Source organism: Salmo salar, chromosome 07 (genome assembly GCF_965601325.2).
Source record: "Salmo salar chromosome 07, fSalSal1, whole genome shotgun sequence".
In the NCBI taxonomy this organism is placed as follows: domain Eukaryota; kingdom Metazoa; phylum Chordata; class Actinopteri; order Salmoniformes; family Salmonidae; genus Salmo; species Salmo salar.
In genome coordinates, this window is record NC_138297.1 from 39,163,519 (window position 1) to 39,451,876 (window position 288,358).

Here is a 288,358-nt window from a genome sequence, read left to right on the forward strand (position 1 = left end):
GCACAAATGACAAAGGCCCTAGTGTTGTGTTATTCACAGAGCCACAATAGAGAAGGGCTTTGTGATCAGGTCAACTTTGTCTCAATAGAGCTACGTACTTACTGTAACTATAATACCTGGACCTACAAGTCCTTTAGTTAATTAACCTGTTGGGGCTAGGGGGCAGTATTGGCACGGCCGGATAAAAAACGTACCCGATTTAAACTGGTTACTACTCTTGCCCAGAAACGTGAATATGCATATAATTAGTAGATTTGGATAGAAAACACTCTAAAGTTTCTAAAACTGTTTGAATGGTGTCTGTGAGTATAACAGAACTCATATGGCAGGCCAAAACCTGAGAAGATTCCATACAGGAAGTGCCCTGTCTGACAATTTGTTCTCCTTCTGTGGCCTCTCTATCAAAAATACAGCGTAATGTGAAATTTTCTAAGGCTTCCATTGGCTCTCAGAAGGCGCCAGAAAGTGGAATGACGTCTCTGCAGTCTCTAGGCGAAAAACAGCAGGAGTTTTTGTGAGTGGTCAGGCAGGGAACAATTATTATTATGCTCTTACAGTAGTACTGTAGCTTCCTCCTGACCGGTCATGTTGTACAGCGCCTGAGTGGAGCAGCAGTATAAGAACCTGCATTGCAGTGCAAACTGTGTTGCTACAGATGCTTGTTCATTACCTGTGCCGGCTGCGACCTGGAGACCCATGAGGCAACGGTAGGCTTTTGGTTTCTCTCTCTCTAAAAACAGAAATAAATCATTCTAAATAACAAACTGGCTCAGAAATTCTCACAGATCAGATTTGCCTTAATGAAAAATTCCCCTTATATATTCATTTAGAATCTTCCAATCCGCTAAATTTCCAATAGGATATCTGTTTGGTGGTTGGTGACTCAACAGTGACTGTAACTGTAACTAATTTCCTTTTCTATTTCCTGCATTTTTGGGGGGTATTTTTTCCACTTACTGGACGTAAATACCCTAACCAGAAGCCATGGATTACAGGCAACATCCGCACTGAGCTAAAGGGCAGAGCTGCCGCTTTCAAGGTGCGGGACTCTAACTCGGAAGTTTATAAGAAATCCTGCTATGACCTCCGACGAACCATCAAACAGGTAAAACATCAATACAGAACTAAGATTGAATTGTGCTACACCGGCTCCGACGCTCATCGGATGTGGCAGGGCTTGCAAACTATTACAAACTACAAAGGGAAGCACAGCCGCGAGCCGCCTAGTGACACGAGCCTACCAGACGAGCTAAATTACTTCTATGCTCACTTCGAGGCAAGTAACACTGAAGCATACATGAGAGTATCAGCTGTTCCAGACGACTGTGTAATCACGCTCTCCGTAGCTGATTTGAGTAAGACCTTTTAAACAGGTCAACATTCACAAGGCCGCTGATAAGAGAATTATCTAATAAAGGTAAATTAATTAATAATCCCTTGTTAATTAGAAGTTATGAAGCATGGATATATATATACTGCTCAAGAAAATAAAGGGAACACTTAAACAACACATCCTAGATCTGAATGAAAGAAATAATCTTATTAAATACTTTTTTCTTTACATAGTTGAATGTGCTGACAACAAAATCACACAAAAATAATCAATGGAAATCCAATTTATCAACCCATGGAGGTCTGGATTTGGAGTCACACTCAAAATTAAAGTGGAAACTTTGATGTAATGTCCTTAAAACAAGTCGAAATGAGGCTCAGTAGTGTGTGTGGCCTCCACGTGCCTGTATGACCTCTCTACAATGCCTGGGAATGCTCCTGATGAGGTGGCGGATGGTCTCCTGAGGGATCTCCTCCCAGACCTGGACTAAAGCATCCGCCAACTCCTGGACAGTCTGTGGTGCAATGTGGCGTTGGTGGATGGAGGCGAGACATGATGTCCCAGATGTGCTCAATTGGATTCAGGTCTGGGGAATGGGCGGGCCAGTCCATAGCATCAATGCCTTCCTCTTGCAGGAACTGCTGACACACTCCAGCCACATGATGTCTAGCATTGTCTTGCATTAGGAGGAACCCAGAGCCAACAGCACCAGCATATGGTCTCACAAGGGGTCTGAGGATCTCATCTCAGTACCTAATGGCAGTCAGGCTACCTCTGGCGAGCACATGGAGGGCTGTGCGGCCCCCCAAAGAAATGCCACTCCACACCATAACTGACCCACCGCCAAACCGGTCATGCTGGAGGATGTTGCAGGCAGCAGAACGTTCTCCACAGCGTCTCCAGACTCTGTCACGTCTGTCACATGTGCTCAGTGTGCCAGTGGCGAATTTGCCAATCTTGGTGTTCTCTGGCAAATGCCAAACGTCCTGCACGGTGTTGGGCTGTAAGAACAACCCCCACCTGTGGACGTCGGGCCCTCATACCACCCTCATGGTGTCTGTTTCTGACCGTTTGAGCAGACACATGCACATTTGTGGCCTGCTGGAGGTCATTTGCAGGGCTCTGGCAGTGCTTCTCCTGCTCCTCCTTGTACAAAGGCGGAGGTAGTGGTCCTGCTGCTGGGTTGTTGCCCTCCTACGGCCTCCTCCACATCTCCTGATGTACGGGCCTGTCTCCTGGTAGCGCCTCCATGCTCTGGACACTACGCTGACAGACACAGCAAACCTTCTTGCCACAGCTCGCATTTATGTGCCATCCTGGATGAGCTGCACTGCCTGAGCCACTTGTGTGGGTTGTAGACTCCGTCTCATGCTACCACTAGAGTGAAAGCACCGCCAGCATTCAAAAGTGACCAAAACATCAGCCAGGAAGCATAGGAACTGAGAAGTGGTCTGTGGTCCCCACCTTCAGAACCACTCCTTTATTGGGGGTGTCTTGCTAATTGCCTATAATTTCCACCTGTTGTCTATTCTATTTACACAACAGCATGTGAAATTTATTGTCAATCAGTGTTGCTTCCTAAGTGGACAGTTTGATTTCACAGAAGTGTGATTGACTTGGAGTTACATTGTGTTGTTTAAGTGTTCCCTTTATTTTTTTAGCAGTGTATATAGCCTGTAGCAAGAGTAACTAAAGTGTTAAGTATAAGTCTCATGAGATTGATGAAGATAAGGGAGAAATTGAGGTCTGTGTCATGAATTGCTAGGAGTGGTGGTAGGAGTCAGGCGCAGAGAACAAAGGTAAGGAAATAATGAATTTATTTTTCCCGGTACAAAAAACGGTCAATTCCAACACAACAGGCGCATGAACAAAATGACCAACCCAGTAACAACAGGCACACAGTCCGGAAAGATAAATCACGGTGAATAGCCAGCACATCCAAAAAAGCACACTGACAGAAAATAATCCCGCACAAACCTGGGCGGGTGAAGCAGGTTTAAATAAACACAAATCAAGACACTCAATAAGGAACAGGTGCAACCAATAAGACATTACAAACAGAAAAGGAAAAAGGGATCAGCGGCGGCTAGTAGGCCGGCGACGACGACCGCCGAGCGCCGCCCAAGCAGGCAGGGGAGCCACCTTCGGTGGGATTCGTGACAGTCTGTGTGTTTAAGTTAACATAAGGAACTGTTAAACTGTGGTTGACCTGACCTAGCTTGAACCCTCCAGGTTTCCCTAATCTCAGAGTACTAAAAACTGTCAGCTGGGTAAGAATTTACGGTGTTGAGAGTTCTGAGGAAGAACAATGAACTCTCCTTAGTGTGTAAGGTGTGTGTGTAAATGAGGAGCCTGGTATATAATAGATGTTTTGTGTATGTTGGGCAGAACGTTCTCATGAATAAAGCCGAATGAACCTTTTGCAGAAAGCTGAGTCCTTGCCTAATTATTTAACCCATTGTCTTACAAACCTTGGGGATTAGTCAAAGCTTATTGATCGTTGATTATTATCATTAAGATATAAAAATCCATTAACAGCCGCAGGGCCAGATGGATTACCAGGACGTGTACTCCGAGCATGCGCTGCCCAACTGGCAAGTGTCTTCACTGACATTTTCAACCTCTCCTTGACTGAGTCTGTAATACCAACATGTTTCAAACAGACTACCATAGTCCCTGTGCCCAAGAACACTAAGGTAACCTGCCTAAATGACTACCGACCCGTAGCACTCATGACTGTAGCCATGAAGTGCGTTGAAAGGCTGGTCATGGCTCACATCAACACCATTATCCCAGAAACCCTAGACCCACTCCAATTTGCATAACAACCCAACAGATCCACAAATGATGCAATCTCTATTGCACTCAACACTGCCCTTTCCCACCTGGACAAAAGGAACACCTATGTGAGAATGCTATTCATTGACTACAGCTCAGCATTCAACACCATAGTGCCCTCAAAGCTCATTACTAAGCTAAGGACCCTGGGACTAAACACCTCCCTCTGCAACTGGATCCTGGACTTCCTGACGAGCCCCCCCCCCCCAGGTGGTAAGGGTAGGTAACAACATCCGTCACGCTGATCCTCAACACGGGGCCCCACAGGGTTGCGTGATCAGTCCCCTCCTGTTCTCCCTGTTCACTCATGATTGCGTGGCCAAGCACGACTGCAATACCATCATCAATTTGCAGATGACACAACAGTGGTAGGCCTGATCACCGACACTGATGAGACAACATATAGGGAGGAGGTAGTGTGGTGCCAGGATAACAACCTATCCCTCAACATGATCAAAACAAAGGAGATGATCATGGACTACAGGAAAAGGAGGGACGAGCACGCCCCCATTCCCATTGATGGGGCTGTAGTGGAGCAGGTTGAGAGCTTCAAGTTCCTTTGTGTCCAAGGAACTATTATGGTCCAAACACATCAAGACAGTCATGAAGAGAGCACGACAACACCTATTCCCCCTTCAGGAGACTGAAAAGATTTGTCGTGGGTCCTCAGATCCTCAAAAAGTTCTACAGCTGCAACATCGAGAGCATCCTGACTGGTTGCATCACTGTCTGGTTTGGCAACTGCTCTGTCTTTGACCGCAAGGCACTACAGAGGGTAGTGCGTACGGCCCAGTACATCACTGGGACCAAGCTTCCTGCCATCCAGGACCTCTATACCAGGCAGTGTCAGAGAAAGGTCCTAAAATGGACAAGTACTCCAGCCACCCTATTTATAGACTGTTCTCTCTGCTACTGCACAGCAAGCGGTACCGGAGTGCAAAGTCTAGGTCCAAAAGGCTTATTTGCAGCTTCTACCTCCAAGCCATAAGACTCCTGAACAGCTAATCAAATACCTAATTGCATTGACCCCCCCCCCCCCATTTTTACGCTGCTGCTGCTACATAGTCACTTTACCTCTACCTACATGTACATATTACCTCGACTACTTAAAACCTCTTACATCTAGACGTTCCGCTAGCGGAACACCGCTCCAATATCCAATGATAGGGCGTGGCGCAAATTACAAACTCCTCAAAAATCCCAAAACTTCAATTTTTCAAACAAATGACCATTTTACACCATTTTAAAGACTCTCCTTTATCTAACCACATTGTCCGATTTCAAAAAGGCTTTACAACGAAAGCAAAACATTTGATTATGTCAGGAGAGTACTCAGCCAGAAATAATCACACATACCATTTTTCAAGCTAGCATATACAGATGACACTCCTAGGACATTATGTTATACAATATATGCATGTTTTGTTCAATCAAGTTCATATTTATATCAAAAACCAGCTTTTTACATTAGCATGTGACGTTCAGAACTAGCATACCCACCGAAACTTCCGGTGAATTTATTAAATTACTCACGATAAACGTTCACAAAAAACAACAATTATTTTAAGAATTATAGATACAGAACTCCTTTATGCAATCGCTATGTCAGATTTTGAAATAGCTTTTCGGTGAAAGCACATTTTGCAATATTCTGAGTAGATAGCCCGGCCATTATGGCTAGCTATTTTGACACCCACCAAGTTTGGCACTCACCAAACTCAGATTTACTATAAGAAAAATTGGATTACCTTTGCTGTTCTTCGTCAGAATGCACTCCCAGGACTTCTACGTCAACAACCAATGTTTTTTTGGTTCCAAATAATCCATAGTTATATCCAAATAGCTGCGTTTGTTCTTGCGTTCAAGACACTATCCGAAGGGTGACGAAGGGTGACGCGCGGACGCGTATCGTGACAAAAAAATTCAAAATATTCCATTACCGTACTTCGAAGCATGTCAAATGCTGTTTAAAATAAATTTTTATGCGATTTTTCTCGTAAAATAGCGATAATATTCCGCCCGGGAGTCGTTGTTTTCGTTCAAAGACTGATAATCTAAAATGGACTCTTCACGTGCACGCGCACACCCGTCTCATTGTTCTCAGATCAACCACTATCCAAATGCGCTACTGTTTTTCAGCCATGTGCTGTAAAGTCATCATTCAACGTTCTGGCGCCTTCTGAGAGCCTATGGGAGCGTTAGAAAGTGTCACATTACAGCAGAGATCCTTTGTTTTGGATAGAGATGACAAAGAAGGCCAAGAAATGGTCAGACAGGGTACTTCCTGTACAGAACCTTCTCAGGTTTTGGCCTGCCATTTGAGTTCTGTTATACTCACAGACATCAAACAGTTTTAGAAACTTTGGAGTGGTTTCTATCCAAAGCTCCTAATTATATGCATATTCTAGTTTCTGGGCAGGAGTAATAACCAGATTAAATCGGGTACGTTTTTTATCCGGCCGTGAAAATACTGCCCCCTATCCATAACAAGTTAAGAAAGTATTTACTAAAATAAACGTAATACTTATTTTTCTTAAACTGCATTGTTGGTTTAGGGCTTGTTAGTAAGCATTTCACTGTAAGGTGTATTCGACTCATTTGACAAATAAAAATTGGATTTGATTTGATGTTGCATTTATGTTTGTTCAGTGTATATTTGATGACCTCCTACACTATAGCTGTCTCTCACTTTTTCTCTGCAGTACCTGAGAGGAGGGAAATGGATACCATGCCAGGAGAAAATAACCCTGCTCAGTATGCTGTTATTTCAGTTCCTTCTGCATCATCCACTTAGATTAATTTATATGCTGGAGAAAGCAACCTGGCTTTCATTAGTTCATAAATCCACACACACACAGACAGACACACACATACACATACACACACATACACACACACACACACACGTCACACACACACACTTCACACTACTTTAAAAGTTAATAGACCCAGAGATTATGGCTCAATGCAGTATGATGCATTATGCATGGCTATGCACTGCCGTGGTAGCACCCTGTTGAACCCTTATTTCCCTGTTCATTCTACAATGAGAAACACACACCACACACCCAGAACATGACATATAGTAACACTATGTATACATGTAGGCACGCACACGTGCACAGGCTAAACACATACACGCTGGACATATACACACTGAACACACACACTCACACACACACACAAGTGGAATGGGGGAGAAGACCCATGTATTTCATACCCAAATAAAATGCAGTGACTTCAGAAAAGTTCAATGCTCTGCTCTCGACTGAAATGGTAAAACCACATTTTTACCTCACCTCTTCCAACCCTTTTTATAAAGGAAAAGCGATGGAGGTTGCCGTGTGTGCGTGCGTGCGTGTGTGTGTGTGGTGTGGTGGAGATGTCTGTTGGCTGGGTAGGTGGTGTTGTGTTGGGGCCCGGCTTGAGAAGAGAGATCCTTGCTATTGTTAGTGTCGCCAGTCACCTGTCACATCACGGTGAGCTTAGCGAGAGGAGAGGAGATGGGAGTGGGGGGAGAGAGAGGGGGAGAGGATAAAGAGAATGAGAGAGAGACAGAAAGAAAGAAAGAAAGGAAGGAAGGAAGGAAGGAAGGAAGGAAGGAAGGAAGGAAGGAAGGAAGGAAGGAAGGAAGGAAGGAAGGAAGGAAGGAAGGAAGGAAGGAAGGAAGGAAGGAAGGAAGGAAGGAAGGAAGGAAGGAGAGATCGAAGGGCTCTGGGAGGTTAGACACAAACAAGAAAACAGCAGAGGTAAGTGTCAGAGCTACACTGTGCCTGCTGTATTATACCTGCCTGCTCAATGGACAGGGACCACACACAGTTCAGTTGCATTCAACAGTCAAACCATACATATTGTATGGGGGATATACTGTGTGATATACTGCCTTGCATTGTGACATGTTTGGAGACCAGTGGGGTGTGTGGAGCTGCTAACAGGTGGGCAGATGGTCATGACTCAGCCCATGTGGGGAATGACAGAAAATGACATAGAGCATGAGCTCCCCACTAAAGGCCCTCTACATATCCAGTGAATATTTAGCTATCATCATCACAAACATTATGGCCAAATGAACCCCAAATGAATAGTATCATACAGAAATATATATATTGCACTTAGGGGCTATTGGGAACATCTAACTGCATGTAGCATGCCCTTTAATATACTACTGCCTCTCAGCAATAGCATTTGATAAAATTCCAGAGGGATATGTTTTATTTTGACCAATTAGCTGCCTAAACAACGTATTGGTTGTGAACTTGTCTCTACAGGCACATTATCAGGGTTCGCTCCATTAAATCAGCTACTGGTCTGTAGCTGTAGGAAATAAACACTATCACAGTCCTCGCAGGGCAGTACCTCACCCAGCCAAATGCCAAAAGTATAGAAAGTTATGATTCCCATTTGTTGTTGTTGTTGTTGAACTTTTTCATTCAGAGATCATTGATGTGTTTGTTTACATGTGTTTTTCCTCTTTCTCGTTGATCTGGAGGTGGTGGAGTGATCATCATTATGCTTGAGGAAAAAGGTGGCTTAATATTTTATCTTTGGATTTCAAACACTCCACTGGGCAAAAACTGGTTGAATCAACGTTGACAACTGATTGGATTTGTAAAAAGTCATCAACGTAAGGGAATTTTGTTTTTATTTCTCCAAAACTTTTAATCTAAGTCCAATGACATTGAGCATTTTTTGTTGATTTCACATTGTATTCACGTTAGTTGACAACTCAACCAAATGTAAATCAAATCTAGACGTTGAAATGAAGTCAGTGCCCAGTGGGACAGTTTTCACCATAGCTTGACAACGCAAGGAAGTACTAAAACAGAAAAGCAGAGATGAGGTGTGGCTTTCAATATGGTATGACATTGAGAGGAAGCTCTTGCATTAAATGTTTTTTGCTGTCTCACATCACAAAAACTCAGCTTAAAATGTTTTCTTAAAAGGCAATTCCACCACTTTTCAACCTCATGTTCATTGTCTCCAACACATAAACCAGTGTCTACCTGACAACAGCACGTTTCTATGATCTGTGATTAAAAAGATAAGAAGAAAGGTCCTAAAAAATGCTTCTTTCACATCACAGGGTAGGATTTCCAAAACCTGCAACAAGTTTCTAACAAAAGGGAGGATTTTTTTTATTGTTTCCCATGTAACAGTGTAGGTTCCGTCCCTCTCTTCGCCCCAACCTGGGCTCGAACCAGGGACACTTGCACACATCAACAACTGACACCCAACGAAGCATCGTTACCCATCGCGCCACAAAAGCCGCGGCCCTTGCAACGCAAGGGGAAACCCTACTTCAAGTCTCAGAGCGAGTGACGTCACTGATTGAAACACTATTAGCGCACACCACCGCTAACTAACTAGCCACTTCACATCGGTTACACTCACCCCCCTTTTGACCTCCTCCTTTTCCGCAGCAACCAATGATCCGGGTCAACAGCATCAATGTAACAGTGTAGGTTCCGTCCCTCTCTTCGCCCCAACCTGGGCTCGAACCAGGGACCCTTGCACACATCAACAACTGACACCCAACGAAGCATCGTTACCCATCGCGCCACAAAAGCCGCGGCCCTTGCAACGCAAGGGGAAACCCTACTTCAAGTCTCAGAGCGAGTGACGTCACTGATTGAAACGCTATTAGCGCGCACCACTGCTAACTAACTAGCCATTTCACATCGGTTACACCCACAACACCTCGAATCTCATGTTTGAAAATCACTGTTTTTAAAATGTTTTACATTTTGATGATGTCATTGGATAGAACTTTTTTACTTTATATATTTTCAGACAAACAATAGAAATGCATCGTTTTCACATATGTAGACACTGGTATTGTGCTGGAGATAATGAAATTGAGGTTGAATAGTGGTGGAATTGCCCTTTAACCCCGTATACTCATGGGAATATGGAAAGCATATGCAAAACCACTGTAGCAAACAAAAGGGAACAGTTTGGACATTTTGGGGAAATCATTAGACTAAAGGTGTGGCCAAAACAGCTAATTGGACAGAAGGCTGAATTACACTGTTGATTTTCTGTGCATTTACATTTACTGTACTTTTCGCCGCATTTGTTGATTATGAAATCTGAAAATACTCTGGATACATTCAGTAACATGATAAAAAGATTCTAGAAAATTTGGGGAAAGGTCTAACTGGTGTCTCCAAGTGACCACACACCTCTCCAAAGTGTGCAAAGGTCCTTCATAATTCCAATGCACATTTATGACTTAAAGAGCTTTCAACTATAAGGTGCTATTGTGAGCTCTCCTAGCGGTGCCATTGAGGAACTAGAGCAAGCAGACTTACTGTTGTTGTTTACGGATTCCAAAAATGGCCCATCATAAATCGCAATCTGGTCAGGTGGGCAAAATTTAAAAGCGTGTTCTATTGACAACATTGATAGTCAAAGTAAAAGTCCACCCAAAACCACTTATTCCTTTAATTTACAGTGTTAAATAACACTCATATGTGAGAACAATCTTTTTTGAGAACAAATGTTTTATTTTGGTGTTATAATAAGGTTGGTAGCAACATGAAAATTGTTGTGGAAATCTGTTGCAGCTCAAGTGGACTACAAAATCCACAACACAATGCTCTCTCTATGGGCTGGCTAGCTAGTTAACTATCTAGCTAGCAAGAAAACGTAGCTACACACAATAATACCAAAGACAATATCAGCATGTAAAGTAGCTACTTAGCTGTAAAACTGCATAAACAAACTGCACTATCTATGTAGGCATCTACAATCTGACCATGTTCAACCTGCAGAGAGCATTCAGATGCGTGTTCCCTGCCAAATGTCTTCACAATACGACAAACATCGTCTCATTCTGTTCAGAACAACCCAGGGTATGACGCCATGTTATCTTGTAACTGTACATCAAGTACAGTGATCATAAATGTTAACACTGTATATTACATGAGTTTTATGATATGGAAATGTGCAGTGCATATTTGGACTTAACGGTTGTTTTGCTTGCTTGTATGGCATCAAAGCGGTATTTATTATAATTCTCATCGTCTTATCTTTCAAAATACATTAAGTCCTCTTTACTTACAGCATCTCTCTCACTCGGACAACAAAAAATGTGCAAAAGTTGCCCAATCACCTGGAGGGACATGGACAACTTCTTGTTGCGCTCAGTGTTCAAGTTCAGAACCGCTGTCAGTCAAAACCAATACTGCACTGTGAAGAGGAGACTTTGAGCTCTGATGTCATGCATAGCACTTTACTTATCAGTGCCCAAATCTGCTATTTTTAACCCATATACGCGTACGCTCTCTACTCCTAATCTAAACCCAGACAATTCCATCTCAGTCAGGACAGTCTGTCACTCTTGATCCTTCAATAACAAACACACCCAGGGACTCATACTGAACAGGTGAAAGCACTGACCTGGAAAGACATAGTGGGTTGTGAGTTCTAGGAAAAATGCAGTAATACCAACTCCCAATCCTCATACCCAATATAGAAGGCTTGTCCCTGGCCTGCACCCAATACTAATACACAATACAAAATGCCCCTGCCTACTTTCTTATCCTCATTAGTTGAGCTGTACTGGTGATGCCAGTACAGCATCTGTGTGCTAAGGTACTGCATGTGTGTGCGTGCATGCCTATGTGTATGTCATTATGTCTACCGCTATGTACGTGTGTATCAGCATTGGGCAGCCACTCCAAACTGCTATCATCACTGTGCTTCTGGCAGGCTCTCCCTTTCTCTCCCTGATCCCCTGTGAGCGGATGATAAAATCTGTCACACTGCCATGCGTCCGTCAAGGAGCCCATTGTTTTGGGGATTAGGGGTATTACGGGGCGGATGCCACACGGTGCTAGAGACAGAGGGGCTTGAGCCCTGTGACCCCTTCTACTAATCATTATGTGATGGATATGGAGTGTTCATCTTTGTAAAGCCAAGATTTTATTGGATTATTAATTATCCATGGACCGGGAGGGAGAGGGAGAGGAGAGAGAGAGAGAGAGAGAGAGAGAGAGAGAGAGAGAGGAGAGAGAGAGAGAGAGAGAGAGAGAGAGAGGAGAGAGAGAGAGAGAGGAGAGAGAGAGAGAGAGAGAGAGAGAGAGAGAGAGAGAGAGAGAGAGAGAGAGAGAGAGAGAGAGAGAGAGAGAGAGAGACAATGCATGCATTTTTAGTTCTATCAAGTTCATATTTATATCCAAAAACAGCGTTTTACTATGGCATTGATGTTGAGGAAATCGTTTCCCTCCAATAACCGGCAGTCAAGTCAGCGTCACAAATTAAATAATTAAAATTAGAAAACATTGGTAAAATATTATATTGTCATTTAAAGAATTATAGATTTACATCTCTTGAACGCAATCAACTTGCCAGATTTAAAAATAACCTTACTGGGAAATCACACTTTGCAATAATCTGAGCACTGCGCCCAGAAAAATATGCGTTGCGATACAGACTAGACGTCATGTTGGGGAGATCTAAAATCGAAAATACTATGTAAATAATCCATTACCTTTGATTCTCTTCATCAGATGTCACTTCCAGGTATCACAGGTCCATAACGAATGTAGTTTTGTTCAAAAAAGCTCATCATTTATGTCCAAAAATCTCCGTCTCGTTAGCACATGATGTAAGCCAGCCGGACTTCTCGTCATGAACGAGGGGAAAAAATATATTTACGTTCGTTCAAACATGTCAAACGTTGTATAGCATAAATCATTAGGGCCTTTTTTAACCAGAACATGAATAATATTCAAGGTGGACGAATGCATACTCTTTTATAACGTATTGGAACGAGGGTACCCAAGATGAACTCGCGCGCAAGGTGTCTAATGGGCCATCATCGTTCCATGGCTCTTGTTCGGTCAGATCTCCCTCCAGAAGACTCAAAACACTTTGTAAAGGCTGGTGACATCTAGTGGAAGCAATAGGAAGTGCCAAAATATTCCTAAACCCCTGTGTTTTTCAATGGGATAGGTTTAAAGTCAATACAACACATCAGGTATCCACTTCCTGTCAGAAAATGTCTCAGGGTTTTGCCTGCCAAATGAGTTCTGTTATACTCACAGACACCATTCAAACAGTTTTGGAAACTTTAGAGTGTTTTCTATCCATATATAATAAGTATATGCATATTCTAGTTACTGGGTAGGATTAGTAACCAGATTAAATCGGGTACATTTTTTTTATCCAGACGTGCAAATGCTGCCCCCTAGACCCAACAGGTTAAATCTGATTTTACTGCTTGACTGAGTTACATGATGTGGAATAGAGTTCCATGTAGTCATGGCTCTATGTAGTACTTTGCGTTTCCGGTAGTTTGTTCTGGACTTGGGGACTGTGAAGAAACTTCTGGTGGCATCCTTTGTGGGGTATTTATGGATGTCTGAGCTGTGCGCTAGTCGCTTAAACAGACAGCTCGGTGATTTCAACATGTCAATACCTCTCACACAGACAAGCAGTGATGCAGTCAATCTCTCCTCCACCCTGAGCCAGGAGATATTGACATGCATATGATCAGTGCTGGCTATCCGTGCTGCCAGCCATGCTGCCATAGATTTCCAAGACAATTTAAATCAAAACTGTAACTAGGCCATTTAGGAACATTTAATGTAATCTTGGTAAGGAACTCCAGTTTATATTTGGCCTTGTGTTTTAGGTAATTGTCCTGCTGAAAGGTGAATTTGTCTCCCAGTGTCTGTTGGAAAGCAGACTAAACCAAGTTTTCCTTTAGGAATTGCCTGTGCTTAGCTCTATTACGTTTATTTTTTTATCCTAAAACATTTACATTTTTGTCATTTAGCAGACACTCTTATCCAGAGCCACTTACAGGAGCAATAAACTCCTGTAGTCCTTGCCGATGACAAGCATAACATGATGCAGCTACCACTATGCTTGAAAATATGAAGAGTGGTACTCAGTGATGTATTGTGTTGGATTTGCCCCAAACATAACCCTTTGTATTCAGGCCAAAACGTTAATTTCTTTGCAGTATTATTTTAGTGACTTATTGCAAACAGGAGGCATGTTTTTAAATATTTGTATTCTGCACAGGCTTCCTTCTTTTCACACTGTCATTTATGTTAGTGTTGTGGAGTAACTACAGTGTTGTTGATCCATGCTCAGTTTTTTCCTATCACAGCCATTAAACTATGTCACTTTTTTAAAGTCACCGTTGGCGTCATGGTGAAATCCCTGAACAGTTTCCTTCCTCTCTTGCAACTGAGTTAGGAAAGCACCTGTTTCTTTGTAGTGACTGGGTGTATTGATACACCATCAAAAGTGTAATTAATAACTGCACCATGCGCAAAGGGATATTCAATGTCTGCTTTTTTATTTTTACCCATCTACCAATAGGTGCCTGTCTTTGCTATACATTGGAAAACCTCCCTGCTCTTTGTGGTTGAATCTGCGCATGAAATTCATTGCTCGACTGAGGCACCTTACAGATAATTGTATGTGTGGAGTATAGAGATGGGGTAGTGTGGCGGAAGAATTCGAATTAGCTCGGTAACATAGATAATTAAGATGTATTATCTGCATAATATGCTTATATGATTAAAACTGTTGAACTCTGTTATTAGAATATATCATTAGCAGTTGCACTTCCTCCGTCATATGGGCCTCAGTCATCTGGGGACCCGGAGAGGGGAGAAGTCAGGCTTGTCTATCACATGTCCCTGTTGCTATGCAGAATATCACAAAGAGAAGAGGACAGGAGGGAACATTGTCTTCATATATGGATATGTATCTTTACCTATTACAAACCATGTGAAGGGATAGCATGATTAATTGGGAACCAATATCTTGTCTCCACAATGTCTGTGCCCGGTAACTCCCGCCAATGGGTTTGGGGGAGATAAGGTCTAAGACAGGATGTGTGGGGTAGTGTCTGGAACCATTGTATATCATCTCTGATGTTGCACCTATCCTGGGATAGTGTATGACCTAGAGGCTCACTCCCCTCAGTGAGCTCGTCTAGGCGTGTGGTCAAGGACATGGGTTTTTCTTGAGATAGGGGTATCTGGAGTTGACAAGGGATTTCAGAGCCTTGCCTTAGTGGCCAAATTCTATACAATAAAAACAGTCTTCATGGCAAATGCAATCTGGCTGGGGGATACTCCTTTCTCATATATCAAGTCTAACCTTGTGACCCATTCCACACATCTGTTGTTTGTCACGTAGACTAAGGGGCTGGATCTTTGCTATAAAAGGTGTTTGTATCCTTTTGTGTCGGGGCTCTCAACGGATCATCTAGGAGGGGTTCATTGCCCAGCCATCGTTATCACAGAGCACTCAATTGATTCACTTTGTATGTGTGTGTTGTATTGACCTGCTCCCTTATTAATAAATGAATAAAGATTTAGTTTAAGTATAACTCTGACTTGTGTGATAAGTTTGTCTCTCCTCATTTGATAATACAGAAATTAACCACGACATTTGGCGACGGGGATGGGATGTGAATCTTCTCATGGTGTCCGCTCCTGAAGACCTGGGTAAACTGTGCACAGGAGATCAGAAATTGGTATCCCAGGGAAAACCACTCTCATTATTGAGCAGCTGGACCCACCTAAGATCTGAGAGGAAGCGAGCCGAGTGGATACCACATCCTGAACATAGTTTAAAAAAAAACATTTAAAGAGAGGTGAGCGAACCACACGAAGTCGAGTTTTTAACAAAAGCCTCTGTTACGTAGGCTCTGAGAGTGGTCCTGTGTGAGGGGACACCATAGAGACGTTAACAGGGCCGAGACAGTGGAGGATGATCTGAGAGTTAGTTGACTCAAAGACACCTATATCATTGGTAGGTTGTGGCCGACTTCGAGCGTTCCTGACACTGAATTGTCACAGTGGGGATTGGTGCGGTCTGTAGGGGCTAGGGAGACTGTGGGTTCTTAGTGAAGCACGGTACCTGGTGAAGCCCTATTGGAAGAAAAACCTTGTTCTGAAAAGTATCTAAGTGACCTTCAATTATTTTAAATGTGCTAGCCAGGTATGCCCTGGGTTATTCAATGGTGAGTGTTTTTGTTTTGGGACGACTAATTAGGCAATAGTTTGATAATGGTAGGGTTTCGTTGTTCATATAGAAAGGGTTTGAAATCTAAAAACAGCGCGAACCGGTTTTCCTCGTCTGTCTCATTCCACTCTGTGTCTTTTGTTTGTGTTTTCTGTGAATGTGATACGAGAGTGTATGAGGGTAGAAATAAGTGTTCATCTTCAATTAAGATAATAAGATATAGAAATTTGCTACGTTTTGATATAACGTTGTCTTGGGGTTCCGTACATCACTGCCCATCATATAATATCACGGAGTGGTATTGAGAGCGGGATGTTATTTTAGACAGTAGCAGCAAGTCTATAGTTTCTGGGAGGCTAGACTTTGACGTGGTTTCTGGGAGGATAGAGAACCATCTAGGATCCTATGACCGGGCGGGGCAGTGTCAGGGTAACATCAGTTTTTTTTCCGCTGGGAGAATGTTTGCTGAGCCAATGTTCTAACGTTCTATATGGATTCTGTGAATATATGAAAACATGATGAGTTTTATGTGTGTAATCGATTACTAGAGATTTGATAAAAATAATAATTGGACTGATATTAATATACTAACTTGTGCACCCAGATGTACGTCAGGGTTGGGGAAAATAATAAATAAACGTTTTCTGAGTTGGTCCCTTTTATGGATCATGTGTGATTTTCCTTTCCGGCCTTCAGTATGAGGTACCATGGACCTGAATTTACAGCATTCTGAATTTACGGCAACAGAGTAGGAACATGAAGAGCTGGTTAAAGTCATTTTATTTCCAGGTACCCGTTCTAATGATCTCACGTTTTGACCTTGACACCATTGCAGCTACTTATACTCTCTTAAGGAAAATAACTTCAGGTATACTAGAAATGTTCATTGGTTTGAGAAAATCTGCATGTCGTTTCTGCCATGGACTCCCTTTCTAGCTAATCGATGGGGTCTAGCGTGCCACGCAGCTTCAGTTTTTGTCTTTAATATATTCTGTCCACATTTTTTACAGAATTTAGCTGACCCAGACACTTTATTTACTAGGGAGTAAAAGAGACATTTGAGGTAAAAAAGAAAAAAAGAAAAACGTTTTAAATTACCCTTATAATTAATTCAAAAACCAGTTGCTGTTATTTTGACTTATGTTGAAGGATGCGGCTCACATATGATTCATAGGCCTACATCATTGCCTGGCCAGCTGGGCCGGTGTCATCAGTCTATGGGTCATAGTAAATTCTAGGCCAGCAGGTATTTCTTTTTCTATTGGAGATTGGAATTGCGTTTTGCTAGACAGATAGATATGAAGCTCTTAGTCATGAATCTTTAATAAAAAAATTATGTTTGTCTTAATCCACTGATCAATACATTTGGACAGGTAGAAATAACACTATGAAGTATATTTACAATCCTTAGGATGGGGCTATAAAAGGCTCAAGAGGTGTCGTGGAAATTCATGTATACTAAGAGAGACTTGGACAATTATTCAAACAATCAATCTTTATTTGACATCAATTAACTTGTTATGGATAGGGGGCAGTATTTTCACAGCCGGATAAAAAACGTACCCGATTTAATCTGATTATTACTCCTGCCCAGAAACTAGAATATGCATATAATTATTAGCTTTGGATAGAAAACACTCCAAAGTTTCTAAAACTGTTTGAATGGTGTCTGTGAGTATAACAGAACTCATTTGGCAGGCCAAAACCTGAGAAGATTCCAAACAGGAAGCGCCCTCTGACCATTTCTTGGCCTTCTTGATCATCTCTATCCAAAACAGGGGATCTCTGCTGTAACGTGACATTTTCTAACGCTCCCATAGGCTCTCAGAAGGCGCCAGAACGTTGAATGATGACTTTGCAGGCCATGGCTGAAAAACAGTAGCGTATTTGGTAAGTGGTCGATCTGAGAACAATGAGACTGGCGCACGCGTGCACAACAACGACTCCCGGTCGGAATATTATCGCTTTTTTACCTTAAAAATCGTATAAAAATTGATTTTAAACAGCGTTTGACATGCTTCGAAGTACGGTAATGGAATATTTTGAATTTTTTTGTCACGAAACGCGCCGGGCGCGTCACCCTTCGTTACCCTTCGGATAGTGTCTTGAACGCACAACAAAACGGCGCTATTTGGATATAACTATGGATTATTTGGAACCAAAACAACATTTGTTATTGAAGTAGAAGTCCTGGGAGTGCATTCTGACGAAGCACAGCAAAGGTAATCAAATTTTTCTTATAGTAAACCTGAGTTTGGTGAGTACCAAACTTGGTGAGTGTCAAAATAGCTAGCCATGATGGCCGGGCTATCTACTCAGAATCTTGCATAATGTGCTTTCACCGAAAAGCTATTTTAAAATCGGACACCGCGATTGCATAAAGGAGTTCTGTATCTATAATTCTTAAAATAATTGTTATGTTTTTTGTGAACGTTTATCGTGAGTAATTTAGTAAATTCACCGGAAGTGTTCGGTGGGAATGCTAGTTCTGAATGTCACATGCTAATGTAAAAAGCTGGTTTTTGATATAAATATGAACTTGATTGAACAAAACATGCATGTATTGTATAACATAATGTCCTAGGAGTGTCATCTGATGAAGATCATCAAAGGTTAGTGCTGCATTTAGCTGTGGTTTTGTTTTTTGTGACATTATATGCCAGCTTGAAAAATGGGTGTCTGATTATTTCTGGCTGGGTACTCTGCTGACATAATCTAATGTTTGCTTTCGCTATAAAGCCTTTTTGAAATCGGACAGTGTTTAGATAAAGGAGAGTCTTGTCTTTAAAATGCTGTAAAATAGTCATATGTTTGAAAAATTGACATTTTCGGATTTTCAAGGAGTTTGTATTTCGCGCCACGCCTATTATTGGATATTGGAGCAGGTGTTCTGCTAGCGGAACATCTAGATGTAAGAGGTTATTAATTATTGCAATAATAATGCTGGTCGACCGCACACTCTGAAGTGTATGTTGCCGAGAGCTTAACCTTACAGAAGAATCCTGGTTCTTATATAGCTGACACTAAAAATGCTTAGTCATGGCTGGTTCTACCCCTCCCATGCAGATCGCGGGGCATCATAAGCCACCTCGAGTTCATCTTGTGGTTATCTGCACCGGGTGTTATTTTAACCCCCAACCCGGCTTAGTTTCCCAAATACAAGGATGATTAGAAATAATGAGGGATTTTGTTCTACTCCTCCAGGCTATCTCTATCTCGGGTCACACCCACCACATCTTGTCTATGCAGGCTGTAAATCAATTGTCAGCTCAAGCTATCGCTAGTGACCGTACGCTCAGATTAGCTGCAGGGAGCTAGAGTGGAGACCATAAAAACATGGCATAGTAGAACAGAAATGTCTTACTATTTAATTGTTAACTATTAATATCAAACAAATTAGGTAAATACATAAGGCAGGGAGGCTCAGATGCCAGAGAAAATGGAATCTTCAGTGGAGAGAAGAAACATATGTTGTTTCTTATTGAATGTCTTCATGTTTATCAATGACTCACATTCATTGTATTTGTACAGCATGTACATATATTTACCTAAGTTAGCTGTTTGATTGAATAATAAAGTAACGAGGACATTGTATTTCTAAACAATGTGTTTGTTTGTTTTGGTTAAGTTATTTTCCTCTGTCATGTTTCTGACATGAGGTGACATACAGTGTAGGTTTAAGACATGGCTGCAGTCTGCAGCCATATTCTAAGGCATAGATGTGACACAAAATCACATAGATGATCTGAAGTATGTAGGAGTCACTCATTTCCATGTTCATGGTCATGTCAATGCCACACATTTGGCACGTCAAGACATACTACATCCATAGATAAACGCAAATGCCTTTCATCGAATGTCAGAATATGCAAACCACTACCATTTGAAACTCCTCTGACTTACAACCTCTGATATCAGCCCATTTAAATGTATAGAGCGCAGCGCCTCCATCTCTCTCCACATGAGGTTTCATAGCGAATTCATCAGAGAGTTCCCTCAGGGGCCATCATAAGATGCCCGGGCCGACCGCTGAGCGTGGCGCTCCATGACTCCACATTGGTAGACTAATGAAGGAAAGGATTTGATTCAAACATTTGGACCCTGATGCGGCACAAAGAGGGTCCCCCATTGAGCGCACTTAACACCCGCGGGTTGCTAGGCTGAATGGAGGGGGCGTCCCGGTGCTATCCCCGTTCACAAAGGTCTGAGTCCCAAATGGCACCCTATTCCTTACATAGTGCACTACTTGACCAGATCTAGTCAGCCCTGTTCAAAAGGAGTGTACTATATAGGGAATAGGGTGCCATTTGGGACATAGACATAGTAATGCATTCACCAGGGCGCTTCCCTCCCCATTCCTCTCTCCACGCTCGCAATGACACCAGTCGTTAAAAATTCATTTGACGGTGTTTGTGTGTCAGTACCTTGCGGATGTCACCCTTGATAGCTGGCTGTGTAGTGGGGGTAAAGTTTACCTTGGCCTGGGGGGAATGTAGAGATCAGTGTGTGTAGCAGGGTGTGTAGCAGGGCGACTCTCTGTGGCATTGCTACAAAATGGGGTTAAGGAGATATAAAATGTTGTAGAAAATGGCTAGTTCCAGTCCTGTTTGCTCAAGTACCCAAACAATATCAGACACTGCCTTATGCTCCACAGGAAGTGAATGTGAGCAAAGGAAGAAAGTTATGTAAATTAAGTAAGGTATATATTGTATTATTACAGTGAAATGTAAGATCTGTTTCATGAAGATTATAATGCAATAAAGCATTGTTCATGTACAGTACCATGTCTTCTGTGTGCATTATCACTTAAGTAATCTACAGTCAATTGGAGCTTCTAGGGAAATAATAATTTGTAAAAGACACATTTGAGGCTGGCTCAAACTGTAACACTATATTTGGACAGTCCATCTGTCGATGCTCTACAGACTATCAGTAACATTTCAACTAACTATCTACACTCTTAGAAATTAAGGTATGGAATTGTTCCCTGGAGTACAAAAATATCAAAATACACATAATGCACCTTCAGGGGTTACACGAATGATCTCACATGGTACTGTTTGGTACCTTTTAAGGTACATGTGCGGATAAAGAGTATGATGGTACATTTATGTACCTAATAATTTCAATATTAAGGTCAAATCATCGCACTCTCACTTTCAAAATACGGTGAAGGTGCATTTCTGTTTCCCAGGGTACAAACTTATTTTGTGTACCCTCAACTCTTGATGAATAATGACATGTAACTTTGCTTAGCAGACAAGTAATGTATTGAAGCTAAAAATGATTCATTTTTGCCACCTAAAATGAACTAACGGCTTTGTCACTGGGGTGGTACCCTAAAAAGGCACATTTGTACCATAATCATTATCATATTTCCCAGCATGCTCTACTGCAGGTAGATTTGTATTAATTGTTTTTAATAGCTGTGTACATTAATTGATTAATCTTATCCTAGACTAATCCAATCAGTTAGTACATTTTTTTGCACCCAATTTAATTTAAATGGTTTAGGCAGTCTCCTCACAATTTTCCAAATCCTGGCAGTCATTCTCAATACAGGTTGTGGGTGGATAAAACAATTCCAATTGTTGGGTATCCTAACTCTGGCTGGATTCCGACGGAATTACACATCACTTTGCAAATCAAATCAAATTTTAAGGGTCACATACACATAATTAGCAGATGTTATTGAGGGTGTAGCGAAATGCTTGTGTCCCTAACTCCAACAGTGCAGTAGTATCTAACAATTCACAACAATACACACAAATCTAAAAGTCAAATAATGGAATTAAGAAATATATAAATATTACGACAAGCAATGTCGGAGTGTCATTGACTAAAATACAGTAGAATAGAATACAGTATATATCTATGAAATTAGTAAAGCATGATGTAAACATTATTAAAGTGACTAGTGTTCCATTATTAAAAGGATCCACCCCTTTATTTCAATTTTTGCCTAAAATGACACACCCAAATCTAACTACCTATAGCTCAGGCCCTGAAGCAAGGATATGCATATTTGTGGTACCATTTCAAAGGAAACACTTTGACATTTATGGAAATGTGAAAGGAATGTAGGAGAATTTAACACAATAGATCTGGTAAACGATAATACAAAGAAAAAACCAACCGTTCTTTTGTATTTTTTTTGTACCGTCATCTTTGAAATGCAAGAGAAGGCAATATTGTATTATTCCAGCCCAGGTGCAATTTAGATTTTGGCCACTAGATGGCAGCAGTGTATGTGCAAAGGTTTAGACTGATCCAATTAACAATTGCATTTTTGTTCAAAATCATTTTGTATCAAGACTGCCCAAATATGCCTAATTTGTATATTAAGAACTTTTCATGTTCAAAATTGTGCACTCTTCTCAAACAATAGCATGGTATTCTTTCACTGTAATAACAATAATTTAAGCTTTCTGCCAATATCAGATATATCTATGTCCTGGGAAATGTTCTTGTTACTTACAACCTCATGCTAATCGCATTAGCCTACGTTAGCTCAACCGTCCTGTGGAAGGGACACAGATCCCGAAGAACTTTTAAAGTGACCAGGGATTCCATGTGTATAGTGGCAAGAAAAAGTATGTGAACCCTTTTGAATTACCTGGACTTCTGCATATATTTGTCATTACATTTTATCTGCACTTCATTGAAGTTACAATAGACAAACACAGTCAGCTTAAACTAATAACACACAAACAATTATATGTTTTCACGTCTTTATTGAGCACAGCGTGTAAACAGTCACAGTGCAGGGTGGAAAAAGTATGTGAACCCTTGGTTTTAATAACTGGTTGACCCGACATTGGCAGCAATAATCAAAACCAGATGATTTCTGTAGTTGTGGATCAGACCTGCACAATGGTCAGGAGGAATTTCGTATGAATCCTCTTTACAAAACTGTTTCAGTTCAGCAATATTCTTGGGATGTCTGGTGTGAACCGCTCTCTTGAGGTCATACCACAGTATCTGTTGAGGTCAGGACACTGCCTGGGCCACTCCAGAAGGCGTATTGTCTTCTGTTGAAGCTATTCTGTTGTTGATTTACTTCTGTGTTTTGGGTCGTTGTCTTGTTGCATCACCCAACTTCTGTTGAGCTTCAATTGGCGGACAGATAGCCCTACGTTCTCCTGCAATATGTCGTGGTAAACTTGGGAATTCATTTTTCCGTCGATGATAGCAAGCTGTCCAGGCCCTGAGGCAGCAAAGCAGCTCCAAACCATGATGCTCCCTTCACCATACTTTACAGTTGGGATGAGGTTTGGAAGTTGGTGTGCTGTGTCTTTTTATCTCCACACATAGTGTTGTGTGTTTTTTCTTCCAAACAACTCAACTTTACTTTAATTTCTCCACAGAATATTTTGCTAGTAGCGCTGTGTAACATCCAGGTGCTCTTTTGCTAACTTCAGACGTGCAGTAATGGTTTTTTTGGACATCAGTGGCTTCTCCCATGAACACCATTCTTGTTTAGTGCTTTACGTATCGTAGACTCAACAGAGATGTTAACATGTTCCAGAGATTTTAGCTGACACTAAGATTCTTCTTAACCTCATTAAGCATTTTGCGCTGTGATCTTGCAATCATCTTTGCGGACGGCCACTTCTAGGGAGAGTAGCAACAGTGCTGAACTTTCTCCATTTATAGACAATTTGTCTTACAGTGGACTGATGAACATCAAGCCATTTAGAGAAACCTTTGTAACTCTTTCCAGCTTTATGCAAGTCAACAATTCTTAATCTTGGGTCTTCTGAGATCTCTTTTGCTCAAGGCATGGTTCACATCAGGCAATGCTTCTTGTGAATAGTAAACTAACATTTTGTGAGTGTTTTTTATAGGACAGGGCAGCTCTAACCGAATTTCCAATCTCGTCTCAATGATTGTACTGATTGACTCCAATTAGCTTTTGGAGACGTCATTAGCCTAGGGGTTCAAATACTTTTTTCCAACCTACACTGTGAATGTTTAAATTATGTATTCAATATAGACAAGAAAAGTACAATAATTTGTGTCTTATTAGTTTAAGCAGACTATGTTTGTCGGTTGTTGTGACTTAGATGAATATCAAATTTTATGACCAATTTATGCAGAAATCCAGAAAATTCCAAAGGGTTCACATACTTTCTCTTGCCATTGTATGTATATAAGGCAGCAGCCTCTAAGGTGCAGCGTTGAGTAACCGGGTGGTAGCCAGCTACTGATGGCTACTTAACTTTTTAGTGGCAGGGGGCAGTATTTGGAAATTCAGATGAATGATGTGCCCAAATTAAACTGCCTGCTACTCGGGCCCAAAAGGTAGGATATGCATATTATTAGTATATTTGGATGGACACTCTGAAGTTTCTAAAACTGTTTGAATGATGTCTGTGAGTATAACAGAACTCATATGGCAGGCAAAAACCTGAAAAAAATCCAACCAGGAAGTGGTTGTAGTTTTTCAAGTGATTGCCTATCCAAACTACAGTGTCTGTGGGGTCATTTTGCACTTCCTAAGGCTTCCACTAGATGTCAACAGTCTTTAGAACCGTGTTTCATGCTTCTACCGTTACTGGGGAGAGAATAAGAGCTGACTCAAGCCTGAGACCTATGAGTTGTTTACTGCACGCAGGCGCGTCGTTCCTTCTTTTTCCTCTGTAATAAATACGCTATTGTCCGGTTGGAATATTATCAAAGATTTATGTTAAAAAGACCCTAAGGATTGATTGTAAACATTGTTTGACATGTTTCTACGAACGGTAATGGAACTTCTTGACTTTTCGTCTCGGGTTTTACGCTCGCGCATTATGCCTTTGGATTAGTGATCTGAACGTGCGAACAAAACGGTATTTGGACATAAATATGGAGTTTATCGAACAAAACAAACATTTCTTGTGGCAGTGGGAGTCCTGGGAGGGCATTCCGACGAAGATCAGCAAAGGTAAGTGAAGATTTATAAGACTATTTCTGAGTTTTGTTGACTCCAGAACTTGGCGGGTAACTGTATAGCTTGCTTTGATGGCGCCAATGTAAAATGGGATTTTTGAACATAAATATGAACTTTATCGAACAAAACATACATGAATTGTGTAACATTGAGTCCTGGGAGTGTCATCTGATGAAGATCATCAAAGGTTAGTGATTCATTTTAGCTGTATTTCTGGTGTTTGTGACACCTCTCCTTTCTTGGAAAATGGCTGTGTGGTTTTTCTTGTTTAGGCGCTGTCCTAACATATTCTAATGTTATGCTTTCGCCGTAAAGCCTTTTTGAAATCGGACAATGTGGTTGGATTAACGAGAAGTGTATCTTTAAAATGGGATATAATAGTTGTATGTTGGAGAAATTTGAATTATGAGATTTTTGTTGTTTTGAATTTGCTGCCCTGCTATTTCACTGGCTGTTGGCAGTGTGTCCGCGGGTGGGACGCTAGCGTCCCACATGTCCCAGAGAGGTTAACAGTCTGATGGCGTCGAGATAGAAGATGTTTTTCAGTCTCTCGGTCCCAGCTTTGATGCACTTGTACTGACCTCACCTTCTGGATGGTATCGGGGTGAACAGGCCGTGGCTCGGGTGATCTTTTTGGCCTTCCTGTGACATTGGGTGCAATAGGTGTCCTGGAGGGCAGGCAGTGTGCCCCCGGTGATGTGTTGTGCAGACTATACTACCCTCTGTAGAGCCCTGAGGTTGCGGGCAGTGCAGTTGCTGTAGCAGGTGGTGATACAGCCTGACTGGATGCTCTCAATTGTGCCTGATTCAGACATATGTCTTTCCTACGCACTACTCAGTAGTTGTTATCAGTGGTGGTCATTGCCGTTGAAGAGGATGGAGGATGGGTTTTTTTCATGAGCATGGCCTTATTTCTATTACAGCATATTGGAGGACTCTCATTCTTATTCAATTCACCCAGTTAAATGCAACAGGCTACTAAATGATACTCACATTTACCCTATACCCATCATGAGGTTGCTACAACCTAGCCTATGAATGAAAGTTTACAACGTAGGTGCACATAGATCGAGAGACAAATTTGAGGTGACAGACAGTGACATTCAATACCGCCATGCACACTTTTGCCTGCATCTAGCTGATATAGGGTATTCAGGTATGTTTATCCCTGTTTTGTTCCGTTTGCTTACGTTTAAGAAATGTTTTTCAACAGAATCGGAAGAATAAATATACCCCTGATCACGCGAAAACAGAGTTCACTTTCATAACAGCCACATTGTATTCATTCTCTTCCCTTTGCTTGTGGACTTCAATGCACATCAAATCAGCTGGGGGGCAGTATTCAGTGTCTTGTTAAAAGTTCATTTATGGAATTTCTTTCCTCCTTAATGTGTTTGAGCCAATCAGTTGTGTTGTGACAAGGTAGGAGTGGTATACAGAAGATAGCCCTATTTGGTAAAAGACCAAGTCCATAGTATGGCAAGAACAGCTCAAATAAGCAAAAAGAAACGACAGTGCATCATTACTTTAAGACAGGAATGTCATTCAATGCGGAAAATTTCTGAAGTTTCTTCAAGTGCAGTCGCAAAAACCATCAAGCGCTATGATGAAACTGGCTCTCATGAGGACCACCACAGGAAAGGAAGACCCAGAGTTACCTCTGCTGCAGAGCATAAGTTCCTTAAAGTTACCAGCCTCAGAAATTGCAGCCCAAATAAATGCTTCACAGAGTTCAAGTAACAGACACATCGTAACATCCACTGTTCACAGGAGACTGCGTGAATCAGGCCTTCATGGTTGAATTGCTGCAAAGAAACCACTACGAAAGGACACCAATAAGAGGAAGATACTTGATTGGGCCAAGAAACACGAGCAATGGACATTAGACCGGTGGAAATCTGTCCTTTGGTCTGATGAGTCCAAATTTGAGATTTTTGGTTCCAACAACCGTGTCTTTGTGAGACGCAGAGTAGGTGAACGGAGGATCTTCGCATGTGTGGTTCCCACCGTGAAGCATGGAGGAGGAGGTGTGATGGTGTGAGGCTGATCCAACTTTGATGTAATGTCCTTAAAACAAGTCGAAATGAGGCTCAGTAGTGTGTGTGGCCTCCACGTGCCTGTATGACCTCCCTACAACGCCTGGGCATGCTCCTGATGAGGTGCCGGATGGTCTCCTGAGGGATCTCCTCCCAGACCTGGACTAAAGCATCCGCCAACTCCTAGAGAGTCTGTGGTGCAACGTGGCATTGGTGGATGGAGCGAGACATGATGTCCCAGATGTGCTCAATTGGATTCAGGTCTGGGGAATGGGCGGGCCAGTCCATAGCATCAATGCCTTTCTCTTGCAGGCACTGCTGACACACTCCAGCCACATGAGGTCTAGCATTGTCTTGCATTAGGAGGAACCCAGGGCCAACCGCACCAGCATATGGTCTCACAAGGGGTCTGAGGATCTCATCTCGGTACCTAATGGCAGTCAGGCTACCTCTGGCGAGCACATGGAGGGCTGTGCGGCCCCCCAAAGAAATGCCACCCCACACCATGACTGACCCACCGCCAAACCGGTCATGCTGGAGGATGTTGCAGTCAGCAGAACGTTCTCCACGACGTCTCCAGACTCTGTCACGTCTGTCACATGTGCTCAGTGTGAACCTGCTTTCATCTGTGAAGAGCACAGGGCGCCAGTGGCGAATATGCCAATCTTGGTGTTCTCTGGCAAATGCCAAACATCCTGCACGGTGTTGGGCTGTAAGCACAACCCCCACCTGTGGACATCGGGCCCTCATACCACCCTCATGGAGTCTGTTTTTGACCGTTTGAGCAGACACATGCACATTTGTGGCCTGCTGGAGTCATTTTGCAGGGCTCTGGCAGTGCTTCTCCTGCTCCTCCTTGCACAAAGGCGGAGGTAGCGGTCCTGCTGCTGGGTTGTTGCCCTCCTACGGCCTCCTCCACGTCTCCTGATGTACTGGCCTGTCTCCTGGTAGCGCCTCCATGCTCTGGACACTACGCTGACAGACACAGCAAACCTTCTTGCCACAGCTCGCATTGATGTGCCATCCTGGATGAGCTGCACTACCTGAGCCACTTGTGTGGGTTGTAGACTCCGTCTCATGCTACCACTAGAGTGAAAGCACCGCCAGCATTCAAAAGTGACCAAAACATCAGCCAGGAAGCATAGGAACTGAGAAGTGGTCTGTGGTCCCCACCTGCAGAACCACTCCTTTATTGGGGGTGTCTTGCTAATTGCCTATAATTTCCACCTGTTGTCTATTCCATTTGCACAACAGCATGTGAAATTTATTGTCAAACAGTGTTGCTTCCTAAGTGGACAGTTTGATTTCACAGAAGTGTGATTGACTTGGAGCTACATTGTGTTGTTTAAGTGTTCCCTTTATTTTTTTGAGCAGTGTATTTAGTGTGGCATTCTGGACAATGGGACAAAAGGTGGACTTGGGCTTGAAAGGTGTTTTTGAGGGCACAGAAACTGCCTGATCTGAAACACTAGTGTCTGTAGTTGGAGAGATGTTTTTCTTGTACCAAGCCTTTAGATGTAGATTCCTGTAGAAACGAAATAGGTCCATCTTTGCATTGAATTCATTAGTTGAGTATGTGGGGGCAAAGGACAATCCTTTAGACAAGACCCTTACACAATCATCAGAAAGGGGTTCTCCAGAAATGTTGATCCCAGCCTTGTTCTGGTCCTGGTCCATGTGGTTGGATAGTCTTGATTTCTTCCTACTTCTAAGTGTTGGCCTCTTCCGCATCCTCTCCCTCTTTTGTTAGGGAACCTGCGTGGCTCCTCTTCCTATTCTAAAAAATCTTGGGAGGAGCCTGCCTCTGACTGTCTGGGGTGACCCTCATCGTCACTGCTCATCAAGTTGAAAGAAACAGATCTATGCTCCTTCCTCTGTGGATGTGATTCAGAATTCTTGCAGGTTGGTTTTCTCCAGGCAAAAACGTGCCATCTCTGTAGTCTACTTCATCTCTTCCTAATTTTCTTAGCTTGTCTTGCTTCAATGTCAGAGTGAATGTGTCTATTTTCTCTTTCAAAATCTCATCAAATTGTGCTTTGTTAGAATTGTCACTGTGTTCTGTGATTTTCCTTTTTTACTTCTTCAATTTCGGTTTGGACTTCTTGTCTCTCCTTTTTAGCTTCTTATATTAGAAGCAGCATTAGGTCAAAATAACACTTGTTGAGAATAGCCTCCCATGTATCACTAAATTCAGTTTTACCTTGTGCTAGATTAACTGGAAACTTCATAATACAGAATCCTCTGGGGATCAGGCATTTCCTCCAATAGTCAGACAAGGTGATAGAATTGAGGTCAAGTTGGTGTCTTTCTCCATAAGGTGTTGCAAGTCTCTGTAAGCCTTGTTCAAGTCTGTTCCAGTATTCTCTGTGGCTGTCATCTCATCTAGCAATGAGGTAGTGGTAATAATCCTTTAACATTCTTCATGGGAATAGGAAAATTGTGTAGCCTCCAGGCTGTGTAAGGGCTATTTGACCAAGAAGGAGAGTGATAGAGTGCTGAATCAGATGGCCTAAATGGGGTGTGGGCATGGTTGACTTGAGGGGGAATTGATTGGTTGGGGTGGGGAAGTGGCTGGTGGTGCTGTGGTCTCGATGTTGGTCCTCTCGGCGTGGGTCCTCTATATGTATGTCAGGGAGAGTTCTTGCTGGTCTGGGTGGGTTGTCTATTTATCTGTTGCTCCTTGGTGAAGTGTCGTTTAGGGTCCGGACGAAGGTAGGCACTGCTGCCTTTTATAGATGGACCTGGTCGTAAAGGCTGTTCAAGTCCAGGGTGGAGTGGTGGGCCAGGTAAACATTTGGTTTTGAGGCACAGTCACAGGAAATACTTGCATGTACCTGCTGTATGGTAGCAGGGTGGAAGTCTTTTCATGGTAGTGTTAGAGGTTGAATTTATTCTTCAATAACACAGACCCCAAAGCAAATCAACGGGAGTAAAATACATTTATTCAAAGAGAACAAATTATGCGGGGAGGTAGATGTTCGTGATTCTCTCCTGTGATTCTCTCCACAGAAAAAAGGGACAGGATGAAGTTTTATAACCCAGCCTAGCCTGTGGTTGACCAATTACAATACCTTGCAATAAAACTGGGCCAATGGCCAAAGTATCCTCTTTTAGATTCAATGTATAAACAATTTGGACCAATGAGAACTTGCCATGTAGCTATGAGTCTGGACTGAAATTCATCCCATGTCTCTGACCCATTGATAATACAGAAAAACGACTATTTCCATTGATCGTTAGTACTCTATTGACCTCTCGTCCTCTGCATTGTGTATTTATCTTACACTCCCCCCTAGATCATTTAAAAAATAAATATACTTATGTCTTTTTAGAAAACATGAAAAAAACATGAACAAATAGACAGTATAAAAAACAGCAGTAAGCATAAAATCATTCACACTAAACACATTGCATTTCTATAAAACACAAAGGGCATATTTTACTTGCTGTTACAATAAGAAATAGATTTCAAACAAAGTTATAGAAAATAAGTATTAACAGGTGTAATGATGATGTCCCTACCACAAAAAATACAAGACAATAATATTCAATCGTCCTACTGGCAAGGTAATCATTCACCAAGTCCTTTAAAAGTGCCCAGCTCTTCTACACTGGTATCAGTCCCACATAGATAACTATTAGAAATTATGTTCTGACAGTCTGCCGGTAGTGAGGAATTCTTCTTCTGTTCCACTGGTTGATAAGGACTTTTCTAATGAACACTTCCCCGGTGATCTTGTATCATTTCAAGTACAGGCCTTGGGGGGATATTGCTTCAGCTTCAGACGGTAGATTCCTATAACCTGTAACGAAGGAAACAAAAAAGTAAAAATAACATGTCCTGGTTTCAAGAGAAATTGACATTTCACCTAGATATCCCTAATATTATGACTGCGGTGTACAACATCAGATTCTGATCATCTTACTATGCTTCTTTACCATTACCCACTGTCCTGGTACTATGTCATGTCCCCCCTTGGGGGTTATTCTCCATACCTCTTTTACGTGTCTGTCTATGATTTCTCCATGTGCATTCATTTTCAAAATTGCAACTTGTCCAGGTAACTGGAGAGCATTCAGTATTCACCTCTGGTCCATTCTTCACAGGAACTCCCAGTGATGTCATGAATCCTCTGTTTTTCCATATTTTTCCAAAATCATGGGTAAAGCCGAAAGCATACCTTGAGTCTGTGTCGATATTAGCTGTTTTTTCTTCAGCCTGTTTACACGCTTCGGTCAAAGCCACCAATTCCGCCACCTGCGCTGATGTTCCTGCAGGTAACGTGGCTGTCACTATCACATTGTCCATTGTAGTAACTGCCCAGCCTGCCTTCCTCACACCCCCCCCCCTCCACAATGCTTGTCTGTGTATAAGATAAACTCAGGGTTTTCCAACAGATGACTCTTAATAAACCCATCAGAGAGCTGATCCAAAACCAACTTACAACAGTCATGTTCAAGTAATGTGGTATCTGGAGGAAGCATCAGAGCATCTGGATTACATGGTGTGCCATGTTGTATGATGATGTTAGGAGCCTCCACTACTTTAGTAGCAGCCATAGATTTATTTCGTATAGGATATTGTTTTGTGCAAGGTGGGGCAACACCTGTCAAGCACACTGGTACCATATTCAAAGTTTCACACTCATTTTTCATTGTAGTCCAAATAGGATTGTTCTGAACTGTAGATCCCTGCAGTTGTCTAATTTGACATGTCACCTTCCCTTCATAAATGTTCAATGTAGAGTCAAGTTGCATGATAACAGCCTAAAGCAGGTTGTTCAAATGAGCCTATCCACACCCCTGTATCACTTTTCATTGGACCAATACAAATTGATAATGGTTTGGTTTGTTTCATATCTGTCTTCCCCCCCTCCCCTTTCCTCAGTGATTCTCTCCTGTGATTCTCTCCACAGAACAAAGGAACAGGATTAAGTTTTATAACCCAGCCCTAGCCTGTGGTTGACCAATTACAATTCCTTGCAATAAATCCTATTTCAGATTCAATGAATAAACAATTTGGACCAATGAGAACTTGCCATGTAGCTATGAGTGCACCAGACTGAAATTCCTCCCATGTCTCTGACCCATTGATATTACAGAAAAAACACTATTTCCATTGATAGTTAGTACTCTATTGACCTCTCGTCCTCTGCATTGTTTATTTATCTTCAAAATATTCTTACAGTATCTAGGTGGAGATAACCACTTGTGCGTTGGGGAAAGTAGAAGAAGCTTTTTCAATCACTCCCTTGAGTTTATTTTCTTGTGTATATTTCCCGTTTGAGTCCTTAAGGAGAACAATCTGTGTCTTGTGTATGTCCTCAGTGGGTGTGGGGCTGTTAGGGTGGCTGACAGGGAGGGTGCTCAGAGAGGGTGGGATCCCCTGAGCTTGGGGTTCTTCATTTGTCTGTTCTGCTGTGATGTTGACGCTATGGTCAGGGTCTGGGATGGACTGTTCTGCAGTGGTGTTAAGACTTTTGTCGGGAGATGAGCTTGGCTGTCTTGCTGGCTTCTCTGCGGGGGTGGCCACCTCTCTAATGAGTTGTTCTCTGTCACACGCCATCCACCTCACCCTCTCCTCCAGCAATTTGATCCTCTGTTGTTCTCCTGCTCCTGCTCTTTCTCCTGTTGATGTTGTCTCACCACAGTCCAGAGTGCAGATATGTCTCTCTCCACCTCCAGCTCTACGGTCTGGTTGAGGGGGTGTTGTTGAGCTGGATGATTTTTTTGTGCTGACTGGAGTATGTTCACCTCCTGTTCCAGCTCCACCAACTGCCTTACCTCCAGCTGGGTGAATTTATCCTTAATTTCAATGAGGGAATAGTACTCTGTACTGGGAGGTTGACTTTCCGCTTGGGTTTGCTCATCTGTGGGGTTGTTTAATGAAGAGGTCTGGTCTGACGCTCGGGCGGGGGTATCTTTCTCTAGAGAGCTTATCCTGCTGAGCTATATCTTTGATAATGTGAAAGTCCAGCTGAAACAGTTTGTGGTTTCCCCTGTACCATTACTGTTCCAGATTTGTACATGTTCACATTTGCTGACTCTTCCTCATTGTCTAATATCCTGAGTTTTCACCCATCGGGAACACCCCTCCTCTTAACAGAGGGGTAGTGTGTTAATATAGCACTGTGCCATGCCAGGGGATGGTCTGTGTGGAAGATTAAGTTGTTTAGGTTCCTATTTTTATAACAAATATTTTCCATAAGGAGCTTCAATTTGTACTCTTTCCTTGTTTTATCATTTTTTTACATACAGAGGGTACTGTATTTAATTACCTCTGAATAGTGGGATGCGGCTTCAAAGACCTCTGCATGTGATTCTCCTGCCATTGTTGGGCTCAAGGGCTTTGAAACTTTTCACTTCAAACGTCAGTGCAAATTGAAGCTTGGGAATAATGATCCTTGGTAGTAGTAAGTCTTCCAGATAATATCTGTCCAAAATCAGGTTGTAGGTTGGAAGTTTTGATTTGGAGTGAAGGTTATGTTGTGGAGGGTAGCATCCTGTATATGTACCTGCCAAAAAAATCCAAGTTCGTCTAACTCTAAATCTATTTTTTTTAAACATGCTGAAAAATGTGGGAGCGTATCTGCTCATGACCTCTCTGTCTTTTTCTCTTGCTCATTTCTCTCTCTCATCTCGCTTATGAAAAAACCCTGCGGATAATTTATTCAAGGCTCAGCATTTAGCAGTCTTAATCCTGGGCTGATGCTCTTAGATGCGCCATAATTGTACAAAACTGTAAAAGTGGGATTTCAGGCACGCAGATAATCACCGACTGTTAGTTAATGCCTGAGAAGGGAGGGATGGATATTGGCAGTATTGGAGGGATGGAGTGAATGGATAAAAAAAAGGGTAAAAAAAGAAACGCCAAAGCCTTGACATGCAAGATTCAGCTGTCAACTCGCTCAGTGAGCCGGGACAGAATTATCGCTTGACCGGTGCAGGGGGATACGGTAACACACACCGCTCATGCTCAATTCTGTCCTCCCTCCTTCCCACCTCACAAAAATATTCCACCCCAGCAGTCCTGGCCTAATGGAAGCTGACAGGGTGTAAATTCGTTTTTAAAAGAGTTGCCTGGCGGATGGTCATTTTTCTCATTTAGTGGTAAAATGAGCTGACCGAGCCCCCAGCTGTCTGTCTTCCTTCCTGTGTATTAACAGGACGAGAGGCTCAATTCAACACATCAGGCCTTGATTACCATCTTGACGAGGATGCTCCTCTCTCTATTTCCTTACCTCGCTGTGTCTCTTATTTTTTCTCTCCCTCCCTCTCTTTGTCTCTGTTTCCCTCCCTATTTGAGGATGCAGAGAGTGAAGCAGAGAGAAAGAGAGAGCAAGTGAGAAGAAAACCTAGGGAGGGAGGATTTTGTCAAGGCTTAAAAGTATTGTGTTGCAGGTCTGTTTAGCAACAAATAAAAGCAGCAACAGCGTGTAGCTACCGTAGCGATGAGCTCTGCTTCGATGTGCTCTGCCTGTCTCTCTAACCTGGCTCTCTCTCCCTCTCTTTTTCCTCTCTCTTGCCTGTCTCTCGCCAGGCTCCAGCTCGGCTGGCTGTGTGTCAGAAGCTCTCTCCCTCCTCAATAAACAGAGCCTATTGGAACAGCCAAACCAGCCTTAATCGACCGGCCTTATCCATATTGCATGTGTTTATACAAAATACCTGATTAAGGGCTTGATAAGGATTATACATAACAAAAGGATGTACAATAGGCTTTGGGGTTGATATTAATTTTACCAAGTGATGCCAGGTGTTTGTTTGTGTTTCTTTATAATTGCTTTGGTAACTGCAAGCTTGTGATTTATTGTTGTCCAATCTGTCCCTGTTTTTGCTGGGTTGAAGAGATGGCCTTAGTTATCATGAACATGTACAATTATTTCATACAGCTCATGGCTCCATATACTCCATTTGTTCTGGTTCACAACTACATTTGACCTTCCAATAAAGTCTCCTAGCCAATGTTATTTACCTTCAATCAAGATGACCTTTTACTCCTTCGAGTAATGAGCATTTCTGAGAACACACACATTTACAATACCGAAGTGCAGTAACAAAGATTCAAAGTCAGCTCCATGTCCACGTGCACCAGATGTTTCCTGGGTTCCTGTGAGCTGCATGTATAATGAGAGAAATAGAGAGATTAGTCATTAATGCAGACTTTTAGTGGTGTTTAATGGAGCCTGAAAGCCCAGCTGACACCGGCATGTCTTCTTCTTCCTTGGGTTGGAGAGGAGAGCCAGAGAGCCTTGATCAAGAGTCAAGAGGATAGCACTGGCCTGGAGCAACTAGCACAGATGTGGAGGGATACTGTACAAGACCAGGCAAAGGGTACAATGATAAGAGGTGTTTGTTTAGACAGAGACTAGGTTTTAAACCGAAATTAACAGTTTAGTTGAACAGCTCTATTGCAAAATGTTTAGATTTGTTACAAATTCCAATCTGGTTAAGGAAAACAGACATTCCGATTCACAGTCCAACTCTCAGCTATCTTTGCAAAGATCGAAATGTACAAGGTAGTCAATAGAATTTCATCATACAACACAAATGATTCCACAACTGTTTAGCACAGCTCTCCTCCTACAGTACATCCCTGGGGTATCAGTCAGGAGCTGAGGTTATGTTTAGTCTCTCACTGTCCTAACCTTGACAGATCATTGGACCCAGTGCTCAGAAAACACCCAACATTTTTATGGATAGAAAATATTGTGCAAGCCATATTGCTTATTGATCCCCTTTCGAAAAGCACTGGTTGCACTTCATTCGATTTATATTGTAAACAAAGACTTATAATATCATATGAGAATTAGCACTTAAATGTTATCCATCACAGCAATTCATATTTTGTGCAATTGGTGCAGTATTGGTGTTGCAGCGGACTGCAGAGATTTATGTGAAGGGAGAAGGAGTCTTCTGTGAGTTTAGTGTTGATTATTAAAGCAGAGGCAGGCTGTCTGCTCTGTCTCTCTCCTCTGTAGATGCAGCTTAATGACAGAAACACAACACTGTGCCTCAGGACGGTAACTGGTAAGTCGAAGGCATACCATCACCGTCAACACTCACACCGTCAACACTCACACATGCAAGGAAACACATACACATGTACAGTGCAATCGGAAAGTATTCAGACCCCTTGGCTCTTTCCACATTTTGTTATTCTAAACTGTATTAAATCGTTTTTTTCCCTCATCAATCTACACACAATACCCCATAATGACATTGCAAAAACAGTTGTAATTTTTTGGGGCCCAATTATTTTTAACAAATATCACATTTTCATAAGTTATCAGACCATTTACTCAGCACTTTGTTGAAGCACCGTTGGCAGCGATTACAGCATCGAGTCTTCTTGGGTATGACGCTACAAGCTTGGCAAATGTGTATTTGGGGAGTTTCTTCCATTCTCTGTAGATCCTCTCAAGCTCTTTCAGGTTGGATGGAGAGTGTTGCTGCACAACTATTTTCAGGTCTCTCCAGAGATGTTTGATCGGGTTCAAGTCCGGGCTCTGGCTGGGCCACTCAAGGACATTCAGAGACTTGTCGCGAAGCCACTCCTGCATTGTCTTGGCTGTGTGCTTAGGGTCGTTGTCCTGTTGAAAGGTGAACCTTCGCCCCAGTCTGAGGTCCTGAGCGCTCTGGAGACGGTTTTTATCAAGGATCTGTCTGTACTTTGCTCCGTTCATCTTTGCCTCGATCCTGACTAGTCTCCCAGTCCCTGTGGCAGAAAAACAACTCCACAGCATGATGCTGCCACAACCATGCTTCACCGTAGGGATGGTGACAGGTTTCCCCCAGCCGTGACGAGTTCAATCTTGGTTTCTTCAAACCAGAGATTCTTGTTTTTCATGGTCTGAGAGTCTTTGGGTGCCTTTTGGCAAACTCCAAGTGGGCTGTCATGTGCCTTTTACTGAGTAGTGGCTTCTATCTGGCCACTCTACCATAAAGGCCTGATTGGTGGAGTGCTGCAGAGATGGTTGTCCTTCTGGAAGGTTCTCCCATCTCCACAGAGGAACTCTAGAGCTCTGTCAGAGTGACCATCAGGTTCTTGGTCACCTCCTTGACTAAGGCCCTTCTCCCCCGATTGCTCAGTTTGGCCGGGCAGCCAGCTCTAGAAAGAGTCTTGGTGATTCCAAACATCTTCCATGTAAGAATGATGGAGGCCATCATGTTCTTGGGGACCTTCAATGCTGCAGAAATGTTTTGGTACCCTTTCCCAGATCTGTGCCTCGACACAATCCTGTCTCGGAGCTCTACAGACAATTCCTTCGACCTCATGGCTTGGTTTTTGCTCTGACATTCACCGTCAACTGTGGGACCTTATATAGACAGGTGTGTGCCTTTCCAAATCATGTCCAATCAATTGAATTTACCACAAGTGGACTCCAATCAAGTTGTAGAAACATCTCAAGGATGATCGATGGAACTGAGCACAATTTTGAATCTCATAGCAAAGGGGCTGAATACTTACGTAAATACGTTTTTTTTAATAAGTTTCCGCTTTGTCATTATGGGGTATTGTGTGTAGATTGCTGAGGATTTGTATTTATTTAATCAATTTTAGAATAAGGCTGTAATGTAACAAAATGTGGAAAAAGTCAAGGGGTCTGTATACTTTCTGAAGGCACTGTACAAATACGAACGGATCAACCACACAGGATTGGGAAATGCAGATATGATACACATATCACTATAGAGCTATAGTGCCTTGCAAAAGTATTAATCCCTCTTGGAGTTTTTCATATTTTGTTGCATTACAACCTGTAATTAAATATATTTGGATTTCATGTAATGGACATACACAAAATAGTCCAAATTGGTTAAGTGGTGCCTGCATATGTATTCACCCCCTTTGCTGTGAAACCAATTACTTTCAGAAGTCACATAATTAGTTACAAAAATATATACAGTTGAGGTTTACATACACCTTAGGTAAATACATTTAACTTCACTAAGGTAGGGGGCAGCATTTGTAATTTTGGATGAAAAGCATGCCCAAATTAAACTGCCTGCTACTCAGGCCCAGAAGCTAGGAAATGAATATTATTGGCAGATTCGGATAGAGAACACTCTAAAGTTTCGAAAAATGTTACAATAATGTCTGTGAGTATAACAGAACTGATATGGCAGGTGAAAACATGAGGAAAATCCATCCAGGAAGTACTATTATTTTGAAAGGCTGTTTTTCCATTGAAAGCCTGTCCACCATACAAAGACTTACGACCCAGTTGATGGTCTCTATGGCTTCTTCTACATGTGGCCAGTCTTTAGGCATTGTTTCAGGCTTTTACTATGAAAAATGAGGGAGATACAGCACTTTCAATGAGTGGACAGTGGAAATTTCCAGACATGAGTCCAGCTCGTGATTGGGAGCGCACCTTTCTTGTTTCTCCTTTTCTATTGACGAAGCTTTTGTCCGGTTGAAATATTATTGATTATTTATGACAAAAACAACCTGAGGATTGATTTTAAACATCGTTTGACATGTTTCTACGAACTGTTATTGTACTTTGACTTTTCGTCTGGATGTTGAGAGCATGCTTTGTGCCTTTGGATTACTGAACTAAACGTGCGAACAAAACTGAGATTTTTGGACATAAAGAGGGACATTATTGAAGAGTGAGTGCCATCAGATGAAGATCAAAGGTAAGTGATTAATTTAATCGCTATTTCTGACTTTTGTGAGTCCTCTCCTTGGCTGGAAAATGTCTGTATGGTGTTTAGTGGCTAGGCGCTGTCCTAACATAATCGCATGGTGTGCTTTCGCCGTAAAGCCTTTTTGAATTCTGACACAGCGGCTGGATTAACAAGACGTTTATCTTTAATCCTATGTATAACACTTGTATCTTTCATCAATGTTTATGATGAGTATTTCTGTAATTTGATTTGGCTCTGCAATTTCACTGGATGTTATTTGAGACAATGCATTACTGAACATAACGCGCCACTTTAAACTGAGGTTTTTGGACATAAAGAGGGTCTTTGTTGAACAAAACAAACATTTATTGTGTAACATGGAGTCCTGGGAGTGCCACCAGATGAAGATCAAAGGTTAGTGATTCATTTAATGCTATTTCTGACTTTTGTGAGTCCTTGGCTGAAAAATGTCTGTATGGTTTCTTGTGGCTAGGCGTTGTCCTAACATAATCGCATGGTGTGCTTTCGCCGTAAAGCCTTTTTGAAATCGGACACTGTGGTTGGATTAACAAGAAGTTTAATCTTTAAAATGGTGTATAATACTTGTATGTTTGAGGAATTTTAATTATGGGATTTCTGTTGTTTGAATTTGGCGCCCTGCAATTTCACTGGCTGCTGTCGAGGTGGGACGCTAGCGTCCCAATGATACCAGAGAGGTTAAACTCAGTTTTTCACAATTCCTGACATTTAATCCTACTAAACATCCCTGTCTTAGGTCAGTTAGGATCACCACTTTATTTTAAGAATGTGAAATGTCAGAATAATAGTAGAGAGAATGATTGATTTCAGCTTTTATTTCTTTCATCACATTCCCAGTGGGTCAGAAGTTTACATACACTCAATTAATATTTGGTAGCATTGCCATTAAATTGTTTATCTTGGGTCACACGTTTCGGGTAGCCTTCCACAAGCTTCCCACAATAAGTTGGGTTAATTTTGTCCCATTCTTCCTGACAGAGCTGGTGTAACTGAGACAGGTTTGTTGGCGTCTTTGTTCACACATGCTTTTTCAGTTCTGCCCACAAATGTTCTATAGGTTTGAGGTCAGGGCTTTGTGATGGCCACTCCAATACCTTGACGTTGTTGTCCTTAAGTAATTTTGCCACAACTTTGAAAGTATGCTAGGGGTCATTGTCCATTTGTAAGACCCATTTGCGATCAAACTTGAACTTCCTGACTGATGTCTTGAGATGTTGCTTCAATCAATCCACATAATTTTCCTCCCTCATGATGCCATCTATTTTGTGAAGTGCACCAGTCCCTCCTGCAGCAAACCACCCCCACAACATGCTGCTGCCACCCCCGTGCTTCACGGTTGAGATGGTGTTCTTCGGCTTGCAAGACTCCCCCTTTCTCCTCCAAACATAACGATGGTCATTATGGCCAAACAGTTCTATATTTGTTTCATCAGACCAGAGGACATTTCTCCAAAAAGAACGATCTTTGTCGCCATGTGCAGTTGCAAACCGTAGGCGGTTTTTGAGCAATGGCTTCTTCCTTGCTGAGCAGCCATTCAGGTTATGTCGATATAGGACTCGTTTTACTGTGGATATAGATACTTTTGTACCCGTTTCCTCCAGCATCTTCACAAGGTCCTTTGCTGTTGTTCTGGGATTGATTTGCAACTTTCGCACCAAAGTATGTTCATCTCTAGGAGACAGTACGCTTATCCTTCCTGAGCGGTATGACGGCTGCGTGGTCCCATGGTGTTTATACTTGCGTACTATTGTTTCTACAGATGAATGTGGTACCTTCAGGCGTTTGGAAATTGCTTCCAAGGATGAACCAGACTTGTGGAGGTCTACAATTTTTTTTCTCAGGTCTTGGCGGATTTCTTTTGATATTCCCATGATGTCAAGTAAAGAGGCACGGAGTTTGAAGGTAAGCCTTGAAATGCATCCACAGGTACACCTCCAATTGACTCAAATGATGTCAATTAGCCGATCATAATCTTCTAAAGCCATGACATAATTTTCTGGAGTTTTCCAAGCTGTTTAAAGGCACAGTCAACTTAGTGTATGCAAACTTCTGACCCACTGGAATTGTGATACAGTGAGTTATAAGTGAAATAATCTGTCTGTAAATAATTGTTGGAAAAGTTTGCCAAAACTTGCCAAAACTATAGTTTGTTAACAAGAAATTTGTGGTGGTTGAAAAACGAGTTTTAATGACTCCAACATAAGTGTATGTAAACTTCCGACTTCAACAATATATATTTTTATTTCACCTTTATTTAAAATAAAGTCCACCTGTGTGCAATCTAAGTGTCACATGATCTCAGTATATATACACCTGTTCTGAAAGGCCCCAGAGTCTGCAACACCACTAAGCAAGGGGCACCACCAAGCAAGCGGCACCATGAAGACCAAGGAGCTCTCCAAACTGGTCAGGGACAAAGTTGTGGAGAAGAACAGATCAGGGTTGGGTTATAAAAAAATAATCCAAAATTTTGAACATCCCACGGAGCACCATTAAATCTATTATACATTTTTTTTAAGAATATGGCACCACAACAAACCTGCCAAGAGAGGGCTGCCCACCAAAACTCACAGACCAGGCAAGGAGGGCATTAATCAGAGAGGCAACAAAGAGAGCAAAAATAACCCTGAAGGAGCTGCAAAGCTTCACAGCGGAGATTGGCATATCTGTCCATAGGACCAGTTTAAGCCGTACACTCCACACTGCTGGGCTTTACGGAAGAGTGGCCAGAAAAAAAGCCATTGCTTAAAGAAAAAAATAAGCAAACATTTGGTGTTTGCCAAAAGGCATCTGGGAGACTCACCAAATATAATGGAAGAAGGTACTCTGGTCAGATAAGAACATAAAACGTTGCTTTTTGGCCATCAAGGAAAACGCTATGTCTGGCGCAAACCCAACACCTCTCATCACTCCGAGAACACCATGGGGATGTTTTTCCATCGGCAGGGACTGGGAAACTGGTCAGAATTGAAGGAATGATGGATGGAGCTAAATACAGGGAAATGCTTGAGGGAAACCTGTTTCAGTCTTCCAGAGATTTGAGACTGGGACGGAGGTTCACCTTCCAGCAGGACAATGACCCTAAGCATACTGCTAAAGCAACACTTGAGTGGTTTAAGGGGAAACATTTAAATGTCTTGGAACGGCCTGGTCAAAGCCCAGACCTCAATCCAATTGAGAATCTGTGGTATGACTTACAGCAGAACCCATCCAACTTGAAGGAGCTGGAGCAGTTTTGCCTTGAAGAATGGGCAAAATCCTAGTGGCTAGATGTGCCAAGCTTATAGAAACATACCCCAAGATACGTGCAGCTGTAATTGCTGCCAAAGGTGGCTCTACAAAGTGTTGACTTTGGGAGGGTGAATAGTTATGCAAGCTCAAGTTCTGTTTTTTGTCTTATTTCTCGTTTGTTTCACAATAAAAAACATTTTGCATCTTCAAAGTGGTAAGCATGTTGTGTAAATCAAATGATACAAACCCCTCCAAAAATCCATTTTAATTCCAGGTTGTAAGGCAACAAAATAGGAAAAATTCCAAGGGGGTGTGAATATTTTCACATGCTACTGTATAGGAAATAGAGAAAGAGTTTTACACACACACACACACACACACACACACACACACACACACACACACACACACACACACACACACACTACAATTCTCCAAGTTGTATGTCACCCACTTTGCCTCTTTCTCCATGGCAAAGTCATTATCGCAAGCTCTCTTTTGTACCTACATGTACCATATAGCTCGAGTAGAAACTCCTCATTGTACTTTGCTCTAATCAAATTAATACTGTTATGAGGCACAACTCCTCCGAACATCACACCGAACCTCAAGGATACGGGAAAGATTATTGAAATTCAATCAGATGTAATTAAATATTTATAACCGTCTTGACAATTGCAGGATACACGGGGACATCACACATCACACACAAATTAAAAACACACAGATCCTTTCAGGAAAGTCACTTCTCATTAGTTTCTTTAGAAAACTTCTTTGTCAACAACAGCTGTATTAATCTCCAGCTGGAGTTGGTGGAACAGGCTGATCCAGGCAGTCAGGATTAGGAAGGAACATCAGTCAGCCAGCCAGCTAGTCAGACTGGTCCCAGTCAGTCAGTTAATGAAAGTCAGTCAGTTGGACTGAACAGCAGAGAACCAAGTGTGGATAAGAGAAGTTCAGCATCTGGATCTGAACAGATGTGAATCCGGACAAGTTGGGGGTTAATCTGGAAGGTGTAGGCCTTCACTCAGAGCCCAACACAAGACCTTTGAAGCCTCTGTGAAGGCTTGGATTTGTGTCTTTCATGGAATCAGAGCACCTTGGACAGCACCATCTAATGTAGTGGGTGTTTGGTTATGTGGTGCTGACCAGGGTACTGATATCTCTTTTGATGTGTTTTCACTTGCATTAGATCCATAGCCCTTTGCAGGGTAACCCTTTGTAAGATCTTCAACATCATAATCTTGTAGGTCATTAAATATTGACCAGGTGTACTATTCTGCATATGTACTGTATATTCTTGTATAACTATGGAATCCCTTCCACCATAATACATACAGCCAGCAGCATACACACAGTCAGTCAACTTCTACTATTTCGGTCCTAACTGTCACTGAGCAAATGCCTTTATCAAATCTGCATCAATACATTCATATTCATATGTTATTGTAATCAAATCCCAGTGAGACTGTCTATAAATAATTTGATTTGGTTTACTTATGTATATCAGGTGTTTACCTATTAGATATGTATGAGGAACTTACATGTGGACAATTAGACACTGTAAAGTAGATGGTCTAGAAGAAAATAAAAACAATTTCAGGCTGTAAGTTTTTGGCATATAGGAAAGAACAATTAAATAAACGTAATACAAAATAAGATATGATAAATCTTACTTGAATAAATTGGATGACTTTGAATATCAAAGCGTCTATATTAGCTAGTGATGGTTATTTCATGTATATATTCTTAAAATATTTAAGGATAAAAAAAAGTAGCTAAATTATTCTAAAACTTTTGCCTCCCTTCTTCACGTGTCATCATCATTTTCGTCACTCAGGACTGGAGCTCAGCATTGTGCGACAAACACAAGCAGAAAAATAAAGTTAGACATTATAGAGAAATGAGTCAGTATTCCACACCTTTTACAATGCAATACTGCCGTAATCAGCAGGTTCCTAAGGCTGCTCATTGACTAAAGTCACAAAATCTCTGTCTGTGATTAGCTCAATTCATGTTGTAATGTCATTTTTCATGTTTTTGATAGATAGTGACTCATGCCGGAATTCAATCAATTGCAGATAAAGGGAAACAGCATTGAGGGTTCAGTCAGATTGTATATGCTGTGTCAGTTGTTAACCATATTAAAACCATACACAGCAAGACTCTCACAGACATCTGTAAAATATTACCATTAAATATTTAAAACATATTCTGAGTGAACTCAAGTGCATTTCTTTCCTTTATCTGTGATTGATAGATTGGGAGATTAGAGGTATGAGGAGAGAAGCTAGAGAAGCATGAGAACAGAAAAAGAGCAGGACAAACCAGCATCAGAGAGCTTGTTTTTCACGTTCTATGGCTGCCATTTTGTGACCAGATTATTCATGTCGAATAAGGTTCTCTACAAAGGTACAACATATAAAACTGTTAAATATATACGTTTTAGGCCTTTCAAAATACATTTAATGACATTTTCCATTTCCCCGCCCACCAGCCGCAATGAGAAATGACAGTTTCAATATTCTCTTTTTTGCCTCAATGATGATCAGTAGTTTTACTCTTTTACCGTTTTACCAACCATGCTTATTGCAATGTGTCCCAATTTGTAGCTAATGAAAAATGCAAATCAGACTTTTTTTATACACAGATATGTTTACCTATATCTCCAGTTTCAAAATACAGTGGTGGGTTTAGTCAGAGAAAAAAATGTTTTTACAGGTAACTCCTTTGATTGTATACGTGTCCCACTAGACTATAGTCTATGTTCGAAATTACATAAAGCCCAACATCTACAGCTATGAGGGCAGTCATCGTGGTGTAGCGAGAAAAACAAGTATCCATTTCTCTTTCCCAATCTGGTCCATCTAGTCTTACAATAAACTATTATTTTTTCCTCTTTGGTCTATAAAAATATGGAGAGTGCCAAAGTTGTACTACTCCAGCAGAAGTTCTATTCACAGCAGAGCACAAGGCGAGCAGTAGGATCTGGTCCAGTCTGGTCCATAGTCTGGATAGATCCAGTCCAACGTTTGGTCCAGTCCATAGTCTGGCGTTAGGTCAGACACATCAGAGAGCCTCGGGCCTGGTTCACAATAATCCTGTTCTTTGGGACACGTAACTCTGTCCCATTACAGTCTAACAGAAGCAGGTGAGGTTGAAGTAGTGGGAGTCCTCTGTCCACTGAAAATTAGCAGACATTAGCTGAACTGTACAGTAGTTGATCCAAAATGGCTCCATAGTTACCACTCTCTCCCTCTCTGGACAAGGCGCTGCCGGACACCTGACCTCTGTGGCACTAGAGGATTCTGCTCATTTACAAAGCAGATGGACAGTAATAGGAGCAAGCAGACAGGACATGTTGATCCAATGACAGACAGTGGGTTATCTACAGCGGATGGTCATTGGTTGGTCGGAGCCGCAGACGGGTAGAGCAAGGAGTCAGGGCACAGGAAACTTCTCCAGAGTCAAAGATGAGACTTCGCTCTCGACTTCCCCAAAGTTCCCTCAAACCCTCCAGTATTGGCCGTGGTTGACTGTGTTTAAGAGACCTGCGGATCAATGAGAACACAAGTTCTGTCAGAGTACAGGATAATCAATGCTAGCTAATGACAAAAAATCCTTAAAAAATGCTAAGTTGCTAACACTTCAAAACATGCTAAAGAAATCAATGCTTGTAGTAGAAGTTGCCAAGGCCATAACCACAGACAGATCTAGGATTAGATTTCCAAATGCCAAATCTCATGTTGACATTGAAGGGGGTGAAGAATACCTTGGACTAGTTGTTAGGGTCAACATCTACCTACTCCACAATGATTGTCCCTAGATGAACGTTGTACTTTCACTCCCATTATTCACCTAATAGATACTGTATGTGGAACTTCTTCAAATGTCTACAACTCTGATAGGAAGTTATGGAGAAATTAGACAGTCCCATACTAATCACTGTCAACAGCAGTTTGCTTTGGCATCCAAATATTGTGAATTCTGCTGGAGCATTAAACCCAATAACAAAACAAGTATTGCAGTGCAGAACTGTAAAACAACTAATCAGCCTCACAGAAGAAATCTGTAAAGAAAAAAAAGTGTAGTTCGTCGTCACACCATCTGGCCTATGTGTGGTCTCCAGCCAACTTGATAAAGGCATTGATGCCTTCCAAGATTGCTGGGGCAGCTTAATTTATAATAATGAACTCTTGACAATTACACAGAGTGCAAATTGCCAAGAAAGGGGGCAGGTGTTAGATTAAAACTGGGGAAATCTGGGGATAAAAACACCAGGAACAGAGCAATCAGCAACTAAATGAACCTGCATCATTTAACAGGATAATGTCACAGTGTAGTGTAGTCAGTGGCTGCAGGGGAGACGGTATGGAGGGAATGACCCAAGAGTATCCGGGCTAAGAAGAGGGGCATGTCTCCCACTAATACGACCAGTGCAGCACCAGCCAACCTGGCAATTAGCACCATTAGAGATTTTGAACTGCTGCAGCGTCATTATGGCAGTGACAGTCATGCTGCCCTCTAGTGGTAGAGATTACACTGACTGCATTACAGTAACACAGTGGATGGAATAGGCAGCAAAAGTGGTGGTATGACATGGAAATTAAGCATTCATTTGTTTTTTTGTTCATTTGTTTGTTAGTTCGATTGATCGCTCGTTAATTAATTAATCAATCCATCCACTCATTCAATACAGGCTAATGGAAAAAACATGGCAGCTAGAGGTCGACCGATTAATCTGCTTAATTAGGGCCGATTTCAAGTTTTCATAACAATCAGTAATCTGCATTTTGGATGCCGACTATGGCCGATTACATTGCAATTCACAAGGAGACTGCGAGTGCAGCATCAAAAGGACCTTGTGGCTGCAAGGAGCCAAGGTAAGTTGCTAGCTAGCATTTAACTTATCTTATAAAAAAACAATCAATCTTCACAATCACTAGTTAACTACACATGGTTTATGATATTACTAGGTTAACTAGCTTGTCCTGCGTTGCATATAATCAAAGCGGTGCCTGTTAATTTATCATTGAATCACAGCCTGCTTCAACTTCGCCAAACGGGTGATGATTTAACAAAAGCACATTCGTGAAAAAAGCACAATCGTTGCACAAATGTACCTAATCATAAACATCAATGCCTTTCATAAAATCAATACACAGAAGTATATATTTTTTAAATCTACATATTTAGTTAAAAGAAATGCATGTTAGCAGACAATATTAACGAGGGAAATTGTGTCACTTCTCTTGCGTTCAGTGCAAGCAGTGTCAGGGTATATGCAGCAGTTTGGGCCATCTGGCTCATTGCAAACTGTGTGAAGACCATTTCTTCCTAACAATTAATTTGCCAGAATTTTACATAATTATGACATAACATTTAGACTTAGGGTTGCCACCCATTCGATAAAATATGGAACAGTTCCGTATTTCACTGAAAGAATAAACGTTTTGTTTTCGAAATGATAGTTTCCGGATTTGACCATATTAATGGCCAATTGCTAATTTTTTTGTGTGTTTATTATAATTAAGTCTATGATTTGATATTTGATAGAGGAGTCTGACTGAGCGGTGGTAGGCAGCAGCAGACTCGTAAGCATTCATTCAAACAGCACTTTACTGAGTTTGCCAGCAGCACAGTGCTGTTTGTGACTTAGGGCCAATCAACTCCCGAGATTAGGCTGGCAATACTAAAGTGCCTAATAGAACATACAATAGTCAAAGGTATATGAAATACAAAAATGGGAAAGAGAGAAATAGTCGACGTGTCATAATTCCTATAATAACTACAACCTAAAGCTTCTTAACTGGGAATATTGAAGACTCATGTTAAAAGGAACCACCAGCTTTCATATGTTCTCATGTTCTGATCAAGGAATTTAAACGTTAGCTTTTCTACATGGCACATATTGCACTTTTACTTTCTTCTCCAACACTGTTTTTGCATTATTTAAACCAAATTGAAGGTTTTGTTATTTATTTGAGACTAAATTGATTTTATTTATGGATTATATTAAGTTAAAATAAGTGTTCATTGTTCAATCAGTATTGTTGTAATTGTTATCATTACAAAAAATAAAAAATAATAAAAAAAAGAATAAATACATACATTCGGCCAATTAATCGGTATCGGCTTTTTTTTTGGTCCTCCAATAACCGGTACTGGTGTTGAAAAATCACAATCGGTCGACCTCTAATGGCAGCCTAATACAGTAGTGGCAAGGTATCTCTGTGATATCTCAGGAGAATTTGAAAGCAAATGACTTTAAATAGACCGCAGGCAGTGAGTCTGTGTGTGTTAGCTCCCCTTTCTCTTCCACTACAATATCTCACACACTGGCTGTAGTAAAATATAATACTGTAAATCTTGCACACAAATCTGATCTCTATAAAAATGGAAACTGGCTATTAATGTGGCAATGTAATATGGGCAATTCTGACCTGTAAATAATATGTATAGGCACAGCATGATTATTTAATAGGTTTACACAGAAAATGTTACTTTTTAATCTTATCTTTAATCTTCAGGAACAGATTTCTGATGCTTAGGAGAATACTAAAAACAATCCTGTTGGCTAAAAAAATATATTCTGCTTTAGCTGCCCAACTTTCAGGGTGACCCAAAACAAGAGCATCAATGGAGATGTGCTATTGTCAATAAAGTGACGAGGTGTTGCATTTTCACGGCCCAAATGTTGTTAGGGGCCTCCCAAGTGGCGCAGCGGTCGAAGGCACTGCATTGCAGTGCTAGCGGCGTTACTACAGATCCTGGTTTGATACTGGGCTGTGTCGCAGCCAGCCGCGACCGGGAGATCCGTGAGGCAATGCACAATTGGCCCAGCGTCATCCGAGTTAGGGGAGGGTTTGGCCGGCCAGGATGTCCTTGTCCCATCGTGATCTAGCGACTCCTGTGGCGGGCCAGGCGCTTGCACGCTGACACGGTCTCCAGATGTACAGCGTTTTCTCCTACACATTGGTGCGGCTGGTCTTTGCCTCTCCTGAGTCCGTATGGGAGTTGCAGCGATGGGACAAGACTAACTACCAATTGGGGAGAAAAAGGGGGAAAAAAATGTTAAATAAATAAAAAAACATTAAAAAAATCCAATAAAATGAATAATTTGTTAGGACGTGACAGAACTTCTGGGAAATGTTGAATTCACGCTGTAAAACAACAAAATGTGGAATAAGTCAAGGGGTATGAATACTTTCTGAAGACACTGTAGTTAGTCTCCTCACACTGTTTCTAACCCTGACAGTCATTATGAATGCAGGTTACAGATGAATAACAATTCCATCTGTTGGATATCCTAACGTTGGCTGGATTCCAATAACAAATCACTTTGCAAGCCAGCATAATGTGACTTGAAGGTAGGATTGCAAAATTCTCGTAAATTTCCTCAGCTTTCCAGAAATCCCGGGTTGGAACATTCCTGGAAATGGGAGGGAATAAAAGGAAATCCTTCAACCATGAAATCCTTCAACCAAACTTACTTGCCAGGTCTGATTGTGGACTGTAAAGATATGAGTTTCAGGCCACCGTGTTAGGGTAAGGCTAGGCCTCAAAATAAGGCCTTATGCAATACACTACCATTCAAAAGTTTGGGGTCACTTAGAAATGTCCTTGTTTTTGAAAGAAAATGACATTTTTTGTCCATTAAAATAACATCAAATTGATCATAAATACAGTGAAGGCATTGTTAATGTTGTAAATAACTACTGTAGCTGGAAACGGCTATTTTTTTTAATGGAATATCTACATAGGTGTACAGAGGCCCATTATCAGCAACGATCACTCCAATGTTCCAATGGCACGTTGTGTAAGATAATCCAAGTTTATCATTTTAAAAGGCTAATTGATCATTAGAAAACCATTTTGCAATTATGTTAGCACAGCTGAAAACTGTTGTGCTGATTGAAGAAGCAGCACAACTGGCCTTCTTTAGACTAGTTGAGTATCTGGAGGATCAGAATTTGTGGGTTTGATTACAAGCTCAAAATGGCCAGAAACAAAGAACTTTCTTCTGAAACTCAGTCTATTCTTGTTCTGAGAAATTATGGCTATTCCATGCGAGAAATTGCCAAGGAACTGAAGATCTCATACAACGCTGTGTACTCCTCCCTTCACAGAACAGCACAAACTGGCTCTAACCAGAATAGAATGAGGAGTGGGATGCCCCGGTGCACAACTGAGCAAGAGGACAAGTACATCAGAGTGTCTAGTTTGAGAAACAGACCCCTCACAAGTCCTCAACTGGCAGCTTCATTACATAGTAGCTGCAAAACACCAGTCTCAACGTCAACAGTGAAGAGGCGACTCTGGGATGCTGGCCTTCTAGGCAGAGGTCCTCTGTCCAGTGTGTGTTTTTTTGCCCATCTTAATATTTTATTTTTATTGGCCAGTCTGCGATATGGCTTTTTCTATGCAACTCTGCCTAGAAGGACAGCATCCCGGAGTCGCCTCTTCACTGTTGACGTTTAGACAGGTGTTTTGCGGTTACTATGTAATGAAGCTGCTGTGTGTGCGCGCGTGTGGTGTATCGTTCAATCCTCTGTGTGGATACAAGGCTCTGTAATGGGTGTAATACTTTAAAAACAACATATAAGGCATGTCAATATATTGGTATAGAACTCAATGGCTCTGCCTAATGCTATACACATGGATTTTGTGTTGTTGCAAAACTGACTCTGGGGGCCTTTGAGCTCAAGGCGTGGAGTTTCTACACTTCCATAGAAATAGAATTGCAACACTAATATACAATATCATATTATTACCAGTGTATCTTAGTGCACACTTGTCAACATCATGCTGCAATAATATTACTCTGACAGAATCATAAAAACAACATCAGTTAGGTTAGATGTTTGTTTTCCCATTATGTTTTGATGCCGATTCCTGTGTTGATGGATTCCTTCTGTACCTTGCTTTGTGGATAATGCCCAGCATGGTTTAGAATTGGTTGTTCATGTTCATGGACCGGTGGTGGTGGATGGTGGGGACTCCAGTCACGTCATAGAGCCTGGAGGGAAATCAGAGGTTACCACAGTTGACCAATAGAATTAGAGCAATATGCACTACAGGTCAAACGCCTACTGTGCAACTACCATAAATAATAATACAGTAACACAAAAATCAATGTGAGATCTCTCTACAAGTTTTCCAAACCATAAAATACTTTTCAAAATGGAGGTGGTGATGTGTGTGTGAGAGAGAGTTTATGTGTCTCTTTCTAGCTAATGGTTTGAAGTGTGCATGGCAGTCTCAGACTAGGGAGGAAGGCTTGGCAGTGGTGGCTAATGGTTTGCAGCGGCTGAGTCTGTTTGCATGGCAGTCGGAGCATCTGTCCTCTCCGCGGTGATTCTGTTAAAGCCTCAACTGGATGTGTTCTGCACGGCATGCCAGCCATGTGTGTGTGTTCTGTCGTACCAGCTGGGCCCAAAGGGATCAATTACACAGCAAGGCAAGGCAGGCTGTATCGTATCAAATCCTGCACCACAACACCGGGAATCTCTCCAGTACCCACAGCCTACAGTACTATACAGCCTCTCTAATGAGTTAGCTAGGACTGGGACTATGGATAATCCAAATCCAAGGGATTTGTTACACACTCTGTTCAACACAGTCATACAGTACAAATACACTCCTAGAAAAAAAGAGAGCACTTTTCTAAGAAGGTAGTGTGTGCAAATATAAACCAAAAAAAATGTATTCCCATTCAAAATCATATTTTCCCTAACCTAACCCTAACTCTAAACCCAAAACGCTAACCATAAAACTAAACCTAAATCCTAAATCTGATCCTTAACCCTAACTCTAACCCTCATTGTAACCCTAAAAAATGATTTTCCCTTGTGAGGTCCGGCGAAATGTCAAATTTTTTCCTCGTTTTACTTTCCTTGTGAGGACCACACACACAAGAATAACACCAAAAGGTAACACTCCCAAACTCCATTAAGACCGTGGGATCAGGCCTCCCGAGAGGCATCACTACAGACCCGGATTCAATCCCCGGCTGTGTCGCAACTGGGAGAAAAAAAAGACTGTGAGGAAAGGGTGATCCCACAATCTCTTCAGCCCTAACACACGGACTCCTTCACTTCCTTGATTAGAAACTCCTCCACACCATGTCTGCTGCTATGAAACAGCCTTGATTACAGTGTGGTGCATAATCACAGGCTCTCTCTCAGTGGATGCCTCCGACACCACTCTCTATTCTGTAGTTAAATACCCCAATCAGGAGTGAGCTAATGGATTCACTGATTAAATTCATAATCTGCCACTTAAGAGGCTATCCCTCTATGTTTGGTATAATCAGTTTGTTTGTGTGTGTGTGTTTTAGTTTATTAGGATCTGCTTTAGCTACTGCAGCAGCTACTCTTCCTGAGGTCCACATAAAACGCACAAATACATGACAGTGTGTGTGTGCGGCTAGCCCTCCACACAGTGTGAAGACGAGAAGTAGCAAGGGCCGTTTAGGCCGACAAAGGAAAGTGTGTGTGTGTGTTTGTTGTGTAAAATCGTTTTCACTGAGTCAGATGGTTCAATTGAGACAAGCCTCACTCTCAATTATTTTGAGTCAATGTTTAGTTCTAAATGAAACTTAAAGTCTGAACCAATCTTTGAGAAATTAGTGAGTGTTTTGGTAGAGCTTCGAGGCATATCTTTTAGCTGAGGAAGTGTAAACATTAATGTGCAGGGCTTGGATATACTGTATATACTGATATACTGTACTGCGCTGTTATATTCACCTCAAGAACCACTGCATGGTGTTTTCTGAAAACGAGAATTCTCTTGAGAAGGCGGTTTTCCGCCAGGAGAATGCAAGTTCATGCATATATCGCTTCCTGCCAAGATGAAATGTTCTCTTGAAAACCTCATCTAGAGGTGAAAGAAACGCACACCTATTTAGGCGAGGTGCTGGCTAGCGGTGTGGAACACTTAAAAAAATAAAAAGGAGCGCCGGACACACTATAGGAGCTCATATGCAAAAATGTTTTGTCCAACGTTTTGACATACAAGCTGTCTTCATCAGGGTATAATGACAAACACTGCGGGGTGAGTGATTTATATAGTGTCAAAAGACACACAGGTGTCATGGCCGGGTGTGGCCTGATATCACTGGTTAATTCTCATATATTAAAATAGCATGCAAAAAACATAAATGGATAGCGTACGATCATAGATACAATTTGGCTACATAAGCCTACAAACATTTACAATAGCAAAATCACAATAATCACAAGAATGGCGTCAGATCAAAGTCTGTTGAGACCGAAAGGAGCAAGGGTCTTTAAATTAAAGATCCAGGCAGCCTCTCATTTTAACAATAAATTGTCGAGGTCACCCCCTCTCCTAGGGAGGGTGACATGTTCGATGCCAATATAACGTTGAGATGAAATCGAGTGGTTTGCTTACAAAAAGTGGGCCGCAACTGGTTTTTGCACCTAATGGTGCTACGACTGGTTTATTTTACCCACATTTTTTACTACAAGGACAAGTTATAAGATAAATAACTGCATTAGTGGAGCACGTGATAACACCTTTGATTGGGATCTGTTTCCCTGCTTGGGGGTGTTTGAAGGATCTACATTTATAAGTGCCATTGCATTGAGCACAGCCATTACACTTGTAGTTTCCATCCAGGAGGGGCGCAAATACACGTTGTGCAGGGATATTTCGGGGTGGTAAATCAGAGTTTACAAATTGATCTCTGAGGTTTCTTCCCCGCGAGAATATGACCAAGGGAAGGTCCGAAAACACATTACCGATACTATCATCGGATCTTAGAATGTGCCAATGTTTGTGAACGATTCCCTTAATTTGTTCAGAGCACTTTGAATAGCGGGTAGTTAGAACGCAAGAATGCTTCTTTTTGCGAGACTGATCTTGAAAAAGGTCATGTCTCGTTTTGCTTTGAATTTTCTCAATGGCAGTATTAATCTGATCATTTTTGTACCCCCACTCCTTGAATTTTTTTGCGTCTCAGCCATATTTCTGTCGAAATCTGATTGTTTTTTACAAATTCTTTTCATTCGACAGAATTGGCTGTAGGGCAAACTGTTTTTCAAGGGAATTGGATGACAACTATCAGCCCCCAACAAACTGTTACGATCAGTGTATAGAAAATGATCTTCACACAAGATCAAGAAAACTGATTTGACGTATATCAGATTGCATAGTAAATCTCAGATGCTCAGAACAGGAGTTAAGAAAAGCATGGAACGCCTGGAGCTGTTTTGCATCACCCCTCCATAGAACAAAAATCTCTTAAACCTCAGCCTTCTCACAAACGTAACAGGGTCCAGAACCATGAAAGACAATGGCCACTACGTGATGTGCTCCAATTTGAAAAATGACTTGAATGTACACTACCGTTCAAAAGTTTGGGGTCACTTAGAAATGGCCTCGTTTTCCATGAAAACATACAGCTGATATTGGAAGTTTACATACACCTTAGCCAAATACACTTAAACTCAGTTCTTCCACAATTCCTGAAATTTAATCCTAGTAAACATTCCCTGTCTTAGGTCAGTTAGGATCACCATTTTAAGAATTTGAAATGTCAGAACAATAGTAGAGAGAATGATTGATTTTAGCTTTCATTTCTTTCATCACATTCCCAGTGGGTCAGAAGTTTACATACACTCAATTAGTATTTGGTGGCATTGCCTTTAAATTGTTTAACTTGGGTCAAACGTTGTGGGTAGCCAACTACAAGCTTACCACAATAAGTTGGGTGAATTATGGCCCATTCCTCCTGACAGAGCTGGTGTAACTGAGACAGGTTTGTAGGCCTCCTTGCTCGCACACACTTTTTCAGTTCTGACCACACATTTTCTATGGGATTGAGGTCAGGACTTTGTGATGGCCACTACTATACCTTGACTTTGTTGTCCTTAAGCCATTTTGTCACAACTTTGGAAGTATGCTTGGGGTCATTGTCCATTTGGAAGACCCATTTGCGATCAAGCTTTAACTTCCTGACTGATGTCTTGAGATGTTGCTTCAATATATCCACATAATCTTCCTCCATCATGATGCCATCTATTTTGTGAAGTCCACCAGTCCCTCCTGCAGCAAAGCACCCTCACAACATGATGCTGCCACCCTCGTGCTTCACGGTTGGGACAGGTGTTCTTCGGCTTGCAAGCCTCCTCCTTTTTCCTCCAAACATAACGATGGTCATTATGGCCAAACAGTTCTATATTTGTTTTATCAGACCAGAGGACATTTCTCAAAAAAATATGATCTTTGTCCCCATGTGCAGTTGCAAACCGTAGGCTGGCGTTTCTTTAATGGCGGTTTTGGAGCAGTGGCTTCTTCCTTGCTGAGCAGCCTTTCAGGTTATGTCGATGTAGGACACATTTTACTGTGGATACAGATACTTTTGTACCTGTTTCCTCCAGCATCTTCACAAGTTCCTTTGCTGTTGATCTGGGACTGATTTGCACTATTCGCACCAAAGTACGTTCATCTCTAGGAGAGAGAACGCTTCTCCTTCATGAGCAGTATGACGGCTGTGTGGTTCCATGGTGTTTATACTTGCGTACTATTGTTTGTACAGATGAATGTGGTATTTTCAGGCGTTTGTAAATTGCTCCCAAGGATGAACCAGACTTGGAGGTCTACAATTTTTTTTCGGAGGTCTTGGCGGATTTCTTTTGATTTTCCCATGGTGTCAAGTAAAGAGGCACTGATATTTAAGGTAGACCTTGAAATAGATCCACAGGTACACTTCCAATTGACTCAAATGATGTCAATTAGCCTATCAGAAGCTTCTAAACCCATGGCATCATTTTCTGGAATTTTCCAAGCTGTTTAAAGGCACGGTCAACTTAGTGCATGTAAACTTCTGACCCACTGGAATTGTGATACAGTGAATTATAAGTGAAATAATCTGTCTGAAAACAATTGTTGGAAAAATTACTTGTGTCATGCACAAAGTAGATGTCTTCACCGACTTGCCAAAACTATAGTTTGTCAACAAGAAATTTGTGGAGTGGTTGAAAAACGAGTTTTAATGACTCCAACCTAAGTGTATGTAAACTTCCGACTTCAACTGTACATGAAATGAGTTGCAAAATGAATAGGAAATATAGTCAAGACGTTGACAAGGTTATAAATAATGAATTTTAATTGAAATAATAATTGTGTCCTCCAAACTTTGCTTTCGTCAAATAATCCTCCATTTGCAGTAACCATACGGTCAAGCTGCTCCCACAACAGCTCAATAGGGTTGAGATCCGGTGACTGTGCTGGCCACTCCATTATAGACAGGATACCAGCTCTAAATAGCATTCCCTAAATAGTTCTTGCATAGTTTGGCGCTGTGCTTTGGGTCATTGTCTTGTTGAAATTGGCTCCAATTAAGCGCCGTCCACAGGGTATGGCATGGCATTGCAAAATGGAGTGATAGCCAGCCATCCTTCTTCAAGATCCCTTTTACCCTGTACAAATCTCCCACTTTACCACCACCAAAGAACCCCCAGACCATCACATTGCCTCCATTTGACAGATGGCGTCAAGCACTCCACCAGCATCTTTTCATTTTTTCCTAGTCTTACAAATGTTCTTCTTTGTGATCCGAAAACCTCAAACTTCGATTCGTTTGTCCATAACACTTTTTTACAATCTTCCTCTGTCCAGTGTCTGTGTTATTTTGCCCATGATTTTTATTGGCCAGTTTGAGATATGGCTTTTTCCTTGCAACTCTGCCTAGAAGGCCAGCATCCTGGAGTCGCCTCTTCACTGTTGACGTTGAAACTGGTGTTCTGCGGGTACTATTTAACGAAGCTGCCAGTTGAAGACTTGTGAGGAGTCTGTTTCTCAAACTAGACACTCTTATGTAATTGTCCTCTTGCTCAGTTGTGCACCGGGGCATCCCACTCCTCTTTCTATTCTGGTTAGAGACAGTTTGTGCTGTTCTGTGAAGGGAGGAGTACACAGCGTTGTACCAGATCTTCAGTTTCTTGCCATTTCTCGCATGGAATAGCCTTATTTCTCAGAACAACAATAGACTGACGGGTTTCAGAAGAAAGTTATTCGTTTCTGGACATTTTAAGCCTGTAATCGAACCCAGAAATTCTAATTATCCAGATATTCAACTAGTCTAAAGAAGGCCAGTTTTATTGCTTCCTTAATCAGCACAACAGTTTTCAGCTGTGCTAATATAATTGCAAAATGGTTTTCTAATGATCAATTAGCCTTTTAAAATGATAAACTTGGATTTGCTAACACAATGTGCCATTGGAACACAGGAGTGATGGTTGCTGATAATGGACCACAGTACACCTATGTAGATATTCCATAAAAAATCTGCCGTTTCCAGCTACAATAGCCATTTACAACATTAACAATATCTACCCTGTATTTCTGATCAATTTGATGATATTTTAATGGTCAAAAATATGCTTCTCTGTCTAAAACAAGGACATTTCTAAGTAACCCCAAACTTGAAGAGGGGCAGAGTGAGGGAGAGTGTGATTGGTATAGCCTTTCTTAGTTTTTTTTCTATGCTCTGCAGATGACACACTGAACTGCCATTTCTTTATATCCGATTCATAAACATCAACATCCACACGCACTGTGAACCACAAAAAGCCTCCGGGCCTCAGAAAGGATCATAATACGTCACAAGTGTCAAGCCCAACAACAATTATGCATAAATGAGAAGGTTGGATTTGAAGAAAAGTCTGTTTTTACCACAAAGAAAAGCCTTAAATTGGCAGGCCTCAATGGAATTGAGTCACAATGTACTGTAAGCTTTGTCAAAAGTCCCAGTGCCTTGTCTGTCCATGTTCACAACCAGCACCTGATAGATTGTCTGTACATGTCACAGAGCCAGGCAGGCAAGCAGATAGAGAGAGAGAGACAGGCAGGTAGGCACTAGAAAGGCGGGTAGGCAGGCACGTAGGCAGGCAAACACGCACCCACACAAACACCTAGCCAGTGCGTCACTTCACACAGACAGCTCGTCCCTAGCCAACTAGTGCCTCCGACCGTCCGTTTGATGTACAATATGGAGCAGCATTGAATACCTGTCATCTCTCAGCCTCTCGGTGCCAACCGTCGACACAGGATGACAAACCGCCTTCTAACTCGGGTCGAAATAGACCCACCCAACCTTCTCTCTATACCTCACAGCTGTCATACACAACAGACGTATAGCTCTGGGAAATCTTTGTGTGATAGATATACCTGTTTTTTCTCAGATAATAAATGGTTGAGGTCAATCATCAAGGATAAGGATTTCATATGCAGGTAACAGTAGAAGGGGGTATAGGGCTCCCTTGTAAAAGAGGCCTTGGTCTCAATGGAATTTCCTTGTTTAACCTCTTAAAATGTAGATTTCCGCCTAAATAGACATACCCTGAAATTAACTGCTATTCATGTGTAATTACATTATTCTGACATGCCAAAACTTGGTATATTTGGAAAGAAGACATCTGGGAGATTGAGGAAATGATCAGAAGATAGGAGTTACACAGTTCCGAATAACCAAGATCAAGCACACACAAAATAAACTTTTTTTTTTTTTTTTTAGAAAGTCATCTTTCATTGACAAGCTATAAGTGAATTATTGATGCCCAGAGCTGGAAACACATCAGATGGCTTCCACAACATGTGAACAATGTCCGGAAAAAAAGGGATTGATAAACCTAACACCTAGAAATGGGCAGATGTTTTACTAAGTGGTGTCAGATGTGGTCATGGGACGTTTCCAAATGTCCCTAAACCTATCCAAAGTGGCATATGTCTGTACATTTGATTATTCCAGTACTATTACATATTTGCAATCCCTAAATGCTATTTCTTCAGTGTAAAACACAATTTCTACCATATCAACCTCACTCAAACATTGTAGTGGTGTTATGGGGTATCCAGGGTACATTTAAGTGTCCTTTCAACATCTCCAAAGTGTCTGAATGTGGTAATTGCACTGTTTTTATACACTGGATGTGCCTAAAAGTTATTGTTCACTATAAAAACAACATTTCTACAACACCGACTTCTCACAAACATTGTGGTGGTGTCGTGGGACATACAGGGGATATCCAAGTGTTTTTTCAACCTCTCCAAAGTGCCTGAACATTTAGCCTAGGCATATCCAATCTATTGGTCCCACGTACAAATGAACTGTTTACAAAAACAATATAAAAAGCAACAGATACACATAAAATAAATACAAAAATGTCTTAACAAACACAAACTTGGTTACACATGTGTCCTTCACTAAAAAAGGTGCAACAATAGAAATAAGCTGAACTATTTACAAATGGTATTCATGTTCGTTTTACATCCCAGGTTGTAGGATGATTAGATTTCACTTTGACCGTAGCTTGTGCATGTCGTGATAGTCTTTGAAGCAGTCCCTCTCTGCCAGGAAACAAAAAGCGAACCGGTATTTCGGACAGAAGATCTGTCATTTCACCCCCCCCCTCATATTTTGTGCAATGCTTGCAGTTCTTTTGTCTTTTGGTATGTGTGTTGGATAGTGGCGCTCACCTTGAGTGGGGGGGTCTTAGGATGGTTGTGAGGTTGCTTTGGGCCTCCAATTCAGCCATCTCCAACACCAGCTACTCTCTGAAGGCCAACTGGGAGAGAGGGTTTTGACCTTTTGCTTTGGCCATCTGCTTGTGGAGAATGAAAGCATTTACTGTAGCAATGCCCACAGTGGTAAATAAAAGTCTTATACCTCTTCCTGGTCTTGTGGAGGACCCGGCAGTAGCCTATCAGAGCATCAGATAGGTCGACACCCCCCATGCTGACATTGTAGTCCTTCACAGAAACATTCTTCCTTTTTCACCCTCCTTGAGATATGGTTGTTATTGAATGCCTTATGCTGTGTGGTGAGCATGATTAACTCCCTAGTGTCCTTCCATTTCACAAAATGCAGCTTGTTAGTCCTGATCCAACATATGGTCGCCCTCTCTGCTGTCTTTGTCATGTCGTTTACCTTGGTCTTGGGGAAACCAATTCTGTTAGGACGAATGGTGCCACAAGCCCATATTTTCTTTTTCAAGAGGTCTATGAAAATCAGACAGGGTGATTGACATAAAGGTAAATCAAGATAAAATAAAAAATAGCAGTGGGGGTGAGGATCATGACTGGCGGGGACGCTTGCTGGGGAGGGGTGGCTCTCAAACATCATCATCATCTGCATCCTCCACCCTGTGGTGAATAAAAATAATGTCTTGAAAATAATTTACTTACAGATCTAAAAGTGGATCCAATCCTTCTAGAAAGCAATCTTTGTCTGCTGAGTCAATACTCCTTGTCGAAATCGCTCCCCTGATTTGAGTCCGACCAGTATTTTATTCAAAGTTTCTATGTCGGTATACTTATTCATAGCGGCCTTCTTTTTAGCTTCCTGTTTGATATTCTTAGTTTTCACCCCCTTGAGAAGCCATATTTAATGCTAAAACAATGACATTACAGCCATGAAATCTTTTAACAATGTAATGTAGCGTGCTAGGTGAGTCTCATCTCTGAGCCAGGTAGAAATAGTTGCCATTACACAACTGCATATCCCTGGAAAACGTATCTTATTGGCAACAATACTGTCAAGCTGCCATAGTAGCCAATCCCCTGTGTAATGGATGACTACGGCACGTAAGCAGGCGACGGCATACTTTTGATGCGCAAAGATATAGTCACTCCTTTAAAATTGTTCAGAAATATTATCCTGCCAACCACTATATGAAGAAGTTTAAAGAAAACAAACTCACATTGTACCTTTTGTAATGACCACCCAAAAACGGTGTTGCATCTTTTTTGGCATTGTATTCATGTAAGGGAACCGTGGCAAGACAACAGTAGATTTATAATTTATGAAGATTTTACACTATTGTGGAGAGATGTACTGCTTGGATTCTTTACCTACGATAGTCTTTTGGCCAAATTTCATATTCACAAATGTAAATTTACAAACAAAACACCACATTTTCTTACCATACAAAAATAAATTGAACTAAATTAAGACAAATAAATACTCTACTAACCAAAAAACGTTATATTATAAGTGTATGCATGTCCCTTAAGGTCCTTGTGTAATGTGATATTGTACCCCCTAGCCCAATTGTCCTTTGTATATTATTTATATATACACTTGTGTTCCCACATGTACTTCCTGTATTGATTTGATGTTAATAAAAAAAATATATATAAATAAAAGTCACTCCGTGGACATTCGATGTTGCCATTAAGTCATACATCATCAGATAACATGGGCAATAGGCTAGATTTCTTCGTACCAACGTAAAGATTAATTTCATACACCGCATCGGTCCGCATGTAGCTATAGCTCAAACACAGCCAAATCGAAGCTTACCTTGTAAGATGTTTGGTGTTCGGTGAAAACGTTGTGTAAAATAAACATTTTTTCTCTCGGGGCTGGTGGTCACAGGCAGACAAATATGACATCTTCATGGTCTGTGGGGTCCCGGCTTTCGGTGTGTATCGTTTTATTCCGTGTTTATTTCGCTTATGCTTCAAGACGCTAACCGGAATGTAGGTAGCAGCCATCTTGAAATTAGGTCATCGGCTCGACCTGCCCTTATACATTCGTATGCCCATATATGGTAGTAAATCACACCAAAGATTTTAAGGCACATATCAATAGCCAAGATACTCAGCTTTACGCAGACACGCTTCTACTGATTCTAATACCCGACTGAATTGAATAAAACAATCTAATAGGGTCTCCAAATATGGGGACTTTACATTTAAAAGGTTAGATAAAAGTAAAAAATAAAACAAAAAAAGTGCTTCTGACTGTAAAAGGTGCTCCATGGTCAATCCGACTTCTGCATTGGCCGTGCAGCATTTCTGCTGATACTGCCTCTGCAGAAGTCTGGGCATTCATACTTCTTGCGCTTTGCTGGCGAGCGCAGAGGTGTTGTGAAGGAAATTGTCAAAGAAGTGAGTTTGTGTTTATATAGGACCTCCCGCCTACACATACCGTCAACCAATCATGTCAATTGTGTTACACCCTCTATATGGAGCCTCCAACCACATACATTGGTTTTAAGTCGCTCGGGATAAGAGCGTCTGGTAAATGACTTACATTTTACTGTCTACAGTATGCAATGATATAAGAGATTTGTGGGGCTCAACTTGCGATATAGATCAAGAGAGACTCGATAATGAACTGCATCAATTGGATTTAACTCTTTGATAATGCTACATGGATCTGAGACACTGCGTCAGCGTGACTCAGCGCATCTCTTCAGGAGATGGAGTAAACAAGTTCGAGTTAGCTGATGACTTAAATATGACAGATACATTAATGATGTGGCCTATGCTGGTCAGAGTTCACTAAGGGCGGGTGGGGGTCAAATTGGGGAGAGAGAGCGGCGTAACGAATGTGCCAAAATGAACAGTATTTCATTACTAATGAGTGGAAGGCAGGGTGGAGGCAGGAGAGTTTGCAACACGGGGGGAGAGGGAAGCCACGGTGGGTGTGTGCACTGTAAAACTTTCCCCTGTAAATGTACAGCATTATACTTGCAGCAGATATGCCAACTAAATGAATTAATAAATACATGAAATTCATTGAGGGAAGACAGGGTTTGTATTTGACAGTATTTTACTGTAACTGCATGGGATTGGTGCAAGCATGTTGGCTGCTAGGTAATGTGTTTTCATATTACAGCATATCAAATATATACACACAGTATATTAAATATGTATGAATAACTTGCACTTCAAGAGGCCTTAAAAATGGCTTCCAAACTTGGTGACTACAGAGCAAAACAGACCAAGGACACAACAAGTACTCAACCATTGAAGGTTTGCGGCTTGCTGCTACTTCCAATCTGTCTCCTACACACATTTAGTTGTTAGTGCACTACTACCACATATTAGTTAAATTGTACAGCACTCTCACTCATGGGTGTAACAAATGTAGCCTCTTACAAGGCATACCTCAAAATATGTTAATGACGCAGAAACAACAATACCATTCATCCACTAATGGTCAAAAGGTTTTTCGTGATCCAAAAATAAGGTCCACTGTAAACCCCAAGGCATTTTTAACTCAAATACTTCTAGTAAGTAGTACTCCAAGTCAATGAAATTACTACTTAAGTGGTTTATGTGGAACTGACTCAAAACTAAATGAAAATTCACACAACTACATTTTTTAAAGATATGATAACAAATGAACTTTTTTACCAGCGTGCTTTAATGTAGGTAGATTTTGTTGGAATTGTTTTTAATATTTGTGTTTTATCATGCACACTGAGTGATTGATTGATTGAGTGATTAAATGTAGTGCTACACAAAGATAAATAATTGTTTTCTAAACGAATCCAGTCATTGAACTTTTGCACCCTTTACTGAAATGGTTGTTCCAGTTTAAATGGCTTAGGTAGCTTCCTCCAACTGTTTTTAACCCTGGCAGTCATTATGAATACAAATTTTAGCTGTCGGATAGCCTTAACACTGTGTAGATTCCAATAGAAATGACAAATCTATTTGCAAGCCAACATAATGTGATTTACAGTTAGTGTTGCAAAATTCTGGTAAATTTTCCAGAAATCCTGGTTGGAAGATTACTGTTTATTGAATTTTGCAACCCTACTTGCAGGCCTGATGTGACCTGTAAACTATGACTTTTTCAGGCGACTGTATAAGGCCTTATGATATATGTAATTGATTATATTTGCCAAATAACTCACTTGGCAAAGGCCACAGGAATGAAAATGAACAAATTCTGTGACGCGCATGCACGTGACTTCGCTGTTCGTTATTTTTCTTCTGGGATGAATACCTATTGCCCGGTTGTAAAATTATCGCAATTTTACGTAAAAAAATACCCTAAAGGATTGATTGTAAAAATCGTTCGACATGTTTCAACAAACGGTAATGGAACTTTTGAACATTTCATCTATGGATTTGCGTCCACGCCACATGGCATTGTAAAGTGTTCTGGATGGGTCAACAAAACGGACGTATTTGGACATAAATGATGGACTTTGCAGAACAAATGAACATTTCTTGTGGAATTGGGTGCCCTTCCGAGTGCATTCTGCCGAAGATCAGCAAAGGTAAGAAAATATTTCGAACATATTTTTAGAGATTTGTCGACGCCGTGGTTGTAGGCTAACTGTATAGCTTAGCATTGAAGGCTAAGTTCTGTACTCAGAATATTGAACAATGTGCTTTTTCCGTAAAGTTATTTTGAAATCTGACAAAGTGGTTGCATAAAGGAGTAGATTATCTCTAATTCTTTAAATAATTGTTATAAATTTTGTCAACGTTTATGAGTTCTTCTGTAAATGAATGTGCCTATTCACCGGGGGTTAGGGGGAGAAAACATTTTCTGAACGTCACGCGCCAATGTAAAAATTGGGTGTTTGGATATAAATATGAACTTGATCGAACAAAAAATGCATGTATTGTCTAACATGATGTCCTAGGAGTGTCATCTGATGAAGATTGTCAAAGGTTAGTGCTTAATTTTAGCTGTATATCTGGTTTTGTGACGGCTATCAGTGCTTGGAAAATTGCTTTTGTTTTTGCTAATGTGCTATCTTAAAATAATCGAATGTTTTGCTTTCACCGTAAAGCCTTTTTGAAATCGGACAATGTGATTGGATTAACGAGTAGAGTATCTTTAAAATGCCGTATAATACTTGAATTTTAATTTTGAGATACATTTTTTTTTAATTTCGCGCCGTGCTATCTCACTGGTTGTTGGCCAACCAATCCATTTAACGGGATTTTATCTCGAAGGGGTCCTCAATTAAGGTAATTTACTGTTAAACCAAAGTTTCATTGGAATTGACTGTGTAATTGACCAGTTACGCCTAAAATCACCCAGAGAGCATTGCGATTTACGGCAATTTACTGGAAATAATTAATACAGTACATTGCTGTTAGTTGTATAATTCTGTAAAAACAACAATATTTTTTTAACATTGCTGCATTAGAAAGAAAAAAAACATTGCGCCTGTAATATGGGTCATATCTTTTGAACAGTTTGGGCTAGAAACAAGCTGTTTTCTCTGTAGTAATGGTGCAAACATAATGGTTATGAATATGCTTGTTTATTCACTATGGCACTGAGAGGCTGTGGTACAGCAAAGCCTAATCATTACAATAATTATTTTATATATATATATATATATATATATATGTGTGTGTATATATGCACACACACTGTATATATAATAATTATTGTTTTTTTTACTAAAATAGTCAGCATGAGGTTGGAGCGTGAAACTGAACATTTTAGTCTACAGTTGGCAGAGCTATTACTGTAAATATATACAGTATGAGTAATTTTTACAAGAGGCTTCCAAAAACCGTTAACCGTATTTTTCAGCATTTTACCCATAATGCAGTGCAATCTAGAGCATTAATTCTATAAAACACATTTAAGGTATTTTACTGTAATTTTACAGTGTTTTACTGTTGAAATTACATAAAAAAAGTCTTACAGTGTGTGCGTGATTGAAGCGAGGGAGGGAGGCTGCTTTTTCTCCCCAAAATACCTGCCGTGAAGACTCCATCTGCTCCAGTCATTAGCTTTAAGAGGGAACCTTAATTCAAACTAATTGCAAGCGATGAACAGGTAAACAAACCACTGTGTTGTTGGGGAGAAGTAGGAGGGAGAGTAGAAGCATTTTAAGTACGTTTGCTTAGGTGTACGTGGATGGGGTTGGATTCATTAATATGAGCGTTCTGCTGTTTGCTGCCAGCTAGTGTAGCTAATTCTTGGAAGGAACTGTGGAACTGTCGGGATCTAAACTGACTTGGGAGCTAAGTCATGGCTTGTGGTGTAGTGAGTGTGGTGTAGTGTAGTGTAGTGTGGTGTAGTGAGTGAGTGAGTGAGTGAGTGAGTGAGTGAGTGAGTGAGTGAGTGAGTGAGTAGTGAGTGAGTGAGTGAGTGAGTGAGTGAGTGAGTGAGTGAGTGAGTGAGTGAGTGAGTGAGTGAGTGAGTGAGTGAGTGAGTGAGAGTGAGTGAATGAGAAAGGGTTCACACTGGGTTGAGGCTACACATTGGTGGTTGATGGAATTAGAATGACTACAATTTACATACCTATTCAAGTTAACATTCTGGTCATTCTAATTCCAAGGAGTTACCCCCACAATGTGCTTTCAAACATAGTGAGAAAGAATATACATTCTGTGAATAAAACTCACCGTAGTGGTTTTGACTCTGCCTCCTGGTTGTGTACAAGTCCATCCAGATTTATTGATTAACAGGTCACAGCCCTCATCTTCCAAACATGGGACCATCTCACACCACTGTTTCGTCCGGACGATACTCGCTGTGACGTGAGGGAGGGAGGAGAGATGGAGAGATGGAGAGAGATAGAGAGAGGAGGATAGAAAGGGAGAAATAGAGAGACATGGTTAACCACATTCGGAAGGGTCAAAACACAGTCTCAGTGTTTAAAACAATAAGCAGGTATTTATATTATTTTCAGATGCTATTTTGGTTCTTTAAACTCAATTGATTGAGGCAATAAAAATAGTATCCTTCTGGATATATGGCAAGATCATATTAACTACTAAATATACTGCTCAAAAAAATAAAGGCAACACTTAAACAACACAATGTAACTCCAAGTCAATCACACTTCTGTGAAATCAAACTGTCCACTTAGGAAGCAACACTGATTGACAAATTTCACATGCTGTTGTGCAAATGGAATAGACAACAGGTGGAAATTATAGGCAATTAGCAAGACACCCCCAAAAAAGGAGTGGTTCTGCAGATGGTGACCACAGACCACTTCTCAGTTCCTATGCTTCCTGGCTGATGTTTTGGTCACTTTTGAATGCTGGCGGTGCTTTCACTCTAGTAGTAGCATGAGACGGAGTCTAGACAATGCAAGGCAATGCTAGACCTCATGTGGCTGGAGTGTGTCAGCAGTTCCTGCAAGAGGAAGGCATTGATGCTATGGACTGGCCCGCCCGTTCCCCAGACCTGAATCCAATTGAGCACATCTGGGACATCATGTCTCGCTCCATCCACCAACGCCACGTTGCACCATAGACTGTCCAGGAGTTGGCGGATGCTTAAGTCCAGGTCTGGGAGGAGATCCCTCAGGAGACCATCCGCCACCTCATCAGGAGCATGCCCAGGCATTGTAGGGATGTCATACAGGCACATGGAGGCCACACACACTGCTGAGTCTCATTTTGACTTGTTTTAAGGACATTACATCAAAGTTGGATCAGCCTGTAGTGTGGTTTTCCACTTTAATTTTGAGTGTGACTCCAAATCCAGACCTCCATGGGTTGATAAATTGGATTTCCATTGATTCTTTTTGTGTGATTTTGTTGTCAGCACATTCAACTATGTAAAGAAAAAAGTATTTAATAAGATTATTTCTTTCATTCAGATCTAGGATGTGTTGTTTAAGTGTTCCCTTTATTTTTTTGAGCAGTGTAGTTAGCACACAGAGCCAGAGTACTATCAAATATTCTGCGTTACTGAAATCCGCCTGACTCGCTCACCCTACAGATGTAGGATCTTAATTTTATCACCCTGTTACAGGATAACTTTCCTGCAGTGTATTTGAGGTTAAAAAAGGTTTCTGAAGTTTGTAATTACAACGTTAAAATATCAGACCTGATTTTCACTTACGACAAATTTATCAACCCCTATAAACATTTCCATAAATTATAATCCACATAATGATTAACATTTCCTGTTGCTGCAGGAATATTTTCCTACTTTAGGAAACTGGCTCAAATTAAGATCTGTTGAATCTGTACATCCAAAATAGTATCATTGATTAGCCACAGAAAGTGGCGCTTTTCTACATCAGCCTTGTCTAGGGTTGTCAGAGTTTGTGATGACGCACTTCTGAAACGTGTTCATGGGCAGAATCCTTATCCAGCTTGACTGTGGACTAATCAACGGATAGAGTATGGACTAATAATAAACACTTCTTCTGAAACCAACCAAATTATCTTTCTAATCACAGAGCGTTGTATTTGAGGTAGGCTCTTTGGCGTAGGGACTTATCATATACAGAAGGACACACTATTCCCACACCTGCACACCTTCAGACAAATGGCACCCTCAACTGGCCTTCAGAGAGAGAAAGAGTTAGGGAGAGTGAAAGAGGGAGATAGACATCTATAGAGAGAGAGATTTATTTTCCATCTGTAAATGAGATCGTGAAGCAATGGGAGACGAGCGAAACGCAGAGGGTGAATTGTTACAATGAAATATATTGCCATATTCTGTCATGACACCTATGATATTCAGATCTAGTAATACACCATACGCAATAAAGATACATATGTTTTGATCCATACACAGCAAATGGGACAGTGTTATCTAGTGTTGATTTTTCAGTTGAACATTTCTAGTGTTGATTCAAATGTTAAATGAACACTCAGTGGTATAAAATAACCTCAGTATTGGCGTTAATAACCTGTTAATAACCAGTGTTGAGTGTGAGAGTGTGATTGTGTCAGTTTTACTCTGTGGAGAGTAAAACATTCCCATTGTTGGATTCTAGCTTGAAATACACTTATTCATGTTACCATACTAGAACTTATTGATTACTTTACATGTATAATGAATGTATATATTGGGGTCAATGGAGGGTGATAAATCAATGAGATTTTAGTCTCCGACTAAAATTATAGTGTAGAAATGTTATGCTCTTAGTGTAACCTTTATTTAACTAGGCAAGTCAGTTAAGAACAAATTCTTATTTACAAGGACAACCTACTCCTTCCTCCCCCGTTGGGGAATTGAACCCCGGTACCTGCGCACAACACGGGGATTCTTTAGCTAAATAGCCCAGTACTGTGTAGCCTACTCCCGACCGTCATGTTGTACAGTGCCATAATTTCCGTTCCATCCTAATGGAAACCCAGAGGGTTTTTTGTTTTTCTTGGAATATAAACACCATAATATTAATCAAATTAATCCCAAACTCTAAAAGTAATTGGAAAGGTAGATACAAATTATTTGTGACATTGTGGTTACAATAAAGAATGTAAACAAGATGTTGTGTTTTTATTTACAGTAGTGATGGACAGCTGGTGACATTTTGAAAACAGGTTTTGAAACACTTGTAGCCCGATTAGCAGGACAATAGACTCTTTATAGCCCGGCTACTGTAGGTGTGAACATCCTATGTGAACATCCCCCTACCTGCAATGTATTCGATGTTTAAGTACTCTGAAGTGTTACATTTCTAACTCAAAACAGGAGTACAGTATTTCTTCATCAACAACTTTATGCTTTCGTTAATAAAATAACTAGAAAAAAAGACATTCAAAATGCAGATGGTTATTTAAACTACATTTTAGTTGCACTTCCACCCAGCTCCACGACCATGGGTAAAAAAAACCTTGCTGAGATGATCAATGTATTTGTTGCGTTGTAGTATTGTCAATTTCTCTAGCCAAAACGTCTTGATGGCCTCAAAAGTTTGGACACACCTACTCATTCCAGGGTTTTTCTTAATTCTTTGCTATTTTCTACATTGTAGAATACATCGCAACTATGAAATAACACATATAGAATCAGTTAAGAACAAATTCTTATTTACAAAGACAGCCTAATTCTTCCTCCCCGTCAGGGAATTGAAGCCTGGTCTCCTGTGTTCCCGCACGACATTGGGATTATTTAGCTAAATAGCCCAGTACTGTGTAGCCTACTCCCAACCATCACGTTGTACAGCGCCATATTTTCCGTTCCATCCTAATGGAAACCAAGAGGGTTTTTCCTTTTTCTTGTAATAGAAAACCATAATATTAACCAAATTAACTAAGCAACATTTCTTAAAATCATTCCCATATACTATGTTCTTACAATATTTTTGTTCAATTCACTAGTACAGCCACTATTGAAGGCTATCAAATGCTTCTCAAAGATGCCCTCTGGTTGTCAAACTAGCACTAACTAGCATTAATGGTACCAGTGGTTGGCACTTAAATAATGTGCTATACAATTCTGCGGCACCAGCAAGCTGTGCTGCTGTATGCTGCAACTTTTAAAGGACAAACCACTGTATGCTCAAAAAGCTTATTTCTCTCAAATGTTGTGCACAAATTTGATTATATCCCTGTTAGTGAGCATTTCTCCTTTGCCAAGATAATCCATCCAAGAAGCTGATTAAATAGCATGATCAATACACAGGCGCACCTTGTGCTGGGGACAAAAAGGGGGGGGGGGGGGCTTAGGAGTACTTTTTCTGTAAAGCCCTTTTTTGGGGCCCACCCATGGTGCCCACCCATGGCAGCACCTCTGCCAAGTCATGTAATTTCCTTATATGAACTGTAACTCAGTAAAGAAAATGAAATTGTTGCATGTTGCATTTATATTTTTGTTCAGTATATAATTAAAATATTACCCTATTCCTCTATGGCAAAGATATGTCTCCCCTTTCATCTGTGTCTGGTGTTAGCTAGTTGCTTGCTAGCTAGGTCATCAGCCAGCATGGAACAAAAGGGGGGGAGGGTGGTTCAAAACTCTGACGCAGTTGTCAAGTGAACATATCCGTCAGTGCTGCTGTGAAGAGCATCACAAGAGACATGCCAAACAGGGGATATATATATATGAGAGAGAATTGCAATTTCAATGTTGCTTATCACAAAATTTGCTTGAGATGATTTTACTGCAACACTGCATCCAAGTTGCTTGACATAGGCTTTTCAAAAAGCTGTCAGTCAAGGCGAGCTCATAAATATAAGCTCCGTGCCCACTCAGCATGTATTTTGAAACATCCTGGTAGTTAGTCATGAGAGAAAAAGTACTTTTCAGAATGAATGTTCATGACCTTTATCACTGTCAGTGTTGCTTTAACACTGGAGAATTTGCTGCGTGCCTATAACTTACAGAGGTCACCTTGAATATATATTAGAATCTAGCATAGATCATAGAAGCAGTTCCCTCCTATTCATGAGACTTGATTAAATAAATGTACTCTAAAAAAATATGTTCTGTGAAGCTTTACAATGATTAAACATTTCAAAAACGCTCATGATTCTCATTGCCACATTCTGCAATCGATTTAATAAATGTTTTACTTCTGAAATGTTCCTTTGTAATAAGCTAATTGTATCAACACAAACAACACTTGAACACAACTCAACAATCAACTCAAGAGTGTCGTAACACAACACGCCTTCAGACAAGAGGCCTAATCAGTCCTAATGTTGGATCTAATAGAGAAATGTAGAGCAACAGTAATCAAGGCTCAATGGGATCTGCTTTAGGCCTGTTTTCACATTGCATTGTGTCACTTTCGCTCCCTGTGCTGTGGTTGTTCACACAATGACCACACAAGAGCAATCAATTATGCTACCGAAAGGTCCCAGTTCAAGCCATCACTCTGGTTGTAATTCCGAGGGTGTCCACAAGATGGAAGCAGTGTGCTTGCAAAGTTTCAGACGGAAAACTTGAAGTATTATTTATTTATTAATTTCACCTTTATTTAACCAGGTAGGCAAGTTGAGAACAAGTTGTCATTTACAATTGCGACCTGGCGAAGATAAAGCAAAGCAGTTTGACACATACAACAACACAGACTTACACATGAAGTAAAACAAACATACAGTCAATAATACAGTAGAAAAATAAGTCTATGTACAATGTGAGCAAATGAGGTGAGATAAGGGAAGTAAAGGCAAAAAAAGGCCATGATGGTGAAGTACATACAATATAGCAAGTAAAACACTGGAATGGTAGATTTGCAGTGGAAGAAAGTGCAAAGTAGAAATAGAAATAATGGGGTGCATAGGAGCAAAATAAATAAATAAATAAATACAGTAGGGGAAGAGGTAGTTGTTTGGGCTAAATTATAGATGGGCTATGTACAGGTGCAGTAATCTGTGAGCTGCTCTGACAGCTGGTGCTTAAAGCTAGTGAGGGAGATAAGTGTTTCCAGTTTCAGAGATTTTTGTAGATCGTTCCAGTCATTGGCAGCAGAGAACTGGAAGGAGAGGCGGCCGAAGGAGGAATTGGCTTTGGGGGTGACCAGTGAGATATACCTGCTGGAGCGCGTGCTACAGGTTGGTGCTGCTATGGTGACCAGCGAGCTGAGATAAGGGGGGACTTTACCTAGCAGGGTCTTGTAGATGACCTGGAGCCAGTGGGTTTGGCGACGAGTATGAAGCGAGGGCCAGCCAATGAGAGCGTACAGGTCGCAGTGGTGGGTAGTATATGGGGCTTTGGTGACAAAACGGATGGCACTGTGATAGACTGCATCCAATTTATTGAGTAGGGTATTGGAGGCTATTTCGTAAATGACATCGCCGAAATCGAGGATCGGTAGGATGGTCAGTTTTACGAGGGTATGTTTGGCAGCATGAGTGAAGGATGCTTTGTTGCGAAATAGGAAGCCAGTTCTAGATTTAACTTTGGATTGGAGATGTTTGATGTGAGTCTGGAAGGAGAGTTTACAGTCTAACCAGACACCTAGGTATATGTAGTTGTCCACATATTGTCCACATACATTCTTAACGATGGCGGTTAAGATATTATTTAGGACCTTGAGCGTGGCTGAGGTGCAGCCATGACCAGCTCTGAAAGCAGATTGCATAGCGGAGAAGGTGCGGTGGGATTCGAAATGGTCGGTAATCTGTTTGTTGACTTGGCTTTCGAAGACCTTAGAACGGCAGGGTAGGATAGATATTGGTCTGTAGCAGTTTGGGCCAAGAGTGTCCCCCCTTTGAAGAGGGGGATGACCGCAGCTGCTTTCCAATCTTTGGGAATCTCACACGACACGAAAGAGAGGTTGAACAGGCTAGTAATAGGGGTTGCAACAATTTCGGCAATAATTTTAGAAAGAAAGGGTCCAGATTGTCTAGCCCGTCTGATTTGTAGGGGTCCAGATTTTGCAGCTCTTTCAGAACATCAGCTGACTGGATTTGGGAGAAGGAGAAATGTGGAAGGCTTGGGCGAGTTGCTGTGGGGGGTGCAGTGCTGTTGACCGGGGTAGGGGTAACCAGATAGAAAGCATGGCCAGCCATAGAAAAATTCTTATTTAAATTCTCAATTATAGTGGATTTGTCGGTGGTGACAAAGTTTCCTATCCTCAGTGCAGTGGGCAGCTGAGAAGAGGTGCTCTTATTTCTGCTTGAAAAAGCTAGCCTTGGCTTTTCTAACTGCCTGTGTATATTGGTTTCTAACATCCCTGAAAAGCTGCATATCACGGGGGCTGTTCGATGCTAATGCAGAACGCCACAGGATGTTTTTGTGTTGGTTAAGGGCAGTCAGGTCTGGAGAGAACCAAGGGCTATATCTGTTCCTGGTTCTAAATTTATTGAATGGGGCATGCTTATTTAAGATGGAGAGGAAGGCATTTAAAAAAAATAACCAGACATTCTCTACTGACGGGATGAGGTCAATATCCTTCCAGGATACCCGGGCCAGGTCGATTAGAAAGGCCTGCTCGCGGAAGTGTTTCAGGGAGCGTTTGACAGTGATGAGTGGAGGTCATTTGACCGCTGACCCATTACGGATGCAGGCAATGAGGCAGTGATCGCTGAGATCTTGTTTGAAAACAGCAGAGGTGTATTTAGAGGGCAAGTTGGTTAGGATGATATCTATGAGGGTGCCCGTGTTTACAGCTTTGGGGTGGTACCTGGTTGGTTCATTGATCATTTGTGTGAGATTGAGGGCATCAAGCTTAGATTGTAGGATGGCTGGGGTGTTAAGCATGTCCCAGTTTAGGTCACCTAGCAGCACGAGCTCTGAAGATAGTTGGGGAGCAATCAGTTCGTTTGGTCGTTTACAGCTGGGGGCAGAGGGTGGTCTATAGCAGGCGGCAACGGTGAGAGACTTGTTTTTAGAGAGGTGGATTTTTAAAAGTAGAAGTTCAAATTGTTTGGGTACAGACCTGGAAAGAAGACCAGAACTCTGCAGGCTCTCTCTGCAGTAGATTGCAACACCGCCCCCTTTGGCCGTTCTATCTTGTCTGAAAATGTTGTAGTTAGGGATGAAGATTTCAGAGTTTTTGATGGTCTTCCTATGCCAGGATTCAGACACGGCTAGGACATCCGGGTTGGCAGAGTGTGCTAAAGCAGTGAATAAAACAAACTTAGGGAAGAGGCTTCTAATGTTAACATGCATGAAACCAAGGCTATTATGGTTACAGAAGTCATCAAAAGAGAGCGCCTGGGGAATAGGAGTGGAGCTAGGCACTGCAGAGCCTGGATTCACCTCTACATTGCCAGAGGAACAGAGGAGGAGTAGGAAAGGGTACGGCTAAAAGCTATGAGAATTGGTCGTCTAGGACGTCCGAAATAGAGAGTAAAAGGAGCAGGTTTCTGGGGGCGATAAAATGGCTTCAAGGTATAATGTACAGACAAAGGTATGGTAGGATGTGAATACAGTGGAGGTAAACCTAGGCATTGAGTGATGATGAGAGAGATATTGTCTCTAGAAACATCATTGAAAACAGGTGATGTCATCGCATGTGGGTGGTGGAACTGACAGGTTGGATAAGGTATAATGAGCAGAGCTAGAGGCTCTACAGTGAAATAAGCCAATAAACACTAACCAGAACAGCAATGGACAAGGCATATTGACATTAAGGAGAGGCATGCTTAGTCAAGTGATCATAAGGGTCCAGTGAGTAGTAAGGTTGGTTGGGGTCATGGCGATTCAGACAGCTAGACGGGCCATGGGTAACAAGCTGGCAGAAGATCCTATCTGCTGCCTTTGATACTGTGAACCATCAGATCCTCCTCTCCACCCTCTCCGAGTTGGGCATCTCCGGCGCGGCCCACGCTTGGATTGCGTCCTACCTGACAGGTCGCTCCTACCAGGTGGCGTGGCGAGAATCTGTCTCCGCACCATGCACTCTCACCACTGGTGTCCCCCAGGGCTCTGTTCTAGGCCCTCTCCTATTCTCGCTATACACCAAGTCACTTGGCTCTGTCATATCCTCACATGGTCTCTCCTATCATTGCTATGCAGACGACACACAATTAATCTTCTCCTTTCCCCCTTCTGATAACCAGGCGGTGAATCGCATCTCTGCATGTCTGTCAGACATATCAGTGTGGATGACGGATCACCAGCTCAAGCTGAACCTCGGCAAGACGGAGCTGCTCTTCCTCCCGGGGAAGGACTGCCCGTTCCATGATCTCGCCATCACGGTTGACAACTCCCTTGTGTCCTCCTCCCAGAGTGCTAAGAACCTTGGCGTGATCCTGGACAACACCCTGTCGTTCTCCACTAACATCAAGGCGGTGACCCGATCCTGTAGGTTCATGCTCTACAACATTCGCAGAGTACGACCCTGCCTCACACAGGAAGCGGCGCAGGTCCTAATCCAGGCACTTGTCATCTCCCGTCTGGATTACTGCAACTCGCTGTTGGCTGGGCTCCCTGCCTGTGCCATTAAACCCCTACAACTCATCCAGAACGCCGCAGCCCGTCTGGTGTTCAACCTTCCCAAGTTCTCTCACGTCACCCCGCTCCTCCGCTCTCTCCACTGGCTTCCAGTTGAAGCTCGCATCCGCTACAAGACCATGGTGATTGCCTACGGAGCTGTGAAGGGAACGGCACCTCCATACCTTCAGGCTCTGATCAGGCCCTACACCCAAACAAGGGCACTGCGTTCATCCACCACTGGCCTGCTGGCCCCCCTACCTCTGAGGAAGCACAGTTCCCGCTCAGCCCAGTCAAAACTGTTCGCTGCTCTGGCACCCCAATGGTGGAACAAGCTCCCTCACGACACCAGGACAGCGGAGTCAATCACCACCTTCCGGAGACACCTGAAACCCCACCTCTTTAAGGAATACCTAGGATAGGATAAAGTAATCCTTCTAACCCCCCCCCCCCCCTTAAAATATTTAGATGCACTATTGTAAAGTGGTTGTTCCACTGGATATCATAAGGTGAATGCACCATTTTGTAAGTCGCTCTGGATAAGAGCGTCTGCTAAATGACTTAAATGTAAATGTAAAAGATGGTCTGTTTTTAGCCACCTCGTGCGTTTCCGTCGGTAGATTAGTGGGGTTCCGTGTGGTAGAGGGGACCAATCCAATTGGCGTTATAGTTATAGTGGCCCAACAAAATTGTCCGATAGACCTATTCAGATAGTAGCCGATAAGACAGCTAACGATTAGCGGGCCGCAGATGGGCGTTCAGGTTACATCGCGACGGAGGGGCCAGTTGGATAACTCCCTCGGGCAGATAACGTCAGTAGTCCAGTCGTGAAGGCCCGGTGGGGCTCCGCATCGGCAGTAAAACCGGTCCGGATAGGTGATTGTAGCCCAGGAGTGGCTGATGGAACTCTTCAGCTGGCTAGCTCCAGAATAATTGATGTTTGCTCCGGACCGACGTTAGCTAATAGTCACTCGGATAGCAGCTAGCTAGCTGCAAGATCCAGGTGTAAATGTCCAGAGCTTGCGGTAGAAATCCGGGGATATGGAGATAAAATAGGTCCTGTATGCTCTGGTCTGAGTCGAGTTGTACAAAAACTGGCGATTGCTTTTCGAGCTAAAGGATAGCTGATGACCGCCAACCGTGGTTAGCTGAATACTAATGTTAGCCAGTGAACTGGCTAACTTCTGGCTAACTTCTGTCTAGCTTCTGTTGTGGATTTCAGATTTGAGGTGAATAATACTTTTTTTTTTTAAACAATTGGTGAGGCGGTTTGCAGGAGAATGTTTTGAAGTAGATTTTTTTTTAAATATATAAAAAGATATGTGAAGAAAATATGTAAATATATATATATATATATATATATATATATACGGGACACGACAAGATGAGGACAAAGGACGTCTGACTGCTATGCCATCTTGGAAGTATGAGCGAACTACATGACATTTAGTGTGATGTCACCCAGGTACATTTGGGCAAATTGTGAAGGAGACATTTGCATTCATATTACATTTTTCTGAAAGAATATCATCAAATCTGTATACTTGGACTTTGATTTAGCTTTTCCAGTATTAGCAGCCATTATATAAGTTCAACATTTGCAAAACAACCAGTTTTCATAACTTCATAACTCTGAATATTGTCCAAAAGGAAAAGGCAGCTACATTTTATGACAGATACAGGCTTTCCGGACACTCCCGCAAAGCCAAGCTCATTGGCTATCTAGCTAGCTTTGTTTGACCCCGATTGGTGCTTATTTGACAAAGTCAGTCGTTCAAGTGAAGACCGCCCACGTCATCAGCGTGCCGTGACCAAATTTGGTGTCCTATAGGATATACTACACCCCTAATGATACAGTGAAGTCTGATTACGTTCTAGGATCTCTGAGGAATACATACAAACATGATTTGACTGGTTGAAACAACATTTAGGGTTATATTTTCACAGATTCCTTTCTTTGCAAATTGAGTGAGTGGAAACACAAAATCGATCATGCATGATTTATGGACCATTTTAAGATATGAAAAAGGATTTTATCTAACAAAACAACACTTCATGTTATCTCTTGGACCCTTTGGATGATATAACAGAGCACGATTTCAGAATGTAAGTACACATTTCACTTTCAGAGGTGAATTTATCAAACCTATCTGTCACGTCCTGACCATAGTAAGATGATATTTTCTATGGTAGAGTAGGTCAGGGCGTGACAGGGGGTGTTTTTCTATGTTTTCTATTTCTATGTTCATGTTCTAGTTTTGTATTTCTATGTTGGTTTTGTTTGGTATGATCTCCAATTAGAGGCAGCTGGTCCTCGTTGTCTCTAATTGGAGATCATACTTAAGTAGGGTTCTTTTCCACCTGGGTTTGTGGGAGATTATTTTTGAGTCAGTGTATGTTTTCACCTCTGCATCACAGTTTGTTGTTATTCAGTTTATTTATGTATTGCATAGTTTCACAGTGTAAATAAAATGTGGAACGACACACACGTTGCACTTTGGTCTGCTCATTCCTACGACTGCCGTGACAGAATCTCCCACCACCAAAGGACCAAGCAGCATGGTATGGACCAGTGGACTATTAAGGAGATAAGGAGGAGTATATCCAGGGCTTTGGAGGATTTAGGGGCAGGAGAAAAGCACCTCCCATGGGAACAGGTGGAGGCAGCGAGAGCACGGCAACAAGGGAACCATGAGAGGCAGCCCCCAAAAACTATTTTTGGGGGGGGGCACACGGGGAGATTGGCAGAGTCAGGTTGGAGACCTGAGCCAACTCCTCGTGCTTACCGTGAGGTGCGTGTCACCAGTCTGGCGCCACCTGTGCCAGCCCCACGCATCAGGCCTCCAGTGTGTCTTTCCAGTCTAGAGCTTCCGGCGACAGTTCCCAGTCCGAAGCTTCCGGCGACGTTCCCCAGTCCGGTGAGACCTGTTCCGGTACCACATAAGAAGCCTCCAGTGATGATTCATGGTCCGAAGCCTCCAGTGATGATCCATGGCCCGGAGCCTGTAGGGATAATCCATGGCAAGAAGCCTGTAGGGATGACCCATGGCCCGGAGCCTGTAGGGATGTTCCATGGCGCGGAGCCTGCAGTGATGATCCATGGCGCGGAGCCTGCAGTGACGATCCATGGCGCGGAGCCTGCAGTGACGATCCATGGCGCGGAGCCTGCAGTGACGATCCATGGCGCGGAGCCTGCAGTGACGATCCATGGCGCGGAGCCTGCAGTGACGATCCATGGCGCGGAGCCTGCAGTGACGATCCATGGCGCGGAGCCTGCAGTGACGATCCATGGAGCGGAGCCTGCACTGACGATCCATGGCGCGGAGCCTGCAGTGATGATCCACGGCGCGGAACCTCCTGAGACGGCCCACGGCGTGGAACCTCCTGAGACGGCCCACAGTCCGGAACCTCCTGAGACGGCCCACAGTCCGGAACCTCCTGAGACGGCCCACAGTCCGGAACCTCCAGAGACGGCCCACAGTCCGGAACCTCCAGAGACGGCCCACAGTCCGGAACCTCCAGAGACGGCCCACAGTCCGGAACCTCCAGAGACGGCCCACAGTCCGGAACCTCCAGCGACGTTCCCCAGTCCGGAACCTTCAGCGACGTTCCCCAGTCTGGAACCTCCAGCGATGTTCCCCAGTCCGGAACCTTCAGCCCGGAACCTCCAGCGGCGGTCTGCAGTACAGAGCCTCCGGCGATGATCCACGGTCCGGTGGCACAGAAGCAGAGGGATCAGCGGGTGGAGCAGGGGTTACGCCCGGAACCAGAGCCGCCTCCTCTGTTGGAGGATCCGCGGGATAAGAAGGTTATGTGTACTGCACCAGAGCCGCCATAGACAGTAGTTACCCTCCCTTTTGTTTTTTTTTGGGGGGGGGGGTTTGTTGTTGTTTTGTTTAGGTGCGGTCGGAGCCCGCACCTTTGGGGGGGGGGGGTATTGTCACGTCCTGACCATAGTAAGATGTTATTTTCTATGGTAGAGTAGGCCAGGGCGTGACAGGGGGTGTTTTTCTATATTTTCTATTTCTATGTTCATGTTCTAGTTTTGTATTTATGTTGGTTTTGTTTGGGATGATCTCCAATTAGAGGCAGCTGGTCCTCGTTGTCTCTAATTGGAGATCATACTTAATTGGAGATCAAACCCACCTGGGTTTGTGGGAGATTATTTTTGAGTCAGTGTATGTTTTCAACTCTGCGTCACGGTTTGTTGTTTTTGTTATTCAGTTTATTTATGTATTGCATAGTTTCACAGTGTAAATAAAATGTGGAACGACACACGCTGCACTTTGGTCCGCTCATTCCTACGACAGCCGTGACACTATCGCGGTGAAAAAATTGTTTTGTTGTTTGTTGTTTTTTCGCAGTATTAGCTACTGTACATTGGACAGTGCAGTTATATTAACAATAATTTAAGCTTTCAGCCGATATAAGACACTTATATGTGCCGACATTTGTTGTTTCTCTAAAATCTGCAATCATGACACAAGGCGCTGCATGATATACAACTGTCCCGTTGACGGAACGCCTATCCCTTAACTCTACCTACATGTACATATTACTTCGACTAACCGGTGCCCCTCACATTGACTCTGTACCAGTACCCCCTGTATATAGCCTCGCTATTGCTATTTTACTGCTGCTCTTTAATTATTTGTTACTGTTATTTTTTACTTATCTATGTTTTACTTATCACTTATTTTTTCTTAAAGAATTTTGGACCTAGACTTCGCGCTTTGGTATCGCTTGCCGTGCAGTAGCAGAGAGAACAGTCTATGACTAGGGTGGCTGGAGTCTCTGACAATTTTTAGGGCCTTCCTCTGACACCGCCTGGTATAGAGGTCCTGGATGCTTGGCCCCAGTGATGTACTGGGTCGTACGCACTACCCTCTACATTTAGGGCCCCCGCCAGCCGCTAGCAGTCATAGACAGATCAATCAATCCCATACAAAATGCTGAGGTGCAGTTCTTGATGGATACGTTTCAGGAGAAAAAGTAATCGAGCTCAGCCCTTGGAAGAAAGGAAAAAAAGAGAAAGTGTCCATTCACTGCAGGTGAAACAGGAAACATGTTGGGAGTCTTTCTGAAGGACTCGCCAAGACAGACAACCCTCAATTGATAAAGACATATTGTGGAGTCTGGTTAATATGGTTTGCGTCCCAAATGTCAACCTATTCCCTATACATTGCACTACCTTTGATCAGAGCACTATGGAAAAGGGTGCCATTTGTGACACGGTCATGGTAATATTGTAGGTCCTTCTGGGTTGTTTGCAAGGCTCACAATGATTGTGATAGCCTGTAAGCCCCAATGAATAATCCAATCTAGGATACAACGAGATGAAGAGGCCCTGCTCCGCTAACATTCGACCATGGGATTAAATTACAAGGCACAACTCTACACACGGTTTATCTCCTGTAGTACACCACTAACACACCGCAAGCACGCACACAGGCACAACACACACCACTAGCAGCTCATTGAGCCATCCGACAACATTTGAATCAGATTCACCCTCCATCAGTAACACCCTCCACATGTCATGATGCCATTGCATTCTATTCACTATCTCCTGGCATTCATGTTACACTATCTTTCCTTCTTTCTGTCTATAAAATCAAATCTAATTTTATTGGTCACATACACATCGTTTGCAGATGTTAATGCGAGTGTAGCAAAATGCTTGTGCTTCTAGTTCCGACAGTGCAGTAATATCTAACAAGTAATCTAACAATTCCCCAACAACTACCTAATACACACAAATCTAAAGTGGTGAATGAGAATATGTACATATCGTATATGGATGAGCGATGGCCGAGCGGCATAGGCAAGGTGCAATAGATGGTAAAAAATACAGTATATACATGTGATATGAGTAATGTAAGATAGGTAAACATTATTAAAGTGGCATTATTTAAAGTGGCATTGTTTAAAGTGACTAGTGATCAATTTATTAAAATGTCCAGTGATTGGGTCTCAATGTAGGCAGCAGCCTCTCTGAGTTAGTGATTGCTGTTTAGCAGTCGGATGACCTTGAGATTGAAGCTGTTTTTCTATCTCTCGGTCCCAGCTTTGATGCACCTGTATATTGACCTCGCCTTCTGGATGACAGCGGTGTGAATAGGCAGTGGCTCAGGTGACTATTGTCCTTGATAATCTTTTTGACCTTCCTGTGACATCGGGTGCTGTAGGTGTCGTGGAGGGCAGGTAGTTTGCCGTAGTAGGCTTATACAGCCTGACAGGATGCTCTCAATTGTGCATCTGTAAAAGTTTGTCAGGGTTTTGGGTGACAAGCCAAATTTCTTCAGCCTCCTGAGGTTGAAGAGGTGCTGTTGAGCCTTCTTGACCACACTGTCTGTGTGGGTGGACCATTTCAGTTTGTCTGTGATGTGTATGCCCAGGAACTTAAAACTTACCACCTACTCCACTGCTGTCCCTTCGATGTGGACTACCAGCAGTATTGGCCGATACAGTATACCATGTAACCAGGGCAAGCTGTGTTATGAAATAAAAACACTCCTCCCTTCCCAGCCCAGTCCAATAGATGTAATTTGGTTGAGGGAAGGTATCTGTGGGTGAGTTCATGTGGCGGTGATAAACGGAGGAATAACATCATTACACCCACGGTGGGACACTATCTCAGTGAAATGGTACATCACACTCATGTCAACCAGCCTAAGAGGTCTGAGGTGATAAATCCTGGCTAACATAGAGAGAAGAGGTGATGCTCTGGCTGGCAGGAAGGAGAGAGGTAGGAAGTGGAAATGCTCATCTACCAAAGCCTGGGATAGGATGGGGATGGATACAGCAGGAATCTTTGTACTGATGCTAGATCTGCTCACATGATTATAGCTCGGAACCATCTATTATAGCTGATAGGGCCAGAATCAGCAGTTAAAGTCTACATCTGGAGTGCTGCTGATGGTGTACCACCAAAAGTAATGTTTCAAGATGTCATGGCTCTCTCTTTCTGTTATCTGTGTCTTTCTACATCGTACTCTTTCTGTTATCTGTGTCTTTCTACATCGTACACTTAAATACACACATCTCTTAGTTGTCCCCTTTTCCGAATCCATGCCCAAGCCTCCAACCACTCCTCACCATCATCCTCACCCTCAGTCACCCTCAGTCCCCAGTCCTGGCCTTCTGCCTACCAGCTGCTCTCCCACATTAGCATTGTCAGCAGGCCCCTGCTCAGCAATGACAGCTCAAAGACCATTTTAAGTAAACGTAGTGTGTCTAAATTTCACACAGTCATTTACAAACACGTTGGGCCCTATTGTCAGTCCCCACTCCTTTCCTATGGGCTAAACGCCTAAACTTCCACCCCACAGCAAAACACACACTGACACACACACACACACACATTAACACTTGGTAATTTGCTTTCATCATCGAAATCCCTTTCATGTTTCTTTAAACTGTAGTGGGTGTGACCCAAATGGTACCCTATTACCTATACAGTGCACTAGATTTCACAGGCCCTGGTCAAGGAATAGAGTGCCATTTGGGACGAATAGGGTCTCTCACTCATTATCTACCACGCTCCTATGCTATAAGCAAGACACACGCTCTCTGGCAGGTTCCTGCCTCATCCAGTATGTGTGTGTTCAGTTTGTATGTGTGTATGTTGTGTCCATCCATGTGGGTGCGTACATCTTCACGTGTGTGTGTTCAGTGGTCTATGTGCTCTCGTGTGTGGGCTTTCTTTTGTCTGTGTATGCATGTGTGTACCTAGACTGACTGTGCATCAGAAATAAACAAATCCTAGCTTTGTAATTAGCCACAACGCAGGCAGGCAGGCAGGCAGGCAGGCAGGCAGGCAGGCAGGCAGGCAGGCAGGCAGGCAGGCAGGCAGGCAGGCAGGCAGGCAGGCAGGCAGGCTCTCGCGCTCTCACGATAGCATGCCGACACAGATAGCGATAATCCTTGTTTTCCTATGCATTTAATGGTGGCCCACGCGTCTCTGGAGAGGTGTGTGTGACAACTTATGATCTTAATGAATATTGTATTATTATTGATATCAAGGATATGAAATACTATATGGCGATACCATGTGTGCAAATAAGGGAATACTGTACAATGCAGGCTATTGCATATAGTTTGATTGTCACGTCTACTCCTACTCACAAGATCATGATTTTCATCCTCGACCATGAGATGGTGGGGTTGTGGCGTTGAAGCCAAGGGAGGCCGAGGATGAAAATCACAGACTGCGTACCCAAAAGCCGGAGGACCTGCTTCCCTGTCCCTTGTGGTTCCACATCGGTTGAGAGTCCTGTGGTTTCCCTTCAGCCCAACATCCCGGAGGTATACCAGGGCCTGGAGGAGGTATTTTCCAAAACCTGCGCCATCTGTCTCCCTCCTCATCACCCCTGGGATTGCACCATCGACCTGCTTGCAGGCTCTGCGCCACCACGTAGACGCATCTAACCTCTGTCGGTGGCTGAAACCCAGGCCATGGAGGAGTACATCCAAGAGGCGCTCCAACAAGGTTTCATTCGCATGTCCACTTTTCTTGCGTCAGCAGGTGTCTTCTTCGTGGCAAAGAAGGATGGAGGGTGACGCCCATGTATTGATTGCAGAGGACTCAATAAAATCACCACCAAGTACCGTTACCCTCTCCCGTTGGTGCCGGCAGCCATCGAATAGCTCCACGGGGCCTGGTTCTTTACCAAATTGGACCTGCGGAGTGCATACAATCTCATCCGCTTCCGGGAGGAGGATGAATGGAAGATAGCTTTTAGCACGATGTCTGGTTACTACGAATACTTGGTGATTCTATGTGGCTTAGCAAATGCTTCGTCAACGAGGTGTTCCGGGACATGCTCTGACACCAAGTGGTCATGTATATCGACGACATCCTGGTCTATTCGGCTACCTTGGAGGATCACATTGCTCATGTCCGAGTAGTCCTGGCTAACCACCTGTTTGTCAAGGCTGAGAAGTGCCAGTTTCATCAGGAGGCCGTTTCCTTCCTTGGCTACCAAATCAGCCCGCAAGGAGTGAAGATGGATGTCAAGAAGGTAGATGCGGTCAGGTCATGGCCAGTCCCAACCAACATAAAGGGGTTACAACGTTTTTTGGGTTTTGTCAACTTCTACCGCCGTTTCATCATGAACTTCAGCTCCATCGCCGCTGCTCTCACCTCAAGCATGGTCCCAGTAGGTTGGAGTGGAGTCCAGCAGCTGACGAGGTCTTCCGCGACTGAAGGGACGTTACGCTTCCGCCCCTTTGCTTAAACACAAGGATCCCACGATAACCTTTGTGGTGGAGATGGATGCTTCAGAGCTGGGCGTGGGGGCTGTTCTGTCTCAACAACAAGGTAATCCACAGAAATTGTATCTGTGTGCGTATTACTCTAAGAAACTGTCCCCTGCAGAGAGGAATTACGATGTCGGTGATCGAGAGCTCCTGGCGGTGAAGTTGGCATTAGAGGAGTGGAGACACTGGCTGGAGGGCACCAAGGAACCATTCGCCATTTTCATCCACCATCGGAACCTGGAGTACATAAGGACAGTAAGGAGGCTGAATCTGCGCCAAGCAAGGTGGGCCCTGTTCTTTACAAGATTTGACTTCACGCTGACCTATCGCCCAGTTTCAAAGAACACCAAAGCCGATGTCTTGTTCCGTCTTTACGATTCGGTAGAGGGTCCTGTCCAGGATGCACCCATAATCTCTTCCTCTCGAGTCGTAGCCCCTGTGGTCTGGGATGTAGACATCTACCAGGCTCTAGAGAGGGAGCCCACACGCACTACCTGTCCTCCTGAGCACATCAACGTTCCCATGGGGAGTAGGGATTGGCTGCTGACCTGGATGCACACAGCTGTCGTCACTGGACATCCAGGTATTTCTCACACTACCCAATCTATCTCCGAGAAGTATTGGTGACCAACCTTGGCACAGGACGTTTGTCGCAACGTCAACTCCTGTTGTCACGAGTGCTATCTTCGAATTTGGGGAGCGGTCTCTTGGCCTCCTGTTGCTTTCTTAGCCGTTCTTCCCAGTATCGCCATTCCGCCTTCGCTGCCTCTATCTCCTCCGGCGGGCGGCGATACTCTCCCGGCCTTGTCCAAGGTCCTGCCCCATCCAGGATCTCTTCCCAGGTCCAGTCCTCTGATCCACACTGCTTGGTCCCGCTCGTCTTCCTGGTGAGCGCACGCTGCTTGGCTTTCTTTGGTGGGATCTTCTGTCACGAGTGCTATCTTTGAATTCCCTGTCATAAATCAGCCAAGGCGCAGCGTGCCGGTAGTTCCACATATCTTATTGGTGAACCCGAACAAAACAAGAAACAGGTGAAACTGAAACAAACATGACGTTCTGGGGCTGCTCAAACACAGCTGCACAAAAACAAGATCCCACGAAAACACAGGGAAAAACAGGCTGCCTAAGTATGGCTTCCAATCAGAGACAACGAATGACAGCTGCCTCTGATTGGAAACCATACCCGGCCAAAACATAGAACACAAAACATAGAATGCCCACCCACCTATCACACCCTGACCTAACTAAACAGAGAAAACACAGCTTTCCTAGATCAGAGCGTGACACCTGTTCCATATGTGCTCAGACCAATTCCCCCCCCCGGCACGCTCCAGCATGGAAACCCTTTCCACCTCTCCTACCTCAGCATCCCTGGTCTTATCTATCCATTGACTTTGTCACTGATCTCCCCTCTGATGGCTTTACCACCATTTTGGTGGTTGTGAATAGATTTTCTAAATCCTGTCATTTCACTCCTCTCTCTGGTCTCCTTACTGCTCTCCTAATGCTCTATTCCAGCAGGGCTTCCAGCATAGTGGCCTTCCGGAGGACATTGTCTCCGAGTGTGGCGCAAGGCTCACGTAAGACTCCAGTGCAGCCTCCACCATCAGAAGGAGTAGGCAGACCGCCACTGCAGTGAGACTCCCGTGTTCTATCCTGGGGATCGTGTCTGGCTCTCTACCAGGAACCTCCCACTCCGCCTGCCCTGCAAGAAGCTGAGACCCCGGTTTTTGGGGCCGTTCAATGTTCTCCATAGGGTCAACGAGGTGACATATAGGTTACAGCTTCCCAGTGACTACTGTATCTCCCCTTTTTTTCATGTCTCTCTTCTCAGGCCGGTGGTTCCTGGTCCCCTGGCTGATGGTGTCCCCCACGACACACCTCAGCCCCCCTTGGATGTCGAGGGAGCTCCCGCCTATGCCGTCAGATCCCTACTGGACTCCCGACGTCGTGGGGTCAGCTCCAGTACCTGGTGGACTGGGAGGGGTACGGCCCAGAGGAGCGGTGTTGGGTTCCGGTGGATCTGGATCTCAACATCATCCGTGATTTCCATCTTCGCCCCTGCTCCTCTTCCTCGGGGCCGTCACCCTCCGGTCGGCGTCGTCCTGCGGCTGGAGCTTACCACCTGCACCTGCTTCTCGACTCCAAGCATCTACGTTACAATGATGTAAATGTACTATAGATGTTAGTGGTTCAATATCCAAAGGTTTCATTTCAAGCCTTTGGAATATTTTTTACAATGTAGCATACCACTGTGTTTTTGTAGGTGCCGTATTTGTGCATAATTGGCTTTTTTTTTACATGCAAATGTTCATGGTGTCTGCCAGTGCCCATGGCATATGCCTGTGTGTGTGTGTGTGTGTGTGTGTGTGTGTGTGTGTGTGTGTGTGTGTGTGTGTGTGTGTGTGTGTGTGTGTGTGTGTGTGTGTGTGTGTTGTCTGTGAGCCATCAGGCACACTGGGGGAAGTATGTGGAGCGGCATGGGAGGTCTTCAGTGATATCGTACACTTGCAGATGTGCTCTGACATTTCCTCCCTCCAAACACACACGCACAAACATAGCCTGAAGATGCAGTAAGCCAGAGGAGGAAATGTCAACCTGAACAGGAGTCTTCGCCGATGGATATCATTTAATAATAACTCAAGTCTGCTGGGACCTCCGTCAGTACATCTGCACCAGACAGACACCAAGACCCCGTCGGCTGCTCCTTCCCAAACATTGAAACATTTTGCTATTCTGCTTTTTTATTTTCTATATCAAGCCATTATGTGTAATGCGTTGTACATACTGTACATGATCAGAAGGAAATAGAATAATATATACAGTACCAGTCAAAAGTTTGGACACTCAAGGGTTTTTGATTTGTTTAACACAATTTGGTTACTACATGATTCCATATGTGTTATTTCATAGTTTTGATGTCTTCCCTATTATTCTACAATGTAGAAAATAGTAAAAATAAAGAAAAACCCTGGACTGAGTATGTGTCCAAACTTTTGACTGGTACTATAAATATATAGAATGTAAGTTATTGGTAGTCCCCTGAGTTTCCCCTGGTCAGGTTCATATGTAGCCCTATACTGTTGAGAGATTGCTGTATAATATGGCCCTGGTAAAGGTCCGGGAAAACTACTGGACCTAGTCCTTAGCTATCCTTGAATTATAATTCCTATGAGAGGACACACAGGCAGAAACAACAAGATAGCATACCAGTACACGTAGCAATAATGAAAAGCACACAGAACACATAGTGCTACATGATGTTCCTGTTCACACTCAGAGTCCCAGATGTGTTAGCTCGATGGTTAACTTGTTAATGAAGAACCTATAAAGCTGGGCTAAACCAATGCCCCCTCAGGACACAACACATAACACTTAATCCCCCATCTCTCTCTCTTGCTCTCTCTCTCCCTCTTCTATTTCTCTGTGGGTGCTTCTCTCTGTCTTTCTGTCGCTCCCTCCTTCCCTACCCCCTCTCTCTCTCCTCCCTCTCTCTCTCTGTCTCGCTCTCCTCTCTCTTGTGTGAATCAGGCAATTTAGCCTCTATTGACCTCTCCATACCAAACAAATCCACTATAAATTATGCATAACCTTTTGCTTGGCAGATTTCCCACATAACCAGTGTTTATTCCCTATTCTCCCCACATAATACACAAAGACTGCTGAACACTAAACATTTTATTTCTTCAAAGATATGAGTTTCCTAACCTTCACATCCTCTCTCTCAATATTCAACCGTGTACCATGAAAGGGACAGTGATGTTTGCTTTGTACGGTATGACATGATATAAAATACAACTTTATTAGTCACATACACATGCTTAGCAGATGTTATTGAGAGTGTAGTGAAATGCTTATGCTTCTAGATCTGACAGTGCAGCAGTATCTAACAGGTAATATCTAACAATTCCACAACAAAACCTAATACACGCAATCTAGTAAAGGAATGGGATAAGAATATATAAGTATAAAATATATGGATGAGCAGCGCTAAGACGCAATAGTTAGTAAAGAATAGATAGTGAAGGATACAGTCTACATCAGGGGTCACCAACCTTTTTGAAACTGAGAGCTACTTCATGGGTACTGAGTCATACGAAGGGCTACCAGTTTGATACGCTCTTCTGAAATAACAAATTTGCTCAGTTTGCCTTTAGTTATACATTATTAATAATGATTAATGATACTCATCTATGTGAAGACACTGATCACGTTAATAATTTCTCACAATAATTATCAACAATGACAATAAGGTGGGAAACAGATATCAATATTCAGCACTTTAATCTCAGTAATTGTTAAATTTTCAGATGATCACTTACATCACTACATTTCATAGGAAAAATGTCCCATTTTCACTAGCCACTGACAAACCCTTTTAACAAATCATGAACTATGTTGCACTATGTTTCAAAAAGTTATCAATTATGTAATGTTAGAAAAATCAACTTATTTTTAAATAAATCTTGTCACATTTTGAACTAATGACCAAATCTGCTGCATTTTTTAACACACTTTTAAATTGAACACAATTCTTCAATATTTTAATTCAACTTCGCCATGGCACTGCCATGTTGCCACTGACAACATCTGGTATCTGTTTCTTTGTTAGTGGGAAGACTGGCGTTGCATGCTGTTCACCAGTGTATTGTAATCTGGTGTGTAACTTGACACTGCAATTGTGAGTGAGTCTTTCAGATGTGCATCAGTGAGGCGTGTTCTGTGTTTGTTCTTGATGAAGTTCATGTCAGAAAACACTGATTCACAGAGATAGGTTGACCCAAACAGGCTAGCAAACTTCATAGCTGCTGTGCATACTCCACTGTACTTCTCTGTGTCAACAAGGCACCAAAAGTTTGGTGCAGCCTGGTAGGCTTTGAGGTGGAGGTCATTTTGCAATGTTATGATTTCAATCTCCACCTGTCCAGCATCCAAGTTGAACTTTGCACTTAGTTGCTCAGCAAAGAATGTTGTGTCCACATTCATGAAAGGATTGGAAATGAATGACACACATGGCTCAAGCTGATGAAGGTCACAAAACCTATTCTCAAACTCTTGCCCAAGTCTGTTTACGACTTCACAGTACTTTTCTGCAACTTTGTCAAATGTCTCAGATGCAGAAGCATTGTCTTTCAGCACTGACTGCACAGAGGGAAAGTGCAGCACCTTTTTTTTCTGTAAATCCACAGAGAAAATGTTCATCTTGGCTTTAAATGCATTTTAAACACTGATCAGATCAACAACAGTCTTACCTTTGCCTTGCAGCTTGCAGTTCAAGTCGTTTAGTTTCCCAGTAATGTCCGTCCAAAAATGCAAGGTCAAGTGTCCACTCTGTGTCCTCTAGCAGTGAGACGTCTTCGCCTTTGGACTGCTTGAACTCTTTGATTTCACCCAAAAGTGACAAAAAACGAAGTAAAACTCACCATATTCAGCTGACATCTCCTCCAATAGCACCTTGAAAATCCTGTGCTGTTTTGCTTTGGAGTGGATTTTGTTTATGATTTTTACAACGGGAGTCATCACGTGCTCAAAGCCGATCACTCACTGTTTTTTTCAAGCGCACAATACTGACCTTTGTACTAGAGTAGGTCAGAGTTCACTTAAACTTATCTAAACTCATGTATAATGAAAATATTTTTAAGATATTGTCATTTTTAAATATATATAAATGCAAGTGTGATTAAAAAGAATAGCAACAGAATACAATTACATTTCAGATGCAGCTCACTAGTGAGTTGTGCTATTTTTAGACCAGGCCTGCGGGCGACTCATGTGGTCCCTGGGGGTGACCTGGTGCCCCCAGGGACCACACGTGTTGGTGACCCCTGGTCTACATTATATACATATGAGATGAGTAATGTGAGATATGTAAACATTCTTAAAGTGGCATTATTAAAAGTGACTAGTGTTCCATTTATTAAAGTGAACAATGATATCAAGTCTGTAGGTAGGCAGCCACCTCTCTGTGCTAGTGGTGGGTGTTTAACAATCTGATGGCCTTGAGATAGAACCTGTCTTTCAATCGCTCTGTCCTAGCTTTGATGCACCTGTAATGACCTCGCCTTCTGGATGGAAGCGGGGTGAACAGGCAGTGGCTCGGGTGGTTATTGTCCTTGATGATCTTTTTGGCCTTCCTGTGACATCGGGTGTGGTAGTTGACCTGGAAGGCAGGTAGTTTACACCCGGTGATGCGTTGTGGGCCGTACCAGGAGGTGATACAGCCCGACAGGATACACTCAATTGGGCACCTGTAAAGGTTAGTGAGTGTTTTCAGTGACAAGCCACATTTATTCAGCCTCCTGAGGTTGAAGAGGCACTGTTACGCCTTCTTCACTACCCTGTCTGTGGACCATTTCAGTTTGTCGGTGATATGAACACAGAGGAACTTAAAACATTCGACCTTCTCCACTGCTGTCCTGTCAATGTGGATAGGGGGGTGTTCCCTTTGCTGTTGTTTCCTCAAGTCCACGATCATCTCTTTTGTTTTGCTGACATTGAGTGTGAGGTTATTTTCCTGACACTACACTCCAAGGGCCCTCACGTCCTCCCTGTAGGCTGTCTTGTCGTTGTTGGTAATCAAGCCTACCACTGTTGGGTTGTCTGCAAACTTGATGATTGAGTTGGAGGCATGCATGGCCACGCAGTCGTGGGTGAACAGGGAGTACAGGAGGGGGCTGAGAACGCACCCTTGTGGGGTCCCAGTGTTGAGGATCAGCAGAGTGGAGATGTTGTTTCCTACCTTTACCACCTGGGGGCACCCTGTCAGGAAGTCCAGGACACAGTTGCAGAGGGCAGGGTCGAGACCCAGGGTTTCAAGCTTAATGATGAGTTTGGAGGGTACTATGGTGTTGAATGCTGAGCTGTAGTCAATGAACAGCATTCTTACATAAGTATTCCTCTTGTCAAGATGGGATAGGGCAGTGTGCAGTGTGATGGCGATTGCATCGTCTGTGGACCTATTGGGGCGGTAAGCAAATTGAAGTGGGTCTAGGGTGACAGGTAGGGTGGAGGTGATATGATCCTTGACTAGTGTCTCAAAGCACTAGTGATGGGGGAAAAAATTACTACAGCTACATATCGCAATATTATTTGTGGAAGATATTATATAGAGTAATATATACTCTGAACAAAAATCTAAATGTAACATGCAACAATTTCAAAGATTTTACTGAGTTACAGTTCGTATAAGGAAATGAGTCAATTGAAATAAATACATTAATCCCTAGTCTATTTATTTCACATGACTGGGAATACAGATATGCATATGTTGGTCACAGAAACCTTAAAAAAAAGTAGTGGTGTGGATCAGAAAACTAGCCAGTATCTGGTGTGACCACCATTTGCCTTATCCAGCGTGACACATCTCCTTCGCATAGAGTTGATCAGGCTGTTGATTGTGGCTTAAACTAACAGATTTTGATGGGGATTATTTTATTATGTTACTTAAACTGGGGGTCAACACTAGGGGGTTAAGGTTAAGTTCAAGGTCAGGGTTAAATTTAGGCATTAACCCCTGGTCGGGCTCATACGGGACGGATGGGGTGCTGTCCTCCGATAATTGCATGGTTTGCTTTCACCGTAAAGCCTTTTTGAAATCTGACATGGTGGCTAGATTAACAAGAAATTAAGTTTTAATTTGGTGTATTGCACTTATGAACGTATGAAAGTTAAATATTTCTAACAAAAAAAAGGCGGAATTTCGCACTCTGCAGTTCATCGGATGTTGTCAAATAGATCCCGTTAACGGGATTTGATCCATAAGAAGTTAACTCCTAAATCTTAAGGTTAGGTATTAACTCTGAATGGTTAAGGTAAGGGTTAACCTCTTGACAGTCGCCTAGGATAGGGGGCGCTACAGCGCTTTTTGAAAAAAAATTGTGCCCATTTTAAACGGCCTACTACTCAAACTCAGAAGCTAGGATATGCATATAATTAATACTTGTGGATAGAAAACACCCTACAGTTTCTAAAACTGTTTGAATGGTGTCTGTGAGTATAACACAACTCATATGGCAGTCAAAACCCCGAGACAGATCGAAACAGGAAGTGGATTCTGAATTGCGGACTCAAATTCATCTCGTTGCCTATAAATCACACCGTGAGCAATGGTTCATTGAGCACTTCCTATTGCTTCCACTAGATGTCCCCAGTCTTTACAAAGTGATTTGAGTCTCCTACTGTGAAAACTGACTGAATGACACGCTGTGGAACGTGGTCACATGAGGAGGGCCATCACCATTATGACGCCAGCGCCCCTGGCTACCCTCCCCTTTCGAAACGTTTATAAAGACAATGCAATCGTCCCCCTTGAATCTTATTGGAGCTCTGGTTGAAAAAGGCCCTAAAGATTTATGTTATACAACGTCTGACATGTTTGAACAAACCTAAATAAGAAAAAAATGCATTTTGTTGAAAGAGTAGCCCCGCGCACGTCGGAACTTTTGGTGCAGCCTTCAGAACGCGCTAACAAGAACAAGCTATTGGAACATAAAGGATTAACTTTTTCGAACGAAAATACATTTGTTGTGGACCTGGGATTCCTGGAAGTGCCTAAGGATGAAGATAATCAAAGGACAGGCCACTTCCTGCTTGAAATCTTCTCAGGTTTTGGCCTGCCATAGGAGTTCTGTTATACTCACAGACACTATTCAAACAGTTTTAGAAACTTTAGGGTGTTTTCTATCCAAAGCCAATAATTATATGCACATTCTAGTTACTGGGCAGGAGTAGTAACCAGATTAACCTGTTAGGGCTAGGGGGCAGTATTGACACGGCTGGATAAAAAAACATACCCGATTTAATCTGGTTACCACTCCTACCCAGTAACTAGAATATGCATATACTTATTACATATGGATAGAAAACACCCTAAATTTTCTAAAACTGTTTGAATGGTGTCTGTGAGTATAACAGAACTCATTTGGCAGGCAAAACCCTGAGACATTTTCTGACAGGAAGTGGATACCTGATGTGTTGTATTACCTTTAAACCTATCCCATTGAAAAACACAGGGGCTGAGGAATATTTTGGCACTTCCTATTGCTTCCACTAGATGTCACCAGCCTTTACAAAGTGTTTTGAGTCTTCTGGAGGGAGATCTGACCAAACAAGAGCCATGGAACGATGATGGCCCATTAGACACCTGGCGCGCGAGTTCATGTTGGGTACCCTCGTTCCAATACGTTATAAAAGAGTATGCATTCGTCCACCTTGAATATTATTCATGTTCTGGTTAAAAAAGGCCCTAATGATTTATGCTATACAACGTTTGACATGTTTGAACGAACGTAAATATATTTTTTCCCCTCGTTCATGACGAGAAGTCCGGCTGGCTTAGATCATGTGCTAACAAGACGGAGATTTTTGGACATAAATGATGAGCTTTTTTGAACAAAACTACATTCGTTATGGACCTGTGATACCTGGAAGTGACATCTGATGAAGAGAATCAAAGGTAATGGATTATTTACATAGTATTTTCGATTTTAGATCTCCCCAACATGACGTCTAGTCTGTATCGCAACGCGTATTTTTCTGGGCGCAGTGCTCAGATTATTGCAAAGTGTGATTTCCCAGTAAGGTTATTTTTAAATCTGGCAAGTTGATTGCGTTCAAGAGATGTAAATCTATAATTCTTTAAATGACAATATAATATTTTACCAATGTTTTCTAATTTTAATTATTTAATTTGTGACGCTGACTTGACTGCCGGTTATTGGAGGGAAACGATTTCCTCAACATCAATGCCATAGTAAAACGCTGTTTTTGGATATAAATATGAACTTGATAGAACTAAAAATGCATGCATTGTCTAACATAATGTCCTAGGAGTGTCATCTGATGGAGATTGTAAAAGGTTAGTGCATCATTTTAGCTGGTTTTATGGTTTTGGTGACCCTGTCTTTGAATTGACAAAACATTACACACAACTCTTGTAAATGTACTGTCCTAATATACTCTAAATTTATGCTTTCGCCGTAAAACCTTTTTGAAATCGTAAAACGTGGTTAGATTAAGGAGATGTTTATCTTTCAAAGGGTTTAAAATAGTTGTATGTTTTAAAAATTTGAATTTTGACATTTATTTGGATTCAAATTTGCCGCTCTTGAAATGCACCTGCTGTTGATGGAGTGCACCACGGGTGGCACGCTAGCGTCCCACCTAGCCCATAGAGGTTAAATCGGGTACGTTTTTTATCCAGCCGTGAAAATACTGCCCCCTAGCCATAACAGGTTAACAGTGCAGCTCTTTATTGTCACAAATGCTCTTACAAAGATTGCAGCACTGACAGAGTTAGAAGAGGTGCTCAACCTTTGACAAGATAACCATCAAACACTTAAACTGGTACAACACTTCCACTGAAGGTTGGCAGAAATACACAAAATTCTATAACTTGTTGTTATTTACCATACTTTCACTGGAACCAGTAGCTTGTAGTGTATGGTAAAATTACAGGAAATGTTTAACAGTGTAGCATTTCATGGCATAAAGGAAGACATTGTGGAGAGGGCAAAATCAGGATGGTTCTTCACAACCATCACAGAAGTAAAGAACCCTTCCTAATATGCAAAAAAAATGTGTTACACATATCACCTTCACCCCTGACAAAGAACTCCTCAATAACCTTTTTTTTTAGAGTGTGGGGTGCCTTTTTTCAGTGACTATTACCTTCGGAAATCTTGAGTTGCTACTAGAGTGAAAACAAAATGAAACAATGTTATAATGATTGATATTTCAAGTGGCTTCATCATTTGATTTTAGCAAGACGGTTACATCTCTAGATCAGAAGATACGCTATTCCTGATGAAGTTTGATATCCAAAATTAAAACAACAAATTACCCTCATTTCAATTTCTAAAATCTCTCCAATCTGTTACTGAACATTTTCTGTTCTTAATTAAATTCCATCATATTCCAGTCTGTGCTAGCAAAACAGTCTTGTAGCTTAGCATCTGCTTCATCTGACCACTTTCTTATTGACTGAGTCACTGGTGCTTGCTTTGGTTTTTGCTTGTTAGCAGGAATCAGGAGGATAGAATTATGGTCAGATTTGCCAAATGGAGGGTGAGGGAGGGTACGTGTCTCTGTGTGTGGAGTAAAGGTGGTCTAGAGTTTTTTTCCCTCTGGTTGCACATTTAACATGCTGATAGAAATGAGGTAAACCTGCTCATGTACAGTTGGCAGTAATTCCAGGCAGCACTGCGTATTTCAAAAGTATCAACGGATAAACTGTTAAACGTTCCATGTTCCTCCTCTGCTCTGAATTCCTAGGGTCTCTTAACTGTGAGTGATGCCCCGGCTTCAGTTGTATCCCAGAGCCACTGACGGTCCTGTCAGAGTCAGAGAGGATGATAGAAACGAAGAGGAGGTACTGGATTCCCGGGCCCCCAGCGGTCTTGACCCAGTTAAGACGGGTTCTGTGACTGATGGCCGACGCAGAGATCAGCACAGCCTCGATTGAGACAATGAATGAGGAGGGAAGCAGTGTGTGTGTGTGTGTGTGTGTGTGTGTGTGTGTGTGTGTGTGTGTGTGTGTGTGTGTGTGTGTGTGTGTGTGTGTGTGTGTGTGTGTGTGTGAGGGGATGTGGTACCGGAGCGCCAAGTCTAGGACCAAAAGGCTCCTCAACAGCTTCTACCCCCAAGCCTTAAGACTGCTGAACAATTCAAAAAATCGCCACCGGACAATTTACATTGACCCCCCCCTCCCTTTTGTACACTTGCTGTTTGTTTGTTACCTATGCATAATCACTTCGCCCCCACCTACATGCACAGATTACCTCAACTAGCCTGTTTCCCCGCACACTGACTCGGTACCGGTGCCCCCTGTATATAGCCTCGTTATTGTTATTCTTATTGTGTTACTTTTATTATTGCTTTTTATTTTAGTATAGTTGGTAAATATTTTCTTCTTGAACTGCACTGTTGTTAAGGGCTTGTAAGTAAGCATTTCACGGTAAAGTCTACACTTGTTGTATTCGGCGCATGTGACAAATAACATTTCATTTCATGTGTGTGTTAGGTGTGCAGCACCACATGGAGGGAGAGCATTAGGGTCTGTATGTAGCTGTCATGATTGCTGTTGTGTTGTGCATCCCCAGCCAGCACTGATGTCAATGTCTATTTCTGATCTTTAACTTCGCCCTGATGTTTTTGCTGCGTAAGTCAGAATGGATCAGAATGCATCATTCCCCCTTGCTTGGAAAGTGCTCAGTTAAAGATCAAAATCTGATCTGATTCGTGGACACAAACACATACAAACACACACACACGCATGCAAGAAAACACGCACGCACACACAGCCGTAGTGAGTCACAAAGCACAAAGAAAAAGCTATAACATGCTTCCTTATTATCCTATTTTTATCTTGACTGTCAAAGTTATCTTCAAAAGAACTCGGGAGCTAAAGACACATCTCAAAACTTTCCACTCAAGTCCAACAACTTCAATATTCCTTACCTCTGAAGCCCTCTGTCAATGTCTCTGTCTGAATCTCTGAAAGGCCCATTGAGGTTAATGAACAGGAGCAGTAGACGGACACAGAAAAAGAAGAACAGACTGATTAAACTTGGCTAATGTGGCAGAGACCCACAGACACACCATCAATGGCTAATTAGGATAATTGGATATGCCCACCACACGAAGATGACCTCTTGTAATTATCCCAATGGACGCCTAGAAGCACTGAGAGGGTACGTGTGCGTGTGTGTGTCTGCGTACGTGCCGGCGTGTTTTTGCATGCAATGCATGAGTGTGTGTGTGTGTGTGTGTGTGTGTGTGTGTGTGTGTGTGTGTGTGTGTGTGTGTGTGTGTGTGTGTGTGTGTGTGTGTGTGTGTGTGTGTGTGTGTGGCAGACCAGATAATGCCTGTAGCTCTGAGTAAGCCAACCAGTTTTAACGTGACATTTAGAAAGATCAGTTTCGATCAATAGGAAAGGTTAGGGAAACAACGGCCCCCATGTTCGTTGATGCTAAAAAGAGGAAGAGGAAAACAGTCTGGTTATGACTTTCCCGATCTGCGATTTCTGACCGATTTCTTTCCACATCGATTGAGAACAACACCGCTCAGGTCAGGAAGGGATTGAGGGTGTTTTGATGGTAATTGTGATTGTGATGCAGGTGATTAAGCCCAGGCTGTCTGTTAGAGGAATAAAAAGACGGCAAATATTAACTGTGGGGTATAAATCAAATCAAATTTTCTTGGTCACTTACACATATTTTGCCGATGTTGTCGCAGGTGCAGTGAAATGCTTGTGTTTCTAGCTCCAACAGTGCAGTGCTACTGAACAATACAAAACAATACACACAAATGCCAAAAATAAAAAGAAAGAAATTAAGAAATATTAGAACGAGCAATTTCAGAGTCTGGAATATAAACATATATATGTATAGTATGGTGTGTATATTCTGTATGGACAATATATGAATAGAAAATGTGTTTACAGCAGTAGTTATATACTGTAGGTTGAGCCTTGACTAGAATACAGTATATACATATGAAATGGGTAAAACAGTATGTAAACATTATTAAAGTACCAGTGTTCAATGACTATACACCTGCATTGCTTGCTGTTTGGGGTTTTAGGCTGGGTTTCTGTACAGCACTTTGTGACATCAGCTGATGTAAGAAGGGCTTTATAAATTCATTTGATTGATTGATTGACTATGTACATAGGGCAGCAGTCTCTAAAGTGCAGGGTAGTGTACCGGGTGGTAGCCAGCTAGTAACAGTGACTAAGTTCATAGCAGGGTACTGGTGACTATTTAATAGTCTGATGGCCTGGAGATAAATTGCTTCTATCAGTCTCTCAGTCCAAGCTTTGATGCAATTGCACTGTCTCCACCTTCTAGATGGTCGCAGAGTGAACAGGCCGTGGCTCGGGTGGCTGATGTCCTTTATGATCTTCTTGGCCTTCCGAGATGTCCTAGAGGGCAGGCATTGTGCCCCTGGTGATGCGTTGGGCTGACTGCACCATCCTCTGGAAAGCCCTGTGGTTGCAGACGGTGCAATTACAGCCCAACAGGATGCTCTCAATGGTGCATCTGTAGAGGTTAATGAGGGTCTTAGGGACCAAGCCACATTTATTTAGCCTCCTGAGGTTAAAGAGGCGCTTTTGCGCCTTCTTCACCATACTGTCTGTGTGGATGGACCATTTCAGGTTGTCAGTGATGTGCACGCCGAGGAACTTGAAGCTTTTCACACTCTCCACTGTGGCCCCGTTGATGTGGATGGGGGTGTGTTCTCTCTCCTGAAGTCCACGATCAGCTCCTTCGTTTTGTAGACGTTTTGGCGAGAGGTTATTTTCCTAGCGTTGTTGGTAATCTGGTCTTTCACTGTTGTTTCGTCAGCAAACCTTGATGATTGAGTTGGAAAAGTGCATGACCACAGTCATGGGTGAATAGGGAGTGCAGCAAGGGGCTGAGTACGCACTCTTGTGGGGCCCCCGTGTTGATGATAAGCATGGTGGAGGAGTTGTTGCCTACCTTCACCATCTGTGGTCGGCCTGTCAGGAAGTCCAGGATCCAGTTGCAGAGGGAGGTGTTTAGTCCCAGGGTCCTTAGCTTAGTGATGAGCTTTGAGGGCACTATGATGCTGAATGCTGAGCTGTACTCAATGAATAGCATTCTCACATAGGTGTTCCTTTTGTCCAGGTGGGAAAGGGCAGTGTTGAGTGCAAAAGAGATTGCATCATCTGTGGATCTGTTGGGGCGGTATGCAAATTGGAGTGGGTCTAGGGTTTCTGGGATAATGGTGTTGCTGTGAGCCATGACCAGCCTTTCAATGCACTTCATGGCTACAGACATGAGTGCTACGGGTCGTTAGTCACTTAGGCAGGTTACCTTAGTGTTCTTGGGCACAGAGACTATGGTGGTCTCCTTGAAACATGTTGGTATTACAGGCTCAGTCAGGGACTGGTTGAAAATGTCAGTGAAGACACCTGCCAGTTGGTCAGCGCACGCTTGGAGTACATGTCTTGGTAATCCGTTTGGCCCTGCGGCCTTGTGAATGTTGACCTGTTTAACCTGTTGGGGATAGGGGGCAGTATTGACACGGCTGGATAAAAAACGTACCTGATTTAATCTGGTTACTACTCCTGCCCAGTAACTAGAATATGCATATAATTATTGGCTTTGGATAGAAAACACCCTAAAGTTTCTAAAACTGTTTGAATGGTGTCTGTGAGTATAACAGAACTCCTATGGCAGGCCAAAACCTGAGAAGATTTCAAGCAGGAAGTGGCCTGTCTGAGAAGTAGTGTTTCATCTTGGATCTTTTTATTGAAGACTCAGGATCTGTGCAATAACGTGACACTTCCTACGTCTTCCATAGGGTCTCAGAGCCCGGGAAAACGTTGAACGATATCGAGGCAGGCTCTGGCTGAAACACTTTATCGCTTTTGGCAAGTGGCCACTCAGAGTACTATGGGCTTAGGCGCGTGCCCGCTTCGATCGAATGCTTTGTTTTCCTTTGTCTGTTTATCTAAACGCAGATTCCCGGTCGGAATATTATCGCTTTTTTATGAGAAAAATGGCATAAAAATTGATTTTAAACAGCGGTTGACATGCTTCGAAGTACGGTAATGGAATATTTATAATTCTTTTGTCACGAATTGCGCCATGCTCGTCACCCTTATTTAGCCTTTAGGATAGTGTCTAGAACGCACGAACAAAACGCCGCTGTTTGGATATAACGATGGATTATTTTGGACCAAACCAACATTTGTTATTGAAGTAGAAGTCCTGGGAGTGCATTCTGACAGAGACAACAAAGGTAAGAACATTTTTCTTATAGTAAATCTGACTTTGATGAGTGCTAAACCTGCTGGGTGTCTAAATAGCTAGCCCTGTGATGCCGGGCTATCTACTGAGAATATTGCAAAATGTGCTTTCACCGAAAAGCTATTTTAAAATCGGACATATCGAGTGCATAGAGGAGTTCTGTATCTATAATTCTTAAAATAATTGTTATGCTTTTTGTGAACGTGTATCGTGAGTAATTTAGTAAATTCACCGGCAGTGTTCGGTGGGAATGCTAGTCACATGCTAGTCACATGCTAATGTAAAAAGCTGGTTTTTGATATAAATATGAACTTGATTGAACAAAACATGCATGTATTGTATAACATAATGTCCTAGGGTTGTCATCTGATGAAGATCATCAAAGGTTAGTGCTACATTTAGCTGTGGTTTGGGTTTATGTGACATTATATGCTAGCTTGAAAAATGGGTGTCTGATTATTTCTGGCTCGGTACTCTGCTGACATAATCTAATGTTTTGCTTTCGTTGTAAAGCCTTTTTGAAATCGGACAGTGTGGTTAGATTAACGAGAGTCTTATCTTTAAAATGGTGTAAAATAGTCATATTTTTGAAAAATGTAAGTAATAGCATATCTAAGGATTTGAATAACGCGCCACAGGATTCAACTGGCTGTTGAGTAGGTGAGGTTAAAGGTCTTACTCACATCTGCTACGGAGAGCGTTATCACACAGTCGTCCGGAACAGCTGGTGCTCTCATGCATGTTTCAGTGGTACTTGCCTCAAAGCGAGCATAGAAGTAATTTAGCTTGTCTGCTAGGTTAGTGTCACTGGGCAGCTTGCGGCTGTTAGGGGGAGTGATGAGCTCTACAGCAGAGTCTCAACTCAAATCGCTGGTTGAAAACTGTTTTCTGCCCCTCGACAAAAGATAGAATTTGTAGATAAGTGGCCCTCATTCTGGGACTCGCCCACAAACAGGACCAAGCCTGGCCTGCTGATGAGTGACGGACTCCATCCTAGCTAGAGTGGTGCTGTCATCTTATCTATGAACATAGACAGGGCTCTAACTCCTCTAGTTCCACAATGAGATAGGATAGGGTGCAGGCCAGGCAGCAGGCTGTTAGCCAGTTTAGTGGAGTCTGCCATTAGTACAGTCAGTGTAGTGGTGTCTGCCATTAGTACAGTTAGTGTAATCTGCTCAGCTATCCCCATTGAGACCGTGTCTGTGCCTTGATCTAGGTTAAGCAAAACAAAACATGGCGGTGTTCGCCTTAGCAATCACACTTGTATAAAGACCTCTTCCATTCCTGTCATTATTGAAAGTGATTGTGATATCTCACATCTCAAACTAGGGTTACTTAATGTTAGAGCCCTCACTTCCAAGGCAGTCATAGTCAATTAACTAATCACTGATCATAATCTTGATGTAATTGGCCTGACTGAAACATGGCTCAAGCCTGATGAATTTACTGTGTTAAATGAGGCCTCTCCTCCTGGTTACACTAGTGACCATATCCCCGCGCATCCCGTAAAGGCGGAGGTGTTGCTAACATTTATGACAGCAAATGTCAATTTACCATCAATTTTTTTTTACTGTTTTCGTTTTTTGAACTTCTAGTCAGTCATGAAATCAATGCAGCATACTCAATCACTTTTTATAGCTACTGTTTACAGCCCTCCTGGGCCGTATACAGCATTCCTCACTGAGTTCCCTGAAATTCTATCGGACCTTGTAGTCATGGCAGAAAATATTCACATTTTTGGTGACTAATATTCACATGGAAAAGTCCACAGACCCACTCCAAAAGGCTTTTGGAACCATCATCGACTCAGTGGATTTTGTCCACATGTCTCTGGACCTACTCATTGCTACAGTCATACCCTGGATCTAGTTTTGTCCCATGGAATAAATGAGTTTTTCCTCATAATCCTGGACTATCGGACAACCATTTTATTACGTTTGCAATCGTAACAAATAATCTGCTCAGACTCCAACCAAGGACCATCATAAGCTGTGCTATGAATTCTCAAACAACCCAAAGATTCCTAGAAGGACCTTGATGTTACTCTGAACCCTGATCTCTCTTCTGACGAACTTTCAAGAATATTTCAAGGACAGCTTTTTTCCATCTTCGTAATATTGCAAAAATCTGAATCTTTCTGTCGAAAAATGATGCAGAAAAATGTATCCATGCTTCCGTCACTTCTAGATTAGACTACTACATTGCTCTACTCTCTGGCTACCCGGATAAAGCACTAAATAAACTTCAGTTAGTGCAAACACGGCTGCTAGAATCTTGACTAGAACCAAAGAATTTGGTCATATTACTCCAGTCCTAGCCTCTCTACACTGGCTTACTGTTAAGGCTAGGGCTGATTTCAAGGTTTTACTGCTAACCTACAAAGCATTACATGGGCTTGCTACTACCTATCTTTCTGATTTGGTCCTGCCGTGCATACCTACACATACGCTACGGTCACAAGACGCAGGCCTCCTTACTGTCCCTAGAATTTCTAAGCAAACAGCTGGAGGCAGGGCTTTCTCCTATAGAGCTCCATTTTTATGGACTGGTCTGCCTATCCATGTGAGAGACGCAGACTTGGTCTCGACCTTTAAGTCTTTATTGAAGACTCATCTCTTCAGTAGGTCCTATGATTGAGTGTAGTCTGGCCCAGGGGTGTGAAGGTGAACGGCAATGCACTGAAGCGACAAACTGCCCTTGCTGTCTCTGCCTGGCCAGCTCCCCTCTCTCCACTGGGATTCTCTGCCTCTGACCCTATTACAGGGGCTGAGTTACTGGCTTACTAGTGCTCTTCCATGCCATCCCTAGGAGCGGTGCGTCACTTGAGTGAGTTGAGTCACAGACGTGATCTTCCTGTCCGGTTTTGCCCCCCCTCGGGCTCGTGCGGTGGAGGACATCTTCGTGGGCTATACTCAGCCTTGTCTCAGGATAGTAAGTTGGTGGTCTGTTGATATCCCTCTAGTGGCATGAGGGCTGTGCTTTGGCAAAGTGGGTGGGGTTATATCCTGCCTGGTTTGCCCCGTCCGGGGGAATTGTCGGACGGGGTCACAGTGTCCCCCAACCCACCCCTGTCTCAGTCTCCAGTATCTATGCTGCAATACTCTATGTGCCGGGGGGCTAAGGTCAGTCTGTTATATCTGGTGTCCTGTGTGAATTTAAGCATGCTCCCTCTAATTTTCTCTCTCTTCCTCCCCTCTCGGAAGACCTGAGCCCTAGGATCATGGCCTGATGACACCTGGCTGTCCCCAGTCCACCTGGTTGTGCTGCTGCTCCAGTTTCAACTGTTCTGCCTGTGGCTAGGTAACCCTGACCTGTTCACTAGACGTGCTACCCTGTCTGCTACCTGCTGTTTTCGACCTCTGAATGCTCGGCTATGAAAAGTCAACTGAGATTTACTCATGAGGTACTGATCTGTTGCACCCTCTACAACCACTGATTATTATTTGACCCTGCTGGTCATCTATGAACGTTTGAACATCTTGAAGAACAATCTGACCTTAAAAGGCCATGTACTGTTATAATCTACACCCGGCACAGCCAGAAAAGTACTGGCGACCCCTCAGAGCCTGCTTACTTTCTAGGTTTCTTCCTAGGTTCCTGCCTTTCTAGGGAGTTTTTCCTAGTCACTGTGCTTCTACATCTGTATTGCTTGCTGTTTAAGGTTTTAGGCTGGGTTTCTGTATAGCACTTTGTGACATCTGCTGATGTAAAAAATGGCTTTATAAATACATTTGATTGATTGATTGATTGATTGATTCTCTTTTTTTCCCCTCTTCTCATTACCCCTTACCTTTCCCCATCTCTGTGGTTTAGAAACCGACAGAGTAGGTAGAGGTAGAGAAAGTAAGGAGCATAGCCACATAGCCAGGCAGTGTTCTGCTCTGATGGCACTTTGTGTTTATGTGGAGGGCAGAATGTTCCTGTCAGTTCCCTGAGGCTGAGCAGGACTGGCAGGTGTATTATTCTCCCTCACTCCCATTGTCCCTGGACAAATTCAAAGGCAATGTTACCCTACCTCTCGGCAGGAGCCACTCTCTCTCTACTCCCTCCCTGCTACTCCCAGACTGAGCCAAGTACCTGTCTCAGGAGTGACTCTGTGTTTGTGTTTCTCCATCTCTCACAAAACACAAGCAAATACCGCTTCTCTGGGATATATAACAGCATTGCAGTCATCTGCTCAAAACTGGAAAGTTTGGGCGTATGAATTGTGAAGATGTACTCCCATGACAATGCTTTTAATACTACGAAAACAAGCTAAAATAATCCAGAGTGGGCGGTATTCGGCAATGGTGAATAAAGTCCTACTCAACCATAAGTGCCTACACATTTATAGAGTCGTGCGTATTCCTGCATCCAGTGTAGATGTTAAGTGAGTGGAATTGCTGTTATTAGTATATACAGGCGAATCAAGGCTTGCACCCTTTTTGGGTAAGCAAGTTCACGTGGAGTTCAGTGTCAAATCAAGGAGTGAAAGTAGTTGAAATGCTTGGTAAACAAACACGTACACAAACTTGGTGCGGCTCATCAGACCCTAGGCTTTCATAGTAAATCAACCAACACCAACATAACAGACCACAGATCCATTCTAGAATGCTCATTCCTGAGATTCTCGTGTCCCTTCCCAGTTGCCCTGGTAACACATCCACAATCATCTGTGCATGCCACTGACAGAAACTCATCTCTCACTGAGAAAAAGCCACATTATAGCAAATATGCCCAAACCTGTTGGTTTTTATAATATAATACTAAATGCCATTTAGCAGACACTTTTATCCAAAGCAACTTACAGTAATGCATGCAAACATTTTATAATATTTTTACATATGCAGTATCAGTCAAAAGTTTGGACACACCTACTCATTCAAGGGTTGTCTTGAATTTGACTATTTCTACATTGTAGAATAATAGTGAAGACTTCAAAACTATGAAATAACACATATGGAATCATGTAGTAACCAAAAAAAATGTAAACACCGTTTGCCTTGATGACAGCTTTTCACACTCTTGGCATCCTCTCAACCAGCTTCACCTGGAATGCTTTTCCAACCGTCTTGAAGGAGATCCCACATATGCTGAGCACTTGTTGGCTGCTTTTCCATCACTCTGCGGTCCAACTCATCCCAAACCATCTCAATTGGGTTGAGGTCGGGTGATTGTGGAGGCCAGGTCATCTGATGCTGATGCAGCATTCCATTACTCACCTTCTTGGTCAAATAGCCCTTAAACAGCCTGGAGGTGTGTTGGGTCATTGTTCTGTTGAAAACAAATGATAGTCCCACTAAGCGCAAACCAGATAGGATGGCATATCACTGCAGAAAGCTGTGGTAGCCATGCTGGTTGTGTGCCTTAAATTTTAAATAAATCACTGACAGTGCCACCAGCAAAGCACCCCCCACACCTCCTCCTCCGTGCTTCATGGTGGGAACCACCCATGCGGAGATCATCTGTTCACCTACTCTGTGTCTCACAAAGACACGGCTGTTGGATCCAAAAATGTAAGGACAGATTTCCACCGATCTAATTTCCATTGCTCATGTTTCTTGGCCCAAGCAAATCTCTTCTTCTTATTGGTGTCCTTTAGTAGTAGTTTCCTTGCAGTATTTCGACCACGAAGGCCTGATTCACACAGTTTCCTCTGAATAGTTGATGTTGAGATGTCTCTGTTACTTTTATTTGGGCTGCAATTTCTGAGGCTGGTACCTCTAATGAACTTATCCTCTGCATCAGAGGTAAGTCTGGGTCTTCCTTTCCTGTGGCGGTCCTCATGAGAGCCAGTTTCAGTAGCGCTTGATGGTTTTTGCGACTGCACTTGAAGAAGCTTTCAAAGTTCTTGAAATTTACCGGATTGCCTGACCTTAATGATGGACTGTCATTTCTCTTTGCTTATTTGAGCTGTTCTTGCCATACTATGGACTTGGTCTTTTACCAAATAAGGCTATCTTCTGTGTACCACACATACCTTGTCACAACACAACTGATTGGCTGAAACACATTAAGAAGGAAATAAATTCCACAAATTAACTTTAAACAAGGCACAACTGTTAATTGAAATACATTCCAGGTGACTACCTCAGGAAGCTGGTTGAGAGAATGCCAAGTGTTTGCAAAGCTGTCATCAAGGCAAAGGGTGGCTATAAGATATATTTTGATTTGTTTAACACTTTTTTGGTTACTATATGATTCCATGTGTTATTTCATAGTTTTAATGTCTTCACTATTATTCTACAATGTAGAAAATAGTAAAAATAAAGAAAAACCCTGGAATAAGTATGTGTGTCCAAACTTTTGACTGGTACTGTAGGTGGCCCCAGCAGGAATCAAACTCACTACCCTTGGTGATACAAGCTCTATGCTCTACCAACTGAGCCTCACAGGACCATATCCACTGTCCTCCAAGACTGGCCAAATGCCTCCTGAACAACCAGATTGTTCTTTAATTCTAGCAGCTTGGTTAGACTGCAAGGTTGTGACAGTTTACATTCTCCTGTCAACAAGATTTTCAAAACAGAATCCTCATTTCAGCCACCTCATTCATTGTGACAGATTAAAGAAAGAACTGCATTTCTGTAAAAGACAGAAACTATGTAGTTTACAGTAGGTGTAGGTCTCTGGTGGATGGCTGGCTCCCTTAGGCGCCGTGTTCATGTTCATGTTCAGTTTGCTCTGTCTCACAACGTAACTAGTTTCCTACAGGTACTGTAGTATTCTCCTGCTAAAATAGTCTCTCTGCTCTGTCCTCCTCAGAACTAACACAGTCTCAGGCTGTGTCCCAAACGGCACCGTATTCCTTATATAGTGCCCTACTTTTAACCAGAGCCCTATGAGCCCTGGTCAAAAGTAGTGCACTATATAGGGAAAGGGTGCCATTTGTGACAAAGCCTCTCTTAGAATCCGTAATGCATTTCCATTATAGTGCAACACCCATTCCACCAAGCATATAATAGATGCAAGAATATCATACCATCTATAAGTAAGAAGGGATCTGATCTTAAATCAAAGCCTTGGATGACTAGGGTGGAAATCAGATTCACAGTACACAGTACAGAGATGATGTTGGTTTATTTATAAGCCTTGAAGAATATGATTCACTTGTATCATTTTGTAATTGCAAATCTGTTCAGCACACATATCCGGCCGTGATTGGAAGTCCTATAGGGCAGCGCACAATTGGCCCAACGTCGTCCGGGTTTGGCCGGGGTAGGCCGTCATTGTAAATAAGAATTTATTCTTAACTGACTAAGTAAATAATGTTTTTTTTTTTTTTAAATACATCTTTCCAATATACTGTATGTGATAGTGCCATGGAGGATTGAATAGCAACAATCTGTGTGTTTGTGTTTGTGGGTGTGCCTGTGTACATGCTTGTGTGTGTAGGATAACCTTCCTCTGTCATTATCTCTGTAATGGGGCTACGTATGGCGGTGAACATGTTGCTCATCAATGGTATTCAAGTCACCATGCAAATGAGATCATTAATATTAATGATGGGTGTAATTCCTTCACGGCTACCTCACAGTTGGGCTTCGCACACAAATGCACACACACACACACACACAGAGAAACAAACACACACACTCACGCATGAAAGTACACAAGCACGCACACACACACACACTCACAACATACACACACACACACACACACACACACACTTATGCACACACACAGATGCAAAATGAGAATGTTTGACCGTGTGTGTATTCACAGTGTTGCTGTCGTCCCAGTCCGTTGCTGTGGCATTTTAGGATAAGATAGCTGTTCTTTTTAGGTGGGAGGCATTTCGGGGATGAGAGGAGATGATAAAGTAATTGAACCGGTGCTAATTGTAGCAGTGATGTTGGTGTTCAGTGAATATGTGATGTGTGCCGGGATGTGTCATTGCTGTAGCTACAGCGCTAAAGCATCATGAGTTACAATATTCACTGACGGTGGTATCAGTTTGACGGCAGAGTGAGACACTTTCTGTTTTGAGAGACCATTTAGGACTGCTGTCCTCTGAAGAGGGGAAAGTAGAGAATGGAAGGAGGGAGAGGGAAAGAGGGAAATTGAGAGAGAGAAAGAACGCGACACAGCAGAGAAGAGATAGAGAGAGGAAGATGTGGAGGGAGAGGAGGGAGAGAGGGATAGGGATAGAGATAAAGAGAGAGAGAGCGAGGCCTCTTCATCATTATTGCCATCAACATCACTCACTCTGACTATTTGTCAAACACACGACTGTAGCTGTATCTAGGGTGACTAACAATGATGTAGGCGGCTCCAATTTTGGTATGTGACCCATTTTCACGGCTGGGTTTTGAGTGGGCTATATCCAGGTTATATCCAGGTTAAGTGCTCTATACAGGGAGCAAGTCTCTGAGCGTTAAACCTATAGCCTCAGCTTCAGACAGCTGCAGAACCCTGAGTTCAATGCCATACAGGCTTGTAGTAGATCACCACTAATGGCGATCCTAATAAATACCAAATACCAAACCCCAACCTCTCTGTCTACCTTACCCTATATCTAACACCCTATAACTCCTGCATCCATCTCTCAATCTACACTCTGTATGAGGAATCAATGGTACAGTGTGGTTCTTATGCCTACACTTTCCAGAAGGCACTGACCAAATCTAAAGCTTTCCCTCCAACCAAATGCTAACCTAAACCACTGAGGGACACAACGCAACCCTGACCACCTGGCCGCATGATCAAGCAACTTCATGCTATTCCAGATGGCAAGGGGAAATCACACACCATGCTGCAAAGTAACCTAAATAAAGAAATACCATAGGAAGTCCCTTCCTCTACATGCCATATGCTGTGAGGTTACTTCCTGTGACACCTACAAGTCTGGCATTTTAATTTGATCGTCGCATGTTGCAGAACGTTTTCCTTCTCCACAGGAAAATACAAATTACCACAAATGGGCTTTATGATTTACATAAATGCAACTGAAACCCGCGGAAATCCTTACTCTTCATGCGGAGGCAGTCGAGTCATTCATTCAGATTCAAGTGATAGAATTTGCTTTCAAATGGAGGCCATTCTTTTCCTGCAGGAACGTGATGGCCGATTCAGATCCTGGTGCTACAGGAATATTTTCCTCCTGTAACAATAGGGGTCACCTTAAGATGCAACATATGTAAAATAACACACTGACACCTCAGCCCAGTCCTGCTGTGCACTGAGTCAGTTAGTTATTAAAATAGGCTCAGTACTCGGCATACTGTAATTTAATGAGAGAGAAGGAGCCCTTGTCTCAGAACCATATTAAGTGATTTATCCTCCGCTACCGGTGAAGGATTCATTTGCCTTATTTTTATCCTACATTTATATATTTTTTCACGCGGCTTGTCACTACTGTGCTAACTGTGCTATATATACATACATACATACACACCGTATATTTATTTTTCCTTCCCCATGCACTGACCTGTAACAAGCTCTTACAAGTTTTTTTTACGGGCATAAAGGGTACCAAGGACCAGAGTTGCATCCCATATGGCACCCTATTCCTATTAAGTAGTGTTCTACTTTGAAACAGGGCCTGGGGCTCTGGTCAAAAGAAGTGCACTGCATAGGAAATAGGGTGCCATTTGTGATGCAGAGCAGATGTGTGAAGGGACAGATAATGATGTATGCCGTCCGGGTGCACTGAGGGACTGAATAGGGTTCAGCAAGTGTTTGTATTACTGACGGAGCTAGCAGCTAGCAACTAGCTGTACCATCCCAAGGACATTACTTCCAATTCTCTGCAGTGCTTCACAGAACAATTCGATGAGAAGAGAATACAACAGTGGGTTGTTCCTCCGGATACTGCATGACTCGCACTCACACACTGGTACAGACACAAGCACGTACACACTTGTACACCCACACACACACACTGGCACCAACACAGATGCACACACACACACATCCACCCACACAAACGCATCAGAGGCCCTCTTCAGATCCATCCAACATATCCTTTCCGATGTGTTTCATTGAGGAGACAGAAACAAACCTTGCCTTCCTCTCTTCCCATCTCCCTCCCTCCCTCCCTCAAACACACACACACACACACACACACACACACACACACACACACACACACACACACACACACACACACACACACACACACACACACACACACACACACACACACACACACACACACACACACACACACACACACACACACACACACACACACACACACACACACACACACACACACACACACTTTTCTATCTCTCCCCCTCACCTAGCTCATATCGCTGATATATCCAGCCCATTGAACACAGCTGCACTCAAACATCTCCTGCAATTACAGGTGGAGGGAAATAATTGTACAACGCTACAAACCACATTCATTATTAAACAAGACATGTTCATGAAATTGCTAACTAAGCCTATAAATGTAAATGACACAATACAAAACACAGATAAAGAAAAGATGACTGCATAGCATTAATAGAGGATTATTTCCCTAACACACCAAATATATAAAAGAGAAATAACACATTGACTGCCTAATTATGTGTTTTATAATGTCAGTCACAATAGAGCTCGCTGCTATTCTTGCCTCCTGTAAATGCAGCTGTTTCTTTTACAGCTTTAATGAGGGGAAATAAAAAATTATCACATTGGTCTTGTTTTTATATCCACACAGCCAACATTATAATTCCAGGCATAATGAAAGAACTACCTTCACATTAGCTGGAGGTTGGGATTTAAATAACATAGATGCTTGCCAAACGAACACCTACACTTCTTTACCACATCTGATCACTACCCCTGCAGAGACAGACCTCTTATGCATGAAGAACAGAAAGATTTGCCCATTTCTGCTCATTACATTTAAGCACACATCCCAGGGTGCCCTAGGACGCACAAACAACACACACACACACACACACACACACACACACACACACACACACACACACACACACACACACACACACACACACACTTCACTTTCTCTGCATAACCTCAGCAGCAGACATCCCTCACACTCAGCTGTGCTTAATGCCATGTTGCCAGTCCATTATGGCTGACTAGCCCTGCTGTAGAAACACAACCAGCACCCCACTGCTTTTCGCTAACAATTTCCTGTTATCAACCACATATTCCAGGAAACAGGACCAGCAATCATATCCCATTAGAAAATGACTGAGAAACGAATGAGTTAAGCTGTGCATACAGAAGAAAACAGAATTGTATAGCACAATAAACTATACATACACATCACATGTATGCAAGCAATGACATAAAAACGACTGTAAATATGGAACTGGAAAAGAAAATCAATTTCCTCTTGATGACAGATGGGGGGGGGGGGGACAAGAAGATAGAGGAGATGGAGAGAAAGGAAGAGAGTGAAAGGGAAAGGAAAAGAAACCCAGAAGAAAGATTGTCCATAAAATGGAAAAATGGAGCTGAAGCTTTTAGGGGTAAAAAAAAAGAAGAGGCATAAGGAGTAATTATTAATTGTTCATGCCACGTGGCCTTCAAAACAGACACACCCTTTAGACGAGACCGTGGAGGATTATCAAAAAAAAGCATTGAGGAGCACTGCAGCACGCCACAGAGACAAAGGAGAGAGAGTGAGAGACACACAGTGGCAGAACGCAACCCCAGAGTGCCACTGGGGGTTCATTATCAAAAGAAGAAGTGTCAGAGAGGGAGTGAGAGGGAGGAAGGGAGAAGGAGGGAGGAAAGATAGGAGAGAGTGAGAGAGGGCAGAGAGAGAGAGAAAGGAGTGGACAAAGAGAGAGGGAGTGGGAGAGGAGAGAGCTTGGAGGGAAGGGCACAGCCACAGCAGGGTCTGTTAATATTCCCTCGAGAGAGAAAGAGAAATGGCGAGAGAGAGAGAAAGAATCTCTGGAGCATATGTGTTGACAGTGATGCTCAGAAATGGTTAACACTTAAAGAGCGATAAGGGCCAGGTGTTTACACATGGTGATAAAGTGTGGTCTGCATGGCTGCATGGGGGTGAGAAAGAGGAAGGTACACTCTTAGAAAGAAGGTGCTAAATAGAACCATACAAGGTTTTTCAGTTTGTCCCCATAGAGGAACCCTTTTTGGTGCTGGGTAGAACCCTTTGCAGAGGGTTCTGTCTAGAACCCTCTAAGTAGGGTTCTTCAAAGAACCCCCTGTATATGGTTCTACCTAGAAGCCTCTGAAGGGTTCTACTGAGAAAACCTTTATATTTGGAGGGTTCTTATTAGAACGCTCGATGAACGTGTAGAACCCAACAGCATTATTAGCCTTTAACATGTAATTATTTATGACAGTACATTACATACACTGAGTGTTCAAAACAGCAACACCTGCTCTTTCCATGACCTTTTGACTTACAAAGAACCTTTGTCTTCCAAAAAGGGTTCTTCTAATCGAAACCTGTCCCTCTGCAAAGAACCCCTTTGGAACCCTTTTTTCTAAGATTGTATACGTAACTAAAGAATTAGAATCCTTCAGCAGAAGTAACAGGGTACAGCGTCATTTTTTCATAATATATGGTTGAAATCGGAAGTTTACATACACTTTAGCCAAATACATTTAAACTCACTTTTTCACAATTCCTGACATTTAATCATAGTAAAAATGTCCTATCTTAGGTTATTTTAAGAATGTGAAATGTCAGAATAATAGTAGAGAATGATTTATTTCAGCTTTTATTTCTTTCATCACATTCCCAGTGGGTCAGAGGTTTACATAAACTCAATTAGTATTTGGTAGCATTGCCTTTACATTGTTTAACTTGGGTCAAATGTTTCGGGTAGCCTTCCACAAGCTTCAGGTCCCTGAGGTCAGGGCTTTGTGATGGCCACTCCAATACCTTGACTTTGTTGTCCTTAAGCCATTTTGCCACAACATTGGAAGTATGCTTGGGGTCGTTGTCCATTTAGAAGAAACATTTGCCACCAAGCTTTAACTTCCTGACTGATGTCTTGAGATGTTGTTTCAATATATCCACATCATTTTCATTCCTCATGATGCCATCAAGTTTGTGAAGTGCACCAGTCCCTCCCGTCCCTCCCCCATAACATGATGCTGCCACATTGATTTTCCCATGATGTCAAGCAAAGAGGCACTGAGTTTGAAGGTAGGCCTTGAAATACATCCACAGGTACAACTCCAATTGACTCACATTATGTCAATTAGCCTATCAGAAGCTTCTAAAGCCATGACATCATTTTCTTAGTGTATGTAAACTTCTGACCCACTGGAATTGTGATACAGTGAATTATAAGTGAAATAATCTGTCAGTAAACAATTGTTGGAAAAATTACTTGTGTCATGCACAAAGTAGATGTCCTAACCGACTTGCCGAAACTATAGTCTGTTAACAAGAAATTTGTGGAGTGGTTGATAAAACAAGTTTTAATGACTCCAACCTAAGTGTATGTAAACTTCCAAGTTCAACTGTAGCTACAGTATAGATGAAGTGACTTAGAACTGGAAACCTGAAGTGGCAGGAATGAAGGGTAACAGGAATGAAGGAGTGTCAATTTGCAAGCCAGATGTACCTACAATAGCTAGCTTGATGAAGAGTTACCACTGGGAAGGATATGTATCTTAGAACTATAAATCTGAAGTAGATGGAATGAAGGGGTGTCAATTTGGTAAGCGAACATGTAGCTAGCTTGATGGAGAGTTACCTAAGCAATGATGATCATTAAAACAGGATGACTTGTCAAACCATACATCAGGGGAGAATAACTATTCATGCAAGCTTTCATTGTGAGAGGTGCATAACAGACAGTATTCTCTAATCACAGGAATACCTATATGACAGGATCCATTTAGATTTCCCTAAATGGCAGGTGACTCACACAGTGCTTAGATACTGCCAACACTGAGTAATTATTACAGTGAAAGTGAAAAAATAAATTCAGTTAGAGGCACAGAGGCACTGTATATGCAATACACAGGTAACTGCCAAAATAATGGAAACATAAAGTGTCTTAAAACCTCTTTGGGCTAGGGGGCAGTATTTTCACGTCCGGATGAAAAGAGTGCCCAAAGTAAACTGCCTGCTACTCAGGCCCAGAAGCTAGGATATGCATATTATTAGTAGATTGGGATAGAAAACACCCTGAAGTTTCTAAAACTGTTTGAATAATGTCTGTGAGTATAGTAGAACTGATTTGGCAGGCGAAACCTGCACAATCCATCCAGGGCAAAAGAATTCTGAGGTCAATGTGTTTTACATGGGAAGCCCTTTTTAACAGGAATCTGGTTGCAGTTCCTATGGCTTCCACTAGACGTCAACAGTCTTTAGAAATTGGTTGATGTTTTTCTTTTGAGAAATTAAGAAGTAGCCCTATTCTTTCCATGTGTCACTCAGATGGACTCAAGTCTTTTGGTGTGCATGACCTGGAACGCGCTTCACGTTTTTATCCGGTATTAGAAACAGTTCATTCCATCTTAAATTTTATCGATTATTTACATTTTAGGGTACCTAAGGTTGTATTAGGAATGTTGTTTGAAATGTTTGGACCAAGTTTACAGGTAACTTATTAGATACTTTGTAGGCATGTTGGGCGAGTTGAAACCGGTGTATTTCTGAATCAACCGCGTCAAATAAATTGACATTTTTGGGACATAAAGAAAGACATTATCGAACAAAAGGACCATTTGTGATGTTTCTGGGACATTTTGGAGTGCCAACAGAAGAAGATCTTCAAAGGTAAGGCATTAATTATATCACTATTTCTGTCTTTTGTCAAGCACCTGCCTGGTTGAAATCTGATTTTTATGTGTTTGTATGCGGGGTGCTGTCCTCAGATAATTGGAGGGTCTGCTTTCGCCGTAAAGCCTTTTTGAAATCTGACACAGCGGCTGGATTAACAAGAAGTTAAGCTTTATTTTGATGTACACTGCTCAAAAAAATAAAGGGAACACTAAAATAACACATCCTAGATCTGAATGAATGAAATAATCTTATGAAATACTTTTTTCTTTACATAGCTGAATGTGCTGACAACAAAATCACACAAAAATAATCAATGGAAATCCAATTTATCAACCCATGGAGGTCTGGATTTGGAGTCACACTCAAAATTAAAGTGGAAAACCACACTACAGGCTGATCCAACTTTTATGTAATGTCCTTAAAACAAGTCAAAATGAGGCTCAGTAGTGTGTGTGGCCTCCACGTGCCTGTATGACCTCCCTACAACGCCTGGGCATGCTCCTGATGAGGTAGCGGATGATCTCCTGAGGGATCTCCTCCCAGACCTGGACTAAAGCATCCGCCAACTCCTGGACAGTCTGTGGTGCAACGTGGCGTTGGTGGGTGGAGCGAGACATGATGTCCCAGATGTGCTCAATTGGATTCAGGTCTGGGGAACGGGCGGGCCAGTCCATAGCATCAATGCCTTCCTCTTGCAGGAACTGTTGACACACTCCGGCTACATGAGGTCTAGCATTGTCTTGCATTAGGAGGAACCCAGGGCCAACCACACTAGCATATGGTCTCACAAAGGGTCTGAGGATCTCATCTGGGTACCTAATGGCAGCCAGGCTACCTCTGGTGAGCACATGGAGGGTTGTGCGGCCCCCCAAAGAAATGCCACTCCACACCATGACTGACCCACCGCCAAACCGGTCATGCTGGAGGATGTTGCAGGCAGCAGAATGTTCTCCACGGCGTCTCCAGACTCTGTCACGTCTGTCACATGTGCTCAGTGTGAACCTGCTTTCATCTGTGAAGAGCACAGGGCACCAGTGGCGAATTTGCCAATCTTGGTGTTCTCTGGCAAATGCCAAACGTCCTGCACGGTGTTGCGCTGTAAGCACAACCCCCACCTGTGGACGTCGGGCCCTCATACCACCCTCATGGAGTCTGTTTCTGACCATTTGAGCAGACACATGCACATTTGTGGCCTGCTGGAGGTCATTTTGCAGGGCTCTGGCAGTGCTCCTCCTGCTCCTCCTTGCACAAAGGCGGAGGTAGCGGTCCTGCTGCTGGGTTGTTGCCCTCCTACGGCCTCCTCCACGTCTCCTGATGTACTGGCCTGTCTCCTGGTAGCGCCTCCATGCTCTGGACACTACGCTGACACAGCAAACCTTCTTGCCACAGCTCGCATTGATGTGCCATCCTGGATGAGCTGCACTACCTGAGCCACTTGTGTGGGTTGTAGACTCCGTCTCATGCTACCACTAGAGTGAAAGCACCGCCAGCATTCAAAAGTGACCAAAACATCAGCCAGGAAGCATAGGAACTGAGAAGTGGTCTGTGGTCACCACCTGTAGAACCACTCCTTTATTGGGGGTGTCTTGCTAATTGCCTATAATTTCCACCTGTTGTCTATTCCATTTGCACAACAGCATGTGACATTTTATTGTCAATCAGTGTTGCTTCCTAAGGGGATAGTTTGATTTCACAGAAGTGTGATTGACTTGGAGTTACATTGTGTTGTTTAAGTGTTCCCTTTATTTTTTTGAGCAGTGTATAACACTTGTATGTTATATGAATTTTTATTATGAGTATTTCTGTTTTTGAATTTGGCGTGCTGCAATTTCACTGGATGTTGTCAAATCAATCCCGTTAACGGGATTCGTGAGGTAGTGGGGCTTAAGGGATCCCTAAGAGTTAACCTGTTGGGTCTAGGGGGCAGCATTTGCACGTCTGGATAAAAAAAATGTACCCGATTTAATCTGGTTACTAATCCTACCCAGTAACTAGAATATGCATATACTTATTATATATGGATAGAAAACACTCTAAAGTTTCCAAAACTGTTTGAATGGTGTCTGTGAGTATAACAGAACTCATTTGGCAGGCAAAACCCTGAGACATTTTCTGACAGGAAGTGGATACCTGATGTGTTGTATTGACTTTAAAGCTATCCCATTGAAAGACACAGGGGTTTAGGAATATTTTGGCACTTCCTATTGCTTCCACTAGATGTCACCAGCCTTTACAAAGTGTTTTGAGTCTTCTGGAGGGAGATCTGACCGAACAAGAGCCATGGAACGGTGATGTCCCATTAGACACCTGGCGCGCTACTTCATGTTGGGTACCCTCGTTCCAATACGTTATAAAAGGCTATGCATTCGTCCACCTTGAATATTATTCATGTTCTGGTTAAAAAAGGCCCTAATGATTTATGCTATACAACGTTTGACATGTTTGAACGAACGGAAATATATTTTTTCCCCTCGTTCATGACGAGAAGTCCGGCTGGCTTACATCATGTGCTAACGAGACGGAGATTTTTGGACATAAATGATGAGCTTTTTTGAACAAAACTACATTCGTTATGGACCTGTGATACCTGGAAGTGACATCTGATGAAGAGAATCAAAGGTAATGGATTATTTACATAGTATTTTCGATTTTAGATCTCCCCAACATGACGTCTAGTCTGTATCGCAACGCGTATTTTTCTGGGCACAGTGCTCAGATTATTGCAAAGTGTGATTTCCCAGTAAGGTTATTTTTAAATCTGGCAAGTTGATTGCGTTCAAAAGATGTAAATCTATAATTCTTTAAATGACAATATAATATTTTAACAATGTTTTCTAATTTTAATTATTTAATTTCTGACGCTGACTTGACTGCCGGTTATTGGAGGGAAACGATTTCCTCAACATCAATGCCATAGTAAAACGCTGTTTTTGTATATAAATATGAACTTGATAGAACTAAAAATGCATGCATTGTCTAACATAATGTCCTAGGAGTGTCATCTGATGGAGATTGTAAAAGGTTAGTGTATCATTTTAGCTGGTTTTATGGTTTTGGTGACCCTGTCTTTGACTTGACAAAACATTACACACAACTCTTGTAAATGTACTGTCCTAACATACTCTAAATTTATGCTTTCGCCGTAAAACCTTTTTGAAATCGTAAAACGTGGTTAGATTAAGGAGATGTTTATCTTTCAAATGGTGTAACATAGTTGTATTTTTGAAAAATTTGAATTTTGACATTTATTTGGATTCAAATTTGCCGCTCTTGAAATGCACCTGCTGTTGATGGAGTGCACCACAGGTGGCACGCTAGCGTCCCACCTAGCCCCAAGAGGTTAATAAGGCGTTGGGCCACCACGAGCCACCAGAACAGCTTCAATGTGCCTTGGCATAGATTCTACAAGTGTCTGGAATTCTTTTGGAGGGATGCGACACCTTTCTTCCAAGAGAAATTCCATAATTTGGTGATTTGTTGATGGTGGTGTAGACCTTACAGTGAAATGCTTATTTACAAGCCCTAACCAACAATGCAGTTTACATTTCTTTTTAAATAAGAAAATTAACAATAATTGAAGAGCAGCAGTAAAAATAACAATAGCGAGGCTATATACAGGGGTTACCGGTACAGAGTCGATGTGCGGGGGCACCGGTAAGTCAAGGTAATTTGAGGTAATATGTACATGTAGGTAGAGTTATTAAAGTGACTATGCATAGATAATAACAGAGAGTAGCAGCAGTGTAAAGGGGGGGGGGGGTAATGAAAATAGTCTGGGTAGCCATTTGATTAGATGTTCAGGAGTCTTATGGCTTGGGGGTAGAAGCTGTTTAGAAGCCTCTTGGATCTAGACTTGGCATTCCTGTACCGCTTGCAATGCGGTTGCAGAGAGAACATTATTAGTCCATTACAAGGGTGGCTGGAGTCTTTGAACATTTTTAGGGCCTTCCTTTGATACCGCCTGGTATAGAGGTCCTGGATGGCAGGAAGCTTGGTCCCAGTGATGTACTGGCCGTACGCACTACCCTCTGAAGGGCCTTGCGGTCGGAGGCCAAGCAGTTGCCATACCAGAAAGTGATGCAACCAGTCAGGATGCTCTCGATGGTGGAGCTGTAGAACCTTTTGAGGATCTGAGGACCCATGCCAAATCTTTTCAGATTCCTGAGGGGGAATAGGCTTTGTTGTGCCCTCTTCACGACTGTCTTGGTGTGTTTGGACCATTCTAGTTTGTTGTTGATGTGGACACCGAGGAACTTGAAGTGCTCAACCTGCTCCACTACAGCCCCGTCGATGAGAATGGGGGCGTGCTCGGTCCTCCTTTTTCTGTAGTCCACAATCATCTCCTTAGTCTTGGTTACGTTAAGAGGGATAGGTTGTTATTCTGGAACCACAAGGCCAGGTCTCTGACCTCCTCCCTATAGGCTGTCTCGTCGTTGTCGGTGATCAGGCCTACCACTGTTGTGTCGTCTGCAAACTTAATGATGGTGTTGGAGTCTGTACTGTAAGCTTTGTCAAAAGTCCCAGTGCCTTATCTGTCCATGTTCACAACCAGCACCTGATAGATTGGCTGTACATGTCACAGAGGCAGGCAAGCAGAGAGAGAGACAGGCAGGCAGGTAGGCACTAGAAAGGCAGGTAGGCAGGCACTTAGGCCTGAGGGTGTTGGAGTCATGCCTGGCTGTGCAGTCATGAGTGAACAGGGAGTACGGGAATGGGACTGAGCATGCACCCCTGAAGGGCCCCCGTGTTGAGGATCAGCGTGGCACATGTGTTGTTACCTACCCTTACTTAGCTTAGTGATGAGCTTTGAGGGCACTCTGGTGTTGAACGCTGAGCTGTAGTCAATGAATAGCATTCTCACATAGGTGTTCCTTTTGTCCAGGTGGGAAACAGCATTGTGGAGTGCAATAGAGATTGCATCATCTGTGGGTCTGTTAGGGCGGTATGCAAATAGGAGTGGGTCTAGGGTTTCTGGGATAATGGTGTTGATGTGAGCCATGACCAGCCTTTCAAAACATTTCATGGCTACAGACGTGAGTGCTACGGGTAGGTAGTCATTTAGGCAGGTTACCTTAGTGTTCTTGGGCACAGGGACTATTGTGGTCTCCTTGAAACATGTTGGCATTACAGACTCAGAATCTACCATAAGTGTTCAATTGGGTAGAGATCTGATGACAGAGACGGCAATGGCATATGGTTTACACCAGCCAATGCTGGGCCAATTGTGCACCGCCCTATGGTACTCCCAATCACAGCCAGTTGTGATACAGCCTGGATTTCAACCAGAGTGTCTGAAGTGACACCTCTAGCACTGAGGTGCCGTGCTTTAGACAGCTGTGCCACTCAGGAGCCAACTCAGATAGTTAAACAGTTAACCAATAGCTACTCGGACTAACTATTTAACAATCTTATTGCTCGGGGGTAGAAGGTTAGTATTTACTGCCATTTACCTTGCCCTCTAATGGGTTGAGTGGACCAGGAAAATGCACCCCACACCATAACAGAGCCGCCAGAACCCTCATTTACTCAAGTGTTTCCATTATTTTGGCAGTTACCTGTATCACTAAAGACTAAAAAACTAGTGGCGGTGTGCCAAAAAAAGTATGGCAGCTGCTATTCCAAACATAGAACTACTCCTTAGCTACTTGTAGCATTCAGGAACTGCATCTCAAATGGTACCCTATTACACATACACTGCTGGCAGGTAGCCTAGTGGTTAGAACGTTGTGTCAGTAACCCGAAAGGTTGCTAGATTGAATCCCGAGCTGACAAAGTAGAAATCTGTCTTCATTGTAAATAACAATTTGTTCTTAACTGACTTGCCTAGTTAAATAAATAATAACCAATATAGTGCATGACTTTTGACCAGGGCCCATAGTGCACTATATAGGGAATAGTAGGTGGAACACAGACACTATTAACCCTTATAGATTCCAATGTCGTGACTGTCCTGTGAGGATCCAAATGGGTCATATCAGGGTTTTTCTAAAGATAGGAATGTGATTTTAGGAGCCAAAAGAGAATGTGTCTCCTATAAACTTTACACAGTAAGTAGCCATGCCCCGAGTGAGGTCAAAGAGCGTGTCAGCCTGACAGAACTGTCCCTGACGACCATAGTGCATAAAGGGATTGGTAAAGAAATGAACATTTAGACCAAAAAGCCGTCGAGCTGCAGCTCACGTCCAAAGTGTTTTGAACACTGAATACCAACACGAGGAAGAGGCGAGAAGCTCATCTCTCAGACAATCACTGGTACAGCTGATTAGCTGTCCTAAGAAAAGTATCTAGAAAAGCTAATTTAAGTGGGACCACTGTACTACTCTTCTAAAATCATCATGGGAACCATAGACACGGCTGGCTTGCCTATCTTCCAGTTAAACAACAATGAACACAGTGCCAACAATGCCACAGTGCTGGCAGCTAACCAACCAGGTTCAATGTTAGCTAGTTAAACAACAATGAACACAGTGCCAAATCATGTCGTTACTACCCTGCATGAATACGGCTCTGGGATACGAATAATAACGTCAGCTAGGGAGCCAGCTAGCTAACAGTACACTTTAGCTTTAAATAAAAACACTTTCTGTCAAAATTTGAAATGTGTAATATCTGAAAATGTAGCTAGTTAATGCTAGACTATCATCATGAATGATGGACGTATCTCCCTGTCAGGAATGCCATACCACAGTTGTCCTTAGTTTGAATATGTAATCCGGAAACAGGTATTTTCTCCATCTCTTTAGTTATCATATTCTAATTCCACTGATTTCAAAACTTGATTATCCAGAAAGTGGAGCGCAACACTTATGCAGCTCCACTACACAAATAAAGCGGGTTCAACAGGATTACTAACACAGACTGACGAGCTCAAATAGACAGAGGCCTTCTATATGGCAGACCAATCCAAACTCATCTCTCAGCATGTCCAGCCCACTCATTATCTCAGCCAATCAGGACTAGTGGGAAGGTTACAGCCTTTTTCTGGGGCTTAACCTCTTTGGGCTAGGGGGCAGTATTTTGACGACTGGATGACAAGCATGCCCAAAGTAAACTACCTGTTACTCAGGCCCAGAAGCTAGGATATGCATATAATTGATAGATTTGGATAGAAAACACTAAAGTTTCTAAAACTGTTAACCTCTATGGGCTAGGTGGGACGCTAGCGTGCCACCCGTGGTGCACTCCATCAACAGCAGGTGCATTTCAAGAGCGGCAAATTTGAATCCAAATAAATGTCAAAATTCAAATTTTTCAAACATACAACTATTTTACACCCTTTGAAAGATAAACATCTCCTTAATCTAACCACGTTTTACGATTTCAAAAAGGTTTTACGGCGAAAGCATAAATTTAGAGTATGTTAGGACCATCCTTGGTGTTACCTCTGTGGAGTCGTACCAGGTTTTGTACCAGGCTGAGCAGGCTGACTCTGAGTGGACCGAGGTGAAATCGGATGCTACAAATTAACCAGGTCACCATCAGTCATTGAATATTAATTTCCCTACTTCACATGCGGGATCGTCCAAACTTTTGACTGGTACTGTATATTCATGATATACTACCATAAATACTCTAAATTCAATCAAACTGCCAATGGTGTTCAAGGCCTCCATCTTCAAGTATGAAATTCTTAAAGGTCCAAGAGTTGTGTGTAATGTTTTGTCAATTCAAAGACAGGGTCACCAAAACCATAAAACCAGCTAAAATGATGCACTAACCTTTTACAATCTCCATCAGATGACACTCCTAGGACATTATGTTAGACAATGCATGCATTTTTAGTTCTATCAAGTTCATATTTATATCCAAAAGCAGCGTTTTACTATGGCATTGATGTTGAGGAAATCGTTTCCCTCCAATAACCGGCAGTCAAGTCAGCGTCACAAATTAAATAATTAAAATTAGAAAACATTGGTAAAATATTATATTGTCATTTAAAGAATTATAGATTTACATCTCTTGAACGCAATCAACTTGCCAGATTTAAAAATAACCTTACTGGGAAATCACACTTTGCAATAATCTGAGCACTGCGCCCAGAAAAATACGCGTTGCGATACAGACTAGACGTCATGTTGGGGAGATCTAAAATCGAAAATACTATGTAAATAATCCATTACCTTTGATTCTCTTCATCAGATGTCACTTCCAGGTATCACAGGTCCATAACGAATGTAGTTTTGTTCAAAAAAGCTCATCATTTATGTCCAAAAATCTCCGTCTTGTTAGCACATGATCTAAGCCAGCCGGACTTCTCGTCATGAACGAGGGGAAAAAATATATTTACGTTCGTTCAAACATGTCAAACGTTGTATAGCATAAATCATTAGGGCCTTTTTTAACCAGAACATGAATAATATTCAAGGTGGACGAAAGCATACTCTTTTATAACGTATTGGAACGAGGGTACCCAACATGAACTCGCGCGCCAGGTGTCTAATGGGACATCATCGTTCCATGGCTCTTGTTCGGTCAGATCTCCCTCCAGAAGACTCAAAACACTTTGTAAAGGCTGGTGACATCTAGTGGAAGCAATAGGAAGTGCCAAAATATTCCTCAGCCCCTGTGTTTTTCAATGGGATAGGTTTAAAGTCAATACAACACATCAGGTATCCACTTCCTGTCAGAAAATGTCTCAGGGTTTTGCCTGCCAAATGAGTTCTGTTATACTCACAGACACCATTCAAACAGTTTTAGAAACTTTAGAGTGTTTTCTATCCATATATAATAAGTATATGCATATTCTAGTTACTGGGTAGGATTAGTAACCAGATTAAATCGGGTACATTTTTTTTATCCAGACGTGCAAATGCTGCCCCCTAGCCCTAACAGGTTAACATAATGTCTGTGAGTATAACAGAACTTATATGACAGGCAAAAAACCGAGGACAAAACCATAAAAAAAAAGAAATTCAGCCCACCACTCATTCATTTTTAATATGAAGGAAAAACCTCCCAGATTGCAGTTCCTAGGGCTTCCACTAGATGTCAACAGTCTTTAGAAAGAGTTTCAGGCTTGTTTTTGGAAAAATGAGTTAGAATTTGTAGTTTTTCTAAGTGGCTGACGTTTTTGCTGTAGTGTTTTCACGCGTGTGGATGAGAGCGCGTACTTTGTTGTTTATCTCCGGTAAAGACAATAACGATTCTCCGTCCTAAATTTGATCATTTATTTACGTATTAGGGTACCTGAGGTTTGATTATAAACGTTTTTTGACTTGTTTGGAGAAGTTTATTGGTAACGTTTAGGATTCATTTTGTATGCATTTTGAAGGAGGGAAACCGGTGGATTATTGAATGAAGTGCGCCAGCTAAACTGAGTTTTTGGAGATATAAAGAAGGACTTTATCGAACAAAAGGACCATTTGTGATGTAGCTGGGACCTTTTGGAGTGCCAACAGAAGAAGATCTTCAAAGGTAAGGCATTTATTTTATCGCTATTTCTGACTTTCTTGGCGCACCTGCCTGGTTGAAAAATGTTATTAATGCTTTTGGGTGCTGAGCGGTGTCCTCAGATAATCGCATGGTGTGCTTTCGATTTCTGAAATCTGACACAGCAGCTGGATTAAGAAGAAGTTTTTTTCTGATGTATGACACTTGTATTTTTATGAATGTTAAACATGACTATTTCTGTAATTTGAATTTCGCGCTCTAGCGTCCCACTGATCCGCAAGAAGTTAACCAACAAGGCTTATAACATTTTTGTTGTTGAGACACATGAAAGTTCACATGTTTCGAGAAGGCATTTTTGATAAAAAATGTTTTTTTGTTCAAACGGCTCTCCTGTGAAGTTGTGACTTGCGACATACGCTTAGTTTCCTGAATCGGATCACATATGTTGTGTCAGTCCGCTAGGGACCTTTTCCTAATATATTAAGTGTGTATGTTATCCTGTGTTATCATTTAGTTAACTAGTAAATACATTATTAAACCAATTTGTGTAGTACTGAATCATAAGTAAGGCTGGGGTTTTTGCAGATGCAGGAGGTTATGACTGTTCAGAATGATGATATGATAAGAGGTTATGATCAATACCTTGACTGTTTTATGGATGTGATAGGTAAAGACCTTTAGAGTTTAACCTGTTTAGGATAGGGGGCAGTATTTTCACGGCCGGATAAAAAAACGTACCCGATTTAATCTGGTTATTAGTCCTGTCCAGAAACAAGAATATGCATATAATTATTTGATTTGGATAGAAAACACCCAAACGTTTCTAAAACTGTTTGAATGGTGTCTGTGAGTATAACAGAACTCATGGCAGGCCAAAACCTGAGAAGATTCCATACAGGAAGTGCCCTCTCTGACCATTTCTTGGCCTTCTATAGCCTCTTTATCAAAAATAGAGGCTCTCAGAAGGCGCCAGAATGGGGAATGATGACTCTGCAGTCCCTGGGCGAAAAACAGTAGGGCTTTTGGAAAGTGGTCGTTCTGAGAACAATGACACGGGCGCACGCGTGCATGTGAAGACTCCATTTTCTATTTTCAGTGTTTGAACGAAAACAAGGTCTCCGGGTCGGAATATTATCGCTATTTTACAAGAAAATCGCATAAAAATTGATTTTAAACAGCGTTTGACATGCTTCGAAGTACGGTAATGGAATATTTTGAAATTTTTTGTCACGATACGTGCTGGCGCGTCACCCTTCGGATAGTGTCTTGAACGCAAGAACAAAACGCAGCTATTTGGATATAACTATGGAGTGCATTCTGACGAAGAACAGCAAAGGTAATCCAATTTGTCTTATAGTAAATCTGAGTTTGGTGAGTGCCAAACTTGGTGGGTGTCAAAATAGTTAGCCATGATGGCCGGGCTATCTACTCAGAATATTGCAAAATGTGCTTTCACCGAAAAGCTATTTTAAAATCGGACACCGTGATTGCATAAAGGAGTTCTGTATCTATAATTCTTAAAATAATTGTTATGTTTTTTTGTGAACGTTTATCGTGAGTAATTTAGTAAATTCACCGGAAGTGTTCGGTGGGTATGCTGGTTCTGAACATCACATGCTAATGTAAAAAGCTGGTTTTTGATATAAATATGAACTTGATTGAATAAAACATGCATGTATTTTATAACATAATGTCCTAGGAGTGTCATCTGATGAAGATCATCAAAGGTTAGTGCTGCATTTAGCTGTGGTTTTGGTTTTTGTGAAATTATATGCTAGCTTGAAAAATGGGTGTGTGATTATTTCTGGCTGCGTACTCTCCTGACATAATCTAATGTTTTGCTTTCGTTGTAAAGCCTTTTTGAAATCGGACAATGTGGTTAGATAAAGGAGAGTCTTGTCTTTAAAATGGTGAAAATAGTCATATATTTGAAAAATTGAAGTTTTTGGATTTCTGAGGTGTTTGTAATTCGCGCCACGCTCTATCATTGGATATTGGCGAGGCGTTCCGCTAGCGGCACATCTAGATGTAAGAGGTTAATTCAGGATATGGTAAACAACCGGTCTCGTGGTGCCCCAAATTCCTAATGAGTTAATTGTTCCATGATTCATTTAATCGGGTAACAATTAAACATAGTTGAATCGATCAATAACAGTCATTAGATTAATGAAAGTAAAGTCACGACACCAAGCACACTGCAAAAACCCGACAGCACTTCTTATGCCCTCTTTACCATGGCATTTTTGATTAATCACAATAGAAACGGAAAGAGAATCGGATGAATAGGTAGTGCTGAGCAATTAGTGCTTTTTGAGGTCGGTTGCAGTTTCAATTATTTAAATGCATTATGAAATAATGAGATTACAATTATTTCAGCTATTTAACCTGTTGAGGTGTAGGGGGCAGTATTTTCACGGCCGGATGAAAAACGTACCCAAATTAAACTGGTTACTACTCTGGCCCAGAAACTAGAATATGCATATTATTAGAGGATTTGGATAGAAAACACTCTAAAGTTTCTAAAACTGTTTGAATGGTGTCTGTGAGTATAACAGAACTCATATGGCAGGCAAAAACCTGAGAAAAATCCAACCAGGAAGTGGAAAGTCTGAGAATTGTAGTTCTTTTGATTCTCTATCGAAACTACAGTTTCTGTGGGGTCACGTTGCACTTCCTAAGGCTTCCATTGGCTGTCAACAGCCTTCAGAAGGTTCTTTCAGCATTCTCCTGTCACTGGGCAGATAATAGGAGCTCAGTCACTGAGTGGACTGCCTGGAGACAAAGGGATTGGATATGCGCGATCCCGCGATCCCCCTTCTTTTTCTTCTTGAATGAATATGCTATTGTCCGGTTGGAATATTATCACAATTTTACATTAAAAATACCATAAAGTTTGATTTTAAACAGCGTTTGACATGCTTCTAAGTACGGTAATGGAACATTTAGACTTTTCGTCTCTGGTACCGCACTCGCGCGTTATGCCTTTGGATAGTGCTCTGAACACACAAACAAAACGGAGGTATTTGGACATAAATATGGATTATTTCGAACAAAAACATCATTTCTTGTGGAAGTAGCAGTCCTGGGAGTGCATTCTGATGAAGATCAGCAAAGGTAAGAAAATATTTATAATACTAATTCTGAGTTTAGTTGACACCGAACTTGGCAGGTGTCTGTATAGCTTGCTGTGATGGCTGAGCTATGTACTCAGAATATTGAAAAATGTGCTTTCTCCGTAAAGCTATTTTAATATCTGACATAGCGGTTGCATCCAGGAGTAGTCTATCTATAATTCTTTAAATAATTGTTTTATATTTTGTCAACGTTTATGATGAGAATTTTTGTAACTTGATGTGCTTATTCACCGAATGTTTTGGGGGGAATACATTTTCTGATCATCACGCGCCAATGTAAAATGCTGTTTTTGGATATAAATATGAACTTTATCGAACAAAACATACATGTATTGTGTAACATAATGTCCTAGGAGTGTCATCTGATGAAGATCGTCAAAAGGTTAGTGCTTCATTTAGCTGTGTTTTGGGTTTTATTGACAAGGAGAAGTGTATCTTTAAAATGGTGTAAAATAGTTGTATGTTTGAGAAAGTTGAATTATGACATTTTCTTTTTTTGAATTTGCCGCCCTGATATTTCACTGGCTGTGTCCCGCACGTAGCCCATAGAAGTTAATATAAATTCGAATGCCAAAAATAGTAAACATTCAAAAGCTCTCACGGGCAACTGACACATCCTGACTTGACTTAATCTGGTAAAGACTGCATCAAAACTCAGTAGTACAAATAGTGTCTTCTCTGTTTCACCACACTCACCACCAGGTCTGCGTCGGACCAAACGGTGGGTGTCCCAGACACCAGGAATCTTCAACTTCAGTTGATCATCCTCAACACTTTACACCACTCCAGTTATCACTTCTTTCAATGGCGCCCTGCTCCGGATAGGAAAGCAAGTCACAGTTCTTGTCCCAAGCCACGAGGTGTTGAGTGCACGCCCCCTCTGGATGGCAGAAACGATAAAAAATCTATACGATTCCACTCCGAGTTACTTTCACCAACCCGACATTACCCAACCTGACACCACATATGGATCTGCCAGAAAGCAAAAATTGCACTCCCTCTGGGCCAGAATAATCTTTGTCATCATCAGGACGAGGTTCAAACTCGGCATTCTTTACCTCACCTGCCACCACAGTTAATTCATCCTCACTCTCATCACGTTCAATTTCCTTCTGTAGCTCTTCCAAAAGTTGTGTGCTCTACCACGCCATCTTCACTCAAAGCATGTTCCTCCTTTTTTTCCTGTCCGCCATCTTCTCCTTCATTAGATCTTCCAGAAGGATTGTGCATTCCACTGTTCCATATTTATTTATATGTTCCACTTTCTTCCTTACCCCTACCTCATAGCCACCCCCATACTGTACTGTCTTTAGTTATCCTATTTAGCTAGACTTGCCTGCCTAAGTATGCTGCAGAGCTGACAATAATTGTACTCGTTTTTCAAAGTAGATAAAGCATACTTTCACAAACTGTCTCTATCCCGCTCTTTTGTCATTGTGTTGTGTGCATTCCTCTCTCATGCGGAGGCATATGTGGTCTGTGTGTATCTAACCTAACGTAGCAGGCGTGAAAGTGTATCCATCTCTGTCCGATCCGGAAAAGAACAGGCGCATTGGATTTTGGTCATTGTCATTAATTACCACGTTTCTTCACTGAACAAGGTTGAATAGTTGCTAATGCAAACTACAACTCCCTCAGCCCAGCGTCCCATATACAGTTAAAGTCGGAAGCTTACATACACTTAGGTTGGAGTCATTAAAACCTTGTGCAGGTGGGACGCTACCATCCCACCCACGGTTCACACTATTCAACAGCCAGTGAAAAATCAGAGTGCCAAATTCAAAACAACAAAATGTCATAATTCAAAGTTCTCAAACATACGACTATTTTACACCATTTTAAAGATACACTTCTCCTTAATGTAACCACATTGTTCTATTTCAAAAAGGCTTTACGGCAAAAGCATAAAGTTAGATTATGTTAGGACAAGGACAACACAAGAAAAACCACACAGCCATTTTCCAAGCAGGAGAGGGGTCACAAAAAACAGAAATTCTGCTAAAATATTCACTAACCTTTGACGATCTTCATCAGATGACACTCCTAGGACTCAATGTTAGACAATACATGTATGTTTTGTTCCATAAAGTCCATATTTATATCCAAAAACAGTATTTTACATTGGCGCGTGATGTTCAGAAAATATTTTGCCTCCAATACTGTCGGTGAATCAGTACAACAATTTACAAAAATACTCATCATAAACGTTGATAAAATATTCAACTGTTATTCAAAGAATTATAGATAACCATCTCCTTTATGCAACCGCTGTGACAGATTTCAAAAAGCTTTACGGGGAAAGCACACTTTGCAATAATCTGAGTACGGCGCTCAGAAACATACACCAGGCAATACACATACCCGCCATTTTGGAGTCATCTAAAATCATAAATAGCATTATAAATATTCACTTACCTTTGATGATCTTCATCAGAAGGCACTTCCAGGAATCCCAGGTCCACAATAAATGTTGTTTTGTTCGATAAAGTCCATAATTTATGTCCAAATACCTCCTTGTTGTTTGCGCGTTCAGTAAGCTACTCCAAATATAGGAAGAGCGCCCAGAATTTCACGACAAAAAGTCAAAAAAAGTTATATTTACGTTCGTTGAAACATGTCAAACGTTGTATAGCATCAACCTTTAGGGCCTTAACATAAAACTTCAATAATATTCCAACCGGACGATTCCAATGTCTTGAAAAACGTTATGGAACACAGCTACCTCATCACGTGAAGGCGCGCCACTGAACTCATGTCCTTTTCTGAGTCACCAACATCCCGGCCTTCTTGTTCGCTCTCTGTTCACTGCAAAAGCCTGAAACTAGGTTCTAAAGACTGTTGACATCTAGTGGAAGCCTTAGGAAGTGCAAAATGAACCCTAAGTCACTGTATACTGTAAAGGCAATGTCTTGAAAAGACTACAAGCATCAGATTTCCCATTTCCTGGTTGGATTTTTCTCAGGTTTTTGCCTCCCATATGAGTTCTGTTAATAATATGCTATCCTAGCTTCTGGGCCCGAGTAGTAGGCCGTTTAATTTGTTTTTCATCCGGCCGTGAAAATACTGCCCCCTACCCAAGAGAAGTTAAAACTAGTTTTCAACCACTCCACAAATTTCTTGTTAGTCGGTTAGGACATCTACTTTGTGCATGAGACAAGTAATTTTTCCAACAAATGTTTACACACAGATTATTTCACTTATAATTCACTGTATCACAATTCCAGTGGGTCAGAAGTTTACATACACTAAGTTGACTGTGCCTTTAAACAGCTTGGAAAAGTCCAGAAAATGACGTCATGGCTTTAGAAGCTTCTGATAGGCTAATTGACATAATTTGAGTCAATTGGAGCTGTACCTGTGGATGCATTTCAAGGACTACCTTCAAACTCAGTGCCTCTTTGCTTGACATCATGGGAAAATCAAAAGAAATCCGCCAAGACCTGAAGGTACCATGTTCATCTGTACAAACATTAGTACGCAACTATAAACACCATGGGACCACGCAGCCATCATACCGCTCTGGAAGGAGACGCATTCTGTCTCCTAGAGATGAACGTACTGGTGCAAAAAGTGCAAATCAATCCCAGAACAGCAGCAAAGGACGTTGTGAAGATGCTGGAGAAAACAGGTACAAAAGTATCTATGTCCACAGTAAAACGAGTCCTATATTGTCATAACCTGAAAGGCCGCTCAGCAAGGAAGAAGCCACTGCTCCAAAACCCCCATAAAAAAAGCCAGACTACAGTTTGCAACTGAACGTGGGGACAAAGTTACTACTTTTTGGAGAAATGTCCTCTGGTCTGAAGAAACAAAAATAGAACTGTTTGGCCATAATGACCATCATTATGTTTGGAGGAAAAAGGGAGAGGCTTGAAAGCCGAAGAACATCATCCCAACCGTGAAGCACAGGGGTGGCAGCATCATGTTGTGGGGTGCTGCAGGAGGGACTGGTGCACTTCACAAAATAGATGGCATCATGACATATTAACCTGTTGGGTCTAGGGGGCAGCATTTGCACGTCTGGATAAAAAAAATGTACCCGATTTAATCTGGTTACTAATCCTACCCAGTAACTAGAATATGCATATACTTATTATATATGGATAGAAAACACTCTAAAGTTTCCAAAACTGTTTGAATGGTGTCTGTGAGTATAACAGAACTCATTTGGCAGGCAAAACCCTGAGACATTTTCTGACAGGAAGTGGATACCTGATGTGTTGTATTGATTTTAAACCTATCCCATTGAAAAACACAGGGGTTTAGGAATATTTTGGCACTTCCTATTGCTTCCACTAGATGTCACCAGCCTTTACAAAGTGTTTTGAGTCTTCTGGAGGGAGATCTGACCGAACAAGAGCCATGGAACGGTGATGTCCCATTAGACACCTGGCGCGCTACTTCATGTTGGGTACCCTCGTTCCAATACGTTATAAAAGGCTATGCATTCGTCCACCTTGAATATTATTCATGTTCTGGTTAAAAAAGGCCCTAATGATTTATGCTATACAACGTTTGACATGTTTGAACGAACGGAAATATATTTTTTCCCCTCGTTCATGACGAGAAGTCCGGCTGGCTTACATCATGTGCTAACGAGACGGAGATTTTTGGACATAAATGATGAGCTTTTTTGAACAAAACTACATTCGTTATGGACCTGTGATACCTGGAAGTGACATCTGATGAAGAGAATCAAAGGTAATGGATTATTTACATAGTATTTTCGATTTTAGATCTCCCCAACATGACGTCTAGTCTGTATCGCAACGCGTATTTTTCTGGGCACAGTGCTCAGATTATTGCAAAGTGTGATTTCCCAGTAAGGTTATTTTTAAATCTGGCAAGTTGATTGCGTTCAAAAGATGTAAATCTATAATTCTTTAAATGACAATATAATATTTTACCAATGTTTTCTAATTTTAATTATTTAATTTGTGACGCTGACTTGACTGCCGGTTATTGGAGGGAAACGATTTCCTCAACATCAATGCCATAGTAAAACGCTGTTTTTGTATATAAATATGAACTTGATAGAACTAAAAATGCATGCATTGTCTAACATAATGTCCTAGGAGTGTCATCTGATGGAGATTGTAAAAGGTTAGTGTATCATTTTAGCTGGTTTTATGGTTTTGGTGACCCTGTCTTTGACTTGACAAAACATTACACACAACTCTTGTAAATGTACTGTCCTAACATACTCTAAATTTATGCTTTCGCCGTAAAACCTTTTTGAAATCGTAAAACGTGGTTAGATTAAGGAGATGTTTATCTTTCAAATGGTGTAACATAGTTGTATTTTTGAAAAATTTGAATTTTGACATTTATTTGGATTCAAATTTGCCGCTCTTGAAATGCACCTGCTGTTGATGGAGTGCACCACAGGTGGCACGCTAGCGTCCCACCTAGCCCCAAGAGGTTAAAATGATGTGGATATATTGAAGCAACATCTCCAGAGCCGACAGAGATGGCCGCCTCGCTTCACGTTCCTAGGAAACTATGCAGCTTTTTAAAAAATTTTTATGGGTTATTTCTTACACTGTTACCCCAGGTAATCTTAGGTTTTATTACATACAGTCGGGAGGAACTATTGGATATAAGAGCAACGTCAACTCACCAACATTACGACCAGGAATACGACTTTCCCGAAGCGGATCCTCTGTTTGGCCTACCACCCAGGACAATGGATCGGATCCCAGCCGGCGACCCAAAACAACGGCGCCGTAGAAGGGGCAGACGGAGCGGTCTTCTGCTCAGGCTCCGTAGACGGGCACATCGCGCACCGCTCCCGAGCATACTACTCGCCAATGTCCAGTCTCTTGACAACAAGGTAGACGAAATCCGAGCAAGGGTAGCATTCCAGAGAGACATCTGAGACTATCGTTCTTTGTTTCACAGAAATATGGCTCATTTGAGACACGCTATCTGAGTCGGTACAGCTCCCTGGTTTCTTCACGCATCGCGCCGACAGAAACAAGCGTCTCTCTGGTAAGAAGAAGGGCGGGGGTGTATGCCTTATGATTAACGAGACATGGTGTGATCATAACAACATACAGGAACTCAAGTCCTTTTGTTCACCTGACTTAGAATTCCTCACAATCAAATGCCGACCGCATTATCTACCAAGAGAATTCTCTTCGGTCATCATCACAGTCGTGTATATTCCCCCCCAAGCAGACACATCGACGGCCTGAAAGAACTTCATTGGACTATGTAAACTGGAAACCATATATCCTGAGGCTGCATTTATTGAAGCCGGGGATTTTAACAGGGCTAATCTGAAAACAAGGCTCCCCAAATTCTATCAGCATATCGATTGTGCTACCAGTGCTGGCAAAACCCTAGAACACTGTTATTCTAACTTCCGCGACGCATATAAGGCCCTCCCCCTCCCTCCCTTCGGAAATGCTGACCACGACTCCATTTTGTTGATCCCTGCCTATAGACAGAAACTAAAACAGGAAGCACCCGTGCTCAGGTCTGTTCAATGCTGGTCCGACCAATCGGATTCCACGCTTCATATGCATTGCCGCGAACAACAACATTGACGAATACGCTGATTCGGTGTGCGAGTTTATTAACAAGTGCATCGGTGATGTTGTACCCACAGTGTCTATTAAAACATTCCCCAACCAGAAACCGTGGATTGATGGCAGCATTTGCGCAAAACTGAACACTTGAACCACTGCTTTTAAATCAGGGCAAGGTGACCCGGAAACATGACCGAATACAAACAGTGTAGCTATTCCCTCCGCAATCAAACAAGCTAAGTGTCAGTACAGAGACAAAGTGGAGTCGCAATTCTGGCTCAGACACGAGACGTATGTGGCAGGGTCTACAGTCAATCATGGACTACAAAAAAAATCAGCCCCTTCGTGGACAGGATGTCTTGCTCCCAGACAGACTAAACAACTTTTTTGCTCGCTTTGAGGACAATACAGTGCCACTGACACGGCCCACTACCAAAACCTGTGGGCTGTCCTTCACTGTAGCCAACGTGAGTAAAACATTTACACATGTTAACCCTCGCAAGGCTGCAGGCCCAGATGGCATCCCGGGCCGCGTCCTCAGAGCATGCGCAGACCAGCTGGCTGGTGTGTTTACAGACATATATCACCTCCTATTGGGGCAGTAAGCAGACCCTGGGTCTCGACCCCGCTCTGTGCAACTGGGTCAACTGACGGGCCGCCCCCAGGTGGTGAGGGTAGGTAACAACATCTCAATCATCAAGTTTGCAGATGACACTACAGTGGTAGGCTTGATTACCAACAACGATGAGACGGCCTACAGGGAGGAGGTGAGGGCCCTCGGAGTGTGGTGTCAGGAAAGTAACCTCTCACTCAACGTCAACAAAACAAAGGAGATGATCGTGGACTTCAGGAAACAGCAGAGGGAGCAGCCCCCTATCTACATTGACGGGACAGTAGTGGAGAGGGTGGAGAGTTTTAAGTTCCTCGGCGTACACATCACGGACAAACTGAAATGGTCCACCCACACAGACAGCGTGGTGAAGAAGGCGCAGCAGCGCCTCTTCAAGCTCAGGAGGCTGAAGAAATTTGGCTTGTCACCAAAAGCACTCACAAACTTTTACAGATGCACAATCAAGAGCATCCTGTCGGGCTGTATCACCGCCTGGTACGGCAGCTGCTCCGCCCATAACCTGAAGGCTCTCCAGAGGGTAGTGAGGTCTGCACAACGCATCACCGGGTGCAAACTACCTGCCCTCCAGGACACCTACACCACCCGATGTCACAGGAAAGCCAAAAAGATCATCAAGGACAACAACCACCCGAGCCACTGCCTGTTCACCCCGCTATCATCCAGAAGGCGAGGTCAGTACAGGTGCATCAAAGCGGGGACCGAGAGACTGAAAAACAGCTTCTATCTCAAGGCCATCAGACTGTTAAACAGCCATCATTAACATTGAGTGGCTGCTGCCAACATACTGACTCAACTCCAGCCACTTTAATAATGGAAAAATTGATGTAATCAATTTATCACTAGCCACTTTATATAATGTTTACATACCCTACATTAGTCATCTCATATGTATATACTGTACGCTATACCATCTATTGCATCTTGCCATCTTGATGTAATTAAATGTATCACTAGTCACTTTAAACAACGCCACTTTATATAATGTTCTCATACCCTACATTAGTCATCTCATATGTATGTACTGTACGCTATACCATCTACTGCATCTTGATGTAATTAAATGTATCACTAGTCACTTTAAACAACGCCACTTTATATAATGTTCTCATACCCTACATTACTCATCTCATATGTATATACTGTACGCTATACCATCTACTGCATCTTGCCTCTTGATGTAATGTATCACTAGCCACTTTAAACAATGCCACTTCATAAAATGTTTTCATACCCTACATTCCTCATCTCATATGTATATACTGTACTCTATACCATCTACTGCATCTTGCCATCTTGATGTAATGTATCACTAGCCACTTTAAACAATGCCGCTTTATATGTTTTCATACCCTACATTTCTCATCTCATATGTATACAGTGAGGGAAAAAGTATTTGATGCCCTGCTGATTTTGTACGTTTTGCCCACTGACAAAAAAATGATCAGTATAAAATTTTAATGGTAGGTTTATTTGAACAGTGAGAGACAGAATAACAACAAATAAATCCAGAAAAATGCACGTCAAAAATGTTATAAAATGATTTGCATTTTAATGAGGGAAATAAGTATTTGACCCCTCTGCAAAACATGACTTAGTACTTGGTGGCAAAACCCTTGTTGGCAATCACAGAGGTCAGACATTTCTTGTAGTTGGCCACCAGGTTTGCACACATCTCAGGAGGGATTTTGTCCCACTTCTCTTTGCAGATCTTCTCCAAGTCATTAAAGTTTCGAGGCTGACGTTTGGCAACTCGAACCTTCAGCTCCCTCCACAGATTTCTATGGGATTAAGGTTTGGAGACTGGCTAGGCCACTCCAGGACCTTAATGTGCTTCTTCTTGAGCCACTCCTTTGTTGCCTTGGCCGTGTGTTTTGGGTCATTGTCATGCTGGAATACCCATCCACGACCCATTTTCAATGCCCTGGCTGAGGGGAGGAGGTTCTCACCCAAGATTTGACGGTACATGGCCCCGTCCATTGTCCCTTTGATGCGGTGAATTTGTTCTGTCCCCTTAGCAGAAAAACACCCCCAAAGCATAATGTTTCCACCTCCATGTTTGACGGTGGGGATGGTGTTCTTGGGGTCATTCCTCCTCCTCCAAACACGGCGAGTTGAGTTGATGTCAAAGAGCTCCATTTTGGTCTCATCTGACCACAACACTTTCACCCAGTTGTCCTCTGAATCATTCAGATGTTCATTGGCAAACTTCAGACGGGCATGTATATGTGCTTTCTTGAGCAGGGGGACCTTGCGGGCGCTGCAGGATTTCAGTCCTTCACGGCGTAGTGTGTTACCAATTGTTTTCTTGGTGACTATGGTCCCAGCTGCCTTGAGATCATTGACAAGTTCCTCCTGTGTAGTTCTGGGCTGATTCCTCACCGTTCTCATGATCATTGCAACTCCACAAGGTGAGATCTTGCATGGAGCCCCAGGCCGAGGGAGATTGACAGTTCTTTTGTGTTTCTTCCATTTGCGAATAATCGCACCAGCTGTTGTCACCTTCTCACCAAGCTGCTTGGCGATGGTCTTGTAGCCCATTCCAGCCTTGTGTAGGTCTACAATCTTGACATCCTTGGAGAGCTCTTTGGTCTTAGCCATGGTGGAGAGTTTGGAATCTGATTGATTGATTGCTTCTGTGGACAGGTGTCTTTTATACAGGTAACAAACTGAGATAAGGAGCACTCCCTTTAAGAGTGTGCTCCTAATCTCAGCTCGTTACCTGTATAAAAGACACCTGGGAGCCAGAAATCTTTCTGATTGAAATGGGGTCAAATACGTATTTCCCTCATTAAAATGCAAATCAATTTATAACATTTTTGACTTGCGTTTTTCTGTATTTTTTGGTTGTTATTCTGTCTCCCACTGTTCAAATAAACCTACCATTAAAATTATAGATTGATCATTTCTTTGTCAGTGGGCAAACGTACAAAATCAGCAGGGGATCAAATACTTTTTTCCCTCACTGTATACTGTACTTTATAACATCTACTGCATCTTGCCTATGCCGTTTGGCTATCACTCATTTATATATTTGTATGTACATATTCGTATTCATTCCTTTACACTTGTGTATAAGGTAGTTGTTGTGAAATTGTTAGGTTATATTATAATTCAGCATAAACAAATTAAAAGAGGGTGTAATGTTAACAGATGGGAAGAGAAGTGAGTGGGAATGAGCGATATGGCATACCACACTTTTTATTTCTATGCTAATATCTGTGTCACATGTCAGTAGACATCCCTGAAGGGAAAAGCATGCAGGATTCTTTGTGTATTATATTTCTGCCTGTCATACAGAAAACAACCTACACAATATGTTTTTTGTAAACCCACCATAAAGCAACTTTGATATAACTTCCCTAGAGAAATAACATTGCATTAGGTGTCAGGAAACACATTCAGAGTGAGTCGAAGAGTACTCCTTAGAGTTGGATTTTTCTCCTCTGTCTTTGGTAGGAGAGAAAGCAGTGATGGCTCAACACTCGACAGTTCTCCAGTATTTTCACTGACAACGTTCCGGGGAGTAGAAGTGTTGATAGAGATAGTGGAAGTGTTGAGAATATCATTGGATAATAGGAGAATCTCTGGTGCTTAGTTTATGCTCTTCAAGGAGTCCCTCTCGAGATCATTTTGTGTTCAAAATGGATTTTGCCAACTGCTGTTAATAAGGAACTTTTGGTTTTTAAGGAAAATGCTCAAGTTGTTGTTTTGTAACACTTACCTAAAATAAACCATGACGTGCTCTCAAACTGCCAAAATAATACATTTTTCAACCATTTGTCTGTTTAACCTGTTAGGGCTAGGGGGCAGTATTTACACCGCCGGATAAAAAAACGTACCCGATTTAATCTGGTTACCACTCCTACCCAGTAACTAGAATATGCATATACTTATTACATATGGATAGAAAACACCCTAAAGTTTCTAAAACTGTTTGAATGGTGTCTGTGAGTATAACAGAACTCATTTGGCAGGCAAAAACCTGAGAAGGTTTCATGCAGGAAGTGGCCTGTCTGACAAGGTGTTGTTGTTCTTGCTTCTGTTTATTGAAGAGTCAGAATCTTAGCTGTAACGTGACATTTCCTACAGATCCAATAGGCTCTCAGAGCCCGGGAAAAACCTGAACGATGACGAGGCAGCCTCAGGCTGAAACACATAATCGCCTTTGCCAAGTGGCCCATCAGAGGACAATGGAATTAGGCGCGTGCCCGATTCGACCCAGTGATATATTTTCCTTCGGCTGTTTATCTAATTGCAGATTCCCGGTCGGAATATTATCGCTTTTTTACGAGAAAAATGGCATAAAAATTGATTTTAAACAGCGGTTGACATGCTTCGAAGTACGGTAATGAAATATTTAGAAATCTTTTGTCACGAAATGCGCCGTGCGCACGACCGTTATTTACCATTGGGATAGTGTCTAGAACGCACGAACAAAACGTCGCTGTTGGAACATAACTATGGATTATTTTGGACCAAACCTACATTTATTATTGAAGTAGAAGTCCTGGGAGTGCATTCTGACGAAGAACAGGAAAGTTAAGACCGTTTTTCTTATAGTAAATCTGATATTGGTGAGTGCTAAACCTGCTGGGTGTCTAAATAGCTAGCCCTGTGATGCCGGGCTATGTACTTAGAATATTGCAAAATGTGCTTTCACTGAAAAGCTATTTTAAAATCGGACATATCGAGTGCATAGAGGAGTAATGTATCTATAATTCTTAAAATAATTGTTATGCTTTTTGTGAACGTTTATCGTGAGTAATTTAGTAAATTGTTAGTAAATTCGCCGGATGTTTGCGGGGGGTATGTTAGTTCTGAATGTCACATGCTAATGTAAAAAGCTGTTTTTTGATATAAATATGAACTTGATTGAACAAAACATGCATGTATTGTATAACATAATGTCCTAGGTGTGTCATCTGATGAAGATCATCAAAGGTTAGTGCTGCATTTATCTGTCTTCTGGGTTTTTGTGACATTATATGCTAGCTTGAAAAATGGGTGTCTGATTATTTCTGGCTTGGTACTCTGCTGACATAATCTAATGTTTTGCTTTCGTTGTAAAGCCTTTTTGAAATCGGACAGTGTGGTTAGATTAACGAGAGTCTTGTCTTTAAATAGCTGTAAAATAGTCATATGTTTGAGAAATTGAAGTAATAGGATTTTTAAGGTATTTGAAAATCGCGCCACAGGATTCAACTGGCTGTTACGTAGGTGGGACGAATTCGTCCCGCCTGCCCCATAGAGGTTAACTGACATTAAAATTCCTCCTTTCCCTCCATCATGTAGCCTCCGTGGGCAGTTATGCATCATACATAGCTGCACCTGATCTCTCCTACTCCAACTCCAACCCAACATTATATGCAGTGTTCATACAGAGGTGGCAGATAATGACTCCCACCATCTCTAGGGTCTGATTTGTATTCCGGTGGCCTTTCCCCTCCCGACTCAGAGGCCAGAGAGCTGGTTTAACATGCCCATAGAGACTACTAGGCACACCAGCCTCCCCACCCCCCATCTGGATGTCTACTACAGGAACCCGTTATGATTCACTACATCCCTAAACCTCTCTTCCCAACACACAGCACTGGCAGACAGCCCCATTCCTCCTAGTTAGAGGTACTGCAGTTCATACTAATGGAATGTACTGAGTTGACATGATATGATTTCTCAATTCCATAGTAAAATAATTATTTTTTACTTTAAAGTATACCAAACAAAAACCATCTATTAGGAAGTTAAACAAACTATACAACTTTAAGAACATGACTACTTTTAACAATTTCCACTAAGAATTTTACAAAAACACATTTACTCAAAGAGCAGTGCAGATGTAAAGTTTGGTAACAGAATAACACTAAAATCTCCCTCAGTTTATGTGACCAAAACCCTTAAATATCTACTCCGAATTAAGATTCAGAAATGTCTGCTGAAATAATGGGGTGTCAGCTATGATATGACAACCTTCTGTTTGAAAAAATCTATCTTGGTTATTGAACGACAGTAACAGAATGATTGTAACAGAAGGACATCATCTGTCCCTGATCTGTAGTATACAGAAATGCATGATTATGAATGTCATTCTCTTCATGGTGATGTACCTGAATAGGTACACAAAGGTAAAGAAAGGAATATTTTGGATACCATTCTACACACTGGCTATTATTCTAATGAGCTCCGTCCCCAAGCAAGGTCAAAATTGGTTGGACTGGACCAAATCTGTACCAATCATAGACATCTATGCTTCACAAGTTTGGACATCACAGTACAGCACAGTAGAGCACAGCACAGTACATCAGAGTATAGTTCAGTACAGTAAAGTACAGTAGAGTAGAGTTCAGTACAGCACAGTAGAGGATAGTTCGGTTCAGTACAGTGTAGTTCAGTACAGTACAGTAAAGTACAATACAGTAAATTATACTGTACTCTAGTGTGCTCTACTGTACTAAACTCTACTGTACAGTACAGTACTGTATTATACTGAACTATTCTCTCCTCTACATTTCGTTATTTTACTGTGCTGTCTAAACTTGTGAAACAGATGTCTAATTTCACACATTTTCAACATATATTTTCCCCATTCTACGCTTGGTAACAGATGTAGGATGAAAGATCTTAATTTGAGCCAGTTTGCTATGGCAGGAAAATAATCCTGCAGTGACAGGAAATGTTCATTCTTATGTGGATTATAATTAATGGGCATTTTGTTGTAGGGGTTAATACATTTTTTTGTTAGGGCAAATCAAGTCTGCCATTTTAAAGTGGAAATTACAAACTTTAGAAGCCTTTTTAAATACTGCTGCGCAAAACAAAGGGTATACAATACAGAGAGCCATTGTATACAAATGTACAGTGCATCTAACCTGTGACTTAACCCTTATGGGTCGTTCCACCTCAAAAAGCACAATAAAGAGAATTCGACACCCACCATCTCAAGATTAGAATTTCTGAAATATTATTTTGTTGAAATACAATTTGATCTCTCGGAAATTAAGCTATTTAGGCCATTTTAATTCATTGGTTTCGTATAATTCTTAATAAATATAGTACCTAATATCCAATTTGTACCCTACTTCTTACTAACAATGAGTAAGACATGAGGAATCCAATAAAAGTATCAAAAGCCACCCACAGACACCTCACACCCAACGCAAAGTCCATCCCAACAACCAGTAAACAGTATCAGTTCTTTATGTCTGACAAGTAGTATGCTGCGGCTTGGAGTATAGATTTTTTCTCCCCAATTTTGATCTTGTCTCATTGCTGCAACTCCCAATGGGCTCTGGAGGCGAAGGTCGAATCATGCGTCCTCCGATACATGACCCGCCAAACTGCGTTTCTTAACCTGTTAGGGCTAGGGGGCAGTATTTGCACGGCTGGATAAAAAAATGTACCCGATTTAATCTGGTTACTAATCCTACCCAGTAACTAGAATATGCATATACTTATTATATATGGATAGAAAACACCCTAAAGTTTCTAAAACTGTTTGAATGGTGTCTGTGAGTATAACAGAACTCATTTGGCAGGCAAAACCCTGAGACAGATTCTGACAGGAAGTGGATACCTGATGTGTTGTATTACCTTTAAACCTATCCCATTGAAAAACACAGGGGCTGAGGAATATTTTGGCACTTCCTATTGCTTCCACTAGATGTCACCAGCCTTTACAAAGTGTTTTGAGTCTTCTGGAGGGAGATCTGACCGAACAAGAGCCATGGAACGATGATGGCCCATTAGACACCTGGCGCGCTAGGTCATGCTGGGTACCCTCGTTCCAATACGTTTTAAAAGATTTTGCATTCGTCCGCCTTGAATTTTATTCATGTTCTGGTTAAAAAAGGCCCTAATGATTTATGCTATACAACGTTTGACATGTTTGAACGAACGTAAATATATTTTTTCCCCTCGTTCATGAAGTGAAGTCCGGCGGGCTTAGATCATGTGCTAACAAGACGGAGATTTTTGGACATAAATGATGAGCTTTTTTGAACAAAACTACATTCGTTATGGACCTGTGATACCTGGAAGTGACAGTGTGATTTCCCAGTAAGGTTATTTTTAAATCTGGCAAGTTGATTGCGTTCAAGAGATGTAAATCTATAATTCTTTAAATGACAATATAATATTTTACCAATGTTTTCTAATTTTAATTATTTAATTTGTGGTGCTGACTTGAATGCCGGATATTGGAGGGAAACGATTTCCTGAACATCAACGCCACAGTAAAACGCTGTTTTTGGATATAAATATGAACTTGATAGAACTAAAAATGCATGCATTGTCTAACATAATGTCCTAGGAGTGTCATCTGTTGGAGATTGTAAAAGGTTAGTGTATAATTTTAGCTGATTTTATGGTTTTGGTGACGCCTGTCTTTGAATTGGCACAACATTACACACAACTCTTGTAAATGTACTGTCCTAACATACTCTAAATTTATGCTTTCGCCGTAAAACCTTTTTGAAATCGGAAAACGTGGTTAGATTAAGGAGATGTTTATCTTTCAAAGGGTGTAAAATAGTTGTATGTTTGAAAAATTTGAATTTTGACATTTATTTGGATTCAAATTTGCCGCTCTTGAAATGCACCTGCTGTTGATGGAGTGCACCACGGGTGGGACGCTTGCGTCCCACCTAGCCCATAGAGGTTAACACACATCCGCTTAACCCGGACGCCAGCCGCACCAATGTGTCAGAGGAAACTTTGTTCCCCTGATGCCCGAGGTCTGCCTCCAGGTGCCCGGCCTACCACAAGGAGTCGCTAGAGCACGATGAGCCAAGTAAAGCCCTCCCGGCCAAACCCTCCCCTAACCCGGACGACGCTGGGCCAATTGTGCGCCGCCCTATGGGACTCCCGATCATGGCCGGTTGTGATGCAGCCCGGGATTGGTTCCGGGTCTGTAGTGACACCTCTAGCACTGCGATGCAGGGGGTATTGCATTTTCATCTTATGTAATGTATTTTCCGTGAATCTGGTATAGGTTTTTTTCCCTTGTTCAGAGAAATTAGCCATTGAAGTCACTTGCATTATTTCTTTAAATAAGTGTGAAAGTACCATGTTCTGCCTACTAGATGCCACTGTTCCAACTACTGCAATGCCACTGTTCCTACCACTGCCACATCCTTTAATCCATTTTGCTGTTCTCCTGTGTTCATTAAATGGATCCCAACATTTTCTTTGCAATTTTGCGAAGAAAACCAACAACTTTTGCTAATGATGAAAAGAAATAGTGTGGTCATCCTCACAATTCAATACAGTCCTCCATGAAAGCAATTCAGTTTGTCTTTCTCTTTGGCTTAATCTGTGTACAGGAAACGGCCACTCTGTGTGTGTTTATTACCTTCAAAAAGGTATGGATTAGTTAGACCATTCCTGGAAAACAAGCACACTATTAGGCTACAGAAGTTCTAATGGTTTCAATGTTATGGTCTCTAATGGTCTTCAATGGTAAAAGTGAAAAACACACACAGTATATTGCTTTGCAATGGTATTGGATTGGGTTGGTTTAATTGGTACATGTCAATAATCACACTACATTTAGAGATGTTTCTAATAATTGTATTGTAATGCATACGACTGCCATGCAATGGTTTATAATTGAATCATTTTATTAGGGTTGTCTTGTGCTGAACGATTGATTAGTGATTAGGTATTTTTTTTAGGTTGGTTCGGTTTCGGTAGAATTATACAAATATTATTATGGTTTTTGATTTTTGTTTCGATAATAATGTTTTTTTTTACATTAAATGCATTATGCATTATGCGGGTTGAATGCTGTAACAACACAGAATAAAACAATTCATAAAAGTCCCATGATGGTAGTGACAGCCCATTACTGCTCATCCCTTATCAGCCATAATTTACTCACGTTACTTTACTTGAATAAAATATTTCAGTTGTGTATATTACATTTGTTTTATTTGATTATTTCATTATTTCATTCCAAGTCATCATCTCATCTCTATAGAGCTGCTGCCTATGCTGTCTGTCAAAAAGTACTTCAAAGTAAATAAGACATACTTTTAAGACTGCTGAATACCAACTATTTATCACTTAGATCATGTATTTTCAGGTAGAGCTTTCTCACAAAGAAACTACTCTCTATCCCTCTCAATTGCGCATTCTTCTAGCAGGCGTAGCAGGCGTAAAAGAAACACAAACCGGACAAGTAGGCGCGCAATGGATTATGGTCATTGTTGTTAATTAACACGTTTTCTGTGCTAAACGATGTAGAATATTGGCCTGTTGGAAACGCAACTCCCTACTACATCACACAGTTTGGGCTTGATCTGACTTATCTCCACATAAACGAAGAAATGTGTGCATTGAGTTCACAAAAAAAATGGAATTCAAATAATTGAACTAACCTTGGTCAATTAGTTGTTGAAAAAAATGAAAATAACAGAAATTTCTCAGCACTAGGGTTGTCATAACATTTTAGTCACTAGCCCATTTCTCCATCAACGTTTTGGGCTTGTAAGAAAAGTCTTCATATGAGAATTGAACCATAGGCATGGCCCTCTCAGAAAGCTTCCATTTGTTAACTATTCAAGGAGAATTGAGTTGAAGCAGAAGTTGCTAAGAGAAAGACAAACTGAATTGCTTTCATGGAGGACTGGCTTGACACACAATTTATTTTCATCATAAGCAAAATCTATTGGTTTTCCACCAAAAGTTGCAAAGAAAATGTTGTGATCCATTTAATAAACACAGACACAATCAAATTTGATAAAAGGCTGTGGCAGTAGCAGGAACAGTGGTATTTATTTGGCAAAACATGGTACTTTCAAACTTCAATAGGTTTAGTTTCCCATGGGACACCAGAGGCCAACTGGAGATGTTCTCCGACCCACTTTGTCATGTTGAGTGTGTAACCCACACCATCAGGGGTAGTGTTGTCAGTGTCCATAGCCAACACACACACACACACACACACACACACACAGCTTTAAAGTGCAACCAAATATTTCACTGTGCAACCTGGACTTTTAATTTGAAAAAAAAGAACATTCTATATTTTTTTGTATTAAATTATTATTCTTTAAATAATAATTGTTGTAATAATAAGGCTTCACACTACCGTTGTTTCCCGAGCACAGATTCGTTAGCGTCATGCTTGCATCATTAATACAATGAAAACGGCGTGTTTCTAGCACAAACACTTCAAAAGACTTGACCCATTTTACCAGAGCAATGTTTTTTTCTTCCTGTGAGAGATTGGGGGCTGCATTTTACATTCATAAACTATGTCGCAGGCAGTTCTAAAACTACTCGTGGGCCTCATTGGTTTTACACGTTGTTCAGTCATGTTTGTTAACTCATTAGCTAGCTTGCTAACAACCTGGTAACTTTACCAGTATATCGAAACATTTTGGGGCACAGAAAGAAAGGAATAGGGATAGCTTCTTCAGGAGATCAATGATCATAACAATGAATGTCTTGCATGTCATAGTCACAAACTTGACACTCTTAAAAAGCCAGTGTACAATTTTCAATATAATGCATCTCAATATGAAAATAGTACTTTTACATAATGTTAAGAACCTCAATCTACAAATAACTTTTTAATTTCAATGACAGTTATTTGTATTAACATTTTAACTTTTTATAATAATATACAAATGTATTTAAAGGGTTACATATTTGTTTCTAGGGCACAACATATATCTAATTAGAATTCATATAGGCTATATCTCAATTGATTTTAAAATCTTATTTTCTGGTGCTCTTAAATTTGATGTTGTGCTTCTAACTTTTTGAAGTTAGGAGCACCAGTGCTACCAATGATTATTTTCTAATTTAGAGCCTGGTACATACATACAAACACTCTCCTCGGCCTCTCCTCTCTCGGACCACCTGAGGAGAAGGTACAATATCTCTGTTCTCAGCCCCTCAACGAGCTCTCCTCTTAATCAGTGTAGTGGTCCATCCACTCCAACACCACACTGCTCAGCAGCCTTGCTCTCTTTTTCACCTGCCTTGATGGGAATCAATAGATAGACTGACATTGTTACAAGAAAATAAAGGAATCAGGAGAGTAAAATGACAAATAAGGGGAGTCTGTATTTATGCAACACAAGAAAAATAGAGCGTCTGCTAAATGACGTAAATGTAAATGTAAATGTAAAAACATTACATCGGCCCCCTGTGGATCAGGATTAATTGGGCTGAGAGGAATATTTTGCCATGGAATTGAAATTTTGTCTGAAGAGGATTTTATTGTCGGTGTTCGTTGTCTCCTTGCGGACAGGGTGGAATGATATGACTTATAAAACGGGGCAGTTGGGAAGATTAAATGTATCCTGTCCTCCACTTGAACAAACTGCTTCCGAGATATGTAGCACTCAACCAGCAGAATAACTATTTTGTAATGGCAATACAGAGTAAACAGATAATATATTATTCTCAGGATTCAGTATGTTGCAGCTGACTCATTGGATAGATCATCTTGCAGAATTTCTATCAGGATTCAATTCCAGAATTCAGCTGCATTGGTTGTTTCCTTCCCATGTTCTCTCACGTCACCCCGCTCCTCCGCTCTCTCCACTGGCTTCCAGTTGAAGCTCGCATCCACTACAAGACCATGGTGATTGCCTACGGAGCTGTGAAGGGAACGGCACCTCCATACCTTCAGGCTCTGATCAGGCCCTACACCCAAACAAGGGCACTGCGTTCATCCACCTCTGGCCTGCTGGCCCCCCTACCTCTGAGGAAGCACAGTTCCCGCTCAGCCCAGTCAAAACTGTTCGCTGCTCTGGCACCCCAATGGTGGAACAAGCTCCCTCACGACGCCAGGACAGCGGAGTCAATCACCACCTTCCGGAGACACCTGAAACCCCACCTCTTTAAGGAATACCTAGGATAGGATAAAGTAATCCTTCTAACCCCCCCTTAAAAGATTTAGATGCACTATTGTAAAGTGGTTGTTCCACTGGATATCATAAGGTGAATGCACCAATTTGTAAGTCGCTCTGGATAAGAGCGTCTGCTAAATGACTTAAATGTAAATGTATGTAAATGTTGTGATGGGTCTCATTTGGATTATCCTTCTCGAGAGGTGACTGTCAGGAGTAGAGATTGAGAATTGAGGAATTAAGGACAGGGATTGTGTTGGACGGAAAGACTCAGCTTGTATCAATTTAAATGTGGGAAATTACAATACTGGCCCAGACTTTGAAAACTCGATAAGATAAACAAATTAGATTTCAGTAATTTTTTTAAATTGTATTCTCCGTCCTATTCTCTTCCAGTGGACTGGCTACTCCTTGTGTGATCCAGGAAGAAATAGAACAAATAACACTGGCTTTAGGGGACAGAGGGGAACCTGACACACAGGCCATGACACAAATATCAAACCCCTGTGTCAACGCAGTGCGCTTGGGGTGAGGTGTATGTGGTGGGGGATTACATGTCATGATGTCAGTCCTTCTACTCACTATTAGACACACACACACACACACACACACACACACACACACACACACACACACACACACACACACACACACACACACACACACACACACACAGAGAGAAATAGCAATAGCATTGGCTTGGGGGGAATAGGAAAAATGTGTTACATTCACGGCATACTGTCACTGCTGACAAAAGGAACGTCAAAGGTAACTTGACAACGACAAGAACATAAGAGAGATTTCATGGACGTATTCATGCCAAAGCATCAGATAATGTGAAGAATAAGGTATAAGAAATGATTCACTGACATGACATCACTGAGCTCTTCCAGCAGTCTTTCTGAGAAAAACAATGCAATCACAACCCTTGCTATATGCTTAGAAAATGTACTGGATAGTTTGAATGTTTCAATCTGCAATGCATCTTCAGTATCGGTGATAGTATAGGCCTATTTCAGTGGCTAATATGTCCAACTCCGGTCTACACACCACCTGTATATTGTGAAGGAAAATTACATATTTACCAGATTTATTTGATATTATTCATATTTAAATAATAGTAAGACATTTCTGTCGTACTAGTGTCTGTGTTTTTATGGTCTCCACTCTAGTAGTGGAGTAGTCATGCTGTTCTTCGCTCCGCGGGTAATATTACATTTCCTTACATTCCTTACATTACAACGGAACGATTTGATTAGTGTAATGTTATCTAGTTAGCTACATAGTTGTCTTTGCATCAAGGATAAAGGTGTAGCTAAAGGTGTAGGTGTAGCTTTGAGAAACTAACTTTGAGAAACTAACAAGGTTAGCTAGCCAGCTAGCCAGCTGTATTCGTTCATTCGCGCCGTTTTCCAAACGGCGTCAACATCACAACACCACAAACACTGCTAGCTAGCCAACTTTACCAACTAGCGGTACTGTAGAAACTAAATACATTACAACGGAACGATTTGATTAGTGTAACGTTAGCTAGCTACATAGTTGTCTTTGTATCAAAGATAAAGGTAAACGCAGCCACTGCTAGCTAGCCAACTCTACCAGCTACCAGCTAGCAGTACTGTATCATTTTTAGTCAATAAGATTTTTGCAACGTAAGCTTTCGAGTTGTGTAGTCCACTTGTGTAGCTAGCAGGACTGACTTTGTGTTAGCTAGCCAACGTTTAATTACTTCTGCGTTATGAAAGGAACTAGACACGGACAGGAATGATCCATTGGTAGTTTGTTGTAACCAAGTATTGGTGCTAACCGTGTGTTATTGGATGCTAGCATGCTAGTTAGCTACGGCGTCATAAGACACGGTGCACTGGGTGGGTTTCACGGAAGAATACTGTACCAAGTTATCTAGCTGAATAAACTAAGTTTGAGCCTATTCCTGGAAACATTGAACCACTGTAGTTTACATCAATTATAATTTCTAAGTGGAAGTTGGAATAGTTATATTTGAGTGTTTCAGCGAATGGTTAGTGAGGGAGGCCCTGCTCTCTCGCTTCCCCAGTTGTTTAGTTAATTTTCTTTCCAATCTCCTTTGCATTAGCGTAGCCTCTCCTGTAGCCTGTCAACTATGTGTCTGTCTATCCCTGTTCTCTCCTCTCTGCACAGGCCACACAAACGCTTCACACCGCATGGCCGCTGCCACTCTAACCTGGTGGTCCCAGCGCGCACGACCCATGTGGAGTTCCAGGTCTCCGGCAGCCTCTGGAACTGCCGGTCTGCGGCCAACAAGGCAGAGTTCATCTCAGCCTATGCTACCCTCCAGTCCCTCGACTTCTTGGCGCTGACAGAAACATGGATTACCACAGAAAACACTGCTACTCCTACTGCGCTCTCCTCGTCTGACCACGTGTTCTCGCATACCCCGAGAGCATCTGGTCAACGGGGTGGCGAGACTGGAATCCTCATCTCTCCCAAGTGGACATTCTCTCTTTCTCCCCTGACCCATCTGTCTATCTCCTCCTTTGAATTCCATGCTGTCACAATCACTAGCCCATTCAAGCTTAACATCATTATCCTTTATCGCCCTCCAGGTTCCCTTGGAGAGTTCATCAATGAGCTTGACGCCTTGATAAGTTCCTTTCCTGAGGATGGCTCACCCCTCACAATTCTGGGTGACTTTAACCTCCCTACGTCTACCTTTGACTCATTTCTTTCTGCCTCCTTCTTTCCACTCCTCTCCTCTTTTGGCCTCACCCTCTCACCGTCCCCCCCTACTCACAAGGCAGGCAATACGCTTGACCTCATCTTTACTAGATGCTGTTCTTCTACCAATCTCACTGCAACTCCCCTCGACGTCTCCGCACCACGTGCTCTCACCACTGGTGTCCACCAGGGCTCAGTTCTAGGCCCTCTCCTATTCTCGCTATACACCAAGTCACTTGGCTATGTCATATCCTCACATGGTCTCTCCTATCATTGCTACGCAGATGACACACAATTAATCTTCTCCTTTCCCCCTTCTGATTACCAGGTGGCGAATCGCATCTCTGCATGTCTGGCAGACATATCAGTGTGGATGACGGATCACCACCTCAAGCTGAACCTCGGCAAGACGGAGCTGCTCTTCCTCCCGGGGAAGGACTTCCCGTTCCATGACCTCGCCATCACGGTTGACAACTCCATTGTGTCCTACTCCCAGAGTGCTAAGAGCCTTGGAGTGACCCTGGACAACACCCTGTTGTTCTCCGCTAACATCAAGGCGGTGACCCGATCCTGTAGGTTCATGCTCTACAACATTCACAGAGTACGACCCTGCCTTACACAGGAAGCGGCGCAGGTCCTAATCCAGGCACTTGTCATCTCCCGTCTGGATTACTGCAATTCGCTTGTTGGCGGGGCTCTCTGCCTGTGCCATCAAACCCCTACAACTCGTTCAGAACGCCGCAGCCCGTCTGGTGTTCAATCTTCCCAAGTTCTCTCACGTCACCCCGCTCCTCCGCACACTCCACTGGCTTCCAGTTGAAGCTCGTATCTGCTACAAGACCATGGTGCTTGCCTACGGAGCTGTGAGGCGAACTGCACCTCCGTACCTTCAGGCTCTGATCAGTCCCTACACCCAAAGAAGGGCACTGCATTCATCCACCTCTGGCCTGCTCGCCTCCCTACCTCTGCGGAAGCACAGTTCCCACTCAGCCCAGTCAAAACTGTTCGCTGCTCCGGCACCCCAATGGTGGAACAAGCTCCCTCACGACGCCAGGACAGCGGAATCAATCACCACCTTCCGGAGACACCTGAAACCCCACCTCTTTAAGGAATACCTGGGATAGGATTAAGTAATCCTACTAACCCCCCCTCCCCCCCAAAAAATATATAGATGTACTATTGTAAAGTGGTTGTTCCACTGGATATCATAAGGTGAATGCACCAATTTGTAAGTCACTCTGGATAAGAGCGTCTGCTAAATGACGTAATTGTAAAAATGTAAATGTAGTTCCCTGCAGCTGATCTGGGCGTATAGTCACCAGAGATTGCTTGAGCTGACAAATGAGTTAAAGACTGCATTACATAGACAAGAATGTGTTTTACTAGGGATAGCTTAGGTGTAGAACAATCCCTCATTGTCTCAAAATCATTCTTGCATCAGGGAAACTAAGCTAGGGTGGGGTTAAGACAACAACCCACGTGCAGATAATGACAGGATGAACACAGAGTGGCTTATGATGCCTCAATCTGCATGGGATGGGTGGAACCAATCATGACTAAGCATTTTTTGTGTCAGCTATATATAGTTCTCTGCATTTGTGTAAAGGTTAGGTTACTCGGTCCAACACTCAAGGGTGTGGGGTCGACCAGCCCCATTATTGCAATAATTAATCGATATTAAATAAAGATGGTTGTTTGAAGAAATTACCAAATCTCTCTCAGTACTGAATTTTCCACAACATTTTCCAAATACCTGACCACATACTGTAAAGGGATCACTCCAGACTTGTTCTAAACTATGTAAAAAGCTCTTACCGTCCACACAGGCTGGCATGGCTCTTGTCGTCCCAGCGATCTGTCCCTTCTTACAGGCGCACCGTGCAGTCTGTCTGGCGATGGTCCGTCTGGGCTGACTGCTGTCCCTGTCCAGCATCACAATCTCACATGTTCCCGCTGCCAGTTGACCTGGATTTGGCATCACATAGAAAGAACATTATGTCAGAGTGGCATAACATACTCTCTTAGGAAAAAAAGGTGCTAAGTAGAACCATATAGGGTTCTTCAGTTTGTCCCCTTAGGGGAACCCTTTTTGGTGCTAAGTAGAAACCTTTGCAGAGAGGGTTCAAACAATTACCTGTAGGGTTCTTCATAGAACCCCCTGTAAATGGTTCAACCAACAACCTTCTATGAAGGGTTCTGCCTAGAACCATCTATAAAGGGTTCCACCAAGAACACTTTTATCCTCTAAAGGTTCTTCCTAGAACCCTCTATGAACAGTTCTACCAACATTATTAACAACATTTAACTCTTTATGACAATACATTACATACAATATATCATAAGGCCTTTCTTTGAGGGGCTAGTTAAACCCTAAATGCACCCGCATACTCGGTTTGGTGTGCTCCAAGCAGAACCTGGCTAGGCGAAGAGAATGTCTGTGCCACGCATACTTCCTTAAAGAAGAAAGGGTCTAAACCATCTGACCCAGATGTTTTTTTGGGGACAAGTTTAAGGAGCTCCTTTGTCTGCAGGGAGAAACTTTGTAGTGGGGTAGGTGGAAAAGAGGGAGGCGCATCGGGGCTAGTCGTATTAAAAGGGGTGGGAGATTAGGAAATGTTTGACGGGCAAGGAGGCATGGCTGAGTCAAATAGGAATCCTGACTTAATGAAGTGGTCTTTACAGTTTTTAACAATTGCTTACACACTAAAAGTGGTACTTGAGGCACACTCAGTGAAACCATTAACTCATGTACCTAAACTTCAGACCAAGTCTGCAAAATTGCAAGCCATTATCTGCTTTACACTTAGTTTGCAATTGTAAAACACACTTTTTGCAAAACACTAAACAAAGTTCTCTACATTAGACTTATCATTCAAAACTAACAGGTCCTGTGTTTCGTTTGGAAAACACTACCATTCAAAATGCCACACTCATTTGCCAATTACCTCCACTCAGTGCTCACGTGTGAAAACACTTATATCTAATTACTTTACTTGAGCACTATAAATTGGCTTCAGGCTGGCTTTCTTGGTTTGGATAACAATAGAGGCCAATTTTGGAGAGAGAGTTAGAGGAAGAGGAGTGCAAGTAAGATGGGGATGAGGAGTGAGACAAGGAAGAGGAGGAAGGAGAACAATCACAGATGCGATCCGGTCCACTTTGGTTGACCATGTGGTCAACCATGGTTTGAGTTTCAGGGAGGCTGGGCAGACGGTCCAGCCTAACTTGAGCTGCTACACTGCAGCAAGTGTCATCTGGACATTTCGAAATGAGAACAGGTAAGTAAAGCTACCCTCTATACCATGCTACTGCACTTACAGCACTACATTAACATTTCATTTCATACTGAACGAAATCTTGCACCCTAACCATTCACATGATTTTGCAGAATTGCTAGACAACGCTTCAATGGAGGAAGAAACCAGCTGTTCACAGCAGAGTAGGAACAACACATAATGATTACGGTCATTTCAAACAACCGCATAAGTTTACGACAACTGCAACACCACATCACTGACAACACAGTATTCCATAACATAAATAGGGTGAGTTTATCCGCACTTAGCGGTCTGGAATGCCACCAGATTCGTATGAAGCTCTACAGAGTACCATCTGACAGTGAAACAATAGCGCTATGAATATGTACAAGTAAGCTATACGATCCTGTTATTGGTACTGTATTCCAGGTGTATTGTGCTACATATTGACTGCTGTCTATTCATACTGTCATACAATGTCTTGTCTGTTTCAGAGTTATGGAACTAGACGCTGCTGCAGAGAACCATGATTTCGTCTACGTTGATGAGGTCGGCAACAACTTAGTCAAAACAAAACGCAGGGGAAGAAACCTCATGGGACACCGCATCAATGTCCCTGGACAGCGTGGTGGCAACATCACATTGTGTGCAGCCATTAGTCAGAATAGTGTCTTTCATCATGCCACTCTTGGTCCTTACAATACTGCCCACATTATCACCTTCCTTGACATCCTGCATAATGTCCTCATTTCCAATGGCCAAAGCAGTCTAGGTTTGTTGTCATCTGGGACAACGTAAGTTTCCATCGGGCTGCTCTGGTCCGCAATTGGTTAATTGACCATCCGCAAGTTGACGCTCAACCTGCCACCATATTCTCCATTTCTTAACCCAATAGAATAGTTATTTTTAGTGTGGCGTTGGAAGGTATATGATCGCCAACCCCGCCAACACATACCCATTCTCCAGGCGATGGAGGAGGCCTGTGGTGACATAGACGAGGGGGCATGCCAGGGCTGGATACGCCACTCCAGACATTACTTCCCCCGCTGTTTAGCCAGTGAGAACATCGCTTGTGATGCGGTGCTTTGGCCAGACCTAAATAGGAGACAGGATACACCTGAACTGTTTTTTTTCTTTATAGTAACAAGCCTATTTGTTGATCTTCCACTGTATTTGTTTTGTCTGTTACTGTTCATCCTGAAATCATATTATACAGCAATTTCATCAGGTAACATGAACACAAAGCTGGTGAGAGGTAGTTAGAATAGGATGGGGGGCCAAAAGTCAGTTTACCCAATAGGGAGTCAGAGTCCCGAGTGTGGGCACTAACAGTCTGTCCCACGGTAGGGTAAACAAGAAAGTTGATAGTCAACAAAGCATGCAGGAGTCATGAGGCAAACAGCGAAATAGCAAAATTCACAAGAAAAAAAACCCAGACTTACTTCAGGCGAAGTGATGGCTGCCCTTGGGCCACCTGCATTGAGGCCAATGTTGGGCCGATGAGCAAAGGCATATTGGCCCAATGTTGGCAGCCTACATGGGTCCAATGTTTTAACCCGCATTGGGTCCACATCGTGCCAATGTGGGCATGTTTGCCATTGAAAAGATGGGTTTATTTCGGCAAAGTGAAAGCTGCCCTAACCAGATATGGGCTGCCCACACTGGGCCCATGTGGAGCCGATGAGCAAAGGTGCATCTGCCCAATGTGGGCTGCCTACGTGGGGACAATATTTTAACCTGTTAGGGCTAGGGGGCAGTATTGACACGGCCGGATAAAAAACGTACCCGATTTAATCTGGTTACTACTCCTGCCCAGTAACTAGAATATGCATGTAATTATTGGCTTTGGATAGAAAACACCCTAAAGTTTCTAAACCTGTTTGAATGGTGTATGTGAGTATAACATAACTCAAATGGCGGGCCAAAACCTGAGAAGATTCCATGCAGGAAGTGGCCTGTCTGACAAGTTGTGTTTCATCTTGGCTCTTTTTATTGAAGACTGAGGATCTTTGCTCTAACGTGACACTTCCTACGGCTCCCATAGGCTCTCAGAGCCCGGGAAAAAGCTGAACGATATCGAGGCAGCCTCCGGCTGAAACACATTATCGCCTTTGGCAAGTGGCCGATCAGAGTACTATGGGCTTAGGCGCGTGCACGAGTCGACCCCGTGCTTTATTTTCTTTCGTCTGTTTACCTAAACGCAGATTCCCGGTCAGAATATTATCGCTTTTTTATGAGAAAAATGGCATAAAAATTGATTTTAAACAGCGGTTGACATGCTTCGAAGTACGGTAATGGAATATTTAGAATTTTTTTGTCACGAATTGCGCCATGCTCGTCACCCTTATTTACCCTTTCGGATAGTGTCTTGAATGCACGAACAAACCGCCGCTGTTTGGATATAACTATGGATTGTTTTGAACCAAACCAACATTTGTTATTGAAGTAGAAGTCCTGGGAGTGCATTCTGACGAAGACAGCAAAGGTAATAACATTTTTCTTATAGTAAATCGGAGTTTGGTGAGTGCTAAACTTGCTGGGTGTCTAAATAGCTAGCCCTGTGATGCCGGGCTATCTACTGAGAATATTGCAAAATGTGCTTTCACCGAAAAGCTATTTTAAAATCGGACATATCGAGTACATAGAGGAGTTCTGTATCTATAATTCTTAAAATAATTGTTATGCTTTTTGTGAACGTTTATCGTGAGTAATTTAGTAAATTCACCGGCAGTGTTCGGTGGGAATGCTAGTCACATGCTAATGTAAAAAGCTGGTTTTTGATATAAATATGAACTTGATTGAACAAAACATGCATGTATTGTATAACATAATGTCCTAGGGTTGTCATCTGATGAAGATCATCAAAGGTTAGTGCTGCATTTAGCTGTGGTTTGGGTTTATGTGACATTATATGCTAGCTTGAAAAATGGGTGTCTGATTATTTCTGGCTGGGTACTCCGCTGACATAATCTAATGTTTTGCTTTCGTTGTAAAGCCTTTTTGAAATCGGACAGTGTGGTTAGATTAACGAGAGTCTTGTTTTTAAAATGGTGTAAAATAGTCATATGTTTGAAAAATTGAAGTTTTTGCATTTTTGAGGTTTTTGAATAACGCGCCACGGGATTACACTGGCTGTTACGTAGGTGGGACGATTTGGTGCCACCTACCCTAGAGAGGTTAATCTGTATTGGGCCCACATTGTACTAATGTGGACATGTTTGCTGGGCCTCGTCTTCCAAAAATAATTATTCAGATGAAAACGATTCTTGGTAGAACCCTATCCCTCTGCAAAGAATAATTTTGGAACCCTTTTTTTCTAAGAGTGTAAGCACATAAACATCGCAGAAGTGTGTGCAGTATTGTTCTATGAGGCAAAGCATGAACCTGCTCAGTGCAGATGTAAAAAAGCAGACTAGGAGAGGACACACATTTTGAGTATTGAGACGCACCCAATGTTGAGAAAAAGCTAATAAAGGAGCCTAGACAATCACTTAAGAGGGCATTTTGGAGGAATGTTTTTTATTCTAATACTTATTAGACCCCCACTGGAAAGCACCAGACTACCTTATGGTATTTATTAATTTCTCATTAATTGTACATGTTTTATCACCCTACCTCCATGGACATGTTGCATTCATTAGCCATGAATTAAATATATGAATACTGATGAACCCTCCAATCACAGCACAGCGTCCCCCTCACTTTCTGAGTTATTTAATCAGGTGACCTCTGACCTTTAATCAACCTCTTGCTGCTCACCCATCAACCACACATGCACACACACACAAATGTATATATGTACATATACAGTGGCAAGAAAAAGTATGTGAACCCTTTGGAATGAATTGGATTTCTGCATAAATATGTCATAAAATTTGATCTGATCTTCATCTTAGTCACAATAATAGACAAACACAGTGTGCTTAAACTAATAACACACAAATTATTGTATTTGTCTTTACTATATTGAATAAAACATTCACAGTGTAGGTTGGAAAAGGTATGTGAATTTCTAGGCTAATGAATTTTCCAAAAGCTAATTTGAGTCAGGAGTCAGCTAACGTGGAGTCCAATCAATGAGACGAGATTGGAGATATTGGTTAGAGCTGCCCTGCCAATAAAAAAACATTCTCAAAATTTGAATTTGCTATTCACAAGAAGCATTGCCTGATATGAACCATGCCTCGAAAAAAAGAGATCGCAGAAGATTAAGAATTGTTGACTTGCATAAAGGTGTAAAGGGTTACAAAAGTATCTCTAAAAGCCTTGATGTTCATCAGTTCACGGTAAGACAAATTGTGTATAAATGGAGAAGGTTCAGCACTGTTGCTACTCTCCCTAGGAGTGGCCGTCCTGCAAAGATGACTGCAAGAGCACAGCGCAGAATGCTCAATGAGGTTAAGAAGAATCCTAGAGTGTCAGCTAAAGACTTACAGAAATCTCTGTAACTTGCTAACATCTCTGTTGACGAGTCTACGAACTGTAAAACACTAAACAAGAATGGTGTTCAATGGGAGGACACCACGGAAGAAGCCACTGCTGTCCTAAAAAAACGATTGCTGCATGTCTGAAGCTCGCAAAAGAGCATCTGGATGTTGCATAGAGCTACTGGCTAAATATTCTATGGACAGATTAAACTAAAGTTGAGTTGTTTGGAAGGAACACACAACACTATGTGTGGACAAGAAAAAGGCACAGCACACCAACATCAAAACCTCATCCCAACTGTAAAGTATGGAGCATCATGGCTGGGGGCTGCTTTGCTGCCTTAGGGCCTGGACAGCTTGCTATCATCAACAGAAAAATTAATTCCCAAGTTTATCAAGACATTTTTCAGGTGAATGTAAGGCTATCTGTCCGCCAAGTGAATCTCAACAAAAGTTGGGTGATGCAACAGGATAACGACCCAAAACACAGAAGTAAAACAACAGAATGGCTTCAACAGAAGAAAATATGACTTCCGGGGTGGCCCAGACAGAGTCCTGACCTCAACCCGCCCTCAACTCGATTTCACACCAGACATCCTAAGAATATTGCTGAACTGAAGATGAATGGTCCAAAATTCCTCCTGACCGTTGTGCAGGTCTTATCCGTAACTACAGAAAACGTTTGGTTGAGATTATTGCTGCCAAAGGATGGTCAACCAGTTATTAAATGCAAGGGTTCACATACTTTTCCCACCCTACCCTGTGAATGTTTACACAGTGTGTTCAATAAAGACATGAAAACGTATAATTGTTTGTGTTATTAGTTTAAGCAGACTGTGTTTGTCTATTGTTGTAACTTAGATGAAGATCAGATCAAATTGTATTACCAATTTATGCAGAAATATAGGTAATTCCAAAGGGTTCACATACTTTTTCTTGCCACTGTGTGTGTGTGTGTGTGTGTGTATATCTCTATACTCAGAAAAAAAAGAAATGTCCTCTCACTGTCAACTGCATTTATTTTCAGCAAACTTAACGTGTAAATATTTGAATGAGCATAACAAGGTTCAACAACTGAGACATAAACTGAGCAAGTTCCACAGACATGTGACTAACAGAAATGGAATAATGTGTCCCTGAACAAAGGGGGGGGGGGGGTCAAAATCAAAAGTAACAGTCAGTATCTGGTGTGGCCACCAGCTGCATTAAGTACTGCAGTGCATCACATCCTCATGGACTGCACCAGATTTTCCAGTTCTTGCTGTGAAATGTTACCCCACTCTTCCATCAAGGCACCTGCAAGGTCACGGACATTTCTGGATGAATGGTACTAGCCCTCACCCTCCGATCCAACCGGTCCCAGACATGTTGAATGGGATTGAGATCCGGGCTTTTCGCTGGCCATAGCAGAACGCTGACATTCCTGTCTTGCAGGAAATCACACACAGAACGAGCAGTATGGCTGGTGGCATTGTCATGCTGGAGGGTCATGTCAGGATGAGCCTGCAGGAAGGGTAGGATGTCTTCCCTGTAAAGCACAGCATTGAGATTGCCTGCAATGACAACAAGCTCAGTCTGATGATGCTGTGACACACCGCCCCAGACCATGACGGACCCTCCACCTCGATCTTGCTCCAGAGGCCTCGGTGTAACATTCATTCCTTCGACGATAAACACGAATCCAACCATCACCCCTGGTGAGACAAAACCACAACTCGTCAGTGAAGAGCACTTTTTGCCAGTCCTGTCTGTTCCAGCGACCTAGAAGGCCAGCATCCCGGAGTCGCCTCTTCACTGTTGACATTGAGATTGGTGTTTGGCGGGTACTATTTAATGAAGCTGCCAGATGAAAACTCCCACTCCTCTTTCTATTCTGGTTAGAGCCAGTTTGCGCTGTTCTGTGAAGGGAGTAGTAAACAGCATTGTACGAGATATTCAGTTTCTTGGCAATTTCTCGCATGGAATAGCCTTCACTTCTCAGAACAAGAATAGACTGACGAGTTTCCGAAGAAAGTCTTTGTTTCTAGACATTTTTAGCCTGTACTCGAACCCACAAATGCTGATGCTCCAGACACTCAACTAGTCTAAAGAAGGCCAGTTTTATTGCTTCTTTAATCAGAACAACAGTTTCCAGCTGTGCTAACATACTTGCAAAAGGGTTTTCTAATGATCACTTAGCAAATCCAAGTTTATGATTTTAAAAGGCTAACACAACGTGCCATTAAAACACAGGAGTGATGGTTGCTGATAATGGTCCTCAGTACACCTATGTAGATATTCCATTAATAATCAGCTGTTTCCATCTACAATAGTAATTTACAACATTAACAATGTCTACACTGAATTTCTGATAAATTTGATGTTATTTTAATGGACAAAAAAATTGCTTTTATTTAAAAAAACAAGGACATTTCTAAGTGACCCCAAACCTTTGAATGGTAGTGTATATATACACACTCCTGTGTGAATCTCTCCCTTTACTGCTCACCCATTAACCCTGATCTGTGTTGGGATCCCCATGTGTCATCCGGCGAGGGTTAACAGTGCCAGGAAGGGATAACTGTGATTGGCAACAGGGTCAGAGGTGTGATTTAATCTGGCCCTTAGTCACCACAGAAACATAATTAACTCAACTAACGGGTCATTCTCAGGGTAATAGTGATCCATCAAGACCAGGATGCTAGAATGCTGTGGAGACCAATTTTCAGTGAACCGGTGTGCCAATAGGGTTTGCCTATAACTTTAAATGCAGATAGTGTTTGTGTGTGCGTGTGTGTGTGTCTGTGTGTACACTACTTTAGTGCACACTAGGATGTACAGTGTATGTGTTTTTCACTTCCAAATCTTCAGGATGAACAATAAAATATACATATATACCAGCATGAACACTTTGTACATAATATGGCTCACTTGCGTATGCTTTTGCCTATGCATCTGTCAAGGTAGAGAGCTAAACAAACCCATACTGTGTTACAGCATGTTAAAAAGAGGAAACTAGGTAGTTTACATAACCCTATGTTTGAAGTAGCCAATCAACTTATCCATGGATCTGTGCACAGTGTAGAAAGAAGGAAGCCATGCTGGGGCTAAACAGATAGTCAGGGATGGGCAAATATTACAAAACCCAATTACAAAATACAATTACAAAATACCATAAAGATCAATATATCAAAAATAAACTACAAAACAGTTGTATTTTGAAATCTATTTCAGTAAAATACATTAACATTTTGTATTTTTAAATACAGAAATTCATTTACATGTAGCATCCCGAAAAGCAACAACATTCTCAGTAAATATTACAGAAACGTTTAACTTTCTATGACTGTGATACTTTGTTGTTTATCTTTCTTAGTTGAATGCACTGACTGTAAGTCACTCTTCATAAGTCTGTCTGCTAAATGACCAACATTTAAATGTATGTATATGTGAAAATGAACATGCCAAAACGAAATGCAAAGAACACTGGTTATTATTATTGGCCTTGTTTTAAGGGTAGATTTCATTGGAATAATACTTTCCCATTGTTAATTTATATTTAGTTAATTTAGCAGAAACTTTTATCACACCATAGTCCCATCAAACACCTGATACCAATACAGGGAACAAAGCCATATTAATGCAAATAATTTTGGAATGAGATGTTCAACAAGCAAATATCCACATAGTTCTTGCCATGTGGTGTATCACTTAATTTGGTACAGAACTCTCACTAACGGGTGCAACAAATATATCCGCTTACAAGGCACACCTTAAAATATGTTAATGAGACAGTGATTATTTCTCCTCCCACAATATTTCTCCACAATGCGCCATTATATTCAGTTTACTGCAGTAAATATATAGAAAAACAGCAATATAGTTCTTTATTGTTGAGTGGCAATTGCCACTATTAGCAATTGCTAATAGAGAATATTTAATTAGGCCTATATATTACAGCAAACAAACTGATATTTGGCGTTTATACCACTTGCACTTTAGGCCTTAGCAAAGGCTTCTAAATTGACAGTGACTACAGGGCAAAACAGATCAAAGGACATAACCACTCTACCAATAACGGTTTGCAACTTGCTGCCACTGATCTGTTCCTTATATGAATGTGATTGCTGGAGAACCACTACCACATATCATTTAAAATGGTACAGCACTCTCACTAACAGGTGTGAAAAATATAGCCTCTTACAAAACACACCTGAAAACATGTAATTGAGTGGGAGACAACAATACCATGCACCCAATAGTGCTCAAAAGGTTTTTGGCAGTTCAAAAATGCAGTATGGTACTGTATTTTGAATTACAGTAAATTACTGTCATCAATTGGCCAGTAAAATACTGTAGTGTTTCAGGACAAAGTTTTTAGACTTCCTAAAATACATTCTCACTCATGGTTGCAACAAATATTGCCTCTTACAAGGCTTGCCTTAAATTATGTTAATGAGCCAGAGACTCTGTCTCCACCCAAAACATTTTCCCAAATTGCAACATAATTAATACTGTAAAACACCTTTACGGTATTTTACTGTGCATTCCACAGTATTTTACTGTTAAAATTACAGAAAGGTCTTAGTGGGCTGTAAAACTAATGTACGGTATTTTACTGTGCATTCTACAGTAATCTACTGTATTCGGTTCATACAGTATCATACTGTTGAATATTACAAAAATTTCTAACAGTGTAACTGTACACTTGCAGTTCCCACCTTAAAAGAGCCAAGAGGTACAAATGTAGTTCTCTCTTTGTAGAACACAGGGCTGTAATGCCTTGCGATAACTTGTGATGTCTTGTGTGCATTGTGATGGCTTTTGATGGGGTTGTGATGTCGGCTGCCTTTGCACCATGTCATAATGCACGATGAAGGGGTTTTAATCTCTGACTGTGTCCTTCCCAGCAGAGGCCTATGACTAAAGAACAATGTGAGAGCTCACGATTTCCCTTCATCCTCCCCCTTCTCCTCCTCTTCTTTCTTCTGCCTCTCTCACTTGTCTTCCTCTGCTCTTCATCATGTGTTTCACTTAACTTCCTCCTCCTCTCTGTCTCTTTATTCTCCCTCTGACCCTTGTCTTCCTCTGTTCTTCATCAGACGTTTCACTTAACTTCCTCCTCTTTCTTCCCCCATCTTCTCCCTCTCTCCCTTTTTTTCCTCTGCTCTGCTCTTCATTCCGGGTTTCTCTTAACTCCCTTCTCCTATTTCCTCCCCCCTTCTCCCTTGACTTCCTATGCTCTTCATCACATTTCACTTAACTTCCTCCTCCTCCCTTCATCGTTCTTCTCATTTATTTTACTTTGCTCTTCAATGCCTTTCACTTCACTCCCTCACCTCCTCCTCAACTCAGACTTTCCCTTTATCCTCTCCAGCGTCTGATCCCGTCAGCGGGATCAAAATCCATCGAAAAATCATATCGCCAATTAGCATTAAAAAAAATCATAATAAAAAAAAAAAAAAATTTATATATATATTTTTTTTTTATAGATACACCTCTCCTGAATCGACCCACGTCGTCCGATTTCAAAAAGGTTTTACAGGAAAAGCAAATCATTAGATTATGTTAGATGAGTCCATCGTAAAAAGCAGCTTCATAGCCATTTTCCGACCAACCACTTGCATCACATATAATCAAAAAACAGCTAAATGCAGCACTAACCTTTTACAAACTTCATCAGATGGCACCCCTAGGACATCATGTTATACAATGCATGCATTCTTTTGTTCAATAAAGGTCATATTTATATATAAAAACAGCATTTTACATCGGCGCGTAACGTTGACTAAATAATTTCCCCTCAAATGCGTCCCGGTAAACAATGCTACATTTCCCTAAATTACTATCCGATAACGATTTTTTTAATTTATATTGTCAATCTAACATTTATAGATGAATATCTCTTGAGAACACCTGTCATACCAGATTTTAAATTAACTTTACTGGGTAATCACACTTTGCGATAAAAGGAGATGCGATACTCGGAAAATGAGCTAATATACAGAGCTCGGCGCCATCTTGGCACAATCGCATGTCACATCTCATCTTGTATAATATTGTCAATAATCGCCTACCTTTAGTTGTCTTCATCAGAAAGCATCCCAGGTCCACAACAGATGTATTTTCGGTCGAAAAAGTCCATACTTCACGTTCCATTAGCCTGCTGTTGGTAGCGCGTCCTTGGGCTCTCTCCAAATTCTCCGATGTGCGCAGGGCTGAAGTTTCGGATAAAATGATTCTCCCGCCTGTAGGTTCGTTCAAACATGTCAAACGTTGTAAAACATTAATCTTCAGGGCCTGTAACACCAAGAGAGCCAATAAGATTCGAGGGGGATGATTTAATTGTCTTTCAAACCCATTCCAAAGGTGGGGGTAGACATGGCCGCCGGCGTCATAATGGTGATGGCCCATTCCCTGTGACCAATTTCCAAAGAGTATCATTCACTGAGTTTCGACTGTATAAGGCTCAAACCACTGTGAAAAGACTGGCGACATCTAGTGGAAGCAATAGGAAGTGCTCACTGAACCATGGTTAACGGTGTGATTTATAGGGAAAGATGAGAAGTCGAGTCCACAATTCTGAATTCCACTTCCTGTTTCAATCGGTCTCGGGGTTTTGACTGCCATTTGAGTTCTGTTATACTCACAGACACCATTCAAACAGTTTTAGAAACTTTAGGGTGTTTTCTATCCATATATAATAAGTATATGCATGCCCTAGCTTCTGAGTTTGATTAGTAGGCCGTTGAAAATGGGAACGATTTTTTTTCAAAATGCGCTGTGGCGCCCCCTATCCTAGGGTATCCTCAAGAGGATTCATCTCCTCCTTTCCTCTCTCCCTTATCTTCCTCTGTGCTTCATCACGTGTTACACTTAATGCCCTCCCTCCTCCTACCCCTCCTCCTCTTCCTCTTCTTCCTCCTCCTCCCTGACTCTCCGGGTGATGCAGGATAATGACTTGGCATGTGTGCGTTGCATCAGGCACAGCAGCAGAGTTATTTTTTATTTTTACACTCTTCTACAAAGGAGGCACTCACTGCCTCTCCCTCTGTCAGAGCCCCCTGTGAAATAATTATTTATTTATTCACTGAAGCTGAGAACATTTCTGTGCCCACCATGGTCTCATTATATACAACATGTGGATCACTTTGGAGCTGGAGAACATTGTGTCATAGAGGCACAAAGAGCAAGAGTGACTTTTATGAATATCTCCAGCTGCTTTTAGCTAGGCAGAGTACCTTTCCAGTCTTACTGCACTGTTTTACTGTTAATGATTGGTAATCTACAGTCCAAACAGATTCCTTTGTGTGCTGGTGATGGGTAGTTACACCTAATTATTAAGAGCTGAGCACTGCAGTCGGTGTGAAGAATATATTTTGTGTTGCATCCATCTCAGGGCTTTGAATTAAAAGAAGGGTGTCCGTTACAAAATCTTCTCTATGAGACTAAATAATCCACCCAAGAATGGATGGACACCACTAGTCGCATATACTGAGACACATTGTTAAAATGGCTTGAACAAAACTAATGTTAGCCCGATTGATGTATGATTTTTCTGTCCTGTTGTCATCCGGGCACGCGAGATAGCTGATTAAAATGTATATGTCCGGCCCTTCAGGGAAATGAAACCTCCATCCACAGTTAAGATGGATTAACTTGGCCAGGCATACAACTTAATACACAGCAAGATTATTCACGTTCCTTTGCTTTGTAATTTCTTTGAGCGATCCCAGAAACACATTAGGATTGTTCTTTTGTAACGTATCATTTGACAAACATCCGGCGCAGCAGCGAGTACACAAGGCCGGAATGCGTGATTGATTTTACATTCGTGTCAACGCCTTTGGGCCCCTACGGTCTCAGAAGTCTGCTCGTCAGTTTTTTGTGAGGAAGAAATGCTCTTGACTTTTTTCTGCACTTCAAAAAAAATTCACTGTGAGCATCTTTAAGTGTGAATCTGACTAATCAATGCTTTGCTATTTATAAGTTGAGTGGTTCATGTGTTTATTTATCGGCCAGGAAAATGTAAACAAGGTCATAAATAAACAGAAAATTACATAGTTTCAAAAACTGCTGGAAGTCATGTAGAGGACTCACTCACTCTGTATGTATTCTGTAATTTTACATTCCCATTTCAGTATTTCCAGTTTCCATTCTATTCAATTCAAATGTAAATTACAACTCCAGATTCGACTTGGGGAAAAAAAACAGAAGCGAAGAGAATGAAAAACATTATTTTACTAATTACCACTTAAATTCTTGGCATCTTGTGTTGCATGTAGCCCCTCGAGGCGGTACTGTAGTAGAGTTCAAACTAGATAACGATGCACTGGAGTACAGTATTTTCCCTCCAAAATTACAATGCCTATAAAAAAGCCTCTACTCTGAGCCCCTCAGCAAAAAAATAACAGTGTGTTACAGAGCAGATAAGGCCACTCCAGTGACTTTCGTTCACTATCAATCTCTACTGTATGGGAAGAGGACTCAGCTTCTGCAAGTACAGGCTCTATATAGCCAGAGAGGAGAGATCACAGAGGGCTAGCAGCACTACTCTGCACCCTCCTCACCCTGACCCAGTCAATGGCCAATAAGACAGGGAAGAACAGAACACATTCATAACACATTCATGCAGTATAGCCAAAGATAAGTAATTTCTACAAAGTCTTGGCAATATCTGTAATGAGAAATCCATCACACACGCATTCAACTACATTATGCCGATATACATAATGTCCTTCAGGGATGTGTGGTAAGAACTGTAATTAAAGTTGTGCATCACCATCTAGTCTTAGCCTTGTTAGTTAGACAGTATGCACTGCAAGTCATATTGCTTTTTATGTTTCATTATAACCATGGAGATAGTTGTTTTACTTACCTCTGTTGCCTTGGACACGATTTCAATTATTTAGGGAGTTTAGGCACAGGTTGCACTTTGTGGTAAATGCAGGCAATAAATAGAATTTGATTGATGTATCTCCAAACATAAGCATGGTGATGGTGTGTGAATACAGTACACTCTTAGAAAAAAGGTATTAAGTAGACCCATATATAGTTTTTCAGTTTTCCCCATAAGGGAACCATTTTTGATTCTAGGTGGAAACCTTTGAACCCTCTATGTAGGGTACTTCATAGAACACACTGTAAAACATTCTACCTAAAACTCTCTATGAAGGGTTCTAGGCAGAATTTAAAAGTTTTAACGTCACATGCACACGTACAAGGAAATGCCTTTCTTGCAAGCTCTAAACCCAACAATGCAGTAATCAATAATAAAAATGGCAAAAGGTAGAACAAAAATACACGAGAAATAAAAATAAGAAGAACACGAGAATGTATGTAAGCATACTATACATAGGGCCAGACTGTTCTAGTACCATTTCTACAATGTGCAGGGATACTGGAGTGATCGAGGTAGATACAGTATGTACATGGTAAGGTGACTAGGCATCACGATATTTGATAAAGAGTAGCAAGAGTGTATATGATGATTGTATGTGAGTGGGTGTGCGTGTGTGTTGTCATGACTCTCCTGGGTGAGGATCAAAGGTGCCAGATCAGCTTGGCAAATGTATGACAGATAGCCAGACCCCCCCCCCCCCCCACAGGAGAGGAGAGGGGGAGTTGTGCCGGTTTTGACACCTTAAGGGTCTTTCCTGCCCTGCAGTATTGGGAAAGGAATTCTTTTGTTAACCTCTCTAGGGTAGGGGGCAGTATTTGCACGGCCGGATAAAAAACGTACCCGATTTAATCTGGTTATTACTACTGCCCAGAAACTAGAATATGCATATCATTGTTTGATTTGGATAGAAAACACCCTCAAGTTTCTAGAACTGTTTGAATGGTGTCTGTGAGTATAACAGAACTCATATGGCAGGCAAAAACCTGAGAAGATTCCTTACAGGAAGTGCCCTCTTTGACCATTTCTTGGCCTTCTACACTCTCTTTATTGAAAACTGAGGATCTCTGCTGTAACGTGACACTTCCTACAGCTCCCATAGGCTCTCAGAAGGCGGCAGAACGTTGAATGATGACTTTGCAGGCCATGGCTGAAATACAGTATCGCATTTGGTAAGTGGTCGATCAGAGAACAATGAGACGTTTGCGCGCGTGCACGAGAAGAGTCTATTTTAGATTTTTAGTCTTTGAACGAAAACAGGGTTTCCCGGTCGGAATATTATCGTTTTTTTATGAGAAAAATCGCATAAAAATTGATTTTAAACAGCGTTTGACATGCTTCGAAGTACGGTAATGGAATATTTAGACATTTTTTGTCATGATATGCGCCGGCGCGTCACCCTTCGTTACCCTTCGGATAGTGTCTTGAACGCACGAACAAAACAGAGGATATTTGAACATAACTATGGATTATTTTGAACCAAACCAACATTTGTTATTGAAGTAGAAGTCCTGGGAGTGCATTCTGATGAAGAACAGCAAAGGTAATCCAATTTTTCTTATAGTAAATCTGAGTTTGGTGAGTGCCAAACTTGGTGGGTGTCAAAATAGCTAGCCCGTGATGGCGAGCTATCTACTCAGAATATTGTAAAATGTGCTTTCACCGAAAAGCTATTTTAAAATCGGACATATCGAGTGCATAGAGGAGTTCTGTATCTATAATTCTTAAAATAATTATGTTTTTGTGAACGTTTATCGTGAGTAATTTAGTAAATTCACCGGATGTTTGCGGGGGGTATGCTAGTTCTGAACGTCACATGCTAATGTAAAAAGCTGGTTTTTGATATAAATATGAACTTGATTGAACAAAACATGCATGTATTGTATAACATAATGTCCTAGGTGTGTCATCTGATGAAGATCATCAAAGGTTAGTGCTGCATTTAGCTGTCTTCTGGGTTTTTGTGACATTATATGCTAGCTTGAAAAATGGGTGTCTGATTATTTATGGCTGGGTACTCTGCTGACATAATCTAATGTTTTGCTTTCGTTGTAAAGCCTTTTTGAAATCGGACAGTGTGGTTAGATTAACGAGAGTCTTGTCTTTAAAATGCTGTAAAATAGTCATATGTTTGTGAAATTGAAGTAATAGCATTTCTAAGGTATTTGAAAATCGCGCCACTGGATTACACTGGCTGTTGCGTAGGTGGGACGAATTCGTCCCGCCTAGCCCAGAGAGGCTAGACCTGTTTACAATGCACCTCATCTTTGATGAGCACAAGGGAGAAATGTAATATTGTTTAGAAAAGAGATGTGTGTCAGCTAAGATAATCGCAGCTAAATTCTTTATGATGACAACCATGTTTGTTTATGCGAAAACTCCCTAATCCCAGAATGCCATTTACTATAAAATGCAAATAAACAAAGTCAAAGTCAAAGATGGCTGTGCCCATTTCCCCCCCAAAATGAATGTAGTTTGGCCACTTTTCAGCATATTACAAATCTTTGATGTACTTGTTACAGTGTATATACGATCCAGAGCACATGACTTGACAAATCGTTTACAGTCTTTGACAAATCACAAAGTAAATAAAATGTTATCACCTCACAGATCTTCACCCCAAATACAAGCTTACTGCCTAGCATAACCGTAGCGCAATAGCTAATCAGAGTTGCCAGATTTGGTTGAGAATATTTCAGAGTGGTTTGTGGGGGGTTTCATTTAATTTGTGGGGGATTTCAAGTCCATGGGGGGTAGAAATGGGGGAAGGTATCATGGTGGGATATGATGCAGGGAATATTACTATGAAGGGGGATTTATCAATAATGGGGGAAAACATATGAGAAGTTTATAAGCTAATTCAAATAAAAACCCTGGAAAGCGGGGTATGAGCTGGCATCACTGAGTAATTACAATCTAGGCCAGTCAAGGGAACCATCCCTTCACCTTGTTTTGTTATAACATCTTTGGTCTGACAGACATTTAAATGACAACCAGAATGCATTGTATGATGTCAACAAACATGGTGACACACATAGCTGGCATTTAGCTTAGCATTAGCTCATTATAATCAGTACAAACTTCTAAAAAGTATTTTAAACACATCATATGTATACATTACAATCTAAGTAATTGAAAACGTGAATAAAACAGTAAATACATTATGCTCCATACATACACATAGTGTGCTACAGTAGAAACGACAACACGTTACACTGAAACTATAATGAGAACTTAATAAGCCACCTACTTGATAGGAACGCACACACGTCCAAATTATTATAAGTAAGGAAAACAATAATGTAGGCAATGCAGGAGCAGGCTGGAATATGTGCCAGGGGGAAAACGTTTGTGCAAGTTCTGTTCTGACTGGAGATGTCTGCATACTTGATCTGGGGAAACACTGGGGAAGTGCTTTGGCTCTCGTCGAAGAGCAAAGTTTATCCAGCTCATCCATGTCCGCAACATTGAAATGGGAAACTTCTATGTGAATTAATGAGGAGGCTGAACACACCTCAATTCAAACTGAAATTGAAATTGACAAGTTGAAACATAGCCTATAGATAATTAGCAGGCAGCGTGCCTTGGTTTGAGGGAAATGAACTGTCCTGTTGCATAACAATTACATTTTGGTACAGTGAGTGCATTCGGACATCACGTGCATAAAAAAAACTCACACTGGGGTGACCATTAGAGATATTTGGAACTCACACGTGAAAAGGTTAACCCCTGAATCAACACTAGAAATGTTACACTGAAAAATCAATAGATAAAACTATCCATACAATACACTGCTGGGTCACGTGTACTCACTTCTATTCTCCAACTCTCTACTCAATAAAATCACAGAAAAAAAATAATTTAAATCACAAAAATCATGGCAAAGATACACAGCAAATTCTCCAGTTTTAAATCAACACTGGGAGTGTTAAATTTAACACTGGTCCAGTGTTTATACAGGTTCACACTTTTTATTGTTAAATTAACACACTGCTTAGTGTAAAGCCTGGTTTGCTTATTTCCCAGAGTGCCTTATCTTTGAGTGAATTGTAGAGGTACCACTGATGACCGCATTTGTTAGTGACAGAGAAATGGTTATTGCATTCATCCATTTTCAGGCCTGTGGCCTTCACCAAGTGAGGTCCTAAGCGAATATGTTATCATTAAACTTACATTATTTAACACAATATAACTCTTATTTCATTATGCCTTATTTCGAGGACCTAGTTTTACCTTAATACAGTTGCCTGAAACTCACAGTTTACAGGCCACATCAGGCCTTCATGTCACATTATGCTGGCTTGCAAAGTGATGTGTTTTGGAATCCAGCCAGAGTGGGGATATCCGACATTTTTTTTTTTTTTTTTCAAATTCTGAATTTTTGCCCCTGATGTGAATAATGTTCGACTCCATCACCTCATCATCACTCAGCCAGAGAGCGGAGGGAGGCAAATATCTATGCTCACACATTCCTGCCAAAATCCCTCTGCAAAACACCAACAAAGCACACAGCAACACACAGTCAGATGCAGCCATGTTCTCTCTCTCTCCCACTCACTCACTCACTCTCTCACTCACTCTCTCACTCACTCTCTCACACACACACACACACACACACACACACACACACACACACACACAGAGGTCTGACTGTTTTAATAAACTACAGTAGTGTACAGCTGTTCACAGAGAGACATAGATACAGAGCCAACAACAAGCTGAGTTGTCTGAAATCTAATTTGGATACAAACTGTAAATTAGTGAAACCTTGATGATGCTCCCTGCCATCGGGCCTGGCTTAATAAGGGTCTGTAAGAGCCAGCACAGAGTCAGCACAGCTTCTCTACACAGCACACCTCTAGGTAGGAGAACGGCACACCGCCCATGGGTCTCATCCTGACACACAAATGCACATGTTATGTACACACACACAGACACATATATATCGGCATGAACGCATGAGCAAACACAGGCAGGCAGGCAGGCAGGCACACAAACACACACACTACACTTACTGCCCCCAGCATGAAACAGTACATCAGCTGTATACAGTATGGGGCTGACAAAATACAGCCATAGACTTTGCATGCTGTTGGAAAACAGATATCAGGGAGTGGCAGCTTGGGCCGCTAAAGTGCTGGGCAAAGAGGAGAAATATTAGCTGTCTGTCAATGCTACCAGAAGTCAGAAAAGTTCTTGAGACAACTCTCATTACAAGCTTTGTCGTTATAAAAAGGAAAAGTGCGTTCAAATCTATTTTGGAGACTTGTGTGGTTGTTTGGAGCGGGAAGCAGCTATTGGACCAGCCAGGTGATTTTATTTTCTCTCTCTTGAAAATACTGCAATGTGTGCGCACAAACAGTAATATAATATATGCCATTTAGCTGAAACTTTTATGCAACTTACAGTCATGCGTGCATACATTTTCCATATGGGTGGCCCCAGTGGACATCAAACCCACAATCCATGCGTTGCAAGCGCCATGCTCTACCAACTGACAGACAGACAGACAGACAGACAGACAGACAGACAGACAGACAGACAGACAGACAGACAGACAGACAGACAGACAGACAGACAGACAGACAGACAGACAGACAGACAGACAGACGCATACACTGGTAGACCTGCAGTCTGAGTAACATTGGCTACATTTACACAGGCAGCCCAATTCCGATCTTTTTTTTTAATACTAATTTAGACCAATCAGATCAGCTCTGAAAAATACCTGATGTGAAAAGATCTGATGTGATTGGTCAAAAGACCAACAAATGGAATAAATATCAGAATTGGGCTGTCTGTCTAAACGCAGCTATTTAGAGGTATTGAGTAAGACGACCTTCTGCAGTATAAGCTATATGCTTGAAGGCATAGTTCACGCAAATTAAAACACACGCTGTTTATCACAATGCAAATCTCTGCTCCTATTATACACTAAATCCACAGGGTGTATACACATAATTGAATATATCAGCTCTGTATGAAAATAGTCCCTTAAAACATCACTGAGTTTTCACAGGTTAAACCTCCATCTGAAACTAAACACCATGTCTCAGCCCTCGGGGCCAGTGGGAAGGATAAAGATGCCACACTTAGGTATGCAATTTATATGTGGCAGCAAAAGCCTATACTCAGGCCTAGTTGGGATGTGTTTGTAGTTGGAGTGTGTGTCCGAGTGCGCCCGATCGTGCATGTGCATGTGTGTGTGGTTGTGTGTGGGAGTAGCGCAAGTCCATGACTTCTTTCATGGAGGGTTGATCAGCATTCATCAGGAGGACTCAGGGACTGCAGTGATTGAATGCAGACTCCAAACCAGACTTCTTTTAATCTCACTCTCACATTCAGCTGGCCTCTCACTGTGGCTCAGCTGTATGATAAAGAACGCTCACATTCTCCTTCCATCGCTTTCTCTTTGCATTTCTCAATTTTTTTGCTGTACCTCTCTGTCAGACAGTTGGTTGGTAGGTATCTCTCTCTCTCTTTCTCCATTGGTCTCTTTCTCTCTTTCCCTCTCTTACTCACAAACTCTAACATACCAGGGGCAATATTAGATATCTTTCCAAACAAGTACACAAACACAAACCCTCATAAACTATTTGCCCAATTATCTACTTGCATCAACACCAATAAAACAGTCCCATCCCATGTCTATAATACTTGTTGCTGGTTACCCCAGTTAACGACTGTCACGTGTGCTCCCTCTCTGGCCTCTAGATCACCAGGCTGCTTGTTATGGCGCACACCTGTCACCATCGTTACGCGCATTATCACACTCACCTGGACTCCATCACATCCTTGATTACCTGCCTTTTATATGTCACCCCATTTGATTTCTTCCCCAGTCGTCATTGTTTCTGTGTCATGTTGGTGCACTGTTCGTGTTTCTTGTTTTGTTCATTTACATCGTTACAACGACAGCTCTATTCTAACCTCCAGGTAGTCAGTTCACCACTCAGCCAGCTAATCCTCCCACTCCCTGCCTGCCATTCTCTTCTCCCAGAATAACGATGAGCTTCACTCCACAAAGCCTTTCTCCTAATCATCCCAATGACGGGTCTGACAACTGACTGTATGACAATGAACAACACACACTAAGAGCATGGAACACAGCTCATGTCGACGTCGGAGAGGATTGATTCAATGACTTCAATTCAACAGCACCGAACTCCCTCTGTGTGTCACTAAATGAGAATTTTTGTCTCAGCACTGTCTGCAATATCCTATCTAGGCTCAGAAATGGCATAATTCAAATACAAGAGAGGCGGATTTTTATTTTCTATTGACTGGGATTTTATAGATATAGTATAGTAATTATTCTGAGAGATTGATGGCTAGCTGGGGAAATGTGAGGTAACATAGAGAGTCATATTATTCAGACACAGAAATAGGGAGAGATATTGTGTTGTCACCAGGTGGCAACTACAGTCATTGAAGGAAATAATGAAACAGTGTGAGAGAACTTCTATTGAAACCCAATGACAACACACACACACCTGATTCAATTAAATATGGCCTAAACTGAAGACCATGAACTAGACCGACCATGACAATTTGAAGACATGATTAGTGTATTGATGGAATCAGGTGTATTACATAAAGCTGGGCTGGAACAAACACCTGCACACAGTACAGTCCTTTACTACAGATGTAGTAATTTGAGACAGTTTGCTAGACCAGGAAAATAATCCTGCAGCAACAGGAAAAGTTCATTATTATGTGGATTATAATGAATGGACATTTTTGTAGGGGTTGATACATTTTTCGTTACGGCAAATCAAGTCTGAAATTTCAAAGTGGAAATTGAAAATATTCTAGAAGTTTGCATTTCTTGCCGTACAGGAAAATTCTCAGGAACAAAAGGGTGTTCAAATTAAGATCCTACATCTGTAACCCAGCTAAACTACTGTTTCTACGGGACAGAAATGGGGCATGTTTCTGGGTTGAGCCTGAAGAGCCTCAAGTAATTAGGGATGCCCCCATCTGGTTCGCCCCTGGAGACAGTGTGTGTGTGTGTGTGATGGTGGTGGTGGTGGTTTGCCACTAGGGGCTGTCAGTCACTCAGTCACCCCACTGACATGTCACCCTGATGGGCATCTGACTAGCAACCCCACCCCACTATCCTGGAAAGACCCACAAGGGGGGCTGAATCTACACATCTTCTTCTGGGCCCTAGATATTCTGTTCTATTTTATTCTACCCTCAAAAAACATCCCTATGTTTGATTTGCTGAACTAGACACCACACCGCAAAAGCTCCCAACTGCAAAAGCACCATCAACAAACACAATAACATAAAAATCAAACCACCTCTTACATTTCAATGTTATGGCTGAAAAGCAGTTTGGCCAGACATTTGCTCATGAATATTTAGTTATACATATGCATTAGCTCAGTTTAGTAGCAGTATCAGCTATGACATTTATGAGTATGGGAGATGATTATAAAGCAGGAGGAGGACTATGTCCCAAATGGCACTCTATTCCCTATATAGTGCACTAATTTTGACCTGATCCCATTGGGCTCTTTTCAAAAGTAGTGCACTACATAAGGAATAGGATGCCATTTGGGACGCATGCCTGGAGGAACGTAACCCACCCAGAGGCATGAAGAACACAGACCCTACAAAAAAATAAGACCAGGTTTAGTTTTAGGGCCTTATTAATCATTCGGTATATCCAAGCAACTTCTCTCCAAGTACCTTAGGTTGGATTGTGTGTTTATCTTCCATTATAAGCCTACTTTTCACTGATTATGTATTTACATCGCAATGACTCAAATGGAAAGGTGGGGTTTGTAGATAAATTAACTTGAAATCATAAATGCCATGGAATTCAATGTAAATCCAACGGTGCAAGTCTCACATAGGTCTACGTAGCTGTGCGATACATAACAAAGTCCTTCAATATCCCATTGACTTCTAAAGCGGTTTAAGGGAAGATGCAGCAGAGCACATAAATAGCATCACATGACTATGCGATAACCTTGTTGTAATTTCTGGGCCCTGTGTGTGTGAGGTGAATTCCCTGGGAACTAAAGTATGCCCGTCTCGCCATCTCCCCTCTGGTGTGTGTGTTAGTGTACCGTGATAACAAATCTCTATCGCCTGGCCGTTCACATAGAGATAGCGCCACCACATGCTTCAGCTGCAACCAAGGAGCAGGGAAAAATTCACATCTGGGAGCAAGGAAAGTGCTGACAGGTATGGAAAGGCAGCGCACAACTCACTACCGTCTTCTCAGTACTAGAAGCTGTTTATTTACCAAAAACATTTGATAAATAAATGTATAAATCTAGACATGCCTCACTACTATTGCGCTCTCCAAACTCCTGCCATTTCATAGAGCTTTGTTTCCAAATTAGAAATGTTCGTTCATGTTAATCCCCGAAGTTAAACTTAATTTCTGTTAAGTCTTTATTGCATATAATCTTACAATAATCGCGAGCATTTCACAATTTCATTTCATTACCGTTTATTGCAACATTGTTGCATTTAATTGACCAATTCCTATCTGGAATGGTGATGTTTAAAGTGCACATGAACATTCATTAAACTCACGTGGTAGACTTAAATTGTATTTCCATCAAATGTGTTTATTTGCAGTTAGTCCTTGGAGCTCCTTATCTCTGTCAAATGTTTGGTACCTGTGAAAATAGTGGGTGAGCGAGCGGCTGAGTTCCAATACCTATGAGCGGCCTCCCCATAAGGACACCAATGGGGGAGTTCAATTAGACTGAACCAGGGTGCACCGGATTATGGCCCAACACATGAACGGTCCAACCATTGAGGGTCAGGAAGTTTTTCAGACCAGTTACTGGAAATAAATCCTTGTCTAGAAGAAAAATCTACTGATGTCTACCAATTATTTTATTAGTAGCCTATATTATTGGTAATGGTTTTTTAAGCAATTGCTGAAGTAAAGGAAAGGAAAAATGCATTACCAAGCACAATGTAGACAATATTGTACACAATGTACGGAAGAGTAGAGCTGCTGAGGTTGTAAAACGTGATGCTTTTAAAGCCAATATAGAGCATCACCAGGCTTTGTGCCAATCACAAAGGTGGGCTCTTAACAGTTGACTCCTGAAATAAACACATTTCTGTCTCTCTGATGAGCAATGCTTCGGAAAAAAGAAAGGGGAAAGAATAACGGAAGAAAATAGAAGAAAAAACAAATATACTGTGGCTGTCAGTGGTGAAGGTGACACAGGGTAGCGCGCATGATTTCAATGCGACTCGCATCCTCATTTTTCTCCCAATTGTGACTCAAGGCCCTGTCATTCATCTGGTGAAAATTGACCATTTGAGTGCTATTATCAAGCTGACACAATACATGGCTGGACTCCCCTCTCCGCTTACATCACTGTGGTGTGTGTGTATTATGCCCATTGCTTTGTCGTATAGACATTCCATACAGTACAGTACTTTATTGGGAGAAATATTTCACTGTTAAGGTAATGTACCATGTCTACATTTGTGTGTGTGTGTGTGTGTGTGTGTGTGTGTGTGTGTGTGTGTGTGTGTGTGTGTGTGTGTGTGTGTGTGTGTGCATTCCTGTGTGCCTGTCTGTGTGTGTATGACTATAGTAATAAAGCTAGTAGCTGCCATTAGGCTCAGACAGACAATCCAGTCTAATAGGGGGGATGTTCTCCACTGTGGCCCAGCATTTAGACATTCATTATTCATTCCGCTCAACACCCTGACTATTATTGAGCACCACACTTTTGATACTAGTGCACTAGGGAATAGGATGCCATTTGGGACTCAGTCACTATAGCTAAGCTATTACTGCATGATCATTCTATCTGGGCAAAGTAAAGCTCCAATGTACTGTAAAGTTCAATCTTCATATTAAATGCCTGCTGATGCTGTTATAGGGGCTTTTTTGTTTTGTACTGTACAGTACTGTACAGTTCACTGCTTTTGATCAGGGCCCATTATTGGCTTTGGTCAAAAATAGTGCACTATGTAGAGAATAGGCTGCTATGTGGGACGCAAACAAGGTCTCTGGTCATGTTTGCTAAATGGTATTAGGAAATTATCAAGGAGCTCATGAATATGTTTTAAACAGACAGGGTTGATGCTGTAGAAAGAGTTAAAATTATAGAGTAGATAATTTTTCTCTCTTTCCTTCTCTTCACTCTGGCACAGAGCAGAGCGGAGGTTGCTTGCCAGTAGTGAGGTATTGGTTCAGAGTAATTGGTATTCTCTGTACATCAGACCCAATGCAGAGCTTCTTACGAGAATAAGAGAGGAAATACGCTTATCTGTATTTCCACAGTAACCGGGGGGGGGGGGGGGGGGGGGGGGTGTGTGTATCTAAGCTCTCACTCTGCAGCGCTAGTCTAGCTAGCTGCCCTTATTTTCTTCCCTGTGCAGTTCTCTACTGTCAGAACTCATTGTGGAGGGTTGCTTTGCTTTGCTCAGTGCCGCTGTCGACACTTTTAGCCTTTCAGCATTCACCACCCCCAAGCTCTCCCACACCATCACCCCATCCTCATCATCTGCCCCCACCAACCACACACACATACAGTGAATTTGGAAAGTATTCAGACCCCTTGACTTTTTCCACATTTGGTTATGTTAGTCTTATTCTAAAATTCATTACATTTCACATTTACATAAGTATTCAAACCCTTTACTGAGTACTTTGTTGAAGCACCTTTGGCAGTGATTACCGCCTTGAGTCTTCTGGGGTATGACCAACAAGCTTGGCACACCTGTATTTATTTGGGGAGTTTCTCGCATTCTCCTCTGCAGATCCTCTCAAGCTCTGTCAGGTTGGATGGGGAGCTTCGCTGCACAGCTATTTTCAGGTCTCTCTCTGTTCGATTGGAGAGACCTGATGTTTGAGATGTTCGAAGTCCGGGCTTTGGCTGGGCAACTCAAGGACATTCAGAGACTTGTCCCTGAAGTTGCTTAGTGTCATTGTCCTGTTGGAAGGTGAACCTCTGGAGCAGATTTTCATCAAGGACATCTCTGTACTTTGTCCATTTATCTTTGCCTTGATCCTGCCACCATGATGCTGCCACCACCATGCTTCACCGTAGGGATGGTGCCAGGTTTCAATCTTGGTTTCATCAGATGAGAGAATCTTGTTTTTCATGGTCTGGGAGTCCTTTAGGTGCCTTTTGGCAAACTCCAAGCGGGCTGTCATGTGCCTTTTACTGAGGAGTGGCTTCCGTCTGGCCACTCTACTGTAAAGGCCTGATTGGTGGAGTGCTGCAGAGATGGTTGTCCTTCTGGAAGTTAATCCCATCTCCACAGAGGAACTGTTGGTCACATCTCTGACCAAAGCCTTTCTCCCCCGATTGCTCAGTTTGTCCGGGTGGCCAGCTCTAGAAACAGTCTTGGTGGTTCCAAACTTCTTCCATTTAAGAATGATGGAGGCCACTGTGTTCTTGGGAACCTTCAATGCTGCAGAAATTCGATGGTACACTTCTCCAGATCTGTGCCTTGTCACAATCCTGTCTCGGAGCTCTACGGACAATTCCTTCGTCCTCATGGCTTGGTTTTTGCTCTGACATGTACTGTCAACTGTGGGACCTTATATAGACAGGTGTGTGCCTTTCCAAATCATGTCCAATCAATTGAATTTACCACAAGTGGACTCCAAGCAGTTGCAGAAACATCTCAACGATGATCAATGGAAACAGGATGCACCTGGGCTTAATTTCAAGTCTCATACCAAAGGGTCTGAATACTTATATAAATAATGTATTTGTTTTTATTTGTAATACATTTGCAAACATAAAAAAAACGGTTTTCTCTTTGTCATTAGATTGATGTAGATTGATGAGGAAAATGTTATATTTAATACATTTTAGAATAAGGCTGTAACGTACAAAAATCAAGGGGTCTGAATACTTTCTGAATGCACTGTACATACACATACAGGTAAACAGAGTGAACCATGTTAACTACACGCACATGCACACACAAACACACCAACTTCATCTCTCAAATACTTTATGGTATTGTATAGTCTCTGACCAGCTCTTACATATGGCTTGGCCATAGCCATTCACTTCCTACCAATACCTTTTTTTTAGGACGAGTCACCATAGTATCCTCCCAAAAATAAACAGTCTCTTTCTGTCTCGCTCTCTCTTAAAATCTCTCTTCTCTCATCCTCTCTCTTTCAATATCTCTGTCTCTCCCCCCTCTCTCTTCTTGACAAAACTCAGTCCATCTGTCCTTTTCCTTTCTACCTCATTAACTGTCACAGCGCTACGTGTCAGTCTGTGGTCAGTCAGTCCAGTCGTAAGCTACCACTGCTCCTCCGCTCATCATTCCATTTGCTCTTACAAGCAGTGGCATGGTCCATCAGGCATCTCCAGTTGAGCAGTTATCTGTACTGATGGGAGAAAGGGCCTGACAAAGCAGTGAGCCCATGTGTAACCATTTGTGGCAATTATTTCATTAGAGTCTGATAGACTCCCTTCCCTCCACTGGCAGCAAGCAGGCAGCACCCCTTTCTACTCTGCTCTCCTCTCGCCTCCCTGCTCTGCACGCTGGAGCGCACCGCAATGGGTTCAAGTCCATCAATTAATGAGGCAATTTGCTCAAGTGGTTACACCTGGGCTGAACACTTTGTGTAGCTCTGCTAGGCGATCACAAGCTATTAGGGTGAGGTAGGATGAGAGTGGGTTCTGCTAGTTTTGCTGTCTCACTAGTTTCAAATGTTTAAGATATGAGTGCATCAACTGATCCAAATGTAGCAGGCATCTGTCAGACAATCAATTTAAATGTTTTGAATCGCCGGTTCACAATTTTTCGGGGGGACAACTCCTTCAATGCATTTAATTGTGTTGACTGTAACTGATCTACAAGTAATTTTGTATACCGAACTACCCCAGGCAATATCAGCAGCCTAGTCCAACTGCGCTGTGCGGACCAATGAGAGGTAGTGTCACGGTTGTCGTAGTGGAGAGAAGACCAAAATGCAGCGGGAATGTGGATACTCATTCTTTTAATGACTTACGCATAGCATCCACAGGAAAAACAAACAATAAACGATACTCACGACCAAACAGTGTGGCAGGCTAAACAGCAGTGCTCACAAACAATTACCCACAAACACACAGACAAACACACCCTACTAATATAGGACTCCCAATCAAAGGCAACACAACACACCTGCCTTCAATTGGGAGTCCCCCCCAATTAACTATACATAGAACAACCCAACCTAGACAGGACATAGACACACATACAAAACACAACTCCCTCTGCCACGCCACGCCCTGACCAAAACTTATACACTTACTCCCTCTGCTGGTCAGGACGTGACAGGTAGGCCGATTAAAATGCTTGTAAAATGGCTTGTGCAATATTACGCTTTATCAGTTTAGTTATTTTTATAAAATGTGCTGTTGAAAATTGTATTTTACAAAAGTAGCCCAAGCTACCGCCGGAGACACAACTTTATCTGGCTATAGGCCATGATCAGGGTTTACATTAGATTTTAGTTATGGCTCAGCTCAGGTGCCTACATACACCATAGACATATATGTAATTTCAAATCAAATCAAATGTATTTGTCACATACACATGGTTAGACACATGGTTGCTCCAATATCCAATGATGGGCGTGGCGCGAAATACAAACTCCTCTAAAATCCGAAAACTTCCATTTTTCAAACATATGACTATTTTACAGCATTTTAAAGACAAGACTCTCGTTAATCTAACCACACTGTCCGATTTCAAAAAGGCTTTACAGCGAAAGCAAAACATTAGATTATGTCAGCAGAGTACCCAGCCAGAAATAATCAGACACCCATTTTTCAAGCTAGCATATAATGTCACAAAAAACAAAACCACAGCTAAATGCAGCACTAACCTTTGATGATCTTCATCAGATGACAACCCTAGGACATTATGTTATACAATACATGCATGTTTTGTTCAATCAAGTTCATATTTATATCAAAAACCAGCTTTTTACATTAGCATGTGACGTTCAGAACTAGCATACCCCCCGCAAACATCCGGTGAATTTACTAAATTACTCACGATAAACGTTCACAAAAAACATAACAATTATTTTAAGAATTATAGATACAGAACTCCTCTATGCACTCGATATGTCCGATTTTAAAATAGCTTTTCGGTGAAAGCACATTTTGCAATATTCTCAGTAGATAGCCCAGCCATCATGGCTAGCCATTTAGACACCGACCAAGTTTAGCCCTGACCAAACTCCGATTTACTATTACAAAAGTTTGATTACCTTTGTTGTCTTCGTCAGAATGCACTCCCAGGACTGCTACTTCAATAACAAATGTTGGTTTGGTCCAAAATAATCCATCGTTATATCCAAATAGCGGCGTTTTGTTTGTGCGTTCAAGACACTATCCGAAGTGTAAATAAGGGTCACGAGCATGGCGCAATTCGTGACAAAAGATTTCTAAATATTCCATTACCGTACTTCGAAGCATGTCAACCGCTGTTTAAAATCCATTTTTATGCAATTTTTCTCGTAAAAAAGCGATAATATTCCGACCGGGAATCTGCGTTTAGGTAAACAGACGAAAGAAAACATAGCATGGGGTCGACGCGGGCACGAGCCTGAGTCTCACAGTACTGTAACCAGGCACTACCCAAACGCGCTACTTTTTTTCAGCCAGAGCCTGCAAAGCCACGATTGAGCTTTTTGCCGCCTTCTGAGAGCCCATGGGAGCCGTAGGAAGTGTCACGTAACAGCAGAGATCCTCTGTAATGGATAGAGATAATCAAGAAGGGGAAGAAATTGTCAGACAGGGCACTTCCTGCATGGAATCTTCTCAGGTTTTGGCCTGCCAAATGAGTTCTGTTATACTCACAGACACCATTCAAACAGTTTTAGAAACTTTGGAGTGTTTTCTATCCAAAACTAATAATTATATGCATATTCTAGTTTCTGGGCAGGAGTAATAATCAGATGAAATCGGGTACGTTTTTTATCCGGCTGTGAAAATACTGCCCCCTAGCCATAACAGGTTAATGCAAGTGTAGCGAAATGCTTGTGCTTCTAGTTCCAACCATGCGGAAAAAAACAACATACTGCATAGTTTCCTAGGAACGCGAAGCGAGGCGGCCATCTCTGTCGGCACCGGAAGTGCACACACACATACACACACACACACACACACACACACACACACACACACACACACACACACACACACACACACACACACACACACACACACACACACACACACACACACACACACACACACACACACACACACACACACACAGACATACACACACAGAAGTCAACTCATGAGCTCCATCAGCAGCAGCAGATTTTAATTTAGAATGGAAAATGAATGTGTTTATGTAACAAATGTTAGTGCATAGAATCGTATTGCATCGAACAGAATCGCTTCGATTCGTTCTTCTAATCAAACGGAATCGTTTCCTGTTTCGTATAGGAGCCCATGTATCGTATGGAAAGGGAAAGATACACATTCCTAGTGTGTGTGTGTGTGTGTGTGTGTGTGTGTGTGTGTGTGTGTGTGTGTGTGTGTGCTGCTGACACGCAGAGCTAGAAGCAGATGCTTGTTGTCTCGTCCACATTTTCAGGCTTCCTGAATCTTTGATGACACTACTTCAGAAATGTTGGTCTCTACCAGTAAGTGAGTCATATGGGATAACCAGGCGCCATGTGGTTTGTATTGCTTCACGAATCGACAGTGGATACAGAAGAAGAAAATCTATAAAAATCTGTGGGTCTTTGGTCAATCTTTATAGACAGATTCTTCTGTACTGTATTTTAAATAAAATAAAATAAAAATGTAAATTATTTGTCACATGCGCCAAATACATAATGTGTAGGCTTTACCGTGAAAAGCTTACTTAAAAGCCCCTAACCAATAATGCAGTTCAAGAAATAGAGTTAATCAAATACTAAATTTACTAAATAAACTAAAGTTAAAAAAATCAAATCAATCAAAAAGTAACACAATAAATGTACATAACAATAAGGAGGCTATATACAGAGGTGGTACCGGTACGGAGTCAATGTGCGGGGGTATAGGTGGGTCGAGGTAATTTGTTAAGTGCTAGAGAAAATATGCTCGAGAAAATATGAGCTGCTATATTCAGTAAGGCAAAACCGATGCAGAGTATTGTGGACATGGTCTGTCAACGCTGGTAGATTTTCATGGCTTAATTTTCCTTTCTTTGCCACAGTCTTTTATGAAGTTCAAGCCTTGTGCAAGTTCATTAAATTACTTGGTTTTAGTGAGTATACTTAATGTTTCACTGCATATGAGATTATTCAGTGTGTGTGTGTGTGTGTGTGCGCATGCAGGCGTTCGTGTGTTTCTGCGTGTGTGTGTGTGTGTTTGTGTGTGGTCTGAATCGAGATTCCTCTGAGCTAGAGAGACAAACACGGACACACCGGCTAGGTGAAGTTGTGCGTTTACAGACTGACCCCATTGCAGCGAGCTGTGTGGAGCTGTAGCTATAATGTATGCTTGAGGTAAACCACTATGACAGGACCTACATGCGAATGTTTCTGTTTCCATTTGGTTTAAGCAAGGGCATTCTCACTCCTGCATCCAAGCAGCCCTATTTCTTTTATCTCATTGGGTGCGATATTATCATTGGGCTTCTGTAGCAAAACAAGGTATAATTTATTGTTTGTTCAGCAACGCAAATGTGCAAGCCCGGCATATTTCATTTTCTGTATAAATATCATTATTCGTCTTTTTTGTGAGTTCACACTTGTGTGTTCTCTGTGGCACAGATACCTCATTGTCTGAGTCATATCCTCTCCGAGATTATATAATTTTTTTCCCACTGTGATTATTCCTGCAATATGAAATACCATGGGATATATATGTGTGGACTCGAGGTGAAAAGGGAGTTTTAAGTCAATGTTATATCAAAGAGAAGAAAAAGAGATTGGTGGTGCAGTACCCATCAGCCTGCCAATATGCACACCAATGCATACCAAATGGATGTTACAGTAACACTCAAGGGAAGAAATATTGAGATTGTAGAAAGCTTTGACCGGACTGGCCAGCCCAGCCCTCTTGCATACAGACATTAGGTGTGTGTTTTATGTTTGTGTCTGTGTCTGCATGCCTATGTGTTTCTGCATGCAATGCATGCATACATGTGTGCTCTCACGTCCTGACCAGTAAAGGGGTAATTTGTTATTGTAGTTTGGTCAGGACGTGGCAGGGGGGTGTTTGTTTTATGTGGTTCGGGGTTTGTTGATATATGTGTTTATGTAGAGGGGTGTTTGTTTAGAGTATTCCGGGGTTTTGGTTATGTTCTATGTTGTGTATTTCTATGCTCTATCTATGTTGTGCATTTATTTGTGTTGGCCTGGTATGGCTCTCAAACAGGAACAGCTGTACATCGTTGTTGCTGATTGAGAGTCATACTTAGGTAGACCTGTTTTCACCTGTCCCTTGTGGGAAGTTGTTTTTGCGCTGCTGTGTGTAGCTTGCATTACCGGTCATTCGTTTTCTTGTTTTGTTTATTTAGTGTTCAATAAAAGTTTAAAATGAGCACTCAACCCGCTGCGCCTTGGTCCACTTCATACGACGGCCGTTACAGAACTTCCCACCAACAATGGACCAAGCAGCGGGGTAAGGAGCTGGATTAAGGCTATCGGGAGTCGTGGACCTGGGAGGAGATTTTAGCTGGGGCTGGACCATGGAGGAAGGCTGGAGTGGATCGGGACTGTTATATTGGTACATTTAAGCCTGAGAGGCAGCCCCAATAAAAAATGTTGGGGGGGGGGCACACGGGTAGTTTGGCTGGGCCAGGGTTAAGCCCCAAGCCAACTCCCCGTGCTTACCGGAAGCAGCATGTTACTGGTCAGGCCCCGTGCTATGGGGTGATGTGCACGGCGTCGAGGCCGAGCATTCACAGGCCGGTGTGCGCGGTGCCAGCGCCCCGCATTTGCCAGGGGGAAGCGGGCATCCAGCCAGTAAGGGTGGTGCCAGTACTGCGCTCGAGACCGCCAGTGCGCCTTCACGGCCCAGTGTATCCTGTTCCCGTTCCTCGCACCAGCCCTGAGGTGCGTGTATCCAGTCTGGTGTATCCAAAGCCAGCCCCACGCACCTGGCCTCCAGTGCGTCAGCCCAGTCCAACTCATCCTGTTCCTGCTCCTCGCACTAGCCTTGGGGTGTGTGTCTCCAGTCTGGTACCTCCACTACCAGCCCCACGCACCAGGCCTCCAGTGCGTCAGCCCAGTCCAACTCGTCCTGTTCCTGCACCTCGCACTAGCCTTGGGGTGCGTGTCTCCAGTCTGGTACCTCCACTACCAGCCGCACGCATCAGGCTTTCAGTGCGCAGTCCCCGTCCAGAGCTTCCGGCAATAGTGCCCCGTCCAGAGCTTCCGGCAACAGTGCCCCGTCCAGAGCGTCCGGCGACAGTGCCCCGTCCAGAGCGTCCGGCGACAGTGCCCCGTCCAGAGCGTCCGGCGACAGTGCCCCGGACAGAGCGTCCGGCGACAGTGCCCCGTCCAGAGCGTCCGGCGACAGTGCCCCGTATAGAGACGGCCCACAGTCCGGAACCGAGTGTGACGGCCCACAGTCCGGAACCGAGTGTGACGGCCCACAGTCCGGAACCGAGTGTGACGGCCCACAGTCCGGAACCGAGTGTGACGGCCCTACAGTCCGGAACCGAGTGTGACGGCCCTACAGTCCGGAACCGGCGCAGCCAGAGTCGCCCTACCGTCCAGAGCTCCCAGAGTCGCCCTACCGTCCGGAGCTCCCAGAGTCGCCCTTCAGCCCGAGGTCTACAGCGACGCCCTTCAGCCCGAGGTCTACAGCGACGCCCTTCAGCCCGAGGTCTACAGCGACGCGCTTCAGCCCGAGGTCTACAGCGACGCGCTTCAGCCCGAGGTCTACAGCGACGCGCTTCAGCCCGAGGTCTACAGCGACGCGCTTCAGCCCGAGGTCTACAGCGACGCGCTTCAGCCCGAGGTCTACAGCGACGCGCTTCAGCCCGAGGTCTACAGCGACGCGCTTCAGCCTGAGGTAGTCAGCGGGGGTGGACAGGTTAGGTGGGGGACTAAGACCAGAGCCTGAGCCACCTCCACAGTAGGAGGTTTGGGGAGGGGGGGGGGGTGTAGCATGGGAACCGTCAGTGACGGTAGCCACCCTCCCTTCCCTCCCTTTAGTTTGGGGGGTTTATTTTTGTGTTTAATTTTTTGTGTGAGTTGCATCCGGGGTCTGCACCTTTGGGGGGGGGGGGGGGGGGGGGGGGGGTACTGTCACGTCCTGACCAGTAAAGGGGTTATATGTTATTGTTGTTTGGTCAGGACGTGGCAGGGGGGTGTTTGTTTTATGTGGTTCGGGGTTTGTTGATATGTGTTTATGTAGAGGGGTGTTTGTTTAGAGTATTCCGGGGTTTTGGTTACGTTCAATGTTGTGTATTTCTATGCTCTATCTATGTTGTGTATTTCTTTGTGTTGGCCTGGTATGACACTCAATCAGGAACAGCTGTACATCGTTGTTGCTGATTGAGTCATACTTAGGTAGCCCTGTTTTCACCTGTCCCTTGCGGGAAGTTGTTTTTGCACTGCTGTGTGTAGCCTGCATTACTGTTCGTTCGTTTTCTTGTTTTGTTTATTTAGTGTTCAATAAAAGTTTAAAATGAGCACTCAACCCGCTGCGCCTTGGTCCACTTCATACGACGGCCGTTACATGTGCGTGTAACCTAATCAACAGCCAGAACTCAACTCCTGCTGGTGTTAGCACTAGCAGTAGTTTGGCTTCGACCCAGAAGCTAAGAAAAACATTCTGTATTTATGAGTCTATTTTAACAAGCCCAGTCTGTCTAATAATTAAGTTATTCCATCCATATGGAATTAACCGTAATGATTGAGCTAAAGCAGACTTGTTTTTCTCTGTGGGTATTGACAGGGTTGTAAAGACGAGAGTAAAACTATATGTCCATTCCCATTTACTGACATCCAACAAATGAGAGAGAGAGAGAGAGAACGAGAGGTGGGTATAATGTCAGCATTACACCTCCGGAGTACATTGCACTCATACAGCCATACAATTCCATGTCTATGTACGATATGCCAGCACTGAATGTCCATTCCTATTTATTAACTGCAAACCATGTACATTGTCTAGCCTAACCCTAAATGCAAGCAATCCACTTTCGCCACTACAAACCTAAAAGGAGTTTCAAATGAACAAATTAAATAGGACATTATTATTATCCCAATAACACTGTAGCTAAGATAGCAGTTGAATATCATGTCAGTTGAAGCACATTCATTCTAATAGCGTAGAACGGGGTCAATTAAGTTGATAACTGTATTATGATTTTGGCAGTTTAGCTGCATGACTAACATCTATATCACCCCACCTGACCGTCATCCAGACACACATAATAAAATTACCAGGTAGATGAGTATGTACTTCAAGTAGACAGTCATGATTACTTTTCCCATATGCCTTTACAGAAAAAATATTTTCCTCCATTGTCTTTGGGTCAGGATGAAATTGTTCTCAGCATTCAATCTATTCAAGTTGTAACAAGCTAAGGGAATGTGGCGTCCAATGTTTTAGGATATTCATTGTGTCATTTTTTTTCATTCGTTTTTCAACTAAAAATAAAGAGTTGGCGATCATTGACGGATGCAGGAGGAGGAGGAGAGACATGAAGGAGAAGGAGCCTGTTTGGCTTCAAGTCGGCCGCAGAAAATCTTTATGAAATTGCTTTAGACACAATCTGACAGGCAAGACAAAGACTGTGGCTGGCCTTGTTAAAATCGATGATGTCTCAATTATTCCGGCTAAAAGAAACATGCAATTCATTCCAGTGAAACGTGGAGTATGTTTTTACCCTGTTAGACAGAAGGTAATGTTCTACAAACAAACTAATCCCATATAAACGAACATGTCTATAATAGTGCAATCAAAAGTGCTTCTTTGAGACTCCTTCGAAATACGTAATCTATACAGTATAATGCAATTGTATCATTCAAATACACTCATTATGAGTAGGATCAGCTGGGGATGTAAACAGAGATTGAGTGGAGCAAGCACACACACATACACACACACACACACACACACACACACACACACACACACACACACACACACATGGTGTGCTGAGTCCTGTTCAGTATGGATCTTTGATGCAGCAGAAAAGTTACAAATTGAGGCATTGAGGGGTAGGACCATCCCAGCCCACTCAGGAATGTGTGTGCGTGCGTTTGTGCATGCTTGTGTGTGTGCCTGCCTGCATATGCGAGTGTGTGCATGTGTGTGTGTATGCTTGCGTGCATATTCCCCACCCTTAACCAAGAGGAAATGATGATGTATTTAGTGCTGCTACATTACAGCTGATCTCAGTTATTTACGAGGAATTAATACGTTGCCTCCTTTTTAAATGCTAATGATTGATATGTTGCCAATGCAACAGATAGAGAAGAAGCACCCCCTGGTTTCCACCCCTGGAGGAAAACGCTGATCTGAGAAGATCCTCCTCCCACTCCCTGACAGTCAATTAGACAACAACCCTCCAAGTCTCTAACCTCAGGGACCTGGCTGGGAGGCTCCCTCCCTCTCTACCGCTGTGTGTGTGTGTGTGTGTGTGTGTGTGTGTGTGTGTGTGTGTGTGTGTGTGTGTGTGTGTGTGTGTGTGTGTGTGTGTGTGTGTGTGTCTCACTCCACTGTTGTGGGATTTACTGAGACCCTAGTTGCCACTAAATACTGATCTATGGTCTAGGTGTTCAGGTGCGTTTTACCCTTATTGGTTAAGGTGAGGATTTGCTGAAGGATAAGCTGCCACTACAGTAGATCTGTACCTAAAGCCTACTTTTAATTGAAGCAGATAGACAGACATAACAGGGGTGGAGAGAGTGGTCACTTAGGTCTGGAGCCTTTTAAATCAGATGAATGCTATTCACTGGGGACAAACTAAGGAAGGAGCGCAAAACCCCAAACACTTTTCTGATAAAAATCTAACCCTATGCCTAACCCTATAACTCCACAGGCAGCTTACATTAGTCTTAGCTATTTCCTAACACGGGAATTTTACTGTCCTCAGGGCACTGATAAACTGCAATCAATAAAACCCTAAATAAATATGGTGCAATAGATGCTGCAGGTTACAAATACTGCACCCCCAACTTGGCTTGGGCACTATACCATGTATACTGTATACCGGGGTATTTGGAAATAGCCACGGGGTGGATTTTCAATACCGTCAACTTTTTATTTGAAGTTTTTTTTTAATATATTTTAATATTTGTAGCTACTTTTTAAGTTAATATCTGCAGTCAACTTGTGCAATACGTTAGGAGATAAAGCAGACTGCGTTCTTCATTTCACCTGTCACATTACATTATGAAGCTTACCACAGTTTCCCAGAACAGTTAAGCCAGTCACTTGCTTGTTTGTAAATACCACAGCTAGTCAGCCAAGTACTGTAAGTGGCTGAATTAATATGAAGACGGGGCATCATTAAGTGTTAGTTTTCTGCAATGTTTGATAAGTCAAAGCGCTTTGGATGAGTTATCTGTACAGCTGCCACTGCTATCTTCATGTCCTTGTATTTTTTTCCCCTTCTGTTCTCGGACCCTCAGTCTGCTCCTCCCCCATCTTCTCCGAGCAGAGCAGGCAGGCCTGTTACCCTAGCGACTCCAAACTCCACACAGACACAGCGTGTACACATGCTGCTCCAGAGCCAGTGCTGTTCTTCCTTCAGACAAGCATGCTGAAGGAAGTTTGCACAATGTCTCTCGTTCACATTAGCTTGTACATTTCCAAGCTCACCAAAAATGACATTCGGTAGCTACTACCTATACTTGTATAACTTTATGAGCTGGATTGCCTGTCTTTGCAATTAGTTTATTTTTGTTTGCAATCCTTAGTATATTTAGTTAGCAACCTCTATGAAAATCCATTAGTACTTGTGCTAATTGTGTTTGCATTCTGCTAATAGATGCCCAATGGCCTTTTTTTGCCTTTTTAGCACCCCTTGTTTATTAAGACAGTAATGCTGTATATCCCGTGATGAGAGAAGGATGGTATGAGGCAATACAAATCTGAATTCTGTCCAACCCTAGCCATAACCCGGGGCTGTTGTGAATCTGAATTGTGACTAGATAAAAAATACCACAACAAATCTGTATTTTCAATTATCTTCCGATTCGTATGACCTGATTTTTCACTAATTCAATCAGTTATTGTTGTATTCTTAACGTTGTGAATTACAGGATATTCCAACCCCTTTCAGATAATTATATTCAACTGCTAATCCTTGATGTAAGGTACCCCTCACCTACACAGTATAGTTGGTGAAGTAACAAAAAGACTTGGAGAGGTGACAAAATAGGGATTTCCGCATAGAGTACAATAACCATGAGCTCTTATTTGCATCTGTGTTGTGTGTAGTGTGTGTGTGTGTGTCTGCATGTGTGCGTGCATATCTGCCTATGTGTGTGCTGTATGGGAGTATTACTGGCACGCTAAACAAATGTATTATCTTCGTCACTTCAGCCTGAAGGGATTCAGTGCTCAAGGGCAAAACAACCAAATCCCTCATTTTCTTTCTGCAGGTTTAAGCATCTTTGTGAAGAAGAGCAACATTGATGAATGCGCATACCATTTGTACATGCTGTACATGTAAGTCACACTACTATGCCACGGTAATTACACTATAATGTTTACCAGCACTTTCACCTTAATTATGCAATCTGGGTATCACAAAGACAAACAAACACACCAGAGGTTCACACTCCTTTCACTTAGACACTATAATGCTACAAATTGTTTGTCAAATATTATGTCAAACTGTTCTTGCCCCCCTTCCCACCACATCCCTATCCCCACAATCCCTATGTCATTGTTCTCTCTGACACACCATACCATACCACCACATGCCAAACTGTGAGACATCAATTAAATCAATGGATGAAGACTGGTCTGGCACAGAGAGAAGGGACAGTAGGGAGGACGGGAATATAGGGGAGGGCAAGGTTTCTTATTATTGAACTTCCAATGGAGAGGTTCCCCTTTCCACTGTCACTAGGCTTCCTTTTCATTTCTGAGTCTTATTGGTGGTCGTAACAAATGTCTTGGTAAACTGTATTTATTGATTTACAATCTGAATCAGATCTTAAGTGAACTTGTCAGTCAAACGAGTTAAATGACAGACATGTAAAATCAGTCCAAAATGCTCCATATAAACAGTGTCAGAGTCAGGGACTTCATGGGTGAAATGAAGGATTATTTAGTCATTGTCATAGTCATAGGTGAGCCATTGCATAGGATTATATAATGTGGCATTCTAAATCCTCCACCTTCACATCCTCATCCCTCAACTCATGAGGCCAGCAGCATACCACCCTGCATCCCACTGCTAGCTTGCCTCTGAAGCTAAGCAGGTCCTGGTCGGTCCCTCGATGGTGGAAGTTCTAGTCGAACCAGATGCTGCTGGAATTGGTGTCGGAGGGCCAGTAGGAGGCACTCTTTCCTCTGGTCTAAAACAATATCCCAATGCCCCAGGGCAGTGATTGGGGACATTGCCCTGTGTAGGGTGCTGTCTTTCGGATGGGACGTTAAACGGGTGCCCTGACTCTCTGTGGTCACTAAAGATACCATGGCACTTGTCGTAAGAGTAAGGGTGTTAACCCTGGTGTCCTGGTTAAATTCCCAATCTGGCCCTCATACCATCATGTCCACCTAATCATCCCCAGCTTCCAATTGGCTTGCATTCATCCCCCCTCCTCTCCCCTGTAACCATTCCCCAGGTTGTTGCTGTAAATGAGAATGTGTTCTCGGTCAACTTACCTGGTAAAAAAGGGTGAATAAAAATGTAGATGCAGTGTCATATTATGCAACTTGCAACCTCTCTCCTGCCTGTTCAGAATTCCAGCAACGCAATGATGCATGCCTACCTGTGATATCCTTTCCTGACACCCTGCTGCTATCTGAAAACTTGCAGAAGTGGTGACATTTGTTTCCTTGTATTTACATTAAAATGTCAGGGTGCTGCCTATATACAGTTGAAGTCAGAAGTTTACATACACTTTAGCCAAATACATTTAAACTCAGTTTTTCACAATTCCTTAGATTTAATCCTAGTAAAAATTCCCTGTCTTAGGTCAGTTAGGATCACCACTTTCTTTTAAGAATGTGAAATGTCAGAATAACAGTAGAGAGAATGATTTATTCAACTTCTATTTCTTTCATCACATTCCCAGTGGGTCTGAAGTTTACATACACTCAATTAGTATTTGGTAGCATTGCCTTTAAATTGTTTAACTTGGATCTAACATTTCGGGTAGCCTTCCACAAGCTTCCCAAAATAAGTTGGGTGAATTTTGGCCCATTCCTCCTGACAAGGCTGGAGTCAGTGCTGCACTTAGGGCGACCGGAGGAGGGGCCATTCCCTGCACCATCTGTGGCCGCAGAGGGCACACTGCTGGTCGGTTCTTGGGGGGTTCCTTTGGGAGTCGAGGCAGCAGGCAGGGCACTATCGTGTCACCCCAGGTGACTCGGCACCAGCCTCACCCAGAGCCCCCTGTTGCTCACATGTATGTGTTTATTTCATTTCCTGAGTTTTCCCCACATTCCCAGCATAAGGCACTAGTAGATTCAGGCGCAGCTGGGAATTTTATTGACCGTTCATTTGCTCATAGTTTAGGGATTCCCCTTGTCCCTGTGGATATGCCCTTCCCTGTGCACGTCCTAGATAGTCGACCATTAGGGTCAGGGCTGATTAGGGAGGCCACCGCTCCACTTGACATGGTTACGCAGGAGGGTCACAAGGAGAGAATCAGTCTCTTCCTTATTGATTCTCCTGTGTTTCCCGTGGTGCTGGGCCACCCTGGTTGGCCTGTCATAACCCCACTATTTCGTGGCAACAGAGGGCTCTCAAGGGGTGGTCACGAGAGTGCTCAGGGAGGTGTGTGGGGGTTTCCATCGGTGCGACTATGGTGGAAAGTCCAGACCAGGTCTCCACCATGCGCATCCCCTCAGAATATGTCGATTTGGCTCTCACCTTCTGTAAGAAAAGGGCGACTAAATTACCACCTCATCAACGGGGGATTGTGCGATAAATCTCCTGGTAGACGCAGCACTTCCCAGGAGTCACGTGTATCCTCTGTCACAGGAGGAGACGGCGGCTATGGAAACATATGTCTCCGAATCCCTGGGGCAGGGATACATTCAGCCCTCCACTTCACCTGCCTCCTCAAGTTTATTTTTTGTGAAGAAGAAGGATGGGGGTCTGCGCCCGTGTATTGACTATTGAGGGTTCAATCAGATCACAGTGAGGTATAGCTACCCGCTGCCTCTCATCGCCAGTGCGATCGAGTCAATGCACGGGGCCCGCTTCTTCACAAAATTGTATCTCAGGAGTGCTTACAACCTGGTGCGTATCCAGGAGGGGGACGAGTGGAAGACGGCATTTAGTACCACCTCAGGGCACTATGAGTACCTCGTCATGCCGTACGGGTTGATGAATGCTCCATCAGTCTTCCAGGCCTTTGTTGACGAGATTTTCCGGGACATGCACGGGCAGGTTGTAGTGGTGTATATCGACGACATTCTGATATACTCCGCTACACGCGCCGAGCATGTGTTCCTGGTGCGCGGGGTGCTTGGTCGACTGTTGGAGCATGACCTGTACGTCAAGGCTGAAAAATGTCTGTTCTTCCAACAGTCCGTCTCCTTCCTAAGGTACCGCATTTCCACTTCAGGGGTGGAGATGGAGAGTGACCACATTTCAGCCGTGTGTAATTGGCCGACTCCCACCATGGTAAAGGAAGTGCAGCGGTTTCTAGGGTTTGCCAACTACTACCGGAGCTTTATCCGGGGTTTTGGTCAGGTAGCAGCTCCCATTACCTCACTGCTGAAGGGGGGACCGGTGCGGCTGCAGTGGTCGGCTGAGGCGGACAGGGCTTTTGATCACCTGAAGGCTCTCTTTACCTCGGCTCCCATGCTGGCTCATCCGGATCCCTCTTTGGCGTTCATAGTGGAGGTGGACGCGTCCGAGGCTGGGATAGGAGCCATGCTCTCTCAGCGCTCAGGCACACCACCAAAGCTCCGCCCCAGTGCCTTCTTTTCGAAGAAGCTCAGCCCGGCGGAGCGAAACTATGATGTGGGGGACCGGGAGCCCACTCTCCCTCAGTGTCCAGCTGAGCGCCTGTACGTTCCGACTGCTGTCCGCGACCGGTTGATCTATTGGGCCCACACGTCACCCTCCTCTGGTCACCCTGGCATCGGTCGGACGGTGCGTTGCCTTAGTGGGAAGTACTGGTGGTCCACCTTGGCCAAGGACATGAGGGCTTATGTTTCCTCCTGCTCGGTGTGCGCCCAGTGCAAGGCTCCAGAGCGACTTACAAATTGGTGCATTCACCTTATGATTTCCAGTGGAACAACCACTTTACAATAGTACATCTATATATTTTTGGGGAGGGATGGTAGGGGGGGGGGTTAGAAGGATTACTTAATCTTATCCCAGGTATTCCTTAAAGAGGTGGGGTTTCAGGTGTCTCTGGAAGGTGGTGATTGACTCCGCTGTCCTGGCGTCGTGAGGGAGCTTGTTCCACCATTGGGGTGCCAGAGCAGCGAACAGTTTTGACTGGGCTGAGCGGGAACTGTGCTTCTAAAGCCATGACAGCTGTTTAAAGGCACAGTCAACTTAGTGTATGTAAACTTCTGACCAACTGGAATTGTGATACAGTGAGTTATAAGTAAAATAATCTGTCTGTAAACAATTGTTGGAAAAATTACTATTGTCATGTACAAAGTAGATATCCGAACCGACTTGCCAAAACTATAGTTTGTTAACAAGAAATTTGTGGAGTGGTTGAAAAACGAGTTTTAATGACTCCAACCTAAGTGTATGTAAATTTCCGACTTCAACTGTATATAATGAAATATATGATTCCTCATGTCCTCTGGCTACAGTGCATTCGGAAAGTTTTTAGAACCCTTTAATTATTCCACATTTTGTTACGTTACAGCCATGTTCTAAATGGATTAAATTGTTTTTCCCCTCATAAATCTACACACAATACACCAAAATGACAAAGCAAAAACAGTTTTTATTTTTTATTTTAGCAAATGTATAAAATTAAAAAAACTGAAAAATCACATTTACATAAGTATTCAGACCCTTTCCTCAGTACATTGTTGAGGCACCTTTGGCAGCAATTACAACATTGAGTCTTCTTGGGTATAACGCTACAAGCTTGGCACACCTGTATTTGGGGAATTTCTCCCATCCTTCTCTGCAGATCCTCTCAAGATCTGTCAGGTTGGATGGGGAGCTTCGCTGCACAGCTATTTTCAGGTCTCTCTGAATGTTCGATTGAGTTCAAGTCAGTGCTCTGGCTGGGCCACTCAAGGACATTCAGAGACTTGTCTTGAAGCCACTCCTGTGTTTTCTTGGCTGTGTGCTTAGGGTCGTTGTCATGTTGGAAGGTGAACCTTCACCCCAGTCTGAGGTCCTGAGCACTCTGGAGCAGGTTTTCATCACTGATATCTCTGTACTTTGCCCTGTTCATCTTTCCCTCGATCCTGGCTATTCTCCCAGTCCCTGCCGCTGAAAAACATCCGCACAGCATGATGCTGCCACCACCATGCTTCACCTTAGGGATGGTACCAGGTTTCCTCCAGACGTGATGTTTGCCATTCAGGCCAAAGAGTTCAATCTTGGTTTCATCAGACCAGAGAATCTTGTTTCTCATGGTCTGAGAGTCCTTTAGATTGCCTTTTGGCAAACTCCAAGCGGGCTGTCATGTGCATTTTACTGAGGAATGGCCTGATTGGTGGAGTGTTGCAGAGATATTTGTCCTTCTGGAAGTTTCTCCCATCTCTACCACAGAGGAACCCTGGAGCTCAGAGTGACTAGTGTGTTCTTGGTCACCTCACTGACTGTCACGCCCTGACCATAGAGAGCCTTTCTATTTCTCTATTTAGTCAGGTCAGGGTGTGATTTGGGTGGGCAATCTAGTTTTCTTATTTCTTTGTTTGGCCGGGTATGGACCCCAATCAGAGGCAGCTGTCTATCGTTGTCTCTGATTGGGGATCATACTTAGGCAGCCCTTTTCCCACCTGTGATTGTGGGATCTTGTTTTTGTGTAGCTGCCTGTGAGCAGCCCAGAACGTCACGTTTCGTTTCCCTTCTGTATTGTTTTTTGGTTTCACTTCATTAAAGGATGTAGAATTCCATGCACGCTGCGCCTTGGCTTATTTACAATAGGGAGTTTGAAGACAGCGAACGTAACACTGACCAAGGCCCTTCTCCCCCGATTGCTCAGTTTGGCCGGGTGGCCAGCTCTAGGAAGAGTCTTGGTGGTTCCAAACTTCTCACATTTAAGAATGATGGAGGCCACTGTCTTCTTGGGGACCTTCAATGCTGCAGAAATGTTTTGGTACCCTTCCCCAGATCTGTGCCTTCGCACAATCCTGTCTCGGAGCTCTATGGGCAATTCCTTCGACCTCATGGCTTGGTTTTTACCCCGACATGCACCTTCAAATATGGACCGGTTGTGTGCATTTCCAAATCATGTCCAATCAATTGAATAACAACAGGTGGACTCCAATCAAGTTGTAGAAATATCTCAAGGATGATCAATGGAAACAGGATGCACCTGAGATCAATTTCTAGTCTCAAAGCAAAGGGTCTGAATACTTATGTAAGTTTGATATTATACATACACTACCATTCAGAAGTTTGGGTTAACTTAGATATATCCTTGTTTTTGAAAGAAAAGCAATTTTTTTTGGTCCATTAAAATAACATCAAATTGATCAGAAATACAGTGTGAACATTGTTAATGTTGTAAATGACTATTGTAGCTGTTAATGGAATATCTACATAGGCATACAGAGGCCCATTATCAGCAACCATCACTCCTGAGTTCCAATGGCACGTTATGTTAGCTAATCCAAGTTTAGCATTTCAAAAGGCTAATTGATCATTAGAAAACCCTTTAGCAATTATGTTAGCACAGCTGAAAACTGTTGTCCTAATTAAAGAAGCAATAAAACTGGCCTTCATTAGACTAGTTGAGTATCTGGAGCATCAGCATTTGTGGGTTCGATTACAGGCTCAAAATGGCCAGAAATTAAGACTTTCTTCTGAAACTCATCAGTCTATTCTTGTTCTGAGAAATGCAGGCTATTCCATGCAAAAAATTGCCAAGAAATGGAAGATCTCGTACAACGCTGTGTACTACTCCCTTCACAGAACAGCGCGAACAGGCTCTAAGCAGAATAGAAAGAGGAGTGGGAGGCCTCGGTGCACAACTGAGCAAGAGGACAAGTACATTAGTGTCGTGTTTGACAAACAGACAAGTCCTCAACTCAATTTCATTAAATAGAACCTGCAAAACACCAGTCTCAATGTCAATAGTGAAGAGGCGACTCCGGGATGCTGGCCTAGGCAGAGTTGCAAAGAAAAAGCCATTTCTAAGACTGGCCTATAACAATAAAAGATTAAGATGGGCAAAAGAACACAGACACTGGACAGAGAACTCTGCCTAGAAGGCCAGCATCCCAGAGTCGCCTCTTCACTGTTGACGTTGAGACTGGTGTTTTGCGGTTATTATGCAATGAAGCTGCCAGTTGAGGACTTGTGAAGCGTCTGTTTCTAAAACTAGACATTATTTGATTATGGCCATTTTGAGCCTGTAATTGAACCCACAAATGTTGATGCTCCAGATACTAAACTTGTCTGAAGAAGGACAGTTGTATTGCTTCTTTAATCAGTACAACTGTTTTCAGCTGTGTTAACATGAATGCAAAAGGGTTTTCTAATGATCAATTAGCCTTTTAAAATGATAAACCTGGATTAGCTAACACAACATGCCATTGGAACACAGGAGTGATGGTTGCTGATAATGGGCCTCTGTACGCCTATATAAATATTCAATAAAAAATCTGTCGTTTCCAGCTACAATAGTCATTTACAACATTAACAATGTCGCCACTGTATTTCTGATGAATTTGATGTTATTTTAATGGACATTTCTAAAAAACTGTTTTCGCTTTGTCATTATGGGGTATTGTGTGTAGATTGATGAGGAAAACATGTATTTAATCAATTTTAGAATAAGGCTGTAACGTAACAAAACGTGGAAAATGGGAAGGGGTCTGAATACTTTCCGAATGCACTGTATATAGAGTCCTGCCTGCCTGTATATGTTAGGTATCTGTCATGCTGGGGAAGCTAAAAATAGCACTTATTTATTTCATTTGGAAAAAATACATGTTCATGTTTTGGTTCGTTAACATCCAATGCAAAGAGATGTGGAAATATGTCATTTTGACTGAGAACATTTCAAAGGATTGTAGCTACTAGCAACTGTATGAGAAAAATCATATTATTCTGGCCCCAATAGAATAAGCAGTTAATGCAGTTCTTTTGAATTCATTATATCAGCTGTGTGTTTTTTATTCTGTAACCTACCGTGCGTTTTGACCTTGGCAATTCTAACAGCACAAAGGGAACATGGTCCCAGCTTCCTTTGTATGCCTCTTCCTGCTTCCTTGCATATATTTCAATAAAAAAATACCGCCCACAATATGCTTCCAATTCCAAACCTCTGATATATTAAAGCTAACAACATGAACAAAATAACCGAAGGCTACAAGACATAAAATACATGTTTTCTAGACATAAAAGACATGTTAGCTAACCAATTTGCTATTTTTTGTGTTGTGGAAAGGAATATAATGATATTCACAAAATGCTATTGAACATGGACAAATATAGCCTTGGTCACGATCACAAACTTGACCAGGAAGCGTAAGATATATTGCATTTGTGCATTCCCATTCCGGAAGAATACCATGCCCTGGCCTATCACACACCACATGAATTCAGTTGGGTGGATGTGGATTATTTGTGCTGTAGTCAGAGCTCAGAGCTCTGACAGCCCCTTTAGCCCTGTCTGCACAAGACTAACAGTACAAGTCTTTCTCACTTGGCATGCATTAATATATCTTTCCACCATGTGGCACAGAGATGCCATAGAGAGAGAGACCATTTGCCACCGGTTGAACTGCCTTTCTACTGACAGTGAGGAGAGGAGCCTGGCCGAGTCGTAACCTAAGGACCCTGCTGCCTGCCACACACCCACACACAAACAGCGTTTGTTTGCCCCTAGCCTTAGGCCAGACATGAGAGAAAAGGCATGGCAGTTTGTGCATAGAATGTATATTCAAAGCTTTACCAAATGTGAAATCCAGGGTTATTTGGGGTTTAAAAAAAATAAAAAAATAAAAATGAAATCAAAACAATTGGAGAATGTGTGGAAAACAAACGAATTGTCTTAAAAGCTGTAAAAAACAGCTTCCTATACATTTATAAACTACATTAACGCAGGCCAAAATATAAACCACATAGCAATACTGCAGAGGGCAACACTAAGATTTGTAACTAGCGCTTCAACATAAGGTGAATGAATGTTTAGCAGGGTTGGATTGTATCCAGTTGTCATGGCATGAAGCATGACAACAAGAATAACGGTGGGCTAATAGGAGGAAATAATAAGGGTTTGACCTCAGCCTTACCCTAAAGCTAGACTATAGTGCCATCTATTGAAGAACTCAACTATAAATCACACTATCTATTGAAACGGGATAGTATCACCCATATATTAACGTTATATACAGTATCAATGTATTTATCTTCTGTTATTTTTAGTTGGTAAATTACAAAAAATATATAATAAATATAATTGGATCAATTGGATAGGTCTATAACTTGTTACCATTAACCAGTAGGAAAGTATTGCTGGTGACAATCAGACCATGGAATTGTTCACATTCATCGAGTACATATATATTCATATTATCGAATCGAATTGTATGTTTTGGCTTGGGGTCAAATCCAGCAGGTTTACGACATGGAAAAGTTGATTAAGTATGAGAGCCAAAGACGCATTCTGCACGAGGCTCTTATCTGATGTCATCTAGGGCTATGAGACTTGATATATGAAAGACAGTGAGTGGGCTACAGTTATAGACAGGCGACATGAAAACAAAGCTATGTAATATGACAACGCCATTATATAATGGTCTGGAATCATTTACATAAACAATTACCTTCTTTGAGCAAGCGTGAGTGGATAAGAAGAATAACAAAACAACAGATTGCCGCTCCCGCTAAAGCCCACGCAACTCTAAGAAGCTGCATCCTGGCTGGCGAGTGGCGACGGCTTATTAACACCCGAGGAGAGAGGCCAGCAGTCTTCAGAGACACACACAGCCTTCCATTCTGCTCCCATCCAGCGCAATGCTTCTCACCCCCCAACAATAAGAGAAAACAGTCTACAACACGTGTGGAATGCACAAAATAAATCCCCCTTTAGAAATAGCTGGGGCGAATAAAAATACTAGTCAATCCGTCAGCTGAAGGGGAAACATAGATGATCATGGCCGTGGAAAAGGACTCAGTGCTGGGTCAAAATTGAAGTGTTTGGTGCCTCAGTATGAAGCGGGGCTGTTAAACCCCCATCGTTTGAAGTGCTGGCATTCCCACTACCACTTCAGCCCGCGTCCGTGACTCGGTCACCGCAGGCTCACCAGCAGCTTTCTATTCGCCCCCTCTCTCTGACTGCTGTGCGCGGATACAGTAATTCGGTGCGCTGATCACCACTCTCCTCCAGTACATGTTCCACACAACTCCCGCGCAGGAATAGACACAGAGGCAGGCAGCACGACTATGTCGCTATGCAGTAGGGTATATATCCGTTCAGTTTCAGCCAGATAGCACGCTTGCCATTTTACGCACAGGGATAGCTCATCATCTGTGGATACCTCTCGTCTTAGTTGTTCTCCATGTAGATAATGAAAGATGCTCGCATCTCTTTCGATTTGGAAGCGATACCTCCCGACCTTTAATGAAAAAAAAAAACTAAAAACAAACGCGCAATAGACCGTATCCGGTTTAGTTTCTTTATCTACTTCTGGATTTCGATACATTTGTCCGTTAGTGATGATGATGACACAGTATATATCGGTATCACCATCCCTGATCTCAGTGCCGGTTCTTCGGGCTTGCCGCTTTTCTTCGTCAGGCATCCGCATATAAAGTCTACAGGCGCGACTTTCTCTCTCCCTGCTCTGTGCGCTCCCGGTGAGTGACGTCACAACAACTCCCCCATAAATATGTTTCTTCGGGCGATTTCACAGAGGCAGTGTGAGGAGAGGAGAAGAGGCGTGCGCGTGGAGGGGATTGAGGAAGAACGGGGATGGTTGGCAGATTAAAAACACTGCATTGCTCGTTGTAAACTCGCTAATTACAGTGTCCCTATTCTGCATCTGGAGAACTACAGTTGTAATACCTTAGGGCATGTCCAATGGAATGTCAATGCATTTTTTCGTTGTTTTTCTATTTCAAATATAGCTTAGCACCCAGCGTGTGCCTTTAGTTGCCTATATACATTATATTTCAAAGACAGATTTGCACAGATTCTTTCAAGTTAAAGTATTTTTCAATACAAGAATATGGGCATATGGGCCAATCACATGCAATATCTCCTGCAAAACAGTGTCCATCCCATTTCCAAAACCCTTGATGGGTCAGTGGCAATTCTCATATTCTGCAGCCTATCCATCTATAGAGACTATAAACAAGTGACACCACTGATATACTGTACATGGGGATTGAACTTCATCCAAACAAACAGTTTGCAGTGTCAATAACTTGGCTCCTGCAGCTATTTCACCGCTAATTAATGGTGTGGGTGGGGGGTGGAGGAGGTGTTAACAACAAGGGCATCCATGTTTGATGCTGCCTTTGCAGAGAGAGAGAGTGAGGGAAAGAGAGAGGGGGGGAGAGAGAAAAAGCTCTCTCCTCCCAGCCTCTTCCATTCTCAGGCTGTAATCTATCAATCAGTGGGACAGCAATTAACGGAGACCTGTCCACAAGGTGTCTGCCAAGGGGGCGGGGTGTATGTGTGTGCCAGGGGGGTGGAGGGCTGGGGGAAAGTGGCTTACATTAAATATTGTGAACCCTGTCATTGCCGGTCACTAAAATACTTCAGATTTGTTATTTATAGGACAAGGGTAGAAAGGGCAACAACAATTTGATGTTCATCCACGTTCTCCAAACATCACATTTCGAAGTTGCTCCAAAGGACAATTTTCAAAGTGTTTTGTTGCTTCTGCTGCTCTGTATCATTCCATTTCTCCAAACATCAAACTTTGAAGTTAATTAAGCTTTGGCACACATTCCAAATGGTTAAGGTAAGGGATAAGGTTTGGGATAGGGTTAAAACATAATATTTAGGCACTCATTCCAAATGGTTTAAGGTAAGGGTTAAGGTTTGGGATAGGGTGGAAACTAAAACTTAAAAAACTGTGTGCATAACTGGTATTGAACACACAACCTTCTGATCCAGAGTCATGGGATTACACCCATTCACAATGCCCTAGCAAAACCGAAGCCTACTTGATGGTAATGGTAACACTGTTGCCCCTAGTAGCCTGTTTTGAAGGCATTTTCTGACGTCCTCAGGACATGGATAGACGTCCAATTTTGATATCAATCTTGAATGACCTGGCTGAGAAATGACCATTAACCACAGACTATAGTTTCAGATTACCTTATAACCCCCAAGCCTAATCCTATTAACCTTTTAAGGGAATGATAAATAACTGACCCTGCATCAGTGCTTAGGGGCAACATCCATGAGCTGCACAGTAGCCTCAAGCACACATAATATAGGCCTTCTCTTTACAGTATTTCTTCATCGAAAGTCCAGAGAGCCTTATTACACTGTTGTACAATACTTATAAGCTAAAAGTCCAGGTTTCGGCAGCAAACGCATGAGTAGGAGTACAGCTACAAAGCCTTGTAACAGTGTCCAGTTTTGTACAGAAACAAGAGTTAAGAGTCCTACAGCATTATTTGAGTGTTATACTGTCTGTAGCCTGCCTCCTTGTTCCACCTGCCTTCCCTCCTTCTTTCTCTCCTCTCTGTGTCTCCTTACCCGGAGCTAAGCGAGGCATTGCTTGCTTTGTCCTCTGTTCTGTTCAGGTCGTCGGCCAAACCATGGCCCATGCCTTTAAAAGCCATATAACTAACAGCAGCAAAACTTTTATATTCACTGTAATCACATTATCTCCACATGGACAATACTCTATAAAGATGACATGATCAAAATTAGGCCATATTATCCAATTCTGCTTTTGTCTCAATGCTTGTTAGAAGTCCACTGCAGGAGAATCGCTCTAAGGAATTCAGAGGAGCAGTTTGATTAATTGATACAGAAATAAGAGTTGAACCAATTTGAAGAAACATTTACTTAAAAACTGATATTGGTCGCATACACACATATGCTATTGTAGGTGTATTCATCTTTAAAACAGTAGATTAATCAAATGCATTATTATTTAAATATTGAAAAAATGTGGGCTACAGATAAAATACTGTAGAACAATGTTAAGCCATATGGCATAAAGTATTACAAACCCTAGAAATATCCAGAGGATAAAAAATGTGATTCTTTTTTTATTATGAGAACAAACAAGATGGGTATGGATACTGTGGGAACATATAGGTTTGAGCAAGTATGATGTCATTAATGTTTGTTGAAATGTATGTACGTCGGAGTTGGAGTTTTTTGTCTTTATTCATCTTTTTTCTTTATGTTGAAGATTGGGCATTACATCCAAGCCAGTGTCATTTCTAGTTTAATGGATTCATGTCTGTGAAATGTGAAGTTCTCTATTGTCTATTGTCAAATAATTTTACCAAAGAAAATTGTGAAAAGCAGTCTACTGCTTGATCTGTTGATGTTTCTTTCAAGAATTCCAGTGAAACATTTGTCTACCAAACCATTTAAAGGTACTGTTCAATAGCTCCACTGAAACCAATATATTAATTATGAAATATACAGTACACTAAGGCTCCAAGGATTTTACTTTTGCCAGAAGAAATTCATATTTTCAAGAAACACAATTGAAAAAGATACTTAAATCCAAAATGTGCACCCAGCTGAGACACATGGTTGGGCGGTCCCTAACATTGTATGAGTTGGTGTCATATGATGAAATCTTTTAATCTCTTCCTGTATTGATCGTTTTTGCAGTAATTGGAAGTAAGACCTGTACTCTAGGTTATATTGATTTGATGTATGTAGTTAGTTCATAATCTTCCAAACAGCTCAATCAAGTCTCAAAGTATTAAAACCCCATAGAGTCGATTGAAGCACCTAAATTGAAGCACCTGTCATTCTAAATTACATAACAAAAAAAATCCCCATCAAAATCTGTCAGTTTAAACTAGATATCTGTTTTTGCATTGGATGCGTCTCAATCCACTACACCACCAATGTCGCACTTATGCCTCTGTGGTGAAAGGTGGCAGAGCTAAAGTGGTGTTTGTCAGAAAAAGGGGTTAAATATGTGTATATATATATATTTAACCCCACACCTATAAATAGTAAAACCAGAGAAACTGATCATTTTGCAGTGGTCTCTTAATTTTTTCCAGAGTTGTACAAAAATATATATTTATATTATAAATTACTATTTATAGGTGTGTTTGAGTAAAATGAAAATTTTTGTTATATTCTATAAACTACTGACAACATTTCTCCTAAATACCAAATAACAATATTCTCATTTAGAGCATTTATTTGCAGAAAATGACAACTGGTCAAAATAACAAAAAATGTGCAGTGTTGTCAGACCTCGAATAATACAAAGAAAATAAGTTCATATTTATTTTTAAACAACACAATACTAATGTTTTTAACTTAGGAAGAGTTCAGAAATCAATATTTGGTGGAATAACCCTGATTTTCAATCACAGCTTTCATGCGTCTTGTCCTGCTCTCCACCAGTCTTTCACATTGATGTTGGGTGACTTCATGCCACTCCTGGTGCAAAAATTCAAGCAGTTCGGCTTTGTTTGATGGCTTGTGACCATCCATCTTCCTCTTGATCACATTCCAGAGGTTTTCAATGGGGTTCGGGTCTGGAGATTGGGCTGGCCATGACAGGGTCTTGATCTGGTGGTCCTCCATCCACACCTTGATTGACCTGGCTGTGTGGCATGGAGCATTGTCCTGCTGGAAAAATCAATCCTCAGAGTTGGGGAACATTGTCAGAGCAGAAGGAAGCAAGTTTTCTTCCAGGACAACCATGTACGTGGCTTGATTCATGCGTCCTTCACGAAGACAATTCTGACCAATTCCAGCCTTGCTGAAGCACCACCATATCACCACCGATCCTCCACCAAATTTCAGTGGGTGAGAGACCTGGAGAGGCCTACAAGCCACAGTGTCACCCACTGTGAAATTTGGTGGAGGCTTGATGATGATTTGGGGGTGCTTCAGCAAGGCTGGAATCAGGCAGATTTGTCTTTTTTGCCATTTTATGAATGTGTTGTTATTCAATGCATTTCTCTGAACTATAGTATTATTAATTAAAGGCCGAATTCAATATTTTATCAAATAATGTATTTATTTATATTTTTTATATACCTAAAGGGGTCCTAAAATTCAAAATCAAATTGCTAAATGATCCATAGGATGACCATCTTAAAACAATTACATATGTCAGCTTAGCACCCCCCCAAATCGCTTAGACATACAACAGTAGCCTATACACTTCCTCAAGTCTCTGAATACATATAGTTAAGTATAGCATAGCCAGCAGTCCATGATACTTAATAGAAACATATCAGCAGCAACACTTAAGCAAGACAGCTCCCTAATTAAACCTGAGAAAAACAAACAGATACATTGAGGAATTAATTTTACCTGCAACCACCCCCCCCCTCTCTCTCTATACTTTTTCTCTCTCTCCCCCTCTCCTGCATCCCCTTCCCCACTCTCTCTCCCCCTCTCTTTCTCTCTTCGTCAGTATAAGCCACTCAGGACTCACCTGCTCTAATCCCATTCATCAGCAGTTTAAGTGGCGTATGTTGGTGTGTTATGAGGCTGATTATGTTTGTTTGCTCTTGAATATTCATCAGTTTCTCAAAGTTTTACAGCCAGGAAGACACCTCATTAACTACACAAATCTGATTGCACAGGGTTGAAAAAGCCTACTTATTTCAAATAATTTGCAGTGAATTAAATATGTGCTGCTTCAATGGTATTTTAATGATTTCCATCCTGAATGGGTATTGTTATAATAATACATTTTCTATAGAAAATAATAACATCAAGTGTAACCAATATAAATATTATTCTTAAACTGATTAACCATAAATTATCCATGTTTTCACAATGGGTTGTTAAAACACTCACTTTGAGGGCCCACTTATTTCTCCACATTGGCACACATACACTGAGTATACAAAACATGCTTTTTCCATGGCATAGACTGACCAGATGAATCCAGGTGAACGCTATGATCGCTTATTGATGTCACTTCTTAAATCCACTTCAATCAGTGTAGATTAAGGGGAGGAGATAGGTTAATTAATGATTTGTTAAGCCTTGAGACAATTGAGACATGGATTGTGCATGTGTGCCATTCAGAGGGTGAATGGATAAGACAAAAGATTTAAGTGCCTTTGAACGGGGTATGGTAGTAGGTGCCAGGTGCACCAGTTTGTGTCAAGAACTGCACAACACTGCTGGGTTTGTCACACTTAAAAGTTTCCAGTGTGTATCAAGAATGGTCCACCACCCAAAGAACATCCAGCCAATTTCGACACCTGGTAGAGTCCATGCTCCAACGAATTGAGGCTCTTCTGAGGGCAAAAAAACAACAGCTAAATATTCAAAACTCAATATTAGGAAGGTGTTCTTAATGTTTTGTAGTGTATATACATTGTGCCAAGCAACACAAAAGGAACATAAACAAAAAGCCCTTTATAAAACAGATGGAATTCAATGTTGCCCGAACATCAAAGGTTGTTTACCTAGTGTTGTCATAGCCACAAGGGAAATACAATAATAGAATACTAAGGACTCATCCTTATAAAGTAAAATTAGAACAATATGTTCACAGTGAGCACCACATATGGCCACAACAGTCTCTGAAACCTGGACTTGAGGAACAACAATAGCACTGTAGATACAAACAGAATGATCAGTGTGGTCTAGGGTTTGATCTCCCTTCCAAGTATTATTACTGGCAGTTTTTACAAATCTCATTCTTTTTTATACTAGAATGGGAAAGAAAGAATCCGATCTTTGCAAATAGCCTATATTCCCAAGCAAGGGGAATATTGTTTCATACCAATCCCTTTCATATCTAAAACAGTGGTTGCAGGGAAACCTTGGGCAGTCAGCCTATAGGCTAGTGTAGGACACGTACTGTATGTTTATATTGAAAGAAATTCCTTTTATCTTTTTATAGATTCTCTGTGATATTCTTTAATCATCTTCCAAGTTATGGGAAAATTTGATTTGTTATTCAATATGTTGCATAAATATTCCAACATATCCAATGTTTTCCCTAGTTGGTACTATACATCTAGTACATGTATACCTTAAAAAAAAAAGGTATCTGGTGTGACCACCATTTGCCTCATGCAGCGCGACACATATCCTTCGCATAGAGTTGATCAGGCTGTTGATTGTGGCCTGTGGAATGTTGTCATACTCCTCTTCAATGGCTGTATAAGTTGCTGGATATTGGCGGGAACTGGAACACACGTCGATCCAGAGCATCCTAAACATGCTCAATGGGTGACATGTCTGGTGAGTATGCAGGCCTGGGACATGTTCAGCTTCGAGGAATTGTGTACAAATCCTTCCTACATGGGGCCGTGCATTATCATGCTGAAACATGAGGTGATGGATGCAGATGAATCGCACAAACATGGGCCTCAGGACCTCGTCACGGTATCTCTGTGCATTCAAATTGCCATCGATAAAATGTAATTGTGTTCGTTGTCCATAGTTCACGCCTGCCCATACCATAACCCCACTGCCACCATGGGGCACTCTGTTCACAATGTTGACATCAGCAAACCGCTTGCCCACACAACGCCATCTGTCCGGTAGAGTTGAAACCTGGATTCATCCGTGAAGAGCACACTTTTCCAGCATGCCAGTGGCCATCGAAGGTGGGCATTTTCCACCTGAAGTTGGTTACGAAGCTGAACTGCAGTCAGGTCAAGAACCTGGTGAGGACACAGAGCATGCTGATGAGCTTCCCTGAGACAGTTTTTTACATTTTGTGCAGAAATTCCTCAGCTGTGCAAACCCACAGTTTCATCGGCTGTCTGGGTGGCTGGTCCTGAAGGTGAAGAAGCCGGATGTGGAGGTCCTGGGCAGTCATGGCTACCTGTGGTTTGCAGTTGTGAGGCCGGTTGGGCATACTGCCAAATTCTCCAAAACGACGTCGGAGGAGGCTTATGGTAGAAAAATGAACATGCAAATGTCTGGCAATAGCTCTGGTGGATATTCCTGCAGTGAGCATCCCAATTGCATGCTCCCTCAACTTGTGACATCTGTGACATTGTGTTGTGTGACAAAACTGCACATTTCAGAGTTGTATTGTTCCTAGCACAAGGTACTTGAGAGTATTTTTACTTTTTGTATTGTTTGTTGGTTTGGCAATGCCACTGTCAGCCAGAGAAATATGTTGAGAAGGATTATTACCACAGCAAGCAAGGTACTTGGAGTCAAACAGTCAGGCCTGGATGAGCTCTTTAAGGTCAGGGCCCTCCGTAAGGCTCACAAAATCATTTTAGACCCAAGCCACCCCCTGTACCTGGACTTTGAACTACTCCCCTCTGGGCGCAGGTATAGGGCACCCCTCAGCAGGAAAAACAGAACTAGACAATAATTTGTGCCAGGTGTGATATCCCTCCTAAATAGCTCGGGCTAATGTTCCTATCGACTCCGTAAGGCCAGCAGGCTAGTCTTTTAAAAAAAATGTTTTATTTCTTTATTTATTATAATTATTATTTTTTTATTTTATTGGTATGTAACAGTTATGAAAGTTGTATTGTCAATTTTGTTTTGTATTTAAACGCCACTTTAAATGTGTACATGACACTGCAACAAAATTTCCCCATGAGGACAATAAAGTCAGTAAGTAAGTAAGTAAGTACACCTGTGTAATGTTCACGCTGTTTAATCATCTTCTTGATATGCCACACCTGTCAGGTGGATGGATTATCTTGGCAAAGGAGAAATGCTGACTAACAGGGATGCAAACATATGGAACATTTCTGGGATATTATATCTCAGCTCATGAAACATAGAACCAAAACTTAACATGTTGCGTTTATATTTTGGTTCAGTGTGTCTATGTTTGCTCACGTATTTGTTCATAGGCTTACATGCCCTTGACAATTTACATCACAGCTTTGCAAATGTCTGTAAATATTCAATGGTGTTTATACATACATACATACAGCATATGAGCTACTTATAAACTATTCATATGCCCATTATTTTTAGTATCAATATAAGTTAATAAAACTGAAACCTACAGCACAGGCTATTTATAATGTAGGTACGTCAGCCAATGAAAGATCAAAGTGTAGTTTGGTCACACCCTTCTCCGACCTGAAAACAGACTATGTACTATGTATTATTCTGAGACAATGGCTGTTATAATTCTGAAATGTGTTGGTTTTTAACACCTCTGTTTTTTGTTCTCCAAGAGTATCTGAATAACTCTTGCACGTTACAATGCTAAAGTCTAAACCTGGACAGGTACGGATCCTGTCCCCCAATACTGAAGGACCAGGAATGGCTATTAGAATATAGACTATTCATTTCAAAACCACTGAAGCACAGGATGAGATAATAGGGAAAATCTATACCATCCCCTGTAACGAACAAACCCTCTTGTCTCTGTTCTCAGAAAGCAGGATGCAGGACAGCTTGTGAAGGAGGAGAGGATGAGCGGACGAAAGGAGGATAGAAAGGGTTGAGAGGAAACAGGTGAGCACAGTGGATGTATTACGGAAGAGAGGAGGAGAGGAGGAGTGGAGAGAGAATATCAGTATGCAAATCAGAAGATGTCGAGGAAAGAACGAGAGAACGAGTGAGTGGAGGTACTGATGTTGGTGATAAAACTGCTCCTCGTCTACCGGTAGTCTTTCCCCTGATACAAATGTATTAGCACTACGTGAGTTCGGATGAACTACCTTAGGAAAGACCAGCTTAAAGATGAGCGTATGCAGGGCAACAGTGTAAAATGCCGGGTAAAGATACTTTATAATAAAACAGCCTTTAAGAACCAAAAAATACCTTGTTTATATACAGTACCAATACATAATACATGGAAAATGTTGAAAATGCGTGTGTGTGTTTGCGCGTGTGTGTGTGTGTCACTGTCTATAGAAATGGATGTAGAGGAGAAGATGCTACGAATGAGACAATACAGTTAAAAACTCACAGACTGAATGTGTGGCCTCCACTATCAACAGCCTATAGAGAGATAATACAAAGAGAAGAGATCAGCGGCTAACAAGCTCTATGAAATGATACCAGCCATCCTAAGATTGCTGTAACCTTGACATCACCTTTAGATGCCTCGAGGTGGTGGGGGAAAAATAAAATTATGAAAGAAAGAAAAATGTGATTATCAGACGGAGAGAGTGAAATGATAGTGGTAAATAGTTTCACTTTGAGAGAGAGCGAGAGGTTGGAATGTGAGCACTCTATGTCTTTGTGTGTGTGTATGTGTGTGTGTATGTGTGTCTGCATACAAACTGAGGGAAAAAGGCTGAGCTGGTTGTCTAGTTTGAATAACATGCTGTTGATTTGTAATTTCACAGTGATGTGCCATTGGAGGGGCAGGCAATGTTGCTGTCAGTTACTATCACCACAGTGACTGCCTCTTGATTGGCAGCTGCTATTGTATTCATATCCCCTCTTGCTTACTTTCAATTACTCTCTAAACATGTGGCCTTCAGTTAGTTGTTATTGTGTTTGCGAGTCTCTCTGTGTGTGTGTGTGTGTGTGTGTGTGTGTGTGTGTGTGTGTGTGTGTGTGTGTGTGTGTGTGTGTGTGTGTGTGTGTGTGGAGAGAGAGAGAGAGTTGTCAGCCAGACTGTGCCTTGCCTTATTGGGAGCACACACGCACATGCACACACGCATACAGCCACTGACAGCAGAGTTATAGAAGGGGCTCATCCTGATTCCACTGTGGATTTAGACTCCTCACACCGTGAAAATATGAGCTCTGGAATTCCATTATCCCGGGATAGAGATCTAGAGAATGCATTTGATTCAATTGTGTGGCGATAAGGTTGCCCTATATTTGAATCTAAAGGGCATTTCCATCATAAAGGACTCATAAGCACCATCATGTGAAGTTCATAGGAGCTTATCAAATTGGGTGTCAAATGAACGCTAAGAGTCTATAAGGAATAGATACATTTTTCAAACATTTTCCATCCTAAAAATGAGGCATAAGTAAAGGATTTGATTTCAGGATTAACAGGTGGAAAAGGGGTCTTAGAAAAGTACAGTATCAGAAATACATCAACACACAATAACGTTGACGTAAAGACCCCAAACAACTAATATCAACAATTATTATTTAGTTTTGCTGAAATGGTTTACCTTCTGTAAATTTAATAAATAGGCCTTGTAATTCCGTTACCAAAACCCCACATATCTTTCAGATGGTTTGTAATTTCTCTCCCTCATGAGGTAGGATAATGAAAGTTCACAGAAGTAACAAGTAACGGTTGACCTACCAATTAGTTATAGTGATTTTACTAATATCCATTTTGTTTATGAATTATTAAGTGATTCAAACTCATAATTATGCTACCTAATTGGTAACGGAATTACCAAAAATGCAGTAACAGAATTACTGCAACTGAATTGGCTACAATGGGACATCATAATAGTCACTAACCAAAGTTGCGTCAGCTGCTACTGTCCCCATGGCATACTGTTATGTTCAGCTCATAATTGTTTTCTTTCTCTTTCTGTCATCTGGTGGTCAAACCAAGAGTATTAAAACAGTCAGTCTGGACAATCCCTCTCTCTCTCTCTCTCTCTCTCTCTCTCTCTCACTCTCTCTCACTCTCTCTCACTCTCCAGTTAATGTCATCCCTCCCAGTTCTTACTGACACCTACCCATGAGCCCCTTGTAACCAGCATCCTAACCCACTGAGCACCGACCGACACTGGATGTCCATGGAAGTTGAAAAGTACCGTAATTTCCGGACTATAAACCTCAACTTTTTTCCCACGCTTTGAACCTCGCGGCTTAAACAATGACGCGGCTAATATATGGATTTTTCCCGCTTTCAAATTTTTTTTCTCCAAATAAACACATTCTGTGACGTGCTCAGTTTTTTGGCGGCATGAAGCTTTCATTAGACCAATGAAATTGCCGAACGGGTTAAGGTCAAACAACTTTTTTGTTTACTCTTTAGATTAAATCGAGCGCTCTCAAACTTCCCATCATTCTGATTACGGTAGTCATTTTGTCACCCTCATCATGGCAAAGACACGGACAAATGCATATGATGCAGCTTTCAAGTTGAAGGCGATTGATCTGGCTGTTGGAAAAGGAAATAGAGCTGCTGCACGGGAGCTTGGTCTTAATGAGTCGATGATAAGCCGTTGGAAACAACAGCGTGAGCAACTAAAGCTTACTGCTAATTTTTTATTTTTGTTACAAGCCGTGTTTCGTTAAAGCCTATTTATTTTTGTTACAAGCCGTGTTTCGTTAAAGCCTATTTATTTTTGTTACAAGCCGTGTTTCGTTAAAACCAGTGTAAAGTTCATTTGTTTCAATGTACCGGTAGGCACCTGCGGCTTATAGACATGCGCGGCTTATTTATGTTCAAAATATATATATATTTTTTTATTCAGTTTATATTCAGGCTTATATTCAGGTGCGCTCAATAGTCCGGAAATTATGGTAGTTGAAATTAGGTCAGTCCACCCTGGCCTTGATGTTAATGTCCACAGATGGACTGGACTGGACCAAATCTGGACCTATCATAGACTTGTTTCACAAGTTTGGATAGCACAGTACAGTACAATATAGTACAGTAAAGTTAGTAGAGTACAATACAGTGCAATACAGTACTGAGTACAATACAGCACAGTACTGTAGCGTGAGTAGAGCTATGCTCAAAGAGGTTGTTCGGATGTTGTGAGAGCGTAGTTGGCAGCATATCCTGTTATGGCTAGGGGGCAGTATTTTCACGGCCGGATAAAAAACGTACCCGATTTAATCTGATTATTACTCCTGCCCAGAAACTAGAATATGCATATAATTATTAGCTTTGGATAGAAAACACTCCAAAGTTTCTAAAACTGTTTGAATGGTGTCTGTGAGTATAACAGAACTCATTTGGCAGGCCAAAACCTGAGAAGATTCTGTACAGGAAGTACCCTGTCTGACCATTTCTTGGCCTTCTTGATTATCTCTATCCAAAACAGGGGATCTCTGCTGTTACGTGACACTTCCTACGGCTCCCATGGGCTCTCAGAAGGCGGCAAAAAGCTGAATCGTGGCTTTGCAGGCCCTGGTTGAAAAACATTAGCGCGTTTGGATAGTGGCCGGTCACAGTACTATGAGACTGAGGCTCGTGCACGAGTCGACTCCATGTTTTTATTCTTTCGTCTTTGAACGAAAACCACCACTCCCGGTCGGAATATTATCGCTTTTTTACGAGAAAAATGGCATAAAAATTGATTTTAAACAGCGGTTGACATGCTTCGAAGTACGGTAATGGAATATTTAGAATTTTTTTGTCACGAAATGCGTCGTGCGCGTGACCCTTATTTACACTTCGGATAGTGTCTTGAACGCACGAACAAAACGCCGCTATTTGGATATAACTATGGATTATTTTGAACCAAACCAACATTTGTTATTGAAGTAGCAGTCCTGGGAGTGCATTCTGACGAAGAACACCAAAGGTAATCAAACTTTTCTAATAGTAAATCGGAGTTTGGTCAGGGCTAAACTTGGTGGGTGTCAAAATAGCTAGCCGTGATGGCTGGGCTATCTACTCAGAATATTGCAAAATGTGCTTTCACCGAAAAGCTATTTTAAAATCGGACTCCTCGATTGCACAAAGGAGTTCTGTATCTATAATTCTTAAAATAATTGTTATGTTTTTTGTGAACGTTTATCGTGAGTAATTTAGTAAATTCACCGGAAGTGTTCGGTGGGAATGCTAGTTCTGAACGTCACATGCTAATGTAAAAAGCTGTTTTTTGATATAAATATGAACTTGATTGAACAAAACATGCATGCATTGTATAACATAATGTCCTAAGCGTGTCATCTGATGAAGATCATCAAAGGTTAGTGCTGCATTTAGCTGTGGTTTTGTTTTTTGTGACATTATATGCTAGCTTGAAAAATGGGTGTCTGATTATTTCTGGCTGGATACTCTGCCGATATAATCTAATGTTTTGCTTTCGCTGTAAAGCCTTTTTGAAATCGGACAGTGTGGTTAGATAAAGGAGAGTCTTGTCTTTAAAATGGTGTAAAATAGTCATATGTTTGAAAAATTGAAGTTTTTGTATTTTTGAGGAATTTGTAAACCGCGCCACGACTATCATTGGATATTGGAGCAGGTGTTCCGCTAGCGGAACGTCTAGATGTAAGATTAAGGTATAAAAGCAATAGGAATTTCTTGCTGGATTTTCAAACTGTAAACCATCAAACTAAACTCTGGATCTCAAAGCCAGTTCCACTGCAGTGTACATTGTTCCCTTCTAAACAGGGACTGATTTAGACCTGGGACTGTCACATCCTGATCTGTTTCACCTGTCCTTGTGATTGTCTCCACCCCCACCCCCCCCCCCCCCCCCCCCCCCAGGTGTCGCCCATCTTCCCTATTATCCCCTGTGTATTTATACCTGTGTTCTCTGTTTGTCTGTCGCCAGTTCGTTTTGTTCGTGAAACCTACCAGCGTTTGTTCCCCTGCTCCTGCCTGTTTCTTGCACCTGTTTTCTAGCCCTTCCCGGTTTTGACCTTCTACCTGCCCTGACCCTGAGCCTGCCTGCAGTTTTGTACCTTACCCCACCTTACTGGATTATTGACCCCTGCCTGCACTGACCCTGAGACTGCCTGCCGTTCTGGTCTCTTTGCACACTCTCTAGATTATTGACCCCTGCCTGCCCTTGACGTGTCGTTTGCCTGCCCCTGTGTTGACTGACCCAGCAGACTCGGACCAGCTCCGCAACGCCATCTCCTCCCAAGGAGCCACCATTGGAAGACACGAAGAGTTGCTTCATGGTCTTATGTAAGGGTTCCAGACCTTGGCCGAACGCCATGACCATGTGTTGAACACTTTGCTGGAGAAATTCCGCGGCTTGTCTGTTAGGCAGCGTCCACGATGGTAACCTCCCAGCCCCTCAGTAACTCAGCTATTAGCAGCGCTGCCTCCCCGGTCACCCCAGTGTCCCGAGAACCCCGTTTACCTCCTTCGGAGCACTACAATGGAGATTCCGGAACCTGCCAGGCTTTTCTCTCCCAGTGCTCCCTCATTTTTGAGCTGTAGCCTTCTTCGTTCCCGTCGGACCTCTCAAGGATAGCGTTCATCATTACACGGATGTCCAGGCACTCGCCTGGGCCACGGCAGTGTGGGAGCAACAATCCGCCGTCTGCCTCAGTCTGGAGTTGCTCGTGGAGGAAGTTCGGAATGGGTTTGATTCTCCGTTGTCCGGGAGAGAGGCTGCTCGCAAGCTGCTCCAGCTACGCCAAGACTCCCATAGTGTGGCAGACTACGCAATGGATTTCCGCATGTTGGCAGCTGAGATTGCTTGGAACCCTGAAGCTCTGTTTGACACGTTCCTACACAGAGTATCGGAGGAAGTTAAGGACGAGCTTGCAGCCCGGGAACAACCAATGGATCTCGACTCACTCATCGCCTTGACTATTTGGATCGATGGGCGACTACGGGAACGAAGGAAGGAGAGGAGAGTCGATTCCACTTCGCCTCCGAGATATCCCGGAAGTCCCCGACGGCACCATTGCCGAGAGAACCCGAGGATACCCGAGTTCCTACAACAGCCTCCGAAGACTGACGATTCACCTCTTCCCGAGACCATGCAACTAGGCAGAGCTAGGCTGTCTCCAGCTGAACAGCTATATAGGCTTCACACTAAGAGTTGCCTGTATTGCAGGACTACTGGTAATTTCATCTCCACCTGTCCACTAAAAGACCAGGCTCCCCGGTAGGAGCGAGTACTCTGAAAACCCTTACGGAGAACATTTCCTCTCCCCTTACTCGTAATATATTTCATGCCATGTTGCTGTGGGGGAACCAGTCAAAATCTCTCCGGGTACTCATCAACTCTGGGGCTGATGAGAGCTTTATGGACGCTACTCTGGCTTCCGAACTTGATATCCCCACTCAGCCCTTTTCCAATCCCATGGACGTTAGAGGACTGGATGGGCGTTCTATTGGCCGGGTCACCCACAATACCACCCCCATCAACCTATGTGTGTCAGGGAACCACAGCAAGACGATCCAGTTCCTACTCATTAAGTCTCCACAGGTTCGCGTGGTGTTGGTATTCTCCTGGCTCCAGCGACACAATCCCCTCATTTAAAAAAAATAAAAATTCACCCCTTTTTTCTCCCCAATTTCGTGGTATCCAATTGGTAGTAGTTACAGTCTTGTCTCATCGCTGCAACTCCCGTACGGACTCGGGAGAGGTGAAGGTCGAGAGCCATGCGTACTCCGAAACCCAGCCCAACCAAGCCGCACTGCTTCTTGACACAATGCGCATCCAACCCGGAAGCCAGCCGCACCAATGTGTCGGAAAAAACACCGTACACCTGGCGACCATGTCAGCGTGCTCTGTGCCCGGCCCACCACAGGAGTCGCTAGTGCGCGATGAGACAAGGATATCCCTGCCGGCCAAACCCTCCCTAACCCGGAAAACGCTGGTCCAATTGTGCGCCGCCCCATGGGCCTCATGGTCACGGCCGGCTGCGACAGAGCCTGGGCTCGAACGCAGAATCTCTAGTGGCACAGCTAGCACTGCGATGCAGTGCCTTAGACCACTGCGCCACTCGGGAGGCCCCAATCCCCTCATTGACTGGTCTGCCAGTGCCATCATGGGCTGGAGCCCGTTCTGCCACGCCCACTGCCTGATGTCAGCGCAACCTGTTCCGGAACGTCTTCCTGGGGCCTCGGAGGTTGCCCCGGATCTCTCCACCATTCACCTAGAGTACCAGGACCTCTGGGAGGTGTTCAGTATGCCCGGCCACTTCGCTGCCGCCGCACCGACCCTATGACTGCAGGATTGATCTTCTCCCCGGCACCACCACTTCTGCCTCCCCCGCCTGTACAGGGTTTATCTTTGTGGAGAAGAAGGACAAAACCCTGCATCTGTGCATCGACTACCGAGGTCTCAACGACATCATGGTGAAGAACCGCTAACCTCTCATCTCCTCGGCCTTCGAGCCATTCCAGGGGCCCACCGTGTTCTCTAAGCTGGACCTACGGAACACCTACCACCTGGTGCGGATACGATGTTCTCTTCAACATGTTGAACCAGTTCATCTTCGTCAACCTCGATGACATCCTCGTCTTCTCCCGCTCCACCCAAGAACACGTGCTCCACGTCTGTCAGGTTAATCCACGCCTCCTGGAGAACCAGCTTTTTGTAAAAGCTGAGAAGTGAGAATTCCATCGCTCCACCATCCCGTTTCTGGGTTACATCATCACTGCAGGGAGCATACAGATGGATCCCGGGAAGGTGAGAGCGTTGGTGGATTGGCCCCAGCCCACGTCCAGAGTCCAGCTGCAGCAGTTCCTAGGCTTCCCCAACTTTTATTGCAGCTTAATCTGGGGCTACAGCACCCTGGCTTCCCCCTGTCTGCACTCACCTCTCCCAAGGTTCCGTTCATATGGTCTCCAGCTGCTGATCAAGCGTTCTCAAACATAGCTTCACCACAGCTCTCATCTTGGTTCATCCTGACCTGTCCTGCCAGTTCCTGGTTGAGGCCGATGCTTCTGATGTTGGAGAGGGGGCTGTCCTGTCCCAGCAGTCTGCCCTGAACCTCAAGTTGCATCCCTGCGCCTTCTTCTCTCACCGCCTCAATGCCACGGAGAGGAACTACGATGTGGGGAATCGTGAGCTGCTCACGGCGAAGATGGCATGGGGGGAGTGGAGGCACTGGCTGGAGGAGGCGGAACATCCTTTCATTGTGTGGACCGACCACAAGAACCTGGAATATCTCCGCACCACCAAGTGCCTCAATTCCAGGCAGGCTAGCTAGGCCCTACTGTTCACCCTGCTCAACTTCTCCCTCTCCTACCGGCCAGGATCCAAGAACGTCAAGCCAGATGTGCTGTCACGCCACTATAGCTCCACGACTACTACCCCAGAACCTGAGACCATCCTTCCCACCTCGTGCCTGGCGACAGCAATCAGGTGGGGAATAGGGAAGCAGGTTCGGGAGGAGCCGTGTTCCCAGCCGAACACCCGGGGGGGGGGGGGGGTCCAGATAAACTAATGTTCATGCCTGATGTGGTCCGCTCCACTCCTACAGGCTTGCCTGCCACTCGGGCTCCCATCGGACCCTGGCTTTTGTGCGACAGTGTTTTTGGTGGCCTACCACAGTCCCTGATGTCTCCGCATTCATCGCCGCTTGCACAGTTTGTGCACAAAACAAGACTCCTCGGCAAGCTCCGGCTGGTCTCCTCCAACCTCTGCCTGTCCCTCACCGTCCCTGGTCTCACATGTCCCTGGACTTTGTCACGGATCTTCCCCCGTCTTATGGCAACACCGCCATCCTGACTGTGGTGGATTGGTTTTCCAAAGCCGCCCACTTCATTCCTCTCCCCAAACTACCCTCTGCCAAAGAGACGGCCCAGCTCATGGTGCAGCACATCTTCCGGATCTGTTGACTACCAGTAGACATGATTTCCGACTGGGGTCCTCAGTTCTCGTCCCGGTTCTGGAAGGCGTTCTGCACCCTCATTGGGTCATCAACTAGCTTGTCCTCCAGGTTCCAACCCCAGTCGAATTCACCTGCAACACCCTTCCCTGCTCTGCTCCGGGCCTGTCACCTCTTGAGTGTTCCCTGGGGTATCAGCCCCCGCTCTTCCCTGAGCAGGAAGACGAGGTCGGCATACCTTCTGCCCAGATGTTTGTCCAACACTGTCCTCGTACCTGGTGGAGAGCCCAGTCGGCCCTACTCAAGACCACCTCCCGGTATCGACGACAAGCAGATCACCACCAGACCCTGGCTCCCCGGTATTGTCTCTGGCAGAAGGTATGGCTGTCCACCCAGGATTTGCCCCTCCGGGTGGAATCCCGCAAACTCTCCCCCCGGTTTATCGTCCCGTTTCCCAACTCCAAAATCATTAGCCCCTCTGCTGTTCGTCTTCTGTTGCCCCGTACCCTTCATATACATCCTACCTTTCATGTGTCCAGAGTTAAACCTATGTCTCACAGCCCTTTGTCTACATCTTCCCCATTATCCCCTGTGTATTTATACCTATGTTCTCTGTTTGTCTGTTGCCAGTTCGTTTTGTTCGTGAAACCTTCCAGCATTTGTTCCCCTGCACCTGCCTGTTTCATGCACCTGTTTTCTAGCCCTTCCCGGTTTTGACCTTCTACCTGCCCTGACCCTGAGCCTGCCTGCCATTTTGTACCTTACCCCACCATACTGGATTATGGACCCCTGCCTGTACTGACCCTGAGACTGCCTGCCGTTCTGGTCCCTTTGCACCCACTCTGGATTATTGACCCCTGCCTGCCTTTGACCTGTCGTTTGCCTGCCCCTGTGTTAGAAATGAACTTTTGTTTCTTCGACACTGTCTGCATCTGGGTCATACATTAAATGTGATAGGGACACCAGGTGGGTGCAATTAATTATCAGGTAGAACAGAAAACCAGCAGGCTTCGGACCTTGTTGGGTAAGAGTTTAATACCCCATCTATAGGGAATCGGGTGCCACTTGGGACTCAGCCTCAGTCACCTACATTATCCTTAAAAGCAACAAGGAATTGTGATGATTCAGTTCTCCCTCTCAGGCACAGCTCATCCTTAGAGATCCTGGTGGCACACAAATCTCCCTGCAAACACTGATATCCTGTGATTAGTGTTAGTATAGGGTGGATCAGGCTGAGGTCTGTCTGTCTGTCTGTCTGTCTGTCTGTCTGTCTGTCTGTCTGTCTGTCTGTCTGTCTGTCTGTCTGTCTGTCTGTCTGTCTGTCTGTCTGTCTGTCTGTCTGTCTGTCTGTCTGTCTGTCTGTCTGTCTGTGTGTGTGTGTGTGTGTGTGTGTGTGTGTGTGTGTGTGTGTGTGTGTGTGTGTGTGTGTGTGTGTGTGTGTGTGTGTGTGTGTGTGTGTGTGTGTGTGTGTGTGTGTGTGAAAGGAACAATAGATTACCAAACAGGAGGATTTACAGCTCAAATCTCCCAAGGCACAAAGTATCAAGAGTAGGGAGAGGCTTCCAAGGTCGCCTACTCCCTGTTGTGAAGCGCGCAAACATACCCACAAACACACACATGCACAAACACACACACAATGCATCCCTGGCAGTTAGGCAGAGTGAAAGCAGTGATGTAACATATTCAGAATATTTCTCAACACACAGCCACACAGTATCACTGCTTCCACTGATAATCAAAGTCACAGGACACAAATGGGTGTTAATGGCTATCATTCGTCTGGGGGGCAATACTCAGAAAAGTCAAAGGGATGGCATCCTGTTCCCTAATGGCTGTGTACAAAATAGAATGGATTCCAAATGGTGTTCTATTCCTGATAGTGCCCTACTTTTGGCCAAACTCTGTAAGGCAAAAGTGTGTATCAGTTAAAAGACAAGTGCACTATACAGGAAATAGGATGCCATTTCAAATGAAGCCAAAGTTTGCGTCAAATGTACATCATGTCCCTTAATGTGGTCTTTGGACCCACTCTGATTAATGCTGTGATGTGTTTTGGAACCAGGCCAATGGAAAAAGAGAGCAAGAGAGACCGAGAAAGAGAGAGAATGAAAGAGAGAGAGAGCCTGGATTACATGCAACAAATAACAACAAAGTCTTGGTGTGCTGCCATCATGAAACGACCATCAGTTCTCTATGATCAGTTATGTGTTTGCATCTAAAGCAGGACCCCAAAATGGTTGCAGGGTAATGCACCATCTATTCAAGTCTGCTGTATGTATCTGTATTGTTTTATTATATTTATGAGCAGTAACCGTAAAAAAAAAAGCATAAAGTAAGACGTGCTAATGGGGAATTTCCTTTTTGAAAAAGGACATTTGTATGCAGATTTGGGCCCTTAAACATACATGCGTGCGAGAGCGCACACACACACAGTTACACACATGCAGACGCACACACGCACACAACACACACACATACAGAACACCCCCTTCCCCCTCTCCTCTTGGGTCTATGGGTTCCTTGGCTGGCAGAGCTCTCTGCAGTGAGGGGAGGCAAGTGGGAGGGGAGGCAGACACCGCTCCATCTGTGCAGGGAACAGGGGGGCCTGGCAGGCTCCCTCTGCAGACAAGATCAGCCATCCCCTCTCTCAGCTCAGCCATCATTTCCCCCTCTGCTTTCATGTGACTGGGACTGGAGGAGCAGAAGGGGAGTGTGGCCATACAGCCAGTCCAGTCTCCCCTCTCTCTGTTTGGCTGTAAGATATAATGGCTAGACAATGCACAACCCCCATAGAGATGACATATATTCAGTTCTATGGCACCAGACCATGTTGATGGCACAACCCCCATAGTGATCACATTTATTTCTATGGCACCACCACCTATGTAAATATTCCATATTCATTTAATCTCGATGGCAGAGGGACCACAAGGGATGAAGATGGGGCTGACAGAGAGGGCTGCCGTGCTTCTAGCTCTTCTAGTTATTTCTTACATTATTAGCCCAGAAAATGTTTTGTGTTATTACATACAAGAACTATTGGATATCAGAGCGGTGGTAACTCATCAGCACTACCAGCATTACGACCAGGAATACCACTTTCCCGAATCTGATCTTTCGTTCGTACCCTCCAGGGCAATTGAACTGACTCCAGAGGCTGAACCAAAACAAGGCAAGTGGCGGAGAGGTACTCGGAGTGGTCTTCTTGTCCAACTTACATTCCTAGCTAATGTTCAATCTCTGGATAATAAAGTTGACAAGCTCAGGGCAAGGATTTCTTTCCAGAGCGACTTCAGGGATTGTAACATACTCTGTTTCACGGAAACATAGCTCTCTTGGGATATACTGTCTGAGTCTGTCCAGCCAGTTGGATTCTTAGTTCATCGCGCAGACAGGAATAAATATCTCCCCGGGAAAAAGAAGGGCGGGGTGTATGTTTCATGATTAACGATTCATGGTGTGATTGTGAAAACATACAGGAACAGGTCCTTTTGTTCACCCGACCTAGAATACCTCACAATCAAATGTCGACCGTATTAACTCCCAAGAGAATTCTCTTTGGTTATAGTCACAGCCGTGTATATCCCCCCTCAAGCCGATACCACAACGGCCCTCAAAGAACTTCACTGGAGAGGTTAATGCAAACTGGAAACCATAATCCTGAGGCTGCATTTATTGTAGCTGGGGATTTTAACACAGCAAATTTGAGGAAAAGAATTGTGTAACTGTATCAACACATTGACTGTAGTACTTGCGCTGCTAAAACACTCGACCACTTCTACTCCAACTTCCGGGATGACTACAAGTACCTCCCCCGCCCTCCTTTCGGCAAATCCAATCATGACTCCGTTTTGCTCCTCCCAACAGGCAGAAACTCAAACAGGAAGTACCTGTGCTAAGGACTATTAAATGCTGGTCTGACCAATCGGAATCCACGCTTCAAGATTGTTTTGATCACGCGGACTGGGATATGTTCCTGGTAGCCTCCGAGAATAATATTAACGCATATACTGATACAGTGAGAGAGTTTATCAGGAAGTGTATAGGGAATGTTGTACTCACTGTGACTATTAAAGCCTACCCTAACCAGAAACCATAGATAGATGGCAGCATTCGCACAAAATTGAAAGCACAAACCATCGCATTTAACCATGGCAAGGTGACTGGGAATATGGCCGAATACAAACAGTGTAGTTATTCCCTCCTTAAGGCAATCAAACATGCAAAACGTCAGTATAGAGACAAACTGGGGTCTTTGAGAGACTAGTCAAGGATCATATCACCTCTAGTTTAGCGGACACCCTAGACCCACTTCAAGTTGCTTACTGTCCCAATAGATCCACAGATGACGCAATCGCCATCGCACTGCACACTGCCCTATCCCATCTGGACAAAAGGAATACCTATGTAAGAATGCTGTTCATTGATTATTGCTCAGCATTCAACACCATAATAGCCTCCAAGCTCATCATTGAGCTTAAGGTCCTGGGTCTGAACCCCGCCCTATGCAACTGGGTCCTGGACTTCCTGACGAGCTGCCCCCTGGTGGTGAAGGTAGGAAAAAACACCTCCACTTCTCTGATACTCAAAACTGGGGCCCCACAAGGATGCATGCTTAGCCCCCTCCTGTACTCCCTGTTCAGCCATGACTGCATGGCCTTGCACGCCTCCAACTCAATCATCAAGTTGCAGATGACACAACAGTAGTAGGCCTGATTACCAACAATGACAAGAGCCTACAGGGAGGAGGTGAGGGCCCTGGGAGTGTGGTGCCAGGAAAATAACCTCTCACCCAACAATTGAGAGCATCTTGTCGGGCTGTATCACCGCCTGGTACGGCAACTACACCGCCTGCAACCACAGGGCTCTCCAGAGGGTGGTGTGGTCTGCCCAACACATCACCGGGGGCAAACTACCTGCCCTCCAGAACACCTACAGCACCCAATGTTGCAGGAAGGCCAAAAAAATCCTCAAGGACAACAACCACTCAAGCCACTGTCTGTTCACCCCGTTATCATCCAGAAGACGAGGTCAGTACAGGTGTATCAAACTGGGACTGAGAGAATGAAAAACAGCTTCTATCTCAAGGCCATCAGACTGTTAAATTCTGTTAAATAGCCATCACTAGCACAGTAGAGGCTGCTGTCCTATATACAGTTGAAGTCGGAAGTCTACATACACTTAGGTTGGAGTCATTAAAAGTCATTTTCAACCACTCCACAAATTTCTTGTTATTTAACAGACTATAGTTTTGGCAAGTCGGTTAGGACATCTACTTTGTGCATGACACAAGTAATCTTTCCAACAATTGTTTACAGACAGATTATTTCACTTATAATTCACTGCATCACAATCCTAGTGGGTCAGACATTTACATACACTAAGTTGACTGTGCCTTTAAACAGCTTAGAAAATTCCATAAAATGATGTCATGGCTTTAGAAACTTCTGATAGGCTAATTGACATCATTTGAGTCAATTGGAGGCGTACCTGTGGATGTATTTCAAGGCCTACCTTCAAACTCAGTGCCTCTTTGCTTGACATCATGGGAAAATCAAAAGAAATCAGCCAAGACCTCAGAAAATAAATTGTAGACATCCACAAGTCTGGTTCATCATTGGGAGCAATTTCCAAACACCTGAAGGTACCACGTTCATCTGTACAAACAAAAGTACGCAAGTATAAACACTAGGGGCCTACGCAGCCGTCATACCGCTCAGGAAGGAGACGTGTTCTGTCTCCTAGAGATGAACGTACTTTGGTGCGAAAAGTGCAAATCAATCCCAGAACAACAGCAAAGGACCCTGTGAAGATGCTGGAGAAAACAGGTACAAAGGTATCTATATCCACAGTAAAACGAGTCCTATATCGACATAACCTGAAAGGCCGCTCAGCAAGGAAGAAGCCACTGCTCCAAAACCTCCATAAAAAAGCCAGACTACGGTTTGCAACTGCACATGGGGACAATGATCGTACTTTTTAGAGAAATGTCCTCTGGTCTGATGAAACAAAAATAGAACTGTTTGGCCATAATGACCATCGTTATGTTTGGAGGAAAAAGGTGGAGGCTTGTAAGCCAAAGAACACCATCCCAACCGTGAAGCACGGGGGTGGCAGCATCATGTTGTGGGGGTGCTTTGCTGCAGGAGGGACTGGTGCACTTCACAAAATAGATGGCGTCATGAGGGAGGAAAATGATGTGGATATATTGACGCAACATCTCAAGACATCAGTCAGGAAGTTAAAGCTTGGTCGCAAATGGGTCTTCCAAATGGACAATGACCCCAAGCATACTTCCAAAGTTGTGACAAAATGGCTTAAGGACAACAAAGTCAAGGTATTGAAGTGGCCATCACAAAGCCCTGACCTCAATCCCATAGAAAATATGTGGGCAGAACTGCAAAAGCGTGTGCGAGCAAGGAGGCCTACAAACCTGACTCAGTTACACCAGCTCTGTCAAGAGGAATGGGATGAAATTCACCCAACTTATTGTGGGAAGCTTGTGGAAGGCTACCCGAAACGTTTGACCCAAGTTAAACAATTTAAAGGCAATGCTACCAAATACTAATTGAGTGTATGTAAACTTCAGACCTACTGGAAATGTGATAAAAGAAATAAAAGCTGAAATAAATCATTCTCTCTACTATTATTCTGACATTTCACATTCTTAAAATAAAGTGGTGATCCTAACTGACGAAAGACAGGGAATTTCAACTAGGATTAAATATCAGGAATTGTGAAAAACTGAGTTTAAATGTATTTGGCTAAGGTGTATGTAAACTTCCGACTTCAACTGTACATATACTTGTAATCCCTGGCCACTTTAATAATGGAACACTATTCACTTTAATAATGTTTCCATATTTTGCATTACTTATCTCATATGAATATACTGTATTCTATCCTATTGTACTGAAATTGTTAGATATTACTGTTAGATATTACTTCACTGTTAGAGCTAGAAACACAAGCATTTCGCTACACCCGCAGTAAAATCTGCTAAATACATGTATGTGACAAATACAATTTGATTTTGCTTGATTCGATTTTTAGTGGAGGGTAAACTGTGTTTACACCTATCATGATAAATTAGCGTTGTTAGCATTAGTGCTTGTGTAAATGGATAACGCAACAGGTTGAAATGGAATAGAATTGTTATATTCTTCAGAGTTGTTGAAAGCTGACAGACACTTAACAAATAAACCCCATGAGCAAGTCATTCAAAACGGAGGTGTGGAGGAAGGATGACTGACCTTTCGATCACCATGAGGCCATAGACACATACACAGAGATGGACACAGAGACGGACACAGAGACGGACAAAGAGACGGACACGGGCACATACACATACACACACACACAGTGGTCTTTGCAGCAGCAGCAGCATCGATGACCAGATCTGGGTTCACGCCAGTCAGGCCCTATCAAAAGCTCAACGTATTTGAAAGACAACAAATACTCAAACCCAGGTCTGTCTGTCGACGGTGAGTGAGGGAATGAAGTGACATGCAGCCTGTGGCTCTGGTCCTGAGGGAAGGTAATCGATGATAGTGCAGCTCTGCAATATCAGTCCTGCTGCGGTTGCCGAGCCCATAGAGTTGATGAGACACATCACAATCAAGGAGCAGGGGAGGGACTTTGATTAAGTTCCCGTGACAGCTGTGGACAGTTGGGGAGAGGGAAGAAGACATTTGATAGGTACTTGGCTCCTTTTCTGTCTGGTAGTTATATGGCCCTTTAGTCTGTCTGTCTCTTTGTCTCTCTCCTCTCATTAGAGTCATCAATCATAGTAAAAAATGTTTTACTTGTCTATGTGTATAATATAGGTATCACTGAGACCACCCTGGCAGTTGGTATCTAACTGCGGTGGAGGTCGTATACCAACACATCAATGCAACACTACACTGGCCATATCGTGTGGTGTCTCTGAGTCATTCTGCCCCTCATCCTCTCTCCTGTCTGGCCATCATTTCCATGGCCTACTGGGATGGGATCTGGCCTGCTTCTTTATCAACATACAGCCAGGTGCACGGTGGGTAGGTTCCTGTCTGGCCTTTATCAGTGCTGGGACAGCAACGTCCTGGTTGTGTAGATCAGAGGTGTCGGAGCAGAGGGAATGGAGGTAGAGGAGGGGCCTGCCACAGGGGACCGACGGGCCTGCCACATCAAAAAGCTTGCGGGGCCACACCGCCATCCACATACACTCACAGACACATTCTCGCTCACACATTCTCGCTCACAAACACATTCGCGCTCACACACACGCTCTCACACACACACATACACACACACAGGAAGTCTTGTCACGGGGAGAAAAGCTAATGACCAGGGTGATAAGGTCTATCTGTGGGATTTCAGAGGGCCGCTGGGCTGTCTCCTCCTCAAAGCCTCCTCCCTGTTCGCCCCTAAGACAGAGATGCTGTGGAGAACGGTGTGGAAGGATAGCGGGTAATTTAGCTGCACAGCAAGCATTGTGTTGGTGTAGAGCAGCCAAAGAGTTTGAGAGGGAAGAGGTGAATCTCTGTCGAAACGGGATGATTGTAGCCTGTGATGCTTGACTTATCCAACATCATTGATCTGTGTTTGATTCGTGCTAATCTTGGCTCTTTGTATTCTTTGGTTGCTTTTTGTCAGAAGTCTAAGTCTAAGGACTTGTAGAGATAAAGCTGTCTACGGCTGTCTTACTTCACAATGCAACAGGTACTTTGTAAAATTTCTGATACATTCAAATTGAAGTGCTGACAGTTTGACATTTGTGACATTTTTGTACATCTTAGTTGAGTGCTTGTCCTTGATAATCAAAGTGCATTGTGATTTCTTGACTTTCATTGTCTGTGTCAAATTTCTCAATCAACATTGTTCTTCAAGGGTATAACATTCAGCAAAGTATTTCAGATTAATGTGCACGGGTGATTGTCACGACTTCAGCCGAAGTCGGTCCCTCTCCTTGTTCGGACGGCGTTCGGTGGGTGACGTCACCGGCTTTCTAGCCATCGCCGGTCCACTTTTAATTTTCCATTTGTTCTGTCTTTGTCTTTCACACCTGGCTTCACTCAACCAATTACTTGTTAATTATTTAACCCTCTGTTCCCCATGTTGTGTTTGTGAGTGATTGTTTATTGTAATTCGGTTCGTCTTTGTGGGCTCGTGATGTTACTTTGTAAATGTGTCTTTTTGAGTAAAGTACATTGATTACTCAATTATGCTGTCCTGCGCCTGACTCTCTACACCAGCTACACACAGGACCCTTACAGTGATTTAGTAAAAAATATTAAAATAAATGCAAACATTCAAAATGAGAGGACTATAAGAGTGATTTTATAACGTACAAGTTAATTGATTTCAATCCCATTAAGAGATTTTTAATGACAAAGTTAACAACATACTTGATTTTTCACTGTATTCTTATCATCGTCATGACACCCTAATGGAATAGAGTTAATTGAACACTCAGTGATACGTAACAGCGATTTAACAAAGTCCTAAGATCTGATATCAAACCATATAAATCAATGTTATACTCTGAAATATTATATTTCTAGAGTGGTAATAAAATTGTCCCACAGACCGAGCCATAATTTGAGTTCTCTCCAGACGACACCATAAAATACAGAACCCTGTGCGAGAGAGAGAGAGAGAGAGAGAGAGAGAGAGAGAGAGAGAGAGAGAGAGAGAGAGAGAGAGAGAGAGAGAGAGAGAGAGAGAGAGAGAGAGAATAAGAAGAATAGGATTGCAAGATGGTATAGGATTACAAGATGGTATAGGATTACAAGATGGCATGCACAGTCAAAATAAAGGAAACATACCGCTATTGCCGTGGTCATAACAGCTTTACTAATGGAATCCTGTATACTGGGGGTAATACCTTGGAACGGGTCTGTGTCTCTTGTCAAGCTGGCCCTTGTCCAATGCAACAAACTGTTCTTTAACATCATTCTGTTTTCACTGTTCACTCTTCATGAGACTTATTGGCTTTGTAACCACAGGAATTTCTATTAAAAAACATTGTTTGAAAGTACATATGAACGGGCTGAACTGCCTTCAGGACCTCAAATTCTCCTCCACACACTCCACATCTACTGTTGGCTACCAGAAGCCACTTGTGTATTTCTTGTTACTGTAGAGTGACGTGAAAAGCATATATTGTGGGATCAGTGCGTTAATTCACCTTCTCCAGTGCAGGTACACTCTTAGAAAAAGGGTTCCAAAGAGGGCTACTTGGCTCCATAAGAGAACCCTTTTTGGTTCCAGGTAGAACCCTTTTTGGTTCCAGGTAGAACCATTTTTGGTTCCAGGTAGAACCATTTTCGGTTCCATGTAGAACCCTCTGTGGAAAGGGTTCCTCATGGAACCCCAAAGAGTTCTACCTGGAACCAACAGGGTTTTACATGGAACCAGAGGGGGCACTTCAAAGGGTTCTATGGGGACAGCCGACGAACCCTTTTAGGTTCCAGATAGCACCGTTTTTTCTAAGAGCATAGAGTCTGCTAGGCTACTGTAAAGTGCAGTATGGACAAGCTAAGCTTCTGGGGATATTTGATGTATTTTGGAACAGAACAGGCAGGATGGATGCAAAGAAAGCTAATACACACACACACACAACATACCCACCCACCCAACCAACGCACACATGCACTCACATACCCACACCTACACCCCCCCCCCCCCCCCCCCCCAATATGGGTGATTGTTAATGGGACAATTATTGGCTACAACAATCAAACTAGAAATAGTAGTTATAGTTAAAAAAAATGTGCTTGTCACGTCCTGACCAGTAAAGAGGTTATTTGTTATTGTAGTTTGGTCAGGACGTGGCAGTGGGTGTTTGTTTTATGTGTTTCTGGGTTTTTTGGGTAATGTTCTATGTTAGTCTATTTCTATGTCTGTGTCTAGTTTTTCTATTTCTATGCTTAGTTTGTTGGGTTGACCTTCAATTGGAGGCAGCTGTTCCTCGTTGCCTCTAATTGAAGGTCCTATTTTGTAGGGGTGTTTTTTCATGGGTTTTTGTTGGTAGTTGTTCGTGTGTAGCTGTGTGCCTCACAGGACTGTTTTTCGTCATTATTTTGTATTAAGTGTTTGTGTTGGTTTTCTTCGTAATAAAGAAGATGAGTATTCACATTCCTGCTGCGTTTTGGTCTAATCCTTACGACGAACGTGACAGAACTACCCATCACCAACGGACCAAGCAGCGGGCCCAGGTGGAGCAAGGATCCTGGGCCAGGGAGAGAAGGGAGTGGAGGACATCATGGACATGGGAGGAGATAATGGCAGGGGACAAGACCCTGCCATGGAAACAGGTGGAGACAGCAAGGGAGGAACGGCGACAGTATGAAGAGTGTGCCTAATGACGGAAGTACGAGAGGCACCCCCAATAAAAACATTTGGGGGGGCACACGGGTAGTTTGGCTGGGCCAAGGGTGAGCCCTAAGTCAACTCCCCGTGCTTATTATGGGGAGTAGCGGATCAGAAGAGCGCCGGTCTATGCGGAAGTGCGCACGATCTCGCCCATGCGCACGCACAGTCCGGTGCGAGCGATTCCAGCCCCTCGCAAGTGCCGTGCTAGAGTGGGCATCCAGCCAGGTAGAAGTATGCCTGCGCAGTACATCTGGCCACCAGTACGTCTCCTACGCCCAGGCTACCCTACGCCTGCTCTACGCACGGCAACCATCAGGCCTCTGCACAGCCCAGTTCGCCCTGTGCCAGCACTCCGCCCGTGCAGGGCTACTGTTACCACCCAGCCAGGACGGATTGTGCAGGCTGTGCACTCCAGATCTCCAGTGCGTGTTCATGGCCCGGTGTATCCAGTTCCTGCTCCTCGCACTAGCCCTGAGGTGCGTGTCTCTAGTCTGGCGTCTCCATAGCCAGCACCACGCACCAGGCCTCCAGTGCGTCAGCCCAGTCCAGTACGTCCTTTTCCTTCTCCTCGCACTAGCCTTGAGGTGCGTGTCTCCAGTCTGGTACCTCCAGTACCAGCCCCACGCACTAGGCCTCCAGTGCGTCAGCCCAGTCCAGTTCGTCCTGCTCCTGCTCCTCGCACTGGCCTTGAGGTGCGTGTTACCAGTCTGGCACCTCCAAAGCCAGCCCCACGCACTAGGCCTGTAGTGTGCCTGTCCAGTCCAGAGCTTCCGGCGACAGTTCCCCGTCCAGAGCTTCCGGCGACAGTTCCCCGTCCAGAGCTTCCGGCGACAGTTCCCCGTCCAGTGCTTCCGGCGATGTCCTACAGTCCAGAGCCTGCAAAGACGGCCCACAGTCCGGAACCGGCAGAGACGGCCCACAGTCCGGAGCCTGCAGAGACGGCCCACAGTCCGGAGCCTGCAGAGATGGCCCACAGTCCGGAGCCTGCAGAGACGGCCCACAGTCCGTAGCCTGCAGAGACGGCCCACAGTCCGGAGCCTGCAGAGACGGCCCACAGTCCGGAGCCTGCAGAGACGCCCTCCATTCCGGAGCCTGCAGAGACGCCCTCCATTCCGGAACTCCCAGAGTCGCGCATCAGCCCGGAGCTCCCAGAGTCGCGCATCAGCCCGGAGCTCCCAGAATCGAGCATCAGCCCGGAGCTCCCAGCGACGAGCATCAGCCCGGAGCTCCCAGCGACGAGCATCAGCCCGAGGTCTCCAGCGACGCGCATCAGCCCGAGGTCTCCAGCGACGCGCATCAGCCCGAGGTCTCCAGCGACGCGCATCAGCCCGAGGTCTCCAGCGACGCGCATCAACCCGAGGTCTCCAGCGATGTGCATCAGCCCAAGGTCTCCAGCCTTCTGAGCCTTCTGCGGGGGTGGGCAGGTTAGGTTGGGGACTAAGGCCAGAGCCTGAGCCACCTCCATAGTAGGAGGATTGGGGAGGGGGGGTGTAGCACAAGAACCATCGGTGACTGTGGCCACCCTCCCTTCCCTCCCTTTAGTTTGGGATTATATTTGTTTCTGGGTTTATTTTTGTGTTTATTTTTGTGTTTTTTTGTTTGAGGTGCATCCGGGGTCTGCACCTTTGGGGGGGGGGGGGGGGTACTGTCACGTCCTGACCAGTAAAGAGATTATTTGTTATTGTAGTTTGGTCAGGACGTGGCAGTGGGTGTTTGTTTTATGTGTTTCGGGGTTTTTTGGGTAATGTTCTATGTTAGTCTATTTCTATGTCTGTGTCTAGTTTTTCTATTTCTATGCTTAGTTTGTTGGGTTGACCTTCAATTGGAGGCAGCGGTTGCCTCCAATTGAAGGTCCTATTTAGTAGGGGTGTTTTTTCATGGGTTTTTGTGGGTAGTTGTTCCGTGTGTAGCTGTGTGCCTCACAGGACTGTTTTTCGTCGTTGTTTTGTATTAAGTGTTTGTGTTGGTTTTCTTCATAATAAAGAAGGGTATTCACATTCCTGCTGCGTTTTGGTCTAATCCTTACGACGAACGTGACAGTGCTGCACATAAATATTATAAAGTTATCGTTCTATTTATCGTTATCACATCAATTCAGACAATTTATCGCAATATGGATTTTTTTACCATATTGCCCAGCTCTACTCAGTCGGTGGCCATCTTGATTATGTAACAGTTTAAAAAGCATTCTGTGAATTAGTTCACCCCACTGTGAAGACCCTCCCACTGTCTGCTGTATTCTTTCTCTTTGCTCTTGTTTCCCTTATTAGGATGTCAGTGGGCGGGGCTGGGAGGGTCGTCAGCAAAATGGGACACACCTGGGCCCGGGTGTGTCCCTGGATAAATACACCTCTTTCCAATTCATTGAGGAGCCTGTCTCCATGCAGACACACTGTTGGATTTTGATTGTGGCATTTTTGTGGCCGGTTTGTTTGTTTGTTTGTTTGTGGCACCTTTCAACACCCGTCATTATCACATCTATGCACACAACCACTCACTTACACTACTGACTACATACACCATTGTTTATTGTATATAGGCTACTTCAGTTATTAAATATATTTTTGTTTTTCCTTATCTCCATGTTGTCTCCCTTTTTGTTACTGGCTTCGAGCCGGGTTCGTGACACCACTAATCAGGGGATATAAGACTCCTGCTTGGCAGTTGGCACGCCTCAAAGTTTCTGCTGCTTTAAATTGATTAGAGCATGTTGCACTATGATGAGAGAGGTTGGAGGATGGCATAATACAATGTAATACAATAAAACTCAATAGAAAACTACACAGCAGCCACAAGGCTGCAACAACATTTCTACGGGGAGAAATAGAATCAGTAGCTAACAGAGTTGTCTAACACACACACACACACACACACACACACACACACACACACACACACACACACACACACACACACACACACACACACACACACACACACACACACACACACACACACACACACACCAACAACAAATCCCTAGCAGATTGGAAACCAAATAGCCCTTTAATCAATCCTCTATATCTGTGAGGGCTATGTTTACCGGCATCTGTACCACAGAAGGCTCACTGTGTTTTTTTTATTACAGAAAGAAATAGACTACTTTACCTTCTTTCTTCTTGCTTTACCCTTGAGTCTGTGTATTTTTTGCTACAGCAGCAGCAGAAGCAGCCATCAACAACTGAACATGTCCCTAGTTCCCATTTTACGAGAAACAAGGCTGTTCAAAGAAAAGCTAGGGAGGGAGGTCCACAGGAGCGGAATGGTAAAAAGAGTGTGAGCATTTGATGCCGGCTGAATTATCCCGGGGTGAGTTGCTTACTGTGGAAAATGTATTGGTTACTTAACCTCTTGACGGTCGCCTAGGATAGGGGGCGCTACAGCGATTTTTTAAAAAAATTCGTGCCCATTTTAAACGGCCTCCTACTCAAACTCAGAAGCTAGGATATGCATATAATTAATACTTGTGGATAGAAAACACCCTAAAGTTTCTAAAACTGTTTGAATGGTGTCTGTGAGTATAACAGAACTCATATGGCATTCAAAACCCCGAGACCGATCGTAACAGGATGTGGAATTCTGAATTGCGGACTCAACTTCATCACTTTGCCTATTAATCACACCGTGAGCAATGGTTCATTGAGCACTTCCTATTGCTTCCACTAGATGTCCCCAGTCTTTACAAAGTAGTTTGAGTCTCCTACTGTGAAAACTGACTGAATGAGACGCTGTGGAAAGTGGTCACATGAGGAGGGCCATCACCATTATGACGCCGGCGCCCCTAGCTACCCTCCCCTTTCGAAACGTTTTGAAAGACAATGCAATCGTCCCCCTTGAATCTTATTGGAGCTCTGGTTGAAAAAGGCCCTAAAGATTTATGTTATACAACGTTTGACATGTTTGAACGAACCTAAATTTAAAAAAAAGGCATTTTATTGAAAGAGGAGTCCTGCAGCCGACGGATGTTTTGGAGCAGCCTTCAGAACGCGCTAACAAGAACAAGCTATTGGGACGTAAAGGACCTGGGATTCCTGGAAGTGCTTTCTGAGGAAGATAATCAAAGGTAAGGGATTATTGACAATAGTATACAAGAGTAGATTTGATATGCGATTGTTCCAAGATGGCGCTGACCTGTAACGGTAGCCTATTTTTCTGAGTATCGCATCCCCTTTTATCGCAAAGTGTGATTACCCAGTAAAGTTATTTTTAAAATCTGGCATTACAGGTGCTTTCAAGAGATATTCATCTATAAATCTTAGAATGACAATATTACATTTAAAAAATGTTTCACCGGATGCATTTGAGGGAAAATAGTTAGTCAACGTCACGCGCCGATGTAAAATGCTGTTTTTATATATAAATATGAACTTTATCGAACAAAAGAATGCATGTATTGTGTAACATGATGTCCTAGGAGTGTCATCTGATGAAGATTGTCAAAGGTTAGTGCTGCATTTAGCTGTTTTTTGGTTATTTGTGATGCATGTGGTTGGTCGGAAAATGGCTATGTGGCTACTTTTACGATATACTCCTCTAACATAATCTAATGTTTTGCTTTTGCTGTAAAGCCTTTTTGAAATCGGACAACGTGGTTCGATTCAGGAGAGGTGTATCTATAAAACGATATAACATAGTCCTATATTTGAAAAAAAATATATATTAAATTTTGTTATGCTAATGGCGATAGGATTTTTCACTGGATGTCCGTCCCGTCCGACCAGGGGTTAAACCCCGAAATGCTCAATCTGCGTCTCACATTCGAGAGCTAAATGTTGCATGGTTCTAGAGAGTTTGATGTAGAGATTGATGGAGCTTTTTATCGTAGGAAGAGGTGCATTGTTGAGCATGTGTGTGATGTGTTGTCGGTTTAAAAGGAACCCCTGTCATGTGTTCAATAGTAGTGTCATGACTGGCCTGTGAGGATCAGGTTACAGTGATTCAGCTGTACAGAGATATCTGTCTCCCGCTTAGAGGGAGAGGGATGAATGGAGGTTTTATGACACCTAGTTTGGGTGTCTGGAATGTTGTTTGCCTTATGAGAGTCCACTGCCCAAAACTAAAACATGAAATAAATGGACTTTGGGACAATATATTTGATCAGCCAAATGATGGCAATAATGATGGATGGAATATGAAAATTAACGTCTATTTCATGATATTATTAAAAGTTAAATCAGGACAGTATAATGAAAACATTGTAACTTGAAGAGTTTTCATAATGTGTATATGATGTTTACATTCTTTACGTTGTGTAGGAAATAACCAGATTAAAGAGAATGTTTTTGTGATGATAAGACTGTGATTTTAGTAGACTAAACGAGATCATAGTAAATTCTAATACCTTGCCTCGTAATGAGCTACACCCCATGGAACCCAGAGAACGTGTCATAAAGATGGAAACGCCCCCTTTTGACCTGAAGGTATAAAGCATGTGAGTTAAGAATTAACATACTAGACTAGAGGACCATGGCTGCAGCCAAGGTCCATGATTAGTCACGACTCCGAAACGCAGCACGAGGTTGAAGAAGACAAAGGAACCTCTTAACAATCAATGCTACGGTTGAGTAGCTGTCCTAAGTACTGTATCTGAGAAGGTGTATTCAAGCAGGACCACCCGGTTATTCATTGTTTTTCTACACTGCTCTCATTCCCAAACTGGGATAATCTACACGGCTGATTAGCCGTCCTGAGAAGACCACTCTTACAGAACGAGTGCAAGGAAACAGACAACTAAGAGAAAGGACACCTGAGAACAAAGGAGACCACCATCCAAAGAACAAGGCGTCGGACGAACCTCTCCCACTAAGCGGAACGCGGCCCCTGAAGGATTACACTTCTTACCCATATGCATTACCCATAACAGCGGCAGTTCGGGGCAAGGTATTAGGGCTAAACTAAGCATAGTTTACAAATGTATCCAAGTATTGCTTTGCTCTCTTGCTCTCTCTCTCTCTCTCTCTCTCTCTCTTTAAATCTCCATCTTGTGTAACGTGTCATATTGTGTTGGTCCGCTAGGGACCTGTTGCCATTGTAATAAGTTCTAATCAATAACCTAGACTGTGTGTGTATGTGTATCTTATGTCAACATTTAGCTTGTTAGTAAATGAATAATCAACTCAATTTGTGTGGTATGGAATGATTAGTGAGACCCGGGTTTGTGCAGATTAACCGGAGTATGCGACGTTCAGAATGAGATTTATTTGAGGAAAGTATTGATTATTGACTGCTATGATATCAAGATATTCAGGTATATTCTTGAGTTTATTCGGAAAATGTTAACTCAATAAACAAACTTTTCCCGTGGTGCCCCAGGTTACTAATGAGTTAATTGTTACATGATTAATTTAATCACGTACTAATTCAACATAGTTAATTATTCGATAAATAGCATCACATCACATTAATGATCACGTAACAACAGTAGAAACAGTCAAACAGTAGAAAGGGTTGGCACTAGCATGGCCATGTTGTTAGAGTGTCCTTACAAACTGCGGTCATAGCCTTTCTCTCTATATACAGTCACTCCCTCCTTATGACTCCCCAGTTAGTCGGTAAACACTACAATTTCACTCTGCACTAACATGCCACAGTGTCCTGGGCTAGGTTTAGCCATTTGGGTGAGCAACACACTTCATTTATCCATTCTGCTAAACAAGAAGATTTGTCTACCAATCAGAGTAAAATTAAGTGTGCTGTCCCTGGGCAGAATGGCGCATGGTGCATGCTCCCAAAATGAGGCACTTAGGACTGAAATAGGGCCCTTTGAAAACCCAGCACAATGCAAAAACTTCAGAGCATTTTTATGACAAATACTCATGAAGAGGAAATTCAAAAACCCTGCAGCTCAGCGTTTTGTCCCTATTTTAGAGAAAAATATCTCCTGGTTTGGTTAAGTGGCCTGTGTGTGTGTGTGTGTGTGTGTGTGTGTGTGTGTGTGTGTGTGTGTATGTGTGTCTGTGTGCGTCAGTTTGTGTATGTGTCTGTGTGTGCGTGCGTGTGCACACACAAGTGTGTGTGTGTGTGTGTGTGTGTGTGTACTCGAGCCAGTGATGTATAACCAGGACCTTGTATTTAATTAAGAAGGCCTCCTCCACTTTCTGCAAGTGTGCATAATCATTCCATCCACTGTGATATCATCTACTTAATGCGTTATTTTACCATACAGTTAAACCTGGCCAATAAATCTAGCAGCGCTCTCCTTTAACCTGTTGGGGATAGGGGGCAGTATTTGCACGGCCGGATAAAAAACGTACCCGATTTAATCTGGTTACTACTCCTGCCCAGTAACTAGAATATGCATTTAATTGTTTGATTTGGATGGAAAACACCCTAAAGTTTCTAAAACTGTTTGAATGGTGTCTGTGAGTATAACAGAACTCATTTGGCAGGCCAAAACCTGAGAAGATTCCAAATAGGAAGCGCTCTCTCTGACCATTTCATGGCCTTCTTGATCATCTCTAACCAAAACAGGGGATCTCTGGCATAACGTGACATTTTCTAACGCTCCCATAGGCTCTCAGAAGGCGCCAGAATGATGAATGGTGGCTTTGCAGGCCATGGCTGAAAAACATTAGCGCATTTGGATAGTGGTCGATCTGAGGACAATGAGACTGGAAGCGTGTGCACGAGCCGACACCATGTTTACTTTCTCTCTCTTTGAACGAAAACAAAGACTCCCGGTCGGAATATTATCGCTTTTTTACGAGAAAAATCACATAAAAATTGATTTTAAACAGCGTTTGACATGCTTCGAAGTACGGTAATGGAATATCTTGAAATTTTTTGTCACGAAACGCGTCGGGCGCGTCACCCTTCTTTACCCTTCGGATAGTGTCTTGAACGCACGAACAAAACGCCGCTATTTGGATATAACTATGGATTATTTGGAACCAAACCAACATTTGTTATTGAAGTAGAAGTCCTGGGAGTGCATTCTGATGAAGAACAGCAAAGGTAATCAAACTTTTCTAATAGTAAATCTTAGTTTGGTGAGTGACACACTTGGTGGGTGTCAAAATAGCTAGCCTGTGATGGCTGGGCTATCTACTCAGAATATTGCAAAATGTGCTTTCACCGAAAAGCTATTTTAAAATCGGACATAGCGAGTGCATAAAGGAGTTCTGTATCTATAATTCTTAAAATAATTGTTATGTTTTTTGTGAACGTTTATCGTGAGTAATTTAGTAAATTCACCGGAAGTGTTTGGTGGGAATGCTAGTCACATGCTAGTCACATGCTAATGTAAAAAGCTGGTTTTTGATATAAATATGAACTTGATTGAACAAAACATGCATGTATTGTATAACATAATGTCCTAGGATTGTCATCTGATGAAGATCATCAAAGATTAGTGCTGCATTTAGCTGTGGTTTGGGTTTATGTGACATTATATGCTGGCTTGAAAAATGGGTGTCTGATTATTTCTGGCTGGGTACTCTGCTGACATAATCTAATGTTTTGCTTTCGTTGTAAAGCCTTTTTGAAATCGGACAGTGTGGTTAGATTAACGAGAGTCTTGTCTTTAAAATGGTGTAAAATAGTCATATGTTTGAGAAATTGAAGTAATAGCATTTCTAAGGTATTTGAATATCGCGCCACGGGATTACACTGGCTGTTGAGTAGGTTAAATAGATGCTGGTTGGCTGAATAATGTGTGCATTAGATTAGTAGTGGCTGGACCCCCCGAACCTCCAAGCTGAGAAAATAGGGATGGGGGCTCCCTCCCTCAGGATCACATCTTTACACCTTAGTGCCGCAGATAGCTATGATGATGATGATGATGATGATGACGATGTGTGTGCGTGTGCGTGCACAGGTTTCTGTACGTCCGTCTGTGAATGCTTGGTGCATCTATGAGTCTTTTCTCTCTGTCTGTTGATTCACTCTATCCATAGTATTCATCTATGTATATATCCCTGCAGAAATAGAACCATATCCAATTCATTCTTTCCAGCCATAACACCCCACACTTCACTACTGGCTTCACCATGTCTACTTTCTCACCTTAAGCCCCATATCAGAGGTCAAGGTGTGCCTTTTGAAATGAGACTATGGAATCCACTTAATATCCAATATCACAAGTGTCAAGGTTGCAATGCAACGTCAAACCTTTTTCATTTGTGACATTTGCAGTGGATTATATTATTTTTGCCTCTTCCGTAGAGCATGGTGGAGTGATTCTATGTGACCTCATTATGGAAATTGCTAAGTCTGTGTCCCAAATGGCACCGTATACCCTGTATAGTACAGTACTTTTGAACCATAGGGCTCAGGTCAAAAATAGTGCACTATAAATGGTATACACAGAAAAGGGTCCCGTTTGGAATGCATAGAAAGCAACCAAAGACATGATACAGTGTGTTATGAAATCCAGAGATTATATACATTTCCCTGGTTTCTTTATCGCTCTAATACACTACGGGGAGCAGCTAGGACTCATTATTTGTTGCTTTCCCTCTCCCTCTCTCTGTCATGCCTTTAAATGATGTCATTCGTATGAATAACACATATGTTTCTTAGGGAGTTCTAGAAACTGGGGTTATTCTGTTGTCTTTGATTTGTAATGTCCCTCCCTCGGAATGTCCTCCACAGGCTAAAAGGAAAAAATATGTAATGATTAAAGAATGTTATTGAATGATTATGGGTGTGATTAAATAATATTGGAGACCCGGAGGGATAAGAAAGTAATTGTGAAATAAAGAGTTTCTCCACACTGGAAGATCTGTACAGGGACTAAATGTCTGTCTGTCTCTAGACATTGACAAATTAAGAAATTACATTTGTGTGAATCTGCGGGATCGGTTTGTCACTGGATAGTGGAATGGTGTTAGCTAACACCCGTTACTGAGATTCACTTGAGGGGCTGATAAATCTGGCAGAATATCATATAAATGAATTTCACCAAAATACAATACCCCACATCCATATTTTGGTTTATTAAAGGGATTACATGTTTTTCTATGCTAAATATGATCAATATTTTGTCATTTTCTGTATGGTAGGAATAACTGATTTTCCAACCAAATACTATCCTATACAGTAGTGCAGGAAAAAATGAATAATAATAATGTACATTTTTTACTGCAATGTCCCCTTTTATGTGACAGAGTTCCTACATCTATGGAAATATAACTAAGTCACATGTTATCGCATCAAAGGGGTACACAATACTCTGAAAAGCACACTGGATTTCAACTGAAACGTGTCTGCATGTCTCAGGCAGCCCTGACACACAAACACACACATACAGAAACACACACACATAGGCAACGCTGACACACTATAGCATAGGCTTCTCATTAACACCAAGGAAATGGCACCCTATTCCCTATTTAGTGCACTACTTCTGACCAGGGTCCATAATGATCTGGTCAAAAGTAGTGTGCTATATAGAGAATAGGGTCCATTTGGGACACACCCATGATTACGAAATCTCTGTTGTTCCACTGTAATGGGTATTCCATATTCTAACCCTGAGGTGCCCCACTTACTGTATATAACTCACATGCCATGCCATGCCAGTGTCACTGTTACAATTAAACACTTTATCATACGCTCCAAGGGTTAGGGAGAGATAGTTCTGAGAGAGGTGTTCTTCCATGCCGTCCATGGGAGGGGTGCGTCACTTGAGTGGGTTGAGTCACTGACGTGGTCTTCCTGTCTGGGTTGGCGCCCCCCCTTGGGTTGTGCCATGGCGGAGATCGTTGTGGGCTATACTCGGCCTTGTCTTAGGACGGTAAGTTGGTGGTTGGAGACATCCCTCTAGTGGTGTGGGGGCTGTGCTTTGGCAAAGTGGGTGGGGTTATATCCTGCCTGTTTGGCCCTGTCCGGGGGTATCATCGGATGGGGCCACAGTGTCTTCTGATCCCTCCTGTCTCAGCCTCCAGTATTTATGCTGCAGTAGTTTATGTGTCGGGGGGCTAGGGTCAGTCTGTTACATCTGGAGTATTTCTCTTGTCTTATCCGGTGTCCTGTGTGAATTTAAATATGCTCTCTCTAATTCTCTCTTTCTCTCTTTCTGTCTTTCTCTCGGAGGACCTGAGCCCTAGGACCATGCCTCAGGACTACCTGGTATGATGACTCCTTGCTGTCCCCAGTCCACCTGGCCGTGCTGCTGCTCCAGTTTCAACTGTTCTGCCTGCGGCTATGGAACCCTGACCTGTTCACCGGACGTGCTTGTTGCACCCTCGACAACTACTATGATTATTATTATTTGACCATGCTGGTCATTTATGAACATTTTAACATTTTTAACATCTTGACCATGTTCTGTTATAATATCCCCCCTGCACAGCCAGAAGAGGACTGGCCACCCCTCATAGCCTGGTTCCTCTCTAGGTTTCTTCCTAGGTTTTTGGCCTTTCTAGGGAGTTTTTCCTAGGGAGTTTTTCCTAGCCACCGTGCTTCTTTCACATGCTTTGCTTGCTGTTTGGGGTTTTAGGCTGGGTTTCTGTAAAGCACTTTGAGATATCAGCTGATGTACGAAGGGCTATATAAAAATAAATTTGATTGATTGATTTGAGGAGGGAGAGGGGGGGAGAGAGAGAGAGTGAGTGAGTGAGTGAGTGTGAGAGAGAGAGAGAGAGAGAGAGAGAGGGAGGCAGAGAAAGCGAGAGAGAGCGAGATATTCCCCCATCCAGAAGCTGCCAGGCAGGCTTAACCAAGCCATGTTTCACATGTAGAAAAGTATCAGCTGGAATTACATTGCTACAGCTGAATGGATACCTTCAGGCTTCATTTCCTGCTTCTCTCTTACAGAGTGTCTTATAGGGGTGTCTTATCTCTTCTCTCTTTCTACTTGTGTTCTGGTGAGGCAGGTAGCCTAGTGGTTAGAGCGTTGGCCCAGTAACAGGAAGGTCTCTGATTCAGAGGGGTTGGGTTAAATGCGGAAGACACATTTCAGTTCGACTACTGACTAGGTATCTTCCTTTATTCCACATAATAATATCACATTATACTACATCAAGTTATCCAGAATGTGTGTGGAATGCCATTTCTTACAATACTCGACTCTGCATTCTGAAATGACATTTTCAGAACAAACAGTAAGACACAACACAAATGGCAGCATGCTGAGATTTGCAAATCAATCACATAAATTGCTAAATAGAAAGAAATACAATATAGTACAATGATTCCAGTCCAGAAATGGCCTATGATTGATGCAAACCTAAAAAAAACTCTGTTGTAAAACAATCCATTGAGACAAGGATCCAGGTAATGCACCTTATGGCATACTGCCATAAGAATAGTCTGAGAAGACAGACTATTCTATTTTACACAGACCTGAGAATGAGCCATACATTTCAACACATGCTCATATCTGACTCTGGGTAAAGTGCTGCTGTCCATCTACCGTATAGATTCATGTAGATGGAAGATGGTATGTAGATGTAATTTACCATGTACTGTAGTGCACTGGATTCATAGCTCTTGTGTTTCAACTATTAAATATGTCGCAGGGCCACAACCTGTTATAATACCTTCAGATCAAGGATTCTAACATTAGCCCTGACAGTCATAACTTAGCGATAACGCATTTACTAAAACTTCATAGTATAGGTCTGTTATCTTGTTAAGCGTGTGTGGGGCTCCATGGTGGGACAGCGACAATTGATTGAATAGAGTTGACTTCAACTCCATTAGGTGCCCCGGCAACATTCACCAACCAGACACGGTTCCTTATTCTGCAGATTAACTACCTCTCAGGCACAGAGATTAATGGGCATGCCTCGTCTAATGTAATATTTGTTTCTACTTCTTGAAGTCTCCACTCCACTAGTCTCCGTCTCCAGCTGACTTCTTCATTGTATTACCTCGCACTTTATTCCCAAGACAGACTGTGGATCTGTGGATCTGTGGATCGGTGGACTGAGCATTTTCATCCATCTGCTTTTGTTCCATTGTATAATTTTTTTTTCTTTCTCTGCTGTAAGCTCACTCTCTCCACCCCTCTCTCTCTCTCGCTCTCTCGCCACTTTGCTGGCATCTCCTCTCTGCTCCAGGCGTTTGTTGTCATGGGTCTGTGAGCTGCCTGTCTGTGACGGGGCTAGGGCCCTCCAGGAATTCAAAACACCATTGTGGAATTTTCTTCCAAGCAATTGCTTTTTCAACAATAAAGATAAGTAGCTCTAACCATCCTCTGTGAAGGGCTCTACTCTCCCTTAGCAAATCAAAGTGACTTTCTCTTTTTCTCTCTCCAAGTGTCCAGACAGGACCCCAGGTGTATTTGATTGTGTGTATTTTGTAAATCAATTATCACTCAATAAACCTATCAACTTCTACAGTAAAGGTAAAGGCATTAAACTCATCAGTGCGAAATGTCAATACCCATGCATTATGCATGCTGTTTTAATGCCTATCAAATATATAATACATTCATATCAACTCATGATATGAGTGACATGCAGCATTTAACCAGAAACAATCTCTATAATTGATGAGAGACTCACTGATGCCAGAGCTAAATGCAAACACATGTAGGCTAGTTTGTTTACTTTATTCATCACATGCTTCGTAAACAACATGTGTAGACTAACAGTGAAATGCTTACTTACGAAGCAGATGTGATTTGATTTGATTAATTATCAATGACATTTATGAGAAAGTAAACAAACTAGCCACCATGTGTTTGATATTATGGTCTATTTTTCTGTTTGGGTGTCAATTACATCAGCTTTCCCAATGAGAGACAGAGGCTTTCGAGAGACAACATGGTCTCAGTAGAATATGTAAAAAATTGTGACATTTAACCATTGTAGTCATACATAACCCAAGCTGACATATTAGTTAGGGTAGACCACAACACAAGATACCAGCACTCTACCCTGTGAAACCAATTTAATGCTATCGCAACTATAACCCCTTTATAGACCCCAAGGATCTGTTAACATGTCTTCTAGTCAACAAACCTCTCTTGTGGTGATCCTATGCAGGCAGTAGAAAAGAGTACAGTTTTCAGAAGTTGCAGTTTCACTGCTGATTGAGTTGTGAAAACAGAGCTACAAACATCCACAATATACATCTCTTTAACAAGACAAGCTGGTAGAGTATAGTGTAACAGATTTGATTTTCTGTCACGTCCTGACCCTAGTAAGATGTCATTTTCTATAGTAGAGTTGGTCAAGGCGTGACAGGGGGTGTTTTGGGTGATATGTCTATGTTTTTTATTTCTATGTTTAGTTCTAGTTTTCTATTTCTATGTTGGAATTTTTTGAGATGATCTCCAATTAAAGGCAGCTGGTTCGCGTTGTCTCTAATTGGAGATCATATTTAAGTTGGGTTTTTTTCTATTGTGTTTGTGGGCAGTTGTATTCTGTTTAGTTGTGTTCTGTGTAGACGTCAGTGCCTGACAGAACTGTTAGCTGTTTGTTTTCTCTTTATTTTCTTTGGTGTTCTGAGTTTAAATAAAAATAATTATGAGCACTCAACACGCTGCGCCTTAGTCCCCTCTATACGACAGACGTTACATTTTCTCAAAAAACACAATGCTAATGTCTGCCTAATTTCCAATCCCCCATATGTATATTTTTCTTATATATATATATTTTATTTTATTATTTCCCCTAACCCTACCACCCTTCCTGTATTTGGATTAAACTTATGGACAACAATACTTTGGCTTATACAATACAGTTCAAAAGTTTGGGGTCACTTAGAAATGTCCTTGTTTTTTAAAGGAAATGTAAAAAAAATTGTCCATTAAAATAACATCAAATTGATCAGAAGTACAGTGTAGACATTGTTAATGTTATAAATGACTACAACATTTTCTAGTGATAAATTAGCCTTTAAAAATGATAAACTTGTATTAGCTAACACAACGTGCCATTTGAACACAGGAGTGATGGTTGCTGATAATGGGCCTCTGTACGCCTATGTAGATATTCCATTAAAAATCTGCTGGTTCCAGCTACAATAGTCAACATTAACAATGTCTACACTGTATTTCTGATCAATATCAGTAGTGTAATTCCAGATTATACATACTACATACATTTTACAGACAAGGTACATTTTACACCATTTTTTTTTTTTATCCTTCAGCTACCCTCAACCCCTCCCATTTGTTATGTTTGTTTGTGTTTGTTTGTTGTTTGTTTGTTGTTTGTGTTTGTCTCTGTAAACATAAACAACTGTGGTGACAGAGATGGATTGTCCTGCTGGTTTATTTCATTAAGCTATTCTCCTGGGTGTTCCCAAAATGAATTGTTTTGAACGGATGGAGCCAATAAATAAGATGGTGGATACGTAGAAGATGGGACACTGGGCTTGTAATTGAATAGTGGGACTTTATTTTTCCTAGGTGTTACCAGGTGTGAGGTATTGGAATAGCAGACTGTCTCTCTGAATGATTTTTGATTTTACTTTTATCTTGGACCAATGTAACTGGATCATCACTTCTCTAGAAGACCGGATATATAAGCAATTAGAAACGATCACTATTTCGATATGTTTGAACTAGACCCAGCGATATCAAAGACATATCTGATCATGAACTTTTTTTTAGGATCATAAAAAGGGATAGTTCGTTAAAGATAATCGTTAAGGAATTTGAACAGAGTTGGATTCCATCAGTGATACTCTGGTAAGACAGGCAATAGAACATATCAATCAATTTAAAATGTACAGTATTTGAGCTGCATCCACCAATATCACGAGACTAATCATTATCAAAGACGAATCATCAAAGTGATCATCAGTAAATGGATGTGATCAGTATCAGCAGTAGATTACTATGAAATCAGTGAGAAGCATTACTCTACCACGCTGCTCTAATGGCTGCTCACGCATTATACCAACAAGGATTTCATCACTTATCAATATTTTGAGTCACAAAATCCTCATCTTCTGCCAAAATTTCTCTGGCCCATCTGTGATACATACATTAACACCATAGAGCTGAGGAACTTTCTCCACATCATATATGACACCCATGGTCACACAATTTTTTTTAAGTAGCTCCATTTTCGACACAGAGATCCATTATGTTCTTTCTTTCTCCTTTCTCTTGGTGAAAACTTCGACAAGTTTGATAGTTCACGATGTACATGTGGACTGTGGCTCATTTTCTTTACTCGGAAAAAGGGTCCTTCAGGCAATGCCAGAAATAGAATAAGACATTCAAAGGTAAGCTTGTTTGCCTACTAGTACTGCTTGGATTTTGAGGGCAGTTCCTTTTCATCTTGCTGCAGCGATTTTAAACACATTGACATCTCAGGGAAGTTCCTCAGGCTAGGTATCAGGGGCTTGGGTTATCAAATGATATCATATTGGGTTTTCCCCATGAATGCCCTGAGGGCTGAGTCTACAGTACTGAGGCTACAGCAGGCTACAGAAGGCTGTGTTCCCCATGCAGCGTCGGAGGGCCAGCACAGTGTTGTTGATTCAGGTAGAGCAGATCGAGACATGTACATAAACAAACAGAACAGAGAGCATTAGACGATGCTTAATCTAAGACAGTGGGATATCTGTGGGTATGTGTGCTGGTGTTGGAGTGAGCCAGGTGTGCAGTGTGCTGAGTGAAGGTGTATGCTGAGGATTGAGGTGAGTGATGTGTTTGCTGAGGATGTGGGTGTGAGTCAGTGAGTGTCTAAAGTGAATGGGGATGTGTGGTGGGTTGTAATGACTACTGAAGATGTGTGGGGCGGTAGTGACTCACAGTGGTGTGTTATAGGGGTTGGTGGTGCTCTCGTTCTATCTCTGGCAGCAGGTGTTACATCAGGACCAGGCATGATTCATCTGCTACTGCTGGATTTGACACTGAGGGTGGGAGGTACAGCAGGGGAGAAGGGACAAAGTGTACAGTCTTTCCTTCACCCAACTTCTCCCTCTCTGCTCTCTCTCACGATCAACGTAAGCACCCTGAGAAACAATATGCTCCTGAGCTACTTATAGACTGACTCCACACTGAAAACAGTACACACACACACACACACACACACACACACACACACACACACACACACACACACACACACACACAAACACTAACACAGTTTTCCCATTCAAATACATGCAGTGATAATGATCCAGCAGCATCAACATCCCGACCTAACCTCCCAGTACAGCTTGTTAACGGCCCAGCGTTTGTTCTACTTTGCACATTCACAACCATCTGACTGATATTCCTGTAGTAACACAACAGAGGACCCCAGTCAGACATGCTCCTATGTTTCTAACTTGCACTGTGCTAACGTTATTGGCATTTTGACTTTTGTCTCTGTGGCCTCATCGTCAGCACTTCAAAGCTAACAAGCAGAGCCAATGAATGAGTAATACTAATATCACTGGAAAACAAACGCATCTCGAGTCACATCCAGAGGAGGGAGCTACAGTGCACTGAATAAAACTGTCTCTATAACTAAACATATTTGTGTGTAATTCACTTAATAACAATAAATACCATCAGTGGCTAAGGACATATTTTAAACTTAATCAGGATATCCATGGGAGTAAACTAACACCAGTCTTTGACATGCTGTTGGTGAATTAGGCTGAAGTGTCATCTCTAGTGTGCAGCCTTGTGCGTCTCTCTAACGCACACACTCCCTCTCTAACTCTCTCTCTCTATCTCTTTCCTGTTCTCTCTCCCCTGTTCTCTCTCCCCTGCTCTCTCTCCCCTGCTCTCTCTCCCCTGCGCTCTCGCTTTCAGCTGTGTCTGTGCAGATTTCACAGTGAGATGCTAATTTTGAGAGACAGTTACCATATGAGTCACAGCCATAATCACAGACCTACCATTTCTCTCCTCTCAGGCGCTTACGGTCACACTCGTGAGCAAATTGGTGTCACTCGGAACATGTATTTATGGTCAATAGTACACAAAGTCAGATGAAATTGCTCTGCAATATATGCTAATTAAAACATAGACTAGATTCTCTTTAGCCCTATATAGGGCACTTTGCATTGGCATGCTAGATGGCTACAATGAGGAGCCTGGAAAATAATTGGCTAATAGTTTTAGGGGGTATTTGTTTCTAAAAATCCTCTTACTGAAAGCATATCTATAATCTGTAACTCCTTGTCCTTCCATATGGAATGTATAATGTGTGGATTTCTGTATAGGAACTTTTCTCCAAAATGGCACCTATAACTCTGCTGTGGTAGAGGGCGCGCAAGAGACACTTCCGTGTAGCCTACCACTGTCTACCACAGCCGAGTTATAGGTGCCAGTTTGGAAAAATGTTTGGCTCAGATGGTTTCTATACAGATATCCACACATTATACAATTGGGATTATACAAGGAGTTACGGATTATAGATATGCCTTCAGTAACAAGATTTTCAGAAACAAGTACCTCCTTAAAACATTTTGCCTGTTATTTTCCAAGCTATATAGGGCTAGATTGTCCTTATTTTAACTCTGACATTGCCTGACATATACTGCGTGCACAATTATTAGGCAAGTGAGTATTCTGATCTTATCATTGTTTCTATTCAAATTTTCGAACTCCAAACCGTATAAACTTGAATGCTTATTGGATTTACTCATTTTCAGGTGATATGTATTTGTGTAATGAGGGAGGGTGTGGCGAAAGTGAATAACACCTTATATCAAGGTGTGCATAATTATTAGGCAGCCTCATTACCTCAGGTAAAATGGGCCAAAAAAGAAATTTAACTGACACTGAAAAGCCAAACATGTAAAATGCCTTTCAGACAGATGCAACACTCTTTAAATAGCTAAACTATTGAGGTGTGACCACTGGACGTTCAAACGTGTTGTTGCGAATAGTCAACTGGGCTGCAAAAAACGCATGGGGAAGAAAAGGCGCAAATTAACTGCAAAAGACTTGAGAAGAATTAAACGTCAAACTACCAGGAACCCATTATCCTCCAGTGCCACCGTATTCCAGAACTGCAACCTACCTGGAGTGTTCAGAAGTACAAGGTTTCAAGTGCTCAGAGACATGGCCAAGGTCAAGAAGACTGAAACAAGACCACCACTGAATAAGATTCACAAGTTGAAGCGTCAAGATTGGGGAAAGAAATACCTGAAGACAGATTTTTCAAAGGTTTTATGGACAGATGAAATGAAAGTGACTCTTGATGGACCAAATGGATGGGCCCATGGCTGGATCAGTAATGGACACATGGGACCACTTTGAGTCAGGTGCCAGCAAGGTGAAGGAGGGGTACTGGTATGGGATGCTATCATTGAGGATGAGGTAGTTGGACCTTTTTGGGTTGAAGATGGACTGAAACTCAACTCCCAAACCTACTGCCAGTTTCTGGAAGATTCTTTCGTCAAACAGTGGTACAGGAAGAAGTCCTCAGCATTCCAGAAGGCCATGATCTTTATGCAGGACAATGCTCCATCACATGCATCCAAGTATCCACTGCTTGGCTAGCCAGCAAGGGCCTCAAAGATGCCTGAATAATGACCTGGCCCCCTTCCTCACCTGACTTAAATCCTTTTGAGAACTTGTGGGCCCTTCTCAAACGTGAGATTTACAGTGATGGAAGACAATGCACCTTTTCTAACAGCATTTGGGAGGCTGTGGTTGCTGCTTCAGCGAAAATTGATCGTGAACAGATCAAGAAACTGACAGACTCCATGGATGGAAGGCTCATGGCAGCTTTTGAAAATAAGGGTGGCTATATTGGTCACTGAATATTTTTGAAAGGCCAAAAATGTTATATAATTGTCATTTTGTGTTACTTATCTGTTAGACTTACTCTAAAAATTGAGAATAAACAAGTGAGTTGAGAGAAATTATTTTTGTAATTTAGTTGCCTAATAATTGTGTACACTTATATATTTCGCTGAGAAAGACAAAACTCACTTTTCCTTTGTTAAACATTCAGGTTTGAGGTTCAATAACATTTTGGATTGACTGAGAGCATTGTGTTTGTTCAACAATAAAATGAATCCCGAGGAATACAATTTGCCTAATAATTGTGCATTAATAAATAAATGCGATATGGTCAAGATATCATATCATTATATTTGTACAATTTCTGACGGTGTGACGGTACTTGACGTTATTTTATGTTTTTTAATAACAAAAGTTCTAAATATGCTTCATGAGTAGTTCATGACCCTAGGGTGGCAACAGAAATTAAAAGTGATTTCAATGGGGCTTCCTCCATTCTGATTGTTTTATACTGTTCAATCCAACTCCAACAACAACAGAAAATCAGCATTTTCATAAATTTCGGCATTTCTTGCACTCATTTGTTATCATTTCCACAGCCTCAATTCGTCAGGGCATGGACTCTACAAGGTGTCGAAAGTGTTCCACAGGATGCTGGCACATGTTAACTCCAATGCTTCCCACAGTTGTGTCAAGCTGACAAGATGTCCTTTGGGTGGTGCACCAAATTGTCGAGCGTTAAAAACCTAGCAGCGTTGCAGTTCTTGACACTCTCAAACCGATGCGCCTGGCACCTACTACCATACCCCATTCAAAGGCATGGAAATATTTTGTCTTGAATGGCACACATAAACAATCCATGTCTCAATTGTCTCCAGGCTTAAACATCCTTATTGAACCTCTCCTCACTTTCATCTACATTGATTGAAGTGGATTTAATGGGTTACATCAATAAGGGATCCTTGCTTTCACCTGGATTCTCCTGGTCATTATATGTCATGGAAAAAGCAGGTGTCCCTAATGTTTTGTATACACAGTGTAGTGGGCAGCACCTTGAATACATTGTTATTTGACATGACAATGAATGAAAAAGCCAGGGAAGAATTATTGTGAAAGGGTAGGAACCAAAGTGTTGGTCAGTGTTTCCAAAGGGACCCTAATTAGATGTTAGATTACATGTTTTCTCTTACTTCATGTAGCTAGCTAGTGCAAGCCAACATATTTATGCTTTGCCTATTCCTCTCTGATTTAGAAGATACCATTGCACAAACAACATGATGATCTTTGCCTACACCAGCACTGGTATCAGGCTGTATGAGCTAGCTAAGTTTGCTCTGACAATTTGTACATTAAGCTAGCTAGCCAGCTTACTTGCGATTAGCTGACACAATTTATTTTAGCCACAACTTGCTAAGAAAAGACAAACTAGCTGTTTACAGACAGTAAGATACACAAACAAATAGTGTGATTATAGAATGCTTGTGGATTTATATTAAGAACCAAAGTGGAAATCAGCATCGTTGTTAAAATCTTGTTGCATCTGACCATGCATACAGACTGAATGGCATGGCAAGTGCTCGTGACTCCGTGGTTGTCTGGTTGAGCAACAACTTCAGTGACGGGTCAGGGCTTGGTGTGGGAATTGCACGGGGAAGCGACATGCTGGAGGAAAGGGAGAGAGACGACTCGAGTAGCAAACAGAGTAAAAAAAAAAAAACTGACATTACACACGCTGGAGTGGCGTATCACATTTAACAAACCAAACACTGAAATACCGTTATAGAACGTAAAGTAAAAACCCAATCCGCTCCTTGCATCAATACTGGTAAAATACTTTACACCGCCCAGCCCTAGTCCAAACCCTCTCATCCAGCTGCTGTAATCACACACAGGCTATACTTTCATCTCATGCCCAAGAGGAGAGTTATGTCTCAGCATAACAAACATGGATCAGCTCTGGCTATGTCTCTGCTCTGTGACTCACAGAAGAGAAGCATGCCATCCGTTGGTCAGTCAGTCCAGTCAGGTTCTGAGATTCATGTCAGAGACCACAAGTAGGTCAGGGCACTGCATCAGAAGCCATTTTGGATAGGGGGAAGAGTGCAGGAGAGACAGGCGAAAGTAGAAAGGAAAGACAGCCTAGGACTAGAGAGACAGGACTGGACAGGAAATGGGCAAGGACAGGCAAGAGGGACAAGCCAGGACAAGGAAAGGGACAGCGAAAAGAGTCAGGCCATGGTAGAAAAGACAAGCCAGGAGGGAAGAAATGGACAAAACCAGGTAGTAAATACCCAAACCGGTCCGTGCATCAATACCGATAAAATACAGTACACTGCCCAGCCCTAGTCCAGACCCTCTCATCCAGCTGCTGTAATCACACACAGGCTATACTTTCATCTCATGCCCAAGAGGAGAGTTATGTCTCAGCATAACAAACATGGATCAGCTCTGGCTATGTCTCTGCTCTGTGACACACAGAAGAGAAGCATGCCATCCATTGGTCAGTCAGTCCAGTCAGGTTCTGAGATTCATGTCAGAGACCACAAATAGGTCAGGGCACTGCATCAGAAGCCATTTTGGATAGGTGGAAGAGTGCAGGAGAGACAGGCGAAAGTAGAAAGGAGAGACAGCCTAGGACTAGAGAGACAGGACTGGACAGGAAATGGGCAAGGACAGGCAAGAGGGACAAGCCAGGACAAGGAAAGGGACAGCGGAAGGAGTCAGGCCATGGTAGAGAAGACGAGCCAGGAGGGAAGAAATCGACAAAAACATGTAGGTCAGGGCAAAAGGGAAGAGACAGGGAGGAGAAAGTGAGGCAAAGAAGAAATCGTCAAGGAAAGGGACACAGGAAACAAGTGTAAAATCAAGTTAGAAACAAAAGGCTGTTTAACAGTAGGAGGATCAGTATGGCTCTGTAGACTGCTGACCAGAGCAAACAGCCAACCTTGCAGAAGAGAACCTCCCTCTACACTTTTTTTTTATTCTCGTCAAAACCAGAATGTGTTTCTTTTAAGCCTGCTACATTAGGTTTCCACTGAGGAAGAGTTGCTACACACACACTTACTTGCACACACACTTACCCCCCCACACACACACACACACACTGATCTGAAACATCCAGAGAAACACTGATTAAACAGCCACAGTCTCTATGTGATCGAAACACGCAGGCAGTTCATTCTCAAGACAAAAGAGAAGAAAATAAATGCAGATTCAATTCCCTCGACTTTTGCTGCAGCCTATAATGAACCTAAGACCCTGGCAGAGGAGAGGAAATTAGTCCCATGTGGCTCAGTTGGTAGAGCATGGCTCTTGCATGCCAGGGTAGTGGGTCAATTCCCACAGTTGCCCATTACGAAAATGTATGCACTCACTACTGTAACTCGCTCTGGATAAGAGCGTATGCTAAATTACAAAAATGTTAAATGAAATTCTAGCGAAAAAGAGGTATCTGTTTTTGTGGTAAATGTGCCCCTAGACAACGGAATGATTATATTAGTCATTAGCTTAAGTGCTAATAAAATAACATAGCTTGTAATAGGCTTATCGTGGTAAATGCCCAACGAACTACTTCCTTTCCCATACGTTTTCACACATAACGCATAGTGCCAGCTGGAGATCTCTCTCAAGTGACTCAGACTGGGTGATTGGTTCCCTGGAGGTGAATAATACTGGCATGGCATGCTATCCTTTCATGGTCAGAATACACAGATGAGTTAGGACCAGCCATGAGACTAACCTGGGTGGGCTAAATAAAGATTAGATCAAATAAATAAGAAATTCGATTTTTAATTAATGGTATTATTAATTTTATTATTAATTTTATTAATGGTATTTTCTTCATTTAAATTTGATGATGATGAAGCTTCTCCATAATGAGTTTATCACAGTCCAGCGCAATCCAACTGCAACCAGGTGAAATACAGCAATGATCCAATAGCACAAACAGTGGCTGATGCATGACTGTCCTTTCCACAGGATGATGGTCACGATGATGAAGTAAGCAGCCAACTTTACAATTCCACGCATTCAACAGAGTGAGTGTGCTACTCTAATTATTTGGTGTGTGTGTGTGTGTGTGTGTGTGTGTGTGTATGTGTTTGTGTGTGTAAGTGCGTGTGTATGCATGTGTGTATGTGTGTGCTAGCGCGTGTGGCGGTTCTAGACCATTTCAGCTAGAGGGGCCAGTTACATTTGATGTTATTGTTGTTATATCGTTTTCTTCACTGCATTGCAGGCATTCGCAGGCAAAAGACCATGTTCATAATCATCATCGTTGCCACTGTCTAATAACGGATGTAAAAAAAAAAGAAAGATAGCAAAAATCGGTTATGTAAAAATTATTTCATACTTCACATTTAGGGGGGGCACAAGGGGGTCCAAAATTGTTGTCACAGGGGCACTGGCCCCCCTGCCTCCCCCCCAGAACCGCTAGTAGTGTGTGTGTGTGTGTGTGTGTGTGTGTGTGTGTGTGTGTGTGTGTGTGTGTGTGTGTGTGTGTGTGTGTGTGTGTGTGTGTGTGTGTGTAATTGTGCATACGTGCGTGGGCGCGTTCTTGCATGAGAACTGTTATCCCATAGCCTACTTTTGAAACGATATTAGCTCAACTGCAATGACAAAACCAATAACCCTTGAAGTGATTTCCGATATTGCTGTCGCATAATTTTCATGTCAAAGCAGCAGACAGTGACACCACGGTCACCCTATGGTCACCCTACCGCCGCAGCACTTTATAAATATGAACCAATATGATCAGGGAAAACGAGTCAGAGAAAGAGCATTACCGCAGTTGATGAGTAGGAGACTGGTCAACAGTATTACAGCCCAGAAAGTTGAAGACATCCTTGGCCAGGGGATGGCATCCTTACGTTTAGTCAACCTTAAAGCCGGAGCCATTGAACTGAGCGATATCCTCTCACAAAAATCAAAAGTAATTTCACCAGCAAGGTCTTCCTCTCACGAAGCGCCTCTCTCCACGTGTAATCCGTGGAAAAAACATGTTGAGAACGAACCTCTCATTGGAAAAGCTGTCATATGGCTATGCAGCCGGTGTGTAAAAAAGGTTGCATCTTCTTGAGGTTCATAGTTGATGAAAAAAGCTGTCTTGGCACGCTTGGGAATTCGCATGTGATGCAATTAAATGTTTAATGTTCCTTATTCCAAAAATAACCTACTTCTTGGTGATATTGGTAGAAGTAATAGGCTAGTTCAGGAGAATCAGGAGAAAATCCTGAAATCGCAGTATGATCTCCAATATGCTTTAAATGGGTGAAAGATGCAATCACGTGTACCGCAACGTCGTTAAGCTCATCTAATTCAACTATGGTAGAGGATGTGTGGATCGTTTAGACTCCCAGGTAAAGACACACTGAAAATATGTAGTTCATCAACAATGTCCTTTTATATCTGATAAAGTATGGGATCTACCCTAGAAAGAAAGTCCTTGGAGATCACGAGTCACTATCGACTGTCCTCATACCCAAACTAGCAGATGATCAAGATCACCATCATGCGCACGGTTTTTCTATACCGGTAGAATTACACGGAGGGAGAGAGAAATAACGAGAGAGTGAGAGAAGGAGAGTGACCGCAGGATGCGTCCTAAATTCCCCCCAAATAATTTTGAGACTAGAATGTAAATTATATCACTGGAATAAAATAATAATACAAATAAATCTGACATCTGTACCCATACATATCGAATAATGTGATTATTGCTGTATGTACCGGACATACAGCAAGCAGCCCTCCCTAAACTCACATACTGGGATGCTCACAGGTGGCGGTGTGTGTGTGTGTGTGTGTGTTGATTTTTTGGCGAGAGTACTGGCTATATCTATCAGCGCATTTCCTGGAAATAAACCAAATCACACACACACAAACACAACATTATTTTATCTGTACTGAACATAGTTTATGTCCTATAGTGTAGAAACATATTAAGAATGTCAGAGGACGTTAGTTGATTGATAGTAAACATAATTTATTGGAAAGGAATCCCATAGCGACTGTGTCTAAACCTGCCCTAACTCGAATCTCAGCATCCCTTTGCTACTGGACAGCGCCACGACTGCAGATCACCACAACGCGTCTACTGGACAGCACCAGTGATGATCGCATAGCAGAAGATAAGTGCTGTTCTGATTTTGGGGTATGAGCCACTATGCATTAATGACCATGCATTAATGACCTGAGTCATTACATCTAATTAATTAATACCCTAAATTCTAAATATTATCGTTTTTTATAGTAGGCATTGTATTTCTACGATAAGGCAGTATGTGGTTTCCACAGCATCTTTGAATGGTTTATAGGCCTATCTCTTGGTTCGAATTTTGGCCTACAAACCATTCAATGACGCTATGGACTGGACCCACATACTGCCTTACCATAAAAATACAATCCTGTTAGAAAAATTATTATATTTCTATGAGCCTTACTCTCTTACATACTTCAGTGATCTGAAAGACCCAGATCTCAGAGTTATGCTTAGTTATTTTAACAGACAAGAGCTGAGTCTGAATACTATTTTCCACTACATCAATTCCCCCTTCCCCCCACTCTCTTCTCACATCAGGACTTAAGCATTTTAAATTCTAAGCCTGTTTTAAATGGAAAGTAGTGCCCTGAATAGATGGTTGGAATGAGAGCCAGAGAGAGACAGAGGAGAGAGAGAGGGAAGGGAGAGAGAGAGCGGTTGGCACGGTGCCCGCACTACACTGGCAGTGGGCATGGTACAGCGGGCCTGGCCGCACCTTGGCACAAGGCACACTCACCCAGCGCTCGCTGCGTTAACTCCAGCCAGGAGACAGGGCACGAGGTGTGGCTTACATATGTTTTTCACTCCCTCACTTTTTTCTCACTGGTTTTTCTAATCACCAAATGCACAGTCTGTTGATACAGGTAGAAATGACTAGGAATGAATAAACAGGAGTATGGTAGAAAAGATAAACGTTGTGAATCAGTAGCTTAAGCTGCAACCCATGACCGATGGCATTCCCTGTAATAGCTAAATCACAGCACATTTATTCTGAGTATTGGCAGGGAGAAGGTTGATCACATAAGTGGCCTCCATACAGAATTAGGCATACGTAGTTCATTCAAAAAATCTGGTATTCGTCATTCAATTAGCATTTTGTCATTCTGAAAGTGTGACCAAAGCTCTTATAAAGTCTACTCTCTTCCTAAAAGTTTGTGTTTGAGTTTGAAAACACTATGGCTCCCTATTCCAATACACTAACTTTGCTCTCAAATATGCTCAGGTCATGACCTTCAGATTTTACAGACTCCTTCCTGAAGTTTTGTTATTAGTTTTTGGGTTGTGTCCTATGGTGTGAAGACAGGGTTCTGTCCTAGGCTTATCTGTTCTGTTAGAAACCCAGACCCAGGATGCGTCCCAAATGGATAGCTGTTCCCTATATAGTACACTCCTTTGACCAGGGCCCATATTAGATGCACTATGAAGGGAATATGGTGTCATTTGGGATGCAATTCTCGCCCTTTCTGTAGTGCTTCTGTTCTGGTAATACACCACTTAGTAGGGAGCCTCTTCTGATGCTACGTCGCGCAGCCGTCTGTGATAGTGTGCATCCCAAATGGAACCGTATTCCTTACAGAGTGCACTACTTTTGACCAGAGCCTGGTCAAAATTAGTGCACTATATAGGCAGAAGAGTGCCATTGGGCATGCAGACTCAGACCGACCTGACCTTCTCTCTCTGCTACTCTCTGCTATCCCTTTGATCTGGCTAGATGTGATGACTTCCTCTTTATTGGGTCTAGCTGGATGGTGAAGTGGCTTTGAACTCAGCATGTCGCCCACTGAGCTACCCATGCCCACTGAGGACACTTCCTGATGGGAGAGATTTACAATACAAACCTACTGAACAGCAGGTGGTGAGCCATGGTTGAAACAGAAACATGCCATTAGAGAGGAGAAGTTTTACAGCTACAGTAATATTGGTGTATGGTGAAGTTGTACCTAGTCGCTGACCTTGGGTCAGTTTAGCATTTTCCCCACTAATGGTTAAGGCTAGGATTGGGTCTGGGTAAGCTGATCTTTGCTCTGTACCTAAACTTCACCCTGGAACACACTACATTGTTCAAACAGGTTCTCACTAATCCACTTTGATTCTAAAGGATCCTGAGGTCCATGAGAAATACAATCCGTCCATGCATAATAGATTAATCAGGTAGAATTTGTTCTCTACTGCTCTACTGCACTTGGAGATTTCAGAAGAAATACTTTTGTATAGCGTTGTATCCAGCAGGATAGACCCGCTTGTCTCTGGTGCTGTAATTACAGTCTGCTACAGAGGGCCTCTCCCAAAATAAGCCTCCAAACACATTCATTATCATGTTCGAGAAAATCAAGGGTTTTTTTTCTAGCTGAATGTCCTAGTTCAAAACACAATAGTTATACATGGGTAGACTTGAATGTCTTTTATTTTTTATTCAATTCACCCCTTTATTCAGGGTAACATAGGCTTACTCTGCATCCCAAATGGTACTGTATTCCCTATAGTATTCCCTATGGGCCCTGGTCAAAAGGGCACGAGGTGTGGCTTACATATGCAAACTGAGATGCGAACATGAACATCCTCCTGTGGATCATATACAATACTAGCAGCCAGAACATACAGCAACAACATAATTAAACAGTGTTATTATACATGTTCCAATGCTTCCAAAGCTGGAATCTTCTATGAATACCTGAGTGCCAGCCAGGGTGACCGGGGAACTGGGCTGTGATGTGTGTGTGTGTGTGTGTGTGTGTGTGTGTGTGTGTGTGTGTGTGTGTGTGTGTGTGTGTGTGTGTGTGTGTGTGTGTGTGTGTGTGTGTGTGTGTGTGTGTGTGTGTGTGTGTGTGTGTGTGTGTGGCCTTTGATGGCTCTCTGCTCATATTGTGGGTGCTCTCTGATATTTTACACTAGCGAGAGAGAGAGAATACATTACTCCAATAATGGAGTGTAATGACTTAAGCCTGATACTTCTTCAAAAACCTGTCATGTTCAGATGAAAATGCAGTCCTTATGGCACTGCACAGTCTACATAACAATTGCCTGATAATCAAGACATGTGGGATAAATGTGTCAGGTCCTTCTGATGACCAAAGTACTTCTGTATGTCCTGTTCTCTCAGAGATCATCTTCAAGAGGGATGATGATGTACAGAAAAAGAGCACCAAATCTAGCTATACAGACAATGGATCCTCGAGGGAATGTAATAACAGTGATTATATAATGGCATTTGAGACATTTTGATGGTGCAATTATACACCCGGTGATAATTTGCACTTAGAGAGCAACATTTGGGACATTAAATTACCCTATTAGAGAGATCACTACGGATACTGTGTCCTTACACAGAGTTTAAATGGAAGGGTCTCAGTGACCTGGAAATAATTTAGTAGGCCAAGATTAACCTCACTACACAAATTATCCAGTGTTAAATCAACACTGAGAGTGTTACATTTACTAGTGTTCCAGTGTCTATATGGGTCCAAACTTTTCAGTGTTAAATTAACACACTGCTCCTTATTTCCATATTTCCCAGGTTGCCTTGCCTTTCGAGTGAATTGTAGAGTTACCACCCATGACTGTATTTCTTAGTGACAGAGACATGATTGTTGCCTTCACCAAGTGAGATTTTAAGCTAATATTTTATCATAAAAATTACATTCTGTAAGGCAATGCAATACATACAGTATTTCATAAGAACATATTTTGAAGGCCTAGTTTTACCCTAATATAGAGGCCTGAAATGCATGGTTTACAGGTCACATTATGCCGACTTTGCAAAGTGATGTGTAATTCCTATTGGAATCCAGCCAGTGGGGATAGCCAACATTTTGAATTTTTATTCACCTGCATTCAGATTGACTGCCAGGGCTGGGAAGACTAAGATATGAGACTACATAAGGCATCTGAACTGGAACAACCATTTTAGTAACGGGTGCAATAAATCCAAATAATATATTGGATTTGTTTAGAAAAATTGATGTTATTTATATTTGAGTAGCAAAAGATTAATTCATCAATCAATGTACATGCAATAGAACATGCTGGGAAATATATTTGATTCTATTTTCTATTTAACCTTTATTTATTAACTAGGCAAGAAAATTAAGAACAAATTCTTATTTATAATGACGTCCTACCAAGAGGATGGGATTAAAAATGAAAATGTAGGACAAAACACACATTATGACAAGACAGACACCACACCGTTACACAAAGAGAGACCTAAGACAACAACACAACATGGCAGCAACACATGGCAACAGAGCATGGTAGCAACACAACATGACAACAACCCGGTAGTTACACAACATGGCAGCAGCACAAACATGGTACAAACATGATTAGGCACAGACCACAGCACAAAGGGCAAAAAGGTATAGACAACAACAGCTACAAGTGTCAGTAAGCGTTTCCATGATTGAGTCTTGGAATGTAGAGATGGAGTTAAACTGTCCAGTTTGAGTGTTTTTTGCAGCTAGTTCCAATTGCTAGTTACAGTGAACTGAAAACAGAGGCGACCCAGGGATGTGTGTGCTTTGGGGACCTTTAACAGAATGTTACTGGCAGAATGTGTGTTGTACGTGGAGGATGAGTGTTGCAGTAGGATTCTCAGATAGGGGGGGGGGGGGCAGTGAGCCCTAAGAGGGTTTTATAAATAAGCATCAACCAGTGTGTCTTGCGCCAGGTACACAAGAGATGGCCAGTTTACAGAGCAGTGCAGTGATGTGTCCTATAATTAGCATTGGTGACAAATCTGATGGCCGAATGGTAAAGAACATCTAGCCACCCGAGAGCACCCTTACCTGCCAATCTAAAAAATGAAGTCTCCTTAATTTATTGTAGCATGGGAAGGATGGTAATCTGAATCAAGGTTAGTTTGTCAGCTGGGGTGAAAGAGAAGTGATTTTGATAGAGGAAACCAAGTCTAGATTTAACCTTAGCCTGCAGCTTGGATATGTGCTGAGAGAAGGGCAGTGTACCGTCTAGCCATACTCCCAAGTACTTGTATGAGGTGACTACCTTGTTAGACACTAGAAAGCTTTGTTGTAGAGCGTTTAACACAGAATCCGGGGAGGGGCCAGCTGAGTATAAGACTGTATCGTCTGCATATAAATGTTTGAGAGAGCTCCCTACTCCCCGAGCTATGTTGTTGAGGTAAATTGAGAAGAGTGTGGGGCCTAGGATCGAGCCTTGGGGTACTTCCTTGGTGACAGGCAGTGGCTGAGACAGCAGATGGTCTGACTTTAAACATTTCACTCTTTGAGAGAGGTAGTTAACAAACCAGGCCAAAGACCCCTCAGAGACACCAAAACTCCTTAGCCGACCCACAAGAATTGAATGGTCTACCGTATCAATAAAAATAGCAGCACATTGCTTTCCCCATGTGACCTACTTGTTGTGTGTATGTACTGACATGTACAGTGGCTTGCGAAAGTATTCACCCCCCTTGGCATTTTTCCTATTTTGTTGCCTTACAACCTGAAATTAAAATAGATTTTGGGGGGGGGGTTGTATCATTTGATTTACACAACATGCCTACCACTTTGAAGATGCAAAATATTTTTTATTGTGAAACAAACAAGAAATAAGATTAAAAAAACTGAAAACTTGAGTGTGCATAACTATTCACCCCCCAATGTCAATACTTTGTAGAGCCACCTTTTGCAGCAATTACAGCTGCAAGTCTCTTCGGGTATGTCTCTATAAGCTTGGCACATCTAGCCACTGGGATTCTTGCCCATTGTTCAAGGCAAAACTGCTCCAACTTCTTCAAGTTGGATGTGTTCCACTGGTGTACAGCAATCTCTAAATCATACCAAAGATTCTCAATTGGATTGAGGTCTGGGCTTTGACTAGGCCTTTCCAAGACATTTAAATGTTTCCCCTTATACCACTCGAGTGTTGCTTTAGCAGTATGCTTGGGGTCATTGTCCTGCTGGAAGGTGAACCTCCGTCCCAGTCTCAAATCTCTGGAAAACTGAAACAGGTTTCCCTCAAGCATTTCCCTGTATTTAGCGCCATCCATCATTCCTTCAATTCTGACCAGTTTCCTAGTCCGTGCCAATGAAAAACACCATGGGGATGGTGCTCTCAGGGTGATGAGAGGTGTTGGGTTTGTGCCAGACATAGCGTTTTCCTTAATGGCCAAAAAGCTCAATTTTAGTCTCATCTGACCAGAGTATCTTCTTCCATATGTTTGGAAGTCTCCCACATGCCTTTTGGCGAACACCAAACATGTTTGCTTATTTTTTTCTTTAAGCAATGGCTTTTTTCTGGCCACTCTTCCATAAAGCCCAGCTCTATGGAGTGTAAGGCTTAAAGTGGTCCTATGGACAGATACTCCAATCTCCGCTGTAGAGCTTTGCAGCTCCTTCAGGGTTATCTTTGGTCTCTCTGTTGCCTCTCTGATTAATGCCCTCCTTGCCTGGTCTGTGAGTTTTGGTGGGCGGCCCTCTCTTGGCAGATTTGTTGTGGTGCCATATTCTTTCAATTTTTTAATAATGGATTTAATGGTGCTCCGTGGGATGTTCAACGTTTCGGATATTGCTTTATAACCCAACCCTGATTTGTACTTCTCCACAACTTTGTCCCTGACCTGTTTGGAGATCTCCTTGGTCTTCATAGTGCCGCTTGCTTGGATGTGCACATTCGCTTAGTGGTGTTGCAGACTCTGGGGCCTTTCAGAACAGGTGTATATATACTGAGATCATGTGACAGATCATGTGACATTTAAATTGCACACAGGTGGACTTTATTTAAATAATTATGTGACTTCGGAAGGTAATTGGTTGCACCAGATCTTATTTAGGGGCTTCATAGAAAAGGGGGTGAATACATATGCATGCACCACTTTTCCGTAAAATTTCTTTTGAATTTTTGGATTTTTTTTTTTCATTTCACTTCACCAATATGGACTATTTTGTGTTGTCCATTACATGAAATACAAATAAAAATCTATTTAAATTACAGGTTGTAATGCAACAAAACAGGAGAACACCAAGGGGGTGAATACTTTTGCAAGGCACTGTATGTGTAACTGATAGATGTACACACACACTGCATGTTAATGTTTTTAAATGTATGTAAATTGTAAAGTATTTTGTCTGTAATGTATTTTTCGTTATACGTAGGACCCCAGTAAGACTAGCTGTCCCAATTGTTATCGGCTAATGGGGATCCTAATAAATAAAGAAAAAAGAAAAAAAAAGAATCAAGGGCAGTGGTGACATATTTTAGGAACTTTAAGGTTGCAGTGACATCCATAACCTGAGCGGAAACCAGATTGCATAGAGAGAGTACTATAGACATCAAGATAGCCAGTCAGTTGATTATTGACACGTTTTCCAACACTTTTGATAATGATGAGCATTATTTTGGTTCAACACTGGTTTTGGGTCAACACTGGTTATTAACACCAACACTGAGTGTTAATGTAACACTTACAGATTTAATTTGACTCCTGAATCAACACTAGAAATGTTACATGGGAAAATCCACACTAGGTATCACTGGCCAATTTGCTGTGTACTTATCTGGCTCCTGATCCACAATCCTCTCCTCTGTCACGTGAGAATAGAATACACAGCTGGCTCAAAGAGGAAATATTGTCAGAGGGATTAGCCAGGTTAAATGAGTTTCAGCGAGTTGTATTGAGACATCTACATAGCCACAAAGGATGAGTCACACAATGTAGGTGAAAGAATACAACATACAACATCTGTTTTCTTTGAATTGACGCATATAGTACTATTCATTTCAGGCAATGCGAGCGCCACCCATGGTACTGTTTCACATAAATGATGTTGTTTTATTCATTTGATCATGAGAAAATATTCCCTCTGCTACAAAAGGGGAATAGACCTAGTTGACATTGTGTAAGCTATGTATCTCATTTCTCCAACATACTTTCTGCAGTCATCAAAGGCCTATTGAATACTCCTCCGGGACAGTGAGGATACCCTGCTCATGACCCCATGAGTGTTGGTGTTGGCTGGTTTTGCTCAAATAACAAAGGATGGCAGTCCCCTTTATCACCATAGAAATGATTTCCCTGACATTTTATTTTAAGAGTGATAGATTGAGAGAGAAATAGCCTAGTGCTTCTTGTTAGAGCACTGTAACGGGATAATTCACAGCACCCAATTTGTACTCAGCTTATTTGAAAACAGTAGGCGCCCTTGCCTTGCTCAAAAACTTGTGTCTCTGTGTTTGTTCGTTTATGGGGATTGGCTGAGTCTCAGAATCCTTCGGTTGCTAATTTTTCTTTCTTTCTCTCTTTCTTTCTCACTCTTTCTTTCTCCTCTATTTGTTTCTCTCCCAAAGTACTTGTTTCTCATTCATTTCTGTCTCTCTCTCTTTCACTCCCTACCTCCCCATCCCTCCCTCCCTCCCTCTCTTTACTCCCTTTATTGTTTTCCACACCGTTTCCCTGCTACTGTAAGTAGGATCTTAAGCGACGGTAGCGGTTGTCAGCAGCAGCAGGCTGCGACTGCGTTTCAGGTATTTGCACAGATTGTCCTCAGGATGGTAATTGAACGAGGGGACTCTCAAAAATCATGGTGGAAATCTTTTCTGGGCGCTTTGTTGTGAGTATCGCTCGACCCATCGACCCTGAGAACCTGAAGTAGCATGCCACTGGTCTACCAAAGTGTACCAGAGCCATGGTTTTGGTAGACCAACAGTTTTGGTAGACCACTGGCTACCATGCTGCTTTTTGGGTACAAAATATTGTTGTGGATGAATGTTCAAGTTCCGGGCTTGAGCTCCAGTAGATCCCCCACCAAGCAAACCAAAGCTGGTAGAGCCCCACCAGACAAACTAACCCTTTGTCTGTCTTCATGTCCTAGCAGAGCCTTGATCGGATCCCCCCTGCTCATCTAGATCTCCAGGATCATAGTCCAGCCTTCTTCTTCATATCTTAGAGTTGAGGCCTGATCCTGTCTGATCTACCCACAGCCCAGCCCTGTATCTGTCATAGAGAGCCGAGACCCAGAGCCCAGCACTCAGCCCTCTGACTGTAGAAGACTGGATCAGCATGAAGGACAGACATTTGTATTCTCAGAAAAACACAAATTGACAGGCCTGGTCCTCAGGGTTGGCTTTATGAATTCTGTCTGTTGCTCTTCTCCCCTCTGTGCTGAGCCATGCTCAGTCATGCGAGACCAAACTCTGAAATCAGGATGAATACAAGAATCCCTTAAAGAGATTCAGGAATATGCACGTCTCAAATGGCACCCTATTTCCCAAATGGCACCCTATGGGCCCTGGCCCAAAGTAACGCACTTTACAGGGAATAGGTTGTTATTTGGGATGCATGCATGGTCTGTCTGTGGTATAAGTTTCCTGGAAAAGAAAAAATAAACTCCAGGGCTCAGATATACAATGCATCAGGAGAGGAATATAACCCGGCCTCTTCCATGGGGGAATGCTGTGTCATTATACATCTGTGTGTATTATCTGTGATAGGCAACAGAGCGGGATATAAATTCTTAATCTCTCCATGCTGTTTGCAGTAACATATCTCAGCCGCTGCCCGCCTGGCGCCAGCACGTTGGCTGCTGATTCCAACAAATAGATTTTCGCAGCTCACGCCTCAAACTGCATGACCCGGTGTGCTTGGAGGCGATGATGCTCCCATTCTAATGAAATATGGTGTGTGTATGTATGTGTGTTTGGTATTTTATTAGGATCCCCATTAGCTGTTGCAAAAGTAGCAGCTACTCTTCCTGGGACCTATATACACTACATGACCAAAAGTATGTGGACACCTGCACGCTGAACATCTCATTCCAAAATCATGGGCATTGATATGGAGTTATTCCCTCCTTTGCTGATATACCAGCTTCCACTCTTCTGGGAAGGCTTTCCACTTGATGTTGGAACATTGCTGCGGGGACTTACATTCAGCCACAAGAGCATTAGTGAGGTTGGGTACTGATGTTGGGAGATTAGGGCTGGCTCGCAGTCGGCGTTCCAATTCATCCCAAAGGTGTTCGAGGGGGTTGAGGTCAGGGCTGTGTGTAGGCCAGTCAAGTTCTTCCACACCGATCTCGACCAACCATTTCTGTATGGACCTTATTTTGTGCACGGGGGCATTGAGGAAAGGGCCTTCCCCAAACTGTTGGCACAAAGTTGGAAGCACAGAATCGTCTAGAATGCCATTGTATGCTGTAGCGTTAAGATTTCCCTTCACTGGAAATGAGGGGCCTAGCCCGAACCATGAAAAACAGCCCCAGACGGTTTTTCCTCTTCCACCAAACTTTACAGTTGGCACTATGCATTCTGGCAGGTAGCGTTCTCCTGGCATCTGCCAAACCCGTCGTCCGTCAGACTGCCAGATGGTGGAGCATGATTCATCAATCCAGAGAACGTGTTTCCACTGCTCCAGAGTCCAATGCCTTTACACCACTCCAACCGACGCTTGGCATTGCGCATCGTGATCTTAGGCTTGTGTGCAGCTGCTCGGCCATGGAAACCCATTTCATGAAGCTCCAGACGAACAGTTATTGTGCTGACGTTGCTTCCAGAGGCAGTTTGGAACTCGGTAGTGAGTGTTCCAACTAAGGACAGACGATTTTTACGCGCTACGCATTTAAGCACTCGTTCTATGAGCTTGTTTGGCCTACCACTTCGCGGCTGAGCCATTGTTGCTCCGAGACATTTACATTACACAAGAACAGCACTAACAGTTTACCAGGGCAGCTATAGCAGGGCAGAAATATGATGAACTGACTTATTGGAAAAGTGGCATCCTATGGTGGTGCCACTTTGAAAGTCACTGTAAGGCCATTCTACTGCCAATGTTTGTCTATGGAGATTGTATGGCTGTGTGCTCGATAGCCAAATGGACGAATCCACTAATTTGAAGGGGTGTCCACATACTTTTGTATATATAGTGTATCAATCCTCAAGTGTAGCAATAATTAGTGAGCACTGACTGTTGCTTGCAGATTTGATCTTACGATGCGTATTTAAAGCTTTTCTATGTATTGGATTTGCTCTCAGGGTTTCAGTTATCCGTTGCAGAGATTACGTTTTCTCCTTTATGCGTCATTACTCAATTCCACTGACATGATGAAACAATCATCTATGTGGAATAGCTTCAAAATATCACACTTACAAGTCTTCATACAATCTGACAGTTTTGATTAGAAATACTACCCTACCTGTGTCATGCACTAAAGCAGATACCTTATAGTCATTCCCCTTACATACAATCACCAACACATGTGGAGTAGCTTCAAACAATATCACATTTACACACAAGTCTTCATATTCTGACAGTTATGATTACACTAACCTGCCTGCATCATACACACGCGATCAACAGCAGATACCTGCTAGCTATTATATTCCCCTTACATAAATGCAGTGTTAGACTGTCAAACAACAACCTAGCTACCTGCCAAATTACCTCAGCTGAGGCCTTCTCCTCTGCTGCCTGTCTATGAGCTACTCTGAAACAGGGGCTGTGTGTTGGTTTGTTTCCGCTACAAAGCAAAAACACATTATTGATGTGCAACTGCAGAGCTCTATTCACTCTGTAACTCAAGCTGTCATGCTGTCAAGTTGTCATTCAGTCAGTCAGCGTAGAAGTTGGCAACTAGTCGGTGCCGACCTTTATTAGTTTAGAGAGCAGATGCACTTGAGGTAATTAATAAACATCAAATAAAGAGGATAGTCTTCATTCATTAATGATATATCCTGTCTGCATCTCTATAATTGATGTGTATTAAACGGATGTGTGTGACTGATATTAATCAAAGAGAGTACACTGTCAATAAGCGGAGCAAAGATAAACTGTTTGTCGTCATCACACATAGTACAGTATGCCATCTTGAATTACTAGATTAACAATTTGCTGATAACTCTCCCGGCTTGTCTCTTAATAGTATATTATGGTCAGTTAGATAGTAGATTATTTATCAAGCAGTCAGGACGGCAACTGTTGATATACGTTTTATCCACTTTCAAAAACATCCCTTTTATTGGCTTTTCATTAATGTTCAATGATTCAAGTAAATTAAACCTAATTGGAGTAATACTCTACACAATGTCTTAGTTAGAAATCAACAGGAAGGCGTACGTGAATATACTGTAATATACAGTATCACATATGTTGACATTTACAATTTTTTACTGCTATACAAAAAAACAACTAGTGTCAACCCAGGACAGGTTAGTGTGGAGGGAGTGACAGATCTGCTGTTTGCCGTCACCAGTAGAAGTCTCCAGGTGTTTCTCTATCCTAACCTTCCTGACTGTAGGTGGACAGGTGACAGCGCTCACGCACTTGTGTGTGTGTGTGTCCACATCTGTATTCCTGTCTCTATATGCTGTGTGTGAGAGACCGGACAAGCTGGGGGGGATGGGGACCATCGCCATGCTAGAGAGAGAGCTGATAGTCATGGACAGTGACAGGTTGGTGAGTGCCTGCTGCTGGTGGTGGGAGAAGAAATACAGTGCTTCCCAGACAAGATAGATTCAAGTATTCAATCATGGGCATCTTCATAGTCCCATACCACGTTCATACTTCTCAGCCTGTGTCTCAAATGGCACCCACAGGGCTCTGGTCAAAAGCAGTGCACAATGTAGGGAATAGGGTGCCATTTGGGACACAGACCAAGTGATTTTTAATGTCTGGTTCCCACCTCCACATAGCTGTGACTCTTTGACTAACACCTTGCTGTTGTCTGTTACTGATGTACTGGTATGTGACTGTTAGTGAAGGATCGTCCCATTACCCAGACTCCCCAGTGCTCAGCTGTAATACCATGTCTTAAGTGGAAGTGGACAATCAGCCTGCAGCGTGGTGGATGGAGGCTGTGGGCTGTGTTGGGTTGTCATTTAACTGCCTGCTTACCTACTGCTTGGCTGCTTTCTCTGTGTGTGTGTGTGTGTGTGTGTGTGTGTGTGCGTGCCTGCGTGCTTGCGCGTGTGGGGACAATATGTTTTTTCAGTTTTGTGGACAAGATGTGCTTGTCCGGTTTGACCAAGATGTTCTTAATCATGAAAGTAATCGTCACTCACATTGTCACGTCCTGACCAGTGAAAAAGGTCATTTGCCATGGTGGAGTGGTCAGGGCGTGGCAGGGGGATTGTTTTGTGTGTTTTGGGGTTTGTTTGTTTCTGGGGCAATGTGTTCTAGTTTGCATTTTCTATGTTTCGTTTTCCAGGTTTGGCCGAGTATGGTTTCCAATCAGAGGCAGGTGTCTTTCGTTGTCTCTGATTGGAAGCCATACTTAGGCAGCCTGTTTTCCTTTGGGTTTTGTGGGTGGTTGTTTTCCGTTTTGTCTGAGTACCTTACGGAACTGTTGGCTGTCATTCTGTTATTTTGTTTAAGTGTTCTCGAGAAAATAAAGTAAGAATGAGCACTCTACACGCTGCGCCTTGGTCCCCTTTCATCGACCGCTGTGACACACATCATGCCTGTCTAGAAACATTAATTCTTCAATATTAATTTCCTGTAAACATCCACTTTACTCTACCTATGCATGTCACTACACAGGCATAATCTTACCCCAATTATACAAGAATAATGTGTCTATACAATGAATGACTCCTACGCACCTGGAACAGACACTATTCAGTAGTAAGGACCTTAAAAGAGCACAGACAGCCTTTTATCATTTATACAATGCACCAGTCATACATGTACTTTATAGCATGAGTCATAAGCATAGTGCTAACCTCACTGGGGATCATTCATAGACGTACAGGCAGAGCTAGAGGCCCCAGGCTTCCGTGTTTCATTCACCATTCACCACTATAGTAGAATCCCTACCTCTGTCATTCATTCATACACACAGACACACACACAAATTGGCTGTATATATGCATTTCAATTACTTCTGAGTAATTTGTTAATTGAATTACATTGGGCTGAACTACACTCCAGTGTATTTTGTAACAAGATACTTTCGAGAGCTGTAATTTGTATTTTCAAAATACAAAATACTTTTCGATACTATTTTTATAGCAGTTTACATTTTGTGGCTCCATTTCACTCTGCATTGGAATCAGCAGTCTGATGGCACTATGGAGTGATGAGAGCATCTGCTAAATGAACTAAATATAAATGTAAATGTAAAAATTAACAATTGCAAAGCATGCTGAGTATTATTCTTATGAGCTCTGCCCTGAAACAAGACCGATAATAATACCCATTGTGCTTTGCAGTTTATTTAGGTATGTTTATTTTCACATATACATTTACATTTTGGTCATTTAGCAGACAGTCTTAACCAGAGTGACTTACAGTCAGTGCATTCAACTAAGATAGATAAACAACAGCATAGTATTCCAAACATTAGGAACTCTACAAGGTGTCGAATGCGTTCCACAGGGATGCTGGACCATGTTGACTCCCATGCTTCTCACATTTGTGTCAGGTTGGCTGGATTTCCTTTAGGTAGTGGACCAATCTTGATACACATTGGAAACTGTTGAGTGTGAAAAACCTAGCAGCACTACAGTTCTTGACACACTCAAACTGGCGAGCCTGGAACCTACTACCATACCCTGTTCAAGGGCAATTAATTATTTGGTCTTGCCCATTCACCCTCTACATGGCACACATCGCAATTGTCTCAAGGCTTAAAAATAATTATTTAACCTGTCTCCTCCCCTTCATCTACACTGATTGAAGTGGATTTAACGAGTGATATGAATAAGGGATCATAGCTTTCACCTGGTCAGTCTATGTCATGGAAAGAGCAGGTGTTTTCCCATCCACACACATTTTTATTTTAGTAATTTAGCAGACACTCTTATCCAGAGCAACTTACAGTAGTGAATGCATACATTTCATGCATTTTTTTGTTGGTGTACTAGCCCCCCGTGGGAATCGAACCCACAACCCTGGCGTTGCAAACACCATGCTCTACCAACTGAGCCACAGGGAAGGCTAACACACACACACACACACACACACACACACACACACACACACACACACACACACACACACACACACACACACACACACACACACACACACACACACACACACACACACACACACACACACACACACACACACACACACACACACACACACACACACACACACACACACACACACACACACACACACACACACACACACACACACACACACACACACACACACACACACACACACACACACACACCACTTCACCTTTATGAGCCCTCTGAGCAGGTTAAAGAGACATGGCCAAATCCTGAGGAGCGGGATGCTGAATATATTAAATTAGAGCGGGTTTAATACAGGCAGACGAGGCAATAAGGAATCAGTCACTCAGTCTCTGGTCCTGTAGACAAAATGGAGACTCATGACCAAACGATCAATCCCGTTGGCCCTCCAACTACAATTAGTCTACAGAGAATAGGTAGGACACAGGACAGGTCAGGATAAAGCTAAGAGCTATAGTCTGCCATAACTCAGCAATCTAATTATTTTTATTCTACAGCATATACCCCCAAATGCATAGGCTACAGTGTAATTAATCTAATCAAATCAAAAGTTTATTTGTCTCTTGCGCCGAATACAACAGGTGTAGACATTACAGTGAAATGCTTACTTACAGGCTCTAACCAATAGTGCGAAAAAATGTGTGTGTGTGTGTGTGTGTGTGTGTGTGTGTGTGTGTGTGTGTGTGGTGTGTGTGTGTGTGTGTGTGTGTGTGTGTGTGTGTGTGTGTGGGTAAGTAAAGAAAGAAAACAACAGTGAAAAATCATTTGAAAATAACAGTAGCAAGGCTATATACAGACACCGGTTAGTCAGGCTTATTGAGGTAGTATGTACATGTAGGTATGGTTAAAGTGACTATGCATATATGATGAACAGAGAGTAGCAGTAGTGTAAAAAAAGGGGTTGGTGGGTGGTGGGACACAATGCAGTTAGCCAATGTGCGGGAGCACTGGTTGGTCGGGCCAATTGAGGTAGTATGTACATGAATGTACAGTTAAAGTGACTATGCATATATGATTAACAGAAAGTAGCAGCAGCGTAAAAGAGGGAGGGCACACAATGCAAATAGTCCGGGTAACCATTTGGTTACCTGTTCAGGAGTCTTATGGCTTGGGGGTAAAAACTGTTGAGAAGCCTTTTTGTCCAAGACTTGGCACTCCGGTACCGCTTACCATGCGGTAGTAGAGAGAACAGTCTATGACTGGGGTGGCTGGGGTCTTTGACAATTTTTAGGGCCTTCCATTGACACCACCTGGTGTAGAGGTCCTGGATGGTAGGCAGCTTGGCCCCAGTGATGTACTGGGCCGTGCGTACTACCCTCTGAAGTGCCTTGCGGTCAGAGGCCGAGCAATTGCCGTACCAGGCAGTGATGCAACCAGTCAGGATGCTCTCGATGTTGCAGCTGTAAAACCTTTTGAGGATCTCAGGACCCATGCCAAATCTTTTTCGTTTCCTGAGGGGGAATAGGCTTTGTCGTGCCCTCTTCACGACTGTCTTGGTGTGTTTGGACCATTCTAGTTTGTTATTGATGTGGACACCAAGGAACTTGAAGCTCTCAACCTGCTCCACTACAGCCCCGTCGATGAGAATGGGTGCGTACTCGGTGCTCCTTTTCCTATAGTCCACAATCATCTCCTTAGTCTTGGTTACATTGAGGGATAGGTTGTTATTATGGCACCACCCGGCCAGGTCTCTGACCTCCTCCCTATAGGCTGTCTCGTCGTTGTTGGCGATCAGGCCTATCACTGTTGTGTCATCTGCAAACTTAATGATGGTGTTGGAGTTGTGCCTGGCCATGCAGTCGTGGGTGAACAGGGAGTACAGGCGGGGACTGAGCACGCACCCCTGGGGAGCTCCAGTGTTGAGGATCAGCATGGCAGATGTGTTGCTACCTACCCTCACCACCTGTGGGCGGCCCGTCAGGAAGTCCAGGATCCAGTTGCAGAGGGAGGTGTTTAGTCCCAGGTTCCTTAGCTTAGTGATGAGCTTTGAGGGTACTATGGTGTTGAACGCTGAGCTGTAGACAATGAATAGCATTCTCACATAGGTGTTCCTTTTGTCCAGGTGGGAAAGGGCAGTGTGGAGTGCAATAGAGATTGCATCATCTGTGGATCTGTTTGGGCGGTATGCAAATTGGAGTGGGTCTAGAGTTTCTGGGATAATGGTGTTGATGTGAGCCATTACCAGCCTTTCAAAGCACTTCATGGCTACGGACGTCATTTAGTCAGGTTGCCTTTGTGTTCTTGGGCACAGGGACTATGGTGGTCTGCTTGAAACATGTTGGTATTACAGACTCAATCAGTAACATGTTGAAAATGTCAGTGAAGACACCTGCCAGTTGGTCAGCACATGCCCGGAGCACACGTCCTGGTAATCCATCTGGTCCCGCAGCCTTGTGTATGTTGACCTGTTTAAAGGTCTTTCTCACATTGGCTACGGAAAGCGTGATCACACAGTCGTCCGGAACAGCTGATGCTCTCATGCATGCCTCAGTGTTGCTTTCCTCGAAGCGAGCAAAGAAGTGATTTAGCTCGTCTGGTAGGCTCGTGTCGCTGGGAAGCTCGTGGCTGTGCTTCCCTTTGTAGTCTGTAATAGTTTGCAAGCCCTGCCCCATCCGACGAGCATCGGAGCCGGTGTAGTATGATTCAATCTTAGCCCTGTATTGACGCTTTGCCTGTTTGATGGTTCATCGCAGGGAATAGCAGGATATCTTGTAAGCTTCCGGGTTAGAGTCCCGCAACTTGAAAGCGGCAGCTCTACCCTTTAGCTCAGTGCGAATCTTTCCTGTAATCCATGGCTTCTGGTTGGGGTATGTACGTACAGTCACTGTGGGGATGACGTCCTCGATGCACTTATTGATAAAGCCAGTGACTGATGTGGCGTATTCCTCAATGTCATTGGAAGAATCCCGGAACATGTTCCAGTCTGTGATAGCAAAACAGTCCTATAGTTTAGCATCTGCTTCATCTGACCACTTTTTTATAGACTGAGTCACTGGTGCTTCCTGCTTTAATTTTTGCTTGTAAGCAGGAACCAGGAGGATAGAGTTGTGGTCGGATTTACCAAATGGAGGGCGAAGGAGAGCTTTGTACGCATCTCTGTGTGTGGAGTACAGGTGATCTAGAATTTTTTTCCCTCTGGTTGCACATTTAACATGTTGATAGAGATTTGGTAGAACTGATTTAAGTTTCCCTGCATTAAAGTCTATGGCCTCTAGGAGCGCCGCCTCTGGGTGAGCGGTTTCCTGTTTGCTTATTTCCTTATACAGCTGACAGTGCGGTTTTATTGCCAGCATCTGTTTGTGGTGGTAAATAAACAGCCACAAAAGCCACGAAAACTCTCTAGGCAAGTAGTGTGGCCTGCAATTTATCACAATATAGTTTACAAATATGCACAGACCGCCTCCCCTCGTTTTACCGGAGTGTGCTGTTTTATCTTGCCGGTGCTGCGTATATCCCGCTAGCTGAATATCCATGTCGTCATTCAGCCACGATTCCGTGAAACATAGGAAATTAAAGTTTTTGATGTCCCGTTGGTAGGATATTCGTGATCGTACCTCATCTAATTTATTGTCCAATGATTGCACGTTGGCGAATTAAGGCCCCTTTCTTTCGCCCAACTCAGGCAAGCTGTCAAGGAAAAATTCTGTCCCCTAGCGGTTTTACCTTGACAGGTCACGTAAACCTCAGGGCCCTAAAAGTTAGTGATGCAGGCAGTCTGATAGTCTGACTATTTGTTTACTGGGAGGAGAGAGAGCAGTACATATGAATGAGAGACTGCATGGCACTGGGAAAATGTCACTGTGTGTCTGTTCTGCTTTGCCCTTTTACTGGGGTCTGGCTATGTGTGCTAAATCAGACCGGGGTCTGTACCAGCTATAGAGGTGTGTGTTTGTGTGTGTGTGTGTGTGTGTGTGTGTGTGTGTGTGTGTGTGTGTGTGTGTGTGTGTGTGTGTGTGTGTGTGTGTGTGTATATGCGTGCGTGCGTGGGGCGAGGCATCTATTTTCCTCTGCTTTACTGTACAGGTACTGTACAGATAGCACGGGGTTCACCTTCCTTTCTGAGTTTAGCCTTCCCCCAGAATCCAGAGAGAGAGCGAGATAAAGACAGAGATAGTGTGTGTGTGAGGGGAGAGAGAGAGAGAGCGATATAAAGACAGAGATAGTGTGTGTGTGAGGGGAGAGAGAGAGAGAGAGAGAGAGAGAGAGGAGAGAGAGAGAGAGAGAGAGAGAGAGAGAGAGAGAGAGAGAGAGAGAGAGAGAGAGAGAACCTTAAATGATCTGAGCCCGAAGGCAGATCTCCATAATGAAAGCATTAAGGTAACTCTTATTTTCCAGACAGAATTAACAGATAATTCCACTATCCTTGAGAACTGTACCTGACTGAGCCTCTCTCGATCTCTCAATACTATTTTAATTCAATAGTTGTTCTATATCCTCCTGGCATCATTTCTTATTTCCCTTCAACCTGTAATAAAGAAGGTAGGAACAGACTGGGCCTACCGGCTGTCTCAGTCGATTGGAAGGGGAGGGGTGTTTTCCCCCTTTATTTTTCTATACTAAACTCTATTCTCCTTTATGGGCTTCTGAGGTACAGTAGCAGAGGTAGACCATGTGACGTGAGCACATATGCTGAGTCGTGTCCTATGTGTCCTGACTCGAGGCCGACACTCACTCAATGAGAAAATCCATTCACCTTGTAGCACAACAGCCACACTGTCCCAAGTTACAATAGCATGTTCTCCCCTTTATTTTCCTTTACTGAAATATATTATTCTTTATGGGCTGCTGAGGCCATTATGCTAAATCGTGTCCTAGATGTTGAGTAGTAAGGCTTCTCATTCATTGAGGTCGGCCCTTCACCTTGCAGGATAAGGTGATACTGTTGCAACCTCGGCCAACATTTTTCCCTCAAAGCCCAATTTCCCTTTCAAACCGCTGGAGAAAACCCCTCACAATGATCTCAAACTCTGTTGTTAATGCACACATTTTTTTTTACATTTTTCTTGCTGATCAGGATTCTCTCAGGTATGTTGTGGTGAACTGTCATTACAATTGCTTCATGGGACCATGGTCAAATTAAGTTTGTAGTGTGGCTACCACTGGATAGCTTTGAATGCACTGTCCATGCAGTCAAAGCTGCTAACTACTTTTGGAGCTTAAAGTGCTCTCAAATCGTTTCCTGATGTCGACAGCAGACGGTCCTTATATTCCTAATATAGCCATGATACGTTGGAGAAAACAAGTTATATTTAACTATGGCTAGCTAGCTAGCTGGCGTAAGCAACGTTTTCAATGAGAGCTAGCTAACCAGCTAGCTGTCAAACAAGGCAACAGCAGTATATCTGGTGCAACAGCAGGATAATATTGGTAACGAACACTCCCACAGGCTCTGTATTTCATGTATCATAGTTGCAAGTACCCCTGGTGCACTGTTCAAATATTTAGTCATTTAACACTAGAACCGCCAAGATGTCAATGTGACCATTTTTTATTTAGTGCCATGATCTATGAATATTTAACAGTAGAATAGTTGAGGCCCAATAGATGCCAGACTAATAAATCCATTTAACTAGAAAAGCCTGGCCTGTTGGACCCCATTTGTGACAACTTCATTTTGTTGTGTTTATGAAGGTCTTAAGTAAAATCAGAATATGAAATATAAATATTTGAAAGAACATAAAATGTTTATTTGTTTGTTTAGGCTGGTTAAGGGCTTGCAAGTAAGCATTTAACGGTACCTGTCGGCGCATGTGACAAATTAAATTAGATTTCTTTTTATTTGATGTCACGCGTCACTACTTCACATGAGAGGGATTTTAACGTAATTCTGGAACATTAACTTTCATGTGCCCTAATAACAAACGTGTATGCCATCTGTAAATACGAATACAATTGTTAAATTACGAGCCTAGTTGGATTAGCCATGGAAAAAGCCAGGAACCTTTCCACTAGCCATGATTGGCTGAGACATGCCAAGAGATGAGTTCGGATTGGTCTTCCAATGTAGCACGCTTCTGTCTATAACATGAGCTGCTTAGTACAGTATGTGTAGGTAATCTTTTCTAAAGCGGCTTTTTTTAAAGATATCACGAAGAACTGCATAAGTGTTGCTAAGGCTCTCCTCTTTCTGGAGGATTGGTGGAAACAGAGTATGATAGCTAAGGAGATGGAGGAAATTCTGGCGTTTGATTGCAAACGCGGATGGAGTCGAAAAGAGAACTCAGAAGGCTATTGTATAAAACACCTGTCTCCGGACTACGTCTTCAAACTAAGGGCAACCATGGCATCCATGACAGAATGGGAGATACATTCATCCCATGTATCCAATGTAAAAAACACAATTTCAAATGTTGCTACATTAGGCTGAATCGAGTCGTTCGGTTACATATGTAAAAAAGAAAAAACCCTAAAAACACAGAATTTCAAGTATAAAATCTATTTTATTCATGCCTTTGTTACAAATATTAAACAAAAGGCATATGCGTTGGAACACAGTAAAAGTGTATTTTTATAAGGCAAAACAAATAGGGTTAAAATTACCCAAACCACCAAGACGCACACGGTCACGACAGAAAATATCAGTAGCATAAACATCAGTTTAAGCAGCAACCTGCTTGTGAATAGTGAAAATCAGCACAAAAGCAATAAAGGCATTGTAATGACTGTGTCAATATGACAGCGGTCAACATTTTTATATTATTATCAGTTATCGGACACATTATTTATGGCCTTGCTCCTGCTTACATTATGGTGTGCGTCTTCACGCAACAGTTGGATCTCATTTACCTGTTACCTTTGTCCTATCAGTCACCACAAATCTTCTTCTCTTTTCACTTGATTGCAACACTTCCCACAAACAAGTAGCTTGCAACTGAAACAGGTGTTGTGGGTTCTGTTCCGAGTGCATCTGCTCACCTGGCAGCTTCTCCTCCCCGGGAGATGTGAGCAATTTGGCTCATGCAAGGGCTGCCATGGAATCTTTGATGCTGCTGCCTTGGCCCTCATATGTCTCTCACGTAGCCCATGTGCCAGACTCATGATGAAGTCTCTCCTGCTCAAGGTGTTGTTCATGCACTGCTTGAAAAATACATGTGCGTCGATAGCAGCCAAGTCAAGCATGTTGTAGAACACAGCAACAGGCCAGCAGCGAGTTCCTCCTTTCACCGAGTACAGCTGTGCCATCTGATCCTAAACATTATCCAACACTCGCTCACCTGCTGCCCTATAGGGATCCTTTCCCAGATATGGAAATCCGTTCAGCATGAATCAGAATAATAATCAGAGATTTGATTTATTAGGATCTACATTAGCCGATGCCATTGGCGACACTTTAGAATAAGTGTAATGTAACAAAATGTGGAAAAAGTCAATGGGTCTGAATACTTTCCGAGTGCACTGTATGTTTTCTCAACAACAGGTTATGGTTAATAATGTGAAAGGCTGCACTGAAATCTAACAGTATAGCTTCCACAATCTTCTGATTATCAATCAGTCATTTGTGTCAGTGCAGTACATGTTGAGTGCCCTTCTCTTTAATCATGCTGAAAGTCTATTGTTAATTTGTTTACAGAAAAATAGCATTGTATTTGTTCAAGCACCATTTTTTCCAACAGTTTGCTAAGAGCTGGCAGCAAGCATCGGTTGTTATATGTGTGATATTCGTTTTGCTATAGTTTAGGTTCTTTTTCGAGGCAATTATCGGGGTGATTATCAACTGGGCATGGTAACTTCAACTATCGGGAGAAGGAGTGGAGCAGGCCCTACTGTCCGGAGAAGGAGGGGCAACGGGGAAAATTGGTTATACTATAACTCCAGATCTGTTTATGATAGTAAGATTCTAACAACAGCATGTTATGTAGACTTATTTAGGAAAAGTCAAGGACGAGTGGTACATGACTTAAAATGGCAATTAAGTGCTTAAATAAATGTTTTGTCATTATGATGCTCTCAGCCGTTCTAGTGTTAATATACACAGTCACTAAGAAATCCATAAAATGTTTGTTTAGGAAGGTCGTAAAAACACAATACAAGACAATTTATTTCAAAAGAACACAATAGCATGTTTTGAGTTGTATTTATCTGTTGTCACGCCCTGACCGTAGAGAGCCTTTTTATTTCTCTATTTGTGTAGGTCAGGGTGTGATTTGGGTGGGCATTCTAGATTATGTTTATCTAGTTTATTTTTTCTATGTTGTGTTCTAGTTTATTTTTTCTATGTTGGGGGTTTTGTATGATTCCCAATTAGAGGCAGCTGGTCATCGTTGTCTCAAATGGGGGATCATATTTAAGTAGTTGTTTTTCCCACCTGTGTTTGTGGGAGATTATTTTGAGTTAGTGCATGTTGCACCGCTGTTGACACGGTTTGTTTATAGTTTATTTGGTTAAGTTTCACAACATAATAAATATTCACGCTGCGTCTTGGTCTCCTCCTTACGACGGACGTGATATCTGTGCTCAGAGGCCAAGGCTATGGCTGTGCCATGGCAATGAAACTGCCCTACCACAGTCAACACATACAGTTGAAGTCAGAAGTTTGCTAACACCTTAGCCAAATATATTTGAACTCAGTTTTTCACAATTCCTGACATTTAATCCTAGTAAAAAATTCCCTATCTTAGGTCAGCTAGGACACCACTTTATTTTAAGAATGTGAAATGTCAGAATAGAAGAGACAATGATTAATTTCAGCTTTTATTTCTTTCATCACATTCCTAGTGGGTCAGAAGTTTTCATACACTCAATTAGTATTTGGTAACATTGCCTTTAAATTGTTTAACTTGGGTCAAATGTTTCGGGTAGCCTTCCACAAGCTTCCCACAATAAGTTGGGTGAATTTTAGCCCATTCCTCCTGACAGAGCTGGTGTAACTGAGTCAGGTTTATAGGCATCCTTGCTCGCACACGCTTTTTGAGTTCTGCCCGCAAATTTTCTATGGGATTGAGGTCAGGGCTTTGTGATGGCCACTCCAGTACGTTGACTTTGTTGTCCTTTAGCCATTTTGCCACAACTTTGGAAGTATGCTAGGGGTCATTGTCCATTTGGAAGACTCATTTGCGACCAAGCTTTAACTTCCTGACTGATGTCTTGAGATGTTGCGTCAATATTTCCAAATAATTTTCCTACATCATGATGCCATCTATTTGCACTTTTCAAGTACGTTCATCTCTAGGAGACAGAACGCGTCTCCTTCCTGAGCTGTATGATGGCTGCATGGTCCCATGGTGTTTATACTTGCGTACTATTGTTTGTACAGATGAACGTGGTACCTTCAGGCATTTGGAAGTTGCTTCCAAGGATGAACCAGACTCTACAATTTTTTTCTGAGGTCTTGGCTGATTTATTTTGATTTTCCCATGATGTCAAGCAAAGAGGCACTGAGTTTGAAGGTAGGCCTTGAAATTCATCCACAGGTAATCTGTCTTTAAACAATTGTTGGAAAAATGTATTGTGTCATGCACAAAGTAGATGTCCTAACCGACTTGCCAAAACTATAGTTTGTTAACAAGAAATTTGTGGAGTTTTTGAAAAACGAGTTTTAATGACTCCAACCTAAGTGTATGTAAACTTCCGACTTCAACTGTTTATTTTACAGTAAGAATATAATGGAATATACTTTGAGCAAAAATATAAATGCAACTGGGCAACAATTTCAAAGATTTTAATGACTTACAATTAATACTAGGAAATAAGTCAATTGAAATAAATTCACTAGCCCCTAATCTATGGATTTCACATGACTGGGAATACAGATATGCATCTGTTTGGCCACAGATACCTTAAAAAAAGTCAGTTAGTGGATCAGAAAACCAGTCAATAAGTTGGGTAACCACCGTTTGTTTCATGCAGCATGACACATCTCCTTCGAATAGAATTTATCAGGCTGTTGAGTGTGGCCTGTGGAATGCTGTCCCAATCCTGTCCCAAGTTGCTGGATATTGGCGGGAACTGGAACACACTTTCGTACACTTAGATCCAGAGCATCCCAAACATGCTCAGTGGGTGAAATGTCTGGCTAGTATGCAGGTCATGGAAGAACTGGAACATTTTCAGCTTCCATGAATTGTGTACAGATCCTTGCGACATTGGGCCGTGCATTATCATGCTAAAACATGAGGTTAAGACGGCAGATGAATGGCACGACAATGGGTCTAAGGATCTTGTCACAGTATCTCTGTGCATTCAAATAGCCATCGATAAAATGCAATTGTGTTCGTTGTCCGTAGCTTATGCCAGCCCATACCATAATCCCACCGCCACCATGGGGCACTCTGTTCACAACGTTGACATCAGCAAACCGCTCTCCCATCTGCCATCTCTCAAAACTTGAGGCTTGTCAAACTGCACATTTTTGAGTGGCCTTTTATTGTCCCCAGCACAAGGTGCACCTGCATAATGATCATGCTGTTTAATCAGTTTCTTGATATACCACACCTGTCAGGTGGATGGATTATCTTGGCAAATGAGAAATGCTCACGTTCCGGGATGTAAACAAATTTGTGCACAACATTTAGCTTTTTGCGCATATGGACAATTTCTGGGATCTTTTATTTCAGCTCATGAAACATGGAAGCAACCCTTTACATGTTTTTATATTTTTGTTCAGTGTAAGAGAAGAAAATAGAAAGGATATTTTTCCCAGATGGCTATTGCTGATTGTCACCAGTAGCCTACCCACATGACGAACACGCACAGAGCCACTGTTTTTATGCGCAATTTGTAGTTGTTTGGCAAAAATAGGTTAATTAGAAACCTTGGACTTTGCTCTTTCTGAAATCAAAACGTCTGGCCTGCATGGACCTCACTAGGATGGCATGGAAGATGTGCTCTTTGCTAAGCTCCTTTCCCTTATTTGTCAAGGTAAGCTGCGGTGGTCATCAGTCTCTTCATTCTTGATTTGACAACTGATAAAATTGTCACCCATCAGACTATTGTCAGTTTAATCTTGTCTTTGGACCCCATTTATTATTATTATTATTATTATTATTATATGTGTGAAATTAGTTTCAATATAGTTTAGGTGTAGTTTGGAAGGGCCAGCTGAGCAGGCAACTGTTGTCTTGAAGTCAGAAAAGTCTTATTTCTTTATGTACAGTTTATGTGCTTATGGATCAATCAATACATTTTCTGACTGATTACAATTTACATTTGGTGTTCTAAGGTTTCTTATGACCTATTTTAACATAATAAATGCATTCATTTAGCAATTTCTTATGGAATATTTAATCAATTGAAATATCAACGGCCATTCAGAAGTTATGGAATTCAGGCACTTGGAGTATTAAAAAGTGTATCTTTTGATGAAAACTCTGTTATTTTTTATCCATCTGAGCATTGAGATTGGATGTCCAAAATTCTGGGGAGGGGCTTAGCGATGGGTCATAGTATTACCGTTGCTTCCTTGAACCCATTGAAGTGAGCATATTGAGTTAAGCAGTGGTAAGAAAGCAAACGCTTTCCCAGTTCACATTTTTTATCCAATTTTATCCAAATCCCAAAATAATTTGCTTAAGACTTTTCTTGTTTGCATACGTCTCTGAGCTCTTTTCCCTTCTCAAATAGCGTTAAGATATTTTAGTATTATGGCGCTTCAAAATATGTTTCGAATTGATTTCTATCTTTACATAAATAGAAGTGAATAACAACCTGTGGAAAATACTGAAGTTGTCTCTAATGTCCCTGTTTATGAGGGATTCAGTTTTGAGATCTTTGCCTTTAGGGATGATATGGGTTAGGCAGATTGGGTTTACAGTTGGAGTGCTGTTTGTACACCACAAGTGTTAGTCCACTGCTAGCCTGCCGAGCTAAATGCTGGGCATTAGTGCTTGGCGAGCTAAGGCAAGTTTTCTGATCTCAGGGAAGGTTATCATCAAGACTGTGTTGAAACAGTGACATCCCTCTCTCTCAGACCCTACCTTCAAATATCCATGCAAGCCCATCCCCCATCCCTATTGGGAAATCACAGCAGCTGAAGTGCTGTCTGACTGACTTGACAAACTCTCATGTGGACATTCCGTTCTATCCTCTCATCTGTCTGTGCTGCCATCATCATCGACTAGTTCTGAGCTCTGTGACAGGATGGATGGAGGGAAGAAGAAATGGAGGGTTGACTCAGATGTCCCTACAGAGGTGGTCTCTTGAGGCCTCGCCTCTCTTCTATCTCCTTCTCTTCTGTTACCCTCTTCAAACTTAATTTAATGGCATATGATAATTATAGATAATCATCTTCATCATCATTATCCAGTCTACCACAAGCTTCCTCCAGTAACTTCCGTCAACAGCAAGGAATGCAAGAGGGAAAATAACTGTGAGAATGCTGTTCATAGACTACAGCTCAGCATTAAACACCATAGTCCCCTCCAAGCTCATCACCAAGCTAGGGACCCTGGACCCCTCCGTCTGCAACTGGGTCCTAGACTTCCTGACGGGGCGGCCCCAGGTAGTGAGGGTAGGCAACAACACCTTCGCCACGCTGACCCTCAACACAGGGGACCCTCAGGGGTCTGTGCCTAGTCCCTGCCTGTACATTTACATTTACATTTAAGTAATTTAGCAGACGCTCTTATCCAGAGCGACTTACAAATTGGTGCATTCACCTTATAATATCCAGTGGAACAACCACTTTACAATTGTGCATCTAAATCTTTTAAGCGGGGGGGGGGGGTTAGAAGGATTACTTTATCCTATCCTAGGTATTCCTTAAAGAGGTGGTGTTTCAGGTGTCTCCGGAAGGTGGTGATTGACTCCGCTGTCCTGGCGTCGTGAGGGAGCTTGTTCCACCATTGGGGTGCCAGAGCAGCGAACAGTTTTGACTGGGCTGAGCGGGAACTGTGCTTCCTCAGAGGTAGGGAGGCGAGCAGGCCAGAGGTGGATGAACGCAGTGCCCTTGTTTGAGTGTAGGGCCTGATCAGAGCCTGAAGGTACGGAGGTGCCGTTCCCCTCACAGCTCCGTAGGCAAGCACCATGGTCTTGTAGCGGATGCGAGCTTCGACTGGAAGCCAGTGGAGAGAGCGGAGGAGCGGGGTGACGTGAGAGAACTTGGGAAGGTTGAACACCAGACGGGCTGCGGCGTTCTGGATGAGCTGGAGGGGTTTAATGGCACAGGCAGGGAGCCCAGCCAACAACGAGTTGCAGTAATCCAGACGGGAGATGACAAGTGCCTGGATTAGGACCTGCGCCGCTTCCTGTGTGAGGCAGGGTCGTACTCTGCAAATGTTGTAAAGCATGAACCTACAGAATCGGGTCACCGCCTTGATGTTAGTGGAGAACGACAGGGTGTTGTCCAGGGTCACGACGAGGCTCTTAGCACTCTGGGAGGAGGACACAAGGGAGTTGTCAACCGTGATGGCGAGATCATGGAACGGGCAGTCCTTCCCCGGGAGGAAGAGCAGCTCCGTCTTGCCGAGGTTCAGCTTGAGGTGGTGATCCGTCATCCACAATGATATGTCTGCCAGACATGCAGAGATGCGATTCGCCACCTGTTTGTCAGAAGGGGGAAAGGAGAAGATTAATTGTGTGTCATCTGCATAGCAATGATATGAGAGACCATGTGAGGATATGACAGAGCCAAGTGACTTGGTGTATAGCGAGAATAGGAGTGGGCCTAGAACAGAGCCCTGGGGGACACCAGTGGTGAGAGCACGTGGTGCGGAGACAGATTCTCGCCACGCCACCTGGTAGGAGCGACCTGTCAGGTAGGACGCAATCCAAGCGTGGGCCGCGCCGGAGATGCCCAGCTCGGAGAGGGTGGAGAGGAGGATCTGATGGTTCACGGTATCAAAGGCAGCAGATAGGTCTAGAAGGATGAGAGCAGAGGAGAGAGAGTTAGCTTTAGCAGTGCGGAGAGCCTCCGTGACACAGAGAAGAGCAGTCTCAGTTGAATGCCCAGTCTTGAAACCTGACTGATTAGGATCAAGAAGGTAATTCTGAGAGAGATAGCAAGAGAGCTGGCCAAGGACGGCACGTTCAAGAGTTTTGGAGAGAAAGGAAAGAAGGGATACTGGTCTGTAGTTGTTGACATCGGAGGGATCGAGTGTAGGTTTTTTCAGAAGGGGTGCAACTCTCGCTCTCTTGAAGACGGAAGGGACGTAGCCAGCAGTCAAGGATGAGTTGATGAGCGAGGTGAGGTAGGGGAGAAGGTCTCCGGAAATGGTCTGGAGAAGAGAGGAGGGGATAGGGTCAAGTGGGCAGGTTGTTGGGCGGCCGGCCGTCACAAGACGCGAGAATTCATCTGGAGAGAGAGGGGAGAAAGAGGTCAAAGCACAGGGTAGGGCAGTGTGAGCAGGACCAGCGGTGTCGTTTGACTTAGCAAACGAGGATCGGATGTCGTCAACCTTCTTTTCAAAATGGTTGACGAAGTCATCCGCAGAGAGGGAGGAGGGGGGGGAGGGGGAGGAGGATTCAGGAGGGAGGAGAAGGTAGCAAAGAGCTTCCTAGGGTTAGAGGCAGATGCTTGGAGTTTAGAGTGGTAGAAAGTGGCTTTAGCAGCAGAGACAGAAGAGGAAAATGTAGAGAGGAGGGAGTGAAAGGATGCCAGGTCCATAGGGAGGCGAGTTTTCCTCCATTTCCGCTCGGCTGCCCGGAGCCCTGTTCTGTGAGCTCGCAGTGAGTCGTCGAGCCACGGAGCAGGAGGGGAGGACCGAGCCGGCCTGGAGGATAGGGGACAGAGGAAATCAAAGGATGCAGAGAGGGAGGAGAGGAGGGTTGAGGAGGCAGAATCAGGAGATAGGTTGGAGAAGGTTTGAGCAGAGGGAAGAGATGATAGGATGGAAGAGGAGAGAGTAGCGGGAGAGAGAGAGCGAAGGTTGGGACGGCGCAATACCATCCGAGTAGGGGCAGAGTGAGAAGTGTTGGATGAGAGCGAGAGGGAAAAGGATACAAGGTAGTGGTCGGAGACTTGGAGGGGAGTTGCAATGAGATTAGTGGAAGAACAGCATCTAGTAAAGATGAGGTCAAGCGTATTGCCTGCCTTGTGAGTAGGGGGGGAAGGTGAGAGGGTGAGGTCGAAAGAGGAGAGGAGTGGAAAGAAGGAGGCAGAGAGGAATGAGTCGAAGGTAGACGTGGGGAGGTTAAAGTCACCCAGAACTGTGAGAGGTGAGCCATCCTCAGGAAAGGAACTTATCAAGGCGTCAAGCTCATTGATGAACTCTCCAAGGGAACCTGGAGGGCGATAAATGATAAGGATGTTAAGCTTGAAAGGGCTGGTAACTGTGACAGCATGGAATTCAAATGAGGAGATAGACAGATGGGTCAGGGGAGAAAGAGAGAATGTCCACTTGGGAGAGATGAGGATTCCAGTGCCACCACCCCGCTGGCTCGATGCTCTAGGGGTATGCGAGAACACGTAGTCAGACGAGGAGAGAGCAGTAGGAGTAGCAGTGTTATCTGTGGTAATCCATGTTTCCGTCAGCGCCAGGAAGTCTAGGGACTGGAGGGTAGCATAGGCTGAGATGAACTCAGCCTTGTTGGCCGCAGACCGGCAGTTCCAGAGGCTGCCGGAGACCTGGAACTCCACGTGGGTCGTGCGCGCTGGGACCACCAGGTTAGAGTGGCAGCGGCCACGCGGTGTGGAGCGTTTGTATGGCCTGTGCAGAGGGGAGAGAACAGGGATTGACAGACACATAGTAGACAAGCTACAGAAGAGGCTACGCTAATGCAAAGGAGATTGGACTGACAAGTGGACCACACGTCTCGAATGTTCAGAAAGTTAAGCTTACGTTGCAAAACTCTTATTGACTAAAATGATACAGTACTGCTGGCTGGTGGAGTAGGCTAGCTAGCAGTGGCTGCGTTGTTGACTTTGAACGTGTAGCTGGCTAGGTAACCTCGATGGTTTCAGTACTACACCTTGTCATGATACAAAGCAACTTTGTAGCTAGGTAGCTAACATAACACTAATCAAGACGTTCCTAGTATGTATTTAGTTTCTACAATGCTGCTCGTCGGTAATAGTTGGCTGGGTTAGGAAAAATGGCGTCGCGGGGGACGGAAATAGCTGGCTAGCTGACCTTGATGGCTGGCTAGCTAACCTCGGTAATTACTAAACTACACAATTATCAAGCTATGACAAAGACAACTAAGTAGCTAGCTAGCTAACACTACACTAGTCAAATCGTTCCGTTGTAAAGTATTAGTATCTACAGCGCTGCTAGTCGGTAACGGTTGGCTAGCTAGCAGTGGGTTAATGATGACTAGGTGTGTTGACTAAGTCTGGCGCCGCGTCGCGGCTGGCTAGCTCACCTCGATAATTACTCAAACTACACAACTATCTTAGAGACAGCAAAGACAACTATGTAGCTGGCTAACTAACTCCCTGTTCACCCACAACTGCATGTCCACACACGACTCCCACACCATCATCAAGTTCTGACAACATGCTGGCGATGAGTCAGCCTACAAGGAGGAGGTCAGAGACTTAGCAGTGTGGTGCCAGGACAACAACCTCTCCTGCAACATCAGCAAGGAGCTGATCGTGGACTATAGAAGACAGAGGGGAGAGCACACCCCCATCCACATCAATGGGGCTGTTGTGGACCGGGTCGAGAGCTTAAAGTTCCTTGATTTCCACATCACTAAGGACTTAACATGGTCAACATGGTCAACACACACCCGCACAGTCGTGAAGCGGGCACGGCAGGAGGCTGAAAAGATTTGGCATGGGCCCTCGGATCCTCAAAAAGTTCTACAGCTGCACCATCGAGAGCATCTTGACTGGCTGCATCACCGCTTGGTAGGGCAAATGCACCTCCCTTGATCGTAAAGTGCTACAGAGGGTGGTGCGGACAGCACAGTACATCACTGGGGCCAAGCTTCCTGCCATCCAAAACCTCTATATCAGG

At 42.7% G+C, this 288,358-nt stretch overlaps 1 protein-coding gene and 1 non-coding gene across 6 annotated transcripts; both read right to left on the reverse strand.

The window, feature by feature from the left end:
• Positions 1–42,287: 42,287 nt before the first annotated feature.
• On the reverse strand, positions 42,288–201,894 carry LOC106609108 (chemokine-like protein TAFA-5). 5 transcript variants are annotated; one of them, XM_045721889.2, is made up of 5 exons: positions 200,927–201,894; positions 152,131–152,280; positions 66,191–66,318; positions 50,961–51,059; positions 42,288–45,591 (listed from the first exon to the last, which is right to left on the reverse strand). In XM_045721889.2, the coding sequence occupies exons 1-4, from the start codon at positions 201,015–201,017 to the stop codon at positions 51,051–51,053; spliced, it is 378 nt and encodes a 125-aa protein (XP_045577845.1). In that variant the 5' UTR covers positions 201,018–201,894; the 3' UTR covers positions 42,288–45,591; positions 50,961–51,050. The 5 variants fall into 5 exon arrangements, 2 of the variants coding, with proteins under 2 accessions (XP_045577845.1, XP_082833724.1); XM_082977598.1 differs by lacking the exon at positions 42,288–45,591 and adding an exon at positions 45,598–49,080; XR_006770633.2 differs by lacking the exons at positions 66,191–66,318; positions 152,131–152,280; positions 200,927–201,894 and adding exons at positions 59,546–59,670; positions 61,371–61,607 and having other exon boundaries at positions 42,680–45,591.
• A 69,504-nt stretch (positions 201,895–271,398) lies between these two features.
• trnaa-ugc (transfer RNA alanine (anticodon UGC)) lies at positions 271,399–271,474 on the reverse strand. The gene has a single exon. It is a non-coding gene; the product is annotated as a tRNA-Ala (tRNA).
• Between the last annotated feature and the right edge of the window lie 16,884 nt (positions 271,475–288,358).

Excerpts from the sequence above, each read along its gene's own strand:
- LOC106609108 (XM_045721889.2), bottom strand. The coding sequence starts at position 201,017 with ATGCAGCTTCTTAGAGTTGCGTGGGCTTTAGCGGGAGCGGCAATCTGT. Across the intron at positions 152,281-200,926 it reads CTCACGCTTGCTCAAAGAAG|GTCAACTGGCAGCGGGAACA; the intron begins GTAATTGTTTAT and ends TGCCAAATCCAG. Across the intron at positions 66,319-152,130 it reads CATGCCAGCCTGTGTGGACG|CGAGTATCGTCCGGACGAAA; the intron begins GTAAGAGCTTTT and ends CTCACGTCACAG.